Source organism: Poecilia mexicana, unplaced genomic scaffold (assembly GCF_051168715.1).
Source record: "Poecilia mexicana isolate PSO_F unplaced genomic scaffold, ASM5116871v1 scaffold_8, whole genome shotgun sequence".
Lineage (NCBI taxonomy): Eukaryota > Metazoa > Chordata > Actinopteri > Cyprinodontiformes > Poeciliidae > Poecilia > Poecilia mexicana.
Window position 1 is genome coordinate 21,209,912 of NW_028263377.1, and position 230,514 is coordinate 21,440,425.

Here is a 230,514-nt window from a genome sequence, read left to right on the forward strand (position 1 = left end):
AAACAAAAAGTTCATGCTACAAGAGCGTGTCGCTGATCAATAGCATTCCTTTCTGTTTGCATGACATGTTTTATGTTACTGTAAAAATATGGCCGCCCGATAAGGTAGGGTTCGTGTGTATGTGTGCTTTCACCGTGGCATCTATTTCTATGACAACAAAACAAGTTTGTATGTTAGCAAACATACCACTGGATGTGGAATGTGTGGTATGTGGTAATAGCACCTTTACTTCTCGTTTACTTTTTTCCTCACAAAAACATTTCAGATAATTTTTAAAATTTAAAGAAGGATAACCTGAGAAAATAGATAAAAAAAAGGTTGTTTTTTTTAACAATGAAAGGAATGCTTGGATTTATTTTGATGGAAAAAAACACTAATGGATGTTCACCTCTGACTGGCTGAAGAATTAGGAGTGGCCTAGTCAAATTAATCACTTAATTAATAAATTGATTCATTAACAAATTATGTTTGTGATGCTGTGGCATAGCCTTCTCGCAATGTCAAGAATTAATCTTTTTTCTGTTATTGAACAGTATTTGATTACCTGAGGTATCTAAGTGGGACAACAAAGCAAAAACAACAGAAATACCTAAGGGAGTGTTTGTTCACAACACTGTGGTAAGTAAAGGAAAACATTTTCTAATTTAAACACTAGGGAAAAGTTAAACGGTTCAAATTCAATACCCTACTAAGTGTGATTTATACAAGTTCACTTGGAAATAAAGCAGATATTCATCAGCACTTGACACGAAGAACCTTGCATTCTTGCTGTGGGACCACAATGTTTGCGGACACTTTCATTCCACTCTAAAGCCATAGTTCACTCTTCAAATTAAGATGTCTTTTTATATATATATATATATATATATATATATATATATATATATATATATATATATATATATATATATATACATATATACTTACTTCTGTAAAGATTTTGATATATGAGATCTATGTAGGTTTATGGCGCTATGATAGACGTGAGCTTTGACGTCAGCTGCAACCCTGAGGGCCGCTGGTTGACCTTTTGGTTTGGCTGTCACCCAGACATGTTTGTATATGCAGCCTCAGTGCTCCAGGAAATAGCAGGGGTTTTGTCATGGGAAATGTCCCTTGAATCAACTTCTATCACCGTGTTACTTTGGACGTCCAGTCCCTTCTCTCCTGGCCTTTAGGTATTCAAATCTGTCTGTCAGGGACCAGACTTACCCTGGGTTTGACCAAGAGCTTTGATATCATTACCTCAGCTCATGTAGGAGTTTGTAGGAGACAATCAGTGCTTTTGCATTCCACTCGCAGTTCGCCCCACACAGAGAGGGGTTTTGTTTTGACGATGAGCACAAATGTATCTGAGCTGTGTATCAAATACTAGTACCCTCTGCAGCCTTTTTGAGATAACATACCCCCCCCAAAAAAAATTTTTGATATTCAAACTTTGATATAATCAGTGAGGATTTACTGCGTCACACCTGAGAATGTTCACTTGCATAGAAGAAAGACAAGTCGCTCAAATTTTCAATAAAACACTATATAGATGCATCTTAACAATGTTGCCCCAAAATGGCCTCCAAACTTCTTTCCATGTTCATGTTTTTGTTTTTTGCTCCAGGTGCAGGAGGAGCACGCCAAGAACACCAGGCAACAGGGCCACACCTGGGATGTGGTCATGCAAAGTGGTGGATGGAATGCAACTGAGGTGACTGATTCACCCTGGAATTTACCTCAAAAGGCATAAAGACGAGTCAGCATTAAAGTCAACAAGGCATTAGCATCGGTCTCACCATCTATTGTATTTCTCACAGGGAACTCTTTTTTTTGTTTTCATTTCCACCAAATGACTATGTCTGTGCATTCCTGTGTTCCTGGAGAAAGTGATGAAATCAGTGGCACTCCTGTCCCTACACCTGGTTACCTCTGTTTATATGTTGCCCTGAGAACGCGGTTACTAAGCATCCAGACAAAACATGCTTTGTGTTCCCAAGCATGCCAGTAAGTGGACAAAAAAAAATGTCCCTCTCAGACAAAACAGCACACATTATACATATCCACTAATTTGCATGTTTCTCTCACAAATGCCTCTGCCTCTTGTTTTCCAAAGCTATTTCCTGTGATGTCATATGTTCGACAGATCTACTTCCTCCCATGCGTTAATTTATTCAGGGGGGTTCTGTGGCTCAGGTGTGCCATCTTTACGTGTGGATTTTGAGGCCTCGTTCCCTATCAGTATTGATAGTTTCCAGGATACGCTGCCTGTCTTGTTGGCTTGCGTAATCCTTCTTTCTAAGAGAAGCTGTAGTAAAATTTAATGACTCTTCCCTCAGATAACTGTGAGAACACACCACTAAAAGGTCAACGGCACAGTTGTGTAATCACTCCATCAACTTTCAGTGCCCGGGAGCCAAGTTTTACATCCCTGTGGCATGCAAACTTGCAAAATATCCATCACTATGAGCACCTTTTTCTCCCCTCTTCTCTAATTGATGTATTTGATGGATCATTTTTCCTTTGCATGCTCTCGGCACAAGACCAGTGCGTCCCACACCCTCAACGGTTTACAGCTAATCCCTGTTATTATCTCAGCAAATACTTTTTTTTTTTCTTTTTTCACATGACCGAATAGAGAGAAATGCTGTCGGTCTTCATTTCTGGAATACCCTTTCTTGCTTATCATTGTTTCAGTTTTGTCTCTTTGCTTTTCCGATAAGCCAGGTTCCCTGTTGTTACCTGTGAAACAATTATAGACATAGTTGTAAACAGAAACTGAGATAAATCGCTACCCCATATATCACACGTTGGTCTAACAGCTTATTGTAGTGTTTCTGAATAGCATCTTTGCTTCATGGTCTGTTTGTTTTTCTGCTGTGCTTCCTGCTGTGGTTTACGACTATTTTAGTTTAGAGCCGAGGGAAGACAACGCTTTTCATTTAAAGGTTAAGCTGTGAAATCAAAGGAAGAAGTTCTACAATGCAACATATTATTCTTTAAGCATTTTTATGATGTGTTACATGAGTTCAAGTTAGTTTGATTCCCATTGGACGGTTTTCCAGAAGATTGTCATTAGCAAGAGTCTTAAATTAACTTTTAATGATTTTATTTGAATTAACCAACCTTTTTAAATCGTGAAAAGATGACAACTGTCCAATTTTTATTTTAATTGGATGCGTAAGTTTTAATTTATAGAGAATTTTCTCTAACCCACATTATCACTTTTATGCATACAGACCCAAATGTGTACACACCCTTCACCAGGTGTGTGATTAAATATTATTTACAAAAATGTAGCAACTTTTTGTGGCTATTTATAATTTTCTGTTATATTTGACCACTCAGATTTGAAAAAGCGAATTTAAATTTGCTGTGGAGTGGCACAGTTGTAAGGTCTGTTGCCTTACAAAAAAATAACGACGGCCATCTCTCCGAAAATAATTAATAAGGACAAATATCGAATGTGCCTTGGTAACACGCTGTTGCCATCTTGTTACAGATCTCTGACAAACAATGCGTCTATATAGAGATTAAAGGGCTTCTAAACCAATCAGAGGCAAGCTGGGAAATCAGCCCCGAAAAGAGACATCTGTGAAAAACAACACAAATTCCTCAGTAAGTCTTTTAGGGTTTAGTCTCTGTAGTAAGAGTTTATCTCTGTTGCCCCTTCTTTTAAGAGCCAGCAAAACTTCTATGTCTTGAAATTTCAAGGTGTAAATATGACGGCCGGCTGTCATGAAGTGTCTGTTAACACATTTCTAGCATCTCTCAGGGTTTGGCCAGTTTGGTTTTCATCTGACGTGTGAAACATGGGTATACTTGGATATACTAACAGGACAATTATTCCAAACGTATATTTATGGTCAGGAACGAAAAAGGAGGCTTATGTTAAGCGTCTGGATTGGCCCTGACCTCAATACTAATAAAAATTTATATGGTTAAACGATTAGCCTGAGCCTGGAAACCTACAAATTTGTGGAGCGGTCATGAAATCCTGAAAGAATTATACCTGAACAGAAGCTCGGTGGCTGTAAGATTATGAGACAAATTAGAGAGTATCCACAAAAAAAATAAATAAATAAATAAATAAATCAAACTTACACACACAACTCATATTTTCAACAATTATCAAAATCGCATGTTGTACAGGAAAAACATGTGTATTTTCTCCTGTGTGAATTGGTAAAAGTTTTATGCATTTAACTGTCTCTTTATACCAGTGAAAAATGGGATAGGCTCTGCTTATGTTGTATTGTTCTGACTGAAGCTCTCCCAGTTAAAATTTACTGTCTAGATGTTTTTTTTTTTACATAACAAAGAGCAAATAAAGAATTGATTAGCCATAAAACATAGCATGTTTGACTAGAATATTTATGTATCTGTTACTATCTTTAAAAATGAAAAGGATGTTACATAAATTTTTCTATAGATAACAAGAGATAAAGATGATCTGCACATCATTCCCAAAGTCCATCTGGCACTTATCACCTTCCGACATCATTTCCTTGACTAAAACGGCCGAGTTGAGGAGTCTGGTCCCTGAAGTATGCCTGCGCTTACTGTAAATGGCATTACGTGCTTATCACACATCACTCTCCATTAAGTCGTGTCAGTAGTCGGGATGCTGCAGATTTAGGGGAGTTTTTCTCATGTCCACGACTTCCACTAATGGACTTCTGACACTCTTCAGAAGTGATAAGAGGCAGAGTCAAAGGTTAAGGTACATTTCAGCAGTGATCGAATGGGTCACGGTGACTTCCTGGTAAATATCTCATATTTCTCTGCAGTAGATGGCAGATGAGTCTGTCAGACAGTCAGGACAGAGGTCAGAGTGAAGCTGTGGGAAACGTGCTGTGCTGCATGATCCTCTGCGAACTGCTGAAGCTCAAATCACCCTGCTTTATCTAGGGCAAATATTTTGTAGCCAATTTATCATACTTTATAATTATTACATAAAAATGTCCTCCACTATAATTTGGGCTTGGTGGGAGTCGTTTTTTGCGGCGGCAGCAGATATATGGTGTTTAGCAGCTGGAAAATGTAATTATGCGATCATCAGCTACTTCTGGTTAAACGAGATGGGTATTTTTCCATGACTTCTGCCACAAGGTGAAGCCCAAAGCAAAGCGGTATGCGAGGCAATTCTCAAGAAGTGCAAGTCGAGTATTTCAAGGCATGGCTGCCTTATACGGGCATCATTCAAAGTTGATTGTCCAGTTTGACAACGTGCAAGATTCCTGCTCAGTTTCTGTTTACCGGGTTGTTTTATTTTAGGAAGGTGGCTGGATTAGACCGTCTCAAAGGATGGGTGGTGCTAACACCCTTCGTGCCATTACAATAAACTGACAACTGCTCTGTCAGTTGGGAATATTTGTCACTGACTTGAGAGATTCCTTTTAGTCCTTATGGAAAATGTTCCCACCTTGCCTTCCCAACCCTAAGTCTGTAATTATTTCTTCTGGCTAAGACATATTTTTACCCTCTGGAATATTTTTTTTCCAATCTTTTTAATTGACAAAAGTAAACAAAAAATGAATTTGGCTTTGTTGATTACTCACACAGACACAAATGGGCCTATATTAACACACACCACATATCTGACACCAACAATAACTTGCACTTATTTATCATATATGAGAGTAACTATAATCCACAGACATCATTTTAAGTTGAACAACAACACAGCGTCACACGCAAAGAGATCTTGTTATACCTGTATTAGATAATCATAGATGCCACGTATTGCTCTAAGCCCAACAAACCCATATACGGTCCCAGCTGACACAAGCGCTTAAACTCCGCCTGTTAACGAGAAGGATTTATTTTCCTAAGTGCAACCAGGTTTCGGCTTTGATGTTTCCACAGCAATCCTCCGAATGGATTTTACACAAATACTTGAGGTTTTACAGCTTCTAACCACACCTGATGAGATTTGCTGAAGTTTCAATCAAGATGTAGATTTAAAAGTGTGAGGCAATTTTTTTAATGTGTTTTGACAAGGATTTTATTGTTTATAGTGCACATTAATTGAGTCTAAGCTCGAAAAGTTAAAAATGTACATTTTAAGCTTAATTTATTACTAATAAATCAGGCATAATAACAGCTACAATAGTACTGACACTGAAAAAAAAAAAAAAACGTTATTCAATGTCTTCACTTTACGCAGGTACAAAAAGTTTGCAATTAGATCTAATAACTGTGGGGCTTTCCCAGATTTATTTTATTATTTGTTTTCAAGTGGAAATTACTTTTAACACCCTTTTAGCCTAACTGGTTTTAATTATAAACTTTATATAACTTCTAAATAAAAAAGTAGCTAAAATGTTTCAGAAACTATGCCATGTTATATTTATATGTAAAACACTTATTTAGATACACAAAAACAAAAGAAGACAAACACTTAAAGCTTGCTGTTGTTAAATTAATACATTTTGGCTCAAGTGTGCATAAAACGTACTTATTCAAATTAGGGACGTTTTTTTGCCAATTAAAGTTCTGCTCATGACTATGAGCACAATTCAATAAAAAATGGTTTCTTGCACTGTGATAATCTAAATTAAGTAGAAAAGTTTCAAATAACGAAACTGTCTTGAAGCAACCAGTTAAAAATAACCAAGAAAAACTGACAGTGTTGTCTTTTTGCTAGCTTCCTGACAGCTCATCTCTCTTTAGCGCTGCCTTTGGTTTAACAGGCATGTGGCAGCGGATTCCTCCCTCCTGGCCCTGCGTCAGTCGGGGGATTCCTTGAGATCTTGCGTCTGGGTGCAGCATTCTTGCTGTCCCCTGCGCACGGCCATCGCAACGCTCACAAAACCCAACAATTAGACGGCTGCAGCCACAGACAGAGTTGTTTCCTGTCCTCCAGCTGGAGTGAGGGGTGTGAGAAACACGCTCGCCGAGATCAGAGTTATGGGCACAGAGGCGAAGGGTAGCGCAGAACCAAATATCCCCCGTCCCACAGTGACAAGGGTCCCCTCTTCATCAGACTCTTTACTCAAAAGAGGAGGGGGGCAGGGACAATGGACCAATTCAGAATCTGTTAACAAGAGAGGCCCTTTCTGTAGCAAACAGTAAGCTATGAATGAAGATAAAGATGTGTGGGCTGTGTGATTAAACATGCGTCTTCTGTTTAAACAGGATGAGATGAAACAGGTGGAAAGAATATTAACCCTGAAACCACATGTAAACCTTTGAAACTGATTAGGAAGATTATGCTAAAACCCAACAGATGGCAGTAATCCTTGTCTCTTTTTTTGTTGTTTTTTTGGTGAGTTTGGGGGGGTTTGAATTAGAAAAGGGCCCGTCAGAGGCAGGCAGCCCATCAAAGTGCAGGCACACCCTCAGCATAGCCATGGATGTTGGGCTGGAGGGCGGTTAAAGCAGTCTGAATTACTGCCAGAATCTTTTCAGCCTTGGGAAAAAAGCAGCGGACCACTGGAAGTTGGACTCTTTCCAGGACATCATTTAAAAAGAGATCATTTAATGTTTACACTCTATACTTCTTGCTTGAATTTTGCTTAAAGCAAAAGAAAAAAACAAAAATCAAAAAAAGAGATCCCAATAATCAAACTACACATCAGCTATTTTTTTTTTTGAAGACTTTGCAGGGAGAGAATAAAAAAGTGATTCCAAATAATGTGCATTTAATTGATTGCTGTAAACTGCAAATGAAGCTTTCTTTTGTTTAGTTATCAGAGCAACAGAGAAATCTTCACCAGGCAAGTAGAAAATTAAATCCACGTAAAAAGACAGATTTATAATTATTAATAATAATATATATCAGAGCACACACCTTTTCACTAATAACTAGCAATCTCATTTTGTTGCTTCTTGAAGTTTTTACAACCTTTGCTGGAACATCATTAGTTCAGTTCTTTTATTTAGCTCCTGTTCACAACAAACTTTCAATCTTCACTTCTGTCTCCTGTTGTTTTCATTCGTCTCTCTTTAGTCACCACACTTGCTTTGAATTTACCGTTTAATCTCTCCTACATAAACATGAACTCTTCCAGGCTTCTGCTCTTACTTGTTTGCTCATCACTTCATCGTGTGCAAGCTACTGATTGAAAATCTCATTTTTAAAGTTCCTGAAAGTTTATTTGTAGGGTTGCTTAACACAAATCTAAATATTCCCCGCAAGCAACTGCAGCACCTACTGGACTTAGATGGAGGTTGCTATAATTTGAACTTTTAGTTTTTCACCAAAAATGAAGAAAAATGTGCTGTCAAAAATGTGGAACTTTGTCTTTGCACATAAAAACACAGGGTGAAGCTTGCCTTTCAATGGAAAGCGTAACATATGCATTAACAAAGGGGTCAACCACAATTGCCTGACCTTTGACTCGAACCTCCTCCTCTCATGTCGCTCTTCATTAAACATCTGAATGTGCAACACAGTTTTGCAGACAAAAGAAGAAAGAAATTTAGACAAATGAGAGCGGATACAAGCATCGCAAGCTTCTGATTACACTAAACCTACCATGGAATGATTTCACCTTATAAAACACTTCGTTTATTAGGTGTAATCATTCGTTTCCTGCCTGTTAGCTCATTTGCAGTTAATACACCCATCCAGCAAAACCACAAAACTCTAATGAGACGAATGAAAGGAGAGGAGGCAAAGCATGTTCCACTGTTTTCTTGGCTCAAAATTAAAGTATCATTTTCCTCCCACATGGTTTTCAAATTTTCTTGCAATCAAAAATCAGAAACGTTCAGCGTGCGCAGCTATTCAGCTTCATTTACTCCAATGCCTCAAAGCAAAGCCATACGGCCCAGTTAAAGTCCAAACCTAAATCTTTAGCCTGACTTGAAAAATGTTTGCACGTTTTCTTTTCTTGTCAGATTTAAGCAATATAAAACGAGTTTAGGTTAAAACAAAGCAGTTAGAAATCATCTGTTTTTTTTAAAATATTTATTACTTTAGATCTTTTATAAGAAAATAAATAGTTTTTACTTAAAGATATTCAGTGAGGATGTTAAAAGGTAAAGAAAAAAATCTAGTCATGCTTGTTGATCTGTCACCGTGACTACGCAAACAAACACAGAGGCAGCACGGTTCACCAGGTAATCATTAGCACAAAAGCGACCTTTGACCCCTGCCGTGGCTCAGATGGCATTTGATCACGTCTACCTGCTGTCAGCTGAGTCACTGATCCGTTTCGTCCATCCTCCAATTTCCCCTTTTTGTGGAGGCGAGAAACCAACTGGGGTTTTGGTAAAAAGAAAACAATGAATTCAAAGTCAAAAAAAAAAAAAGAAGGCCCATCTGGTTTGCTGACATAGTGTGTCTCCATCTGTCCTGTCCAGTAGCTGCTTTGGGGGGGGATGCTACATAACAGGAAACAAACAGAACACAAGAAATAATCAGGAAATTCCCTCATTAAGAGTCTGCCTCAACACACAACGCTGTAACATCATAAAATGACTCCCTGGTGTAGCTGCTGCAAGCATCTTGTGTTTTATCCTCTGGTCTTTGTGACAGCAGCTCCATCAGACGTGTGAAGAATCACAGGGGATTTGGTCAGTCATCATCCCCTTTGTTATTTACCCTTTGCACAACTGGTTTCTCTTTATTACAAGGCACGCATGACCATATTTCTTAATCCTCACCCTGCAAATCTTTCTACTTCTCAAGCGCACTGCTCCGATTGAAAGACTTTTTTTTTTTTTTTCCATTTCTCTCCTGACTCAGACATTCCAAACGGATTTCTCGGCTTCCAAGCGTCTCCTCTGTTTCCGTTTCTCATCTTACTCCTGGCAGCTGGCATGTCTTCTTTTATCGCCCCTGCACATTCGTGGTGATTACATTTTCCCTTTTCCGCACTGTATGGTTTACTCCAGCAATCTGCATTTCAAAAAAAAAGAAAAGCGCAGAGCAAGATTTAATCTGGTGTTGAAGCAACGAAAAAATATATCAAGCTTATGATTGCTCATTTTTAACAACTCAGACAACAGTAATTTGTCTGTGCAATCAGCTCTTTGAGATAAAGCACTGATGGATGACCACTAGTAGATAGTATGGTAAATTTTTTTGCTAAAATATTCCAAAATCTTGCCGTTACTACCTTCAGATGGTATCCAACTCAAAATTAGGCCGCGAAGAAGCGTGCACAGTGAACTGAAAAGGCTTAGTTGTCTTTTTTTGTAGGATTTAACGAGACAATACCACAGCAGTTCGAAGAAGGCTGTGAATAACAGCTGAGAAAACCCTTTTGGTTTCCAAGTCGGTCTGTCTGTGCGCTGTCTGGCCGTAGCTAAGCTTGACTGAATCTGTTAATATCACACACCCACAACGGCCGTTAGGGTAGCGCATCTTCCAAATGTGCATTGTAATGTTTTTGCACAAACTGGACGCATACTGTTCTTCTGAGCTGGCATTGCTAAAATTTTCAGTAGAGCTTTAATTCTGATTTATTATGCATGCAATCACTCTCTTTATGGAGTATAAATATTAAAAAAAAAATCGCAGAAGCAGGTGTGAGAAAAACTAGATTTACAAACACTTTCTGTGTGGGAGGTCACGCTACCAGGAAGACAGGCAGGATGTGGCAAACGTCTTCTCTGCTGCATCTACCTGACTACGGTTTTCATCTTCTCTGTTTCTCATTCCTCTTTTCCTGTGCTGCTGCTGCTGCTGCTCATTTGCACCAACCCACGCAGAGCACACCCTGCGCACCAGCAAAACAAAATCATGTTCTGCAACTCGTGGAAAAAAAAAAATTTCAAAAGAAAAAAAAAAAATAATAAAATCAGTTTTGCTTCCAAGATTTCCACTAGTCTTTAGATTGACATTGTAAACAACGATTATTCTGAACATTGAGTTTTCCTCATTGGGTTTTTAAAAGTGATAAGATGAACTAAAAGAAGAAGCATATGTTTCTTCTGTGCAGAGTTTTGCTCTCAGGTATTCGTCAATGTGCTACGTTCGAGATTTAATAGAGGATATCAAAAAGATTTGAAAAACAGTAATTATCTCTGCAGAAATCAGGATGATAAAACAAAAGCTTACATTTAAGGCAAACAGAGCACCTTGTAAGTTCCCCATGAGATCCCTGTGGAGGATTTTGTGTATATATGCGTGTGTGCGTGTGTGTGTGGGTGTGTGTGTGTGTGTGTGTGCGTGTGTATGGCTGCATACTGAGGAAAACGGGCCTTGGTGTTTACATACAGTAACCAAATGATGTGATGGGAGGCTTTACGTTGAGGATTCTCAAAGAGGCCACACACGGCCTCCCCTTCAGCTCTGTTTGCTTAGTTCTCCTCAGCTCACAAACAGGGCGATCAGCGCCGGAGCTGTTCTGAGGCCTTATTTTTATCGCTCCTTCTGAGTTTTTGACTGTGTTGCCAAAAGGATTAGGAGTTTGCCTGCTAATACCACTCGGGCGTCAGCCTCGCACGTCATCCCGCTGTCCTGCAGAGAATGACTTCTTGAGCGTGTGTCTGGGCGACGGCTACTCGCTCTTTTATTCGCCACTGACGTTGACCTGAAGAATCAGGTAGAAGGGGCAAAAATGACTGTTTTTGTAATAAGTACCTGAGTCAATCTTCGTGTAGTCTTGTACATTATAAAGCTGCATGCTCTTTCCATTCAGACTTTAGTCCCTTATATGGTGAGGTCACAGTGAACAGAATAGCGATTACACCAGCATGTAAAGAAAGCCTAAAAGCTGTTACCTTGCTGCACAAATTACTTACAGAGTCAACGAAAGCATGACATCACACTTTCTGAATTTCATTACAGGCCGCTCTTGCCTTCAGCTGAAAAATATACAAACTACTCATTTACCTAAATTAGTGTCTCCCATTGCAGGAGCGCAAACAGTTAGTTACAGGCATCAGCTGCATGTTAATTACAAATTGCACAACTTAAAACTGTGTTGCAACCCTGCATGGGGCTTCAGAGTACACTGGAAACACCTATACGTCGAGGTGAGATTACAAAGTAGCCATTCAGAGACAGAAGCCTGTCATTAGGTGGGATCCTCTTTGTGCAAAAACAATGCTTTGCTGCTAAGAAGCATAAACACAGAATTTAGACAGCCAACAATCATTCCCGCTGCAGTCTTGAAGATGTGGTCTGTAAGGCCTCACCAACTAGACACATTTCCCTAAGAAAGCTTGAAGCTTTTATCAGCAGCCATCAGGCTTTCTCATTCAAAAGTCAAACCAAACATGGAAAACAATCACAAAGCGGTAGAAGGTACACAGAGGTATTTTGAGAACGGGGAAGGATTTAGCTTTCATTTACGAAACTGTCTCCACAAAACAACATATTTCAGATAATGGACATAACATGGGACACAACCTTACATATTTACAGAAACCTCCTCTTGCTGTATCATTGTCCAATGTTTTTTTTTAATTTATTTATTCATTTGTGTTGAAAACAAGGTGATTTAATTAAAGTTAATCCAGAAAACTACATTTCTTTTACTAATTTAATAAAATATATCAACAAAAATGTGAGTTTTGACACCTTATCATGAGGTCAGTCCTATCCCCTTCAATTCAAATTGCTTTATCTCATCGTTTCTTTGTAGCTCTCTACCAGTTTCTGACTTAAGTCTGAGGAAAATCTGACCCACTGCTCACTTTTATTTGTGGGACGTTCAAGGTTTTTTTTTTTCATTTCAAGTCACCATGGACCATCCCAGTGATATCTGGTTCTGGTACCTGACTCAGCCTCTAGGACTTTCTTTTCTTCATACTCGACCTCTCCTTGGTGGACCGACAGGTATGTCTTTAATTGCTGTCAAGTTGCAATATTTATATGTTAGAGTGGCTGGTCAAACTCTGGACCTAAATTGGACTAAACTGCTGTGTCATGTTCTTAAACAAGCCATCCTGTGTGGCTGAATGAAAAAAAAAGAATGGGCCAAAATTCCTCCACCGCGATGGAAAAGTCTGATTACGAACGTTTGATGGCAGCTGATACCAGCAGTGGTGACTCAACCAGTTTATTTTTTTCTACTTTTTATTTTTGGTTTTAATCTACTTTGATAATCAATATTTGACATTGACAACACATAATGGGCTGGATTGGGAGAAGAAAAGTCTTGGGGGTTATCATATTAGGATATCTTGATAAAGCTGTGGAGGTCTTGTAGCGGCTTCATCAAAGAACAAGATTAAATATTTAACAGAACTGTGTCAAAACGGCAAAAGAGAAAAAGGCTTGTGTAACAAGAGCTGGTCTTTTTGCTGACTGTGAAAAGAACCAAGCAAGAGAAAAGACGCCTTTCAACAAGCAGACAAAAATCTGTCAGCGTCCCCGTGACAGGTTTACCAAAAGGAATGATGAAATGCCTAAAAGTTTATATTTAGCCCACAGGTCACTTTTTCCAACTTTAGCCAGAACCTTTTGTTTACTTGACAATCTGTTACCTTCGCAATTGTCTTTAGCAGCTCTATGCATGTTTATTCTGCACGACAAAATCAACTTCATGTATCTGATTGCAAAAAAAAAAAACTGTTATGTAAGGAATGATTTACAAATTACAAAAATGAGTCAGATATTGCAACAAACCCAGTTTTGAATATGCTACCCTTGTTTGCTTCACAGAAAACTGTTAAAAAATTTGAGGGACAGATTGTTGAAATCTGGACACATCTGGATGTTCTGAAAGAGCGATGATCACAAACACATCCAAACTGGCTTTGGAAAGGAAAAAACATCAAAGTTCTGGAATATCCCCCATGACTCCTCTTTTTACAAATTTGTAAGGTGTGCTTAAAGCTGAATCTGTGCCATTGGTGACAGACCAGATGATTCCCAGCCAAAATCAAGCTTCAAGGACCTACAAGAGGGTTTAAATAGGAAGAGTTATCCAGATATGTCTGGAGCTGTATGCAAGTATTCAAGCTTTTATTTATTTATAATTTTGACCCTCTGTGAATTCATGAAAAAGTACAATAAATTGTTTTTCTTAATTAAAGTTATGTGCTAAATAATCATTCCATTCAAAGAACAGATGCATGAATAAAAGTCAAATGTCAAAATTAAGTTGACATTCATGGGCGTGTAGATTTCTCACCACACCTGCACATACTTTATATTTATCAGGTTGACTGTACAACAAGCTGAAACTCTAAAAAAACAACTGATAGTAAGTTTATCATATCAACTGATAACATGATTAATACATTGTTCCTGTTGTGATCAGATTGTGGAAAGTAGCTGAGTGAAACTCCCTTACAATAATTCTACTCAAAGCTGGGACATAAGTCATTTATCACTCTATTAGAAACCTATTTAAACACCCTGCGAGCGCTTTAACGACCAAACTAAAATGCTAATTTATTGCTCAGGTCTTGTAAAAAGTCTGAACTACATTTTTGAACCTCCTTCACAACAACGCTTATTTGTTCCAAAGATTTTTTTTTTTGCCCTTCTCAAGTCATGACTGAAGGTTTTCATATTTATGCTAGCTAAACTTCAGGCTGGCAGGCTAATTCACTGGTATGTGTTTTTATTATTCCTCTGGGGTCAGGTAGAGCTCCTTCACCAACATGACTCCTCTGAACTCCAAGCTGGGTTTTAATGGAAGGCCCTGCATGAGAGAAAGGGTCAAGCCTACACAGTAGGCTCAATCAAACATAAGGTAGCAATTTGTGGAGGTGGAACAGACCTTGTGAGCTTTCTTTCTCTGGATGGTAAGGTTTTGGTCTGGCCTGAGGTATTGCCACTCTCTCAATAGTTTGCTTTTTAATCAGCTGCTATTTATGGCAACAAACTTAGCTTTCGTTTGATAAGATTGAACAAATCCTGCTCTGTCTGCGAGATAACAGCTATGAGGCGCATGTGACCAACCACTCGCTAACCGCGCAGCCGCAGGCTGTATAACCAGCACAGAGAAACCTGTTATGCAGGGATCTTGTCTTTTTAAATCTCTGTTCCCTTCTATGTTTGGTGAGAACAAGAAATAATTTGTTCAACGATAATAAATGTGATGGTTCAGGGGTTGTACCAGGATATCCAATCGAATAAAGCAAGAAGCTTATGATTGTTTCAAGCATGAAGAAAAAAAAACCATATAGAAATAAAAAATAAAAAAAAAACAGGGATTTGTTGCCCATAAGGTTTTGCAGCCCAGACATTGGTCAGTGGAGCATTTCGGTTTCATACTTGTCTCTTGAGGACTTGTGTCAATAAACACCAAGTCATCCTCACATCGTCACTCTTTGCGATCCATGAATACCAAGCACGCTTACTTGATTCGGTTGAATGTGAAACTGTTATATAAGCAACAACAGGAACATCCGAGCATTATGTCTTCACCTTTCCCAGTCATGCCAGAGTGCATTAAAAAACAGTTGTTTGGTGGGATGCCATGAATTCCTATTTGATGACATGCAGGTTCAATGAGCAGACAAACAACTCTCCCACAGATTAGAAAAATGCTGCACGGGGAACTCTTGTACCTTCGGGCCATCTTTCAATCCGAGATAGAGTAGGGTGTGGGAAAAAGAGTCTCACCTAAGATGATGTCAAACCGAAAGTAAGCAGTGAGAAAGGAAAACACATACCAACGACAACACTCAAGAAATTTATTTAATGTTTAGAGATTTTAAGAATGTTTTTATCTTTGTTATAGATAAAAACCAGGACTGATGAGGTGAACACATAATATGTGAAAGTAGGTTAAAGCAGCACAAACACATACTACCAACATTCAGGAAATTCAGGCAACAGTTCACGAAGGGCTACAAAATTGGACAACTACTTATTGAAAAAAATGTCCCCTGGTCCAACGAGCCCCAGTTTCAGATGTAATATTAAAAATAATAAGGTCATAATTTGCTGTATGCAACCCCATCTGATGCAGGAATTGGAACTATGTCACAAACATCAAATCAATTCAAACTGCACTCCAATGACCTACACAGTCACCAGATCAGCTCAATAAAGCAGCGTTAGGATATGGTGGCTGAACAGGAGAGTCAGACCAGGGATGTCTGCAGCAAATGTATCATGCTGTCATGTAAGAACCACTGCTCAGAAGAGTCAAACTTCTGAGCAGTGTTTCAGAGAAACTAATCTATGCCACAGTGAATGTAGGCAAAAGTGAGTCACTTTTGAAAAGCTGTAAAAGAGGGACACTTTAATCTAGCTAAACTATAGACAAATTTAAACTGATGTTATCTTCAGTTTAGTTTTAGTTTATGTAGCAATTACAATAAACCAAACAGTAAAAAAGAAGAGACTTATGTCAGTTTACCTGGATCAATAAACACCTTGCCTCCATTCGCCAGCTGACTCTACGGTCCGCCCAGCTTAACTAGTCATTGGCTTTGCACTGCGGCGCGTCAGAACAGGGGCTGGTTCCTAACGAGACGTTTGTTTCCCTATGTTATAGTAGCAGCAGACTTAGTTCACAGACACAGTGAAACACTCATGTCAGCAGCATCTACTCGGCTGGGACGCGTTCAGCCTGGATAGCCTCCCGGTGTTTTCACACTTATTTCTCTGCCTTAAGCCCACTCGTTTTTTTGTTCTTTTTATTATGCGAGTTATTAGTTGAGCTGAACCGAAAATCGTGTTTTTCCCTTCACGTTTGTTGTGGAGAGCGTTTATTTCCAAGGAGCGACTTCGGTGCCAAACTCAGCAGCAATGAACAAGAACGGGATTGTGACCGAAATCCACACGAAGATAAGAAAAGAGCCGTTCTCTACCAATTACGAGCTGGTGGGCAAAGAACTGGGCAGGTGAGTTGCTTTTGTTGCGTATTTTTGAACACCTCGGCGGCGAAAATCCGTCAGCTGACTCTCTGGCAGTGTTTCTTCAGGGGTCAGAGTTTGCAACAATGCATCGATAATCGAAAATCATGTAAACGTTTTAGATTTACTCTCTGCACGTGCTTGGAAAGCGCGTTAATTGGACAGTTATTGTGCGGCATTCAGTCTCGTGAGGTAGCAGCGCTTGGCACCGGGGGCTCGCGCACTGCTAAAGCGCTTTAGTGGATCTCTGCTTAAAATTTCCGAACAGATTATTGTTGTTATTGAATATTTTAGATTCCTTGTGAGGTAGAATGAACTTAAAGGGTTACACCAACCCTCCTCCAGATGTCAGCGCTGCTGTCGGCATTAGAAGGACATTACTTATGAATTCACTGCATCACTTTGAGTGTTTGACTCTTCAGCTGTTGCAGTATGCCCACGTTTGTGGTTGAATATTGTGGTTGTAAAAGTTTCAGTTTCTTGAGCTGGGCATCAGATGTATACTGCATAATTGTTGTCACGGTAAATAACAGTTTCATGCAATAAGATAATCCCAAAAACACAAATTATTGATTTTAGTGCAGACTTAAGATATGTTCTTGACAGTTTACACTTCCTGTTTCTATCAAGCTTTCATTAAATAACCTTTTTTTTGTCTCTCATCCTTATGCCTATCTTTCAAGCTTAATGCGAGATTCATGTTTGTTTGCTTCAGTTAAAATTTGTTTAATGTAGATCTGAAGAACGTATATATATTTTTTTTATTTCAATATCTTTGTGAGGAATATAATATTATCAAAGGACTGCTTACAGTATTTAGGGGGATATAAAATTTCAGATCCCTGTCATTCAATTTGAAAATACATACTTGATAGACTTATCCTGTTCTTTATCAAAATCCTAGTCCCCGGTGTATTGGCAGAGTTACTGTGCTAATAAAGAGATTTAAGAGGCAATTCGGTTAATCATAATTTATATCATAATCACAATTTTCAGCGTTATTATTGCAACTTCATGTTGTGTACCTTCCCTTCAGACTGTTGGTACTCTGATTGCTAGGATTGGGCCAGTTTTGCTTTCAGACTCTCTGATAACTGTGACACCAGCCGCGGCTGGCCTCAGGTTGCCCATGAGGTACAGATTAGAGAAGCCTCTAAAACTCCTTCCGCTTCTCATGGTTTCAACCCGACAGCATCCTGAGATCAGGCCCCATAATCGCATTAGGTGAAGGAATGTATGCGGACGCACAGCAGGAAATCAAGTGTAAAGTCTGTACATTAATTTGTTCACCACATTAGAGAGAGGTGGTGTCTGTTTCAATATTTCCACACTTGCCTTCCTTGAACCGTGTCCAGTTGAAGAAACCATACGGCTCGGTGGCTTTTCTTTCAAGCTTCATCATCTTGCTTTGCATTATGAGATTTAGTTAAAACCAGGAACTGGAACTGCTCTTCTGCATGGGAAACGGGCATCTACAAGCTGCAAGAGCTGTCATTTCACATCTGACATGAGTCAGTGACCTGCTGAGGGAGACAAAGCACAGACGCAACAGGAAGCTGATTTCTCAATCAAATTACCTAAATCTCTCAAGTGGAAGAAGGGGAATTAGTTTTGTGTCACTATAAAGCTGATGATAGATGACAAATGTTTTTTAACAGATTCTGTTGGAAGATAAACCTAAAAGTTTCTAACAGTTTCCTTTACATAATGGCAACTTTAAATGTCAGGGTTTAAAAATTCCTCATACATTTGCAAAAAAAAATTAAAATACAATGAGTGAAGCAAAGCTTCTGCTTGAAATATTACCAAAATGTTCTGTGCTTCTGAAACATGACTGTGAACATAGCCAGCTGGAAGATGGCCTTGTTTGGTGACCTCTGACCTGCTGTCAACCTTTGAAAAGGCCTCCTGTTGCTCTTTTATGTTTCCACTTGTCACTCCTTTTCACTCCATATGTAGTTCCCAGCCCACAGATCTGAACTTGGCTAATTAAGTGTAAAGAGGCTGTGACGGCTTTCGTCTTTTTCACGCCGAACAGTGACACATCACCATTCTGTGTGCCTGGTTAACTACACAAGAGTCTGGGCCTCCCAGCAGCCCGGAGAGGAGCCAAAACAGAGCTAAGCCAGAAGAGCTGCTGTTTTTGGTCAGGCGCATAGTGGTCTTGGGTTAAAAACTGTGTGGGAATTTGTCTGAAACCATGCTGACGGGTGTTTTCATTTATATTCAGTCCTGCTCTTCAGCTTTTCACATTCAACTCTGTTTTCCCAGAGACTCAGAGTTCTTCCTTGGACATAGATGTTTACAGTGTAGTGTCCACTTTTTTGCATGCTTATAACACTCCAACAGACCTAGAGCAAATTACCCACTGTCTGACCAGGGTCAGGTAGGTGGTCCTGGTCTGGAGGCTGCTGTTTTTAGCTGACTGGTCAGCTTTTGTATGTCTTGTCAAAGGAGAATCAGTGTCTCGCTAAGGGTCTGGGTGGAGGCATCAACACTAATCCATTTGTCTCCGCTGCTGTCAGCTGGGAAGAAAGGGAAGTGGACAAGGCCTTATTATCAGCGTGGGAGGGGACGGCGAGCAATTTTGTCAGTTTGACACTTGGTGGCAATTTTGCACACATCGGACATCCTGCCGCAGCCATGGGTGACCCTTAGTACCTTCTTTGACTTCGTGTGCTGAAAAAGTTATCTCAGAATTTCATTTTATCATCATTCAGTTGGGCGTTTTCTGTTTTTATTATTTGGATTTCCAGCAACTCGATTGTTGCATCTCCGTTGTGCTTATACACTTATCAGGTCCTTGCCCACTTTCAGCAGCACTTGCCAAAAGTTTCAGGCTTATCTGTCTCTTGTCAGACCCTTCTGAAGACTAAAGGCGAGGGAGGAGAATAAGAAAATTCAACTGAACATCTGATTCCACCCTCTAGCAGAGCATTTCGGCATTCAAATGATGCTTCTGAACAGCCTTATCTTTGTGTCAGTCCATAACAGTTCCTTTTGTCATGCATATATTCATAACCTGCTTCATCAGAAACAATCACTCGTTGTCATTTGTCTGTCTCTTCGCTAATCACTCCCTTCATATCTCCCCTTTTTTTTTTTTGGTTCCCAGGGGAAAATTTGCTGTGGTGAAGAAATGCACTGAGAAGGCAACGGGAAAGCAGTACGCTGCCAAGTTTCTGCGAAAGAGACGAAAGGGAGCAGACTGCCGCATGGACATCTTCAACGAGATAGCAGTGCTGGAGCTGGCCAAGGCCAACCCATATGTGGTGGGACTGCACGAGGTCTACGAAACCAACTCCGAAATTATCCTCGTTCTGGAATGGTAAGTCAGCACTTTTAAACTGTCTGAAAAAAAAATGCATGCTCTACTTAAGTGTTTCTGTTTGCAAACAAAGTCGGCCCTCCTTGTTCCACTGCTGATGAGATGGATGCTGTAGTAATTTTCTCAATAATTCATCATTTCGGAAAAGTTCCAATCTAATGATGTGGCTTTTCATCACTTAAGATCAGAAAATCTCTTAATCGTCGGCCAACAAAAGCATCCTTTGTCTGGTTGCTCACCCGGTTTCTAGTTGATGTGAAAGATTTTCTTTTTTAGTTGATCTTTACGTCAGAGCACATTTTGTCATGCAACATCCTGTGCTTTGCATGGGCATAGCTTCTGGGTTTTCTTATGAATAGAGATGTGTGTCTAATGCGCAGCCTTGAGTTATTGTTGCATACAGTCTGCCTTATATGGAAATTCTCTTTCTGTGGTTATTCGCTCTTCCTGCTTTACCGTCTCAGGTTCTTGCTGTGGCAGATGACAGGAACTGTCACTTTAAATGCTAATGTTGCATGTAGAGTTCTGTGAGTAAATGACTTATTGAACCACAGATTACTCATTGAAAATGTGCTGATCAGTGCTTAAGGCAGTGTTCTGCCATTGACTACACATGGAAACTAGCCAGACATTGTCACTAAAACAGAGGAATCCTCTTGGCCGTCTGGTTGTTGACTGCTATGATTGAGTGATGTAAGACGTAAATGTCCCTTGGCTGCTACAATAACATTGTGCAATTAGAATTCAGGAAGGCTGCTTAGTGGACGAATTACCTCATTAGAGATGGCTGACGTACCTTTTTACTGTACTGCTCAGTGACCAAACTGAAGACCTCACTGGTCATCCCCATCCCAGACTTGAAATGCTTCTGCAGAACAAAAGCTGCTCTGTGGCAGCATTTCACTACTTGAATCAAGTGTGAAAGGGGAAGTAGCACCACAGCTCAACTCCCCATGCCTGCAGAGAAAACATAACAGTAGGTCAGTCAGCATGGGTCCTCAGTTACCCTTACAGCACACGAACAATATCGTAATACTCAGCAGCAGGGCTTTTAAATGTCAGACACCACCGCCTTCCTTGCACACGAGGCGTCAAACTTGATGTAACACTAAAGGTGAAACCCATAAACCAGTTCGAAGCTGCATCTCTGAAGTGTCAAACCCCGTTTTCAAGAATTGCAAACCATTTTCCATTTCCTGTGGCTTTAAATGTAAGCGTCAAGCGAGGCTCCCAAAAGCAGCACACAGCCCCATGCTTGTTTTAGATGTTGTGCGTGCACTTATGCACACGTCACAGCCGCAACCACATCCGTGCCAATGACAAAGAGATGGCAAAGGCTGATTTCTGATAACCTGAAAATGCAAGCTTCGATGTATCTGTTCCAAAGAAACCTGCAGCAAGATGATGACACATTTTACAGATTGTCACTTTGATGACAAATGAGTTCTCAAGGGTACTTTTAGCCGGTAGATCTCCCAGTCATTGTGACGTAGCTTTTCATTTCCTTTACTTGTTGTGCACATGCCTAAAACTTTATCATGAGATTTTGTTTTGCTTTTTTCAAATCACACACTTAAAATAATTATAGTAACTTTAAGATGTAAAATATACATTGCTTCAGTCTCTTATTTCTTACCAAGTAAATACTTTTATGTTTCCTTTAAATGGTCTCCTGTTTTTTTGGGGGGGGGTTCTTAATGTCAGTATAACACCGACCTCACTGGACTTGAACTGAACCATTACCGACACAAACTATTGTCCAGGAAAGTCATCCAACTGTAAGGTTATCCTTGGTGACACTGGTTGGCAGGCTGCTGACGTAAACGAGTGCCCAAGCTCGGTGGTCTGGTCTGCCAACATTGGATTTGATCAAATGGCTTCTGCTGCAGATTATAACGGAGTTTTTTTTTTTTTTTTTTTTTTTCTTAACAAAGACAATGCCTTATTTTCCTCTGTCTCTCTACCTCACCTTTGAAACTGACTTCAGGCCGGGTCTGTGTGCTTTTACACGTTTTGCCACTGAGTCACTTTTGCTCCCAAAACATCGAGTACGTTTAATGCCTTTCTTGGAAAGAAGGAAAACAAAGCGTTCTTGGTTAAAACATGTTGTCTCTATTGAATTTAAGCAAAACAGACTTTATCAAGATAGCAGCTTCCTAGATGGTTCTCTGCTGACAGCTTTATGAAGGCAGTGAAGCACTTTGTCCTTTCAGGCGCTTAGCTGTTCGAACAGACTTTGGAAGTGCTTGCAGGAGAAATTAACGTTGACAGTTTTAAGTTTAGTTTTGGAAACTGTGACTCGGGAAGAAAAAAGGATTTCTTCTTGCCACTGAAGTCAAAAATATTCAGTGGATTTGAAGCACGAAGACTGGAATTGCATCCAGTTAGTGTAGAAATGAAAAAAAAAAAAGTCAAAGTAAACAGTTTAGCTGCTTTGAGAACCTTCATTATTTATGGAGGTAGGATGCTTGTTGATACAGTTAAAATCAACAAACAGTTTATGAATGGCCATGACATGTTATTTTACAAAATTTGTTAAAAGTAGAGGCCTAGACAGAGACAAGAAAATGATGGTTATGTAACATTGTGCCCAGGGCTTGCTCCCAAAGCTTTCCCTCTGAGGATGAAAAGTATGTGTGCCTTCTAAAGCCCAAGCACATGGTTGTAGTTTCTTTCTTTTTTTTTTTTTTTGGGAGGGGAGACCTTTCAGCTCGAGGCTCTGATTTGACTGATCTTGGGCATCTAACATAAATCCACTATGTCTCCACTCTACTTAACTGTGTTGCACAAGAGCCGTCAGGAATCGGACAATTTCTGCCTCGAAAACTTTGAGTCCAAAATTATTTATTTAACAAACAAGTCAGCAATTTTGCAGGCTGAGGTTACCCTACCCTCTTTGTGACTTCATACAGGTTTAACATAATTTCCTTTTGTATTCACAAATGTTCTAGGCTTTGATTAGTTTTGCATTGTTGGCCTCTGCTTCTTCCTCCTATTTTACTAAACTCAATAGGTATATATCGGGCTGTAATAGATCTTATCACAGCCTCTTACCTCATGTAACATTCTTATCTCAATCATTTTTTTCTAAGGGTAGGAAGGCACACTCGCAGGCAGGATGCCTAAAATGTTATTGATTTATGTTCGGCCCTCCTGTATGTGTAGATGTGGTCAAACTTTGATCTTTAAAACCAAAGCACAGCAATGAATGTATCTTTTGCAGAAATGTAGGTTTCTATATGTTGCTGGTAACTGATGTGATTAATTTATTCCAATGTCTCCATCTTGTGCTGTCGCTGCAGTGCTGCAGGTGGGGAGATCTTTGACCAGTGCGTGGCCGACAACGACGAAGCCTTCACAGAGAAAGATGTGATACGACTAGCCAAGCAGATCCTGAATGGAGTCGCCTTCCTGCATCGAAACAACGTTGTCCATCTGGATCTGAAAGTAAGGACGCAATTTCTAGGACAGGGGAGGACAAATTATGCCCTTGAGGCACACAGTGATAAAGAGGGTTTTTCTGTTATGCAACCAGAGCTCATTCGGTGCGTAGTGACTGTGTTCCTGTGAGGAATGAGTTCAGTGATCTTAACATAGCTATTATGTTCAGTTCAATGCATTCTGTTGTAACAATGTGTTCAACCGCTTTCTGGTTTCTTCTTACAAAACCACACATTCATTGAACTTTACCACTTACCCACCCCCAGAAGTAGACTCAGTTGCATTCACACTTTGATTTTTTCCAAACTCTAAACAAGCCTGGCGGTGAAGCCAAGAGGAACCTGATAGGCTCAGTGAATGATCTGAGATCAGAACAGCAACCTGTAAGCTAATGAACTACACCTTAATCTTGTCAGGAGTGTCTAGCCAGAATACCTTGAATTCATTCACACGGACAGCTGATGACGCCGGCTGTAAGAGCTCAGGCCACTTCAAGTGTGTATATATAGTCATTATGTAACAGAACTTTGCCTAATCTTTGTGTGTGTTTTCTCTCCAGCCCCAGAACATCTTGTTGACCAGCGCCAGACCCCTGGGGGATATTCGCATTGTGGACTTTGGCTTGTCCAGAAGGATGGACAAGATCGCAGAGGTCAGGGAGATTCTGGGTACCCCAGAATATGTTGGTGAGTTCTGGTTTCAGCCTTTAAATTCTCAGATTCACATGTATCTTTTCACATTTGAGTGCTCATAATTCATGACTAATTGGGTCTGTTCTTCTAATTTTCAGCACCAGAAATCCTGAACTATGAACCCATCAGCATTGCTACGGACATGTGGTAAGGGTGCTACTTTGCTATTTGTTTTAATACAGTAGAAAATATATATCACTGATTCAACATGAATAAAATAATTAGAACATTTTCAGGCTTGCAAGTCAAAGAGGTAATAGTCATTCGATTAGGGTTTGTAGGTTATTAGCCTTCGAAGGCTGAAGGTTTGAAACCCATGCCATACAACAACTGGATTTTGATACAAAATGAAATATCTATTAGATAATTGGTTGAAGAATAAAGGCTAAATGTCCAAGCTTAAAGTTGGAAAAATCATTAGAATAATTGTAAAATCCAATATTGCTGCCTTGTACATAAAACTTTGTAAAAATGGTCACAAAATAGTTTTATTTGCACTTTTAGCAGTTTGTTGTTTTGATGTTTTAAAATGTGGGAAAATAAGTTGGTATTACCCAATAGTGTTTAGTTTGGATGTCATTTGGCAAATTCTTCTGCGTTTGTTATCAACTTGGAGCAGGATCATGGTTAAGATCATGGCTCAAAGGAAGTCGGGCAGATTGTAGTCATTGTGAATTGTGTGAAACCATCCAAGAAGACACCTTTGCCCCATAACATCCTCCTTCCTCTCTCTGTTCCAGGAGTATTGGGGTCCTGATCTACGTCATGCTGACGGGCGAGTCTCCATTTCTGGGTGATGACAAGCAGGAGACATTCCTCAACATTTCCCAAGTCAATGTAGATTATTCCCAGGACACGTTTGAAGGGATTTCCTCCCTGGCAGTTGACTTTATCAAGTCCTTATTGGTGAAAAACCCCAGGTGAGGATTTTATTTGGAAACGATTTATTTATTTATTTTCATATGTATGAGTGTGTTTTATTCCTTCACTTTAGACATCCAGTACTGTTGGTCTGGCTTCCTTGAATTGAGAGTGTCAGATTTGCTCTGCAGCAAAATAAGAATCGAAAATATTCCTCGGTTGTGCAATTGACTTAAAGATGAAGTTAATCGGATACTTTGAGCTAAATCAATAATCTGCTTCTATCTGCATCACCTTAAATGGATTTTCACACCAAGGAAGTGAGTCACGTTCGCAGCCAGCGGAACTACATGCGTGTGGTTACATGATTCACGTTACTGTTACACGAAGCCATTTCCTCTTTCTGCTAATTCTAACTTCAAACTTGCTTCATTTACAGAAAAATGCTCATTTTATTGATTTGGACACAAAATTAACAGCCTTGCAAGTCTGTTTGAAAAAAAAAAAAGGAAAAAGTTCTGATTAACCTCACTTCTACCCTAATTAGACTGCTCCAGTGAAGAGGCCTTCATTTGCAGCTATAATTTGTCTGTCTCACGGCCAAAGCCGCAATCTCGAGTCAGTATCATTTAATTGCAACAGATTAGCGGTTGCAACGGGGGGGGATGCAAGTTTTTCTTATGATTTTGGGTCTTAATGAGACAAAGGGAACAACATTTTTTAGAACTGAAAGTACTGTTTATGTGGTTTTGCGAAACCAGTGATGAAAAGGAACATACCCGACGTCTGAGAGAATTGATTGAATTCGGAAGACCCGGGCCATCAAATGATTATACAAACTGTTTGGGAATTTCCACTCATCCACAGTGTTATTGTGTTTGTGTGCACAGGAAGAGAGCCACGGCAGAAGAATGTCTCAATCACCCCTGGCTGAACCCCCTCTCCCCCTCCCACCCGCACCTCCACGCGATGTCGGCCTCCTCGCTCGACGAGCCCGAGATGAGCCAGTCGGAATCGGAGCCCGAGAGCCCGGCTCCTTCCCCGGAGCTGGCCTTTGAGTCGTTCCTCATATGCCCGGTTCAGGGCGAGCTGAAGACGGGCCGCCACGCCTTCTCCTTCAGCGAGCCGCCTTTCCGCACGCGGTCCGAAATAAAGCAGGAGCTGATATGCTGACCCGAGTTTCACTTTCGGTGAGAGACGAGACGGATCCAAACTGAACGGAGCAGAGGCTGAGGAGCCGGGGGGGCCGCGCTCTGCGACTGCTTTACGCCTGGCTGCCTTTACTGCTGTGATGTCTTTAAGCTGAACTGTTTGTGGCTTCATACCTCTGCCTGTTTTTGTGTGACTGCGCTTTTGAACGGATTTGGAAAAACTGCGCAGCAGGAGAGGCGTTTGAGGTCGGACAAAGCAGGAAAAAGAAGAAGCGGGAGATGACGCACGAGGACCTTGTTGCATGACTGCACTGCTGCCTTAAGAGTGACAGAACTGAACTCGGCTGCACACTGTCCCCTGCACTGGTTTCGTTTTACCTGTCCAGCCTGTTGGACTGGGTTGCAGTACTTTCGTTCTTCGCGCATCAGAATAATTTATCCCTCTGTTGACTTGTAAATAATTTCTCTGTAATCCTTTGAAGACGGTGAAGAACTGAAATCTGGTTCTATTAAAAAAAAAAAAAAAAAAAAAGGAAATGCAACAGAGGGCAGCACCTATGCTGAAGCCAGACATTAAATACTGTTTTTTTATGTTTATTTATGTTTGACTCATATTGCCTCAGCCCCTTAATATTCAAGCCACATAAATGCCTGAGATTAAGGCTGATATAGTAGCATTCTTATTTTTTAAGACAATCTTGAGCACTTTTTTATTTTGTTTGTTTAATTAATGGCTCATGAAGCATAATCCACTGTTGCACAGTGTACTGTACAAATAAACTGTTTTTCATCCCTGTTTTTGCCACGTGACCTGAATATAATGTGCCATGTATTTTTTTTTTTTTTTTCCAGCCACTCTTGTTAAATTCAGTTCAAACTTATATTTTTGGCTTTTGCACAGGTTGCACAAAATATTTTGTACCCCCACGGAAGGTTGCTTCTAGATTCATGCTTTTTGTCCAAGAACGAGGAAACCATAAAAGTCTGAGAGCATCCGACTGATTATTTAATTTGTTATAAAAAAATAAAAAAATATATCTTAACACAATCTGTGATTCCTGCCTTCAGATTTTTTGGGAGCAGAGAAATCGGAAAGCATTTCTCAAAACTAAGAAAGTACACAAATGTATATTGTGAGCTGTGAGAATTAATCTGGAAAAGAAACAATTTTCTACGACTTGTCAACGTTTAGCATTGATACAATATTCCTTTTTGTACAGCAACGGATTCATTCCTGTTTTCTGCTCTTGAATTTCAGAAAGGTTTGCACTTGTCCTTGCGGACATCATGTTAATATAAATCCATGTTTGTTTATGGCATGCATTGCAAAATGTACTAAGAAAAAAAGAAAATACATGTGCTTTTTTTATCAAACACTGTTGTCGTATACTTATTAAAATAGAACTACATTTAATTTTCAATTAACTAAATATTTGAAGCACCTTGTTTGTACAGGACAGGGGTCATCGACCTTTACAATTCAGAGCCATTTTTTCCTCTTGCTTCTACATTGTATTTATCTTGAGTTGTAAAAACTACTTGACCCCCTTTGATTAAACGTAGCTTATCAAGTTTTATATGTGTAATATAACATTTAATTGTTTTGCGGTTAAAGGCCAATACCTTCTTTTTTTATGTCTTGGAACAGTGAACTTTTGCATATATATTTCCTTGAATTAGACATTCGACACAACTAGCATACGGTCTTGACGCCAAACATTACAAGATCATAAGAACTCTTTGTAGTGAGAATAGAGCAAAATTGCATAGAGAGGCAATGGCCAGGCTAGGATAACTCTAAGATGTCTAATGCATTTGAAAACTTGGTATTGGACTTTTTGTTACTTCTATATCAAAATAATACTCAGTTCACTTTGTATTAATTAGCCCAGCGTATTGGGAACCAATCTGGAGGGACTAAAGAGACACGTGCACATCCACAGCTTCAGGTCAGAGACCTGTTAGGCAGCGTAGGACATTTTCTATAGTGCCAAAATAAGTGAGCACAGCACTGATGTCATCAGAACAGATCTCTTATAAAAAGTCTCACTTTTCTTGATCCGGGTTCTCTAACTTAGATGAAACACAAAAATACAAGCAGAGATCTGTGTGTGTGCAGGAAAACATGACATCACACATTTCACTAGATCACACAACATAACTGAAGGGGGGGTTTATGCACACAAGCACCAGATATATGCTATAAAATACCTCAGTTTGCACTCCTTTGAAAATTAATAAAAAATTAAGATAAATAAGTAAGTAAACATCCTTTTATCAGGTGATTGAAATCAAAATCTGTGCTGCTTTTCAGTACATTTTCCAGCAAACATAACTGTGTGAGGTTTGGACTAACAGCTTAAATCCTTCCTTGCTACTTTGGCATCACTGCTTGTGCTATCGGAAACAAAATGATGATAAATTCTTTGAAAAGGGAAGGGAAAAACTCAAATTCTCAGACTTTTTAGCTAACACCTACCATCTAAATGTCCTGTTTCCATCTGTTGCTTCTATTTAATTGCAAAGGAAAAATGTCTGGAGGAGGCTCCCAACACATATATTTATGAAGTTTTTAACAATTCTGACACGATTTTACAAGGAAACAAGATAAAATCTTCCTACTGGAATGCACTTTTATCGAACACGTGATTGTGAGCGTAAAGCACCTTCACATTTATTGGCACCTCTGGCAAAGGTGTGTTCAAAACTATCCAAAACATTTTCATTTCAGTAGCACAATCTTACACTGAGCATTTTTAGAGAAGCAGCACCTTTAACTCGAGTGCTATTTTTACAGAGGAAGAAATGGTCACACTAAAAATGTGACACAACAACCGGTGAATAAATGTTACTGACGCAGCTTCAGATTCTGTTTCTTTTTAAAGAATGATCAAAACATTCAAGCTTCCTGCATTTTTCAGACTCTCGTCAAAACACTAAAGGCAAGAGAGCATGCCGTCTAGCATGCAGATGCACGTTGTAGTTTGTAATTCAGGATAAGGCTGAAAGAAAACATTTACTCACCAAAACTCAGTCTATGGTTAAAAAAAATTTAAAGAACAAGTCAAAACAACTGGAGCTGTGATCTTTGAGTCTAAGCGGAGAGTTAATCTTGCCATCTCAATGGTAAAAGAAGGAGAGAGATTAATCTAGGACTCCAGAAAACTGCATTAGATTTTTCTGGTGGAGAAAATGTCCTTAAGAAAGTGGAATTTCATTAAAGATTTTATACACATCTTCGCCAATGGGGAGGATGTTGTAGATTTCGGTCTAATGTTTGGCCTTTTGACTTCTTTAACTGAGTCAAAAAAGTCTCCTGGACAAAAGAAATGCTAAATGATCTTTTGGTGTTCTGAGATAAGTTTCTCCTCATTCTGTTCTTTTGGGCGCCTAAGCAGAAACTAAATCATCCCAAGAGATTTGACGCAAATCTCTTGCAGGAATTCAACCTTATTTTGATCTTAAACACGGGAAGCTCCAATAAACACAAAAAAACAGCAATAATATGCCGCATGCTACATGAACTAGTCATTGTTCTAGCATAGACTTTATTTAAACTGATGGGCTAATCTTTTTATGTGTGTGTCTCAGTTTGCCTTCCAGTGTGTGTTTGACTCTTACTGCTGAAAGACAAGGGAGATCTCAACCCCGAACACACAGCTCTGGCCGGCTTTGCTCGTAAAGCATCTGTTTTTCGAGTCAACATACCTATTTACAGAATCTGAGTATCACAGAGGGGGAAAAAAAAAGGGCTCTCTTGGGCCAGACTTCCATAAATATCCAACAGCTTCTCTGAACAGGAAATGCCAGCATCCTTTAAAGAGGAAGCCGCAGTAATACTGAGGTAGCAAAGTTTCTTTCTCTTTCATGCTTACTCGTGTCAGGTTAAACAATATCAGAGCCCGAATTCTTGCTTTAACGTGCTCTTCCTCCTGTTTTCGGCTCTGAGCCGCTTCAGCGGTGCTGCAGCCAATAAGGAGAAAGTCGAACTTCCTGCAGGGTCCTAATCTGGTGGCTCTTTGCTGGATGAGCTGCTTCCCCTGAAGAAAATCCTGCTGCTGCATGGAGCTGAGGAATGCCAGAAATGTTCATAACTGGCCTCCTTTCTTCTTCTTCTTCTTCTTTTTTTTTTAAACTGTGTCCTTTATGCCTTCCTTCCCCCCGCATCCATGTGAGGTTTGTTTTCTCAGCAGCAGATGGTATTGTTTCCATGCTGCATCCACACACAAACAGATGCGGTTACAGAAGAGGCTCATTTAGCCACTCTTTCTTAGAAAACTCAGATATTAGATGACCAATAGAAAATGATTTATAACAGATGTAGCCACAGTTTGTCTGGTACTTGCGTGTGCAGCAAAAGTCTGGGTTTGTGATATATATAAAAAAAATAAAAAAAACTTGGCTCATGGAGATTCAACAAATCCCACTATGCGTTTCAACCAGATATGCTGCTTTAGTCAGATTCTTTGGACTAAAATTAAGAGTCGCAGCTGAAGTCTGTGTTGTTTTAAAGTGACATTGATGTAAGATACTAAAAACTCCAGTAGTCTGTCTTGAGTCAAGACAACATTAATAAATAGAGATTATTCCCATATTATATGAAGTATTAAAAGTAAAGCTTTCTTGTTTTATTTCATACTAACTGCACCTACCAGGGTTGATCTGGGTGAAGCTCTTACATAACAGTTCCATGTCAGGTATCATCATATCTGTAATCAAACATTTGTTTATGTAAATCTCTTTCCTTCGTCATAGTCAAATAATAAAACACATCTGGGTGGATGATAAGAAGGAGGAATCATTTTAAAACGCTTTAGGGAAAAGAAAGAGCATTGCTAAAACTTTATTTTACATGCACTGTGACAAAGAATAAAATAAAATATGACTTCATTTCTTTTTACCAAGTGTTAGGAATGACTACGCACATCTGTCGTGATCTTTGGTGTAGCTCTGCCTCCTCCAGTATTCTCTGTAACTTCCTCTATGTACACATGAGGACAAAACGAGTTCTGGAGAGTCAATTTGGTTATATTAAAGATACACGACGTTGTCAACATTTCAAATGGATGTCAGTTTTCTCAGAAATCCGATCATGATCCTATTTTATTTTTCATTACCGTAAAAATTGTGAGCCCACATCCATGTAGGCGTCCCCCCCCATTAAGTCCTGGTTCAGGTTTTCACCGTACATCCGCCCTACTTGCTATATCTCAAGCTTAGTCACATTATCTCTAGATCGCTTTCTGTGCACCGGTTTTCTTGGTAACTTCCCTTGCATCTTGCATGATGGGAAATTCCTTTACACCCGTGTTCCTGCATGGTGATGTTGTCACTACAGGGAGGATTTTAATAAAGTATTAAGAAAACAAGTGTCTTTTTTCTAACAATGGCTCCTTATTTTCTTTTCTATTACCTGCCTAATAACTACTTCATTAAATCACAAATTTAAATTTAAAAGCTAGTGTGATTTCTACGAATTTATTTATTCACAACTACAATTCAGGATGTAAAATGGTATTTTTACAAAGAAATTGTCTGTTTTTTATTAATACTAGTCAGCCAAGAAACCATATTGAAACTGTCAAACCAAGTCTTGGGCGACATTTCACTGTTGTTAATCTAAAGGCTTCGACTCAGACTTTTTAAGCACTAAAAATAATTGGTATTACTGCAGTAACACCAGAACTGAAGTGATGATGACAAGTCTCCGGCTCAAATTAAGGGTTATGTAATCAAGAAGAAAAAAAAAGTCAAGACAAATGTTGAACAATAGGGCGTAGCTTAATGTTACGGATCAGCAATTCAAACATTTGAAGGGTGTGTCGGGAACAAACCCGGCTGAGGAGACGGATCAAGCCAAACACATCATCATTTATCATGTTCACATGAGGCATTGGCAGTCTAGTTCTCAGATGCATTCAAATCAGCGACGGCAATGAGTACTTTCAAAAATTCAAAATGTTCTCTTCTGATAAACTCTGTGCAGCTACAAAAGCCTGATATGAACGGCTGCTATAAATTGACATGTAGAATAAATGTTTATTGCTTATCGGAAGCAGAAAGATTTCATATTGCAGGTGTAAAGCTGTTTCCTTAAAGAGGCAAGGAATGTGAGGAACAGAACAGAAATGTTGGAGGATTAAACGTGTTGTGTTCCCTTCATTTTTACAACCTGTCTTTGCCGCGTAGTTCAATCCCCGGAGCAAGTAAGCCGTCTCCATTCTTCACCACTGAAAGAAGAGACGACACAACTTGGCAAACCATTTGGATTTCTGTCTTAATAGATGCCAATTCAAAACCGTCATGCTCCATTGCTTCATGCAATCAGTACAAGATATACGGTTTTGAGAAACATCTTCCAAAAGGTTAAGTTGTTCCAGGAAAGTGTATGTTACTTACTTTTCTAATCTGCTTCGAAAGGCAACAACAGGTTTTGAGTTATTTCTGTTCTGAATATCAGAATTTGCTAGATTTCTTGCGTAAATACTCTTGAAGTTTAGAGAAAGTTTAATGATTGTGTGCTGTTGGGGTTAAAGGGTACGAGCCGATATGGGTGCCAGCAGAATCTTGGGATCAAAACACGGAAAAACAGTCCAGACGTCACCTGACATTGTGCGCTGGACTCAAATTCTTCAAGTATTTCACAGAAACGAGGCCGACTGTGACGAATCAGACCCCGCTTGACATTCTTCATGTTTAATTTCAGGAAGTCGACCAGGACAAAAGGAGAGAGAACATTTCTTTCACGTGTCCCCAGAAGTGCTTGCAAAAAGAAAAACAGACGGGGAAGGAGAAACTTTCCAGCCGGGGCTGAAACACCCGTAACCGCTGGTAATGCCTTTCTTATGGTGGCGCATTCATAGCAGCGAGGGAGGCAGAATCCTTTGGTTAGGCAGAGCTATTTATTCCCTCCTTGGAAACGGATGAAGAACAATAAAAGCATTCTAAACAAAGAGTAGCCCAACCTGATGCTACTGCCTGCTTTCCCTCCCATCTGCGGTGGCAGCGCTCCCCTCAGCGTGGGGGCACTTCTCGCTCACAAGACGTTCAGAAAACCACACAACTGGCCCGCTCGGCTCCAGGAGAACTTTTCAACTCGAAAGCTGGAAAAGAAACCAAACCATAACAAGAGACGCCGCTAAGTTATTCCACTGAAGGCTCGTTTTCAGCTAAGAGAAGGCAATAATATCACTGCCAGTTCCGCCGTTTGGACCCGCTGCTTCCAGTCCACGTGCGTGCCCACTCGTGTTTGCTTAAACTCGAGCTGTAAACACACTTGACCGAGGACCCACGGTGAACCTGAAGTGGTAACAAACCTGGGAGGTGGTCCAGGTTTCAGGCTGACAGGAATCGAAGTCTGGCGGTTTGGATCTTTGGGGCTCTTTCCCAACCCGCAGCACTCTCTATGTTTACTACGATTGTGGATTAGGGAGTTTGGAGTGAAAACACACAAACTCAAGTACCTCCTTGTGAGAGATTGGACCTTATTGCCATAGTATTTACTGGCAAATTTGGATCATCTTCAGTATTTTATTGCTCATGAGTCAATTTACTGTCCTGAGAGAGCACCACGCCTGGTTGCTTGGATGACACAAAACTACTAAATAAGATAAGACATGTGAACTTTACTGTCATTTATGCTAAACACGTAGCTGAACAAAACTGTCTCCATGCTCAGGGTACAAGATGTAAAAGACAGCGCACGCCAAAACGACACAAAGGCATTGCCCACATTGCAAACTACTGTAGATGTAAAACCAGTGAATAAATTAAGCATGTAAAAGAGCAAAGAGTTTAGAGAAAATAGTTATCAAAGTAGTTAACAGTCCATGTGAGGTCGAGGCATTTAAACCCATGTGATTAGACAGTCTGCGTATGAAATGCGTGTACAGGACATACAGTTATGTAAGAGAGTTTGGTATCCTGATGGCCTGGAGGAAGAAGCTCCTGCTAAATCTGATTGTTCTGCCGTGTGCTTTTCCAGAGGGCAGAAGTTCAAACAACCCATCTGCAGGGTGTGTGAGATCCAGAGTCATAGCTGTCTCAAATCATTTTTCAGCAACTGAACAGCTGCCTCGCTACGAGCAACCTTTATCCGTGGCAAAGGTTGCTCACTCTCACTGCACTTTCTCTTGTCCAGTTCTTCTCATTGTGATTTTATCTGGTAGATGGACACAATGCAACACAGTTGTGCTCCAACTCAAATTGTTTCAAAATTAATATTTACATTTATATTTAAAATGTGCTGTATGCATTTCAGTTTTGTACATCCAGGTCAGGTTTTTATATTACCACAGATTTCCATCTAAATTTAGGATATTTTTGTTTCCCTGTTACAGCAAAGCATGGCACGTTTCTATCAGGCACAGGAAGTTAAATGTAGATAAAAAAAGTTGTCTGAAAACTGGATTGCATATGCGCATTTTTTCCTGCCCCTTTACATAAAGGACAGATGTGTGAAGTGCCTTCTCAACAGATTCTCGTACTTTCACATAAAATCTCAAATTCATTGACTTTTGTGGCTGTAGACTTGTAATATGAGGAAACGTTTAAAAGGTATAAATAATTTTGCAAGGAGTAGAAAAATATTTTAAACAAAGAAAAAAATGCAAACATGACTTCCGCTGTCAGACATTGTCACTTCAGTGGAACAAGCTGACAGGAATATCTCAGTATTTTTTTTTTTGTTGAAGTCAGGAGCAATCGAACAGATCAGTCTGCTGTCACATCATTTATACGCAAATACCATTTGCCTGTTTTTTTGGCTTCTTCTCTCTTTTCTTTTCGAGTTAAGCACATTTTTTACACAGAAAAGAAACTTATTTATTTGTAGAACAATCTTACCTACACGTGGTCGTAAAAATGCTTTCTGTATGTTATGTCTTCTGTATAGTTTTACTTTCTCTAGCTCTATTAAAGAAACACCATCTCCATTACATGTTAATGCAGATATTAATCAATGCACACAAAGGAAAACTGGTTAGAAATCACAGTTATCATCATGTTTGCATTTGTTTAGCTAATATTTTTTTTTTTTTTTGAGTTAATGCTGTCCTTTAAACAGAGCTGTCATGTGTTTATACTGTTTTAACTTCATGATGAACTTATTTAAGTCTTTTATTGGGATCGAAATCCATTAAATTCATTTCTCCAGATGGAGCTGAGGTTTTGGTCAAGGTAGATAAAGCTATGAATTCTTCTAAAAATCAATCAGTTTTTGCACAACTGTCAGAAAGATTGTATTTTTCAGCATCAATGTAAGAGTAAGCATACATTCAAGTCAACAAAAATAATTACCTTATAAGAGCCAGAAGGTGTTTTAGTTTGTATTTTTTTCATGGTAACTATCTGGTTTTCAGTTAAATTGTCTAAGACGCTTAGTTTGTGCCTTTACGTCATAATACTGTTGACTTAGTGCGACAAGCTCTAAACTTCTAAACTTCATTGGATAATCCAAATGAGCAGTTTAATTTGAGAAAGTTAACTACTATTTTTCTGGAAAATAGGAAATTGGAGAGTGAAAATAAATGTTTTTTTTTTTTATATATATATATATTCTAGTTTCTATTTTCCAACCAATACTCCTTCCAGACATTGAAAATCCTCTACAACTTTTTAAAACTAAGCAGAAAATCTGCCAAGGAATTAAGCCTTGAAAGAATAATGCAGTTCAAATTCAGGTGGTATATAAAAAAAAGGCCTTTTATAACGCAAAATGCCTTCAGATAATATGCAAAACTTAGATAAATGCATAATATTTAGAAGTACTGGTTCCTGTAAATTGCATGTTTTGCATCTGAGACACATTTACTTCCATAACAACAGAGGCAGAAACTATATGTGCTCTTAGTTATTTCGCTTAGAAATCTGACCATATAGAGGGAGAAATAATTGTGGGTAAAAAATATGAAGAATGAGGAACATTATTTCACAACTTCAGTGTACCATGGAAAGACAATCTGTCATCGCACAATGAAGTGCAAGATGTTCAAATCACGCCAGCAAAAACATAGCCGGTTCATGGGACATTCAGTATTTTTGGATTTTTCTGGCTGGAGAGACTCAGCATGTTGGTGTAGCTGCTTCTGGCTTATTGAAAAGCACAGAGTCCTCTATCTTCTGCGCCTCGATCACGAAAACACCAAAGCTCGAAGCCACAGAACAGCTGCGAAAGCATCCACTATCCCAAAGAAAAATCTACTATAAACTCAGAAAAACCTTTGGACATTCCTGTAGTTTGTCCTGCCAAGTTAAAGTGCACTCAGTCAGATAACGGGGCACAATAATAAAGCTCGCTGTCAATGGGATTTCTCCTTTGAAAGAGCAGATTTAAGGTGTCGGAAAGCATAAACATGGCAGGATATCTGGGGCTCTTATGCAAGCTTGCCCCCCATCCCTGGTTATACATGACACACTGGGAATTATCAAATTAAATGAGCTTTTCTAAGAAAAAACTAAAAGATAAATACAGAGGTCTATTATTACCTCGGGCTGTTGTAAAGTAGAAGCCCCCCTCTGGAGACATGTGACTGGAGAACATGATGTTCCTCATTCCAGAGTGGCTGAAGATTTTAATAGTCAGGCCTCCCAAGATGCCAGGAGGAAGAAGTACTTTTTTTAGATTTTCTGATTGCTCCACTTTCACTTTTTAGTGGGTTGAATTATTTCCCTTTTTTCAGGCTGATACTTCCACGTTTTACAAATGACAATAAAATTATCCGTTGCGGTTAAGGACTTATATAAACAAGATCCATATTAGCCTTTTTTTTTTTTTTTCTAACACTGAATCGGAGCGCAGGCGAATTTGTCAGCCGGTGCATTGAGTGAACCATTCTGCACAATGCATTTCTACAAGCAACACACTGGATTTCAGTTTCTCTTTTCACTTCAACTCAATTATAACAAATAGTTTTGATGCTAAATTGAATGGTTCCTGGAAAATTGAGTCAAATTCATAAAACAATATTTGTACATTTACTTCCTGCTCTGAAGGTACGACCTTTAAGTAATTAAAATATTTTAAATAAATAAGAGTACCTTTGATTTTAACACAAACTACATATATAAGGTAGATTTTTTTTTATTACAACCAAAACACTGGGACAAAGATGATACGTTTTTGGCAGAACATCCTGTTGAACAGCGCCCCCAAGAGGAACAACACAGCAAGTTTTTTACTGACATTAAAAACTACATCTTGTTTATTTATATAGACTTCTAACTTCGTAAAGTGACTTCACTTTGGTAGTTCAAATAAACAATGAATTTATAGATAACTATAAATTCATATTTCAGGCATTTATTTCTGCTCATATTTGATTATTATGACCTACTCCTAATGAAAACCCCAAATCTAGTTTTTCACAAAACTGAAATAAGAACAATAAATAAATGTTAGGAAAAGTATCCAACAGGCAGTCACTGACACCATACACAAGGAAGGTAAGCCACAAATGACAATTGCTATTCAGAGTGAAGCATCCAAGCACATCCAAGGAAAGCTGAGTGGAAGGAAAAACGCTTGGCACAAAAAAAAAAAAAAAAATTAAGACAGACTACAGCCTTGAGATGATAATGAAGTAGCGCCTATTCAGGAGTTGGAAGATTATTTACAAAGTGTGGAGTAAAGCTCCAACTGTATCATTTACTTGTATTGATCCACTTTTGGCCCAGACACAAAATCTCAAGTGTCTTAAGAATAAAACTATCTTGACTGTCCAACACAGGCTGAAATTCATCTTTTTTAAATAAAAGTAATTTAAAATTCAAGGTCAAAGAGTGTGAAGAATCGGCGGAGAGAAGCAGAATCCAAACTGCTTGAGGTGATGATCTGAGTTGCGGTGCCATCTGCTGGTCAACTGTGATGAAAGCACAGGTCTGTTTAGAACACGTGTCAAACTCAAGGCCCTCGGACCACATGTGGCCCGCCATGTCATTTTATGTGGACCGCCCCAGCATTTTATAGGCCGATAATTGACTTAAAATAGGTTTTGAGCACGAATTGACTACAAACTACATCTCCCACAATGCACACGATTGTTACCAGCCAAACATTACGGCTTCTCGCCACTAGAGAGCAGCAGAGTCACCTCCAGCTGCTTATTTATTTTTCCAGCGAATAAAACTGAGACATCGACAAGCTAACATCAATACCTCCAAGAAAAGAAAAAACGATTTACAAGTAATACTGTGAATGAAGATGTGTGTGAGTTGGTGTCAGGGCGGCAGGTCGTGCTAGACTTTTTTTGTTATCCGTTATCTTGACCGACAACATAAAAAAAAAAAAATCGGTCATGTACTATTTTTATCCGTGAAATTACAATCATATTAACATCGGCTATTTAGTCGCATTTTATGCGGTTTATTTAATATTCACCGTGAATCCAGATCCCATCACAGATTAAGCAGATAAATGTATCAACATTTTTCTCGTAGTGACAAAAACCACTGACTGAGGCCCCAATAACTTTTAATAAATTAAATTAAGCGACTTCACTTAAATTAGCATCACTACACCCGCTGGGGTCTGATAGCACTTCCTCCTGGTTCCCATCTGCAGAAAAATCTGCGCTAATTCATCTGCCAGTTAGATCTGTCTGATCCAAACAGATAAACTGAACTCTGTGAGTGTTTTACCCTGAGCGATCCGGTGTGCGCTTTTACCAGGATTTTTTATTTTTTATTTTTTATTTTTTGCGTGGTTTCGCTTCTCCAAAACGGACAGATGTTATGTCTGCAGCTCCTCCAGAGCGCCGCTCTCCTGGGTAACTTGCACCCAGAAGGCTCCATTTGTTAAATCCGCTGGATGAGTTTCTCCCAGCGGTTTCTAAGTCTTCGCAGTCCGCTGACTGCGCATGTTACAGTCTAATTAACTTTTGCATTGTCATTTATTTCCTCAATATAAACTGACGGCTCCTCAAATGGATTAACACAACGTTGCATTCTCTTTAGTTTTCTCTGGTCTGTAATGGAGACTTGAATTTAACACGTCATTTCAACCAAAGGTTTGTAATGCGCTTAAAAAATAAAGACTCTGTAGAACCATTTTGAACTGTTGATTTTATTTTTGAGCCATTTTTAATTTTGAGATGTTGATTTTATTTAACCATTTTTTATTTTTGAACCATTTTTTATTTTGAAGTGTTGATTTTATTTTTGAACCCTTATTTATTGTAAAGTGTTGATTGTATTTTTGAACCCTTATTTATTTTGAAGTGTTGATTTTATTTTTGAACCCTTATTTATTGTAAAGTGTTGATTGTATTTTTGAACCCTTATTCATTTTTGAAGTGTTGATTGTCTGAAAGACCTTAGACATGAATTGCCCCATACGGGGATTGACCCGACGACCTCAGCATTACCAGCACCGTGCTCTAACCTGCTGAGCTAACTCACCTACCTTACAAACTGTTGAGTTTCCATGGATTTAAGAAGAACTTACATGATCTTACCACAATGAAAATTTGATAAAGGTGCTTATATTCTAATGTTTTTCAAAACAACATACATAATATTTTATTTTCCAGAGATTTTGTATTTTGAAGTGTTGATTGTATTTTTGAACCATTATTTATTTTTGAAGTGTTGATTGTATTTCACATATATTTTTTTATTTTAATGTGTTAATTTTATTTTTGAACCATTTTTTATTTTTGAAGTGTTGATTGTATTTCACATATATTTTTTTATTTTAATGTGTTAATTTTATTTTTGAACCATTTTTTATTTGTAAGTATTGGTTTTATTTTATAGCCATTTAGTCAAGTCTCGGTAGAACCATTTGTCTCTGCTAATGACATCTTTAATACAATTTTTTGATCCCAGGCTTAGTTTATTGACTGTAATGTGAAATTAGGCACAAGTATAAGTCTGACAGTTTGTTCACCAAGTTACTGTGCTCTCTGAGAGGATCTGTGGTATAAGTATTTGATATTGTTCCATGCCCATCATTGACATTAGTCTCTAACAAAATGTGGATCATCTACCAGGAACACTGCAAAGAGTATGAGTCTCTGTAGTGTAGTGGTTATCACATTTGCTTCACATGCAAAAGGTCTCTGGTTCAAAACCAGACAGAAACAGATTTTGCATGTTCTATTCATCACAGGTGTTTACTAAAGGTCAACAAGGGTTCTGTGGTGTCATGGTCTGTACTCTGAATCCAGGCATCTGAGTGCAAGCCTCAGTTGAAATTTTCATGCGCTGCATCTAACATCATCAACTTTGGAACCTCAAACTGAAACAAAGCAGAGAAGTTCAGTTCCTGTAGTGTAGTGGTTATCACGTTTGCTTTACATGCAAAAGGTTTCTGGTTCAAAACCAGACAGAAATGGATTTTTCTTGGGGTGCAGTGAGACAAGAGCCTTCCCCTTTCATGATGGTTCATTTGCCAATCGACTTCAATGTAGGCTTCTTTGAAATCGAAGCTACTTTACCTGTTTAGAATTAAAACGCTGATTGAACTTTCTGTCCGAGTCCTATTTAGAAGAAATCAGAAGTTCCAAGCTGCCCGCTCCATCAAAGCGCCTGCTTTAATGAACAGCACATGATTAACCATTATAACCGCAAAGCCACATAGAAAACTTATGGAGCAACTCAAAATTTTAAACAGTAACATTTGTGATTTTAAGGAACAAATCAGTCAAATAACTCGAGTTTAAAAAATATAAATCTTATACTTGTGGTATTATTATTTCACAGCCTTTCACAATGTCAAAAGGTTTTGAAAGCGGGAAGTGGTCTGGCTAGCAGACACTCAGTTGCAACAGGATACCGACGTCTTGAGGAGTGACGACAAAAACAACTTAAACCAGTTCTTCCAAGTTTATTGACATAGATATGGACGAGGTCAACCATTTCTAACACACGAACATGAACATGTCTGCTTCCTGCTTTAAATCCCTTCTATGGCTACAGAAATGTGCAATGAAATACTTCAGATTACTACAAATGAACTGTGTGCAGATGATTCATCTCTTTCATGTACACCAACAGGAAAACACTAATTACTATGTTATATGCTTTTGCCCTCATAGTCAGACTTTTGCAATTCTGTTGGAGTTTTCTCTGCAATAACAAAAACTTCAAATACAAACACAGGAAACGACACAAGGACGAACATTTCCATTGCTGTCTAAACTTCAGCAGAGAGGAGATCTAGTGTATCATGTCGAAGATTCCTCCAACAAAGAACAGCAGTGCAGGTTTTATAAAGAAAAAGACCATATAAATAATATTAAAGGAAACAAGACAGATTAAATAAAGCTACTATAGGATCACCAAGTCATGAGTTATTACCAGAGTTGTTCTGGTAATGTAGAGATTTAATCACACACACAAAAAAAGTACAATAACAACGAAAAACACTTTTGGACAACACACACACTGAAGTTATGGGAGAACCAAGAGTAAAAAAAGCCGTTTCATTCTTCAAATCTTCCCTCTAAGATGCTGTCAAAGGTGAACGGGAGAAATTTGAAGCCCTGACCTGCGTAGAATTTGGTCTGGAACTCCACCCTGAGGGAGGAAACAGGAGATACAGTGAAGAACCATTAAGCGAGAAGTGTTTCAGATAATAACCTTGTTAGGAATACAGTGGTGATGGATAGCAGGCTGGGGTAAAGCTGAATGGAGCAGTCAAAGCCCATGACCTCTGCTCCTGATTCCAGCCTGGAGTTACTCTTGTTTATATCATGAATCTGGCTCTGAAGCCAGAGACACCCAACACTCTTCGCTTCAGGAAAATGATCAGGAGCTAATTTTAAACGTCCAGTCTGAACCGACAGCTGGATGACCTTTTAGCTAAGGAGTCAGGAATACCCATCATTCCTAAGCCTGACTGTTGTATAAAAAAACAAAAAAAGTAGGTAGATGAACATTTAAAACATTTTAAAAACAAGGATCAGATTTCCTGTGGAGCACAACATACACTCTTTAGCTAGATATCTAACATCTAAACAGATTCAGGCTTTTTCTAAGGAACAAAATGTTATTTTTCTGCTTTGACCTCACTGTCTGGTAAGATAACCCAAACAAATTCCCTACAGCTACAAGGGAAATTAATTCTGAAACTGTGACGGGATTCCAAAAAATGATGCACCTGTACAAAACAATACCTTCTACTGAGGTAGATTCATAAATAACTTTTTATATTTCCTGCCTAAAGCTATGCACTAACATTTTTTTTTCTATCTGCGTTTCATTTGTAGTCAGAACTTGGAAATTCTGACCTCTGAGTTTGAAAAAAAATCATCTGGAATGCCGATCTGAGTTTGGACTTCGCACTCAGAAAGTCAGAGATCCAATATGGCAGCTTCTCGCATCAACAACAGTAAGATGTGATGAAAACAGGTTTATTTTACAACACACACTTGTAAAAGTGAACCTAAAAATCAGTGCTACATGGAACACCTGCATTTCTAAACAAAACCAATAAAAAGTGGAAAAAGTGGATTTGAAAAGTAAGAGTTACAACAATAGCTACTTGGGCGCCGCCATAATGGAATCCTGTTAATTTGAAAGTTAACTCGGTTTTATCTTCGAGTTCAAACTTCCGACAGAAACGGAACGCAGCCTTACTAATGAAATAATTTAGCGAGACTCATTATGAATTTGTCTCTGCAGAAGGAACACAGTAGCCACCAGGTGGAGCCATCGCTCTGAATTTAATTTACACTTGACATGAAAATGAAGGATTCAAAAAATAAAAAGAGTAAAAAGGCACTGGAGTCTGATTAATGTCACAATGAAACAGAGAATATAAATACTGTGGAATTCATGAATGTGAAAGCATTAGCAAATCATTATACAAAATATCGATGATAGAAAACTTACCAGTGCAGTCGAAGTGCGTGCAGAAAGGCAGACAGTCCTTCCATAATGAGGAGAATGGCAACTGAGAGAACAGCAAAGAAGCAAAAGATGATGGCCAGAAGGACGAAACCGCCAAAGTTTCGAGATGAAAGGCCGAGGCGCATCACCATGGACCAAAGCACCTCTGACAGCTCTGTTCATGAAAACATAAAAAAAAAAAAAGACTGTTTTATGGGTGTAACAATGTATTTCTGAAAACGCGTGTGTGTGATGCTTGTGTTGTTCCTTACGTGCATGAGCGAGACTGAGGGCCCAGAGCCGCAGATAGGAAGCAGTGTTAGAGATGCAGCCGAGGCAGTACTCAATGGTGTGAATGGCCTGATGCACAGCCATATCTGCAAAGTTAAACTGTGGAAACACAGACAAACACATCAGCACGACAGTTGAAGCAGAATGTCTACAAGTCCTGAGGCCCACAAAAGAAGGAATCTGGCTCACTGAACGTGCATGATAGTTAGAGTAGTTAACAGGGGAGCTGTTATAAATGAAGCAACCTCCAAATTAGTAGAGGAATTGTCCTCTTTGGACCCTGTGAACCCAAAGTATCAGCTGCTCTACTGATGCGTCATGCACATCACCGAGACCTCGGGGGAAGCATTGATCTACCGACGCCCAGTGTTTGATGAAACACCTACAACGCACCGGCATACGCAAACATACCCACAACCAACAAACCTAAGGGCAAAAGCCGACGAGGCGAGTTGCAGTGAGAAAAAGAGAACAGAGACATGCATGTTTTTTACAGGAAGTGATAAAGGTGCAGCATTAACTCCGGTCCTACCTCTTCCTCCTCAGGGGCCTTGAAAGCAGGTGACAAAAGGGAACTCTTGGTTATTGAAAACACATCAAGAGACAAACATCAATGACAGAAAAGAAGTAGGAGAAAACAGTTACACATGTGGGCATTTCAGCATCCTGCCCACACACAAACACGCAAAACTAGGTTCTGTTTAAATTTAAATAGATAACTAGGCTACAAGAGCAGCAGGATGACTGAACAGCATGTCACAGAAAGTCACACGCATAGATAAAATCACATAAGCGTTGAGAAAAGTATGGAAAGAAGGAACAACAATCCACCCTTATCCATAATTGATGTTTAGTTTTACCACAGTGGAAGTGGAAACATGAGATTAGGTTTCAGCTACGGCTGAGTGGCTGAATTATTCAAACATGTGAGAGGATCATTTTACTGCCATCTGCTCTCTCAACAAACTGCTGAACTGCTGTTCCTTCTGCACTGTACGCAATCTGTATGAAATCATTTCAAATACAAATATGAATTGCCGTCGGACCGAGACTTAACTTACCTCAGGTTCCTCCTCAGTCTGCTGCGCGAGCTGGTCGTGCTGGATGATTTCCGCCTCGTCCTCGGTGGGACCGTTGCCCACTCGGACCCCTCCAAAGTTCTGTGTGCCCTGAAGAACAAGGAGTTTAAAAAAAAAGGGATAAATTAGGGCTGCAACTAATTATTATTAACGATTAATCAAATTTAAAATATGGGCACATACTGCAGATTTTTCATTCAAGTCGTTTTTATAAAATATTAGAAACACATCAAAAGATGCAAATACACAATTTGTGTTTTTAAACAAGAACACAAACATATTAATGGCTTGATAAAAAATAATGGGATTCCTATGCCACTTTAAACATCCTCTGCTTGATCATTATAAGCAAAAGATGCCTCTTCTGTAGTGAAAAAATACTTCTACTGTCAACATGTAAGAAATATTACAGTGTAAGAGTGATTTGTTATTTAGAACCGAACAATATCTGGACAGTCAAGGTTGATTAATATGATTTTTTTTTTTTTTTTTTTAAGAATTTGAACCGGGAAAAAACTAAAACAAAGTACATACATTTGTACAGTTTTTCTGTGAGTGTATTGTTCTTTCAACAATTGTTCTATTAATTCATTAGTACTTAATTAGTTGACAATAATATGACTAATCAATTTATCACGACTAATTGTTTTGGCCCTAGTATAGATGATCCTCAACTCCAAGATAGTTTTGATCTTACCAGATGTTTTTGCCACAAATACTGTCTCCGTAAAACCAGAGTTTTCACGACCAACATGCAGGGAACACATGCTAAGGCAATTATCACCAAGAATATTTGCAGCCCCATCTACAGAGAGAACAGAGAAAACCAGGGAAAAAAAAGATCAGCTTCCTGTGCTTTTCCCTAAACTAAAAGTCTTGATTTTTACATATCAGGTCCAACCTGGCCCCTGTAGAGAGGTTTGATAGTGGGGTCGTTGTAGCTGAAGAGAAACATGTTGATGAAGGCAATGAGGAGACTGGGAGCCTCTCTGGAGGTGTGGGCATCATAAGACACCCACTTAAAGAAGATCAGAATGACCAAGTAGCCAAACAGACTGGACATGAAGAGGATCTCTGGGATGAATCCCAAGTAGATGTTCAGTGGTTTTTTGAAATATCTGCAGAAATGCACATCATTCCATCAGTTTGTTATTTTAATCCGACAAAACGGAAACCAAAAATGAAGACATCGACTCACAGATGGTTGAAGAGACTTAGAGTGACTCCAAAAAGCATGTGGATGACTCCCAGGATGACAGACATCTTCATCTTGAAGGAGTTCAAAAATGACAACTTGTTGATCGAAATACTCCATATCTGAGAAAAATGCAAAAAAATAAAATAAAATAAATAAATAAAAAATTGTTATAGAACCAAGTGTTGCACATTAAATTTAGTAATGATTAGAGATCCACCAATCAGGTGGCAAAATGAGTTGCAGATTATTTGATAGAGCTATAAAACGATAAAAAAACAATCACATTATATTTTATATTCTTGAGGACCAGAAAATGACATCAAAAATGATAAAAGATATAAAATTTAATAAGTTTAACATTACATGTGGCTTATCAGGCAGTATGTAGAGAAACAGATATTTGAGTATTTTTACAAGACGGAGAAAAGACTGGGAGTGGTATTGTTAACCTGATTTGCATTACTTTATGCCTGTGCCGAAACCTATTTGCACTGTAAAACAGTAATGCAAATTATTTTGGAGCAGCAATGTGTTGTGATTTGAGAAAATGTCCCACATTGCTTCAGAGAATTGTGCACTTAGGTTATAGGAATCATGAAAATAATTCTCATTATTTAATATTAATAGTAATTTGTTCTTTTAGTTTATGCTGAAACAGACAATTTGTGATCATTTCCAAATCCATTCAATACAGAAAAATAGATATTTTTCCACTACATGTAAGTTGCATCTTTCTATCATATTTCCATTCAACTTCAAAAATGTGCATCAAGTATGTAATAATGATGCATTTATAGCCTAAAAATTGTGGCAATTCTTAAGTTTTTCTGCATTTACTAAACTTGAACTTTCACATTTTCTCAGTTTCTGGTCTGCAAATTGAAGACCAATTAACAGCTTGAGATGCTGTTAATTGGTGCATCTCAAGCATGTAAACCTTGCTAAAGTAGGAGATGTTCATTTTAAAGGAGCGGCATTAAGAAAGATAAAACAAAAACAGATAAAAGGAATATGTTGCATAAATCCTAAGGATTTACTGGATCAATTCCAATGGGGTATGGCCCTTTAAAAACTCCATCCAATGCAGGATCCAACTGGAGGGCTGTGTTGCCTTTAAGTGTCTCATCTCTAAAGCAGAGAAAATAAACACAGATCTGTTTAGTTTACTTCAACTGGAGCAAAAAAAAAAAAAAAAACAGTGACACAACAGCAGTCTAATAAATAATAATAATTAAGAATTACAGTTTTGGCTCCTAGAATCAGCTGGTAAACAGTAAACACAGCAGTGACGTTACTTTTAATGCAGTACTGAGTACATTTCTATCTGTGATACTTACGTCCAGTTGCCTCCTTTAAACATGGGTCTCACGCTCCATCCAGAGCCGAACATATTGAGGGACTTTGAGAAGCAGTCGTTGTAAATAAGCCCAGTGTACATTGAGAATATTCCCATCAGCAGTATGATATAGCGTCCTGCAAACACCATGTTGAATATCTGCAACAAAAAAGTGTCAATAATCAGTTCAAGGATAAAAAACATGTATAGGAGGATTTAAAACAAGCATGTTGACTCAAGTGATCAGGTTTTGTAAAATACTGCAGATTCTCTGTGGCTCAGCAGACGGATTGATGAGCTGAAACCATTCATACCTCGTTATCATTCTTCTGGGCCATCAGCCTGCTTTCTCTTATCACAAGGTAGAGAGCAGCGCAGGTCATGAGTGTCCCATGGCCCAAGTCACCAAACATGACAGCAAACAGGAAGGGGAAGGTAATAATGGTGTATGGCGCTGAAGACACGAACGCAGGCATCAAACGAAGAGGACGGGGGTGATGGTGGTGGTGGTTGTACATGAAACGAGTGAAACATGTCAATGAGTATGTGCCAACAGGGTGAGCATGGATAACCAAAAATGACTGAGAGGACAGGAAGTGTGAGAAACCGTCAGAACCTGGGTTCATTTCACGGTAGCTGCCAATCCCATAAGCGTCTACAATGTTCTGGAATCCAGAGGTGAACTTGTTTGTCTTGTTATACGTGGGTGGGGTCTGTTTGGTCTGCATTCGATTGAGAATGGAAGGCACGGTGGAGCCACTCTTCTCCTGCGGAAAACAAAACCCAAGACGAACGCTTTCACTCAAGTTTAAAAATGTACACCAGAACGCAGAAATCCCCCCCCCGACCCTCAAGTTTACTCACGGTCCCCCTCCGCAGTGCAAACTGGATGGAGTCCATGTCAGACACAGGACACCACACCTCGGCGATCAGACACTTCTGCGTGACGTCAATGTTGCAGAGGTTGAGGGTGTGGTAGATGGCCTTCATCTTCCTCACCTTGATGAACCACACCCTGACGGTCTTGGCCGCAGCCTGCAGGACCCTCTGTCTGTGATCTTCAGTCTGGTTCAGAACCTTTATGAGCAGAAGCAGACGTCTCCCACATGAGTGAATCGATTCTAATCGATTCACTTCCTGTAGCTTATCACTTAAGCTACAGGAAGCTTAAAAGATAAGTAAAGCTACACCACAGCTTGCTTTGTCGGAACCCACAAATGAATATTGATTGCTTTATTATAAAAAAGTCTTTATTACAACTTTCTGCAAGACTCAAAATACTGAATTTAAAGCAAACTTGTAATGTTAGGAAACATCAATTTGCATGAAGTGACTTTCTGTAAATTCACCTAGCTCATTTCTGCAAAGCATATGTCCATTATAAAACAAAATGAACAAAAAAACAAGTTATTTAAATTTTTTCACATCAGTGGTGAAGTGAGATGGCTCAGACATCAGATCAAGATGCATTCTCATTGCATCTTGATGCACTGAGAATGCCCTGAAAAACTTGTATTTTGCTCCAAACAGGATAAAACATTAACATCGAGTTGTGTTTACAATTAACCAGCTGTCTCATCCACTGGATGTTTCCATACAAGATAGCAAAAATACCCTCAGGCGTGCTGCTGTATGAATCACATTCAACACTAATCCCTGATCAGCAAATAGCAGGACATTTAAGCTCTGTGCCCACACCTGTTGTCGAGGCAATGTCTCATTCTGCAGACAGCACTCTAAATAACTTCTGCTCGCATGTACTCAGAAGAATATCAGTCCATCCACAAGGTTTCCCAGCAGGTGTTGGGCTTTGCCCGATATTAAACACGTCATGCTAGAATTCTGTGTAATTCCATATTGTGATAATATTATTCTCAAATTAAATTCTCAGGGTATCTGCTAAGACTTATATCAAAATATATTGTAATGAGTATATATATATATATATATATATATATATATATATATATATATATATATATGAAAAGAGTGATTAATCTTTATTCATTAAAGAAAAATGATATATTGTCCTGGGCTACTTTATTTCTGACGAGCAACCTATACAACAAAATATGCTTCCAGTGGACAAATTTAGAAGTTATTATTTAGTGCAAAGAAAGAGGGTTTAGCCATATCAGAGAGCTAGCTAGAATATAAACAAGTTTGAAATCTGAACAGCAACAGAAACAAAAACAGACCGCTATAGCAAAAAAGTCTGGTTTTTCTGAAGGTTTATTCACCATTTGCAGGTCATCAATGCGAGCATTCACTCCTGCAAGCATCTCTTTCCTCTCCTGGGGGGTTTCTGGACACGGGTATAATGTTGCTCTGAAGCTAAGGATGAATTAAAAAGCAAAAGAAAGCTGTTAGTTATGAAAAGGTCATCCCTCACATTGCGACGATGCTGAGTCACTTACCCCTCACAGATTTTCTTAACTCTATTCTTCAGCTGGTCTCCCTGGAAAAATATGATGAAGACGGACTTGTGGACCTGGTCACCCTGAGAAAACATTGCTCGGTTAGAAATCAGAGTAAAAACTCTAAACATCTGATAAAACTGGTTATGAACAGCACTGACTGAGGTGGGGTCCTCTAGGGGGTCTTCTATATCTGCCTGCCGCAGGAACACGTTTCCTCTGCAAACTCGCCACAGCATCCTCTCAAATGTGGGAATACGTTCCCTGCCTATGACTCCAGCCACAAATCTGCAGCACACACATTGAAAAACAATTTTTTGTTTTATTTTTCTCCATTTGGTTTTTATTTACTTCTTTGATTATGCTTAAAACAGCTATAAATGAATGGAATTGGCTATTTAGAGTGATTTTTTTTTTTTTTTTGCTTTAGAGGATCATCCCTCATGTCTGGAAAAGAGCTTAAAAACTTAATGTGTGTGTGGGGGGGAGGGGTGTTTGCGACCCCAAAAGCACAAGCTGGAAATCCTCCAAATGAGACGGAGAAAACATGTTAATCCTGTTAAATCACACAAGTGTAGAAAACAGACTCACCCAAGTCTGAGAGGAGCTACTCGGGTTGGCTCATTGGGATCCAGGAGAATGGAAGATTCTTCAAGCAAACTGGGATCTTCCATCTGTCAAACAGAAAAACAAACCACATTTGTGACATTAAGTCATCATACTAAGTCCCAGATCTGAATTTATGAAATCCCACTTTTATAAAAAAAAAAAAAAATCTCCTGACCTTATTAAAAGAAACTTAGTCAGAGGAGTTTCTATTCAATTAGCAGGTGACCATCTACTTGTTATGAGCTCTGATTTAGGTGAATGATTCATCTAAAGAAGCTGTAAAAGATCTCTCTGCGCTGTCAGTTGACACAGTTTTGCTTGTGAAGGCAGTGAAGTGGAATTAATGTTGGCCAAAGGTTGCTTAAGCACAGACAGGATCTGGCATTTAATACCACTGGGCTGAAGCACCAAACAGTGCATTTACTATAATGACTGACTAAGCTAGATGCTGCAGTCATGTGAACAACTATGAAAGATTACGAGTGAAAACACCTTTTGTTAAAATCGAGTAGAAATAAGTGCAGCTTTGTGTTTTGATGAGAGCAGTGCTGTGAAATGTGGTTCAGACAAAAAAAACAGGAAATAAGTCAATTAGGGAACACAACTTATTAATATACTTAAAATACTGATGTCATCATATCTTAGTTTTTGAGTATTTGAGGTACTATATAAATAAAACATGAGCAACTGAAGCTACGTGTAGATTTAATTCTGGGTGTTGCAATCTTCAGCAGAAACATCTACCAAATTCACAGTCATCTGTTTCTTAGTAAAAACGTAATGCTGAAAACCAAGAAGCAGAAAACGACACTTCAGAGGTCTGTAAAAGGAATAAAACCGACCTCATTGAAAAACTGCTGAGTACGGTGCAAAATGTGCTTGAGTTCAGTCAATTCCAGGAAGTTTTTCTTCAGAGCCTCTTGGTTGGTGTTGATTTCCTTCAGCTCATTCTCGAGCTTCTCAAACGTAGCCTGTGAGGGACAATACAAAAAGAGTGAGTAAGGATCCAGACCTCCATTTGTAAGAACTCTGAAGTCCATATCTATATTTTGAGGGTAATTTTTCAACACTAAAAAAAAAAAAAAAACTAGTACTAGTAATAAAAAGATCAATTATTCTGTTAACTGACTGAACTTTTGTTCTAAGCATGATTTTAGTTTTTTTTTTATAACTCTTGTAATAAACTTATGAAACTCTTCTTGCACTTATTGTGTTCTTATAGACATCTTTATTGTTTTATGATTTCAACTAATGAAACGCTCTGGACTCCAACCTTTATCACATGATTAATTGAAAAGCAAACATAAAAACTACAGACTTGTTGCATGAAGGCTTATAAAAACAGAAGAAAACAATCACCTCCAGATCAATCATGTCCCTTGGAAAAGGAACTTCAGGGTTTTCTCCTGTGTCCATTATGGGGATGTTGGCCTTCTTAATTTCTTTTTCAACAAATCCTGTCAAACAATTGTTAAAGCCAAACAAGTAAACTTAAAAACAACGGCATCTCACACAAAGCAGAAGCTTTAAAGCATGTCAAACAGTGTTTTTAGTGTTAAAAACTGACAGAATCAATTGCTTTTGAATTTCTAAAAAGTTTATTGTACAAGAAAAGAAAAGCTCACTCAGTTTGCGATCCATCTCCTCACATCGCCGCACTTCATTAACAAACTTTCTCTGGAAGACGTTTACATCAGGATTTAGCTTCAAAAAAAAAGAAGAAGAACAGAGTTCAGTGACAAAACATACTTGCTCAACTGATAATTTCTTACAACTGCTGGAGGAAGTTAAAGCCTGATAAGGTCTCAAGCTGTTGCACAGGACTTTTCTGTTACACACATCCTATATTCACAGACAACAGACTGCCCTTGAGACTAGTTAGGGAAGGGTTTTCTCATGCCTGGAACGAGGAGTCAGCTGTGAGCACATGACCCAAAGGGCATCCACCATCTAAACAGCACTTGACAGCACTACTAATGTAGCCAAATTTTATTCACCTAAACAAAGATGACTAATATATTCTGCAACATTGAAAACTGCACTTTTAGACAGGAAAATCCAAAGACAAAAAGTGTTGTGGACTTACATCACGGAACTGCACCATCCCAATCTCTCCCAGTTCACTGACACAGCAGTAAGCAGCTTCCGACTGGAGGAAGAGCTGGGCCAGGGTCATCTCTTCACTTCTAAAGAGTTCCCCCATGGTGTTGAAGGCTGGGAGTGCCCAGCACTCTAAACTCAATCAAGATCTATGGAAAGAGAGCATTCATTATTTACTGTGAATATTAACTGAACTAATTTAACAGATCAGCCATTCATAGCATTTCTGCACTCCATCTCTAATGGCAGAGGTCCATAAACAGCTGAGTGTCACCTTTACACAGTTGTGCTGCACCCAAATCATATATATACCCATAACAACACCGCTGTTATTATGGGTATGAATGGACATGTAACAAAAACATAAAAAAGGTTCAAAGAATCCGGTTGAAGTGAAATGGGTTAGCACTTACTGATTGGCTTTTGCTAAATTTACCTTTAAAATTTAATTTAGTAGATATTAACATTTTAGCATCCAGCAGCTTCTTACACAAAACAAACTTTAAATGCCAGGATTATTTGAATACCTTGAAACTAAGAAGCATAACGACCACACAGCGCTAATCCGGGGATTACAATGAGTCAGCTGACTTGTTCAAGATTCAACAGCAGCTCCATCAACGCTATGTAAGCCCGTCAACTCTGTTTCTTTTTTATATATTTACCTGGATAATGCCTCGTGTTTTATTCACTCAAAAAGTACTGAAAAATATTAGGACGTTGTCCCATTACTGTGGGTTCACTTGTCAAACCTCCGATTAGCCGTGACCCAACAGGTACTACCCAAAAAACTAAGTTGACATGACACTTTTTTACAGCAACTTCCACATAAAATGCTATAAGTAACCTCAACAGTGTAAAGCTAAAGCCAGGGTAATTTTATTAGCTATTAGCCATAGTTAAAATTGACAGCTCGACTTCACTAGCCTTATCCGTCTTTGCTAAACCGAACAGAAAACATCATTTTCATTCAGGCTAATGTTAACTTTGTCGTCTACTTCACTTAAGTAGCTACAACACTTTAAATAGCAGTTAGAACTAAATAAAGCTTTGAGAAACGCTATCGACTATTTAGCACACCTGTTGAGCAATATTTAGCAACTTTTGCCACCGTAGCACGTCAACATTACATTAAAGTAGGTCCAAACCGCTTATAGCCACATTGGTCGGTATTCTTACTATTAAAGTATGGACTGTATCCTTTCTCCTCTTTGCTACCCGTTCACTTTCTCTCGGTTGTTTGTAGAGGAGTGGTCCGAGGAAAGAAGGAGTAAACGCAGCTCACCAAGGCGGAAGGATCCTCCTGGTAACGAGTATCGATTGATGCGTTCACACGTCACGTGACCACTAACTGTGGACTCTATTGGCTCAAAAGCGGTACCTCGATACGTCTCTTAGTTTAGCTCTAAACTTTTATTTTGAAAACCATTACGGAAAATTACGGCGTAGCTCACTTTGTTTTGAGTAGTTTATCGCAGACATCCGTTGAGTCAAAAAAAAAAAAAAAAAAAAATGGAGCAGTTTATGACTACTTTAGGAGAACTAGCGTTATAATCACAGTATTGTGTTTAGCTACTAACAATACAAATATCTACAGTTGAGGCGCTACAAAAATACAAAAACAAAAAAACAAAAAAACTCAATGGCTGTAAAATCTCGATATACTGCTCTCTAGTGAACAGATCATGTAACTACATTCATGCTTTAATGTTTTATACCTTATATTTAAATATTTACGTATATTGAATGTTTCAACTAAAATTGAGAGGTCTTGACTACCGATTTTCCTATTATATGACTATGACCTCCAAAAATTTCGTAAAACTTCAAACACAGCAACTTCTTTCTCATACCCACAGGTTGAAAAGCTTAAATACTGTAGTGGATTCATTGCTAACATTTAATACCATATAATGTCACTGACGTGACGGCGAATTTAATTTACAAATAATTGTCAGTTGTTTTAGTTAGTTTACCTTATTTTGAAAGTATTTTCCGGACTTCACAATGTTCTTCTTGGTTACTAACTTACGTTTGATAAACTATTATCGAAGTATATTTTGACCCCTAGGTGGCATAAAAGAGCCTATACTTTTAGATAAAAAAAAGTTGCAATGATTTTTTTATTAAATACACTAAGCAACTGGCATTCCTGTTTGTAAAAAATAAAGTATGACTATTGTTGTTTAAAGCAACACTTGCAACATTGATGTTACTCTATCAAGCTCGTCGATTAATTTGTCTGAGACATGTTTACAGATGGCGTTTTACTTGTATGATTCATGGTCACAAAACAATATGTTAATGCAGTTGCTCTCAGTTGCTTTTGTGCATTTCTCAGAGCAGAATTGAAATTCTCAAAACTTCATGTTCAATCTTCAAATCATTGTGTCACTTGTGCTCATCAAAAAAGCAATTTCTTATTCTTTGAAACAAGTTGCACATCTTTTTGTACATCAAGTGATTATGTAAGACTCCCTGCTTTTTCCTAAATTTTTAAATGCTTATTTCATGTTGAACAAAATGTATTATATGGGTGTCTGTTGAATTGTCGCACCCTCCGCAACATTCAAAACATTTAACAATCAAACCTGACTGTCTTATTTGTACACAATGAAACAAGGATTTGTCATCCTCAGGCACTGACAAGTTTATTGATACAGATATTTAATTTCGAGAGAAGAACTAAGGATTTTGAGAAATAAACTGAGTTTTGAAGGTAATCAACAGTGTTTTGCTGTTTGTACGAATTGTTTTGAGAAATGCACTTATTGTTTGGCAAATGTCAAACATGATTTGAGAAATGCACCAAGCCAACTGAGAAAAACTGTGAATACACTAAACGTTACTGTAAGCTCACAACAAGCCATTTTATGTGAGGTATTTATTTGCAGATGTGTTTAATCCTGCTCTTGATCTCAAAATAATATGCCAAAGCTATGCTGTTAATAACACCAAACACACTATTTAAATTAAAGTGTACACAAACACTGAAGTAAACTGAATCCAGTTTAAAATGATATACAGACAGATAGACAGACAGATGAACAGCTGTTGCTTTTGGAGCTTCATCAAGCTTGTTTTCTGTGATGTTTCCATTAGAGAGCCTCACCTTGCCGTTTTATTTGGGACTGTTATGCCACTAAGAGGAGGGGGTCTACAGACATTCTGCTTAGGCACAGAATGGGGTGGAGCTGCAGCGGTAGGCTGGTACTGGGTGGAGGCTGGGTGCATGAAGGGAAAAGTTTGGCTGGGTGGTTTTGCAGTGAGCAGAGGCATTTGACTCAGGGCACACATGCTTGATCTGTGAGAGGCCCCACTCCCCTTGGCTGGCTGGCATCCCAGAGCAAAGGCAGAGAGAGGTAGAGAGGATTGACTGAGAGGAATCTAAAGAGGCAAAAAAGTAGGTTAGGAAATTGTCTAAAAGAAAGAAAAGCAGACTAAGGCTCATCTAAACAGCTTGTTTATTTTGGTAAAGAGGTGGTATATTTAGTTGCTAGGTATGGCAGACACAGGAGTCAAAAAGGAACATGCACCCCATGCCGATATACCCTACGACGATGAAGAGGTTGCTCTTGTTGGCGCCGCTACAGAGCCAGCAGTAGATGACGATGACCCAGCTGAAGAAGTGGACCTGGTGCTGGATGCTGGAGGCAAGAGTGAAGCTCAGATGAACGGGGTCATGATTCTCTCTCTGCTGGACAAGATCATAGGTGTGGTAGACAAGATCCAGCAGACCCAGAATGGACTCGAGGCTCGACAGGAGGCCATGGAGAAGTCTGTGTCAACCATCCAAGGGGAGCTGGCGAAGCTGTCCAAGAACCACGTCGACACTGCCAACACAGTCAATAAAATGCTGGACAAGGTGCGCAAGGTCAGCGTCAACGTCAAGACGGTGCGCAGCAACCTGGAAAAGCAGGCGGGACAGATCAAGAAGCTGGAGAGCAACGAGCACGAGCTGCTCAAGAGACGGAACTTCAAAGTCCTCATCTACCAGGTGAAATGTGGAAGAGATGTCTTTTTATAAGTTTATTGCATACCTTTTGTCATAACAGATTCAAATTAATATCTCGAAATTGCTACTGACACAAGTAAAGCTTCACAGTATCATGTTAATCTACTACTTGGTACGTTGCATTCCCCACATCCTGAAGGGAGGTTTGGAAAAGACGTGTGAAATTCACCTGAAAGGCCGTAGCAGCAACATACTGACCTCATCTCTGCAGAAAGAAAAGCCAAATTTGTGTCTTGCATTGAGTTTTGTTAGTGGAAATGAAAAGAGGACTGCGGCCCTTTCAGGATGAAGGATGAGATGCCAAGGCTTAGTAGATTCCATGACACATATCTCAGAATCACTCATTCCTAAAACTTCAGCAAGGCTGTAATGTTCACAAAGTGTTCAACAAAAGCTCTCCTGTCCTCAGAAGCTTCTGTGCAGCTTCTGTTCAGACTAGACCCTGTGACTTTCATGAAAAACTTGGGACAGGTAGCAATTTCTTCCATTCCACAGGCATACGTGATCGCCCAATAAAATCTATATAAAGACTCCTGGTTGTAAATGAAAATATAAGCCCTATAAACACAGGCATGTGGAGCTATTTGAGACAGAACCAACGCCCCACTACTGAGGACAGGGTGGTGTCTGGAGTAATGAAAGGTGAAAACATGTTGCATTTTTTTTTTATCTTGACGATGTCTTAAGACAAAGTTAAAATTTATGGCGCATAATACTGTACTTGAGTTAATGATTGGACCAATGTAAACACAGGCAGGTTCAGTTTTAAAGGTGCAAAACAGAAAAAGAAGTAGCTTCAAACTAGAAATAACTTGAACTCATGGGCCAGAAAAACAAAAAATCAAAGAAGCAAGAAAATAAGAAGTGCCAGCTGCACTAGTCAAAGGACTATAGCTACCTCAGTGAGCAGTTCTTTTTTTAGCTCGACATGCCGTCATGTCTTACACAAGTTGAAGCTACTCTGTAAAGAAAAAAAAATCTCACTTGGATATACAGCAGTAATTTCCTCTATAAACTAATGATGCTTCACTTACTGGAAAAACGATGAGCTAATCTCAAATACATCTGTAGCGAGGGATCTTATGGTGACGAGCCTCACATGTGCGGAGCTTACTTGGGGATCTATTTTGGCAGGCACAAACTCTTTGCACCGCAAGAGCAGGTTACACTGTTGGCATCCAGCAGAAATCCAATCATAGGCACTTCACCCCAATAAATTACTCAGTAAAGCAGGTGCCTCCTGCTGTTTTGGAGACTGTAAGCCTTTCAGTTATGTTGCAGTGGTTGCCCCTGGCTTCCAGCCTACTTTCTTTTAATCAAAAGGATGGCTGTACTGTGTCCAGTTTATCTGACCAAGTGATAGATGGGTACACATATTGGCAGCAATGCAAATCAGCACTGGCTCTCAGCCAGTTTTCACCACTTTCCACTCACTCTGTTTGCGTGTTGATGTGTTGGAGCGGGACGGGTTTAGAATTAGAAATACGGTAAGACCGATGTAAGGGTTGAAGTACAGCGTGTAGAGGTTAAGGCAAGACTCCATGGTATTGCTTTGCCACTATCCGCGTGTGTGTGTTGGGTTTCACCCACAATATCAAAGTCGTTCTCGCTCCGATTTCAGCTAAATACGTGAAATGCGTCGCCGTGCGCTACGAGACGTACTGCTTTTCTTTGTTCATCTGAGTGCAGGTGCTGTATTTTTGTGTTGTGTCACACTGCTGGATGTGCTCTCCGAGAATAGCCGCACAGTTGAGAGTTTCCGGGTTGGGAAACCTGGGATGGAAGCTTTATATTTAAACCTGACGGGAAGCGGCATTGCCAGGCAACAGCAGGGCATAGCAATAAAGACATAATTACCACATGCAAATTGCTTATCACTGTACATAAGAGGCTTTCAAATATTCCTTGCATTGTGGGTGTCCTCACTGCACTGCCAAGTTTTCCCCTCAGCATGGATCACATTTACACTGTCATCAGGGCACTGCTGGTAGCAGCCAACAGTGAGTCAATGGAGGCTTTTCTTCATATTTTTCCATATTTTTTTCCCTATGACCATTTTATTAATGACATGGCTGTGAATCATGTTAAAGTGTATGTCACTTACAATGATTTCTTTTCTCCCCTCATTTCCATGTATCTCACGAGAGGCAAAAAAGAAACTCAAATTAAACAGGATACTGTAATTGTGAGGCCAAAGTTTAGAATGTGAATTCATGCGCAAGTCTTTTGGTTGTCCTTGTGCAACGACTGCGAATGCGGAATTTAAACATGAACCCATTGCAGCTGATCAAAATTGGAGAGTCAGTCAGAAGGAAGAGCTGGAAGGGATCCTTCGCTGTCGCGGTGAGCTTGTCCTTCAAATCAGCTAAAGAGACTCAAATGTCTAAAACCTTTGATCTGTCTCCCAGCTTAGGTTGTCTGTGGATGAAATCTGCCCAGGCAACAGCAGAAGCTGCTCCTGCTTTTTGACTGAGGTTATTAATGTAGTCCCAGCATTCTTGCCACAAATATTACAACTGACATTCAACCACCCAGGCTTAGTCACTGTCAACATTTAAACCCAGAACAGAAAACAGGCTTTTAATAATTTAAACTGGACATAACATAGATATTCTTCACAGTGTTATTTATGGAGTCATGTTTTCTCCTCATTTATAATTGCACTTATCATGGTAATTATCTGCATGTAGATTCTTGTTCAGTGTGAAATTGTTGGTGAATGCTGGATTTATGGAGCAAAGATAACATTGCTTTGACAGCTGTTGCACAGGATTTGATCTGGCTGTTTAAAAATTTTCAGTTTTTTTTAAATTTTTTAAATTTTTTTTATTTCAGTGTCCTGAATGTTGCAGCTCAGAAATATCACATATACCGTCCATATTCATCTGCTGTGATAATTTTGTAAGCCAAACTCAAATGTTGAAGCATGGACTTCAAAAAATAAATGTAATTAATGTTCTTCTAAGCTATCCTTGTCTTTACTGATAAAGGTGTAGACATTTTGGCGTGCCAGAAGCTCGGAGCGGCTGATATGTCAAGAGAGACCCACTCATTCATTTGTCTTGTACTTATTTGACCACCGTATATACCTTCTATAGAGCGCTGAACCTTTGCATTGCCCAAATGGCAAAGTGATCATTAAATATGAAAAAGAATTAGTCTAATATGAAAGTCCACTGTTGGAAGAGGATAGAATAACAGGAGAAAACCCTTATTAACAAAAGGAGAACTTCAAGCAGAAAAAGCCCAGGCTAAGATTTGAGTCTGAGACCTTCTTGCTGCAAGGCAACAGTGCTAATCACATTTTTTTTTTTTTTTTAGATTAGAACTGTAACACACCGACCATAATTTGTGACCCTGAAGGGTGTGTCCGTCTGACTAGGAGGTCAGCAGCACAGGAGACTTTACTCTCAGTTTGAAGACTGTGATGAAGAACCAAAGGATCACTTTGTAGAAAGGTGTGGGAACAATCATTTAATTCTGAATGTGAACAAAACAAAGATTTCTATTTTGGGTGAAGAAGTTAAGGTGGTGGCAGGGTATAAAGAAGTTGGTATTTGTCTGGAGAAAGAGCATAGCGACTTTTGTTTCATGTGGGAGATTAGATCCTTTGGTGGTGACAGCAAGATGCTTTATCGTCTATAAAGTTTGTTGTTGAGAGTTTAGTCTCTTCTGATGTTGCACATTTTAGACACTCCAGAGCACACACTTTACAAGACTGTTTTTCAGACTCACTGCAAAACAGATTGTTACAGAAGATTTTTGTTGTAAACTCTTGTTTTACTTCTTCTTTTTTTTACATTTAGTTTTTCTTTTGTATTATTAAGGTGTTTGCAAATGAGTTGAACTGAATTGGGCTGAATTGAGTTTCATTAGTTCTAAAGTGAGAAAGACGTCTATTGGCAGTATTTAGTCTCTGACCTGGCCTGAATGTCAGACACAAACACATGGTCTCATGCGCAGAAAACAAGTGATGATTTTCAAAATTCATGCAATTTAAAGTTTGATCAAAAACTTGTATGAATCAATTTCATGCAACTTCACAGGTGTCTTCATCTAGTTTATGCAATATAATCCGCCAGTCGGTGGCATGGTGAGACGGTATTCCTGCGTCTGGAATCAGGGTGTGTTTGGATGCTCCTCAAAAACAGCGTTAGCTATGTGGTCATTCTATCAGGGGGTTAGAGGACTTCTCAGTTACAGACTACTCTAACAACTCTATGCAGAGCTCCAGTCACAGCCAGACAGTGCTCCCTCTAGACCACCGCTCACTTTTCTGTAATAGATTTTCAACTTGCCCGTCTATGTAACAGCATAGTCTCTCTTACTCCAGACGTAGAATTCCAACCATGGGAAGCCCTTTGGCCTCTTTACTTAATTGTTGTTTCCCTGCGCAGACTGCATGTCAGCGCCTCTACAATGAAGTGTTTTCAATTACCTATCATGTCGTAGCAAGTAAAACCAAGTAACTTGAGTGAAAGGAAGTCAACAAGCAGCACAAAGATAGAGCTCTGATTCATTCTGCTGGCATCTCTGCATCCCCCACTTCAGACACCACTCCCCCTTATCGCTCCCACAATCGAGATGGCCTATTTCAATCCAAATCAGACGTCTAATCCAGAACTGATAGCATAGCTCTTCCAGTATTACCCACAGCACTTCGCACACACTCCCTGTCTCCATTTTCTGCCTATAAAGAGATTGCACTAAGACTACATAGCAATTGGTTCCCATGTTCATTCATTTTTAAGTTGAGCCCAACGTTGTACGATACATCACCAAAATGTAAACACATCAAGTTCCCACGTTTTAGTGATGTAGAGCAGATGATTATTTCAGAACTTCACCTATTTTTTACATTTTCTTTGTACAGTTTAACTGAAAGACAATCAAATCTATTTAAAGGTAAAATATAAAAAGAAAGAAAGAAAGAAAGAAAGAAAGAAAGAAAGAAAGAAAGAAAGAAAGAAAGAAAGAAAAATGTGTGTGCAATGTCAGACAAATACTTAGTTTCATACAATTTTTGATCAATATTTGATGTTGTTGGGTACACATATCAGCTATGGCCAATAGAAAAGAAATTGCCTCACAAATGAACAGATTTGGAGAACTTTAGATAAAGAAGGTTTCATAAAACATTTCTTTTTTTCAGTTGAATTATGCAACATATGATACATTCAAAAAATTAATTTTAGGAAAACTGTCTCCAATGTTGCATTACTGAACATGGAAACAATAGTTTCTGTCATCAGTACTTTATCTGAGCTGGACTACTTCCTTGAGTCCTCTGGTTGTTTATGGTAATTCTAAATAATGCCGTCTGTGTACATGTTAATTTAAAAATAAATTTATGTTTACACTTAAATTATGTCTTAATCCTTTCTATTTAATTTTACGCAAGAAATAAATGTGTTTCTCAAAATGTAGCACTATCCTATTACTATGAAGATAATATCTCTTATGTTTGTGTTCCAGTGTTATCTCTTATTTTAGCAGCGGAGAGCGACATCATGGAGCCAGAGTGTTGTTTCTTTTGGCTCATTTAAATGCAGGTTACTGTTTGGGGGTTCCCTTTTTTCTTTCACCACATGTATATTTTGCTGATAACAAGAAGGAAACGAGTTCACGCTGAAGCAAAAACAATCCTTTCCCCTCCTTTTGTTTGGAATTCTTTCATATTTTAAAAAATGCAGACCATTGTTTTTTTTTTTGTTTTTTTTCTCTAAAAGTTGTTCCATTAATGTCCCGGTGAAGCAAGCCTTATTTGCCACTGCATTGTTTTTCTTTTCTCTTTGCTTATCCAAAGCAAAACAATAACAAATCTGAGTAAGCAGTGATGTGGAATATTTCAAACACTTACCTGTCAGTCAGGCCTATGGACCATGCAGCACAGAAAAACAAGTGTAATTTGATAAACTAGCTCAAAGTGCTGCCTGTAAGGTCTTTTGTGCCGCTGTTTGCCTGGGTTAAAGTGGGTGTTGGTGCAAATGGATTTTCCGGTAAATCCATTTCAATCCTATTCAATTCATCTAGTTATAGAACATACAGGGAGAAATATACCTAACTTTTAAGCATATTCCACAAATGTGGCTGAAGTCTTGATTTTGAGAAAGCAGTTTCTGAAGTTTTATGCTAGCTTACTTTATCCACCCTAAAATGTATTTAATGGGTTTCTGGGTCTTTCTCCTGATTGGAAGTTGCAACCAATTGACCAAAACTATCACCATATAAACCATACCTGCAACATAGCATTTGTGTATTGTACTGTGATAAATTGTGCAATAAAAATAGTAAAAAAATTAAATTAAATTAAAAATGCTGCTTCATGACATGGATCCTTCCCAAATTTGGTCTTCCAAAATGGACTGATGTAGCATATTCATTTCATCAGCAAAATCTACAGAGACAAAATAATTAACATTCTCTTAAACAATGCCAGAAGGAGGTCTTGAGTTACTCTTGGTGAATTTAAATTCCTCCTCATTTCTCCACGCATGCCCATCCCACCTCCCATGGCAGCAAACAGGATGTACCAACTGGAAGACGGATCAGGTCAACGTCTAGTTTGAACAGTTGTAGCTGTCATCCAGCTACTTGGCCAGCAGACAAATATGTGTCCTCATACCACTTTTCAGCTCTGGGCAATGCTGCTGATACACTCCAAGCTTATTCGGCACATTGTCCCCATATGAATGAGAACGTAATCAGAGTAAAACACTGGCTAAATGTTTTGAGTTTGTACCAAATCTGAATATTTTTTTCTCAATAAAAATTATTCCCAAATTCTGTTTATTATTTAAGCCATCTTTTGAGTTGAATATATATATGTGTGTGTATATATATATATATATATATATATATATATATATATATATATATATATATATATATATATATATATATATATATATATATATATATATATATATATATATATATATATATATATATATTATGTGTGTGCAATTTTGGAGGGGTTTTGAGCATTAATGGCTAAAAAGTCTCTGGCAGGTTTTAAGTCTGGACTTAAACTAGACCTTAAAGAGTTGTTGAAATGTTCTTGGAGTGATTTTGAAATTGCTTTGTAACATACTTCTAGATAATTTTGTTTGTAATTTTCTTAGATCCGTAGATTATTATTATTTTTTTATCTTCATAAGTGTAATAAATAAAACTGAACCAGAAATATATAATAAATAACTGTTTCATTGCTTTAAATTAACATTTTGGTAATGAAAGCAATGTTTTGGAGCCAGATTCACCTTTGTGGTTTATTCCAATGCTTATGTGGCATGTGAATCTTTTGCTCTTTGCATGTGAGAACACCAGGGGATTTATAGTAGCCTGGGCATTAGGTTTTGCATGCTCTCAAATATTCTGGAAGATTAATCTATTACTAATATAAATAGTAACCAGATTAGGTTGAGTGGGAGCAACATTTTGTAAACTGGGTTAGGATTAACCTTTAAACTATTTAGCAACAGTGGCATGTTTGTCTTTTATAGTCAAGTAAAGCAAATCAAATAAGTTACTATGCAACAAACCTACAATATGATGATATAGAAATGTTTTCCCTGCACACAAACGCTTATATGTATGCCAGTAAACACATGTACTCATGGATTTACACAGGTTAAGACTGAACTGTTGCTTTCAAAAATTACAAAACAGGACTCCAGTGTAAACGAAATGCCCTCAGCTTCATTTAATTTCAACACAGATTTTTTTTTTTTTCTGACAGTGGGAATCTATGAGTCATAGTAGATATTTCAGTTTTTCCGCTGAAAGTGCATCAGTTCCCTCACACACATTAACAATGGCTTGATTCAGAGCCTTGAGAGCAAGATTTTCATTGGGCAAAAATAACTTTCTGAAGTAGGGCTTTGGCTTAACAGCCCTCTTCACTAAGTTATGCATGAAAAGAGAAAATGACACAACCACATGAATAATATTCTACATCCTTTTTTATGTAAATGAAATGATTTAAATATAGATATTTACAGAATATGCATATTTATCACAACGCTTTGTTTAATCTTAGGTGAGCTAGTCTATAGGGAATACAAACATATAAACTAATTTGAAGTAAGACTGAAAAAATACATAATTAAAAAGTCTACTTAATGTACCACTTTGTCAGTACAGACTGCACTGCTGGAGAGACTGAAGTCATTATGTAATACCTTCACATACTGTTTCCAGTTTTCTTGGCAGCTCACATTAACACAGGAATGGAAAACTCAATTTTGCACCATTAAGTGTGAATAACCATGCTGAGATTTCAGTGGTTTCAGAGTCAGGAGCTGTGGAAAGCCTGAGCTATGGAAATCAGAGAGTTCCATTTGATGGTGGCTTTCTGGTAAATAAAACCTCTCACTTTGAATGAATCTGTATATAAGCTGTGGTTTAGTCCAGCGCCACTGGCGCTGGGGATTCTAATTATATCTCAAAAACTTCATGCCCCAGAATTTGCATTTTGCCGTAAGTCATCTGACTCACCTTCAAAATACCTAAAGCAGTAGTAGGCGGGTAGCCAGTCCCCTGTGAATTGTCTAAGGTTTATTTTGGACCGTGTAGGAAGCTTTAGAATAAATGACCAGAGTACATTAGCGGTCATATTATAGCCTGCAAGCAGTCTCTGGACATCAAAGGATCCTGATGCAGGTTCATGCAGAGATGTAACACGCGAACCTCCAGCCCATGTCAATCTCTCCCTTGGCCTTCTCCCACTCTAAAGCGACATATCGGTCAGAGACATCACTCACTGTGAATGCTAGCAGCACAGCTGCAAGGAGTGGACGGGATAAGACAGCTGCTCCTGTGACTCATTCAAGAGGCCTTTCATCACACTGCCTCTAAAGGAATAGTGTGTGTGTCTGTTTGTCTTCTAGCCTGTTAAATGGTTGCATGGATGTAGGTGGATTAAGAGCATCTGTTAACAGTGCGTGAACTTATCTAAACAGTGAGTCTGACATTTTCCGACGCTTGTACCTTCAGTTTTAATTTAGCTTGATATTATTCTGACTTTTTTTGTGATGCAAACTGGAAAGTATTAAAAAGTTGACAGGAAGTGAAAGCTGAATCTAGCTATAACTACCACTAATATAACAGTTTTAAGATATTTCACTATGATTTTTTTTTTAGTGGTTTGAATGAGGTTTATGTCCATTAAGGATATTTTTTAGTTAACCTGTTTAAATATTTCTTAGATTAGTGTAGGTATTCACAACATAAATAGTCTTGGTAATGGAGACAGAAAGAAGCCAGCAGTTTATGGTTCCATTTCCGTTGTTGTGCATAGAGACGATGTATCATATTACGCCTTTAACTGACTCCAAATGTTACCCATCTGGTACAGAAAATAAAACAGCCTTTGGTTGTCAGGAGAAGGTACGATAATGTTTTGCTTGTAAGAGCTTCCTTTAAACATTTACAAAATTAACATTTCCCCCAAAAGGTGAGCCCTCATCTCAGAGTGGTGGCCACTCTGCTTCGAATAGCATTTTTCATGCCTCCAAACCTATTTTCTATTCCTGAATTGTTTAATTTTGTCTCAAAGCCGACCTGTTTTACTCTTCACAGATAGAAAAGTATATGCAGCCATTCAAAAACAGGATGCTTAGGATCAACTTTTCCATGAGGGCCACTTAGTTACTCTTGTTGGAAAGAGCCGTCAACAAGGGAGGTTTATGTTATTTAACAGAAGATTCTTAGTCCCAGCTCCCTTGGCACCTGTCAGTGAATACATTCACACAGCGGGCAAACTTTTCCGCTGCTGCAAAGTAGTAAATCCGTGGAGAGTGGAAGGTAACACAGGGACGCTAATGGATTTAACATATTAAAACAGAGGCTCTCAGTCTTGTGTTTTGTTATCAGGGCTGGAAACCCAAACAGGGTTCACTGATGTCATCACGATTTCCTTAGAGCTCAACGGACCATAAACAGGAAAGTTTTTTAGCCACATTCCTACGAGCTTAAACGTCTTGCATATTTATTTAATATCTGAATATGTTTTAGTCTCTTTTGAGAGATGCCTGTCTCATTTCAGCAACATCATTACTCAGTGTTTGCAAATACACAATTATCCACATTATTTATGATTTATGTTGTTAGCGGTTGTTGTTTTGGATAATTAAAAATATCTTTCCAGCGTTAAGTTCTTTGCATCCCAGATTTACTGGTCTATGAGGGGGAAAACTTGCACTAATATGTCATTATCAATAAAATGCTCTCAAAGCAACAAAGTGATTGTTTATTGAAATGATTAGTGGGACAATTTATCATCCAGCAAATTTATATATATATATATATATATATATATATATATATATATATATATATATATATATATATATATATATATATATATATATATATATATATATATATATATATATATATATATATGCAGCTCAGCTCAATCTTCAGTAGCCAGCATGGCCCGCATGATGAAGTGGTTACTATGGTTGCAGCATGCTGTGTTTATCTGTTGCTGTGCTGCAGGGGATGGTGTTGTTCAGCTGGGGCGAGGGGTGGGCTGTCTGTAGGGCCGAGCTATGCAGTGGCCGGTGGCCAGAGGAGGGTAGATGGAATCCAGAAAGCAGAAAAGGCCAGCTCAAAATAAACGCACACACAGCGGGTCGGCCAGTGCCACCGTATATACACCACCAGATATGGAGGCAATGTACGTTTTGTGGTTGTGTGGCAGTATTTAAACAGTGTAGAAAATTCTGACTGGTGCTTCTCTTTTACAAGTCCGACATAAGGCATAATATCTCTCACTATCACCAGAAACTTCACAATTTATGAGTTGCTGATCATCCCAATCTTAAATTTGTCAGTTGTTCTCTTCTGTGTGCTGGTGTTTAACTACCACAATTTATTCCTGCTATCAAAATATTGGATTGAATGATATTTCGATTGTGTAGGGGACCTTCACAAATAAACATCTCCTTTGTCAGAAGACATTTAGTCTCTTTACATTTATGATAATGATTAATAAAAGACATCAGCGCTGCCTTGAACTGTATATTTTAAGAGAACTCCTAAGGAAGTAGTGTTGAGTGTTACAGCAGAGAACATAAACAAGACATTTGCTACCAATTAGTACTTTACTTCTGTTTCAACTGTGTGGGTGATAAGTAAAAATAGTTGTCTGTCTTTGGCAACATGTTACAGGAGACATTATGCCAAAACATCACCATACTCCCTTGAGGGCAAACTCACTGTAGATGAGCTTTCACTATTCACCGCAAATTAATATTGAGGTTTTTTTAAATAAAGATCAAGTAACACTGTAAGATTCTTGTTTCTAAACTTATTTACAGCAACATAAAAATCAATAATCAACAATACAGATTATGTGAATTGAAAAATCAATGTCATTTGGGCCAGCAGGGTTGGGGAGCAAAAAAATCAAGAAACAGAATAAAAGTCTACTTTAAGGAGCAATTTGAAAAAAAAAATCCCTGAGATGCTCTTTTAAGGTTTAAAAGAAGTAATTTCAAATTTTAAAAAAGTAAGACAAGTTAAACACTTTTGGATAATATCAGTATGTTTTTTTTTTATTATTGGATATTTGTGAGGTGGCAATTTAAGCTCTCAGCACTCTTTCAAAATTTACAATTCAGATTTTTATACCACATAACTAATAGACAAAATAATTCACCCTGACCTTTACTTGGAGATCTGGCAACAACGTAAGACCTGTCATCCCTCTAGGAGTTTATTAGCATGATATGAGTGAAATCAAATTCCTTAGTCCTGAAAGTCATGGCCAGTGGCTGACAAAGCTCATAGTTCACCTGTCACCTATTCAGCACTTGTTTTTTTCCTTGTGTCCTCAAGGATACCAGCACAACAGTTTATGAATAAAAAGATAAGCTTTCTGTTCCTCTCTCGCTGTCTTGGTTAAAAGAAAAACAAGGTGGGAGTTTCTGAATCTGTTCATCTCTCTTTACTAAATGCTTACTTTCTACACTCAACACAAAGCAGTCCCTGTGGGAATCTGCTGTGCTTTGTGAAACTGCATAAATTATGAGATGAAGTGATGAAATCAAAGTAGCCTTTGAATTACGAAACATTGACAGTTTGCATGTAAATGCAAATGGTTCCAGATTTTGTTTTGTCTTTTTGGGTTTTTTTGGCTACAAAATATATTTAGGATTTCTGTTATTCACCTCTCCTAAAATGTGTCTTTCAAAAGACTTTAGGGTTCGAAGCAAAAATGATACCAAATGACAGGAAGTAATGTGGTTTGATGCAAGATGTTCTTGGCTTTCATTTCAGGTTGATTGCAGTAGCAGAAAACATGCTCTGGAGTTAAATATGAGTTAAGTCATATTTAATATATATGTCACACAGTACAAATTATGCTTACTGAGTTGAAATCTTTGCAAATTTTATTAGAGATGTTCATCTTACACCACTAGGTGGCATTCTGCACCAGCTGCAGCTTTGCGTTGCATATTAAGCTAATGCGTCACTCTGCAAACTATCATGCTCACATTTTCCATGTGAGTTTTGGTTCATAAGGGTGGGGGGCCGGGATTTGTTTGTTTTTCTGAAGCAGGTAGCTGTCATTCCACAATAAATCAATTGACATTGTTGTATTGTTTCCAATAAAACAGCTATCATGTTGCTCAGTTTTACTCAATTTCAGCAATTTAATAGTTTCTTTTTCTCTTCTCCCTTCCTTTTTTTTTTTTTTTTGTACTGTCAGGACCAAGTGAAGACACCAAAGGAATCCAAGCCCAGAACAGCAGAGACAGCTGAAAGCAAAGCAGTGGAAGGCCTAGAGCAAATACCTGAGGATGGACAAGAAGGAGTTAAAGAAAATCTCAATTCTGATGAAGAAATTGAGGTTGAAGAAATTATCGAAGAGTCTCGTACAAAGCGTCTCCAACGCACCACCAAGCAGCAAGTAGACAACATAAAGAAGGCCTTCTCCAAAGAAAAAATGGAGAAAACCAAACTAAAGACCAAGGAGAACTTGGAAAAGACCAAGCAAAGGACCCGCGAGAACCTGGAGAAGACGAGGCAGAAAACCCGTGACAATCTTGAGAAGACGAAGCACAACCTCGAGAAAAAGATCAACAAACTTGGAACCCGCATGACCCCCAACCAGGAGCGGAGAGCAAAGATGAAAAGCTCCAAAGATAAGTTCAAGAAATCCCTCACTCCTGATCACACAGAGTATGCTCGCTCCAAGACAACCGTGTACCGCGTCCCCCCCTTTACTTTCCACGTGAAGAAGATCCGGGAAGGGGAGGAGGAGGTGGTGCAAAACACAGAGATGGTCGAGGTGACGGAGGGAGAGACGCAGCCAGAGGGAGAGAACGGGCTGGGTATGCATGTGGAGGTGGAGGAAGGGGAGCTGGTGAATGTAGATGGTCCAGAGATGCAGGGTCTGGTAGAGATAACTGAGGACTCTCAGCTGGTCAGGGTGGAACCAGAGCATCTAAAGAAGGTTGGAAGTGAATAAAGGCGTCCAGAAGACAAGTAAAGAATGAGAAGGAAACAATGTCGATGAATGAGTCTAATCGAAAGGACACTGTAATAATCTTAGAGACTTTATCGAGGTGATTACAGTCTGACACCTCATTTGCTCTTTTGTCATTTTATTGTACCCAGCGGCAACAATGACTTCCATGTTTGCTCATATCTGTTATGCAAATAATAGATATGTATATATATATATAAAATAATGCTAGCTTTTGAAATAGATTGTTATGCTAGACATATGTGTATCAAGTGTTTCAAGTGTTTGATTTTCTTTTTTTTTCTGTTTTTGGTTTGACTAACTGCTCGTCTGAAGCAAAGGCACAGTAAAAAAAAAAAAGTTTTAATACCTCATAATAAAAAAAATTAAGTTAAGCCTTTCACCTGTTTGGCATGCAAGATGTTATGAATGACCAGTGGTAGATTTTGATATGGGTGATGTGACTTTGTACCCAAGTGCCGAACAGCCTGGGGGCAACCCGAGGCCAAAAAAATTAATAAATAATTTGACATTTGCACCCTGAACATGTTTTCTATTGTATATTTCTATGCTTTCTCAGTAGGATTGGTAGTTTCTCTGAGGTGTATAAACAAGAAAAAAAAATTTTTGGGGGTCGGGGGTTGCTAATGCTGCTGAAATTGGAAAGTGATCATTCTAATTGGAACTAAATAAAAGTGCTATTGATGTGTTTTTAATGGACTCTGGATTTAACTGGAGATTTTACCATCTCCAGTTAAAAATTACACATATTTATCAATCTATTTGTGAAAAGACAAAAGTCTTTCTTGGCAGTAGAACCATTTTATGTAAAGATCAGCACAACACTGTGCAGACTGGTTAATTCTGAAACTGAATCATTCGACACTATTACAGATCTTTAAAGTTTTTGATTTGTAAAACATTTAGTTTAAAAAAATAGGGATTATATTTTTTTTTTAAACGTTCATATATGGCTGGTGTCAAACCTTGATTCACTTTGCAGGAAGTAAATTGGAGAGAACCCACCAAAGTCGCTAACTGTCTTCAGTTCTGTTTGTAACATCTATGGACAGAGTTTCTGGGCACAGCCAACGTGTTGAGGTGTTAGGAACAAAATTAATCCTAAGGTCAACATCACCATACTGTTGGCTTCATCAAACCCTGATCTACAGCTTCCACTGAATCAGTTTGTAGCCAAGGGCAAAGTGGCTGGGAGAATCAATAAGTCCAAGACTACAGTCTTGAACCAGAAAAGGATGTCTAAGTGTCCTCTTTGGGTTAGACAAAAGGTCCTGCTCCAAGAGGTATTTAAGTATCTAGGGGTCTTGTTCACAAATAAGCGAAGAAAAGTGCAAAAAAAGGGTCAGTAGACAGATTGGTGCAGAATCTGGACTAATGCTGAGCTGAGCCAAAAGGTGAAGCACTCGATTTACCACTTCTCCTACGTTCCTACCCTCATCTATGGTTTTAAACTCTGGATAGTGATTGAAAGAACAAGATGACAGATACAAGAGACCAAAATGAATTTCTTTCACAAGGTGTCTGCGCTCTCCTTCTGGGAATGTCCCATCAGCAGGAGACCCAAAATAAGACCCAGAGAAACTCCCCGAGGAAGACCCAGGATCCACTGGAGGGGACTTCAGTTTCTTAGTTGTCCTGAGAATGCTTTGGGATTCCCCTGGACGAGCTGTCCCATTTTTCTGGTAAGTTACAGTTGTGTTTAAAAAAGTATTTATATTTTCCCTTTTACGCATTTCGTCTGTCTTTTGCTTTATTGATACATTTAGATGTTTCTGTCATGAAGTTTTTGTGTTTATTGGACCCAAATGCAGATGAAAAATTGTGAGATTTAATGAAATACAAGAGAACACCAGGAGAGAGAGCAGGAACAAGCAGGGACCAGAATCTATGAAGAAACGGAGTATAACAGGAGAAGAGGTTTTTAAATACCGAGAGAGAAAGTACTGGAGTAACAAGCTGAGACTGATTAACTAATAGGCGGCAGGTATGAGGGGAGAGACAGAGAAAAAGAGAGAGAGAGAGAGAGAGAGAGAGAGAGAGAGAGAGAGAGAGAGAGAGAGAGAGAATGGCACAAGGGAGCAAGGAGGAATAATACACAAACAGGGCAACTGGGAAATCAAAGCTAACCTAGACAAAAACATAAGCATATGAAATTAATAATAATAATAAACATAATCTAAAATAACTGTGAACATTTTCAAACCATTTCATTTATTAAAGCAACAAAGATATCTAAATCAAACTGGCCCTGTATCAAAATGAAATTGCCACCCTAGTGAAATCGCAAATTAAATATTGACTCACTAAACACATTTTTGGAAAACTGAGTTCAATTTCACTAACCACACTCAAGACTGTTTACTGCATGACCTGTATAATCAATATACTTAAACTTGACCTGTGTGGCTCCTTAAAGTGGGCTAAAATAGCTCAGTTGATCCTAGTGCCTTAGTTAAGGTTCAAGATTCTACAATAAGAGAAACTTGGCAAAAATGCTGGCCATGAGAGAGGCTCAAGGTCAAAATCACTGCTTACAAGGACACAAAGAATCATCACAAATTTGCCGAAAATAAAATCTTGTCCCACAATTTTTGGAAAAATACTCTGAATCTCTGTGAGATAAAAGAATAACTTTTAAATGGTAATCATACCAACGGTCAAACATGGTGGTCATAGCATATTGGTCTGGGTCTACTTTGCCACTTCAAGACACGGAGGACGTGTAATTGATGGAAACATTAATTCTGCCAGCAGAAACTCCTGAGGGAGAATGTTCAGCTGTCAGTTCATGACCTTTAGTTCAACAATGATTGTATCATGCAGCAAAACAAAGATCCAAAGCACACCAGCAAGTCCATCGAGTCCACAGGCTTTTATATTTGAATAGTTCTCAGGTAAAGTTCAAAATTGTTGCACACCGATCTAATGTAATGCATCATTGCCAGTCAATGAAAGTCACTGCAGCCAAGGCAACAACTTTATTTTTATTCTTTATCATTAATTTTTGATGATTTGAAATGTCTAAGTGTGACTAAAAAGAAAGAAACGGAAGAAATTACAGCATTGTACATCCTAAAAAGGTTTTCTTGCAGAATGAACTTCCTCATGTTGGACAGATGAAGGAAAAGCTTGTCTAGCATGCCATTCATGCTGTGTAGGCACAGAAAAAATGTTGACAGGCAACGATTATATTACTATTACTAATATTGACCAGGAAAGATCCATTGGGATTTAAAACATTACTTACAAAGGTGACCTGGACAAAAACAGCACTAAAAGACATCACATATACAATTTTACAAATGTTAAAACATCACTGATCATCAAAATATATGACTACACTGTTGAATATGTCATTTGACTTTTTTCTATCATCAAAATATAAACAGAAAAAAAAGTCAAATGACATATTCAACTGTGTAGTCAAATAACTTTCAATCAAAACATTTGATTTTAGATTTGTGATTTTTTGTTTTATGTAAAGTATTAGATCAAAATAAAATGAAGTACTTGAATGATTTTTGCCTCCACTCAGTGCGAGCCCACAACAAAGAAGTGAGAAGCAATATCTTTAGCTTTCACACTGAGTAAATTTGAAAAGATAATTTTTGAACCACCCTCCCACCTGTTCTGTCAGACCTAACACCATTATTATTTTTTGCTTTAACAGTACATGATCTACAGTGTCAAAAGCGTTAAAAGGTAAATGAAAAGGGCTGCACAGTTTTTCTTATTGCTTAATATGTCGAATGCAATAACTTATTGATACTGAGACTTGCTGTAGTTGTACTGCGTGTTTTTTTAAAGCTAGACTGGAAACGTGATATAATATTATGACTGATGATGAGATACTTATTCACATTAAATAATGTAATGAGAATGTGAGAAACAAAGAATGTGTTCTTTTAGAAGAAGTAAGTTAACCAGGGCAGAGTGCAGAAGCAGACTATTAACTAACACTTTTATAATAAATACAATGTATTGTTCATCAAAGCAGAGAAATCTCTAGTTTCTCAAACAGTGTTATTAAAACTGAACTGTGAAAAATGTTTAAAATGACCGTCAATAGATTTGTAATAAATGATAAGTATTTTGGAACAATGGGACTTTTTAAAAAATATATATCAATTTAATGTAGGACCATACTGTAAGCAAAATGGTTATTGTATTCAGCCATTGAGCAATGTGCTATATTTGATTTTATGCTGTGCTTTGTTGATAGACTGTTCAGAACTCGGTAGCATGCGCAATCATGATTATTTTCTGAGATTGTCTGAAACAATAAAAACGAATTGTAACTTTACAAGCTCTACTGTGCATCCTTGCTTGCTCTATGTAAGTAAATCACTTAAAGTGAAGTTTCCAATGTTTTGTAAAACCTATGTGGTCAAATCTTTATGGTTTCATCCATTCGTGTGGTGTTTATTGTGTAGATATGAAGATATGAACTCACAAAGGTTCACTGAGCCCACATCTGCACAAAGAAAGGAAAACAGCTGTCTCCATGGTCATAACTCATCTTAGTACATTTGAAGGTCCTCTTTCTGAAATTGCAGACAGAAAGAAAATGGTCTGAAGAAACAATGAGAGTTAGATTAATGACTAACTATGGATGTTAACATTTATCTACCATTCTAAATGAAGCTGAATAAAGTCAGCACATCATTGAGCCTTATATAAGACATGCGACTGCAGTTAATGTCAGAACATTGCAACAATATCCTGCTAAAATCTTTTTCAGACACCAACTGTAATAATGTGCAGATCCACTGAATAATGAAAAGAATGTCTGCTCAGATGGGAAAAGCTATCTGCTCATAAATCTTAAAATATCTATCATTTTTTGACAGGAAGAAAGGGCAAAGTAGGATGAAAGGGTGCAGCTGTAATTGCAATATGTTCATGACTTGATGCCAATGGACAATGACAGTGTTCAACAACTGCCATATTAGATCATGAATGGAAATCACACAAGGAACCAGACAGGAACACGAGGAGTGCTTCTATTTTCCCTCCCTGCAGACTTGTCTGACCTTGGTCTGCTGTAGATGCACATGCCCATGTGGCAAGAAGCATCATTGAAATAATCAATGGATGGGGAAATGCAATTAAGGAGAGTGCTCTCTAGCCACTGAACAGGGAAGAAAACAGAGAGAATGCACACAATGGGTGCATGTTTCTGATATGAGCAAAATAAGCACTAAAAAGTGATATTGTTGTGAAATTTGATTTTTTTAAATATAGTTTTCTAGTTGATGTTTGACTAAACAAGTCTTAAGTGACTTGACATTGGGATTGTGAAGATATAATGCTTTTGCCACAACTGGTAAGGTGGTCTGGCATTATTAAAGTCCCTAATGCAGCAAAGTGTGGCTATTTATAGATAAAACATAGGGTGTGTTTTTGATTCATGCTTGCTAGCTTCTTTTCTGTTTAAATGCATTAAAAACACCAATATAAAAAAGACCTTAATAATTACCAGTCTGCGCCTTTATTTTCTTAACACCATTTAAGCTGTCAAATTGTCCAATTGTATATCAGTTTAATTGTTTATTCAATCAGCGAACTGTTAAGACGTATTATCAATTCTGTTAATTAATTTTTACTCTCTGAGGTCAACAGAGAAAAGCACTTTTGTTATTAACCTCGATGACGACAGCATTGCCAGTAACTCAGATGACTTCCAGACTGGCTGTTCCGTTTAGTTACTCTGCCTCCCTCCGGAACAGCCGAATGTTTCGCGCTAAATATGGTCTACAAGCCGGGAGGGTGACTTTGATGGAAGAGCTCAGTTGCGACAGCAGTAAACATAGCAACCTCAACCTAACAGCTATTAAGTCCCGCCTCTTTTCCCGCAAAAACGGAATTCTTATTGGTTGCAACACAAGTTACTCCCCACTATTGGTGCTTCTAACTGTCAGTAATGACGAAACTGTAATATGTTTGGCTGGAGTGATTGCAACCTGCTCGATGGGTTGGGCGCTTAGGAGTTGCGTCGGTGAAGAGTTTCTCGTGTTGGGGAGAGAAAAGCGATGGTTGTAATCTTGTTGTAAGCGCCAACTCTCGCTTATGCCAGTTCGGTTTATTTTTTACATATATATTCAACTGACTGCTATTGTCAGTTTACTTTGTTGAAAGTTAACGGTTTTCGTCGGGGAAACTTTCCATAGGAGTGACAAAGACTGAGGTAAGAGACCGTAATTCGACTTCTGCATTTTGTTGTTTTTTTTTCTTAAAAAAGTAATTCGTTTTGGAAAGCAAAATCTTCTTTTTAGTGGTTATATCCCAGGTAATTAATAATCGATTGCTTAGTTAGTTCTGTTACAACCCTGCTAAACTACTGCAGAGCAACTAGGTCATCAGATAATCGGTGTGGAGAAACCTCTGTATCCGCAGTGTTACATAAGTTATTAATGTGTTGCCCCAATCATTCCTGAGTGACAACTTGGTCTTTTAAACCTACCAATCTTAAAATAAAAACACCCAGCTTTACACGTGTTGTTTTATTTTCGATCTTTTCACACGTCTTTTGGATTGCCTACTTATCAACATCCATATTTCAATGGTTAGGCCTGAAAATTAAGTCCTCACCAAGAATGAGATTTGGACCCCCTTTAAGCTCAGTTCACTATGCCTCTTACCTTGATTTGCCACGCCCATTTACATCCCATCTATAGGCCACAGTATCAAATATCATTTAGTCATTTTTAATCTCTATACCTTCACACAGACTAAAGTCGAAAGGGGATGTTTTTTTTCTCAAAATAATTCAAATATATAAGGAATGGATGTCTAAAAAAAAATAACACCCCTTTCATCTCTCAGGTGTTTATGTGAAAAAGAAAAACTTGGCATGGTTACTGTTGTCTTTCGTTCAAGGAAGTACTTCCTGGAATATCACTGATATGGCTTAAGGAATCACATTGTGCTTTTACCGGTAAGAGGCAGGGTGTTAACTGGTATTGGGCAGCCAGACAAAAAACAGCTGACTTTATTTTTGCTGATTCATGTTGATTAATGAAAATCTAATTTTAGAATTGTCTGTCATTGGTAATATGTTTGACCCTGTTCAGACCCATGGGGTTTTCATTCATACATCAGTTTACCATAGAATTTTGTGTGCTTTCACCTTTTGACCCAGACTGTTCATATCTTAAAAACGCCTGGTAATAATGAAACGGTGACAGCTTTTTTCCCTCTGTCTTTCTCTCTGTTGACTGTACGCCGAGTTATGTATCTATTAGTCGACCCTTCACATATGTCTCTGGATTCCTAAAAGACATTCTGTTTTCATTATTGTTTTCAATAACAATAATGAAAACAGAAAAAAAAAAAAACAGTGTGTGGATCATCTAATGCGAAGAGGTTAATCTGGGGTAAGAAATAAAAATCATACTTGGTGGGGATTCTGTTTGCAATTTCTGAAGGTTTAAGAACTTTTGTTGTTTTTGTAATAAGATAAAGGTTCTTTGAAGTGATGCTCTCAGGGGTTTCACTTGCCTAGAATATCACATCAAGTGTGAAGCATCTTTTCGTATTTGTCGGTGAAAGAGGAACATAGGTCATGATTGGGAGCCAAACAGCTTGCTTGGAGGAGAGAACAAGAGAGGAGAAAAAAACCCCCATGCATATCTGAGAATATCTGTTCTTGGAGGTTCTTTGGTTCCAGGCATACTAATGAGAAATCCGCAAGTTATGCTTTCGTTGGTTATCCAGACACAAGATGGCAAACTAGATTAAAGCCTAAAGACCTGTAGAATCTAATTAACTTTTATTTCTCTAAAGGTGCAGATAATGATGGCTCTAACCCTAATCCTTATAGAGATAATGTCATGGTACAATCACACCTAAATGATATCGATATCACTGTGAACTACTCATTATTTAGAATTGTTGCACTAACATTACGACAGTGTCACCAGTGACTAAGGATCACATCTTCAGTAATCTTGATCTCCCCAAGGCGCATCCTGCTAAATTGATTCATGACAAATTTGTCTAGTGCAACTGAAAAACATTTTTATTTGTGAATCTTAATGTAACATTAAGCACCGATCAAACGTTTTTGCTTTTATATTTCTTTTGTGTGCTATAGGAGACCCTGTTTTGTTGTCTCTTTTGAATCTCTGGTGTTCCCCCAGGGAAAAGTGTGGCTTGTTTCTGGTGAAACTAGAAGCCCCGTTGAACCTGCTAAATAGATCACATGTATACCACTCGCCTTTGTCTGTAGGTGCTCGACAATTGATGACACAACTTGGCTTAAGTTGCACTTTCTCTAGTAGAAAGAAATGAAACCAGCTATTTAATATGACCCTTTATCAGGGAAAAGAAAACTGATTTTTATAGTTTCAAGTCCATACGATGTGACATTTTCAAACGGCTGAGAAAAGGAAGTGCGGTTTTACGTCGTTTCCAGAAAGCAGAGTTGGGGTAAATCCTTGGTGTGAGATCTTTAACTCTTCTGTGCTTGAAGAGGGAACAGCTGATTAAGACAGCTTATATTTCTTCTTGGAAGCTCTGCTTTTCAGAGCACAGGAAGTGACTGTGCTGAAAAGGAGGCCCCAAGTCGGCCTGTCTACGTTTTCAGAGCAAACGCGGTATTTAGCCATTTCCTGTCGATAAATCGGAGAGGTGTTCTGTCGAAGCTGTGTGGCAGGTTTTGTTTCAAATGATGTTCTTGTTTCTCGTCAGGGAAGTGGATTGCTTTGGCTGTCCGGTTTTATCATTGTTGCTCCGCTTTGTGTGTGTGTGTGTGTGTGTGTGTGTGTGTGTGTGTGTGTGAATTAGAAGCAGCGTGTGTCAGGATGGCCCAATGGAACCAGTTACAGCAGCTGGAGACCAGGTATCTGGAGCAACTCTACCACCTTTACAGCGACAGCTTCCCAATGGAGCTGCGGCAATTCCTGGCCCCATGGATTGAGAGTCAGGACTGGTGAGAAATTTCTCAAATGTTTCGGTTTACTCTACTTTTATTTTTGGTTTTACTGATAAAACGCATTACAGTAAAGTGCTTTTATAATGCTGTCACCCTTTACTAGAATTGAATCATTATTTTATAAGATAAGATATTCCTTTATTAATCCCGCAGTGGGGAAATTTGCATTGTTACAGGAGTACAGACACAGAATAGAACCAATATAACAAATATAAAATGTAAAAAAACCCTATATATACAAAAAAAATACAAGTGAATATAGAACTACTGAAACAGTATAGTAAAAAAAAAAGTAAATTCTAAGTCTATATGTTGTCATAGCCTTTTTTGTCATTTTTTTGAAAAGTAATTCAAACAAAATATATGAAATTTGTGTTTTAATGCTGCTTATGTCTATAAAAAGACTGTTCATGTTTGATTGGAAGTGGTTGAGATGTGATCTTTTTTTTTTTTTTTTTTTTTTTTTTTTTAGGAAGCATCTCTATGTTCTTATTTTTTACTATTACTTTTTTTTCCCCCCCTCCAACAAGGGCTTACGCTGCCAACAAAGAATCCCATGCCACGCTGGTGTTTCACAACCTGCTAGGGGAAATAGACCAGCAGTACAGCCGCTTCCTGCAGGAGAATAACGTACTCTACCAGCATAACCTGCGCAGGATTAAGCAGCATCTGCAAAGTAAATATCTGGAGAAGCCGATGGAAATTGCCCGCATTGTTGCCCGCTGCTTGTGGGAGGAACAAAGGCTGTTGCAGACCGCCACCTCGACTACGCAGGTACGCAATTCTTTACCCAACTTTTGATTTGATGGTTTTTTTATTAAAAGGAAGCTATAACAAATTCAAATGTCTGGCAGGATGGCCAAGCAGCCCATCCCACTGGAACAGTAGTAACAGAGAAGCAGCAAATCCTGGAGCACAATCTTCAAGACATCAGAAAGCGTGTGCAGGTGAAGGAGCTTTCACACTAGACGTTGCGTTGATGGGTTTTCTTTAGCTCAAACTAAGCGAACTTGTCTGCTGGAACATGCGAGTCTCTGTTCGTTTGGAATTGAATTGTTGAGGAACATGCTTTCAAAGGGAAGAAGTGATGACACTTGTGCGTATGATTTATGACCATATGTGAGCACTTTGAAATCGTTTCTCGATAGTACACTTCCTTGGTTATGGCAAGCAAATGTAGCACTTTATTTTCCAAGGAAGATTGTTGAACAAAATATCTACAAATCATTTCTTTCGTTAAAGGTTTACATTTCAGATGTGCTAAATGACATTTTTTCTAACCACAGAAACATTTCTGCTATCTCTAATATCTTGCTGCCATTCTTGCTTGCTGCTCATGCAAGGCAGGTTCTTGTTGTAGAACCAAACGAGCAGCTGTATGTCACGGTCTAACCAGTTTGGTTCACTTTCAAAAATGCAACGTAAAAGTGAAACGAACTAATGAAGTGTGAAGTTTTTCAACATTCTTAACCCATTGGAACAGAGTAGCCCAGACTACCGTGGCGTGACAACACCCTTATTTATTTAGTTTTTTTTTTAAATAGTCATTGATAAAGTTGTCTTTACCTTTTTATGATCTGTGTATTAGAAAACTAACTTCTATATTTCTACAGGACATGGAACAGAAGATGAAGATGCTTGAAAACCTGCAAGATGATTTTGACTTTAACTACAAAACCTTGAAAAGCCAAGGAGGTATGTTTTTGAATGCCACTCAGCTTTAATAGAGCTGTTGGTTGGTCTGCATACATCTAGCCGTTTATCTGATGGACCGTGTGTTCGCCGTGTCTTCAGAGTTGTCCCAGGACCTCAATGGAAACAGCCAGGCGGCTGCCACGAGGCAAAAGATGGCTCAGCTTGAGCAAATGCTTAGCGCCCTGGACCAGCTCAGGAGGGTAAGCAGAATTTAAATCGGGAATGTTTTCAGCCTGCGGGGGGGGGGGTCTAATTCAGCAATTACTAATCTGGATTACAGATTGTTGTTAGTATCTGTTTAAATCCTTGTTTGATTTGCGCTCTGTGAATTTTATAGCAAATTGTGACAGAGATGGGAGGCCTTTTGACAGCCATGGATTATGTCCAGAAGAATCTGACTGATGAGGAACTGGCAGACTGGAAGAGAAGACAGCAAATTGCCTGCATTGGAGGCCCACCCAACATTTGCCTCGACCGCCTTGAGACATGGTACCCAATTTTAATAAGACATGCAGTGTTATTCCTAGAAAAGTCCTCAGACACGAGTAAAAATAAATCAGTCAAGCTAATTATGTTTAGATGGCAGCCTCAACCTCTTTATCTTAAAAATGTTAAGTGATGTACAATGCAACCATCCGTATTTGCCCCATAAAACGCTTGACGTCAACAAATTTCCTTCTCAGGATCACATCCTTGGCTGAGTCCCAGCTCCAGATCCGTCAGCAGATTAAGAAACTCGAGGAACTTCAACAGAAAGTGTCCTACAAAGGAGACCCCATCATTCAGCACCGGCCAGCATTGGAGGAGAAGATTGTGGATCTGTTCAGAAACCTCATGAAGAGGTAGTTATTTTGTCTCTTCTTAGTTACTGTGTGTTTGGATAAATGATGTTGCATGGTTTTTATGAAACGTTCTTCGCTTTTTAGTGCCTTTGTGGTTGAAAGACAGCCTTGTATGCCCATGCATCCAGACAGACCGCTGGTCATCAAAACAGGAGTGCAGTTCACAACAAAAGTCAGGTAAGATTCTGTTCTCTGTCAAAAACAAAACCTCATTTCTGTTGCATGTTGTGTGTGACACCATTTTATAGATTGCTTATAAAGAAAATCATTCACCGCTCAACATAATGATTCTCTTCTCATCTCTTTTTTTGCTTTGATTTTTCAAGGTTGCTTGTCAAGTTTCCTGAACTCAATTACCAGCTCAAGATTAAAGTTTGCATTGACAAGTGAGTTCTTTCGGTTACTCATTGAAAATGTATTCTCCCTTTATTGCATGCCACTATTTTTATTGAAGGACCGTTGCAAAAATAAAGGTTGCACTATTTTATTTTTCAGAGAATCTGGGGACGTTGCTGCAATTAGAGGGTAAGCTTTTAAGAACACCACTTTAAACCTGAGCAGTTGAGCTCTGTGTGTTCACTCTGCTACAGAGGACGCTTGGTTACCCGTTTTGGTTTGTTCCTATCAGATCTCGAAAGTTTAACATTCTCGGTACCAACACAAAAGTCATGAACATGGAGGAATCCAACAATGGCAGCCTTTCAGCAGAGTTTAAACACTTGGTAAGTTGAGAAAGCCAACTTCTCTTAAATGTAATGAATAGATTGGAAAATTATCTGCCGTGGAGACCTGACATGCTGCGCTTTGCAGACTCTACGAGAACAGAGGTGTGGCAACGGTGGCCGGACCAACAGCGATGTAAGACTCATTTAACAAAATTACTCTCTGTGTTTTATGTATGTAGTTGAAACAATTCAAATTTTGTTTTATTATTTTTTCGCATTTTTACGGATCTAAATATATATTTTTTTCTAGGCATCCCTCATTGTAACAGAGGAACTCCATCTTATCACTTTTGAGACAGAGGTCTATCACCAGGGTCTAAAGATAGATCTGGAGGTGAGTAAATCAACTTTGTTTAAAAATCTTGAGCTAACAATAAGATTAAATGCCTGATCTGAAGTTCATTGGAAGAAAACTGAGTAATCTGCAAAATCGTACCAGAACTTTTGTTCATACTTTTGTGATAGCCATTCGTGCAACTTGTTATAGTGATTATTTTGTGAATTGAGTTTAGGTGAAACATTCAGTTTTTGGTTCCAGAAAATCACATAGAAAATCTAGAATGGTGGAAATTAAAGACGAGTATAGTAGTGCCCTTAAGACTCGGATGATACCATTTCATGTTGTTTTGTTTAATGCATGTATTCTTTCCTACTATTGAGAAAGGAAATCAGATTCTGTAGGTCTGTGGTGTTCCAAGTGAAAAGGCTGTAATGTCTTGGGAGTTGTGGGAATGTCAACATTTCCTCTGCGATTCAGAAGATCTTGAGCACGGCTAAGGCAGTGATGGGCAATTTTTATTTATTTTTATTTTTATTTTTTGACACAGTTTACTATTTGACTCACAAATGTCTTTAGGGCTTGTTTGAAGTATTATAGAAGTAGGATAAAGAAAGACCTTTACAGACTTTAAAAAAAAAAAAAACTTAAAAAATGGCTACATGTAATAGGTAATCCTCCTAATGCAGTCTACATTAAAACATCTTCACTTTTAAAAGTACTTACCCCTTTTTAGATCATGCATTACTCCTGTTATTATGCTCTTTGTGCCTCAAGATAAAATGGCATGGACTGGTGAAATCAACCTACCAGTATTATAATCTGTAACTACTACAAACTACAAGGGATAAAACTGGATTCAGTGCGCAGACAACATCAGCTGCGTGGTCCACAGACGCATTGCAGAGCAGAGACACTACATCTTCTACTGTCTGTCTCATCTTACAATATGTTGATCAGCAGAAACTAATACAGAAAATAACATTGAGGACGCTGCATAGCGAATGCATTAGGACTGCAGGAAGATTGCGACAGAGATCTCACATATCTTATTACTCAGGTGAATCTTGCAGGTTTTAATCCAGCCCACTTTTGTTTGACAATCCCAGTAGAATTCTATAAAAGCACACACCCTGCGATCTCAGGGTATCGACTTGCTTGATGTGAAAGGTCAGAGTGATCTGTAACAGAGGGTTTTGTCGTTTGCGTGTTTATTGTGTAGTGATAATCGGAGAAGAGCCATCGTTATAAAATCTGTTTTTCAGTTTGCCTCTGGATGAGCGGTGCACACGCAGGGAGTCTCTGTGGGGGGGAAATGTTAGTGTGAAGAAAGGGACTTATTTCTGTCTGTTTCTCTGTAAATATTATAAGAGTATAAGCTTTAACAAGAGGGTAATTTAAATGACTTTTTTTTTTTGTTTACAAAATAAAACTGATCATAAAGCTGCCTGTATTTGCAGACTCATTCTCTGCCGGTGGTCGTCATTTCCAACATCTGCCAGATGCCCAACGCCTGGGCTTCCATCCTGTGGTACAACATGCTCACTAATCACCCAAAGGTGAGACAGCACCCTCTTGTGGAAAGGGTCTGATCTATGCAGGTAGCAGACATTTGTTAAGCTGTTGCCTCCTTTGTTCTTCCACAGAACGTGAACTTTTTCACCAAGCCTCCGGTGGGAACCTGGGACCAGGTGGCTGAGGTGTTGAGCTGGCAGTTCTCCTCGACCACTAAGAGAGGCCTGACCATCGAGCAGCTGACCACGCTGGCTGAGAAATTACTTGGTAAAACAATAAGCCCATAAGGTCTCTGATAATCTTAAGTGTGCCTTAATACTTACACTCTTTGTTTCTTTTTTTTTTTTTTTAATACAGGGCCTTGTGTAAACTATTCTGGATGCCAAATAACATGGGCCAAGTTCTGCAAGGTACAACACTTGACCACTATAAAAAGATCAGTCTGCCTTCTTCACATTGTTTCGCTGTGTATGAATAATTTTTTTCCTTCCTCTTGTACAGGAAAACATGGCTGGCAAGGGCTTCTCCTTCTGGGTGTGGCTGGACAATATCATTGACCTGGTGAAGAAGTACATCCTCGCTCTGTGGAACGAAGGGTGAGAAGTCGCCCTTTGTTTAGACTCGAGTCTCCTGGCCGTGTCTGGAACTGCTTGTTCACTTCCTGTTATGGTGTAAAACCCGTTCAGACATGCAATACCATCTTAAAGTAGATTGAACTAGTTATTAGTTTGACATGTTGCTTCTCTGCTTACAGATACATCATGGGTTTTATCAGCAAGGAGCGGGAGAGAGCCATTCTGAGTCCGAAGCCTCCTGGCACATTTCTGCTGCGCTTCAGCGAGAGCAGCAAAGAGGGCGGCATCACATTTACATGGGTAGAGAAAGACATCGGTGGTGAGTCCTTTTAAAGCCTCAGTGCTGTTTGTGTAATGTCTTTAGGAAGATCAGACCATGTTGTCTTACTGTTTTATTGTTGTTTGTTCTTTGTAGGAAAGACCCAGATCCAGTCCGTAGAGCCGTACACCAAGCAGCAGCTGAGCAGCATGTCGTTTGCAGACATCATCATGAGCTACAAAATCATGGATGCCACCAATATCCTGGTGTCGCCGCTTGTTTATCTCTATCCTGATATCCCCAAAGAGGAGGCTTTTGGGAAATACTGCAGGCCAGAGGCAGCTCATGAGCCCGAGCCGGCGGGAGACTCGACGAGCAGTAAGTCACCGCCGCGTTTGCTACGTGCTTTTAACGCTGTCCGTTTGGTTTGGAGCTCACGTGCTCAGTATTGTGCGTAATGTATCCTTTCTCTTTCAGCTATCCAGCCTTATTTGAAGACAAAGTTCATCTGTGTGACCCCGTAAGTATTCATACTTAACTTTAGGCTGTGATATTCAGGGCCTCCCACCCAGAAGTGTCAATACTCAATGTGGATGTTTTCTGTCAAAAGTATTGATACCTGTTGAATCTTTTCACATTTTGTCACAGCCACAAACCTCAGACCCACACAAGTAGCACATAATTGTCAGATGAGGAAAACAAACAGCATTTCAGTCCACCTGAGGCAATACTTTGTTCATTGACTTCCCACTGCAGGCGTTTTGTTGTTTGACTCTACCAGCTTTGCTAAACTAGGAATTTTTTTTTTTCCTAATTTATCTCTACAAAATAGCTCATCATTAGTCAGATTCTGTTGTAGCTCTGGTTGTGTTTTTACAGTGACATTGTATCCAGCTGGAAGCTGAACCTCTGCCCTGGTCTTTTAGAGGCTCTAACAGGTTTTGTTCTGTAATTGGCCTATATTTAGCTCTCTCCATTTTCCCATCAACTCTGACCAGGTTCCCTGTTGATGTTAGAGATGGTGGTTTTATTGTTATGTGCACACAGTCGTCAGAGAACCTTCTTCCACATGTTTACCGCTCTCCTTTCCCCAGCCAGCCGGTTCAGGCAGGCGGCCGTGTCTTGTTAGGGTTGCTGTTATGCAACAGTCTTTCCCAGTTTGAATGATGTTGCAATGAATTTTCCGTGAAGTGTTCAAGGTTTGGGATTTTTCTTTTTCAACATCTCGACTTTCTTCCTGGCCGGTCTGCTGTTTTTTATTTATTTTTTTTGTCGTCATGATGTTCGTTCACTAATGCTCTTTAACAAACTTCCCTGTTACACACAGGTGGATTTTCTATATTAAATATATTGGTTCGTTTTAGGCGATTGGTTGCGATGGGTTTTTGTCGAGGACTCCTTTATTTAAAGAGTCTGAATACAAATTCATACCCTGCTTTTTGTATTTTTAGATTAAAAACAATGTTTAAAACCACGTACTGTTTCAGTTATGTGCTACCTTTGTGTTTGTCACACAAAATCTCAATAACGTATATTGAAGTTTGAAATGGAAACGTGACACATTGTGTAAAAGTTCCAGGAGCATAAATGCATTAGCAAGGTGTTGTAAACATTTAAAGATTCAAGTTAGAAACTGTCAAAGAATGCATGCCTGTAATGCAGCATCTGTGACTTTTTTTTTTGGTTTCTTATAAAGTCACTTAACTGTTTGAGCAGGAAGGTGCAACACTTAAGAACTTCCAGCTGTAATGACAAAGTATTGTTCTAATATTATAAATAAAAGCAAAGATCACACATTCTTGAATCAAACAAATTTAATGGAACTGCACATTTTGAACAGTAGTTGGTGTTTAGAACTGATCACTACTGAAAATGACACACTGTAGAGTAAAAATAAGTGAGAATGGCAAATAACGAGGACGACAGCTGATGGCGATGCAGGCCCTAAGCCATGTTGTAGGTTTGATAGCTTGCCCGTGGGTTTTGAGGTTTTCTCAGTCAGATCCTGACCTGTCTCCGTAGGTGCCCCTCCGTGTTCATGGACTTGCAAGACAGTGAGCTGCTTGGGAACGGATTCCCAGGGTAGGCCTCATGGGGGGGAGGTCGCATGTAGAGATGTGTGTACATGACCTTTTTATTTGTTTGACAGATGTGCTTCAGAGATCAGTCCATTGATCACATCTGCACAACGTCCGTTTTTATGTCCATCTCACAGACGTCACAGTCCTCGTTTTGCACTAACGCAATTGATTATAGAACAGCATGTCCTTTACCATTCATCAGTGCTTTTGTTCATGCTCAGCTGTTTTATCATTGCCCTCCATTTAAAGCCAGTCACTGGTGAGTGTCATTGTTGGGGAGAAGGACGTACCAATTCCAGATAGTGGTATTACGTTTAAAGATTTTTCCACCATCATTTCTTTTTAATCAAATGAGAAGGGGAAGCAAAAGAAGGAACTATGGAAATAAACTGCCCTTTGGCTTATTTAAAAAAAAGATTGATTGAAATTACTGAATACACACTGCTGCCATTTGCTAAAGAAATGTTTAAATGAATTCATCCATTCAGTGTTTTCCTTTTTTGCATTTTGTTTTGCAATTCTTGATACAACAAGCAAGTGGAGTCCAAATCAAGTTGAATATACTGACAGACTACAAAATGTTTTTTTTTCTTTAATTGAAATGCAAAAAATATATATTTTTTAATGTATATAATAACACAGTTGGCCTGCTCAACAATAAACTAAAGACACAATACTTTATTGAATGAAATGTGTCCGATTTATGTAGGAAAGGAATCTGTAATTCATGGCTCTGAAACGTCTCGCATCAAAAGAAAAACATGCAAGGTCCTACATTTTTTGTGGGGAATTATTTTCTACTCTTTTTTTTTTTTTTTTTTTTTTTTTTGCTTTAGAAAAAAAAATTCTCTTCTCAACAATTGCTAGTGTTCAATTCCCTTTTTTGTCAAAAGGAAGCGGCTAAATACAGCTGTGTTTTTGAATGGGTGTGCCTAGTTTTTACTGTAACTTTTTAAAAAACATGTTTAATAAACAACAAGTACTTTATATTGACCCTAATATTTTCCATTTTAAGCAGATTTTAAACTGTAGGTGAAAATCTTGCCCTAAAAAAATACAATAGGTCCATCTGCAGCCTGTTCTTCCAGCTGAAATTTGTATCATTCCAAATTATTCTCTGGATACTTCGGGTCCAGCTGCAACCAGCGATGACATGTCTGCCTATCTGTCTGCAGCTGAACACAGGAATTTTGTGCACTTGAACTGCTTACTGACCCAAAAATCAGATTATTTACTATATTAATAACGGACCGGTGATGTATGATGACTCATTTACTCGTTAGAACTGTTCAGTTGTTGTAGGCTACTTGTGGTAAAGTGGGATGATGACAATGTAAGCATAACGAATCTAAAAAAAAGGCATAGGCATGCTTGATAAGAATAAGTTTTGCTTTGCACCGTTATGCAGTCTCTCTTTTTTTTTTTTTCTGTTTGTGTGTGTATGTTTTTACAGCACAAACTCTGGAAACACCAGTGACCTGTTCCTCATGTCGCCTCACACCCTGGACTCCCTGGACTCCCTGATCCCCAGCGAAGCTGAAGCGAACCAAGGGCATTTGGGTGAGTTGCAATCTCCTCTCACACATCTGTTTTGTTCTGACTGGGTTCTCCTCTCCAGCTTTATTTAATAAATACCATTATAGCAGCATTAATTGCTTGTTTTTTTTCCCCCTTCTTTTTCTAGATTCAATTACTCTGAACATGGATGTATCATCTCCTATGTAAAAGAAAATATCACCGTCTTTGTTTTTGTGTTTTTTTGTTTTTTCCTCTTGTTGGGATTTGACCTTGTGTGAGGCTCAACGAATGATTTATTTCTCTCTCTCTGTAAACACTTTCTGCTTGTATAGATTTTCTTGTTTCCTGTGTAAAATTACTTGCCATCAACTTAAAAGATTTGTTTTTATTATTTTAAACTACGGTTTAAAAAAAGAACAAAAAAAAAACTGCCTATACATTTGGGTCATTCTTTGTGAACATATTGTTTTTAGGCAACAATTTTCCTTCCTTGTTTTTGTTAAACTATCTAAAAACATGCAAACATAGGGAAATGTAGTTTTTTTGAGAATACTGTCTGTTTATTGACATTTTAACGGTTTTATGGTTTTGTGGATTGGTAGATGTATGACATAAGTTTTTATATAAGCTATATGATGCTTTTAAGTTGTGCTGAAAAATGCTTCTTTTTGTTTTACGTTTTTAAAATGACCTTTCAGTGAGTTGTGGCAAATTGGCTTCTCCTTGGCTACACCAGTTTGTTTGGGTTTTTTTTTTCCAACAAAATGAAATATTTCTGACATTTCTTAAGGGGATCTCAGATTTTTATAATGGTGAAGAGAAAAAAAGGACAAAAAAAATTTCTGCCAATTGGAGGTTATTTCTGTGAGCTCTTTTTTTCCCTCTTATATTGTTGTGTAAAATGTGTATTTTAAATAGGGCACAGCTTTTCCACTAAAATGCTGTAAGATGTGATCATGTTAATTGGGCTGGCATTTAAAAATCAACATTTTATTTTTGTTGTACTGATCAATCATGAAATGTATCATTTATTACCAATTAAATATGTTTCACACAATGCATATTGTGACCTGTGTGATCATTTTCTTTCCCCATACATGTCAACTTGGTTATTATTAAAAGAGAAAAACTGACTCAGTTCTTTTTTTTATTTCTTTGTTTGCTTTTGTGTTGCTAAAATAGGGCCCTTTATTTTCCTGCTGTTTTGATGATCATGCTTAGTGCGGGGATCTTACACATGGATCTTGCAGTAAAAGTAGAACATACTTTTACTATTTTCCAGGCTTTATTTAAATAATAAAGCTCACAAACATGTATGTTTTTGAGGAGTTTTACTACAAAGTCAGATTTTGTTAATTTGCCACATCAAGCCTAATCAGTAGTCATTTTAGTAATCGGTATCAGTTTTTGTCTTCCAAACTTTTTGTGTAGTTTTTGATATTTACAAATATGAAATCCAGTAACTACAGAGGCTTTTAGCGTTAAAAATAGGGAGAGAAATTTGCCAGCTTGAATCAAGAAAACCAGATGTTTAAGATGTGCAGAATGTCCGGCTGTTTCTCCTTGCAGTGCAGGCGTTCTTTTGCTGACGCACAGTACCGTGGATTGTACTGTGCGTCAGCAAAAGAACGCCATACCCAGAGTAAAACATGGTGTTGGCAGCATCACCCTCTGGTCTTGCTGTTCTTTCGATTAAATTAATGGTCTTGTCAATGTTAAATAAATTCTGAACTTTTTCCAAGTACCAGTTAACCCTGAACCTTCGGCTGAAGGAGAGGAGCACTTTTGTCCGAGTCCGAGTGTGAATTCAGATCACAGCCAAGATGACACACCTGTGCCCCTCCCCCACATGTTACTGTCCTGCTGTGTTAGTGTGGTTGTTCTTGAAAGACATTGTATATAGAGAAGGTTCCTGCAACAAAACATTTTAAAGTATATTATAGTATATTTATTGGCAGTATATTTGTACTGCCAAACTGTAAAAGTGTTTATTTGATCTTATTTGGTTCTGCATGGCCAAAAGTTCTCTAAGCATATTGATATCTGCAGCTGCATAAATAGTTATACTTGACATATATAAATATTTTAGACTGACCTTCAATTTGGAATAAGCTGCATATTCATTGTACTGAAACTGCTTTACTCCTTGAAACTCTTGCTTCAGGCTATGGCCTCTGAAGATCAAACACACAGTAACCCATATTAATGGCAGCTCATTTCAATCACCTTTGAAATGAGCTGTCACTGACTTCCTGCTTTCCCCTTGAGAGTTTGTCTCGAGCTTTGATGATAAATCTCACCCTTTCGGTGGACTTCCCTCACTGGAAACTCCCAGTTGTGTGTGTGTGTGTGTGTGTGTAAATGCAGCACCTCTTTATCTGCATCTTTAGCACAGAAATGATGCGATCAGCAGCTTCGGGCCTGGTATACCCATGAGTCCCATTATGAAAACACGAGCACTGAGGTGAAACTGGTAAACAAACAGGAAGAAGTCGGCTTCTCTGTCACGGATCCTCTGCTTTTCTCTGCAGCACCACCTCGCTTCGGCTAATGCGCGTCTTGTTTTGGATATAGGAAGTAAAAATGGACTGCTGCGAGGAGGCGAAGGGGGTGTTGAGATGCACAGCTATTACCGTCAGCAGCTGCTGACTCAGCTGCCTTAGGAAGCAGCAACTGTCACCTTTCAGTTTTGGTCCGCAGCCAATCAAATTGGAGAACGAGGCTGCAGCTGTGCTGGGGGTTTGTGTGTCTGACCGAGAGAGGATGACTGCCACTGAACAAGATCACTTTTAACTCAGAAGATGATGTAATTTTGATGACTTTTGTTACAGTAGATACAGTCAGCAGAAACAAACTTTGTATTTTTTTTTTCAAGGCCAGGTCTGGAAAATCTTAAAGAAACTATGTCTGTACCATATGTTGTTGTCACATGCAAGCTAAATCCAAAGTAGTTAAGGTCAATAATATGACCAAATCGACCACCTAAATGTTCTCTCTAATGTTGACAGAAATGCATATCAAGATTCCATTTAGAAACTTTTTTATTATCTCAATTTAAAAGGTCTTTTAATTTTTATGTTTCTTCAACTTTTGGTATTTTTGTGGATTTCTGTCAATGGTACTTTTTAAATGAGACTTTCTTTTGATTCCTTTTGTTGAGGGTTTTGCTCAGTAAATAAATTTTTAGCTGCATGAAAGGTGGCAGCTTCAAACAAAGCTGAAAATTTAGCTCTGTTGTTTGGGTTACATGTAGTCATGAAAACAATTTTTTGCTATTTCTTTTGATAGATCTCTAAAAATGACTAATAATCACGCAGTTCATTACAAATGAAAAATAAAAAATATAAAGGAGCTTCCAAAAAGCTGTGAGTTGAAAATGGCCAACTAATGAAGATCTGCCTGATTCAGTCTACTTGTTTTCAGGTTTCATGCACACAATGAAAGCAAAATAAAGGATAAAAGAAAGAAATCACGCTACTAAATTGAACAGACTTGTTTATCCCTTAACAAATATTAGTTGTGGCCTTCTGTCTGTATTGTAGTCCAATTAATTTTGTTCAAAAACTTTAATTTGTGTCTTCTGTTTTTAGATTTTCTCTTCTGCTATGCCTGTCTCTAATTTGCCAAAATAAATAAATAAATAAAATAAAATATTGATTAAAAAAACAAACACAGCTCCAGCTGATTACTCTTCCACCAAGACATTAATTGGTCCCTCTGGGTATTTACTAAAACAAATGAAAACTAATTAAAAACAAAATAATTACATATTAATACATAGAAAGGCAGGAAACACAATTATAAAAGTGGCATTTGCGTTCATTTAACGATTTAGTGATAAGCTAAAGGTTAACACCAGGGGGCGCCTCCGTACACTATCTCTCAGGTATGAGAGTTTTGAAAGTAGGCTACTGGATATATTTGTCATTTGTGTCTTTTAGTTTAGTACATTAGAAAAATATATAATTATAATTCTTATTTTATTATCATTATTAATATAATTAATTATTTATTTATTTGGTGGTGGTGCACCGTTTAATAACAGCACAAGTTTTACAATTTCACATTTATTGAGCTTAATATTTTGTAATGTGTTGTACAAGACTTAGCTTAAAAAACTACGCTCAAATGAAGCGCCTCAGCACGTCTCAGTTTTATTTCACCGCATATTAAAAATTTATCCATCTTATAATAAGTGACCGTTTTATTATGTGCTGACCCTAGGTTAATAACTAACATCAGGCCGCCACTTCTCGAGAGTCAGTCATCAGCGATCCGTAGAAACCGTCAGACGTAGAGGAACCGCCGGAAGTGGGCGGTGTGTCTGACAGAGAGAGAGAAACAGAGAGCCGTGAACTGTACGGCGAACTGTTGGGAACTGACTAACGGAGAAATTCCTGCCGGAGGCTGATCACTTCGCTGTAGACTCTCCCCCTCATTTTATGAAAAAGGAAAACAACTTTCGTCGCTCCACAGAGGTGAGTGCTGCTGTTTTTTTCGAGTCCCATTTAAACGCGTCTTCTATGTTTTATCTGAGGAGCAGACAGACGTCCTCGCTTCGTGCCCCTTTCTCTTTTTTTTTTTTTTTTTTTTGACGCTCTTCGTTGCGAAATGATATTCTGACAGCGCTTTGTAAACAAACTGCGGGTGCGACAGCGCTTCTCCATCTGGAGACGCTGCGAAACAGCCTCCGTGCGTGTGGTACGGACTGTGTTTGGGTTTGTTTACGGGGTACTTTTGCTTCTCTGTGCTCGCTGAATCAACAGGCAGGTTCTCCTGAGAGCCGAATCCCACTAATATTCTCACAGGCTGGCGGTGTGGCTGCGCAGCCAGTGAGTTTACTATCACTCTGTCATAGTTGGCACATTTTCTATCACATTGATAACACTGTAGTCTTTTAAAGAAACGATTCGAAGCTTTTGGGACTATCTTGACATGCTGATGTAACTGTACTATGTGTTTATACTTTATTTTTCTAATATTTATCCAAAAGTTTTCATTAACGGACAAGCCTCCCCCCCCTCCCCCCCCAGCCTCACAGCTCCAACAGATCAGCCTCCATTATAGGGGACGTCAGGTCTGAAGATGAAATATGAACATAAAGCTCCTCCATGTGTAGCGGGCAAAAAAAAAAAAAAAAAAAAAAAGTGGCGTCAAGGGCACACTTCAAAAGTAACTTTATTTGTCCAACCCTGTTGTATTAATAGGTTGCTTTTTACAGTAATAGTTCAGCTTAATTTATTCAAACTGAAGATAAAGTTTCAATCTTGTGTCATGAACGCTAATATTTACTATTAAGCTGTTGCATGCCAAATATTTGGAAAGTTAGTGTTTCAAAACAGCTTAATTTTCCTAAAGTTAATTTTTTTTTTCCAATGACATGCCTGTGAAACAGTTCAGTTCTCTCCATAATAACTCAGTTCTTCCCCTCCTCCACATGTTGCCGTGTCACTGCCAAGCTAATTGAAAGAGGGTTACTCCACATTATTCTGTTTGAAGAAGATTATTTGAGCTATTTAGAAATATCTAATGTTGCAAAAACATAGCTGGTCACGTCACGCAATCAAATGGACCTCTGAACACTGAAGTGTGTTTTAAAGGTAGGCTTCAGTTACATGTGAGCTGTGAGCAAATTGCCTGTTGAGCAGCGGACTGCAGACTAGCACCTGAAAATGATAGCCTGACTCGTGTGTGAATCTTTGAAGAGCAGAGCTGGGAAAATATACATTGTGTCATGAACACGTTTACTTATGCTTTTAGTCATATTGACAACTCAAAGCGCAACTGAGTCCTGTTTACCTGTCAGCACTGTCAAATATTCATACACAGACACAAATATAAATATGTGTGTCTCGCTGAAGGACTCTTTGGTGGGCAGTATCAAAGAGTCATTTAAAAAAAAAAAAAAAAGTAATGTTTTGACCCAAGTTTATCATACAATATTCAAACCAAGTCTTGATATATTAATATAACGCCAATGATTGACATTTCGAACTGTGTAAGGCGGATGCAACAAAAGCTCTTGGTGCCGTTGTCGCTGCGTAAATCATTTCAGATCTAACTGCCAGTAACATGATGTTGCGACACAAACTCTGTTTGCACTTTTTAATTGAAAATGTGGCGTGTGTAAAAGTATGAAAGGATTTCTTGTAAAAGTCAAAAGAGAACAGGTTGTCAAAGCTGTTTAGTGCAACTAGTGAATGCAGACCTTGGCACTGGTGCCAGCTCACAGACATAATTTTAAATGTCACACTGGCTTTGAAGTTCACTGTCATTTACAAAAAAGAAAAAAAAAACAAATCTTGTGCTCTTTGAGAGAGCATGTGCACTTGTTTTACTTTAGAGAACCTCTCCCAGATTCGTAAATATTTTTTGTGGCTCTATGAATATATTTTCCGGCATTGCTACAGTCAGGATGGCATTGCTCCGCGCATTCATGTAAAAAGTCATTAAAAATATTTCGTTCCTTCTTTCAACCCACTTTTCAATTATTGCCTTTTTAACAATGGGTTTTCCTCTGATTACTCTAGCCAGCACAGGGAGAATATGTTTTGGTTCATTTGTTTTTGCAAAAAAAAAAAAAAAAAAAAAATAGCATCAAGCACATACAACTGGGCTGCTGAGTTCTTCTACCTGTTTGATTTCATTGTGATCTGGATGGGTTGCAAATCACAGCAATCATAGATATATATATATTTTTTTAAATGTGCTTTTGTCTTTATAGTTGTCTACCAGTAGTTCATTTTTGTCCTCTGTAGAGGACATTTCTAAACTTGAATATCTCCCACTCCCTGCATTCTACTGAATTAATTCATTTTGGTATCTACAGAGGACATTTAGGGCTTTTCAATGATACCACATGTGAAGGGGTGGGACTTTTGTACGTACCTTTTTCTAATTCATAAAAATGGCGTTCATCAGTAATAACACATTTTAAGGGAAGAGACAAAGTAAGTGCATAAAACCTTTTATTACCTTACAAAGACTGTGGGATTTAAAAAAAAAATGGTGATTGGACAATATTTTTTTTCCTGGTAGGCAGGAGGTTAATTTACTCTTGCACTTAATGGACAATTTCACTAACTGCATTCTCTAGGAAAGGATGTTCTCTGCCTTGAGTAGCATTTAACCCTGTTGGCAAGCGCCGTTTTCCCCTTTTGCTGCAGTACATAGTGCAATGGGATGTAGGGTTTTCATTGGTCTCCGCTCAAAAAAAAAAAACAAAAAAAAAGGTTGATATGGGAACATAGCTTGCCTGACTGACCTGAGTTGACTGGCACATTTTGTCCCTGACAGCAAGATCCAAATGAAGAAGGAATGGCAGCAAAAAAGGACAAGCTTGTTGTTATATGTGTTCACAGCATGGCATGTCTTTTGGTTTCTAAGTGTTTCTCACTTTTTCAACTTCTCTCTGCCAGACAAATGTTGGAACAAGTTCAACTGGAAAAGGTTGAAAATTATTGCCACATTATGTGGCGATGTTCACCGTAACACTCTTGTTCATTTATTGAATATTTTTACCTCTGCTCGGGTCATACAATTGAATATTTTCCTACTAAACATGACTAAATATGTTCATTTTAGCGCTGCATGAATCACGTCACAGATACACTTCTTTTTCCCTTGAGATTATGAGTAACCTGAAGTTAGCAGATTAGAGCAGAGGTCTTGATCTGACTAAACTATGAGTCATGTGTCAGAATCATTAATGACTGGATCTGCTGCTTCCTTGGCCCTCCAACCTGCTTTTTAAAGAGGATAGACAGACTCACTCCCTGAAGGTCTCCTGTGAGAAGTTCAAGGGATATAAAAAAAACCTCACTGGTTCCAGAGAATATAAGAATATCAACAAGAATAAGACCTTTGCGGACTGAAACAGAAAGGGAAACATACTTAAAGGGAAGTGATCAGGAAGCATGTGGTGCAATGCACACTAACCTCCTCCCCCTTTCAGTTGGGTTAATACTAATCCACTGGTCATGTGACCAAGAGCTTTCAGTCTGGTCTAAGGCAGGAGTGCTCTGATCCATCTGTCAAATAAGGTTGCTGATTGTTGGCATTCACAGTGTAAACTCCTGTCCAGTGACCCCTGCCCGGCTCCGCATGAAACTCCGCTTTGATTTCCATCAGTCAAATAATTCTCCATAGTATCGTCACCTTGTGTATAAGTTTCCTCCCTCCCCTCCCCACCTGTCTCAGCGTCTCCTCTGTAATTCGATGTTCGCCTTCTGTGACTACCTTTGCCTAATTTTCACCAAGTTCCCTGCGGTGAACTGAGCACCGGTGCGGGTTGATGAGTAGGGAAGTTATGGTCCCTACGATAATGCTGTTGTTAAAATGACTATTGCTACAATTTTTTTCTACCTTGCTTTGATTTGATTTACTCCTGTGTAAGGGGATGCTAAACAAAAGTCTGCTCTCATTTGACTCAGAGTAGACAGCATCTGAACTTGTAATGTTTCATGTTTACACACATCTCATCTGTAATTTTATAGAATCTTCATGTAGTCATTTTTTCCCCAACTACACTTAAGAATGGCACTTCTTTATTTTTTTTTATTTCTAATGGTCTGCCGTGTGGTTCCATAAAGAAATATCTTCACATGCACAGCTGAGGAAACGAACTTATTAGAAATTGTCAGAAAATTCATAAGGAGCTGTGGTAGAGGAGATGTTTTACTCTGGAAGGCCTCAGATATTTTTATTTAAATCTTTAACCTCATAAAAATAATGTTAGGTCAATTTAAAGTTGATTCCCAACATAATAATTGTTCTAAACGTATTACGAGGGCAACACTGAACAACTTATTGAATATTTTATTAACGCCTAAGGCTGTGAGTCATCTCTCTGCATTAATTGTATGAACGAGTGGCTTCATCTGTGCCCTGAAAGAAATAATGTGGACGCTTTAACAAACGCAAGAAAAAGGAGTGAGACTTGAGAAAGCACAAAAAAGTACTCAGCTGTCAATGTTGTTGAAAAGTGGTGCAATTATGGCTCCTGTGCTTGTAAAGACTCCCTTACAGTGAAATGGACAGAAGTACATCGTGATACTTGAAATATTCACGTCTCGGTGTCAAAAGGTGGTGAGTGTGTCCAGTTGCATTGTCTTTTGCTCTCCAGATACAATGACACTGCAGGTCATGACTTGGTGTAGGTGACCAACTAGCCTAGTTTTGAGTCGGTGCATTTGTCATGTAATGATGCACCAGAAAGTAAATTTATATTTTTATTCATTGGTTTGATATAGCACCAACCTCTTTAGTTCTACTATAAAACTTTAAATACTTTTAATAAATTTTGCATTAATCAAAGATTTGTTGGCGAGTCAAGCCTCTAGTGCTGACATCAATTCTAGCTGATTCTCATTTATCTTAAAACAACATTTAACTGTGTTAAAAACAGAATTTTTTTAGATTAATGCTGGCAGATTCCAAGTGTCATCACTTATTCTATATTAACTGATGACAGAGGCAGTGTGTGTCAGAGAGCAGTCGAGGTAAAGCCGTATTTTATTACTTAAAAACAAACAAAAACAAAACATCCACTCGATATCTGAAACTGTCTTTGGCATCTTTGAATAGTGACTAGCTCACTTTGCACCAATTCTGAAAGCAGCAAACTTTGACAGAGGCTTCTTCTTGCAGTCACATCTTCTGCACTTAACAGTGTGGTCAAAGCAACCTGTCAACATTTACACCAGCTCTGCTCTACCGTTGCATCTCTAACTTTATTTGGCACATTTATTTTTTTGTAAATAAAGAACAAGGGGTGTGCTGAGATTTTAGAGGAAGTTTCTCCAAGCAGAACGTTGCAGTTTCATTTCTTTCTGAGAGTTCATGCTACTTTGTGTGATGTGAAGTATATTAAAGGTTTATAACACCTTAGTATTTAGCTCCGTATGTTTACTCAACCTTTTCCAACTGTCTCATTGTTACAATTATCTCCCAATCAATTTCTGGTAAGTTATTATCATACATCAGGCATGGGAAGCTGAGAAAAACCTGGGGCACTCTCCCTTTCTAATGTGAATATGAAATGAATGAAAACTAAAATTGCCCTTGATGAAGTATACAGTAAACACCAGTGTCTGTGTTTTGCCAGCATGTACAGGGCTTATGGAGGGTATTATATTTCCAGTTTAAAGAAAAATATAGGCATTAGTTATCCATCCATCCATCCATCCATCCATCCATCCATCCATCCATCCATCCATCCATCCATCCATCCATCCATCCATCCATCCATCCATCCATCCATCCATCCATCCATCCATCCATCCATCCATCCATCCATCCATCCATCCATCCATCCATCCATCCATCAACCATCCATCCATCCATACATCCATCCATTTTCTTCCGCTTATCCGGGGTCGGGTCGCGGGGGCAGCAGCATTAGTTAATTGCATCGATTTGCCTTCTGTAGCTTTATTCTTTGTTGAAAACAAAATTACTCCTGAATCTACAGGAGGTGATTGTGCTGTGTTGCTACGCCTTAGTTAGTTAATAACTTCTACACATTTTTATCAGTTCAACCACAAACTTCAGTGCATTTTATTTGTATTTTATGTGATGGGCAAGCACAACGTGGCAGTGTAAGGAAAATAAGACATTTGCATTTGTTGTACTTCATACAGGGAGACAAGAAGGTGGGAGCATGATGCTATACGGATGTTTTTTTTTTTTTTTTTTTTATCTTTTTGTAAGCAGGGACAGGAATGCTTTGGGAGTTGATGGGAAGTTGGAACTGTCAGACCTAAACATACAGCCAGAACTACATTGGGCTGGTTTAGATTTAAGCATATTCATGTTATAAAACGGCCCAGTCAAAGTGCAAACCTCAGTCCATTTGAGTCTACGCCTTGCCTAGAAACATATTAAAGTTTGTGATTGCAATATTACAGAATATGAAAAGGTTTAAGGGGTATGACTACTTTTACAGCAGATCTACTTTTACTTTTACAAGACTCTCTACGTCTGATCTCGCAGGTTAACTGTAGTGTGATGAAAATCAACTGGCCTTGTCTATTTTTAAAGAGGTCTATATGGTGCAACTTTAAAGCCAATTTGTAATCCAGTCTGGCCATCCCCACCTTCATCCATTTTCACACCCAGCACTTGTCGCTTCAATGAGGTTTCTACCCTGATAGCGTAATGTAACCTGAGGCGATGTCACTTCATCTGCCAGCTCAGGTAGAGAGGAAAGCAGGCAGCAAAGAAAACGCCAAAAGATGCTAATGCTTGGTTATCTCTCCTACTGCTGCTTGACTGTTTCTCATCCCATGGGGTCATCGTGCTGAATGTTATCATGCAGGTTCTGAATGCACACTTATTGTCTGCATTGTCTAAAGAGCATCAAGAGAATTGATGGTGGCAATAGTACAGCTCAAGGGAAAACACAAATGAAGCAGCCATCAGCACGGGAGTTTTAAGCAAACAGCCAGGTCCCAGATATATTTTTTTTACCTTGTTGTTGTAATTATTATTTTATATGTTAGTTGCAAATAGCAAAAAGCAGGAAAACACTTTTTTTTTTTTTTTTTTAAGAAGCACAATGCCTTTGTTGTTTGTGCAAGGCAGATTAATCTAAAATAGTTTTCAGTGAGTTCAGCATAGAGTTTCTGGTGTTTTAATTGATCAGGATGAGCGTCATCTCTTCCTGCTGCCTCTGCTGCATGGAAGCCTATTACAGGCTTACACCAAATGAGATAGAACCAATGAACAGATCTCCTGCAAAACAAATACGCATGCGTTTTGTGTCAAATTGGAGGACGAACAAAGCTGAAAATAAAACCAATGCTCCTCAAAGAATGTAAAAAATGAACTTATACCCTTTTCTTAGTGTCCTTTTGTTGATTTTTGCTTGTACTGCATGATGGTTTGGAAGGTCAAAAAAAAGTTAAAATCTGAGTAGATTTTTTTTAAAAATCCTTTGATTAAATGCAATTAAGATTGCATTTAAAAAAGAAACAAAAAGTATATTTCCACTTATGGTGCTTTGATTCATTTGTCTTTGTTGTACGACAGATTAAACCTGACGGATTAAGGTTGAATGATATAAATACTGGCTTTGTCAAACTAATCCTCTCTAGCTCTCTCTCTCTCTCCCCCTCTGTTATTATTTTACGAATGCATGTGAATGCAGCAGCATTCTCAGCAAATTTGTTTTATACACTGGAGAAATGGGGAAGTACATGTTCTTTCTAGCTTTTTTTTGTTTGTAGAGCCACTTGCACAACATAATTCAAAGTCAGTGTTTGGATTTGTGGTGCTATTACCCAGTATTGATCTTGTGAGCTCATCTGTGCCTATTGCAGCTGGTGCCTAACGATGTTCTCAGATGAACTGTGCACAATGGCAGCCGCAGACACACTCTCTTTGTAACTAAACAAATATAACAATACTCGTCTTTTCAGAAAGAGCAACTTATTGGTATGGTTGCAGTTTTAGAAGTCAATTTAATAAAGGTCTGTTCATTGTTTCTTTGGAATCCTGTCTCCAAGTTCAGGTATTTTACCAGCAAAAAAAAAAAAAGATATAGATTCACTTCCCCTTTTTCTTTGTGGTATTTATCCAGTTGTGCATACAGTTTGTGTGTGTGTGTTCATGGAAAAGTCTGTAAATGTTTACACAGCTTCTAGTTTGTATGTACAATTAAAAAAATCCCTTCATCCATAATGGTGAAGTTTAAAAAAAAAAGTAGATTCACGTTAATTAGATTAGCACAAGCTCTTTCTTCAAGCCTCTAACAACACAAAAAACAGCAAAATATTAAGGATTTTAATCTGTTTTACATCTTTGATTCAGACCTCATCTACTGTTGACTGTGTTTTAGCCTACAATCCAATAAATTCAGTTTCCTCCAAAACACTTCGAGTAAAAGTACGTTTTGGGGGCTCCAGCCCCTCTAACTCTTTGACCCTGAATTGGCAAACAGGTATGGATGGATAAAATTATACATCTGATTTAAACATTTTTATGATTATGTGTTTGCATAGTCTATCCAAATAATTCACTTAAAAAATGCACAATGATTAGGTGAATTCTTACGAGATGAAATAAAGTACAACATGGGAATATGAGTGGGCGAAGAGGCATGTTGACCTACAGATAGGGTCAGCCCCGTGATATGACTGATAAACGGATCATATCAGTCAATATCAATATTTATTGATTAGGTTTTTCTGTTGTTGTTGTTTAAATATCTGAAATACTGCCAAACTGGTGACGTGATCTTTCCTGTTTTATCCGAAGTCTCCTCTCGAGCTCTTGTATTCATTTTCTCCTTTCACTTCACTGCATTTATTTTTAAGCAGTTATGAGGCCTGGTGGCGAAATGTGAAACTGCCGCTAAGCAAGTTACTCAACGGGCTGTTTCTAGGTTACCAATGTGTGAGTGAGTTAATCGATGCTCCCAACCTTTATTAGCTGACCCTGAGAGGTGGAGAGGCTAACGTCTTTCCACTGCCTACATCCTCCAGAATGCCACGCAGTTCTTGATCAGAGTTCTGTGAAATTATTGAACATTCTATTTGACATGTTTTCTGTTGATGTAGATCACATGTCCATCACAATACGTCCATCAAAATATAATTATTGATTTTATTGCCCATCTCTACTCACAGCTATCGCTACTCACAAAATAATGAAATGTTTTAAGGCAAATTTAAGTGACTGTGGAGAAAAATAGAAATTAGGTTGAGAAGGTAACACTGCCTGTCATACCTTCACACTTGGCTGCACCAGATTATCCCCATTCTGCTACTGTAATTGCTCAGTATGGCAGAGATGTGTTAGGTTTCTGTTGGTAAAGTTGAGCATTGTTCTGGTAAAAAAAAAAAAAAAAAAAAATCCTTGCTTTGTTTTTCAAAGGTAGTCTGGTGGAAATGGACAAAATTGTTGTAATATAATTGTATTTCTCCTCTTGACAAGTGCCTCATTTGGAGATTAGCCAACAAACACTTTATATTACCATTTACTAATAAAGCAGCACTATTTAGGTTTCAATATGCAGATACTGTGGGTATATCAAGCTATTTTCATTTCTAAATATACAGTTTCTACTTATGGGGAGCTCAAGCCTTTCACTGTCTCATTGTGTCTGTGAGCCTGTCACTGTTAAAATGGCCACCAACATAGCATTTGACATCTTTCACTCAGCACTTTAGTCTGACAGGTTTCATGAAAGCTGTCTGCAAGAATAGCCTGTCTACATTTGTGCTACTGTATTATACGCTGCTTCCATAAGCTATGGTTGAAGTGCTCAGGTTCGTTCCTGGCAGCAGGCATGTAGAGTTAGCAATTATCAGTAGCTTATGATCAGGAAATTGCGCAAAATGTCTAAGAGCAGGTATTTATTTAGATCCAAGCTGGTATATGATTCTGTCTCATTCCTGTAAGAGGTTCTTCACAGGTGTTGATGCAGGAACACCTGTGAAGGAAGTTGTTTTACACGGGGAGTCAGTAAGAAGATTATATATGCACTATATTGTTCTTAGAAATTGTATCAAAAGGAGTCTGCTGAGATGACTCAGGATTCTGATTCAGACGTCTCTTTCAAAGACCACCTTGGGATCCTTCAGATAAGCCACCAAAAAACATTGACCTTCCTCCAGCAAACTCCTTTCACGTAATCAGATGCCGCATGTGTTTTGTTGACTTTGGTGGACTTTATAGAAAAACACTTTAAGTTGAAGTACGCCGTTTGACTTCAAGCAAAGCTGTCACACCTAAACTCGACATATTTCTTGCCTCCAGCGTCTCCAGAATTTCTGAAACATGACCCTTGCCAGAACTCCCAGTGAATGTGGTGCTCTTGGAAAGCAACTGACTTAGCTTCAAGCTTAATCCACATACACAATTTTGTGAAAACCGCAAGCACTGTGTGTGGGTTTGCAAGCATTATCCTCTTACATTTGTCAGTGGAGCTAATTAGAAAAAGCTTCCTGTGATTGAGTAAATTCTTAACATAAGATTTAGATCTTTCTGCAATATAATAATGGTATTATCCAAGTTCTAAAGAACATTCATTTTCGAAGGACTCATAACGATGGCCTTGCATTAGAGTGTGGCAGAATTAGAGATGAAATAGCATTTCAAGTGCACATTGTTCAGGAAGTTTATAAATTTATAAATTAATGGAATAGCAGCTGAGCTGAGATGTATTGTTGTCAAAAAGGCGGCCATGGGACTATTTGCAGTCAGTTGATACCAATAAACTTTTTATTGTTTTTTAGGGTGAAATTTCCACTTAAGCAAGGCCTTCAGAACTGATTAATTTATTTTTTTCCGAAATTAGAATATTTTCACAAGATCACATATTTTTCTCTTATTAACCTATTTATTTGTTTTCCAGAGACGCACAGTTATTTATCCAAAAGCAGGTAGGGAACTTGGTTTGTTGCTGAAACAACACACAAAAAAATACTTGACCCAGAAAATCACTCAACTCAATAAAATTTAAGCTATTTTTGTTTTTTAATACAGCAAACATCCAAAATATATATTTTTTTATGTTTAAGATGTAGAATGAAAAGAGCCCGCTCTTTTCAGAGAAATCCGACTTTGTTTTGCTAAATGTGGGTTTAGTTTATTGTTGAGAAGGTAAACACAAAATAATTACTGTGTTTTTAATAAAATAATAACAGGTCTTTTAACTTGATGTTGGCTCATGTCGTAAATGGTAAATGTCAAAACAAAATATTAAAAAAAACAAAACTTTGAAGATTAGATTTTCAATAACAGGAATTTAGGCTTTAAAAGTTAAATTGGGAGCAAACCTCTAGAAGAGTCAAACAACCAATAAGTTTTTTTGTTTTTTTTTTGTAATTGGAAGTGATGGGGCTAGTAAAACAATATTAAAGGAGTATTAATTTATGACTATTTTTTTTAAATGGTACGTCAAAAAGTATTTAAAGCAGTCTCAGCAATTGTAACATGTTTATTGCAGTACTTCAATTAAACCCTTGTAACTGCATGTTTCCACTTGTATTTTGACCATTTCTCTTGGGTGATGAACTCTATCCTCTGAGGCTGAAAGGCCTCCTTCCATCACCCTAATCTTTTTTGTCCTTCCACAGATTATTTCTAACGTCCAAGTTTGGACTTCGACTATTCACCGACTAAAATGTTAATGTTGCTTCCAGACAGAAGAGACATGTTTGGTTACATTAAAAGAGAAGTTTAACCTAAATATGCCTGGGGTCTGAATAATTCTGAGCTTAACTGTAGACTAAATAGTAACTTCACGAGTAGTCCCAAGTGTTGCTTTAAAACCAATGAAATTATCTTAAATTAGTCACATATATTAGACTTTTTTTTTTTTTTAATCAATACTTCTTTTGAAAAAACTTTTATATTGATTATATTTACCATGGGGCAGCTTTATGTAGAGGGAACAAATAGATAAATACAGGGTATGTCACAGTACAGTGGTGCTCTGGGCCCTGTTTGTTCTCAAAAACATCCATATTTGTCACGAAATGGTGCCAGTGCTGTGGGGGCAAAGACCTCGGCGGGGTAAAGGTGCAGTTGACCTTTACTGACAGCACTGAGCTTGCCATGAAAGCGTTTGGGGGGGTGGAGTATGCTGAGGGGAGCAGCCACGCAGTGGGGGATGGGTCCATGAGCTCTGGTGACGGGCTTAGATAGTGTGCTTGAGAAACTGCAAGTCTCTGACCCCCGACACATCACAGGAGGCAGAGATCAAAGGTCAGAGCTCACGCAAGCTGCGTACATTGGTACAGATGGTGGACACGGCTCTTAAACAAGCAAACAGCGGGGTTATATCAAAACGGGCATCAAAACCAGTGGAGCGTTAAATGTGCTCATGTTAATACAGCCAGATCAGACCGCCATTCAGGTGCTACGTTACACCGATGTCGTTAGACTAGTTTGAAGATGTTGAAACAATACATACCCCTTATTTGTCTTACCAGTAACCCTGGTAAGACAAGGGTTTCATACACAAACAGTCCGCTCATGAGTGCACACAAACCTCACGGCTCGCACAGAGAATGACAGTCTGCAAGACCAAATCCAGAGAGCCTAAAGAAAGGGGGGGGGGGGGGGGGGGCTATGTAATGATGAATTATTGTGCAAATAAAAAAAAGAATGTAATTAACCAATTAAAACTTTTTTTGTTTGTTTGTTTTGTACAAGTGTTTTACAATGGTTCCTATAAAAATTCATAGTGTTGGGCGCTGGTTTAGTTGCACATCTTTTTATTTGATGGAAAACGTTGATTTGACTGCCGGAATGTGATCATTCCTCTCATTGTGGGACTCATGCGGTGCGTAGTCGTCTCCTCCCATCGCCCTGCAGAACACGAAGGCAAAGTCCAAAGCAGGCAGGGGTATGCAACAAGATCCTCTTACACATGAAGGGCAGAGACTTTTTGGATACTCAAAGCCAGTCAGACCGAGCTGACTGGTAGTTCTAGAGAAGTTGTGTTCAGTAAAGAAGAAATAGAAATGAAATAGTTTCTTTTTTCTTTTTGTCAGAATTTTGTGGCCAATTTATGAATGGTTTCTTTTTGTAAACCTTTTATCTGGCAATGCCAGTTTTGGACAAATTCTGATTTCATTTTAATATCTGCTATAACGTCAGGAGACATGAAAAAGCATTTACTTTGCTAGTCCTTTTCTGTGAGCTGTCAAATGTAGATTGGAAATGAGATAACATCACGATGTGTGTGTGTGTGTGAATGAGCAGTTGCTGTGAAATGAGGTTTTACTATTTTCAAACAATGACACAAAGGTTACAACGATTCGCGTAGTTCACACGGCAACCCTTACTCAAACTGAAATCTTTGCCTTTCTGGGTTTTTCAGGGTTTCTAAAACTCTGTTGGAAAGCTCACAGATGAAACAGAGGATCTTTGATTGCATTATGTTCGCCCTTCCTGTTACCTAATGAATTCCTGCTCTCTTCTGCCTAAATTAGCCGCAGATTCATCACACAAACGCAGTTTGTTTTGTAATAACCTTTTACATTTCTGTGGGTACTTTGACAGTACTTTTAAAACCTCATCGATTCTGAAAATAGCTGAGTACTTTTCCCTCAACAACCCTCACCAAGAAAAGAATGCTGTTCTTAACATAACCCTATAGATGGTGCGTTCACTGACTTGAAAAAAAATTTCTGTTTTTGAGAGTTGTCAAGCTGAAAATGAACTGATTCCACACTCCAGCTGGTTTCCTGTTGTATCTCTGTAAAGCAAAATCCAATCTTTGCTGTTTCTCTTACCATTTGCCCTGGATCAAAGACGTAGCTTGAAGAAAATTTGTGCCAGTGTTTGCTTGTGCAACATTGCAGTTTTAACACTCAGTTGTGGACTGCTTTTCTATTGCAAACTGACAACGCAGACTGTGTAAACAAATTAGTGTTTGATGACTTATCTGTTAAAATATTGAAACACTAAGACAAAATACAGTACACAAATACCTCTATTTGTCTTTCTTCACAAACTGAAATTCGTTTAGCTGTTGAAAGCAAGTGGTTTAACTTTTCTTTTGTACCTAATTTACATAGCTAGAGATCACAAAGTTTAGTGTAAACAAAGTTTGATGGATATCTAGCAGGCTCTGTTTCATGCTTTTGTTAGCTCAAAGTGACCAAAATAAGACTCCACTCCTAAAGATAGACGATAGGCACAATCAATCTTGAACTGTTTAAACAAATTCCTTTAAGTTATATGTGTTTATTTTAAAGTGACAGCAAACTATAGTGACCATACGACCTATAGAAACAGGTTTGCCATTGAGGTAGAACGTAACATCCAGGCCAAGGGTTTTTGGTGTTCCCACTAAAACTTTAAGTGTAACAATAAAACAGTAAAATCCATAAAAGCAGGGAGTTAACCCTTCTTCATGCTACTTTGAAAGAAAAATATACAAGTAATAAAACAATACTATATAAAAAGTGAATTAACAGAAAGGGGCGACCAGAATGAATTGATGTCAGCAGAACTGGAGAAAATCATTGCCCACTGACAGAAAACAGCAGAAGAATTCCTACTTGGATTGAAAAAAAAAAGATATATATATATATATATATATATATATATATATATATATATATATATATATATATATATATATATATAAAATCTGACAAAATTGTCAGATTTTGTGCATCTTGTCAGACATGTTTTTGTGTCCCTAATCTTGCTTCTTGTGATTAGAGCATTGCTACTTGAACTCCCAAAGCTGTAACTTCATGGCTTATATAGTGGAGCGTCTTTGTTTGGCTTTCTTCAGGAATATGTAAACAGAACCGTTATGGGATTACAATCTCCTTGTATCTCATCAAAACCAAACATCCCCTCCTACAAGTCATGTAGGAGTTTATGGGAACATTTTTAACAAAGAAAAATAAGCCTTTCCATGCATCTTGTTTTTTTTTTTTTTTGTTTTTTTTCTTCTGTTGAAACTGCTGAAGGTATGGTGAATGCTGTACATGTGCCAGCCACAAATTTGTTTCTGTATTCCATCTGGGTGGGGGGAGGCTGGAAAAGTGACAGGTGGTAGAGAGGCCCTATAGGGATCTTTTTATTTGTTCTTCTTTTCTGGATACGTAGGTTAACATTTATTTTTCTCTTCCTTGCCCAGAAAAGATAGCTAAATACTATATAAAGGTATTTGAAAGTGGGTTGTATATAACTTACAACAACACTACATTACTTTTTTAATGAAAAAAAAAATCAACGAGGGTTTTAAAGGCAGGTTTTAAAAGTTTGTATTAGGAGATTAGTATTCCCATCAGAGGAGCAGGGCACTGTAGGATAATTGTAGGAAGTTGACTGCATGTCGTTTATGACACAGTACCAGATTTTCCTGTTGGTACCGACTTGAACATCACACCAAGGTGGAGACACCAGAGGTTGCTGTGCTTGGCACTCGACGCTGTTCTTCTGTGCACCACATGTTTGCTGCATTCATGATTTAGAAATGTTGGGTTTGAAACTGGCGGCGTTGGGATGAACTGCTGGCAGTTCTCTATCAGTATCACTGTTTTCAATGCAGTAGTAGCTACTGAACATTACTAATGTTCAAAATAGATATTTTACAGCACTCTGTGAAGCACAGCGCTACTGACAGAAACCCCTTTTTAGCCTTCTTAGCATGTACACCAATAAAACAGAGTGGTTTCAACTAGCAACATTTGATGTGAAACTGTATCTTAATCCTAAGCAGTGTGACATTAGGACAAAAACTTAAAGTACCCTCAGCTGACACATGAACAAGTGAACTTGTCTGCTCAGTCTTTGTCTTCAATGCCTGGTGTATGTGGGTTAAGCCTCTTGCCTCTAGTTGATTATTTTGGAAAGCCCTTTTTCATTTTCAGCATTAATGCTCTCTAGATTTTACCATCCCAGAGTTTGCTTCTAAAATGAAGGGGTTATGGGCCGGTTAATTCCAACATATGTTGTCAAGAGCTTGTTTTTTCATTGATAGAAGTGAGTGAAGGACAGATATTCAGATATTCAAGATGTTTTTGAAGTCAACTAATGAACATATTTCAGATATGTTTGTGATACCTTGGTTGTGTCTGAATTTTTTATTTTATTTTTTTTTTGGGTTCCCATTTCCATTTAAAATGTATTCAAATTGGGAAAATCTAAGTGAGTTGCTTTTATTGGCACTAAAAAAACCGAGAAATTGCAATTAATCATTTCAAATTATTAACACCCTTAAGCTATAGGACTGTGGTAAAGTGTTATATATGTGTCACTCTTGTGCAGTGATTGTGCCTTCAACTCTGTCAGAAATCTTATGAGGAGCAACTTGCCATGGCTAGCTTGTGATGAAATTATTGTAGTTCTTTCCACTTCTGGATTATAGTTCTGATGACGCTTACTGGAGCAAGCAGGATTTGAGAATTGCCTGCTACTATTGTGATTAGCATATTTTGCACTGTTAAGACTTTTCTGTGACGGTTTCTTTGCTTTATACCATTTATATTATACTATGAAAAATCATTTTTTCAGGCCGTCGGCTAAAGTTGCACCAGCTCATTTTGGTTTCCGCATAGCAGCTCTTTTTAAATATCAACATATTTCGGCTGATTTCTTTGCTTTCTGTCATTTTTGCACATCCCTTTCTTCACGTGTTTCATACTTATTGTCTGTGTCATTCCACTTCAATACACATAACTTAATTTATCACATAGTGTTATGGAGAGCTGTTTTATTTATAAATAAACACATAAATACTGCTGTTAAGAAATAATTAGTAAACACTCCATCAAATAAAAAAAATACCCAGAAATAAAAACAAAATAAATAGAGGAAGAATGATTTTTAAAGAGGAGCTTCATCTGGTACTCTTATCTTTCTTTCTTACTGTTGTATTTAGTTTCTTTTTTCTAAAGCAGCTTTACATATTTCAGGGACTTTTATTTTTTAACATAATTTTTATTTTTTTAATTTTATTTCTTATTCAACAGTATAATATTTTGCTTGCTTGAATGACTGAACTTAGTGTGAAGCGCTCTGAGGTCCTCTGGTCTTGATAAAGCGCTATACAAGCACATGCCAGATACCGTCAAATACTGCCGAGATCTACATGTTTAATATATATATATTCATTAATATTTATCAGATTGCTATATATATTCTCATCGGTTGCATAAGTAAGTGCATTCTGGATCTAAAGACTTGGCTTTTCAACCCTTATAATAGTTGTAGAAAAAGAAAGAAAGAAAAATAGTTGAATTCATCAGAGGAATTGGAACGCCTGCTGTAATGTTTCTGCAAAAGTTGGCATAACTAACAATGCTGACCTTCCTCGTCTTCATTTTGCTGGAGGGGATGATTTAAGGGTAAACATGCAGAAATGGACGTTTGACTGAAGTTCTTCAATAAACATCTCGCGCTATTTGCCTATGTGGAAGGTCACAGCCTGGGCTTTTAACTGCTTGTTTTTACCAGACTGTTTGCTGATGGCTCATTAGATCACACTGCAGGACAGTGACAACTGGTTGGCTGGTCCCCTCTGCTGTCTGTCTGTCTCGGCTCAGTAGTTTTCTGGCTGCAGGGTTCTGCTTCGGAAGTGGCTCTCCTTCAACAAGCTGGTTTTCCTGCTGCCCCCTTACGTGAGTTGTGGGGCTTGGTCCACATTTATCGCTCCCTCTAGGTCAGAGATTATGTAATGTCATCCGCTGGCTCTGTGTTTGAGATCAGCATGCATGCATAATATGCATGCAAGAAACATGAATGTGACGGGCGGCATAATCCTCATCATCAGGGGAAGACAAATGAAGCTTTATCCGTTGTCATTGTGGTGAATAAATTCAGAATTATTTTTTTTAGCTGGTCAGGTCATTTGAGGTAGATTATTATGTTGATGCATAATTCACATAGCATGAATCCATGATGTGTTGCGTGTACAGTGAATCTTAAAAAGTGTACCGAACAGCTTTTGGCTGACATTTTTCCAATATTTCCATAAACTGACGTCTTCATCGTGCCATTTCATATGTAGTATATTATGCTGTGAAATCTTTAGATCAGATCGCTTCAACTTATTGTAACATTTTAACAGATCTGCAAAAAAAAAAAAGAAAGTACTTTAAAGTTCAAAGGAACCAGAATTTGCAACTTCTTTATTAATATTTGTTCAATATTTCTGTATTTAGCTCAATGTTTCTTTAGTTGAACTGTGCAATAAATATGTCACATTGAAGGTGGAAAAGATTTATAAATGATTTATCCTAACTTCATTTACATCTTTTAGAAACCTGTGGAGTAAATTATCATGAAATGCACAAAGTACATAAGCGGATTAGCTGATGCCGTAATCTGGTACAATTAATGAAACACTAACATTTATGTTTGAGCTGTACAATGCCCCTTTTTATATCTGTCAGCTACTGTACTGTTACATTTATTGGAACTATTAGATAGTTAAAAATAAGTGACTATAAAAGTCATGCGGAATTTTAATTTCTAGAAAACATAACCTGAAACTATTAGCGTAACCGTAAGGGCTTTATTTACTTATTGTTATTTTCATTTGTTTTAAGAATGTTGATTTGCAGCTGAGAAGCCGGATCTTGCAGCTGAGCCCTGATAGTTGGCTTCACCTGCTCTCCATCTGTTGTTTTATAGTAAACAAATGCACACAAACAAGCTCAGTAATTGGCTGTTATTTCAGGAATTCTACCCACTACAACACGTTTAGCTGAAAATAACATGCTATTTTCAGACGGTAAACTTCTTATTGACTATTTTTTATTTTGAGATTTCATAATCTTACTGAGATTAAGTCTTTAGAAAGTGTTTTTTCCTCACTTTTTTACGTCTGTGCTGATCTTTCCAAAAAACTTGTTAGGTGATGGGTTCAGGGCCGTAAATATAAATAAAAAATCCCATCAGCTCATGACTTAAATGGTATTCATTTTGTATGAAATACAGAATGACAGCTTGTTGCTTTCATAAGTTTTTATTCATTTTCTCAGAAGATAGGCCTTATTTAGAAATATTTAGAGGGACATTTAGAGTTTTACATAACTCAGTGAGTCTAAACTAATTATAACAATTAAGTGAGTAAACGATTCAGTGTTTATTTCAGAGAGATGTCTCCCTAACATAGTATTTTTGCTCTCATATCCCTCCATTCATTACTAGGCCTTATGAAATCAAAAACACTTTTCCAGCAGTACTTTTCAGAAGACACTTCAAAGCTAAACATATAGTTAACTCCCAGGCATGATTCATATTTATTTTCATTTTTTAACTTTTAATCACATTGGGGTTAACATTCCTCATCATAAGTGAAATGGTTTTATCATCAAAATGCAGATGCTTCAAGGACACAAACTGTTCATGCTAAGGAAAGAAGACTGCATGTCTTTGGTTTCTATAGAGGTTCATACAAACATTTGGAAAAATAGAAAACTGACTCTTTCTTTCTTTCTTTCTTTCTTTCTTTCTTTCTTTCTTTCTTGCATACTAGGTAAACTAAGCATAGATAAAATAAGAAATATGCTCTAAAAACCTTGGAGATGTGCATTGAAAGACCCATTGTGTGGTTACCAACCCACATGGGGCGTGGTGGAAGATTTGTTTTAATTAGATTGGTTGTGGCTTTAAATGTATCTGTATCTTGGTAGGTTGGGCTTTCTCTATTTGGGTTACTTCCAGGCTTTTCATGAATTATATAATTTTGATTTAATTGGTTAAGACAGATGCATCCAAATGCCTCAATATAATAAAGTTTTTAAATTTGGTTTGCTGCTCCTCCAGCGCTACAGGGCAAATCACTATGGGGACTCTTTAGATTAGACACACATGTGGATCGAAAACGCATGATTGCAAGATTTGCTGTACATGGCGGTGTCTGACCCACTTGGCAGCACAACAAATTCCTTCAAACGTCCAGAAATGTAAACACAAAGTATGACTGGAATTTTAAAATATAATTTGATTACATGTGTTCGATCTCGCAGCAGATTAGTGCACTAAAATGTACCCACCTTTGATTCTTCAAAACCCTTCACGTTTAGTTATTATGTTTTATGCATACTTTATTATTCATTAGTTGTTTTTTTATTTTATTTTAGGCTTTACTCTTTTAGACTTCAGGGTTATTTGAGGGGTCCGATATCCCAGTATGGTTGTCAGCAGACAAAAAACAAAGACTGAGTCGTATTTATTAGGTAGCTCTTTAAAATTCAGATTCAGGAAGTTTGAATAAATCAGTTTTATCTAGTCTGCAAACTTCATTAAGTTTGAAACAATGTTGCTTGGGAATTACAAATAATAACCAGCTAATATCTACTGCATTGTTTTTTAATGTATTTTTTCTGATTCCAAAGTGAAATAATCTCTTAAGTTGATAAATAATAGTTAGCGCTCATTAACGCATTTAATTTATTTCGTCAATACAAGTTAAATCACTGCTTTGGAAACTTAGCGACCTTAGCTAACGAGGAAACACATCTTAAGGCTCGCATGACCTACTTTGATTAAGAAGCTACCAGATTTTCTTTTAAGATGACATTTTCTGTATTTTTGTCAAGAAGTGGCTGTCAGTATGCTGTCCTTTTTCTTTTGGCTCTTTTTCAAATGTTCCATTTAGAAAAGTTTTCAACTGCGTGACGAGCAAGTCAGATGAAATTTATGCACGTTTTATTTATAAATAGGTTAATCTTAGCCGGGTCTCTTTTTTCTTCTGAATGTAGAGCTGGAAGTTCAGCAGTGTAGTGCAACGTGTACAGTCAATTTTTTTTTTTTTTTTTTCCGGAGCTTTGATATTTTTTTCCATCTTCAGACAATATGTACACAATAACCTGCACAAGGCTTTGATCATTTGAGTGATAGGGGGCATATTACATCTGTCAGACATGATTCTTTGCTTTTATTTGCTGTTGCTCATAATCATAGCCAGTAGGAAATGTCCTCAGGCGTCCAGTTAGCACTGCGGGAAACAAGCTACCTAGGGCCATACTTTCCTCCTTAAAGAATTACGTCTTGTCTGACACAGTGTGGTGCATCTTTGTGCAATGGAGAAGGAGGTGCACAAAGCAAACATAGTCTCTCTTCAGAATGGAACTTTTTCTGTTTGATATTGTTGAAGAAGATTCTAGGTTATAATATTTCTTAAGAAAGAAACTATTTTGACTCGAACTTCTTCATCCCATTGTTGTTTCTGTGTAGGCACACAAAAGAAAGAAAAGCAAAGACGTCTTTGGAGAATTGCAAGAGCAAATCTAATTTGTTACTTCTGTGTAGAAAGTTTTATAGTGAAAGCGTATTCTTTAATTTATTCAAATAAGGCGTATCTTTGCTCATCAAACCAGGAGCTGTCTCTGACCCTTTCTCTAAAGCCAGGAACTCCTGCTGTGTTTACGGCTTTTCACAGATGAGTGTGAAAAGCTACAACTTCTACTTATTATTTTCCCACACACACAAGAGGCAGTTCAAAAGATCCTAGCAAACCATCTGTTTTAACTACAGGTAACATAAAGGTCAATAGGCCAGAATAAGTTACTGGTTTTAAAACTATAATTAGGCTATTTCAATGAAGACATGTTAAGTTTTAAAACTAGCATAATTTAAATTTATTTTCTTAGCAATAGTAATATGTCGTATTTTGTTGTCTGACTTGCTGAATCCATTAGTCAACCAATGGTTTTGTGTTTGTGCAGCCTATTCATTTCAGAATAGAAGTGCAACTCTACAACTCTCTCATGTTGAATTCAACTTCAGAAGTCCTTTCTGTTTCTTTGTCCAACTTCGAACTAGGAATTTTTAACATCATTATAAAAAAAGAAATGCAGAGTAGAAATTAATATTATGTTATATTATGTGACTAACAAGAATGCTATTTTTGTCTAATTTTGTCCTGTTGTATTCTTATTTCTGCTATAATAGTGTTTACTGAAGTGATTAAAAAAAAAAACAGTTGAGAACCGCTGATCAAGTGAGGTAATTGGTCATAAAATAAACAAGGACACTCCAAAAATAACTGGAAACATTTTGTTTCTCACCAAAACATGGCTGCAGGAACATATTGGAGACAGAAAACCAAGAATAAAGAATGGAGTTTGTTTTTTTTTATCCATCTGACTTTCCATTTTCTCAATAACTACAAATATATTTCACTGTTGATGTTCTGACATTAAATTATGGGAGTTTATCGTCTTGGCAGTTTTTCTTCCTGTATTGCTCGGTGATCAATTCCCTAGCAGTTCTTTATTTAGGCTAATCACAAGGCGCTATTATTGTTTATTTTTGGCACGTAAGTGTCCCTATATATTGGCATATTACCTTATTTACAGCATTTTATTCTTTAGGCACGATTTAACTCTATAGACTTATGCTTATACTCTGTTTAATGAGATTATTTTTAATTACATGAATGAACAGACAATATCTAAAGACAAGGTGGGCAGTTTATCTTTACTTGGCTTGTGTAGGTTGAAGAATTCGAGTAACCGTGGTTTTGGCTCGGTGCGAACTTATTGTGTTTTGTTCACTGTACAAAAATAACCTTATTTTGCTAATGTGACGGTGTGATGGTGACAGTATTTGGCTCTGTTTCTTGTTTAGCCTGATGCACGGAGAAATCCCGGCAAAAGCTGACACAGAGGCTGAAAGAAAGAGCCTGCAGGATAGAGATGCTTTGCTTTTAATGTGATTTAGCCATCAGATCTGTTCCCTTTTTTTAGTGTTCACTTAGTCTTGCGAGACATATTTAATTAAAGTTTTTCCGCATTTAAATGCGATACAGAAGCAACATGGGCCATGTGTCATCACGACAGACATGAATTTGCATGAGCAACATTTGCAAGATGCGTTGACACGCGCACATTATTGAGCTAATGAGTGATCCTCCTCATGTTGACAGCGTGATGGGATGTGGGGTTAGAGCACAGCAACATAACCTCCAGGCAGGTTGGACGGCACAAAGATCCTCTTGTAGTCATCTGTCCCTTCCTTAGACCTTCTGGCACAAATGGTTGTCATGTGTTTATGTGTGACACCAAGTCTGCCATGTCCTTTTGTCCCATTACATCGATTTCACTGTGTTTCCAGTGAAATCTGTCATAGTTATCTGATCACCAGTAGAACATTCTTAACGGTTTTATAATAGCCTGAGTTTTACACGTCATTATGTTGTTTTTATCACATATATTTTCTACTCTTTAGATCATCTGCAGAATCTTTTGGGGTACTATGAGGCATACACGGCCTCTTTAAATCCCCATCAGAAGATTGTGTATCTGCACTTTGTTTCCATGGAATAGGAAGATATGCCACAAATAAATAACACTCCTGCATCGACTTTTGCCGCATTTGACACCACATCATTCATGGCATTTGAGGCATGACAAAACAGGCCATCATTGATTTCATTGAACCCACCAACAACTAACTAGCACCATAGTTTTCACAGTATATATTTCACTGTAAATAAATACAACCTCAAGCTGGAACATTCACTTTGTAATTACTGTGAATCCCACGTCATCGATTCCAGCGCACATGCTCTGTTCAAGACTGGAGCACATCGAAAGCAACACACTTACTTCCAATTCTTAATGGTTCACAAAATTCACAATCCCCATTTTTCTGAACATAGCGTGCATGGCAACGTAGGAAGCTATGACGGCAGCTTTTACTTAAAAAAAATAGTTGGAAACTCATTAAACTTATCAAGATAGAAATTTCTACTCAAAAAGTTGATGGGGAGAGAAAGGGATGCTTTAAGGCTGCATCTTTTGATTTTCTTTGCAACATGACATTTCAAACACGACATTGTCACCATAAACTTGGCAAGAGAAACATTTGTACTATTCTTTTGTTTGTTTGTTTGTTTATTTACTTTTGCCTTATAAAGTGTCAAACGTTAGAAAACGCTACTGGCATAATGAAAACATGTTGTCATCAGCAGGAACTGCTTGGATGTAATTTTTGGTGGACTATATTTCAAGTAGCATCTATTCACACATTCACACTCTGCATGTCCATATAATATTTGGCAAGCTGGAAGGAGTTACGACTCCTACTTATTATTTACGACGAAAGCAGTTGTAGATTTTTATGACCAGGACGCTAAGGTCTTTTAAAAAATGACCTAAATGGCTTTGCATAAATCGATGTGTACAATTAATTGATGGATTAACCACCACATGACAGTTCCTGTGGCCTGTCTTTGCAGTTAGAGCTCGTCTGACGTTCATTGTAGACATTATTTACTTCACTAAGCAAATTACTTTTCATGAATTGTGCAGGCAGTGATAAGAAATCCCAAACTGGCTTAGCAATGCCAAGCAAACCCTGACAAAGAATTTTTTAAAGGTCCATATCTGGGTAGCAAATAACACCCTAACTTGCACAAGAGGAAGGTAGTCGTCATCATTCTCAAGATGAAGTTTCCTAGATACAGCCCTCCAGCCAAAATGAATAATTGAGGATGAAGAGACGTTGCCAGACAGGTATCCTATAACCGACCGGTAATTGCACCATAAAAATGTGAGACCAGAACAGAGTGAAAACATACAAAAGGTTCTTACGAACTAACCTTGTCTTATAGCGTCACAGAAATTGCGACATTGAGCTCAACATTGCCTAATTATTACCCCTATTGTCAGTCATGGTGTTTAATGCTCTGCAACAGGAAGCCTTTTCAGGAAATCATGGATGGTGAAAACTACAGAACACAGGGTAAGGGAGAGGTGACACTGAAAGCACTTGAGCTAGATTTTACAGTGCGGTCTTGCATAAATGACAAATTTTGTACAGGCAGCCCAATATATCAGAAACATGTAAGCAAGAAGACAAAGAACATTGCCTGCGTCTTAATACTTTAATGCCATTATTTTATGAATGTCATGTCTAATAAGACCTAATTTAATGTCTACAAGTGGACACTTAAACTGTACATGTGAGTACGTTAAAAGCACATCTCTTTGAAAGTCCTTGGTGAGCTTTTTCCTATAGTTGTGTCTTTAATCAATCAAAGTCTTATACTGTAAGCTTACTTGTAGATTCATGTGACATCCTTTTTTGTACACATGGCAAGATTGCTTTCAATGCTTTCAATGGGTGGGTGGCACTTCAGTTTCCTAACAGGAAGTGCTTGTGCTGATGAATGGCAGTTTTCCTCAGAGGAAAGAGTGGGTGACACGAGTTTGTGTTTATTTAAAAATCAAAGTCAGGTAAACGAAGACACAGAGATATGCTGTGACTACAAAAGCTGTCGGCTGGGCTTTAAAATGCACGTGTTACGCACTGCTAATCCTGTGCTCTCATTGTGGGAAGCTTAAAAAGGGACAGCATAGACATAGATGACAATTCAAGGACAGTTGGTCATGTTTCCTGAATGGGTAGTTGTGATTGCTTGCACTTCAGCACATCAGAATATAACCGGAGAAAGGGAGGGACCTGCTGTGTTATGAGTATTTGTTGCAGAGCAAGCCGCCGAGTTGCTATAAACTATGTGCAATGGTTCTCAAAAGTGCACACACGGCTCGTTAAAAGTTCAAGTCTCTGAGGTGTACAAAAATGAGACCATGGTAAAACATTTAAAACATTTTCAGCCTTTAAATACGACACATGCCCTCAAAAATCCAAATGGAAAAACAAATTGATTTATTGGGGTAATATAAAAAAAAAAAAAAAACTATGGTAACCTGGTTGTATAAGGGTCTACCCCCTTTTAACTATGACTTTGTTCGAGCTCTTTTTGGATCAAAATATTTGCCTGCTCTCCCTTGCAAAGATTCAGTACATTATGACATATATCGTCTGCATCAGGTGATACCACAGTTTCCTCTAACATTAGTTCTGGAGTTTGGGGAGATTATTATAAAATGTTAATTTCGTCCACTGATGCTTGGATTCACTGCGGTTCATAAAAATGAAAACCCTCTTATCTTCAGCCTGATATCTGAAAGTTTCTGGTCAAAATTGTTCATATTTTCATCTGTCCTTACAAACCCCCTAAGAGGGCTGCACAATATATAACACAGATATATCACCATGTGTGCTCAATATGCTAAAAGACTCTTTGGATTGCAATAATTGTTGGCTAATGTATTTTGAAGAGTTCTGAAGTTGTATTTTTCACGGTGATGCAATATTTTGTCAGCAGGACGGAGTCCCATAGCAGCAAAAACTCACACCAGACACAAATGACTTTGCCAATAATGCTAAAGGTCACACAGAGTAGGATACACACATTTAAAAGAAAGAAAAGGAAAAAACTGGAATATGTCCTCACTGCACTATTTACCAACATTATTGCAATTGCAAGACTTTCTAATAGCATGGAGGCCTTTTTTCATCTGAGAAAAACCAGTGGTAGTATCAAAATGCTACCGCTATTTCACTGTGAACCAAAGTGATGTTTTTTGTTGTTTTTTTTTTTTTAATCAACATATCTTTTGAAATTGTGTCTCGGCTTCTTTAAGTGTCTGACTGGTTTGAGTCTCATTTTTTCATCAGTTCCTGCAGCATCACTGTTCTACTGTCTTTGCCTCCATTGCTTATTTTTTTTGTTCCTCTCCACCTCAGACCTTTGAACTTTATGTCAAGTTAATCACATTTAGTATAATTCATGCTAAGAGTAAAGACTGAATCATGAAATTGGATCAAAGAGTGCATTAAGCAATAAAGAACGAGTGCACACTTATACAGCCAGCCTATTGCAGCTCTTTAAAAAATATATTTTCTTCATCAAACAGAACGTTTCGTTTTCACTTTATTTTTGTAGGACGTAAACCCTATTAAAGTTGGAGAACATATTTAATGATTTACTATCCTTTTTTTTTTTACATCACATAAACCTGGATATTACAGAGATTTTGAGATATACAGTCGTTTTTATCAGCTGACTGCTTCTAGTGTAACCAGTTCTTTAACTCAGAGCAGACAGCTGACACATTAAAAGGCTGATTCTTTTTGGTATTTGACCTCTTTTCTTCGGTTATATCTCTGTCCCAGCCTTCAATGACTCACACTTGAAGGCTATCTTATCTACAAAGGTCACCTGTCTTTAGGAAAACCCTCTGCAATCAGAAGTCGTCTGAATTTAGTAAGCAGTTATTGGTTTTATATCTTTGAGTCGGTACAACAAGCCTCTGCAGCTGCTTGAGAATGGATTTTAGATTAGTTTGTTTTTCACTCTTGCATAATCCAAGTTGGGATACAACTCTCTTACTTTGTCATCCAGTGAGTCCCTTGCTCATAAATATGTCATGGTTTTGCGCATTGGCTCCAAGAAAATTCAAATAAGTTGTTCCTTGCATCGTTGCCAGTATTGTGAGGATGGAATGAGGAATATTGGCTTTAACCCGAAGTCCATAAATATAACACTTTGCACAAGAGAAAGAGGGGGGGAGAACCATGAAGTCGAGTTGAATTTCTTTTGATTTTCCTTTGATTGTCATTTCATGAAGTGAGTGAAATGAGCTCCGTGTGTTATGAGGATAATGGATAGGTACAGCAGCAGCGTATGTTGTTGGTGTGTGAGAGACGAGGAGAAAAATGATAGCAGAATAAAGGGAAAAAGTTACTGGCAGAACCGTGTGCAGGTAATTCATACTGGACAACGAGAAATATGTTTTGGTGTGAGAATGTGTTTGAAGTAGCTGCCAAGGTTATTTTCATTCTTTTGCAAAAGGAAGGCTGTAAAAGATAAAAGAGATTGTTGGAGTTCTTTTATGGGCCAGCCAAAGTAAAAGGTGAGGTAATCTTATTTGCATGTCTGCTTTTAACTTTTCTAGATTTGCCTCAGACTTGGTGGGCGCCTGGAGGGGGCCTGAAAGAGGTGCAGTGATGATTTAAGTGTTTTAGATAAGAACTGCTCATGTTTTGACTGAAGATCTTTTTTTCACGTTCAGAAATACTGATTTCCTGCAAGTAGTGTCTTATTGGAGCATTGGTAAATTCCACCAGCATAGTACTTTTACAACATGTACACAACACCATAACATGTAATTGCTTCAAAGTTATGTAAGATTAAAAAAAAAAAACTGCGCAGTCAAAAGCAATAAGCAGCTCCTTGACATAAATACTGAAGCTTGAACTTGTCACTAGCCACATTATTTAATGCATTATTTGCTGCAGTTAAAGCAGGACTTTTGTCTTCATTTCTGACATATCCATTTCCGATCTCCTACTCCTCTAAGACAGTGGAATGATGAAGTGAATCATTTGCTCCGATAATAACTCTGTCAGTAGATCAGGAGGCTTTTTCACTCATTAAGCACCATTGCTCTTGAAAATTGAGCTAATTGTCCTTTTGGTTTGGTTACGGGAAGAAAAACACATTAGCAATCATCAATTTCAGGCTCACTAATTGCTTTAACTGCCTCAGTAAACCTTTTTCTGCTGCTTTTTGATGCAGCTGTAGAAATAATTGTCAGTGCTGTGGCCTAAGAAGAATATGCTTCTGTCTTTATTGATCAGTTTACTCAAATGAATCTATTATTATTATTCCAGGTAAAATATTGAAAGGAATGTTTATCGTAATGCAATTGATAATTGTCTCCCTTTCTCCTCTAATGTATCTATGGTTATCATATAGGCCACCACTAATGTTCTCCATTGGTATATAACAAGCTAACTTTTTGGAAATTCACACTAAACTCATTCCGAACTTCTGCAATTAATAAATAACATGAACAGAACCTGCCTGACAACCTGAAGGTGAACGATCAACAACACTGTAGAATATAACTCCATCTGAAGACATTCAGCGACAGATGAACGAAGCTTTTGACATCTGCCGAATCTGCCTCAGAGAGGTTTCACTCCAACGAACCACAACGAGAGCCATTGTCCACAAACGTACGAAAACATGCAACAGCGGTGGACGTTTCCCAGGAGGGCTCAGTCTGTCGACCGCATTAACGACTCGTCCAGGATGTTATAAAAGTAACAAGAACAACATCTAAAAAGAAGATCTCTGAGGACCTAACTTGGCTTAGTTAAAGTCGGTGTTCGTGGTTGAATATTAACTCAGACACTGGGCATAGATTCCATCTTTAGGGTGAAGCTTCAAGTCCACCATCAACGACCGAAAAGAACACAAAGGCCCATGCAGCACACGCCAAAAGAAGCAAAAGTACCGTATTTTCCGTACTATAAGGCGCACCTAAAAACCTTCAATTTCCTCAAAAGCCGACAGTGCGCCTTATAATCCGGTGCGCCTTATATATGGACCAATATTGAGCCACAACAGGTCTAGCAACGGACCTTACCACAGGGGCCGCATTTCATTGGCTAATGCCCATTTTACGTCACAGCGCAGCTACCACGTGCGTGACCGTCTCACAAACACAAGCTACAGTACTAAACACATGCTAATGTACATTGTGGACCATCAAAACCATGAATGCCGACTTACCCAGCCTTGCAAGAACAATAGGCATCAGTGATCTTGTCCACAGCTATATGCTGAGGGTGTGAGGATCTGCTGTTTTCCTCATCTGTCGGTAGCTTTTAGCTGTGACGCGCACAATGTTAGAGGCATCCCGTGGCTCAAACACCTTGATGTCGTCCAAAAAAGATGACATGAACTTGTTGGCTCCCCTGTCCATTGTCGTGGCTGATATTTTGTGAAAATCCGGCAGAAATGCTACGCTAATTAACTCAGATCGAAATGAAAGACCTCATGTTTACACAGACATGCAGTAAGCTGCTTACGTAGTTGGTCCACTACGGTTCTTTTTCCCCGTAGAAGAAGAAATGCGCGGTGCATGCTGGGATAGTTGTCAGAACGTTGGTTTGTTAATAAAGTTTGATAATACATTTAAAGCCAGGGGGGGAGGGGCAGGGGAAGAGAGACAGAGACTCTCTGCAGCATGTCGGTTGGTCTGTGTTACCCAGAAAGCAGTTGGGCATAATATCGCAACACCAACACCGTGAGTGAAACAACAACTGGGCCAGCCTACTATATAAAGTACTCGGGGACCAGTTCTTTATAAATGTGGATGTGTAATAATAGAGTATGACGCGTCTATTCTATGCGCCTTATAATGCGGTGCGCCTAATATATGAAAAAAGTCCTGAAATAGGCCATTCCGTGAAGGTGCGCCTTATAATCCCGTGCGCCTTATAGTGCGGAAAATACGGTACCTAATAGTGTATTTTTCTGGGACTGCTTTATTATAAGACCTGCGTGGCCTGCCATTACTAATACATCAATTCAATTTGACTGTTAAGTCACTTTGCTAGATTATGAAGCAAGGTGGCGATATAAAATAGAGCAGTGACTCTGGATTTTCTGAGTTAACTAAATGAAGGTTGTACTGTGGCTTAGCATTAAGATTTTGCATGACCTTAAACTGTTCATGCTGAGAAAAAGAAGAAAGAAAAGAAAATCCAGCAATGTGGCTGAAAGAAAATATTTCTGCAAAAACTTCTTGTTAGTTGTGATCACAAATGTTTGATGGTTGTTGTTGCTGCCAAGGATGGCCAATCTGTTACTGAGAAAACAGTAATAAAAATTAATTAAAAAAAAATTGTTTCCCTTGCTAAATTGAGTTATTATATGTCTAAACATTTCCCTATAATAGGAAGATTTTAAATTTGACACAAAAGCAAAAACAGAGGGGGTTGAATACTTTTTGATGACCCCGCGCTACCAAACTGGAAATAGTTCAACTCACATGAAATACTGCTTACTTTTTTATTATAAGACGCATTTTGACCCTTACAAATTTTTGAGACAAGTGTGATTTAAAAGAAACAATATTGTTTTATCAGAAGTGCCGTTTTCACAGTAACAGAGTTAACTGAAATGGGGTCACAGATGTGGTTAAAAGAACAAATCCAAAGGCCCAGACAGAAAAATAAAGATGCTCGTCTGGGGTTTTCTATCAGCATATGGTTTCCCGATGTTCTGTCTCTTTGGAGTCCAGGCAGGAATGAGGGCTGGCTCAGTCACGATGACCCTAAATTTCAAAGTCCGAATCTCTTTTTTTTTGTCTTTCGACTTTCTGTCTGGTTGTAGTTTAGATAGCGCAGCTCCCTCAAATCGTTATGGCTTCTTGTGTGTGACACAAGTTCAGTTGTTGCAGCAACAAAAAAACAGGTTGGTGTAGCTAGAAACCTAAACCTGGTAATAATGCTTTACGGTCTGTCAAAACACATTTCTAAAGAGAAAATGAAGATTCCAGTTGACATTTCAGTTGAAATTCTGTGTTTTAAAACATCCATGTGCATGGATAAACGTTTTGCTTTGTGGTGAAAAATGAAATATGTCCAGCAGGATGCCTGGCCATGCCTCTGGCTGTGTGTCTGCCTTACGCAGATGAACTGTTGCTATTAATTCGGTGTACTCCTCGTTTTTCTTCACGCCTTCCATAATTATCAGTCACAGCCATTAGCAGTGAGTTCTCCGTTAAAGAAAATAACTTTTTCGCGACCTGTCCTCTCAGCCACTGGCCAGTCATGACCTGTGGCAACATATTAAGCTTCTGTAAATTTCTTCCTGTCCAAAGAAGTGATTTATTTCCACTGTCACCAAATGCCTGCTCCGGAGAGGAATTACTCAATCAGCAACTTTCTATAGTCGGCTAGGCAATCTAGAAATACTTTCCACTAATTACAACTGAATGTCTGAATGTGAGTCAACTGATGTACATTGAATTAAATTGAATTTGAATGCATGTCATTGGTTCTGAACCTGGGTTTCTGATTTCATTGTATCTTAATTACATTAATGAATGGGAATTTAATATGGACTACACATTTTTCCATATAATAAGAATTAGTACTATTAAAAAAAAAAAAAAGGTTTGCCAGTATTTTTTCAAATAAGTATGGGTTAAGGGTTACAGCTTTTTATACTAAGATAAGCAAGGTTATCTCTCCAGAAAGTTCTCAGTAGCCGTTAGTAGTTCATCTTAGAGTTCAACTCTAAGATGAACTCTAGTTCATCTTAGAGTTGAAAATGAAAATCAACACAGGAGTTTTATGATGCTGATGTCACATGTAGGAGGGAGAAGACCGTAGGTAAGTGTGAGTGATTTAACACAGGCCTTTTAAAGGACACAACATTTGAGTGAATCAGTAAATAAATAAGTCTGGCAGCTCATTAAAACTCACCTAAAGATGTGGACATCCTTCGTTGAGGTGCACCACCCCACAGCCCCATCAAATCCTCCATCGGTGGAGACAAGACGCAACACAAGACACTATTAACTTGCAATACAACGTTTGTAAGGTCATGGGAAATCATATTCTTTGTGTAATGCAGTTCACACGTTTATCTACCTTGTATTAAACTACTCCAAATATATATATATATATATATATATATATATATATATATATATATATATATATATATATACATTTACTAGTATCTTGTGAATCCAGAAATATTTGAAGTAATTGTAATCATTCTTGAGTTCCACATATAAGCACATAAAATGTCTCTAGTAATTGCTCAGAACTGCTTTGTTTCATTCTTTTAAAATAAGACAGTCTTCAGTCCCCATCTCTAGCATCGCTGTGGCTTCTGCTGTTTTCCCACAAACGTCTTTTTAATTGCTGCATCTTTTGAATTCCTGTCTAATAACACTTCGATGAATTTGCCTGATGAAGCGTTAGCTTTTGAAAAGAATTTCTGCTTTTCATAAATTATTTTAGCTTATCGTCAAGACATGGAGAACTGAAATAAAGAGAAATCCATTCACTGGACTTTCCCTTTCACCCTTTTTTTAACCTCCCCAGGCCTTTTGTTGAAGCTCTCTTCCCTGTGAGAAATAGACAGCTTCCTCAGAAGCACCCAGGGTTGACTCACTTCCTCCATTTGGTCTCTCTATCTCTTCTGTCTCTCTTTCTCTACTTGTCTGTCTCTTTCATTCTCTCACTTTCTGTCTGTCTCAGGTTAGTGGCGCTCCTCTTTAGCGTTTCCTGCTGTTACATAGTAGCGCAAACCTGAAGGTAAGATTTTTTTTTTTTTTTCCTCTAAATCCATGCCACATTGCAGAAGTTATCTTGTACTTGTGAGAAGGGGAAAAAAAATGCCTCGTGTTCATTTCAAGGTATTTGAAAATAGTGAAGCTTTTGCTGGGAAAGATGTTACTTTCCAGTTAGAGGTGAGAATGGAAGTGTTTGTGGTGAGCAGTCCCAGTAGCCTGCACCTCTAACAGCTGTTAAGGTGACAGGCAGACTTGTGAAGCAGCACAACAAAACTTTTTAGCTTCAGCTCCCCGCAGTGCTTTGTGGGCATATGTGTGTGTGATGCAAGGATGGTGCAGAAACAAAGCTACACACAGTGGGTGTCACAGAAAGAGCTGGTAGAAAGGTTTTCTGCTCTTCCTGTTGGGTTCTTCCTCCAATCAGCTGATAGCTCATGTGCTGATGCTCGCCGCTGATTCCATTGCAGATAAAATGTCTATGTCGCACATTTGAATTTCACTTATTTTCTCTTTTTGGGATTGAGTTAAAAACCAAGTTTTACCACTTGGTTTTCATTCATTTGAACAATTGAGAGAGAGAGAGAGAGAGAGAGAACAGACGTTACGGTTAACAGGAGCAACTCTGTAGTGAAATGAAAGAGTATTTGCTCCCTTACAGATTTGTTTTCACAGTTACGGGTAACAGATTTGCAAGCAGATTTTGTGATCAGACAAAGATAACACGAGTAAACGCAAAATACAGTTGACAGTTGTTTCACTTATTGAAGAAATAAAAAAAGTGAAATATGTTGCTCCTTACGTCACTAGAGAGGAACTATGTAAGGTCTCCAAGCATCTCAACTGGTTTTCAAACATCTCAGTCAAGTTCTGTATGTGTCCTTGGAGTCATTTTGGTGCGTCAGACATTTCTGGTAAGGATCACCACTGTCCTAAAGTCTTAGAAATAGCCAGGTAAAGCTTTTTGGACTCATGTGTGAATGACTTTGTATCTCAATTGTTCTTGAATTTCTTTAGATCAAGGGCATAGTGTGTTGCTTTTTTTTAAAGATTATAGCCCTACCTCATGTTGTTCGACTTTTCTGCTTCATTAGTGTCATTAAGAAAAAAGAAGGATAAACCAACCAACTATTATGCAATTCATAAAAAAACATATTAAGAGGTGAGCTTCATATATGAATCCTGAATACTTCAACAGCTCAGAGAAATTAACCTTTAGTTAAAGTCTTTCATCAATACATTCAAGGTGATACAAATGCAAAGATTTGATCAATGCTAGAACTGTCGCCTAAGGATGTGCAGTGACTTATAGGTCACTGTACATCCTTGAAACTTGAAATACATTTTCTGTAATTCTTTTATCTTAGATTGAATAATGTAGATAAAAACACCAAACTAGAGACAGCGATATACTTATCTAAAAAAAAGTTAAAATCTTGTATTCATCTTTAAGAAATGTTGATGTTTAACAATCATCCAGCCCCTTTTGTTAGCTTCTATAAAATAATTGTAACTAAAGTTGCACATCTCTAAAGCAATTATGAAAAAAAAATAATAATATTGGAGACCAGGATGAGGAGGAGCCAAATTTAAACTGAGGAGGTTGAAACTCCAAAGCTCACTGTTACAGATCTGCAGCAAAGCATGCCACCTTAGGGTCACCAGATCTCCATAACAACCGTCTATTTTAAGGCTTTTGTGCACATCTTTACCAGGGTTATCAATAATTGTGGAGGGTGCTTTGAATTGCCCTTAGTAGAAATTGATTAGCACATATAATAGGCCCAACTCCCATTGGAGGGGTAAATTGCGAAACACCTCACATCTTTCGAAAGGTCACGAAATGAAGAACAGATTTTTGAGTTTTATATTAAATTAATTTATTTTCCAGCTGCCTAATAACTCATTCGACATATGACAGAAAGTCATGTGTTGAAGTCATGAGATGTTCTTTGCAGAACAAAGTTGTTTTGTTATCAGCAGTAAAGCAGTATTTTTTTTTTCCAGGCATTATTAGCAACCATGTGCAACGTTTTTCGTAACCAATCTCTTGATTATTGACTTATTTGAGTCCTTAAAAATAATTGTGTTTAAGGAAGAAGAAAGTTACAAAAGCTACCAAGGAGTGTATAAATGGAAGTTAAGATTTCGGAAATAAGCTGCTGAGAAACAAAAGTGAAAGAGACGTGCGAAAGGCACAGTCTCATATCGCCGGGGAGGGCGAACTTCCCTTTTTGTCTGGTTGTTGTGTTATAGTAAAGAAGCTCTGTGTAGGTCTCTTTGTGTGAATCAGGCATGCACAGATACACAAAAGATGCACACATTGTCAAGCAGAACCACTGACACCACAAACACCTACAAATACACTCATGCACACACAAACATGACAAATGTACACCACAAACTTCCCGCATACTCATTTCTCTTTGCCTTTTACTGACAGTGACTGAGCCACTTTTGAGAAAGCTGAGTGGGTGTGTTGACTGGAAACAAGTGGCATTGACCCAACACAACAGATTTAAACCTAAGGATAACCGAAGAACACGTTTAAGCCTCGTTCAGAGTGAAAGTAGGCGTCCCGCAGAGATTATCAGGAGCTTGCTGCCATGGTTTAAGATGGAAAAACAAGCAACACATTTGAGGAAGTTGTTGCTCCTCAGGAAGTTTTGTCATCCTCTTTGGAACTTTAGTCAAATCTCCATGAATACAGTTTTGGAGATTCTTCATTTTTAAGTCTGTGCTCTTTTAACATTTTTATGTGCAAATCAGAGAATCGCTAACTCTAGTTTGGACACGGTTGCCAATCTGGCATGGTCTCAGTCCCACTTCATGCAACCAGTCAAGTGCTTCACTAGTTGCATCAAGTGTACTTCAGATTTAACACCTTAAATGTGTGGTAATTTGTTGCTTGTTAAAAATACAGCTTTGCTGCATGTCACCAGATTTCTGGGAGGCAAGTGGCCAAGAATCCTCAGTTGACTGGAAAAGACTTGATAGCAGCTTTCATGTTGCATAGCAAGGCTCATATTTAGTACTGAAGACCAATAACATGACAGTGATCTCAAGAATGCCTCCAGGCACTTACTTTTGACTTCTGAAGAAGTCTTTGACTAAAGGGAAGAAGTTGCGCTAGACTTTGTCATGTCCATCATTGTTACTGACGTGAAACCCCCCCCCCCAGTCATAATCTATTTTTACCCGTCAATTTTTAAAATGATAATGACATGTCATCACACATGAAGCAGATGAATATATATGTTTTTCTCCACAGTAACAAAAACTGTGACCCTAGTAACTGCATATAAACAGTAAAATCAAACGATTGCACTTAAATTTTAAACGATTCACCTGTTGCAGCCTGAAATTTAAGTCTCAAACTTTCCTCCTGGTCTGCATGGACCTGAATTGCACACCCGCCAGTGTGCAATCAAATGTTTCTGTATCTTGATGTTGATCTAGAGCAAAGTCGGTCCTGGAGGGCCGGCATCCTGCATGTTTTAGTTCTCTCCCTGGTGGTAGTAACAACCTTTTCAGCATGCCAATGTTCTCCTTAGGTCTCTAACGAGCCATCATTTGATCCAGGTGCGTTAAACCAGGGAGAGAACTAAAACATGCAGGATGCCGGCCCTCCAGGACCGACTTTGGACACCCCTGATCTAGAGGATGAATCCGCAGTCTGCTGTCTCACCAGAGACTGGAATTACAAGCACCACTTCAGCTGAAATTTTGAAATCAGAGAACATTTCTCCAATTGAAGCTATCAGACTCTCTGAATAGGGGCTTCCTGGTCCTGCAAGCTTTCGCTTCAGCTGGAGGAAATTCTGCAGCAGGGGTTCAGCTGCAACAGACACACTTCAAATAGCTCCCAAATAATTCAGGCCAGAGATATTTTTTTTTTCTTTGACTGATTTAGTTACCTCTACGATGTACTATTGAAAATGTCTGCTGATATGCACCAAGTGGTCAGGTGTGTGAGTTGTAATCTCCTCTTCATCAACTCCTTTGTGGTTCGGGTATTATTTGAGATTTTTAGATGCTAATGCTCTAAAAAAAATAATACCTTGTTGCCAAGGTTATTCATCATGATAACTATCCAAAAGTAAAAATTAAAAGCGATAGGGAAGCAGAGGGAATAGTTGCCTAAACATGCAACACCTCAGCCCAAAAAAATAAAAAATAAACAAAAGTTTACAAATGAAACAAATCAGAACTAAAGTAACAGGGATACTCCGACATGTTGCCACCATGAGTGGCACAATTTGTGTGAAGCGTCTTTACCATACTTCGTACTGCGTGATGGATATACTGAATCAGTGTCTGCTGATTTGTGACTCTTTGTCAATATTTTCAAATTTCTTAGCCAAACTAAGGTTTCAAAGATATTTTAAAATTTTGAGATTGAATATTAGAATTTTTACTCCACGGTCTATAAGCATCTCTTTCTTTGTAAATAATTAGTAACACACTCCTGAGTTGTGAATCTTTTGGCGGCATTTATCAATATGGATAAGAACAAACTCACATATTTTCTTGGTTTTTTTTTGTATTTTTTGCTGTATTTTGACATTTTCCCCAGGTTAAAGAGTGAGGAAATGCTTAATTTGTTTAAAACAACAAAGTTTAATGTTCTGTGACAGTAACTCTAAAGATAAAGTTTAACTGAGCGTGGGAGCAGCCAGGCTTGAAATAAGAGAAATAAGCTCATGCACTACAACCCTGTACTTTTCTGAATATATCCTGTGGATTTGAATGGTGAAACTCAAAAAGTCCAATTATTATTATTATTTTCCTCTCAGCACCGGGGAACAGGAACAGCATTCATCAACACCAAGCTATGTGTTGATGATGTTTACTGCTGCTTGCCCTTTTCGTGCTGCATCTTGAAGTCATAGGTACATGTAATTAGAAGCTATTCAAAAACCGGGTTACAGTGAAATCCGTGACTTCGTCCATAGATTGCACTCCAACAGGTGGTGCCTCTTGTGCATCCCTCCAGAATTATATTGGTTGGTAGACAATGTTTCATCCGGACAACAACAGATCACAGTATGGAAATTGTAGCTGCAGTTTCAGAATGTGGAGCGCAGTGGACTGGATCAGTAGGTCCCTAATAGCCTCAGCACATCTAAATGCATTTAGGCCAAAAGGCCATTCAGTCCCATTCGCGTCATCAGAAAGATTTTTTATAAGTTTTATAATCTTGACATATTGTAAAGCTAACTGTGTAGCCTTACAGTGTATCATTTTAAAGCCTTACTCAGTGCTGTCTAAGTTATGTGTTGTGGTCTAAAACATGACTGCAAAGCATTGGAAATTTCTGTTTGTTTCAGAAAACAAATTGGTTGTATTAATGTACAGACATGCCACTCTTTATTGCAAAAGTGTCAGAGAAAGTAGAAATCCAACATCGGTTGCTTATTGTGCCGACTTCTTCAGGAGTCATTCACAGTTATCTCTGCAAATTGTCAAACACAATTAGACGGTGTTTAGACAATCTGCTTTGTTTGACCCCAGCTTTGAGCTTTGTCATTGACTGTGCTAATTAGCTGATTCCTTTGCAGCTTCAGGGTGTTGATGATGGCAGTGTGGATCCAGGCCCAGCAGCTTCAGGGAGATGCTCTTCACCAGATGCAGTCACTGTACGGCCAGCACTTCCCCATTGAAGTGCGCCATTATCTATCCCAGTGGATAGAAAGCCAGCTCTGGTGAGTTTTGTTTCCATTCAAGGCTGCAGGAGTCTCGGTGCATGCACATGAATTTCACTTTTTTTTTTTTTTTACGTGCACGTATGTGTGTTTCTAGGGATGCTATAGACCTGGAGAACCCACAGGAGGAGTTCAAGGCTAAACGCCTCTTGGACAGTCTGATACAAGAGCTGCAAAACAAGGCTGAGCACCAGGTTGGAGAAGATGGCTTCCTTCTTAAAATCAAACTGGGTCACTACGCTAACCAACTCAAGGTAATTTCAGTTTTTATTTTTGTTTGTCTATTGAGTCACGCCTATTGTTTTTATACTTTAAAAGAACCCGGAGTTTTTATATATTTTGGTGTCAAATATCATCTGGGTTTTCTGGAGGTCTTGTCAAAGGTTGTCATTTGTTTTTTTTTATATTGCACTACTTGACACTTTTGCTTGTGTTTGTTTAGTCAGTTACCCCTGACATGTAAACCATTTAGGCATAAAAAAAGACTCTTAAACTCAATTAATGATGATTTGTGTCTACACATTAACATGCAACTTACCAAAGGAGAGGTTTTAAGTTGGGTTTTATTGTGACTCATAAAATAGTGTTGTGGCATCAACACGATTCTGCAAGAAGTGTGAGCTGAAAACATGACATCAAATAATGATCAGCTGGAGGATACAGATTTTCTGTGAGGTCTTTGCTAAAATGTCTCCCTATTTTTATTTTTTAAAATGTGTCTTTCAGTTCTGAGCATCTTCTTTTAACATTTTTAGACTTGTACATTCTTCTTCTTCTTCCTCTGCTGGTTCTCTTTCTCAAAGAAAAGATATGGCTAAACATTACTTTCAAAAGTTCAAGGAAAGTTCCTTGATGCAAGTTTAAAAAGCACAAAAACACAGACTGGATAGAACTTTTGTGCAGACGTGTACATGATAATAGATGTCGATATTAGCCATGGAAGCTCAGTGAGGTTTCTTAACGACAAATAAACTGCACAAATATAGTTATACTTTCTACAGAGACAGTTAACAAAAGCCTTAGACGCTGAAGACCGCTGATTCTGCCTTGTTGTACCGTAATGGATCAGACAACAAATTTGTCACACTTCCAGCATAACTTTCATCCTCATCATCATCATCATCTTGACTTTCATCAGTACAAGTCAGCCTATGCAGGTATTATAATTCAAAAATAGGAAAGATGGGCAAAGTTTTAGGTTCCTAGTTGTTTATTTTATTTAGCTGAATGGATAGATGTCTTCTTCTAAACGCTTTTTAACTGTAATTATAACTTAGATGTGTAATTATAACTTACATACATACATATATATATATATATATATATATATATATATATATGTATATATATATATAATATTTACTATTATTATTTCCATTTTAAAATTGTTTAGGTAATGGAAATATATGTGACCTCCTTTGAGTAAAAAAAAAAAAAAATAGCATCAAGGTGCCAGGTTATGTTTTCGGCAAAATATTAGAGTTGCTTACAATGAAACAGGATAGATGTTTAGAAGGCACAAGTGTTCAGCTCAGTTTCCTTCCTTGTAGTGGTTCTTAGAAAGAGCACACAACACGGCGAGTGTTTTGAGAACAGGTTGTATCCGCATGGAGGAAAACAAGAGAGCAGCCCAAGTCAGCTACGGTAACCAACCAACACTGCTATTTACGATCAAACTCCCTGCTCACAGAAATATTCCTGTGACTAGCTTCCTCCTTAAGCCTGAAGCCTGGCATGGAAATACAGATGGAATAACTTATTAACCCTGACGCTGGGCTCATGTTTAATACAGTAGATTTGAATCTGTTTACTTTTAGATGTTTATTTTAAGTAAAAAAAAAAAAAAAAAGCAATTTCACAAATTATTCATCAGCATGAAAGTATCACAGCATCCTTCTTATCTTTATGGAAAGTTGTGATTTCCGTCGCTGAGGTGTGCTAATTGATTTTAGCATGTCTCCAGCATTCACTTCAGATCTTAACAGGCTTCTCTGATGCTACTAAATTGGTCTTAACATGGTTCATGCTCTCCTTTTCTTTCAGAGCACGTATGACCGCTGTCCTCTGGAGCTGGTTCGGTGTATCAAACATATCCTCTACACAGAGCAGAGGCTCATCAGAGAGGCTACAAATGTAAGTTTGATGCAGATGGCATTTGCCGTGTGTCGCCTGCACACTCACGCACACGCACGCAAACACACCTCCATCCGACGATAACGACAAATCCTAGACCGAGTCTGACATTACTGAGTGAAGCCTAAATTACATGATGGTCCAGAAATTGGGTAGCTGGATATCTGCTCTCATTTTTCCGCTGTTTGTCCACCAAATGTCAGCCCGTTTATTACATTGTTGTAAAAGTGATTCATTAGCACATTAGCGTCTGTTCAGTTTTACGGCTGACTCTTCCCTTTTAAATTTCTCCACTTTAATGCCATACGAAGTGCTGCCTTTTTTTCAGTATACACAATGGCCCTGAGTTCTAAAACCCTGAAACCAGCAGTGCGTGAAACATCTGACTCCCACTAAGTCCTGCTCTGAATTGATTTTCAGTCACAACATGTTTTTTTCTATTTGCGAAATTGACTTTGACCGAATTAATTTCATGCTGTTTAGCCTGAACCTTCATGGCACCATGATGCACTCACAGTCTGCCAGCAAGCACACATGCATTTTTTTTTTTTTCCATCTCGGTTTTCTGTGTTTCCACAGTATTTTTGCTTTTAGTCGCCATGTGGGGAGTTTGTCGTCAAATACACTAACAGCAACATAGAGCAGTCAGCATCCCACCCTGAGGCCTCTAAAATAACAGCTCACCAGTGGCTACCCATTTGTATTAACAATCCTAATAAACCACCCAGTCTTCCACGTGGACAGCTATTTGTCTTTCTCATTCCTCCGTCTCTACGTTTTCCACGTTTTATTTAGTCAAGCTCTCCGGTGGGTGGGATGATGGACAGCATGTCTCAGAAGTACCAGCAGATCAACCAAGCCTTTGAGGAGCTTCGCCTGCTCACACAAGACACTGAGAATGACCTGCGCAAGCTCCAGCACAACCAGGAGTACTTTATCATCCAGTACCAAGAAAGCCTTCGCATCCAGGGTGAGACCGGAGGGCACGCACGTCAATCTTGTTGTTGCTCTAAATTGATTATTTGACTTACAGACATTTGCAATGAGCAGCTACAGGTTGGGTAATTAGTAAAGGAATCTATAAAGGTGAAACATGTTTAGGCGCCACGGTGTGTGGCTTTTGTAAACATTTGGTTAAGTGAATTGCGTCCTGTTTTGGTGCCTTTGGTTTACCAAAATTGGTTCCGTTTGCTAAATGCCAGGATGCATTTGCTCAAAATCAGCAGCAGTGTGCATGCACAGAGATTCCTATGCATTTAAACAAGATGGAAAACCCCAGATGACGATGTCACGTTTTGGTAAGCAACTGTCACACTAGTGGCCTTCATTTCAAAATAACCAGACAGGAAATGGGAAAAGAGAGAGAAAGGAGGTAGATATGTAGCAAAGGTCCTGAGCTCTTAAATGGAAACTGCCAACTGCTTCAGCAAAGACTAATGGCCTCCGTATGTGGGGCACCTGGTCTGCTGCTGCACCAAGTCCAGCTAAAGCAAGTCCTGGACCAACATGGCTTGAAAGGCCGCTCAGAAGCCATTCCTCTAGAAGCCACTTACTCATTCAGTTTGCAAATTCAGTCACGTTTCCTGTTGTCTGATAAAAGTGAAGTTTGTTATCAGTAATAACCATTTTTATTGTACATCTGAAGGAAAAAGCGATGATGTTTGCTGCCTGAGAATAGTGCCACAACTGTGAAGGACTGTTGGGCACTTCGATAATCAGATAAAATAATCAGCAAATAATTGAATTAAATAGAATGTATGTATGTAAGCAAAACATATATATCATTAACTTAACCTTTTTGGAAATAGATCTACTTTCCATAATCCTAAATTTGATAAAGATTGGAAACATTAAGGTTTTATAATCCCAGACAGTGAGGGGGGTAAAAAAAAAAAAGAAAAATTTTTCATAACATATTTCATAACGGCTTTTTGTTTTTCTAGAAGAGTCAGCACACAATGGAAGTTTTTAAAGTCTGTACTACCCTAAAGGGATTTCTTTTGAGTTAACTATTATGGCCCAGAGGGTAAAACATATTCAGTATTTGCACAAGTTAAAGACTTTCTACCTCCTCTGTTTTGGTCAGTCTTTAACTTGTCCACACCCTCTGTAGCTCAGCTGTCCAGCCTTGCCACTCTGCCCCCTTCTGACCGGCAGCTACGTGAGCCTGCCCTTCTCAGCAAGAGAGCTACTGTGGAGGCATGGCTGACAAGAGAAGCCAACACACTACAGAAATACCGCCTGGTGAGAAACCTCAGCAGAAACACTTCATATTGTTTGTTTTGGTTACACATTTGCAAAGCATATGATTTTGATTTTTTATTTTCATTTTTTTTTTTTTTTTTTTTGCATCAAATGCTACTAAATTTCAGTGCTCGCACTCCATCACTGTGAGCACTAAAATCGTATTGTGATAGTTTGCGCTTGTTTTGACCGTTTTCTGTGCAGGACCTGGCAGAGAAGCACCAGAAAACACTGCAGCTGTTGCGAAAGCAGCAGACAATCATTCTGGATGACGAGTTGATCCAGTGGAAGAGACGGCAACAGCTGGCAGGCAATGGGGGCCCGCCGGAGGGGGGCTTGGACATCCTTCAGTCCTGGTGGGTTTTTTTTTTTCCATCTCCTGTTGAGAACACAGCCACTAGAACTCCTCACACAGCATGAAATTATGGGTTTATTAGGCTCCAGCGGGCTTCTTGTGGGTTTATCTGAAGCTTTTAATAAGAGAAATACACAAGGATATAAAGTGCACATACACACACTGCTATTTCCTACTCACTGCCTTTGGGATCTTTGTTGTTCTTATTGTTTACTTACTCTTTATTTTATGCTGAAAAAGGCTTTTTATATACTCTAAGCTCATTTTATTAAGCAGCATTTAAGCACATCTTTCTGTTGTGATTTAAAAAAATATTAATAGACGTATTTCTAATGTGTGGACTTTTTTTTTTGTGGACGTTTTTTATGTCAGGTGTGAGAAGCTCGCTGAGACTATTTGGCAAAACAGGCAGCAGATTCGGAGGGCAGAGCACCTTAGGCAACAGCTGCCCATTCCTGGACCTATCGAAGAGCTGCTCAATGAACTCAACAGCACTATCACGGATATCATCTCAGCTTTGGTCACCAGGTGTGTGCGCTTTTGAACTTCCTCTAAGTATTTGCCCCCATACACGTTTCTTCTGTGATTGCTTTTCTGTCATTTTTTAGCATGCTGACAACAAACAAAGATAATATGAGTAAATACAATAGGGAGATTTTAATTATTTCAATTATTAAGTGGCCCCATCTCATGTAATTGTTCTTCTTTGAAACTAATAGCCAGTTGTTTCACCCTTGGCGGCCATCGAGTGTTTGCCTTTATAGTGTCGTGTTGGAATTTTGGCCCATACTTCTTTACAGATTTTTGTTTTTTTCTTACCCACATTTGAAGTATTATTTTTTACCTATTCTGAGATGGAATTGCATAAACTCTATTTTTAAGGTCACACACTGAAATAGTGTGACTTTTTTTTTTCTCAGCAGAATTAAATTATGCTAAGTTGTTCAGGCTGCAGATCTCTACCATCAGTATGTTTCTCTCTGGTCTTGTCAGTTCACAATTAGTTTGTGGAATCATAGAAAAGTCTTGGGGATCATTTAGGGATTTTTTTATTTTTTTTGCAAATGTGAGAAAAGTCCTTGTGGTTTCCTTTTGGTCAGCAGAGGATTTGGCCTTAGAGTTTTTATGTGGAAGCCAATGTTTCCCCAGTTTAGTTTTTCTTAATGTCTTATCCTAAACACCTTAGCTGACCTTAGCTGATTATACTGCTTTAGATGTTGTTCTGGGGTCTTTTATGACCTCCTGGATAAGTCGTCAGTGAGCTCTGGAAACCAGTCCTTGGACGGCCACTCCAAGGAATATTCACCACCGTCCTATGCTTTTTTCCATTTTGTGGAAAATTACAGTCACCGTTGTCTGCTAGAGCCAAGGAAATAATCTTTTCCCTCTTTCCACACGTTGTTTTTCGTCTGTTGTTGAATTAATTTAGCTTGGATATTTGCCTTTTTTATGTCTCTTTTTATTTAGCCTACTTCACGTAATCAATTCTGTTTAATTGATTTCGTGACTCTGCCAGGTTGTGGTTTCCAAAAGTTAAATCCAGCTTTGAAATGTTTCAGCGAAGGAGGTTATTATATTTTCACTTACGGCCAGGTCGGTTTGGACTGGAAGTCATCATTTAAAAACTTCTTTTTCTACTAACACAGGTCTGCTTCTTTGTCTGACATAAAAAAAAAAAACTGGTTTAATGACCTGACATATTTAAGTGTGACAAAAATAGCAAAAAACAGAAGTAATCTGTCATAAGGAAAACAACTTTCCACAGCAATGTAACTGTTTTTTCTTATCATTATACATCGTACGCGAACAGTGTTGCTACAGTCTGAAAGAGTCATCACTGGTCCATTAGAGTAGCTTGAGATAGAGAATGGAAGATGAACCCACCTAAAGAGGTCTACTGAGACATAAGGCAGACATTGTGAAAGAAAGGGCACATGCAACTTGTTTCAGTCCATTATTGTAGTCCCCAAAGGCCCATCTGCCAGGATGCTTTTCGCCTTTCAGCATATCTGAGCAGGAGAACGCTAAAGTTTTTGACAGCACCCTCTCACGCTGCCTCATAAGATAGTCCCCATAGGTACTGATAACACACAGAGAAGTCGTGTCATTGTCACAGCAATTTATAACAGGCTACAGACAAGCCTGTGACCAGACAGTAATGCATTGTTTCTTGGGCAACGTCCTCTTTAGAGTCTCCTAAAGTCTTCTGAGGTTTCACACTGTCAGAAGGAGAGAACTGTGTTCCCAACGCCACTCACCTCAGCTGCACATCGGAAGCCTTTGAGTCTCATAACAGCATCATAATTTTACTCACGCTCCCTCTGGGCCTGCAGGATTATGCTGTTGGTTGTATCGTATTCTGTCTGCCTTTTTGCTTTACGTGTTTGTGTGTTACTACATAAATGAATAATGTTGACGGAAATATTTCAAGAGAATATTTCAACCGAAGCGGTATTTTTAGCGTGACCTACCTTTAATTCTCATTGTTGTGCGCAAGGTCATTTAAAAGCTCGAACCTGCTTAAAGGAAGCTACAATTGTGTTTTATTATTAAATCAGAGATGTTAAGATTCGCCTGCATGACTGAATCAAAGGAGGAGGATTTTTAAAAAACTTATTTAAATAAAATTTGTAAGGAATGAAGATATGCTGGTGGCCATGGATAAACTTTATTATTAGAATTACATTGATAATTGAACTGGGTTTAAAATGAATAATTACAGCTGCCGTGGAAGACATTTTTTTTAAAGAAGCAGTGTTACGTAAAATTGACTTATTTGAGCTTTACGTCATGTTATTCCGTTATTCCGTCATCAAAACATACCTGGAATGTTGCTTTGATTCATTCATGCATGTTTGAAGAATCCTTTAATCTGCTGCGACATCCATTCGAGGAGCTTAAATACTTGGGGGAACCGAGCGCAGCCTTTTCCTCGGCAGTTTCCGATTAGAGTTTTTGCCTCACAGACAACTCTCCACTCAGCTCCTTCAAACTAGTCAGCAGCAATTAGCAAACACTTGGTGGAGCTGCGCATCAGCTGAGTTCATTATATGAGCTACTTCTCAGTGCAAAGCTGGTAAAAACATTGCTAAAAGCTTATTGGAGAAGCATTGTGGGGATGAAGGTAACATAGTTGCTTGATTATGCTATAAAGTGGCACTATATGCCTGAAAAATACATAATACTATAAGAAATAAGAAAAATAAGATTAAACATTCATAGTTTTTAAACATCCAACTAAGTAGAAATATGTTCTAAACTGTATAAAATTTCACTTTAACATGGTGTTAACTGTATTACATACAGGTGACCACATAAATACACACCGGTTAGTTCTGCTTTTACCTCCTTGTGTGACCTTCCGTTCTGTGTTTACAGCACCTTCATCATTGAGAAACAGCCACCCCAGGTTCTGAAGACCCAAACCAAGTTTGCTGCCACAGTACGCCTCCTAGTGGGAGGGAAATTGAACGTGCACATGAACCCTCCACAGGTCAAAGCAACCATAATTAGCGAGCAGCAAGCCAAGGCATTGCTGAAAAATGAAAACACAAGGAAGTAAGTTTACAGCGCTCCTTTTCTCTGTCAATGCAAATTTAAAAAACATTAAAAAAAAAAAAAAAAAAAAAACATTGCTGTGTGTTATTTGGTAATTATAAATCAGAGATAACACAGATCACATGTGGGGTTTCTCGAGGCTACGCAAGGCGCTTCCCACAGAGATCAATAAACGAGAGCTTGTTGAGAATGATATTTCTGTTGAAGCCTCTTTCCACAGCTTAGCACTGAGACATGCCTGGAACCTGAACAGTCGCTCAGAGGAATCTGTGGTGTAGATACAGAATCCATTTTTAGCCTCTTTCACAGTCTCACTCCACATTCATCCTATAACTTAAAGAAATCCTCCACGTCTCCCGGTCAGCTTGGCAGCTAGTGGCCAAAATGAGGAATCAATTAAACAGTTGAATCATCATCTGGTCTGTATCATCTGCTGTAAACAATATGCTCAAAAGACGTTTGTTCACTGGTCCAAAGTAGATACGATGGTCTTGGTGATAGCTACATATTCCAATTATACAGGAAAAACACCATTCTAGGAAGCCGGAGGGGTGGAAGATTAGAAGCAGTGCAATTCTTAGCACGCGAGTCCATCACATTAGCCAGAAGAGTCAATTTACTCACTCCTTAATTGTCTTTTTGTTCCAGTGAGAGCAGTGGAGAAATTCTTAACAATAACTGTGTGATGGAGTACCACCAGACTACAGGCACCCTGAGCGCTCACTTCAGAAACATGGTGAGTTTGGGGGCGCGGGGTCTTTGCTGCCTACAGTGCATCTGGGTAGCATTCACAACGCTGTGGCTGTGGTTGTTACCACAAATCATTTGTTGTTACCACAGCTTACTACTTGTGATAAATTCTGTTGATTGGATTTGATTTGGAGAAACACACACCTGTCTGCATAAAGTCCCACAGCTGTCAGAGCGCAAACACAAAGCATGAGGTCGAAGGAGTCGTTTGGAGACCTCTGAGATCGGATTGTCTTGAGCCACAAATCTGGGTTTGTGCTGCTTTGAAGGTCACCAGAAAGTGAAAACATGTTATTCCAGTTATGCATCTCAAAGAGTTCAATTCTACCCTGCAATCAAATTCTAAAAATGAAGGTTATTTCTTTTAGATATGTTGAATCATAGAATTAAAGTGGAGAAACTAATATATTGATGAAAGGCATGCAAAACAGATCCACTTACATACACAGCTCGTAACCTTCTCAGGTCGGTGTCAGGACACACAGCTGCCCCGCCCTTAACCCACACACCCTACGGTGCCGTGCCCTAACAAGTGAAAACAGTTTTCGTGGAACCAGGTGGATGTACAAAATACTAGGTAGTTCGGTCTATATTAAGACATGCTAAAAATAATCTTGTGTTTACATTTTTTTTTATTTACCTTAAATAAAAAAACTCAACCATATTTAGTAGCTAGAATTTGGAGTAGTCATTTTCCATATGATGTTATCAGTCTCTCACTTGACCTCTATGTAAGGTTGAAAGACGTCTTAAATGTTTTCCACTTGTGAGCAACTTTTTAGCTCTTGGATGATTGATTTCAAAATGTCTTAAATGTCCAATTATGGGACTGTCCACGCGTCTCACGCTGCTCTACAGGTGTAACTTTAAATTTGACTAAAAACACCCTCAGCCAACAAAATCCCGTTCCAAATTCTCAAATTTGACATGGTCATGTTCAAAAAGTGAAGTGGATGAAGAAGCAACTTGCATTCCAGGAGCTATGAAAAGGCAGGGAGTAGAAAACGTCAATGATAAAGGAGTTCTCATTTGAATGCTATGTAATTATAACGGCGATAGAGACTATTCATGTGCAGGGGATGAAACTGGAAGCACTGGAATTAAATGCAAAACTCAAGTTAAAAGTTATAAAATAAACACCCAAACGGAGAACCGCTTGAGACTGAATAAGCTGAGGAAGGTGGGACTCTAGTGTGGACAGCGGGACGAGACTCTGTGTTTTTCTTTTTCTTTTCTTTTTTCTTTTTTTTTTTAAGTGAAGTTGCTTCCAAAAAGGGCTGGAAAGTTCAAGGAAGCAGTCTGTGTTTGTGTTGGGGAGAAATAGCTCTCAAAATATGGAATCCAAAGAGATTTCAAAGAATACAGGGCTTGCTTTCATGCTATTCAAATACTAGGATGTCATTTGATGAGCTGGAAGCCGAATTTGAACTTGTTCAGAAATATTGTACACTCGGCCTCAAAACTTTGCTGGATTAAATTAGAATAATGTTCTCATCCAACCTCGCTCTTCACCTTTGGAAAAATTCTGATAAATAAGAATGATCACACAAAGGGTATTATCCCAAAGTGTTCCAGTTTTCTATTAGCACAATCGTCTGGAAAATTCACAGAAGAGGCCGAATGCCTGGAAAAGAAAACCTTCAAACTGAAATTTCTGACAAACTCTGGGAAAAAGCTTCTGCCACAATGCAACAGCAAATCAATGAAAGAACACACTGAATGTAATACAATATGTAAACGTCAATGCGTGCTTGTTAAACATGGAGAACTTCATAGATGCTACAACAATATCACTCTGGACTTATGCATGAAAAGTGAAGTGTTCCTTTACTTTCCTTTACATGGAAAGTAAAAACATATTACATTGAATCCTCAACCTTTTCTGTGTACTGAAAAGTATATTATCATGAGAATTCGTGGACCTCCTCAGATTCATGGACGAATTGTGAATCTGTGGATTCATATCGTCCCCTTGAAAGAATAACACTATTCGGAATGGTACAACTCATGTTTGCGAATAAAAGAGGAAATATTATTAAGAGCAGAAGGAAGTGGATAATGATGGTGGACATTTTAGTTTTCATCCTTGGGAAAATCTTACCAGATTTGCTTTGTCAAAACGATTTTCTTTCAATACAGTTGGATTTTTTTTTATTTATTATTATATATGATTCTGATATACTTTTCCGTATGTAGGGTACCTAATTTATTCAGACTAGCACTGTTTTGTAATTGGTATTTATTTATTTATTCTGCTGCTAAAAAAGTACAAATCAGAATCACCTTATTGTGATTGCCAGTAGACAAGCTCACAGGCTGGAAAATTGATTTGATATGATGGTGAAAAAAATTAAATAAGAATATGAATATGAAAAATATGCAATATATAAACAGGTGCAACGTAGCAGGTGGATGGTGTGGTTGTGTTATGCCAGAGCCTTGTTCATCAGTCTAATGGCTGAGGGAAAGAAACTGATCTCATGAGGGGAAGTTCTGGTCCAAATGGGCTGCAGTCTCCTGCCTGGTGGGGAAAAAAACAAAATGTTCCCAGATTGATAGGCTGCACCGAATGCTTCTTGAAGATCTTGGTAATTTTGCATGTCCCTACTGTGTATAATGTGCATTAACATATTTAAAACCTCATCTTTTTTGTAGTCTTTGAAAAGGATCAAGCGATCGGACAGACGTGGAGCAGAGTCAGTCACAGAAGAGAAGTTCACCATCCTGTTTGAGTCTCAGTTTAGTGTTGGAAGCAATGAGCTTGTCTTTCAAGTTAAGGTAAGGCTATGCATAGACAAAAGTCAACAATAGAGTTACATTAACATTTACAGGAAAAGACTGGAATCAGTTGTTTTTTTTTTTTGTTTTGTTTTTTTTTTGTAATTGTGGAAATCTGTTTATCCTCAACAAAATCTAAGCTTCTGATAAAACGCGCCGTGCGGTTTGCGTACGTTTCTATGTATTGTTGCTGTACGTGCACAATTTTGGTTGTGCCGACTGAATGTTTTTGTTGTTTTTTTTTTCTCTGAACAGACATTATCACTTCCTGTTGTGGTGATAGTTCATGGTAGTCAAGACAATAATGCCACAGCAACTGTATTGTGGGACAATGCGTTTGCAGAGGCAGTAAGTAAAATGCTTGTGTGGGATTGATTGTGTGTCTGCTTTCCAAATTTTCTGTAGATGTGGTCGCATTTTCGAAATTCTTGTGCATTTTTAACTCTTCCAAAACGTCTATAGATAAAAAAAAAGACTAAACTTTTTTTTTTTTAGCTTTCATTTGTGTCTTGTTACAATCTTTTCTCCTTGAAGGAAGCAATAGTTCAAAGTTATAAAATAAACACCCAAATGAATAATTAAATCTATTAAATAAAATATAAACTGGAGACAAATCTCACAGATCTGAATGTGGTAGTAATACATTTTTTAAACACTAAATAGTTAAGTCTTAAAATAAAAGGTTGAGGCATCTTTTTTGTATTTAGGACCAGTAGAGTTTAAACATACATGTAGTCTGCAATAATAGATAAATTTATTTTAGTCAGGCCTGGGATAATCAATGTGAAAGCTTGTTTTCAAGAATATTTTGTGGAGATATACAAATGTAAGAATACAATTTTTCTGTTTACGAGGCACATGTACATTCCTTTACACTTTAATAGAAAGTAAGTTGTAAAAGCAGTTTTTCTTTTTAAACATTTACCACCTAAGTAAATACTAAGGTTATAAAGTAGCACATTAATGTAACAGAGCTTGGTGTTTAACTTTTTAATAAAGGCAGTAAAAGTCGGGTAAGAATTCCTTTCTTTCCTTTCGGTCATAAAAACTTTCGCACATATAGTTGTGTACACATCCTGTTAATAAACATCCAGCTTTAGTCTCATTTGCTTGCATTGCTACTGGTAGTTAGCTTGTATATCATAACAGCATTTAGCAATCCCTTTCAATTTCAGATTTAGCTTATTTGCTAAGTTTGTGCACAAATTCAAGGAATTTGACTTTGTTTCCACGTCTGAAAGATGGTGAGGTTACTTTTGGGTTTGACGTCTTTTCAAAATCTCTGTTTTGGCTTTAGATATAAACTAGTTCTTGACCTCAACTGTTTTATGCTTAGTTTATTCTTGGTTTTATTGAAATTTTCCTCATTAAGTTTTTTTTTTAAGTTGTTGCTGTTTAAGAAAACTTCAATGTACTTGAGCATTTTTTTTCACAATTTGTGCTGATTACGTCTATATCTACAATATAATAAGCAACCATTATGCAAACATTTGAACCTGGAACCCAAATGCATAGTATGTGTAGTCGTCACTGGAACAAAGTCATTGATTAATGCACAATTCATGATGTCGTAAGCGAAAAGCTGCTTATAAGAATGCATGTTCATTTATGTGAGTGATGTCACTGAAAGTTTTTTTACATTTTGTTCCCATCAGGGTCGAGTGCCTTTTCTGGTGCCAGATAAGGTGCTTTGGCCTCAGCTGTGTGAAGCCATCAACATGAAGTACAAGGCAGAGGTGCAGAGCAACAGAGGGCTATCTGAGGAGAACCTGGTCTTCCTGGCTCAGAAAGCTTTCAGCAGCTCCAGCAACAATCCTGATGACTACCGGAGCATGACGATGACCTGGTCACAGTTTAACAGGGTTAGCACCAGTCTGCTTACCTCGTGATGCTCTGAGCAAACATGCAGCTTTCAAAAATAGTGTTCAGTTTATCTGTTATCGTCAGAGTTTTATCACTTTATTTAGATGGGGTTTTTTTTTTAATCCTTGAACTCATAGTACATAATGTGTTTCAACCGCAAGCTTTGCTCTTTTGGCAGCTTTCGTTGTCAGTAAGAGATTCATACACGGAAATATTTCCTGTTTCATTTGTGGCATCCTCGCTGCTCTTCTCTGTGGTCAGCTTGAGTGAGAATTCTTCATTGGCAGTCAAGTCTTCATCTTAATTGTCCTGTTTGTCCACGTAGAATAATGCCGGAGGCTCCATTTACTGGCTTAAAACAGCCATTATGGGCAGAAAATGCATCTCCATTCACCATATACTATCTTTCTCTTTGGCTGATCAAACCATTATGCGTCAGCCCTTTAGAATAAAAAGTGCATGAAGGTCATACACAAACACACGGCTATGTCCATTCACGCAATGAACATACACAGTGGAAATTATGTATCAGTGGTGGGACTCGATTAAAATTTTAACTCAAGTTAATTAATTGCAGTTAATATTTTAATTGAAAACTATATATCTACAAAAAGCAACATTTTCAATTTAAAAACACATTTAGCTGATAAATCATTGAATAAATAGGAAGGTAAGCTCAACAGCATATTTTTTGTTTTTTGTTTTTGAACCGTTATTTACATAATTCAACCATAAAATTGGTGCAAAGTGCTGTTGTGCCTATTCAGCTTTCAAGTATTTCAGGAACTTCTTTGAAAAAATATTTTTTAGAAATGTGAACGGTGACAGGCTAACTCCTTTTTCCACAATACGCATGCAACTGCAGTTTTTTCCAGGGTCTCATAATATTGGTTTATGAAGCCCCCAATGGGCCAACAGATGCAAGTTTGTTGTCCATTGCTGCTGTTTGCGGATGTGCCTTGTGCGTCAGATTAATGGGTGTACCAGAAACATGCAAATACAAAGATTCTGGCTGGAGCCATTTTCAACAACAACAACAACAACAAAAATAAATAATAATCGTGTTAACATTTTTAATGCTTTAAAATATATGTAATATATATATTTATCCTAAAGTACTTGTTAAAGTCCTGTCTCTATATAATTTTCCTATAAGTGAACCAAGCTGATTTAGAGAAATGTGAAAAATAATAAATAAATCAGTCAAACTAAATCCTGCATGGTTTTTAAGAGATTTTCCCCCAATATATTTTCTGTCCACAGGAAAGCCTTCCAGGAAGGAACTTCACATTTTGGCAGTGGTTCGATGGTGTGATGGAGCTTACAAAGAAGCATCTCAAGCCTCACTGGAATGACGGGTAAGGAAACTGTAGATTCAGTTTTAGTGTTTTGCTGTAAATCGTGGCTGATCAGACACATGAACTAAAACACTACATGAACTTCATTCCTTTCATTTTGACTTGTTTGATTTCACTTTCTAAGGCGCTAAATGTTTTCGTACATTCTCATTTTATGTTTCCCATGGCAACTAGCAAAACAAAAATGAGCTAAATCAGAAATAATTTCTTTGTATTTACAAATGTATGTACAACATTCTCTTTGTAGAGCTATTCTGGGCTTTGTGAATAAGCAGCAGGCTCAAGATATGCTGATGTCAAAACCCAATGGTACCTTTCTTCTGCGCTTCAGTGACTCTGAGATCGGAGGTATAACAATTGCGTGGGTGGCAGAAAATCCCAACAAAGCAGGTAGGATGTGCTGGATGTCACATTTGAAATTTTCTTTGGCTTTAGAAGATGCAAATGGGTCAAACAATGTGTGCATCTCTTTCAGAAATGTTATTCTTTGCACAGCTTTGAAGCTAGTGAAGTGTCAACCACAAGAAAAAACAGGAAAACAACTTAGTATCTCAAGTTATTTGTACTGACCTCTTCAGTAAGAGTTACTTGCGTAACATTTGTCATTTCTCATAACTTTGGTGTTGTTTATTTTGGTTTTCTTTGAATCATTTCTACAGGACCCTTTGTAGCCACATTGCTTTATTCCTGTTAAACTTAATTTCTTATTTAAGAGATGCTCTCTTGTTTTACAGTTTCGAATGTCTGGAGCATTTATGTTCAGTCAGTGTCTTTCACTGCTCGGCATGCTGTGTGTGTTCACAGCTCTGAATTGTGTCAGAGCAATCACAGCTCTGTAATGTCACCCCGGATCCAAGAGGGTCATCTAATAGTTTTAAAGTTCTCTAAAGCAATCCTCCTGCAAGACTGAATAATTTGCAAATAAACAACTCTGGTTCTAAAAATGAAATAGAGATGTGATCTTGCCATTCAGGAAATGGCTTCTTCATTTGGGGGAGGGGGGGAGTGCCTTTAATCCAGCTGTGTGGGGGATTTGTGTCTTGACTGACCCCACTTTCCAAAAATCTAGACATCTGGTGTCTGGTCCAGGGCTGTGGCCAAATCGTGGGTTTGGCTGCAGCAGCAAAGACATCTCTGAGGCCCTGGCTTTCCAGAATAGTCAATATCAATTATAAAGTTCAGGGGCTGTTTGAAGAAATGAGCACCACCCTTCAAAAGACTTGTGACCTTAAGATGAAGGTGAAGTCTTTTGATATCCCCCCACCCCCAAACCTTAAATTAAATGTTAGTAACTTTCCAGGAAGGATCCAAAGGTTTACTGGCTTCTCTTGTGGTTTTGTCTGAAAGCGTATTTTGCGCAGCAGGCAGCACAAAGATCCTTCGTTGGAGTCATCAAGACACCGCTTGGAAAGTCTCACTTGACTTCAAAAAGATGAGATAGCGACTTTGTCCCCCCGAATCTTTTTTTTTTTTTTTAATTAAATGAACCAATAAATTAATTTATTGGTTCAGCAGATTACAGTACTACCTACTGTAATCTACTGAAACAGATTACAGTAGGTAATCTGTTTCTGATTACCTACAAACTGGTCCCAGTTGGCAAAGTCCTAATTGGTCTGATAGATTGTTGCGCCACAGATGGTTTCATGGTGATAGAGCTTCCTGACTTCACTGTGTTTAGATATATACAGGTACTGTCACATATTTTACCTAAAATGCAGTAACAGAATTTGAACCAGGTGAAGCAAAAACTATGTCACTAGAGGAATTCTGGGTAGAGCACATTTACAAAGAAGTCAATCAGTAATCAGACCTGGATGTGACTGGTGAAATTAAGCCAAAAAAAAAAAAAGTTCTCTCACAATTTAACAACAGCATCATATAGGATGCAGTTGGTTGGGATTTTTTTTTTTTGTTGTTGTTTGTTTGTTTCTTTTTATCTTGATAGTTTGCTTTTTTATTTTTGTATTCTTAGGTTAGCTTCCTATAATAAAATGTGCTTAATGATGTGTCTGTAAATAAACACCTGCTACTTTACCCAGTGGTAACATTTAGTTTCTGTTCCGATACCTCCTCATCATCTGAAATTTTCCCCTTGAAAGAAATGGGAGAGTGTGATTGCTGTTATTGATAGTTGACTCTGTGTGTTTAGGTGAGCGGATGGTTTGGAATCTGATGCCCTACACAACTAAAGACTTCTCCATTCGCTCTCTGGCCGACCGAATTAGCGATCTCAATCACCTCCTGTTCCTCTATCCTGACAGACCCAAGGATGAGGTGTTTGCCAAATATTACACGCCACCCCTCTGTAAGAAACTCTGTTCAAACAAGCTCCAAAATTACTGAAGCAAGAAGAAGATTTTGCTCAAAACTGAATTTGTTTTTACAATTTTCCCAAATTTCTTTATAGCTAAAGCGGTGGATGGTTACGTGAAACCACAAATCAGACAAGTAGTGCCTGAGTAAGTATTTCCTGCCCGTGCTTTTCCTCTTATTCCTCCATTTCTGTTTTGCCTCCCTACTCTTCCTTCTCTGCCATCCACTTGCCTGTTATTATTCTGAAGCAGCATTTAGAGTTAATCACCCAGGGCCGGACCTTGAATTCAGGTTAGCCATTAGTTAGCTGTTACAGTTGGAGGAGGCTAATTAAAGATGGCGGGGGTTCCTGCATGAGCTTGTCTTCCACTCATCATATGAGTTAGGCTTGTTAGTTATGAAGCTGCACCGCCTGCCTATCTCCATGGTAGGTTTCGCAGCACTTCAGAAAATGGACCCAAGGATATAGAAAAGCACAGGAAGCACGCTGAGAATTGTTGCTTAGGAAACCGCCGAATCAATTCTCATCAATCTTTTGTTCCAGATTTACAGTTTAATTTTGTTTTCTTTTTTGTTTTTTTTTTATTGGGTGGCGGGGGTTTCTTTTGCAGCTTTGCTACAGCTAATCCAGACCCAGCCAGTGTAAATCCATCATATATGGATCAGGGTGCCTCTCCAGCACCTCCTAATCACTCTCACACTTATGCGATGTACCCTCCTATGTAAGTTGACAAGACCCTCAAAAATATAATCTCCTCTGTGTGGATTTTTGTTGCCTTGTCCAGGCGTGAACGGTCTCTGCTTCCCTTGACAGGGCTGACCCCGTGTTGGACGGCGACGGCGACTTTGACCTCGATGACACCATGGACGTGGCGAGGCATGTGGAGGAGCTTCTTCGAAGGCCTGTGGAGAGTCAGTGGGGTGGCCAGCAGTCCTGACCCCTGACCTTGTGACATGCAATGCAACCAAGCAAGCCCTGCCCTAACTCCTGCCCCACCTGTTGTTAACATGGTTTAATTCCATTCATCTCTCTTTTTTTTTTTCCAATACCGCTATAATGTAAAATTGTTAATAATGGCTGTCTTTTTCCTTTTCCTTTCAGTGTAAGAACATGCATGTCAGTGATTTCCTATAGTTTATTTGTGTCTCATACGTGTTTGTAAAACAGACTAGATTAAACCAACCTACAATGTTACAGTGTTGTGAAAAACAAAGGAAGAAATATTGTCCATGGAAATTGTGCATGTATTTTCAATTGATCTTAAAATCCATTTTGAAAAATATGCTACTGTATGATGTTATTTCAGAAGTTGAATGTTTTGTTGTTTTTGTTTTTTTTGTTTTATATTATCTGCTTTGTAAAATTGTTATTGTTCTGCTAGTGACACTGATCTTGCCCTTTGACAAAAGAGAAACTTTAAAGAGGAGTTTTACCTTCGCTCCTGGAAAAATTATTCATTGCTTGTCAGTTATTCAGATGTCTATACACTAATGTATGGCAGAGTTGCTCTCTCTCTCTGCGCTCTGCCCCAGACTGCACACACATCAGAACACGGTACTCGCACGCAAGCTTAAGATTTATTTGTGTCCGATTTGTTCACCAGCTGCAAAGGAAAGGAGCTCACGCACCTCCCTTGCTCTCACAGGGCTATATGTCTTCTCTTTATACACAGAAATGCAAATCTAAGCATTTACCTAGCGCTGCAAGCTTGTCCTCTCAGGTCCCACTGCTCCCCTCATCGATGCTACCTCGCATTGGTCTCCTGACAGTTGTTCGTATTGGTTCCTTCACTGTTTCTGCACACCCTGTCTCCAGTAGGTACAGTCAGTGAATTTTGTGTTCTAGTAGTTTCCTTTGACGTTTGTGAAGAAGATCCCTCGCTGCAAAAGGGGCAAACATCCGGCTGTTTTATGCTTGAAGCCACTCTCGTGAAGGTGTCCGGAGTCTTGAAGTGTCTTGCGTCTGTTTGGTTATGCCTAAATATTCTGCGTTTTCTGCGTCCTCGTTCATTTATTTTGTGTAACTGCATCATGACACTGTGGCATGTGCATGTCTCTTTGTGACAACTTGAACAAGCAAGCAGCAAGTGTTGCAAAGCAAAAAATAAATAAATAAATAAATAAAAGAGAAGGCTTTAAAGGTTTGCCAGACTGAAGGTCTGCTGCCATATTCAGAACCTGCAGGATGTCACTTTGCTTCTACGTTTGACTTTGGTCCTCAGAATCAGACTAATTATTGTTGTGCATCCCCCTGTTCATTTCACATAAATCGGAATTAAGACAGTGTTGCAACCTCAGGAATAAATTGTTGCAGGACCAGTGTTTAAGCCAAAAAAGAAAACATTGTATACAAAAGATAATACATTTATTTTATATATGATATTGTTTCTGTGGCACTCCACAGTTGAATGTAACCACTTTAGATCAGACTAAAGATTCACAGTTTGTGGAAATTTACGTAGAACCAGAAGTAGCTCACTTACAAACAATACAGAGCAATCAAAAATAAATATGTATTTTTTATTAGCTTCTTGATCATTATATTTAATGTTTTCCCTGATTTAATTTCTTTTTATTTTACTTGTCCTTTTTTGAAGAAGAAGAAATCTCAAGCCGCAGGTGACTTTTTGACAGAACCCCAATGCCATCCTTCTCATCCTTTTTCAGATTTGTTTCACTGTAGACCGTTCATGTTTCAGTGAGATAGATGGCGCTGTGTGTTGTTTGATGTATATGTACTTTGTTTGTTGTTTGAGTTTATCACTTGGAGACTGTTCAAAGAGCCACAGCTGTTGAGTTGAGAAGAATAAAATAAAGTTTTATAAATAAATTAGTTTTGATTTTTTTTTTCAAAACCCTTTTATTCTTAAAAAAATATAGATAATTGAATAGGGTATGTCTCAGGTGCAAAATTGGGACAGTTTGTTACCCCAACAATCTACTTCTCAGTTTGGAGTTACAAATGGTTCAGTTTTTCTTTTTTTTATTGTTTCATAATTTTTTTATTATTATATTTAGCTGCATGAAGAAAAACCAAACTGATACACTGAGTGGAAGGCCACACAGAAAGGTCCAGATATCCAATTAGGTATACTCCTTACTGTAATGTAACTTTGTTATCTATAAAATCCAATTAGATTTTTTTTTTTTTTTTTTTTTTTTTTTTACCGGTAATTTGACAAATCATTCGCAAACCAGAAAAACATCATGGGTATAACATCAGGGGTATGACTATGTCCTTAAAAACTAATCAAATTATTTAAAGGGACATATTGAGTCTGCTTGAGTTTGTTGTGCACTGCAACTTTTATTAAGATTTATAAATCACAATAAAAATAAGGAGGTTGGTTTTATCCCATGAATTAACGAGTATAATCCATGTTAACATTTTTTCCTTCCTTAAAGTAATTGTCTTCTTTTTCCTTTAAACTCACCAGGACACCAAATTGGAGTCATGAGATGGACATGAATAAATTCAGTGTTGAGGTTTCTACTCTGCCTTAAAACCTATGCTAACCTTTTGTGCTTTGATTGGTCAAGCTTAATATGACGCTCCGCCCTATGCGGAAGTGGCGCAAACCTCCAACAAATAAACATTTAGAATGGCAGAGGTAGAGAAACTCAATGCTTTACCTGAAACATTTTTGCCTTAACCAACGCTGAGGCAAAGACGACAGGGAGAAAAATTCTCCAACGAGTCGCGCATCGGGTCTGTAAGGTTATTTACGAGAAAAAAACGGAGAAATCAACGTTAAAGCCCAAGTCTTTCTCAGCCGAGGGGCACAAAGTCTCATTGGATGTGATGAGAAAATTTTGTCGGGAGCATTTTGCAGGTGCAAAAGTGGGTAAGCAATAACTTAAGAGCTTTTGCAAAAGGCTCAAAAGTAAACCTTAGCATAAAAAGGCACTTAAATGTAAACACAGCAGTTACTACAATATGTTTTCATGCTGTCATAGAGCATTGATTTTACAGACATAAAATCAAGCATACATCACTTATTGATCTTTGATCAGACTACCAATGATTGCGATGGCAAAAAATTGGATGCTTACTACGAGTTACCTTCGTGTAGATGGACATGTGGTCGTTGGCGTCGATCACAGTTTCATTCAATTGGATGGAAAGTCGGCTGCAGGCCCTGATCAATTTCTTACATTACTCCAGATTCCATTAGAGTTTTGGAAATTGCTTTCCACCCTTTATACACTCTGGTAATGGCTGCCAGGATTAAATGTAACAACTAATACTAACAACTTTAGGCCATGATTTCCTATGATTTTCCTCGAAAACCTTTATGACCGCAGTGCTTCAGCAAGACAGCATTGTCGGAGGTTTAGCTCGTCTGTGATAGGCGCCATAAAAAAATAAAAATAAAAAAAAAAAACACACACACACACAAAACACCATGAGATCCATACCTTGACGCTTCTGCCTCTATGTGACAGTTTTTATGTGGTTCTTCTCCAAATAGCTCAAATTTTGACGACGATTGTTTAGATCCTAAACAAACATGTCTCTAGATGCCACTCAATAATTAGAGTTTGTCTTAGAGATCAACGGTTAAACAGTAGCAAGAGGCTGCTATAGGTCCTGTGATGACACTGTAGAGTTTTTGGAGACTTTTTAGCATTTTTTTTAGCTTGATTTGAGACATTATGTAAATTGATTAGTATTTTTAAAATGATTAAATATCCATATGTTCAAATATTTTATCGGAAGCATCAATAAGTTTGTTTCTGCCATCTGGTGGGAAAAAAGAAGCACTACATTTGTTTTTATGCGTCTGAGCCGAAGTCTAAATACCAATTAAGTTCCTCATGTCATGCCTGTGAACGGTAAGAGAATCTAATTTAAAATCAGATTCAATAAAATGTAACCGGTTCGTCATTAAACGATTTTCTTTATCAGTTTTGAAAGGTCGGGGATTTCACTGCTTGCATCAACACCATGAAACCTAATTATTTCTATTGGATATATTGCATTGCATTCCAGTCTTATCTTCAGACTTTACAATGGATGTACAGCCCACCATGTCAGAGGCTGAAATCGTGTGTTTGTTAGTGATAGTAATGAAAGAGGAGATGGCTCCTACACAAGTCAAGTTTCAGCAGAAGTTTCTTGTTTGTGTTATAAACTGATGCACATAGAAGGTTTTCCTGCGGCAGAGAGTGCCACAGCATAAAATCTACCAATTTGCGCAGAAAACTTACAAGGTTTAAACTTCAAACTGCAACCAAGAAATAGTTCTAGTATTTAAAGTTTTTAAAATGTGTGCATTTTCCCCATTTTACAGAGATTTAAAAAAATAAAAAAATACTCCTAAGAAGATTACATAAAATAAAACTAAAACTGCTCAAGAATTTAAATAATTACATGATAATTACAAAATAATTTATAAACAAATATATTTATGAATTGATTTAACATTAAGGTTAAGTTGCTGATGAAACTATCACTGACTTGTGTTCATATTATCAGATGATCATCATATAATCATCTGATGTTAAATCCTGTAATTCCCCCCGTTTTGTGTTTGGCTCTCCATACACCCTGGTTGGCTTTAGAGAAAACCTGAATTGTTTTTCTAATTCCTTTTAACAACCACTAGATGTCAGTAAAGTCCATTATATAAGCTGTGACTATGCATTAACAGTTCAGTTTGACTCAGTCTATACTGAATACATTTCAATTTCTGTATTTAATAGCATCTGGGTGGCTTCGATCATATTCCTATCTTTTTTTGTTTCTGTTTTTTTTCCTCACTGTCACTCACTTGTGTTGCTAGATAAGCATTCTTGCTGTTTCCTGCCACTGGCTTCTGGAAAAACAGATACATGTAGCTGTCATGTTCTCCAAAGTCTGATCTCAGTGAATAACAACACTTTATGTAAATTCTTGTGAGTTTAAATGAGCCACTCATGACATACAGCTTGAGGACAGCCAAGCATTGCCAAGATATCAACACATACAACTTAACTTTTTGAGATGATCAGGCCCAGATGTTTCAGATCTTTGCTACCAAGGGGACACTGTAATATGACCTCTAACTGCATTTAAAGTTTATTGTAATGATTTATCTGTGATTATCTTAGGTCATCAATTTTAAACACCGGTGCATCTTCTACCTTCTGTTACTGGCACTTCAGTGTGCAAATGTATTTGGGTGATGGAGAAAGCCTTAGATTTGATTCCAACAACTTCATTTACATACGAAACAGTCATTTACATATCCGTTATGAATGATTTTAGTCATGGTTTCAGTTCCTATTAATCTGAAGAATAACAGGGACAGGAAGCATGCTGACAAAGCTTAAAAAGACACACCCTGTTCTCCGCAGTGATGAGAAGCAGCAACTTCCGTTTTAGATATCATCTTTCAAATGTAAAATAGGTGCCTGCCTATGTGTCTTGGTCTTGTGGTTTTATTGATGCAATCAGTATCAACGTAAACACGAAAGCTCCTGCTACATTCAGTGCTTGGGGAACAACTGGAAAACACATGACTTTTTGTAAGCGGCAATAAAAATACAGCTCTGAATCATAAGCAGTTGAGGACCATCTATTTTTTCCCTCTGATCCTTCTGCATCCACTTGCTGAGGGTTCCGCAAACTTTAAATCCGTATTTTGATTGGTGAGATATGAGGAAGGACATGTCTGACCTCAGACATGTCCTCCTAACGGATACGTTTGCAGACTCCATTGATCAGAACCCAACAGAATTTGCAGCAGGATGGAGGTTGCCTTACTGTATGCAGCCATGTTTGACATCCTGCCACAGGAAACGGTAGCAAACCTCAATGGAAAAAAGCAGGTGTTATTTGAAAAAAAAAACAAAAAAAAAACATTTCAGACTTGTTTATGCAGCATATAATTTTACTACCTTGTTTAAAATCACACTAAAAAAATAACATGTTTGCTTCCTTCTATGCTTTCCAGTCCAGCTGACACTAAAGGATTATCTGGTGTAACATATCCACTATCTGTGGTTGGATCAATCAAACACACATTTTAAAAGGATTACTGATCACACTCTATGGACTCATGTGAACTATAAGTTTGAGGCCTGTTTCATCAGTGGCCTTTCTGCATTAAAGTGAGGCAGCTGGGTCGAGTGAGGAGGCTTTTAAAAGCAGAAGTTTTGCTAAATTATTTCTGAGTATGCATAATACATGACCCTGGGAGAGCACGAAGGAAAGGAGAGGCAAGCAGAGAGCAAAAGAGGGGAAAGAAAGGCGCATAAAATTGCTCCAATCTCCACGTCCACGAAAACAAAGCCTCGGTAATACATCCTGATGAGTCCTTTTCTTCTTAAACTCTTTACAATAACATTCATTTTCTAATTTTGTTCACTTTCCCCAACCCTCTCTCATTATCCTTTCTGTACTTGAAAAGGAGCTGGACCGCACAGGTCCTCTCATGTCTTTAGGATATTATTAAGGGCTGAATGTACAGAGACATCTCAATGAATTTCACCAGGTGTGAAATGAATCAAAAATATCCTTCGATATATTTTTGTCCTCTTAATTTTGGCTATGATTGCTCATAGCTAAGAAAAAGCCAAAACTGTCTACATTAATTGAAAGTGGTACGAAGACTGTCAGTATGTGACTCTGTTGAGATATTAAGGAAGGTGTTTTATGTCATTGGCTTTCGTATAAGTGCTGAGTTTGCTGTCCAATCAGCACTCTGATGCCACAGTCAGTAAACTATTGGTACTGGTAGCACGTTGGGCAGGTGTCAGATTTATCTGGAAAAGGAAATCAATGTCTCCTTCAAGCTTATTTGAAAATGAAAGTATTAAGAATCTCCTAACAAATGGTAAGGCTGATTTGGAGTTGCCACCAAAAGACATGGGGGTCTTTGCTCCAAAAAGAAGACTTTGGACCACCGAGAAAAGTGCTGTTAGTTTTCTCAGTCCAGCTTGGATAATTCTGATGTTGTCTTTGGCTCATCTTTCCAATAACCGGTCAGGTTAGCACTCTGTGAACAGTCAGCTTCTTTAGCAATGACCCTCTGTGACTAGCTCTCTTTAGCTCACCCATGTGAGATCATCCATGTAGATCATATAGAGAAATGGCATTCATGGAGCTCATGCTGCACTGGACTCTGCCCAAGCATGGTGATCGTGATTTGATTTGCACTCTCAGGTTATAAATGGAGTCTCCTTATCTCAGTTTACTGCTCAAGTCACATCTAATGATGCAACATTAAGTGCCTTCCTGCCATTGTTGGGATCTTTGCTAGACTGACCACAGAAACGGAGGCAGATGCTTCGAGAATGTGTCCAGAAATGGGCCGTACGATGCGGTCTTTCTAATCTCTAAACAGTCTTTCTAATCTCTAAACGTAAATGAAAAGGACTGATAAGGCAAAGTTTACTTCTGCTATAGGTTTTGCAAATTGCCTCGCAATCAATGCATAAGAAGAACGGAAGTGGGGAGATGGAACAGCATCTTTGCATCTTTGATGAAGACTGAGGAATAATAGATGAGTAGATGTTAGTTTCCTTAGTCTATTAAGTGAACAAAAAAATGAACCATGTTGATACTTTATATAGAAAGTCATATATATTTCAATTATGACTACATAACTTTTAATCATATGTAACAGATATGTTACATAGGTTGTTTTTGCCTGTACGTACATGGAAAACCCTTTTGTTTCTATTTAGTAATGATTCATAAAAAGCCACAAAATAAAGGGTTTATTGCAGGATCACTTTCTCAAAGAGAGGAATTCAGAAAAAAATTAAATTGAATTAAATTTGGGTAACTTCATTCAGTAGAGAAAAGTATAGAGAAGGAAGGCCTAGTGAGAGTCTAGACTTACATCTGATTGAGAGGCTGTGGCTTGAAATTCAACAGGCTGGTTATGCTTGAAAAGTGTCCAGTGTAGCTGAATTGAAGCAATTCTGCAAAGAGGAGTGATTCAAAACTCCCCCACAGTTATGTAAAAAAGGAATGGCCAATCATCAAAAATTATTGACTGCGCTTGTTCCCACCAAAGGGTAGTGGCACAACTAGTGGTCAGGTTTAGGGGGCAGTTACTTTTTTTACATGGGACCAGATAGATTTAACTTTTTTTTATTGTCTTAATAAAAGATCATTTGAAAGGTGCTTTTTGATCCACATTTTTAAGCAAAAAAAAAAAACTATTAGATTTAATATTTTTTAGAACTGTAAATCACTGAGACTTTTGCAAAAGAACAAAACATAGTGAAGAAGTAATGTGAGATTCGTTTTGTTTCTAGTAAGTCAGGAAATGTTTCCAAAAGCATTAAAAAAATAATGTGATAATAAAACCAAAATGTAAAAAGTAAAAGTAAAGACATTAAACTGACACATTTATGAGGCATTGCTATACTCCCTCTTGTGGACAAAAGGCAATAATCAAAAAAATCTGAGTTTTGTTATTGACTGGGGAAAATTGTCACTTTAAAAAATAAAAATACTGAAGTTTGTAAAAAAAAAAAAAAAAAAAAAAAGACAATTGTTTGTTCTGATTCCCCCGAAACAATCCCTTTTATATCAAATACAGAAGAGATTACGCGCGCGCGCCGGTATCAAACTGTGATTGCGCGCGCCTCGCCTCGCCTGCTGCATTTAATTGTGGGCATTCTTGCACGCGCCTGCATGGGCACGAGTCAGTGCGCCTACTGCGATTGCGCTTTTTGCACAGTGTTGAATTTGTCCCGTGGATGCATATGAGAGGGGAAGCTCTCCCTATTTTTTTTTTTTTTGCAAGCGCTGCAAAAGTGTTTCAGGACTCTAGACGGTACACACAGAGGAGCCGATACAAGAGGACGTGGGTGAGGGAAACCGGTTTTTGAGGAAAGGAGGACGAAAGTGCTAGGTGACAAACAAAAGAACGGCATCTTCATACAAACAGTCTGTCAAGATTTGATCTGTTTTTTATTCTTTCTGGAGCGCACGTCCCCCTGGGATCCAGAAGCGGAGGAGGTCTTTCTTTCTCTCTCTCTCTCTCTCTCTCTCTCTCTCTCTCTCTCTCTCTCTCTCCCTCTCTCTCGCTCCCTGTCTGTTATTATTCCAGCAGAACAGTTGATCCTGAGCAGCCCGGCTCCAGACGCTGCTGCGCGCTGCTCCGGACGACAGCTAATCGACCGCGCTCGAAGAGAAATGGGTTGTTTTTACACTGAGGGGGACGGGGCTCTGCTCTAAGTCCGGCAGATCATGTCAGGGGTACACGCTTCAGATACAGGACATTTTTTTGATCCTGCCATCAGCGCACCGCCAGCTCAGGGCGCGACCAACGCAGCGGGGATCGGCGGCGACGGGGCCGCGCTGCCGCCGACCGCTTCTCGGACGTACTTGGAGGTGTCGAGCGCTGCCCAAGGCTATGGGGCCGAAGGAGTGTACACCAATGGACGGTACAGGGACCACAGCGGCTCGCGGATCGGGAGTGGCAGCCGTGATAATTCCGCGGAGAGAAGTCAGGGAGGTGGAAACACACCTTGTGGTATAATGAAGGTTAGTGACAAAAGCTCATCTTCTTCACTGTCAGTGATTCCCAAGGTTACACGAAGGAAATCTGTTCGAAAGCAGCAAAGCAAGTCTGACATAACAGTCACCATTCCCAGATATCTATGCCTGGTTTGTCGGCGTTTCGGTGAGCTTGTTTTGATGCACCAAGAAAAAAAAAAGGGTCAATTACGGTGCTTTAAGTTCAGCAACTTTCTCCAGAAGTTTATCATAGAGGAGAATGCATGAATAATTCCCAGAGCCCCAAACGGATTACGTGTAAATACTTCCACTGAACTTTTCTTTTCATATTTTTTGAATTGTGCTGCATAGTGTCAAAAACATGTACATTTAGTAGATCGTCACTCATGTTCTTTTTTTGCAGAAACAAGACGAAAACAGGAAGTTTAAATAAAGTTTGAATGTTTTTTTTCGTCTATACATGATCTAGAATAAAGAATAAATCTGTTGAGTGATTTAGTCTACGGGCAATCTAAGTTTTTAACCTGACTCTTAACTGCTGCGATGTACAGAATCTGAATCTGGCGTCTTTTCAAACTTTTTACTAAATAGAACAGCGACTCCCAGCTCTGGAGCAGATGATCTTTCTCCTTTTATCCCTGTCAGTAATAGATGATTATATTATTTTTAATGGCAGCCCTGCCCTAATTAGTACTTTCATTACTGGAGGTTAATTAACTGGTCTCCCGCAAACCACTGGCAAGACACTATCTTTTTTTTTTTCATAGTTTAAGCTCATATTATATGCTCTGCCCTGACTGTGTGCAGATCTTTGCCATATCAGCTGTTTGCATGGCAATTGACAGAACACGTTTTTTTTTCCTGTAATCAGGATCTGCACTCCTTATAAACCATTATATGTTCATGCTAGATTAGTTAAACCAGCTGTAGATTAACCTAATGTGGTGCAGGACATTTTCATATTATGTAATGTTTCAGCCACATATTGTTGGGATTTGATGTGATAGACCAACATAGATTTTTTTTTTTTACAATATGTAAACTGTGGAGTGCTTATATTTCTAAGTTCCTCTTACTTTTATACCTATTAATAAAATCCAGTGCAACATATTGCCTTTCAAAGTCACCAAATTCATAAACATCAGTATAAATCCAACTGTTTGGTGAAGTCCCCAAAAGTTTTTTGGAGAACATTAGTGAAGAAACAGCATCATAAAGACCAATGTACGTAGCTGACAGGTCAGGGATAAAGTTATGAAGAGTTTTGAAGAAGGTTTAGGTCATAAAACAATATTCAGTAGGCCATGTCTGCAAAATCCAGGTTGTCAATCTAAACTGAGGTGCTGTGGAGCTGCAGCATATCTCTATACATGCCATTAGTTTTGCACTCCACAAATCTAGAGTCACAGAAAAAAATTCTGTTTAAAGATTTCCACAAGCCATATAAAGGTCACAGAAAAAAAAAAAACATGAGAGAAAGTACATAGAAAAGGCAATATGTTATGAAAAAATAACACTGCACATCATCCTGAACCCACCACCCCCTTGAATGATACATGGTGTTGGCATTATGATACTGTGGGGATGCTTATATACTGTAGGTGCAGAGAGATGACCCTACATCTCGATCAACAATGAACTTGTTTGGAATAAAACATAGCCAAACAAAGTCAAAGTCCTGTTCAAAATTTTGTTGAGAATCCACCTGAAAACTGGTGTTCGCAAAAGCTCTTTGTCCTATGTGACGGAGCGTGTGCTATTTCGCAAAGAAAAGAAGGAAAAAAACAAACAAAAAAAAAACCCCTCTAAATGTAGAAAGCCATTACTTTAAGAGTTGTCATAATTGTGGCAAAAATTTACTCAGTAAACACATAGCACATCAGAGTTTTAACATCTTATTGTTCAAAATTCTCAAGGTAGCCTTGTTCTTCTAATTCACAATTTTCCATTACTTTTACTGGATTCTATCAATACCTGGGGTTCACTTTGTGACTCTGTCACTATTTTCTCATTTTAACTATTTTGTGCTGCTTTTACTACATTGCTAAGTGCTCAAATAATAATGTAAGGGTAGCTTTAACCACATTAATTACTACAACATTAAACTATTGGATTAGGTAGATATAGAGCTTGTAAAAGGTGCTTTTTTACTGCTTAATGTTGATCATTATCATCATCATCAGGTTGACCTGGATTTGTCTGCTGACTTGGAACGATGCGGTAAACATTAGCTTTAACAGGAACCCGCTGATCGAGCATCGGACTCTCAGTCGTTCAGTGGAAAAGCTTCATGCATTGTTTCAGCACACCTACTCGCATTTCAGTCACACATTGCGTGTGCGTTTGAGTTGCAGTTCAAAAGGTGAAGGGGCTTCGCTTCCATGGGAATAGCAATCACAGTAGCGCATTACCTCATTAACTTGGCCCTCGACATGCAAATGTTGGAAAGAGAAGAGTTTGCCTGTCTGTCTCTCCAGCAGGCACCCAGCTTTGTCTTCTTGTCATTTCTTCAGCAGGGTGACGGTGTCATGCCAGAGAGACTTTATAGTGGCTAAAGGCGAGGATTTGTGATGCACACTTGTTATGTAACGCCGAAGTGAGGATAGCTGTGAGGTCAGTTCCTTTATGGCTTCAGGTACCAGCCGAGGAGGAGAAGGAGGAGCCTGATGGTTGACTTACCAATAATCTTTCCTGCCTTCTTTGTCTTTGCTCTAGAGTTAGCAACTGAAATAGGTCAGCATCTAAATCTGTAAAAAAAAAAAAAAGTTTCACTTAAATGAGTCAGAGAGGAGAGACAAATGTGTAACAGCACTGTTTTGTTAAATGTAAATGAAGATGAGCTATGTTTGAAAAAAAAAAACAAAACAAAAAAAAAACAGGTTGATTCTGAATCTGCTTAATTTATACACCAACCAATGGTGGGCGATAGGTATGTAACAAGGTCTATCGCACAAGATTTAGCAAATATTAAAACATCACAAAGTGCTATCACATTCAGCATGTGAAGTAAAAGGAAGCTATTATTATGAAGGTCTATTTGGGGAGCTTCTTTTCTCAAACAGGGTATATCAGTCCGCACATCCACCTCGCTGTCCTCTTTTGAGTTTTACGAGATTATGGGTTTTTGGGGCGATAGCAGACCCAGCTCATTCTGGGAATCCCTAAACTTTTCCTGGCCAGATGGACTCTTCATCGTGTTCTTCCTCTGACCGCAGCAGAGTTATGAGAGGAAAAAGTACAAAAACAGTGAAAACCGGAGAGTTTGTACTGAGGCAAGGATGGGAAATTACATAGGATCCAGGTGAGCTTAATCAGGGGAATGTGGAACAGCTGTGAGAGGAGAATGCTGAGCAGGGGAAGTGAGGGATGGAGATCAATCAACACGGAAAACACAAAGGGAACAAATGAAATCAAGAAAAGACACTAAAGATAAACAAAAAAACAATCAAAACACAAGAATAAGTAAGAGGCTAAACTCAACAAATAAGACATGACCTAAGAAGAATGGGCTGATAAAGAAAATAATAGAGGAAGAAAACAAACTCAAATACAAAGCAAAACACAAACACCATTGGTTCATGACAGTAGGCTATTTCATAATGGGAGCGTTTTAGTTTTAATTCAGCATTTGTGTTTGTGGGCACTTTCCAAATTAGTTTGATGATCGGAACCCTTGAAGTTTGTCAAAAACAGAGAATACATTTGTAAGGGGGAAATACTTATTTCATGCAGCACTTTATGATCACTTGTGGCATCTGTTGAATATTTCATAACCTAGTGTGAATCTTTAAAGCTTCTCTGACGCTTGGACAAGAATGTTGCAGCAGGAAATTTGTGCAAATGTGGCGTCGCTGAAATCTCTCACTTTGATTTGACTAGTTTTGCTTCTAGCCATTGATTCCCTAATGTCACCATGATACCTCCCAAACCTGAAAGTAAACAATCACTCACTGACAGCATCATCTGAGATGCTTTGTAGACATTACAGCTCAGACCCCCCAACCCCCCAATGAGTGATATAATTAGGATAGATATAACAAAACTGTGGTTGAAATGCCTGTCTTTGCTATAGGATTTTAAAGGGCATAAGTAATTCCCACATCTCCTGCAGCAGCAGGCTGCACTCAACGCTTGGATATTTTTGGAGAAACAGAGAACTGCACTGCGCAGAATAAGAGACAGCAGAAGATGTGAAATGGTGATTACAGACATCTAGGGCTGCTGAATCATCGCTCCCTGCCTTGGATGCTTTCCACAGAGCAGCAAAAGACAAACATCTGAAATAGACCTCTTTATGCGAATTCACAGCTTAGCACCAAACAGTTTTTGTTTCAGCAAAGGTCACTCATCCACGAGAAACACAAAGCTCACAAAGCCCCGATTGTATTTGACGAGCAGGAGTAATTAACGCCTCGGTGTTGTGAAGTTAAGCTGTGAGAACGAGGGATTTAACGTGAATTATTTTCATTCCGTTGTGAGTTTTTGCGCAGGTTAGTTATGCTATGTGGTGGACATGTTTCATCTTCAATCTGCTGGTGTTTTAGAGAAGTGTAGCTTTCACCAGGCTTGATTGTTCCGGTTTTATTGACCACATTGGCAGGTTTACTAAACAAAAAAACAACATAGCTTAATACAAAAAAAAATCACTTTCCAATGTGGGAAAGTGTCCTCCAGACAAATGTCTTTCAAACAGGAATTATTTACCCCTGCATGTTCGTGGTGATCCTTTTTTGCTTCAGTTATCCGCAGGGAACCCGTGCAACAGCAGAGGAAGAATGGCTGAGTTTATGCTATTTGTCTGTATGTCAGAGGAATAACTCTGGGTGAAATATTGTGAACAGGACATTGATCTGGTCAGAAGATGCATTAGAGTCTGGTGGAATGGTCCTAGCCCTTCAAGGCGGCTAGTGTAAGGATGAGGAATGCTCGTATTTCAGTGATTCTTGAGAATAGGGACAAAATGGGTTTTAATTTTCCCATTTTTTTTTTATTATTTCTCAACCTTATGATCAGTGATTCTTGAGAATAGGGACAAAACAGGTCCTATGGATAAAGCATGAAATTTGAATAAAATATACACAAAATATATTTTTTTCAAATATCTAACTAAACTAACCTGGGTCATGTGAGCACAACAATGTATATTTTTCTTTTTTTTGCTGAATATTTTTTTATTTTAAACATTGTAGTCGGTGGATGATGCCTGTAAAAGCCCTTGTCCAGGAGCAGAACTCAACACATTCTTATAGTTTAAAACAATTAAATAAATACTAAAATTATATATTATGACAATTAAGTATAAGTAGACATATAAATAATTATAAAAGTATCGATAAATTGAATTAAAAATAATTTTTAGATATTTTCCAACTCCGTTGAAATTTGTCCTTAGTTTTTGTCAACACCGTCAGAAATGAAAAGAATGTAAAAAAATCAGGCATTATTGGGGGGCACCAGAACTTCTGAGGACCCCATGACGTTGTCTTTTCTCTTCCTTTGCTAGGAGGGCTAGTTAGCTCCGGTTAGCTTAAGTTATTCTTTAGTTTTTTCTTCTGTTTTATTCCTAAGTTGTTTGTCACAACCATGATGTGTTAACTCCATAACTGACAATTTACAAAACTTTGATGAAATATTGTGAAATAAAAGCTTAATTTTGGTATAATGTAAAGATTTCATGGACCTGACGAGCTACAATATGGCCTCCTTCAGAATAACATCATATAAATTGAGGTAGTTTGGCATTTCGTCAACTCCGTCAGATGTCAACTCCGTCAGAGTTTTTCTGACTCTTTCAGTGAAATTGTTGTCAAATCTCACTTAATTGTGCAACTAATTAATTTTAATGTATTTTACATGAATTGCATTACTTCACATGTACCAAGTTTTTCATTTTACTCACTAGTTTGTCACCACCTTCAGTTCTGTGTCAACTCCGTCATGCACTGTCAACTCCATCAGATGGACTTTTTCTTGTTTTTAGTTTTAAATAATATTTATTTTATTTCTTGAGAAGCATTTGTCTGTAAATTGAGTAAAAATATCACTAATGGGGTATTTTAAAAATCATTTTAGATTTATTTTTGTCAGATGGTGATGACAAAGTTCTGGGTCAGGTCGATTAAAAATGTAATTTTTTAAAAAAAATTCGCAACTGGGAGCCTGTACCTTAGCATCTTCATATTTTCTAAACATTATTTGTCATATTTGCATACATAAGGTTGAGAAATAATAAAAAAAAAAATATGGGAAAATTAAAACCCATTTTGTCCCTATTCTCAAGAATCACTGGTATGCAAATATGACGTCATGGGGTCCTCAGAAGTTCTGGTGCCCCCCAATAATGCCTGATTTTTTTACATTCTTTTCATTTCTGACGGTGTTGACAAAAACTAAGGACAAATTTCAACAGAGTTGGAAAATATCTAAAAATTATTTTTAATTCAATTTATCGATACTTTTATAATTATTTATATGACTACTTATACTTAATTGTCATAATATATAATTTTAGTATTTCTTTAATTGTTTTAAACTATAAGAATGTGTTGAGTTCTGCTCCTGGACAAGGGCTTTTACAGGCATCATCCACCGACTACAATGTTTAAAATAAAAAAATATTCAGCAAAAAAAAAGAAAAATATACATTGTTGTGCTCACATGACCCAGGTTAGTTTAGTTAGATATTTGAAAAAAATATATTTTGTGTATATTTTATTCAAATTTCATGCTTTATCCATAGGACCTGTTTTGTCCCTATTCTCAAGAATCACTGATTTGTCAGGCTGTTGTCAGCCAGGAATAGGAATCTATTGGATGGGTGGGATAATACATCTGCTCCACCTGGTTTTGCTCCTGCATGTTCCTTACTGCCTAAATATGGCACTTTTTCCTTGATCACATTTGTTGTCATGTCAGTCTTCAGCATGGCAGAGCAAGAATGAAACGGTACACAAATAACGGGGGATGGTGATGAAACCACGTGCAATCGTCAAAGAAAATATATGAACAAAGTTTCGCTTGCTGATAATCTTGACAATTTTATGCTTTGCAATAAAAGTTGGCGTCTTTCGTGCAGGGTAAGGATTTAAATTGAGTTATTTGTGCTGTTCATGAGCAGATGATTAACAGGCATTCTGTTATGTTGCCGTGTTAATTCCGGTGTTTACGGGATGTCAGGGGATGGAGCTCTGCTTCCCCACGTTTCTTTCATTACACGTCGTAATTAAAAAGGGAAGACAATGATGGTCGCAGGTAAATCCCGCACCAGTATTTGTAACAGCCTTGCTTTATTTACTCAGCCAGTCAATGTACTCGGTTTGCCAAAGGGAGTATCCGTTCTGTCTTCATGTTCACACAGTTTCATTCATCTGCTCCTCCTCGCGCTGCCCGGGGCTGACTGGTGGACTTATCTTTGTGCCGGAGATCAGAACAGGGAGAAAATGATTAATTCACCACAGGGTGGGCGCACGTGTGCACCAGCACTCACAAAATGAGGAATTTTGCAGGTCTCCTTGCAAAGTGCTACATCAGCTTTTATCACCTAAAGAGGTAGAAATTGGAAAAACAAATGACACTATTCGCCTTTGCAACCTTGCCCTGAGGCAAGAAACTACGGCTTTAAAGCAAACTTGTGACAGGAAGTACGAGCAGAGTTTTGCAGGAGGAAGGAAGAGCGGTATTATGTGACCTCCCTGAGAACATTTGCATAGAGGCAAAGTAGATTCATAGCTGTCTTATCAGTCAGATTTTATGGTAAACCTGTGTTTATATATTCCTATGATAATAACATGTGCAAACAAGTCAAACTTTCATGAATTCTTAATTTAAAAATCTAAATTTTTATAAATAAATTGACAGCCTGGTGCGTCACCAAGTATAGCCAATCATAGAGAAGAATAAGTATGTTGAAGTAGGCTGATGTCGAGAAAATAAACTGATGCATTTGAGGAAAAATTTTCATTAGTATGACTTTCTTTGGTTCCTTTCCTTTTGTGTTGGACTGTATTTTTTTATTTTTTATTATTTTAAACTTGCAATGCCTACTAATTTAAAAAGGGACAGCAGGTACCGGAGGTCATTTCAAGCAAAGTCAGTAACTCTGCTGTTTGTTTAGCAGGAGTTTTTAGGTGCTTATTTCACAGAACATCACACCATTTTGCCTTTCTGCTCTTTGTAGCATAACATTGAGTACATAGCAAGCTAATGTATTTTCTTTTAGTCAGCTTATCTTCTCCAGTGGTGTGCATATGAGGCAGCTACAGACATGCCGCGTGTCATTTCTACAATGCAGTCTTAAATAAAGTTACTTTATCAGAGTAAAAGATGATGAACCTTTAGTTTTCAACTGTATTAAACCACATGGTATGATGGAAAACATAACGTTTCAATTTCTTTTAACGGATAAGACAATATTATCTTTAATCAGATTTAAATTCACAGGTATAACCTAAGCAAGGCCTCATAGTATCAAGACAACACCAAAACCTTCTCCTAAATGAACTTCATATCTGGCATCCTTTTCACAAGTGCTATGTCACGTTTACATGATCCAAGCACTTTAAAAGTTGACATCTTACAACCTTTCAGAGAGAAGATGGTTAAATTGTTGCCATTTGTTACACAAAAATTCAAATTGGGATGATAACCAGAACAAGGGAGAGAAAGAAGATCTTGCCTACCCAGAACTGAACTCATAAAATCTGTCAGAGAGACATGAAACAAAGACATAAGAGCCCATTTAAAAGAGCTGATTGTCTAGGCAGTGTGACTGGGGACTCTTGTGCTTTTATCACAGAACAAGAGGCCTGTTTCTCATGAGATGTAGTCAAGACAGTTATGAATAGGAGCATGTATTTTGGATGAGGCGCCTGCATGCCCCGTCTTTGCTGTTGATCCTGCTCCTGGTTTTATTCCGTGTGAAGCTGGAACAATAAAGCAGTATCCAATGACAGATACTGTCACGGTACCATCAAATCATTAGATTTAAAGCCTGGATTAGAAAGTAGAAAGTGAAACTTAACTTTCTTGATCTAAGAAGCACAAGGAGATGTTTTTTTTTTCTAAAATAAAAAAAAGAACATTGTTTCATGTTGGCTGATCGGTGGCACAGTTATTAGCACTGGAAGGTTGTGCAGTGAATGTGTGGGTACTGGCTTCGTTATCGGTAAGCCGTACTCTCCAAAAGTACTCGAAAGAAAGGCTTGAATTATTTCACTCTATGTGTAACAAATTTATAATAAATGACTTTCACTTTTTGAAATGAGGGACACAAGTATTGAATGTTTTTGAGCCGTACAGCTAGGTGGAAAGGAAATTGATGGTTCATGCATGTTTTAAGTTTGCACTCCTTGCAGAAACTTTGCAAATCTCAGAGCGCACTATGCGTTACTAAAAAAAGTTGCAGCACCATGTTTGCCTTTTCCCGTACGTGACTGAATTTCTTTCTAAAGTTAACTTCTTGTTCTTGCACTGTATTTGTTGGATTTGCTTTGACCCAATGTATTAAAAATGGTCCTTAGAACGTTTTCAGACTGATTGAGGTTCTCAAATTTCTTTAGATGTAAACATACTGTTTCTTGTTTTCAACCTTAATTTAGTCAGGTAAGCTATTGAGAGCAGGTTCCTATCTTGACAGAGAGGAGAAACATTTAGTAGACATACAAACATACAGTTTAAGTTATTTTCACCCACTTCCTGTTATTATACAGATTCTATTTAAGAGATTTCTTGACACTCTATGTATAGCTATAATCAGATCTCGGTATGGCTTGTCAATCTGAACTATATAATCCAAAGAAAATCTTTGTTAGTCAGTGTTGACTCATGAATTAACAAGTCAGGGTGGTTACTTAATTTTATTTAGGGCCAGATTACTTTGCATAACTAGTTAGTTCTAAGGTCATCTTCCATGTTCCTGTCTGATTTTAAATTTGTTTGACAATCTAAAAGACCTTAACAAACAAACAAACAAACAAAAACTGAAATAATTTATAATGTGAGGTAAATTGTGTTCACAGTACTATACAATTTGTTAAGGCAGGGTAACTTCAACCTAAAACTCTGTTCTTCATAAACACATCAGGTTGTGTTGTGTTATTGGATTGACCTGCTATATTCTGAGCTCTGCTTTATTGGTTCTCAGCACTTACCTAGGATTTACCAGGGACTCACAGTTGGTCTCATTTCTCTTTTTGGGCCGTCACAGAAGGTTAAAATAGAGAACATTTTAATCCTTCTATTAATAAGGGAAGAAATTTGGAATGAGAACTGATTTGTCTTGTGTGATTCAGTTGCTGATCACATAAAAGGTTTTTATTTGGACCCAAAAAGAAGATATCGAGAATGGATGTGATGCGCTTCCCTGCAATTGTTACATAATTTATTGGTTGTTGCCATGGCTGCAGAAACAATTTAAAAAGTACAAGCATCTGACTTTATCAATAAATCACTCTTGAACTGAGACACTCGCAGAATTGAAACACCGAATGTTACTAAATGTTACCACATTTGAGACCTTTCTTTTCCCACCAAGATTTAAGTCATATTTTTACTGTATAAATACTTATTACACCTCACCCCAAAGCTTTTACAGCTGGATCAGTGGCCTTCAGCCTGGTTTGCTCTAAAGATGTTGGGCAGCCTGTGTCTTCTGCCGCTGTGTCCTCTCTGAAGCTGGCTGTGACCTGGTGTGTCCTGCCCCGGGGTGTCTATTTGCAGGTTACAGTGCAAGGACGGACATGTGACTCAAGCACTCCATGACACACTCACACATGTACACATATGCAAACACACAGTACCCCACTGTATCTCACTCTGCGTATTTACTTATGCGTATGCCTTATTTGAGCTTATTTGCTTAATTAGATTATCGTTTATGTGTCTGCACACTCTGCATTTGCATCTCTGTTTTGCATGTGTGCACTGACGATAGGAAAAAAGAGAACTGGACATTTGTTGTAATCCAAGTTTTCTGTCTATGCTGATCTTCTGGTCTGACGATGCTCAGATGTTGAGAGCGGATCCATTTTGTCGAATCAGGTTATACTGCAGAGTTCAAAGGAAAGATGAGAATGAAGAAATATTGAATTTTAAAATCTATTTCTAGTAAATTGTATCTGCGGTGTGGTTTTTCACAATCCGGGGCAACGTGAGCAGTTTAATCACTGGCCAATGCTCAAAATAATAATAGACACTAATTTAATTCAATCTATAGTATCTAGTAATCTTATTTTACCTCTACAACAAGATCTTGAAAGTATAAAAAACAAAAAAAAAACTCAAAATATATTCCAACAAAGATATAGTTAGCAGCAAAGCATTAAAATAAATAATATATGTTCCTGGGAATCCTTAAGAGCCTACTTTTATCAGATGATCTACATCTGGTCACTATCAAACAATTTCTTTTTTGATCATTGTTTTCTGTAGGTAAGATTGAAGATGGAAAAGGAATTTTTAAAAAAGCACGTTCACAATTAGATCAATAGATAAGTTTGTTGTGTCCATTGGTGATTTGGTAGTGAGACTGCAATCCAAGAGTGCCATAATGGAAGATGAGAAAGCCACTACCTTAGTTTTAGCTGATGATAAGATCAAGGACAGGTCTCTCCATTCAAGGCAATGATTTAGTTTCTCATACATGTTTAGATCACAAACTGGATCTAAAAAGGCATTAATTGGGTGCAACAAGTAATTTTTCTAACATACTGATCTTAAAATATTTATTGACGTTACCTTCAATTCTAGCTTTTTACAGTTATAAAATCTTCTTGGCAATTCCTGTGTGCAGGTACAAGAACATTACCAAATAGACAGTAAGTATTAATGATCCTTTCAGCCATTTGAAAGCTAATGATTTGACTCAAAACTGCAGTGTTAAAAATATATATGTTTTTAGTTAATAGATCAAATGTTTAGTTAAGAAGATCTCCATTTTACAGAAGTACATTATTAATGCTGTTGCATAATGTCGGATCTCAAGCCAATGCAGGCCATTCGGAGCAATTATAAAGTCACAGCACATTGCAGCGCAGTAAAAGAAAGGTACATGTCCTCATGAGTCTTCTTGATTCAGGAGGAAGGTAAATGACTTTTAATCCGTCCTCAACCCCAATCTATTTTCTCCAGTGTCTTAGTTTGTGCTATGATGACCTGAGATGAGTGCATGCGGAGACATGAATGGAGGTAACTGTGAGGTTATGATTGATTGCATTAAAAAGTCAGCAACGCATGCAACAGGGAAGTTGTTTGGGTAATCCAAGAGAATTAAAGTCAGCCAGTAGCTTTATTTGGTCAAGTGATTCTATGTGAGCAAAGGTCGTTGATAAATTACAAACATTCAGATCTATTGCTATTCCCATAGGCCAAGTAAAGAAAATGGGATTGTTAACTCAATTTTGCAATACCTAACATTTACATAGTGAGCTGAAGACGTGGTTTCTGTTGACACTTACTAGTAATGGACGATGTTGGTTTCGGGCGCCGAAGGTCTGAGCCAGTCAGATTGTAATTTGAAACAATAATTTTTGACGAGCAAACCTTCAGTCCAGTAATCAGTTAATGAAAAACTTTAAAACAGTGGTCTTTTTTCCACAGGATAACTCAGTTGTTTGCCTTTGACCTCAGTCTTTCATTTTATACTTAGATTTTATACTTGCCTGTTTGTGTTGTTCAGGTTTTTATCTGTGCCGCTTTAATTCCTCTATTAAATTTGCTTTGTAGAATGGCTACCACAGGAAGTGTTGTAGGTTTTAGATATTTGATTCAGACACAAGTAAAAGCTGCAATAGTGCATCAGTGTTCAGTCTGAAGGTAAAAACAGAGAAGGAACCTGCCAGAACTACAATTTTAATATTCTGGAGTCTCTTGCAATAATACAAACAAACAAAAAAAAAAAACATTGTTTCTGAGGCAATCTGTGTGACTTCAGTTTCATCATTTAGGCTTTCAGATGTCCATGTGCATGCCAGATGTTTGTGATGGTGCGGAGGGAATAGGAACAATAATACTCATTCAAAGGGTAGTGGTAAACCACACCAGACAAAGAACATGACAGGTCAAATAATGAGCAAAGGAAGAAAAGCAACGACGCTACATTTTAAGAAAAGGAGGCCTGCTGTTTCTCCAGTTCGGATAATTTATCTTTCAGTTTTTTTTCTCTTCCTCCTCTTTTCTTCTGAGTAGAACATGTACAAACCTTTGCTTCGTTGCCTTCTGTGAGAGGGTAGTAAAAACTGTAAAGCTCTGAGTGGGACATTGTGCTTTAGCTGAGCTCTGCTCTTTGAGAAAGACTTTATGAGGAGGTTGCCTCATCTCCCAGACTTACATTTGACCAATTAGTACTTATTTGGATTTTACTCACAGTCAAAATCCCTTGTTGGCTGTGCATTAATGGAATAACTTACTCTGTTAAATACTGCATGCTAATGGAGGGTATGGCATGGAAGAGTGATGGAGTGTAGGCAGAGTTGAATTTAGGGGAAGAGTTGAAGGGAGGTGAAACACTGTTGTGTTCGACAGCAGTATGCCATTAGCACCTTAGGCTGGTATTAATCCCAACCAACAGGGAGTGAAATCTGTTGCTTGCAGTCAAGAGACAAAGGGATGCAAAGCGAGAGCCAAAGAATGAAGATGTAAAGCCAACAATTTTACATTTTTAGTTTCTCTCTGATCCGATCACAGCTGGACATTTGTCACACCTGCCGCCAAGTTTGAGTTTCCCCTTTTGCGACTAAAACTGAGAAGGATTCTCTTCTCCGAGCGCTGATGATTTGAACGTTGCTATATCATCATCTTTTAACTTTTAAGCAGTAATTTTACTTCCTCACTAATGACCAGGAGAAAAGACAGCTTGTTACCATCTGAGCAGCTCTGCTGCAGTATTTCATATCTTTGCTCTGACCCTCAAAAAAGTTAGAATATATTCTCTACAGACAAAAAGGACCAGCTGACACTACAGCAATACAGATAATGACGGGTATATGGATCCCCTCAAGATATACGCGCTGCCAATTTGTCAAGGAGCTGCAATGGTCTCGACTGAAATCTCAGTTGAAAAGGATGTGGATATGAGTAAGACAGGGAGCATGAAAACATCCTGTTGCTTACGTAATGATACACATGTGAACTGTAAACAGAAACATGCATTGGGGAAAACAGAGAGTGTTTGATGTCACTGTTTTTATGTTTTCTCTCAATATGAGGTAAATTGTGTTTTTGCGAAAGACAAAACGGTACTGTTAAAATAATGTTTTCCTCTTAAAAGATTTCTTGTTTTGCTTTTGTGCTTTTTATTGCCGAATTTGTTTAATTCCCTCTCATTATAGAGTTTTATTGTATGAGTGGCTTGCTTAAGGTTATGCAACAGTTTTGTTTGGTCAGATTTGAGTCTGAAATTTGACTAGGCCAATCTAAAACCTTTAGTTTAGTCCTATAAATGGATTTGCTTTTGTGGTTTGGATCATTGTCCTTATTGAACCTTAAGCTTACTCACAAATTTGCAGGTGGAGATCCTCCTTGACGATTTCCTGGTAGATAGCGGAAATAAAGGTTTCATGAGCTGCAGTAAGTCATTCATGTCTTCAAGCAGAAAATCAGGCCCACACTGTCATGTTACCACCGCCATATTTAACCCTCAAAAAGTCCACAAAATATTTTTTCACCTGGGATCTCTGCCATGGGAATAATTATTGCCCACTCTCTTTTTTTATTGTGTGATTGTCAAATTATTAGTACTGAGCTCAGTTGAGGGGAATGAGGTCAGCAGACTTTGTTCTGGGATCTTTTTGTGACCTCCTGGATCAGCTGTGGATACACTCCAGATTGTCATTTATAAATACGTTTTTTTTTTTTAGATTGGGACTTGATCCATGTCCAACTTCATGTTAAACCAGTTCTACATAAGTGATTTATTAACTCTCTTGATCAAGAAGTATTCAGACTTGGGTGTGCCTTTTAGGTACACCTCACCCTTTTGGTCAGGGTGAGGTTAATTGTATTTAATTACTCATTTAGCAATCGCAGCAATTCTATTTTTACAGGCCAGGATGCTTTGGATAGCTTTTGTTACCTAAATGAATGGAACCACCAGTTAAAAACTGGATATTGTGTTTACTCAGGTCACCTTTCCCTGTTGCTGAATTAGCTTGATGACCTGAAACATCTGAGACAAAAAAGTCACCACACATACGTTTTCACAAAAATGTGTGTGGACCCAACATAAGGACTGATAATGTTTGATGGTAAAAATAGCTGTAGGAGAACATTAATAATTAAATGTGCTAAAAGTGTAATCTGATTGCTTTTTTTTTCTAACCTGTTGTTTTTGCTTTTTCACCTTTTACATGTCTCTGACATGAAATAGAAAATAAGAATATTTTGAATGTAGTTTTTTTTTCTTTTTTTTTTTTTCTTTTTCAAAATCTGTCTTGCACTCTGGAGGATCCCTTCCTTTTTCAACGTGCTGCTTTATGTGCTTTCAGCTACAGAAGTCTTTGAATGCTTTCTGATGGATCATGAAGTGCCAGACTTCTGGTTCCTAAAAGACATATCGGAGTAAGAGGCTCCTCTATCGGCTGTTTCTGTCAGATGTCCCGATTTGAAGTAAGCAGCTCTACCACTCTGCATTTGAAGACCTGCTCAGTGACATTTAGAAGAAATCCTGTAGAGCAGCTCTTCAAAGTCGATTTTTAACCAGCTTCTTTGAACTTTTATACTTACTACACTAAACCATGCAAATATTATGTTTTACTATCTATCAATTCAGAGTCAGTCGGTGTTTTCTGCGTTCTACAGTGACAATCCCAAACAATATCTTTTTTTTTTTTTAAATGAGTGGTTGGGCTCGTCGCCCAGAGTGACACATATCAGGGGCGGCTCAAAGAGAGAAAATATCTGTGATTTGCACTCTGGTTGTTTTTTCTGTGTTTTGTTTGAATCTTCAGTCAGTGAAGACAGAGTTCACAGCGCAACCACTGTAAGGCAATATAATATCTAGCTGAATATGATAAGCTAGCTTAACCATGCAGACTCTAACTCCAGCTGTCATTGGGTGGTAGAATACCAGAGTAGCCAGAGTGAACCTTCTCATGCATGGATTTTTAAGCAATTTCGGCTGGATTTTGTTATCTTTAGTTCAAATCCATAAATCTTGAAATGGACATTCCTGTACTGAGCAAATTTTGTTAGAGCACAGTGTTTGAGTAGAAACTTTTGTACTATTTGTGCAAACGCAAAAAGTGTAATTTACTGCCTTGGCTAACAGGACTAAATTATTCTGCACTGATATCGGTTTACTTTTTAAAACATGTTTATCCATAAAAATACTGTGAAAATAATAGGATACCAATTGATTCTAATATTGTGAGATGTAAAGGTATTACATCTGTGGCAGAAGGAGGGACCGGTCCATGGCACTGTTCATGTTAGGAACACTCTGCTAAGGAATCCAAGCAATTTACAAGGTCATCAAAAGCAGAGAACATTTTCAAAGACAACTAAAGTACCTACCTTTAAAAGAAAAAAATTAAAATAAAAATTCAGTTCGGCTCCCGCTTTAAGTTTATTGCAGTGTTTTTTTTTGTTTTTGTTTTTTCTTTTTCTTTCTTTCTTCTGTAGCTGCTATTACCAAGTCAGGCTTCACTTCTGAGAGGTGTAGAAATATTCAAGGAAGGTGCTGCAGTTGTAAACAAGACAAACAGAGCAGACAGGGGATGTCAGTCTTCCCCATCACTCCAGATAATTAGTATTCACACTGTATTCACAAACAGCCCATGCTGGGATTGATAAAAGTCCCTTCAGCCCTCCATATGTGCGAGTGTGAAAGCGTTGCAAACAGGTGTGTGATTCTCCTGCTGCCTGTCTTTTTGTTTATGTTGCTTGTGGTTGTGTGTGGCGAGAACACAGTGTGTATGTTTGTGTGTTATTAACACTGTGAAAGATGGTGGTGTTTCTTCACGCATACCCTCCACTTACAAACCACAGTCTAGGATCCCACAGTCCCATAATAAGTGTGTGTGTGCGTGTGTGTCTGAACACGGGGCATCGTCAAAACACTTCTAGGAACCTTCACAGTGACACTTATCAGCCCCTACGATCACATACACCACTGAGGAAGAGAATGGCAGATAAAAAGCACATCTGACTGTAGATTAGGGCTGCATTGAATTATATGTTACCAATTATTCTGAGAATTAATTGAATAAACTGACACATTGTGCAGATGTTTCTTTTTAGAAATACACCAAACTAAGCAAATAAACTAATAATTCAATTAACTCAACGCTTAACTCTTTCTGCTTAACTTGCCATCAACTCAACACAGTCTAGGGCTAAACTGTTGACTATTTATTTTGGATTAAGAGAAATAATTGGACAGTAAAAGGTACTTATTAGGATACAGTATACAGAATTTAAACCAGGTGAAGCTATTATTATGCCATTTGAGGAGTTATTGGCCTAAAATATTTGCAGACAAATAATTTTTTTTTTAATCTTAAATGGAAAATGTATGTTTTTTATACAGTTTTGGCATAATTGCTGCTGAGTATGCTGTCCTGTCAGCAAATTGCCTTTTTTGAGTCTGTATCCACCAGTTGACGATTAATTGATTGATTGCTAAATTGGTTGATGATTATCTCAATCATCAATTAATCACAATCAGTTGTTTCAGTTCCTATTGTAGATCAGTGTATCATATTGATAATTCAAAAATGAGAAAAAGGAAAAAAAAATACAGCTTAGAGAGACATAGTGGAAAATGCTGGTTGTAGTGATGCTCATGCAGAGGGAACTACCTCAAGAGGTAAAGAAAAAAGCTGCCGCAAGTGTGTGGCGTTTACAAGACAGAAGGATTCACTGAATGGTAAGAAAGACAAACGGGGAGAAGGAGGGGAAGAACTTAGAATAGGACGGCTGACATGATGATCCGCTAAATCTCAAGGCTGGCCAGGTACCAGGAGATCAGCAGATTACAACAGAGCAATCTGGTCTTTCAACAATGATGCAGGAGGCACCGGGGTGGAACACAGGTGAACTGGCACATCCCTGCAGGGACTTCAGACCGCAAGCACAATCGTGCCGTCAGCCACACATGGACGTGCGCGGTTTGCTAATGTTGCTAAATGTCTTCCTTTCTGCACCGAAGTTCGTCCTTGTAGGAGAATGTGAGCGAGTACTGCTTCGGCTGCTCGGCCCCTCCCATCCTTATCCCAACAGACTGGAGATGGATTGAGGAGGAAAGGCAAGAGGATTGCATTTCCCGGAGTCAATGCTGCATAGGTGATATAGAAGCCTGGTAGTGAGCAGTAACTCATCGCAATGACTGGGCATCTCCGCCAGACCCTCCCCTGCACTTCAGCCATTGATTTCGGAGTGACAGGAGTTGTGATTGGACACCTAGATGTGCCAGTGCCACTTGTGTGACAATGATATATGTTGGCGCTGCTGTGTTTGTTGGCTGTTTGCAAGCTTGTGTCAAGTCAATCGCTACATCCTTTATTGATGGAGCTGCTCACTGAAATTACATAGAATTTGAGGGATCCGCAGTAGAAATGTGTTATTTACCCACTTGGGACCATCAAGTTAAATATACTGTAGACTCCTTAACCTAGACACCAAGTTGGTTCCAGTGACTTTCATTATAACCAAATATTTTTCATAAACTGTGGTAAAATATTTTGCCCATTTTTTCCCAATCAATCAAATCTTTTACCTTCAAATCAAAGGGGAAACATTTTGAAGCGCTTGGAGCACCAGGGTCAACAGAGCCGATAGAGTTTTACGGTTCTGGTTGTAGTCTGTGAAAAAGATATAAAAGAGTGAGGTGAATATAGCTGAGTAATCAGTTTCCCATCAATCACTGTTATAAGCTCATATTTTTTGATAAACTGCAATCCTCAAATGATATCACCATGGGATTCACTTGATAAAAGGGCATTAACAACATAAGAAGTGTCAATAAAAAAGGATGCAAATGGATGTCTATTTGAAGTCTTACATAGTTGAGCAAAATCTAATGAGTTCAAAATACAGGGAAAAAAAACAAACTTATCGTTCTCTTAAAAGTGATGCAAGTGATTTATATGCATTTAATAATGCATATAAATCAATATTATTAGTTTCTGAACTAGAATAAGAAAACCATTTTAAAATAACTTCTAAACAGGTGCTAAGCAAATCTTTCAGTAAACTCACATTTCTGTATAAATGTTTTTGTTCTGATGTAACACATTAATCTTAAATGTAGTTTTCATCAGCTCTAAGCAGAAAATCATATTTTTCATAAATAAAGGCAATAAAATGTCAATGTTTGTATATTTTATTGATTTACTTAGTGAACTGAGTTAACAATAATCATTTTTTTTGAGTATAACTGTAAATCTATTGGTTGGTCCGAAGTAGCTGAAAAATATTTTCTGCATTGAAAGTAAACAATATAATTATAATATAATTAAAATGTGATTTAATACTTTAAAGGTGCCTCAATGGTTTCATGGCACAATTTTGTCAGCAGCATTTCCTTGTATTTTATCCCACAGTTTAAAGATTGTTGGTGCAGGAGACACGATGTCTATAGCCAAGCCTCCATTGTTCTCCTTGAGTCTTATCAATTCCCATCCAAAATTAGATTTATTCCTTCAAGGGAAGCTGGTAGTGCTCATGACTAGCGATTTTCCACTTCAGTCATCCATCAAAACGCATTCCATTCTAATAATTTGCATCTCTTCCAGCGTCTCCATCAGAATTTTATTCCCCCCCCCACTATTAACAATGTTACATTTTCACACCTAGCTTTAAGTCTTGCATTTGAAGAGACAACTCTCTCAGTCTTTCTTTTTTTTTTTGTGTCACTCTCACTTGTTTTAAATCATTAACCAAATCTTAATGTCAGACAAAACCAGAGTTAAATTTGTGGTTTGAAAATGAAAATTGTATGAATTAGTGGAAAAAAGCTAATCCAAACTCCAAGGTATCTGCAGGCTTGGAAAATCGTAGTCTAAAAGATCTTAGTGACTTACATATTCTGCCCTAATCTAAAAACAAGAAATTCAAGATGAAACGGGACCGGAAAGGATTTAAAAACCATTTCTAAGGTTTTAGGACTCCAATCCCACATTGAGAGCCATTGTCTATACAACAAGTAAACATACACAGTGCCAATTTTTACTAGTAGTAATAACAAAATTCAAGAATTCAGTAACGACTCAGGAGAAAAAGACAATCTAAGCAATACAGGCCTCACTCTTCTCGCTGTGATTGTCTGGGGCTTCTGTGAGAAAAACCTAACGGCCTGAATTATTTAGGTGTGATAAAAAAAAAAAAAATGAATTGCATTTTATTATTGAATAGTGTACTGAAATGTAAGTTAATTCTTTTCACACCACTACAATGCATAATTTGTTCTAGTGGGTTAAAAACCTAGAGTTACAGACTAAAATAGTCATAGTTTTTCATAAAACCACAAAATCAAGGCTTATAAACATTTTGAAAATCACTTTAATAAAGTGCGGAGGATGAATTGGTAAAACATTCTGAATCCCACAAATGACGCTGAGACGGGTGGAATCATTATTCAGACCGTCTTGTTTTGTTTCATCCTTTTCCTGTTACAAATCAACAACTTTGTCTTGGTTTGGAGCATGACGGAAAGTGAAAGAGGATGTCTTGCTGGGGAACCTTTTAGTCTTCTCCTTAAAAAGCAGAAGCCGAAAGCTGAAGCATCAGCTTGAAAAAAGTGGTGAGTTGACTGTACTTGTGCGTGTTTGCTTCTCAGAAAGACAACGGAAGACGTCGTGGTGGTGGTTGTGAATCGAGTTTTTTTGTTTCTTTTCTTCTTCTTTGCTTCTTTGGTGTCGGAGGAATGACGGTTGTTTCTTCGGGATGATGGTGGGACTCAGGCAAACAGACCCAAATGTAAAAGAAATTTAAAAAAAAAAGAGAGAGAGCTTTTGAGCCGGGGATGCTGGTGTTGCCTGTGTTTTGCGCTTCATGCTGACTCAGCACTTTAGAAGAATGGGGAGAAAAAGGAGAAAAACTGCACCCATGGCTTCTCATTGCTCCTGCAAAACTTGTATCTGCAAACCAAAAATAAATCCCAAGAAAGAAAGACAACAGAAGGAAGGGTAAACACACAAACTGCTTCTTAACATGTACAACCCAAGTGAGTTTTCTGCCGTTGGAAGCCAACAGAAATTAGTCATAGTTTCGATCTTTCTGCTTTTTCACACTCACACCAACCTTCGTATTGATTCATACAACTTTAGCTGTTTTGGTGAAGCTGTATCTGCTGGCGGTACACAGATTGGTGTCCTTCGGACCACCTCTGCATAGCGCAGAGACAAGATGTGATACCCAATATTAGTGAACTTGGTTTCTCTTTCAGCCACAGCAACATTTAAATAACCATTTAATGGTGTCATCGTGAACTGTTTTTTTTTTTTTTTCTGGAAGCACAATCAATGGTTTACACCTTACTTAGTCCTCTGAACATTTGACATATGTTTTGAAATAAAAATAAACGGGATGTACGGCATGTACGGCAGCCACATTAAGACGATCCAGGGATCGTCTTAATGTGGCTGTATGTTTCCATATGTCCAGGCTCCCCATGTCCTTTCATGTTGGATCAAAGTGATTCCCTCTTCTGCTAGCTCCTGAATCTGTTGACCTTCTTTGAGAGAAAATTAGCAAATGAAAGACACTGCAGAGCTGCCAGGCAACCAGGCCGCTCTATTAACCTCTATTTTTTTTTTTTTTGCATTTCTGTCCACATTTTATATTAATGAATGAAATGGAAATTTGAATGAACATGTGAATTCACCCCCAGCATTTTGCTTGAATAATAAGTGGGCTAATTTAGATTTAGTTGTCAAGATGTTATGTTGCAGTTTGGGGCATTTCTATCTCAAGACACCATTAAAATGCCAACAGATGTAATAGTTCTCAAGCTGTGAATCATAAGAACATAATGGAACTACAATAGGAAAACATCACATTAAATAATTAACTTAATTCTTGCCCCAGATTGGAGTCTGTTCATGTTAATTAGGAAATGATGTTCTCTTAGTACTGTCATTCAGATAAAGTTTTCGTTTTTAGGTTACTCAGAAATTTGCTCTTATTGTAATCCTAAAGCAGCTCAAAAAGATGACAAAATTCTTGTCCTTTAACTGCAAAACTTACTTTCATAATTATTGTAGTCAATATTGAAATCACAGTTGTATAAAACACTCCCTCGTTGAGTTGATAAGGTACTTGGACAATAGTAAATGGTCTTGATATTAATCTGCTTGCCTTCCTGTTGAATCTGGGCTCAAAATCCCTGACTAAGTATTACATAAATGTAAAATCAGCAATGCTGTGCAGCCCAACAATATCTGGAAACAAAATCTTTTCATTCATTCATTATCTAAAGAGAGTATAAATAACCAAATAAAAATATTTTTAAAAACTAAAGTGCGAAGTAAATATAATCTAAGAAAGCTAATAATTGGTACATCTAAGATTAAATAAGACAAAGTTTATTTAACCAAGTAAAATTGCTCAGATTTTATTACATTTATCTACATTAACATTAACAAAAATTAAAGCAGCAAATAAAAAGCTTAAATTCCTGTAATTTGCATCTCATTTATTGTGTTGCTTAGTGATCTTCACGTACCAAATCTTGCATATTATGAGATTTTGATCCAATCATCTGTTTCATCCTTTTTTTTTTTTTTTTTTTTTTTTTTTGTTTGCTACATGCTCTCAGCTGCTGCTGGTCATTTTTTCTTTTACCCTTTGGAGTTTCACACCGCTTCAGTTTTGGTGGTACTTAGGAGCTTTCCTAAGTATGAAACAGTGACGTTCTCTTCGGAACGTTTTATACCGACAGTCCTTTAACTCATGGATGACGCCACTCGCCCTCCTCCTCCTCCCACTCCTCCACCTCCTCCACCTTTCCTTTCTCTCATTTCATCATTTAATAGGCAGCCACAGCGACTTTGCTAATGTCATTGACATTTTGTTAACTCACACCTGCATGCTCCAGACCAGCAAGCTTCCAAAACTACAGCTTTTATAGAGGTGGCCAAACATGCTGATGATGAATTACTCAAGTGCATTTGATTAGAAGCACTTGGCTGCAAATTCCACTTATAAATCTTATAGAAGCTGCAAGTCTGTACTTAATTATTTTCATGTCTGTATGCATTAGAGTGGCTGGTGTTCTGCTAATAGAGCAATCATTGATGTTTCAATCTCCTTCCGAACTGACAGCTCCTTTCTCGTAAAGAGTTTTTGGACACCTTTTTTGCTTTAGGTGTGCTATGATGAAGAAAAACACTGCATCACATGTAAGAAGCACATTATGAATGCTGGCGTGAAAGAATGAACGCGGCTTGGAGTTTAAACGCTTTCAGAGACGTCAACATTTTTTTTTAAAACTCTAAATAAATGCTTACCATGTACTCATGGCGTATTATGTGCGGATGTTCTTCTATTTCCTTGACTAATTGTGTAAAAAAAAAAAAAAAAACTGCAGAGCTTTCTTCATTTGTTATTCGTCACGGGCGGGTTTGTGTATCCGATCAACAGTCCAATTAAGCAAAGAAGAAAGGTCACAGTCAATGAATGTTGAGTTACTCGTTCGGAGAAACATTTTTGTTAAATGTAATTAGGGCTTAAATAGGGCCAACTCTGTTTTGACCACACTGGAAAGTTGTCTATAATAAATCAAATGAATGTGTGATGAGGATGGGCCAGAGAAAACTGGTGAGGATGCAGGTTTTCATGCTGCATTCTGGAAATCAATCGACTCCAAATCTATGATGAAATGTTTGCCGAGTAATTACCACACACTAATGTGGTAGAGGGGGAAAAAAAAAAAAAGACACGTGCTAAATTTTGCTGCAGGTTTTACTTTAAAATGAGCAAATCTCTTGCCCCTTTTCCCTATTCCCTCACTGATGGCAATCAAATATCGGATTAATCCGCTAGCTGCAATTTTCTACCTCGCGTATGTTTGATGAGATTAGTTGCAGAGCACTTGCATTATAACACCTTCTGTCCTTCAGCTACCCTCACCATGCAGAGCGAGAGCAGAACACAGGGAAACACAGGTAGAGAGCATCCACTGTGACCGAGCAGTAAAAGTTTCACTGGTTCATTATTACCTTGCTGCAGTGTTACGGCATTGTTAAATCTGTCTTGCGCTCTGGAGTCTGCCCATTGAGGAAGTGCAGACCTGGCGTTGCTGTTTGTGCTTAATGAACGTAGTAAATCAGGCAGGAAGCTCACAGATGCAGCACATTAAATCACAATAAGCTCTTTGTACAGGAAGTGGGGGGAAAAAAGAGCCTTCTTTGTGTATGGCTCAGTGTTTGAACAGGATATTGTAAACAGTGGATTGGATGAAGGGAATAGAAAAACAAGCGAAACTAAGTAATAACTACATCTGTTAGCTAAGGACCAACATTCAGACAACTTGTTGAAATCTTAAAAAAAGTTAATACGAAGGCAACACGATGGATATGAAAGGAAAGGAATAGTCTTTTTCCGTGTGGCTGCTGTTTGTGCTAAGCTGGAAAAGGTTAATCTTTTCAGTGAAACTGAAGCAAAATCACCCAAAACTATTTGCACTGTGAATCTATTCACTTTTCCTGAACAGGAATAAAAGCTAGGTGTTCTGTTATAACATGGAAAGGCTACTGAAAGCTGTTTTGAAGTGGACTTCGTCACTACAAATAATTTTTTTAAATTAATTAAGGTTTGTTTTGCGTTTCTCTCTGCGACTGTTTTTCACCCTGAAGCCCTTGACGGTTATTTCGACCTTGCTTCCATTTCTGTGCCACACTCAAACACCCACACTCTCCTGCCTGGGTTTTCACTGCTGCCACTCTGCGACTGGATTTTTACTTTTTTTTCTTTCTCTTTAAAGGACATACAATCCCATTTTAGGTATTTTTTCCCCCTCTACCTTTAAGTGGCTGCCTCAAAAGTATCCTGTCCTTGTACGGATTAGTAACACCGTTTTTTGTATGGAATTTTGAGTTTCGCATCCCATATGTAGGTTTTTAACTCCATGAATACTTATAAACTATTCATGGAGTTTTAAACTATTCATTGACCAAATTCAAATTTGGTCAAAAAATGAATCTTTGATGTGATAAAGAAACTCCTTTCGCTTGAGGAATGCTGTTAAGTGTTGCCTTCCAGGCAGCTTTCAGACAGCAGGGCTTGTTGTTCACCACACAAAGCAGTGATGATGAGGACTGGGGGAAAAAGCTGGAAAGATCCTCCTTTAAACACCGATGTGTTTTTGACGCCGGAAACGACTGCCTTTTTAGCTGCTGTCTCGAGGCTTGCAGGACTCTTAATGCTTCACAAGCAGATAAAAGGATCAACTACATGGACTATGTGTTTGTAATTTCTGCATATTAAGTTGTGGACAGAAGTTTTTTTTTTTTTTTTGACTGATTAGCACATTTAGGTCTTCATCACAGAGAAACATCTGGAGAGAATATGGAAGAGAAATTCACCAGATCTTCATAAAAACTCTCTAGAGGACTTCTTTGCATAAGGCAATGTGTTGATTGTCCTGAGCCAACTGAATCCCACATGCAATGGGAATATTACTTTTATTATTTGGGTAGAGCATGCTAGGCAGCAAAGGATTATTTTGTCCTGGAAGGAGGAAAATGGGCAAACGCTGAGATTTTACCTAGTTTGATGAGGGCAAAGTTGTGATAGGTTGAGGACTGGGTCACAGCATCTCCAAAACTGCCGGTCTTGTGTCGTATTCTTGGTCTGCTGTGGTCACTGTTTGTCAAAAGTAGCCAAATAAAAGAACAGTGGGGAACATGCATCATTTAAGTTCACAAAATTGCTCTGCTGGATTTTCTAACAGAAATGAGTAGATATTATGTTGTTTCCATCTTACATTGATGCGTTTTGCAAGCCACTCTGTCAAACTAGAGCCATAAAATCTATAAACTGTCTACTAGTGGCATTAATTCTTTTAGAAAATGTTTCAAATTGATGTGAATTTCAAATGTCGTGTGGTTGCTTTTGACTGTATCATTCTGCCTTTCTATTCATTTTATAATGTCATAAGGAGGTGACCTGATAAGACTCTGGGGTCTTCTTCACCTCTCCTATACAGCTGCTTTTTCATCCGTCTTATGTTTTTTGCATTGTTTGTAGGGGCACATGAAATATTCTATTCTCTTCTAAGTCTTACATGGAGAGGCTGATAGTGGGATGCTGCATTTCTAATGCATTGCCTTGGGGTGTTTGTGTTTGTCACACCATTTTTAAGAAGAGAACAAAGGCAGGTTTATGCAACCAGAAAATTTTGATTGCATCATGATTGTCTTACCAGATTTGGGTACTGGTAAATATCATGTGTTATTTTTTTATTTATTTTTTTCCTATTATTAGAAAGTTGCTTTTGTGATTGAATAACAATTAATGGGGATTTCCTTGCCGAAGAAAGTTCCTCATGAGGATTGTGCAAGTAGGGCCTCAGAAAATAACCAAAGCCAGGGGCTAAATGACAAGCTTGTTATTTAGCCGCCAGCTGAATTCTGATGTCTGAGTCGTCCTACTAACAAATAGATTTTGGTCTCCTTTTTGACAAAGTCCTCATATTGCTGTTGTTTAATCAAGGTTTGGCTCTCTCCCTGGAAATTTCTTTCTTCACAGAATAAACTGGCTTCTAAAAATAGGAAGCCCGATTCTCCCTGCTCATCGGCCCGTACACAATAATTTACTTGTGTCTTTCCAGCGAAAGACCCCCCCAGTTTTTACTCTCATGTCTTGCTTCGGCTGTTCCAATGCTTCTATTGGACCGCCAATTTGGTGCTAAATGGATTCTCCTCGCTTCAATCCTGCCAGCCCAGCTTTCCCGGGCAAACACAAAGGTCACCTTCATCCACAGCTCTTCTGTGAAGTGGCCGCATTGAACCTTTCTGCTCCCATTCCCCTCTTTTCTCCTTCCATTGTGTAATTACACAATCACTTACATACACGTGATTCATTTGTGTCCATCTCTGAAAGAAGTTGTGTCTGAAAAACGTAACGTTTTTAGGCCTTTTCTCGGTTTGTCATAGAGACAAAATCTGAATTTTGAGTTTGTAAAGCTGTTACTGACTTGAGACTATTTAATTTCTCTTACAAAAGCTATTCATTAAAAAATGTTAAACTTCAGAATATATTTTATGAGAAGACATTTACTATGTATATCAGGAGAAGTGACATCTGTGTTAGAGCATTTGCTGCAAAACACAATTTAACGATTTCAAAACAGAGGCGAAATGATTTCTTAAGATAACATTTTAAACTTTGTTCAGCATCTTGTGTCAGTGATCACCCTGGTTAGTCTAGCCAGTTGTACAAAAACAGCAGGTCTTTGCTTTAGTTCTGAGATTTTCCACTTGTCCAACACGGAACAAGCCTAGCGTGTTCTGTGACCGACCGCAGCTGAAATCACAAAAAGGATAACACAGAGCAACTTTGTTATGTGGTTCTGCCTTGCTCTTCTCTATGCTGTCTCACTTTTTTTTTTCAGCCAGAACCAATCTATGTCAGGGAAAATACAATTCGCTGCAAATGGCATTTTACATCGGTTCACTCTGACTTTATTTAAAAGGGGTGATATTATGCATTTCCCAGACACATAGTGCTATTTAACAGCACAATCAAGCAACTGTTACCTTCAGTTGTTATCGAAATGCTGCATATATTAAAAGCAACTTTAAAAAAATGATTGAACCTCCTGTCCTTCCCCTTCATAATGTAATCACAGCAATGTTTTTCAATGCTATCCATTGATGCCGTTTACAGCCGTTCTTGAGAACGTTGTAGTTTGTATGATAAGCTTCCACCAGGTGTTTGCCCGTTGCTGCCGCCACTAGTCTGGTGGAGCTGTGTGGGAGAAGGGTGCTTTTTGAGGCAGGAGCTCAACTGAGGAGATAGATGGTGCACTGCATGAGAAAGCGTTAACAGACCCCAGAATGGCTGTCACTGGAGATTCAAGCATGTCTCAAACATGCTCTGGATATGTACTTGATCTGAGAATAACATTAATATGTAATGCTATAAAGCTCAAATTTTTGCCTTCAAGCAGATTTCTGGAACTGAAGATACCTACTCTCTGCAGCAAGACCCTCATAGAAGAGTATGGATGACTGGCATGTTCTCCCTGATGTCTTTAATGATCAGATCAACTTGCCAGTCACTGGCCAGTCAAGCCAGAACTTCTCCCTCTATGCTGGGAGGTGTCCAGAGTCAGTCTCCAAGCTAGTAATCTGCCTGTTTTAGTTCACCTCCTGGTTCTGCACCCTGTAGTAACTACATCCTAAGCATGTCAATGTTTTGCAGTGGCCTGTTAACAATTTATCATCTGATGCAGGTGTGTTGAACCAGGGAGAGAACTAAAACATGCTGGGGATTGGGCCTTGAGGACGGAGTTTGGACACCCCTGCTCAATACGCATCCCAATTTATAGGCTTATTCAGGACATATGTAGGTTTCCTACATTGTCTGGAAAGATTTGTAAAATTTGTAAAATTGATATAAGTAATTTCCAGATCTTGATAATTATGGAAGAAATGTCAATGAAATACTAAAAAAAAAAAAAAAAAATTGGGTTTTCAGACTTTAATCATCATCCACTTTCCTCCGCCCATCTGTCCAATCGTCCATCCAGTCCTGCAAGAAAAGTCAGCTAGAAAAGTCTTCCTCTGAAATCGGTAATTGTATGCAAAGTTAGAGGCAGCTGCCAGAGCAACATGCAGCAACAATACTTACTATCCCTAGGTTTTTTTTTTTTTTTTTGCTGCACTGTTCTTCAAGTCTGAGTGAATTTATTGTCAGCCGAGCAACACAACATTCCTGCCCCCATCTCTCAGAAACTATGGTGTTTGGAGCGAGCATTTTGACTGGATTTACAATGGCTATTTCAACCGAAAATGAAATCTCGCGTCTGAGTCTGTTTTTTCAAAGAGAATTGCTTAGTGATGACTGTAAGTGCCTACTGTGAAGTGTGTTCTGGTAATATCTTCAAAACTTTCCTCTCTACTGGCTGCTGCTACTGCTCTACCTCTCTTCATACTCTGTCGTTTCTAGCAACCCCTATTCTGTAGCTCAAAAATGGCCATCAAACTCAGCTATCCAAATATTCAAAAATTCACAAAAATTCTCAACCTTGACGTATGAAAATAAAGTGGTTGGTGTTCATCTGTGTCCGACAATAAAAGGACACGACTGACTCGATTCAGCATGAATTCCCTTTTATGTAAACACCAGCAAGAGTCAGGCAGCCAAAAGAGAGAACGACAAATTCCTTTTTAAGAAGTCTTTTATTTTTAGGGTTTGTTAGATAGAGTAGTAAAAGTGGTCAGTAAAATTGTAGATCTTCTCCTGAATGGAGAGTCTGCTGTCCCATGGGCAGCAGACGGTGGTCTTGGTGTGAAACCAAGACCAACGTCTGCACCGTGAGGTAAACTGCTTTCCTCAGGTTGTGGATTTGGAGAAACACGGATTGGGAGTAATAGGATGAAACATTTATTTCTTCCTGATGCAATAGCTTCTTTAGGGAAGTACATGTGATCTGATTGTGGTTTAGTGATATTTTTGGATTGACCTTTAATGCCTTGTAAAAGCTATTTCTGGAGGACCTGTTGCAAACAACGTTTCCCATCTGGCACAATAAAAGGATGACGATGGTCTTGTTCTCCTCCTAAGCAGTCTCAAGGTACCCTTACTTATTTTATTTTGTAGCATCTGAGCAAAGGAAAGTGAATACAGTTTAGTTTTCAGATTTTTAGTTATAAGAAGTACGGTAAACTGCGAAAAGGATCAAGCATTAGCTGAACATGTTGGCCTAAATGTGTTGCAATTTTCCAATTACCTAATAAAATGCTGTTTGCTATACGACAAAACTCATAATTATTTCAAAAATGTTATTTTTCTTGTTATTTTTTTCACCCATGAAGGTCGCCATTTTTCCACTGATGGGTTGACGATGCATAATGATCCATTCTGTACTGGAATCTACAGAGATCCCAGTAGAGAAGGCTAGCTTTACTCGAATAGTTGATGTTGACTGGTGTAATTTTAAATAATGCCACTGTGTCACTATTGGCTGTAATAGAAAAAGCAAATAAAAAATTAGGCAAATATGGATAATTTTATTTCAAGTATTTATGCTTACTATTGATACATTATGATCAATATTAAGTATTGTAGGGTGAACTATTGAGCTTCATTGTTGCTACAGAAACATATTTTGCTCTGTTTAATTTTAGACATGGTTGAACTTGAATGAATTGACAGTTTATGCATCGTCATTCAGATAGTTGCACTGAGAGATGAAATCAAAAACAAGAGAACATAAAAGATGCATAAAAAGGTTTGCTATGCTGCAGATTGGGGATAACTGGGTTCAGATTACCAAGCAGGAGTTTTTTGTTGTTTTGTTTTTTTCCCCCCTGGCTCTGGAACAGTCCATGAAACGCTTTGCCAGCAGACAGAAGGAGCCAAGCCGAGCATCAAGCTCATGGAGATTATTTATAGAGTTGAGTGGGCTTCACGGACGCAGGCATGAGATGTGTCAGAAAGAAAACGCATCATTGATCAAAGCGTCCTCAGAGAAATGGTCCTATTTCCACCAAACGCACCGACGCTGGTTTGGGAGCAAACAATAGCTTATACCAAAGCCTCCGCGTCCGCTGACTCGCTGCGTTATAGTAAGCTCGCCTGCTTTCCTGCCCACGCAGAGTCTCCTGCGCCTCCACAGGTGACTGGACTTCACTGAACTCTCGCCAATTTTAGCCTCCATCTCCTCTTTCACTACTCCGCCATCTAAATAGCCTCTCGGCTCTAGATGTTTAAAATACACACATGGTGGGTGTTTGAACAGTGATCGTGCTGCACAATCTAGTCAGGTGTGTTCTTCTACAGTATTACTCAGGTCTAGCAATAATGCAGTGTTTTGTATGTGCGCGTCTGCGTGTGTGTGTGTGTGTGTGTGTGTGTGTGTGTGTGTGTGTGTAGGTGTGCATGAGGGGGTGCGGACGAGAAAACAGAACCTTGTAGGCTTTGAATTAGAAATGCACCACAGAGGAGATACAGAAAAGAACACAGAATTGCTATCAAGGACAAGCTGTGTGTGCATGTGTGTCTTTCACTTGCAGCTTGTGAACCTCACAAGGCGCATCTTTCAGAGGACATTGCAGGGTGTTTCTCTGCCTTCATTTCCACCTCTCCATGTCCCACTCCGGGAGTAGATAAGTGGGAAAAAGGTGAGGTGTAGGAGAGGAATGTAGCAGAGGTGTGCTGCGGCACTAGTAGTTGTAGCAGAAGTGGAGGGGGGGGCTACCCCTCTCTCTCTGTCTCTCTCTACCAGTCGCTGCAATGCAGATGGCCGTCAAGGTTATCCCGTTGTGGCCACAGTCACAAGCTGAAGCATTGAGGATGCCAGGCCAAGTGATACACAGGACAACCATAAGGTTTTACAAAAACAAAAAATAACTTATTTATAATTTAGGACTCTCAAGGAAAACAACAGCCAGAAATGTTTGAATTGTGCAAAATTTGTCTTGATGCTTTGCTGCTTGGTTATTCTCATGTAATTTATAGAGTAGCCTGAAATATTTTGGCGTCTTTCCATTTGAAGCAACCTTGGAATGTGAGGTGAAGGGTAAACACCATGAGCTTGCGTGACTCTGGTGTGTCAGGACGGCATTTCTTGTTAATCAGCCTCTTGCTCATCCTCAGTTTCCTCTGTCTGGGTGAGATAAGCATGTCAGTCTGAGCCAGACTGCAGCACTGAGTTCCCCAGGCTCTGCATAGTATATTCCAATCAGTGTTTAAGTTAAAGTTAATGACACAGTGGTCACATTTGATAGCTCAGCACTTGAAGGCCATAGCATTATAGTCAGATCCAGTTAAGAGGAAAATAGTGCTTCTTTGATGACCATACTTCCTCATTCTATGTCTGTCTGTGTTCATGTATCCCAAATGATTCCTCTGGCTTCTCTTTTTTATTGCACCTGAGGCTCTTGCAGGCAATTCATTGTGAGCAGGTTGGAAACAGCTGCCTCTGTCAGATAATATTAAGGAAGTGATGGATCATTTCTCTCAGGGTGGACGCATTCAGGAATGTCACTTGTATCCCTACTAATTGCTCCCTGGTATTAATTCAGTTTTGTTTTAATTGGTGCTGATTAAAAAGATTGTGAGGAAACCCAAACATGTATTTTATTTTGGAAGCAATTTAAAGTACAAAAAGTACAGTTGGAAGCAAATATTTATATAGTCTATATAAAACAGTGTATCATATTTTTTGCCTCACTGTCTGACTAAATGTTCTTTTTTCTTTTCTAAATCAGTTAGGATTCACAAAGTCACAACATAAAGCACCAGTTGACAACATAATTATTTTAGGTTACCTTTAAGGCCTGTCACAATAACAAATTTTGGTAGACGATAAATTGTCCCAGAACTTTTTGTGATAAACAATAATATTGTTGTTTTGAGTCCATTTTCAAGTAATAGTAATAATGGGATAATAACGCACGGACACATTCTCTACGATCAATAAACTTTAAATTCTAATTAGCATTAAACACTGGAACTCTAATATATTTGAAACATCCAAAATAAGTAAAGAAAACAACAGAAGCAATAAATAAAATGGATTATGAAGTCCATGTAAAGAAAACACTTAAAAAAAAAAAAAAAATAGTTGAGACCAAAGTACCTGATTGAAGACTTTCATCATTCAGTTTTTGGTAAAAAGAGAAAAACGATAAACCAATCAAATGAAAATTATTGAGTTTCTTTTAATTTATCATGCAATTAATTGATTTATTGTTTATTGTGACATTTCTACTTTTACTTGACCTGAAAGAGGAAACGTTTAATCTGATTTAACAGTTCCTAGTGTGAAAAACAAAACAAAACTATGTTTATACAAACATCCAGTCTCAACTGTGTAAAAACAGAGCAAGCAAAAATAAAGCATAGCTTGACAAGAAATATGCAAAGCTAACAAGAGTCAGTGGTTAATAGGCTGGTTTTAACCATTATCCTTTCATTGAGCGTCAGAAAACACACTTTAAAATCCCCCCCGCTCCCATATTATCCACTTCTTCAGCACCACTAACATTTGTGCCAGTGGCAGAAAACAGTTTTCAGGAAATGAAAAGAACTGAATGAGGAAAAAAAATCCTTTAAGGAGAGACACTCAATTTAATTAAAGCAACATTGACCCCAGAGAGTGTTTGGGGGGTATGAAACAAATGTATGGGCGTCCTGTAGCAATATCTTTTGAGGACTTGACCTGCTTCTCTCAGTTTATATGCACTAAACTGCTGTCAGATTATAACACCAACAACTTCATTGACTTTTAGGATTTTATTGTTAACAGGAAGGCTGCGTCGTATGTGACGTTCAAGTGCATACAAACATAACATGAAATCCCTTTTGTAGAATAATTGGTTAGAGAGATAAAATCGTCTGTTTAAGCAGATTATTCCGTTTACTCAAATTAAATTAAATTCAATATTTTTCAGAGTTTTATTTATATTTGCTGACAGTGTTTTCTCTCTGGTTTTCCATTTGTTTTCTCCTGAAGCACAAAGTGGGGGTTAATTCTATCGTCTTGTCATACATATTAGATTTGAGTTGGGGTCTTAAACCTTTAAGCCCTCCATGGATTTTTCCCCAGCGAACAAAATAATATGATAACGCACCCAGAAATGTTTCTAGTATTATTTCACGTAAAGTCTCTTGCAGAGTATTTATACTTCTTGCACTTTTCCACATCAATTTTTGTGTCCTACCACATATTCTCAATTGTCTTTATGTCTGCACTTTGACTAGGCCATTCTAAAACATGTATCCTGGATTTTTAACGATACGCAGCAATTTTTTTCTGCCACTCCAAACATTTTGGACATGGATCGAAAAAGTTCACTTTTGGTTCCAGTTGATCAGAGCACGTCCACAAGCTGCAAACTAACTAATTCTGCTAATTTACTTCTACTCTACCTTACTTGTCGTAGCTTCCCTTTTAAAAATGGCTATTTGTGGCCACTTTTCCATAAAGGTTTGCACGTAGAGTACACAACTAACAGTTTTCCTGAGGACAGATTCTTCCGTCTGAGCCGTGGATGCCCAAGAACACCATCCAAGTTGTGAAGTTTGGGAGAGGCACCATCATGCTATGAAGAGCTTTTGCGTCAGGAGGGACTTAGCGAGGACTATTCTGGCAGCATTTTTGTGCACCCTTTGTGGAATTAGAAATATAATTCCTCATGATCACTCAAAGAGAGCAGGAACTGAGAATAACAATAGGCTTGTTGCATAGTTGCATGAGGAAGAGGACAGCAGCTGATTAATAAACCATGGAGCACATCCTAAATAAATGTTACTGCAAGTAACTCATTTTGCAAAAAAAAAAAAAAAAGTGTTTTTGCTGTTATGACTCTTATGATTCTTTTCAAAGCACACCCACAGTAAACCTGAGTGCATTACTAATGAAAGATTTTGCAGGAAATAATAGGCTTCTGACTGTTGCAAAGATATTGAAAGTGTGAGGAAAGCACCTGCAGAGAATCAGGGTAGTGTGACAGAACAGCAAGGCAACCCGGCACCGGTGAGCATGACTATGTGCATTCAGATTGGCCTTGGTATGATCTATAAACAGAATTTACATATGTTAAACCTAGTGTACTAAGTGCTTTCTAAATGTGAATTGAAATAGACTCTGCATTTAGGCAGGATAAAAGCACTTTGTCTTTTTTTTTCCGTGGTTCAACAGCTCGATAGCATTGACCTCTTCTCTCTCTGTGGGCCAGTAATTAGTCAGATTGTTAGATGCTCTTTGGCTTGTTCAGTGTTCTCTGGAGAATTTCCATGTTTTATTTGAGCGTGTAAGAGGGCTTTACATTTGAGGCAAAACAAAAGTCGCCCACAATGGATGAAAATATAAATCCAATTTGAGCCATGTGACAAACACAATTGTCTCTGTTCGCTCTTATTTCAGCCGCCAAGTTCCCTTTCGAACCCCCCCCCCCCCTTTTTTTTTTTTTTGCTAATTCACACATTATGTTCACGTTCGACCAAAATCACACAAAGATGGTGCAATGAGTTGCAGGATGTGTGGCTGAGACTACCGCTGTGAGAATTCAGGCAATCGCCCACATGAGGGATTACTGAGACAAATCTTGACAGGCCTGACTTCTCTCAGCTTCTTACGCTCGTCATCTGCTTCCTTTATTCTTCACATTCTTTCCTATTTCCTATATTCAAAGCTGGGATATTTTTATTGGTTCAACCAAAAACGATGCATTGCATCTTAGGTTAAATTTATTTGTTCCGTATTTCCGTCCAGGATCTCATTTTTTGGCCTTCATCATGCAGTGGCGTGGTTTCCAGTTGAGTGTGAAGCAGCCAGAATGACAGTCAGCCCCTCTAAGTCTGAAGCCACGGCTCTCTGCTGCAAAAAGATGGATTTTGTTGGGTTGGGGTTTATATCTGCCACTAGAGGAGAAGTTGTATTATTTTGGTGTCTTGTTCAAAAGTGATAGTAGGTTGGAATGGGCAGACAAAACGGATGTAGTGATGTCAGAATTGCTTCAAAGAGCAAAGCACTTAATTTACTGGTCCATCTATGGTCCAAATCTCTCCTATGGTCATTAGATATGCATCATGACTGAAAGACCGAGCAGCCAGAATGAGCTGCCTCCGTATGGTGGCCAGGAAAGAGAGGGATTACTGGATTTTCCTCCTGGACATTTTCTTTCTATTTGTCCATCCATCCATGGCCTGCTGTTTCAATGATCATAAAAACAAATCTGAAATTTTATATTCCGACCTGCCGACCACCCATCAAGTGTCCACCTCTGATTTATCGCTTTGTTTTACAGCCATTTATCATTTCCAGGATTGCCAAAACATCAAATTAAATTCCAGTTACTCTCAGGTCATTTTTTGCTCATCAATTTCTTTTAGCTTCTCTTCCCTCACATGCTCATCGCACCTGTCTCTGCATTGTTTTTTCTACTTTTCTCAGTTTTTTTTTTTTTTTTTTTTCCATGTAGGTCTCTGTTCTGTTCATGTGTTGTTTTAGTGAGCCGAGTCTGTTAGAGGCTGAATGATGTCTGCCTCAAGCTCTGTGTGTCAGGATCCAAATGTCACTCTCGATAAATGTATTAGACGTGGGAAGGAGTGGGCAGTGTGGCGTTTCGGTAGGATGAGAAGCTGCGGAGGGGGATGCTCTGCAGATAACCTCTAACATACCTTATTCAAGTTAAATAGGGTGATGTGAGCTAGGAAATGGTTTGAGGTGCAAGCAAGTTTATAAATGTTTGCAAAATGAATTATCTAGAAATGAATATAAAATTAAAAGAAACAGATTGCAACACACTCTTCTGAAGAAGACGCTTTCAGTCATTTTTATTTGTACGCAACAGAAATGTTAGCAGCAGATGCCACAGACTGGTGAGGCTGTTTGGACAATTAGCATGTTAAGAAATACTTGTGTTGAGAAATGTCCAGTAATTTTGGGATACTTTTAGGGTAAGTTATGTTTCCTGACAATGATAACAGATTGTGCATGTCTTTAGGAGATAGGGGAGGACTAAACGAGTGTCAGACTTTGAACGACCTGACAGAGCACCTGGGAGCTCCATCTGTTGATGATGTTCATGTAGGGTTCTCAGCTAACAGCTGCTTGGAGATCATATTGTTTGTGCTAAAATATAAATCCATGTGTGTCAAAAAGGTGCTGTTTGGTATTTTTCATGTTAATTCAAGTAAAAGGAAAATTATGTTTTCCCTTGTGTTGTGAAAGGTGGTAACATAACGATCCAATTTCAAATTTGTTTTCTGTTCTGTGCAGACTCGTTACGTAGTGATACTTGGAGATGAGGGGAAAAAAATTATAGCTAAATAAATACTGAGTCAATAAGAATACTGCTAATATAGAGAGTTTTCATTGAGTTTACCTTAACTAAAAAGAAAGAAAAACTTTTAAACCAGGGTTAAGGGATTTATTTCAGTAATTAATTTTAAAAAAGCTGCATAGATAGTGATATATTGGAAGTCTTTATTTCTTTTATTTTTTTAATTAAAGCTTAGAGATAATAAAAACTCACAATTTAATTTCTCTGAATAAGCCTCCTGGTTGTAGTCATCCTTGTTGCTGGTGTGCCTTTTATTCCTCCACAATGTGGCATTTTTCCTTCCTCTTCAACTTTCCCTTTGCACATTTGGATACAGAATATGTAAACGATGGGCTTCTGTAGCAATTACCTTTTGTAGCTCACCCTCCTTGTGGAGGACGCTAATAACAGTATAATAGTCGATTTTAAGGTGAGAATTATTCTCTGCGATTGTGTGAGCAGAGTTTTTATATCAAAATAATTTTCATTGATTTGATTCCTTGATTTTGATGTAATTTTCCAAGAAACTGTATCTTGCAGTTTTGATGATTTGCTGACTATTATTACATCATAATCATCAAAACTAATAAAAAAAATGTTTGAAATGTACAAAATACATAATGTTTTAAATAAATTCTTGTTATTAAGAAGCAAATTGTGAACATTACGTTTTATTTATAATAGATTGATAGCTCTTAATCTGGGTCTATTTTTGCAAAGAACCCAAAAGCATGAAGCTATTCCTACTTACTACGGTATTTATTCATTTATCTCCTGTTATATTCTTAATCTCATCAACATTATCACATTTTCCTTCTCTCCTGCAGCCCAGTTAGCATGTACATGTTTGCATTTGATTAGCTTGTGTCTGTCAGAGTGCACAGATCTGTGGAGACAGCGACCCTGTGATTCTCAAACACACATATGGCCAAACAGACCTCACATGCTGTTACTCCTGTCTTGGAGAGCATGTCATTAAGAAGGCAGTGCGCCGCGCCGTCTTCGCTCCCCATTACACGAGCCCCCCTGTTGTCTTGTTCAGCATTTCTCATTGCACACACACACAAATGACACAGCAGCTCTGTGGGTGAGAGAATGCAAGCCGTGGCTGACTGCTTTCGGCAGAGCTGTTTTAGAGCTGAGATATGATAGGAGGCGAGCAGCGTGCAGCCGGCACAGCCGTGATGAGGAGGTGGGATTGTTTGAGATTTTCTGGACTGGTGGCAAAAGTGGGCCTCGGTTGTGAAGGAAGCAGTATGTTCAGAGTCCCACAGGAACGTGTTGAGTGGAGAGTTTCAATGTCGCCTGTGCATTGAAAGCCCTCTTTATTAGCAGAGAACTTTGATTATTCAAACATGGTTGCTAATTTATGTTCCCTTTATGGCCTTCAGCTGTTACTCTGCAGTGCTGTATTTTTTTTAGTGTGTTGTAAAAGTGATGGTCTTTATGTGCTTGCAAGAGCCATAGGCAGCAAAGGGAAGCAAAGCAGACAGGTGATATCACTATGAGAGCAAGGACGGTACTTTACCCACTTTACCGCTAAGAAAGGCGAGAGTTTTTGTTTTGGTATACTTTATTCACCTGGGGAAGGACGCAATCAGCGAGCTGTTGCTGTTGCTATACATGAGAGCTTAGAGCTTGTCGCATTAATTGCCTCCCAGGTGTCAAGCTTCACATGTCACCTTATGGTGCCAAGTGTCAGGTTGTGACAAAAGTCACAGGGAAAAATAAAAGGGGATATAAAAAAAGGGATGGTTTTTGGGAAGCTGTGCCTTTGCCTTGCGCCCACCCCCCAGCATGCTGACCTCTGCATCAGGAAGTGATTGACCCCGCCAAGAGATGCCACTGACCCCATATGGAGGAAAATGGGGGAGGGTTGAGTGATTGCGAAAATACCCCCACATCACTGCAGGAACAGAAGCAACACAGAGTCCAAAGCATACGAGCGTAAATTAAAATGCGACGTGTTTATGGGATGAAGTAGCTGAAAAATGTTACAAGTAGACATGAGTGATGGGCATATATGCTCACACATACATGCAGACCACGGAGCACAGCAGAGAGGCCAAAGACAAATTTGAAGACGGACAGAAAGGAAGACTAAAGCAGGGTCAGGTTATAAAACAATATTACAAGCTTTGAACACCTCCTGGAGCTCTGAAAATGGAAACAGTACGGCAGAACCGCAAACCCATTAAGGCATGGCTTTCACCTACAGTGAACCAGCAAAGGGAGCAGCTAAGAGGCCGAGACCCACAGCGTGGTGGAAGAGTCTGGTGAAACATCAGCTATTAGTTGCTCACACCACACATCTCCCCTCCGTGGAAGGATTGTTCATTTGTTGAATTCATCTGCAGTCTTCCACATTCCATACTGCAGGCACAGCAGACATGTTAGATGAGATAAAAACTACATGCATGGTATGAAACAAACACCCTTAACACACGGTCCCTCATGCTGAAACATGGTGGTGGCAGCATCTTGCTGTGGTTGTTCTGTCCTTTATCAGGACAGGGAAGCTGGTCAGCATTGATGGGAAGATGGAAGATAGTCCTGCAAGAGAGCCTGTTAGTGGCAACAAAGAACTTAAATCTTTAGCGGAGAATACAAATACACACCACAGTACATACTGAACATCCAGAAAACCATCCCTGTCACTATTGTGCACCACTTAGTGTTGTTAGTCTAAAAACGCCCAATGAAAACACAACTAGCTTAATGTGACAAAACGCAGATACATGTATAAAGATGTTTCCAAGGCGGTGTACAAATGGTTAAAATGAGCATTTTTTTACTTTTGAAGTTTAGAAAAAGTCTACAACAAAGCACAATTGTAATTTTCAAGAAGTATTCATTTCCATTGAAAGCCAAATGTGTTTTTTTTCACTGTTGAAAATGTAATGTTTGTGGAAATTGATCTCAGTTTTGAATCTTTGTATATAAAGTCATAGTAATATGTGCCTGAAGCATCTTATTTTTTCATCAGATTTAGTAGGAATATGAAACGGTTTTAAAATTTCAAAAAGGTAATCATTGCTGACTGCAGAAGCAAATATCCAGATGGACAGTTCAGCTGAAAAAAGATAAGACTGCATGGATTTAAATATGTGCAAAAATATTCCTGTCACAACCACTGCAAACTGGCTATGCTTTGATTGAAGGGAGAATAGCAACAGCATGTTGTCCTGTCTATCTGCCCGGCTAATTGTAGCTGAATGTTAATGAAAATCTAAATTACCTTCACAGCCTTTGGCCTCGTGTTGCCGCAATACCTTTTTAGAGAACGCCTCGAAATAATGAGGCTTGATTGGTTATATATTTTGTTTTTTTACAGAGTAACTTACTCAGTATGAGCTCAGTTTCGCTTATCCCCAATAATATCCCAGTCAGTGTGAATTCTTATCTTGTTGATTCATCAAATGAGTGCTTAACTTGTCCTGGGATTATCTTTTAGGAAACAAGAACACATCAGTTTACCCATGAGAAGAGGGCTCTTAATTTTTCTTTAGTCTTTCTCCTAAATTATCTTTATAATAGACTTGGAATTATAACTTTCCCTAGCTGTGCTAGCAGCGTGATTCTTTCAACTCTTAAACTTGGCAAAGGTATCTGCATTACCATATGTCTGCAGGTCTTGGCACAATCTCACAAACAAGTGCATGCCAACATTTCTCAACTGTACAAGTAGAAAATCTAAGACAAGTTTCTCTCTCTCTCTCTCTCTCTCTCTCTCTCTCTCTCTTCTGATGACTTAAACAGAATGAAATTATAGTGACATGTGACACAAAGGGAAGAGAGATGAGGGTTGTAAAACAGGGATAAAGCCAAAGAGTGATGATCATGCCTTTTTCTCATCCCTGGAGCTCAGAAATTGTGACGGATTTGCCCCTGACCGTCAGGTGGGAAACAGATTGTCCTGAAGTTTTTCACTGAGTGTGGAGCTTGACTTTGTTCAATGAAAATCCATCAGACGTGGACAGGCAGCTGCTGACCTGGATGGGGGTCAGGGGAAGCCGTCAGGCAGTCTTTCCTAATTGTCCTCGTAAAAAACAAAACATAACCAGCGCAAATAAATAGCTTGTGTCTTAGGCTTTTTTTTTATTATTATTATCTTGGAGAAACTTTCAGGACTACAAATATTTTGTCCTTCAGCCGTGGTAAAACTCAAAGCCATTTGTCTAAAGTTTTTCAGAGTTAGATTTGTATTGTACTGTCCTCTCTGGTATGTCTTACTCAGAAAACCCAGTTTGGACATCTCAAATTAGGCCATCAGAATTCAGGCTATCTAGGAAACTACAGCCTTGTGTGGAAGTGGGGCAGCACAGTCTGCCTTCTGCCAGCTAGGCGAGTAAACCCTGAATGCTGCAAAACCTCAGCCGTGCCAGTGCAGGTGGTTTAGATGGGTTTTTTTTTTGTTTTGTTTTGTTTTTACTCATTTTAATACTTTTGCTTTTGTTATTAATGGAAATGGAGCAAAACGTGGCTCGTCTTTGAAGCTGGCTGGCAAAAACATATTTTTGTAAGGTTGCCTGCAGGATGAATATTTTATTAACACATCCTATTTGCAGTAAAAAGTAACATTAAATCTCTAAACTACACTTATGTGACTTAAACTGTGCTAGTCTGCAGTACTTTGAAATGTGTCTTTAAGGGACAATTTACCCTGGGTTTAAAGAAAATGATGCATTCGCAAGAGCCGCAGTAATTTATCCGACTGTGAAGTTATTTTAAAAAAAGGATGAGTTTATTACACATTAAATGTGATCTAAAATGAAAAGTAATGTAAGGTTTCCCTGTAATCAATACAACATTTTCTGCTGTTTCATTTGCAGGATGGCTCCAAACAGAAGCAGGTCAGGAAGAAAACCGTGTCCTTCAGCTCTATGCCGAGTGACCGTAAAATCAACAGCACTGCTGCTTGCATGGCCTTTATGTTGGAGGGTTGTGAAATGAAGAAGGTGCGATCCAACTCACGCATGTACAACCGCTACTTCCTGCTCGATCCAGATATGCACTGGCTCAGATGGGAGCCATCGAAGAAGGATTCAGAAAAGGCAAAACTGGAAATCAAGAGCATCAAGGAAGTCCGTTTGGGGAAGAAAACTCCGGTTCTGCGCAGCAACGGTCTCTCGGATCAGTTCCCTGATGAGTGCGCCTTCTCAATCATCTATGGAGATAACTATGAAAGTTTAGATTTGGTAGCCAGTACCGCAGATATCGTCAGCACGTGGGTCATGGGTCTAAGATATTTGGTGTCTTACGGTCGCCACCCGGTGGACATGGCAGAACCCAGTCAACCGAGCTTACGAACATCCTGGATTGGTTCAGTGTTTGAGCTCGCAGATATGGAAAAAGGAGGACACATAGACCTATTCAGAGCAACCCAGATAATCAAGGGGCTCAATCCTGGAATGAAAGAGTCCAGGATAGAGCTGAAATTCAAAGAATTACAGAAAGCTAAAGATCAATATGGGGAGGCAATTAATTTGGACACTTTTGTGGAGGCTTATTGTGAGCTCTGTACACGACCTGAGATTTTCTTTCTGTTGGTTCAGTTCTCCAGTAACAAAGAGTATCTGGACAGTAAAGATCTGATGCTATTTGTAGAGGTGGAGCAGGGAGTGGAGGGAGTAACGGAGGAAATGTGCAGGGATATTGTCCAGAAATTTGAGCCGTCTGCCAAGGGCAGAGAGAGGGGCTACCTCTCCATCGATGGTTTCACACACTACCTCCTGTCCTCGGAATGCCACATTTTCGACCCTCAGCACAAAAAAGTGTGCCAGGATATGACTCAGCCTCTCTCTCATTACTACATCAACTCTTCCCATAACGCCTCCCTACTTGATGATCATTTCTGGGGTTCATCAGACATCAGCAGCTACATCCGAGCTCTGAGGATGGGCTGTCGAAGTATCGAGGTCATAGTCTGGGACGGCCCTGATAATGAGCCGGTCGTATATGTTGGGAGTTCTGTGGCCTCTCAACTCGCTTTCTCTAAAGTTCTGGACATCATAAACCAGTATGCTTTTGAAAGTTCTGAGTATCCTCTCATTCTGTGCTTGGTGACCCATTGCTGTATCCCCCAGCAGAGGGTCATGGTTCAACACCTGAAGAAAATTCTTGGGGATAAGCTGTATGCTGAACCACCCAACAAAGAAGAAAACTACCTACCCTCACCTGAAAAACTTAAAGGCAAAATACTCCTCAAGAGTAAAAAGTTGCCACCAAGCTGCACTGATTCCGAGGGGGATGTGACAGATGAAGAGGAAGGCCTGGAAATGTCACGCCGTGTTGGAGCCGATGAAAAGGACCAACTGAATGGTTTGGGCTGCAAAAGACTCAGGCTGTGCAGGGAGCTTTCTGACCTTGTATGTCTTTGCAAGTCAGTACAGTTCAGGGACTTTGAACTCTCTAAGAGGGAGCAAAAATACTGGGAGATATGCTCCTTCAACGAGGTAGATGCAAACAGATTTGCCAATGAATTTCCGGAGGAGTTTGTCTGTTATAACAAGCGCTTCATCTCCAGGGTTTATCCCACATCGATGAGGATTGATGCCAGCAATATGAATCCCCAAGATTTCTGGAAATGCGGCTGCCAGATCGTGGCCATGAACTACCAGACACCAGGCTTGATGATGGACCTCAACCTTGGTTGGTTCAGGCAAAATGGAAACTGCGGTTATGTATTGCGGCCTGCCATTATGAGGGAGGAGGTGTCCTACTTTAGTGCCAATGCTCGGGACTCTCTACCAGGTGTGTCTGCACAGCTCCTCCACATCAAAGTCATCAGTGGGCAGAATTTACCAAAACCTCGGGGCTCTGCTGCTAAGGGTGATGTGGTTGAGCCTTACATATATGTAGAGATCCATGGCATACCAGCTGACTGTGCTGAACAAAGAACCAAGACAGTTTCCCAAAATGGAGATAACCCCATTTTTGACGAGAGTTTTGAGTTCCAGATTAACTTACCAGAACTCGCAGTTCTACGCTTTGTGGTTCTGGATGACGACTACATTGGAGACGAGTTCATCGGTCAGTACACCATCCCGTTTGAGTGCCTACAGCCAGGCTATAGACACGTCCCTCTGCAGTCTCTCACAGGAGAGTTCCTGCCCAACACCACTCTGTTCGTTCATGTGGCCATCACCAACAGGCGCGGTGGAGGAAAGGCACATAAAAGGGGTCTGTCAGTAAAGAAAGGTAGAAAGGCTCGGGAGTATACCACCACCAAGACCACGGGGATCAAAGTAGTGGATGAACTCTTCAGAGCTTCTACCCAGCCCCTCAGGGAGGCAACAGACCTCAGAGAAAACGTGCAGGTAAGAAACTGCATCACATAAATATGTACAAATTTCTTCAGTAATGTATTTGGTTGGGATGGAAATAAAATTAATGAAAATTAGAATAGCATGAATAAATTGGTACCTTCATAAAGAGTAGAGAATAACATAAGTATAAAAGTGTGTGAACCTTGAATTTGTATGGGGAGTTTTGTTTTTTTTTTTTTTTGTAAAGCTTCTATTTTGTGTAAAACTGAATTCATAATTTGCAACTTACATAAACTTCTTATGATCACATAGGCATTCCAAAAGTTTAATGTCTGCACAGCTATATTGAAAAGATCATTATTTAACCTTTCTGATTCCTTGAGCAAACAGTGAATCCTGAGCAAGTATTCACACAAGAAAGAGGAAGCGTATATGAAGTGTGGCTTGTTGCTATAGGGACAGTTGAAAGCAGATATTTACATAAAGTAACTTAAGAGACAAACATTTTGCTTCTCATTGTCTGATCTGTCTATTTGCTACATGGGGGGATAACAGTTTAGAGATGCTTTGTTATTATTTTTATTAACTCAAATTTATTGAGATGGATCTTGAACAAATGTATTATGTCAATCAATGCCCCCATGAAACTGTATGTTTCTGGCTTAAGTGGTTTGAGTATTTTGTTGTGAAACTGAACACATTTTTTAAAAAGCCTTTAAATTGTTAGACAGCTTAAAACAATCATGTGTAGGATTGGCAATGTTTTTTTTGCAAATCTCACACAAACTAATTAAAGATCATTACTTCTGTGCAACAGCAATCAACTAAGCAATGCTAAATTTGGATTTAATCATAGCCCTGCCCTGTGTGACAGATAAGAATCTAATCTTTACCATCAATCATCGTTGATAACAAATGTCCTCAGAATCCAATATATGGGCCTGTATGAAAAATGTCGCTGCGTGATTGAGCAGGAGTCTGTGTTAACCTGATCAAATAAAGCTGCCGGCTGCACTAAACGCTCACCGGCTCCTTTTTTGTTTTTTTTTTCTTCTAGGTTTTAAAATGTAAATTTGTCTTTTTGAAATGAAGATAAAAGTTCAGGAAATAAATTAACGTGCCAAAGTTGAGAGAGAGAAGAAGAGAGAGGGTGGGAATGAGGATAAATGCCTGTCTTTCTACAATAAGGACTTATCCCTTTTAAATGCAAAAATGAAGGGCAGATGTGAAGGCTTCATAGAGCCTACTTGGGAAACCAAAGGACCAACAACACACAAACCTGACTGAGTTTAAACCTCCTGACCTTTCTGACTACACAGGGGAAGTAGGTGTTAAAACAAAGTTTTTTTTGAGTTCATGTCATGAAAGCTGCAGATATATTTGTACCTCAGTAACCTGCAGAAAGACGTACCTTTTTCCTCAGCTATGTCTCCATTGTGTATGCCTTGAAAAACAAAAGAAAACATGATTCATTTGCTTATTAAAACGCATGGAGGAGTCTGTAAACACTGACAAATGAAGACATGTGTTTGATTTATATGCCTCCTATGTGGATCAAGGCAGGAGATGAGTTGTTTCAGTAGGAGTTAAGGGTTTCCTGTGAAGCTCATGAAAAACTGAATGAAGCCTTTAAGAGCGACGCCAAGCTGGAGTTTCAGATTTTGTTTGCTGAAACATCTTTGTGCCAGCCATCATTGTCACATTAGTGCTGTAAGCCAGAAGGGAGTGAGAGATGAAGAGACAAAAGCAGAAAAAAAAAAAGAGCGACAAGAGAGCTGGGCAACCAGAAACAAAAGCAGTGCTGTAACCGGACACGGAGCTCTCATTTGGGGAATGTTGGAGGAGGAATAAAGAGGGGGGGGAGGAGGGAGTAATTAAAAACACAAGCCTCTCATTGGGTTTTGTAGGATTGTGAATTGGAAACAGGATGGCTTTTATTACACAATGATTATCCAAAAACATTTATGCATGTCGTCAAAGACATGCATGCAGGGAATTGTGCCTAAGCCCTGTAATAACTTGAGCTCACAGCACACTGAAACAAAAACATCGAACAGTAGACGGGCTCACAGATCACACGCACCAAACCAAGTACTGAATTATTCCAGAGCCAGGGCCGGTGGTCCAAGAGGTGTTAACTGAGTTTGAGGCTCTGCACATAGATCCTCTGTCCCTCTGGACATTCTCTTTGTTGTCTTCAGGAAGCTCGTGCCTCACATCCTCAGAGGTTTTTCAGCAATCTTGGGGATCCAGCACAGAGACAAACATGGATGGGAGTATTGACATCAGTCAGCCCTACAAACGTAATTTCTTCTCCCATCTGAATCTTCCACTACTCACTGCTGTAAAAATGTATATGCCCCTCACATGTTTTTTTTTTCACGTTTTTAATTTTCCATAATATCTGGAAAGCGTATTTTAATTTGTCGAACCCATGCCTGATTTCTGTGAGAGCAGCAATCAGTAAATCACTTAAATACAGCCTATATGACATCAAGTCATGATAAAAGTGCTTAAAAGGCAGTACGTCATGCCCTGAACTAAAAAAAAGTCAGCAAAAAATGAGAAACAAAGTCACTGCAGGAAGAGAGACCAGACTGGGCGCCATTATCAGCAGATGGAGAAAACGTGTGAACAGCAGAGCAGAGGGACAAAGAAACAGGTCTCAGCTCTCAGTTTGAGGAGTACAGCACTTATTACTCTAACTTACAGTCTGTGCAGTCAGCAATCTGATTTTTTTTTTTTTGTTTCTTGTTGGGGTTTTTTTTGCTAAACTTCAGTCTCGCTCAGCATCCACCTGTGCCAGTGTGCAGACAGAGAGTTCTCACTGTGTCGCTTCTTGTTCTCCTGCAGACATGTCCACATTCCCCGCTTTTTTGCTCTTTGGTACGTTTCTGGACTTGTCGGGGTTGGATACATTTTCCTCTGCATAAGCTGGCATAGGCTCCTGATATATGATCTGGAATTTTTTCTGGTTTAGAAGCCACGGCATGACTTTAAACACAGAATTCATGTTGGAAACCCCTCCAGTGTTGCTGAATTCTAAAAAAAAAAAAAAATCTACAAAGACAAGTTGATCCAAATTCTTCCACATGCAAAAATGCAAAAATGTTCCTGGCCAGTTTTTGCAAAAGTTGCTGTCAAGGGTGGCTCAACCAGTTATTAGGTTTACTTTTATCCACGTAATGAGAAGTTATTTTGGATAGCTGTTGTCACACTGCATGACGCCGATGCTTGGATCCAGAATTTCAAAAAGAAAAACAACAACAACCTGAAAGTGAGGAGGCGCTCGTCTGAGAACAAAAACAATCACACTTCCTTGCACTCCTTTCCATTCTATGAGGAAAAACTTCAATTATAAATAAATGATTAATGGTTAACTGTTACTACAGTTGTTTTTGCCAATGTACGAGAGTAAATTAAATATACAAGCAGAGATTTTGGGGATAAAATATATTTATTTTTCGTGGCATTGAAGACGTAAAGTTTCTAAACTCCAATATTCACATTTCTGCCTGCTTTTTTTTTTATTTAATTTGCTGACACATAATTCAAGCAAGCAACATTTAAGTATAACAGTAATATTTCTTGTCTTACATAGCTATACTTTTTTGATTTCCATTCCAGACAATGACTTGAGAGTGTGCGAGGTTCAGGTAAATTTGGCTCGTGGGTTTGCTTTAGAATCATCAGAACTTCTAACAGGTTTGGTTTGTGACCGTACAGTTCGCTGATTAGGAGCTGGAAGTGAAGTGTCTCATTACACCCTGTACATTGCACGATGCAACACGTGATTTGATTAGGCCAAGATCGAAAATTGTTGCATGACTGGAAAATAATTTGGAAGTTTTTTTTATATATATTTACTGGCTATGTTTGATATAAAAATTGATGATCTAGTAAGGGACTAAATACTTTTTCAGAGAGCAATAGTTCTCCCTTCACGCCCCTCTCCCCATCTCAATACTTTTAAATGTCGGATAGCTTTCCCCCCCTCTCTTTTCTGTGCTACAAAGGCAATAGCTGGTTGCCAGATTCCCACGCTGGCAGTGGCAGTAGAGACTTTGAATCAAGATGTGGGTTGAAAAGTACGTTGGCAGAGGGATTTTGATGAGTAAAACAGAGAAAGAGAGCGAGGCCTGGGGCAGTTCAGATTAATTTAGTTTAGCTGCTACATTTGCTGACTACATATAATAAAAGGCTGAAGCCTCAAGATGTAACAGTTTACATTGATGCCTTGTGCGAAGTTGGTAACGGCTGTAAGTGACGAGCACAAATTGTATTATGTAACTTCTGTATGCGCCCAATTTACATTAAGTAAATTCACACTGCATATATCAAAAGTTGTTGAGATTTTGGCTTTTTGACAAGCTCAGGTTCGGAGTGCGTCTCAGGGACTCTCGAGCATGTGGAAAGGAGGTGCTTGCTGTGAAAATGACAGCAGACCTGCGCCACTTAACTGAGCCACATCTGCCCCTGAGGAAAAATAAGATTCATGGTTGGAGCTAGATTTAGTCGCAAGACATGTTGAGGCAAAGTCTGCGTTCCTCTTATAGCAGTGATGTATAATTTTCCAGCTGGGTATGTGTCACCTTTTGCTTTTTTAAATGTATCATATTTACAGCCAATTTACTCAATAAAGAACCAGAGACAGCAAGACGGAAATAAGTGACTTGCTCGTTTTATTTAGCATCTTTATGTGTGTGACCAGGTGTTTTTCTGAGTTTCTTTTATGATTATGACCTTGCATGTATGTAATGCCAGTCTCCTTTAGCGCTGGCTCTAAGGATGTTTTTCTTGATGAAGCTTTCAACCATTTTTTGGGATAATTTTTAGCTATTGTTTTTGCTTCAAGAAATATATATATATTTTTTTTCTGACAAGCCTTTAAGTAAAATATCAATATAATAAAACAGATTTGGAAATAACTGGGTCTCAGTTTATCTAGTGTGCAACTCTAAAGCAAACTTTTTTCCTATTAAAGCTTTTATCTAAAATATTATGGAGACGTTAGCTTATGGATAAATATGACAAATACCATTCTGCTTCTGACATAAGAAAAGAGTGTAGTTTGTCTCATTATGCCTCCTTGCTCAAAATAAAACAATGTATTCACTATCTTGCATTTTATTAGACTTGCAAGAACAGCTTTCAAATTGCCTAAGTTATGCCATATCCTTATGGTAATAATAACAATTCAAACCACACCATACATTTTTCTGGTTCAAAATGTAATTTCAGTCGCAAACATCATTAAAAACAATCAGAAAAAAAGAAAACTATTCTGGTTAATCTACTTTTTGTTAATAAAACCAATTAAAAATATGACTAATAAATTACATCCAAGCGTATTTTTTAAATTCTAATTTTAATATTTGTTACATCTAACACTGCATAGAAGGTAAGTAGTTCTTTACAGAAATCAACTTAAACAAAGATGAAATTGCTGATGCTGTACAAAATAAACACATGTTTCATTAAACTGCAATTACTGAATACAGAGGCTCTTTTTCTCTGTTTGCCAATAGCTAAATATTTGCTTTACTTTCAAATTCATGCTTATTTTATTTATTTATTTATTTATTTTTATTTTTGCTAGAATGCCATGGTGTCCTTTAAGGAGCTTTGTGGCCTGACGCCCGCCGCCAACATGAAGCAGTGCATCCTGACTGTCTCTACGTGGCTGATGAACAGTGAGCGGTCGCTGAAGGTGATAGTGGACCTGAGCGAGACCTACCCCACCATGGAAGCGCAGGGTCTCGTGCCTGAGCTTCTGCGCAAAGTGCTAAACGCCTACGACATGGTAAGCTGTTACGTCAAACACGGTTTGCTAAAACATTTGCATCCAGTTACTACTGCAGAGGAAAATATTCAAAGCAAACAGAAGTAAAGGTGTTATTTAAAGCATAACAATAGTTTTCTGTTTACTAATTGTTCTGTTTTTTACTTTATTAGAAATGCGGCGTTCTAGGCTAAGTTGGAGTCTAGCTAGGAAAGATGCTGTGCACAAAAAAGGTCACAATTGTGAAGATCACAATTTCTTTTACTTAGTTATGTTTCCCTTAAATGTTAAGAGCTTGGTGACTGCTGTGTTTTTGTGTGTATGTGAGTATCCATACAGATTCCTGTCTACCCAAATGTGGACTTGTTATTGATCATGTATGTCTCATTCATCACTTTAAATCTAACAAAGACCTCCCCTTTCACTTTAGTGCCAATAGCAAAAATGGTAGGTTTGGCCCTAACCGTCTAAATCACAGCTAGGATTTGTTATTTTATGTACCAACTATACCGATTTCTTGTGTGAGCTAATGGAAAAACTGAAGGAAATCAGGCAAGACTTTTAAGGAGGGAATTGTGGACCTCTGCAAGTCTGGTTGATCCTCGGTTACAGTTTCCAGATGCTTTTTTATTATGCTTTTTTTCAGCATCAGAGAAAAGACTGTTGTTTTTTTATTGCTGGCTTACCGTAATTGGGTGAGACTTTGTCCTTATCAAAAGACGAACATAGACTAAGCAAGGAAGAAGTCATTGCTGCAAAAACAACAGATAGATTATGGTCTGAAAATAGGAACATGTTTCCACCATTTTTGAGACCTGTTCTGTGGATACTTTTTTTTTTTTTTTTTACAATCTTTTCAAAAATGTCTCTATCATTATTCTGGCATTTAGCAAAATGTCCCATTAATATACCAACGTAATGCTGATTGACCTGCCATAGCACACCACTAGCTATGAAAACATTTTGTAAGAGCGAGAATCTCCCATGTTCATTTTATTGGACAAAGACAAAGAAAGCAAAGTTTTACTAAAATCAAAGTGTGAAAAAACATCAATAACTATCAACCTCAATCGACTCTGAATCTAACAAAGCTTAATTCAGCACCAAATTTAATGCATTTTGTCATGCTGCAATAAAAACTGATCTTTCACATCTCTGCTGAACCTCTGAGTCTGTGTACTGTGCACACGTAGGAGTCCACAGACTGCTCCACACACCAGACAGATTCACTTCTGCTTCTATTCTGATGTAAACACACGCAGCGGGTTTCACAGTGAGTGGTGCGCCATATGCCGCTCTGTGCGCATCACTCTCTTACACCGGTGACGTACACACTGTCATACACCTTAAGATGACTGCAAACAGTCTGTCAGCTTGCGTCTTGAGCTCGCCTTATCGTCTCCTATTTTTAAACATACACTAGTTTGATATCGTAGAATGAGAAACAAACTCCCCTGTAAATATTAAGTTTACATTTTTAATACTTGTGTGGGACCTTATCAAGGCGCATGAAGTCCAAACAATCAGAACACAAAAATAAATGCAAACTTCTAAATGAATCTTACTTTGCGATGCAATGTGTAATCTGTGTAGCTACAGAGTTCAGCTGAATAAACTTGCTTCTTTATATTATAATTTTCAAGCATATGATTGAAATATTCACACAGCTGGATGAGTTTTCCAAAGCTTCCAGACATGACATATGCACCACATACAGTAATTGACCTGTCAAGTTGTCAAGATGCAGCTGCTTATTGTGTAAAAGTGCTTTTCCTCCTGCCTCGTCTCTCTGAAGACCTTGATATTTTTCACAAGTTGACATATGAGCAGTGCAGAAAGGTTTTAAAAGACTCTAATATTAGTAATTACGTGCTGTTTTACACCGTTGCTTTTTTTTATTTCTACATATTTTCTTTTTTAGGTGGGAGCTGGGGAAATGAGTCGTTTGTTAGGTTTCAGGCTTTATGCTTCACTTGTGATCTACACACGTTTCCACGAGGGGATCGCTACTTCTTAACAGTATTTTTTTTGTTTTGTTTTGTTTTTTTATCATTAGCTTTTAAATGCAAGCAGTACCTAAATCATAAGTCAACGGACACACAGCAAATGAGCTACATAAGCTTTTGGTCACATTCATACATGTATAAGGAATATTTTAACAATCCGTCTATTTCAACTTGTATTTTTTTTTCAAGACATTCAAGGAATGAATGCTTTTTCTACACACTGTACATTGTGTTGCCATGTGAAACAAGACAACGCCTTCCAAAAGCAGAAATAACAGCATAAGGATCTAATAGAAGGTTGTATATATATCTTTATTAACATACAGTTTAGTCTTTTGATGCTAGGGTCATGGCAGCTAAGTGCTCGTTTCCTGCTGTCACACTCCCTTGCTCAAGAACAGAGGGCCCAGTCTATGGGCATGTGTGTGTATCCATGCAGTACATGTGTGTGAAGCCTATGACTTCACTGCTGATTGGCTTGCCAACTCCAGGGCGTTAACTGTTGAAAATCAGTGTGAAGTCTGTGTCTTTAGTAACCCACATGTAGGTTGTTGGCAGCGAACGTCACGATGTCTTCTAAAACAAGACATCAGTGCCGTTACGTTTTCACTGCTTGCTGTAGGCCGTGACATGTTTTCATTGCTATGCAGAAGCTTCATTTTTGATTTTCTAGTTTCCCAGATAATATGTTGAATGTGGAAACATCAGTGAGCTCACGTAGCACAAACAATGGTTGCCGCAATTTAAATTTGAAATTCAAAACTACTTTATTGATCCCAAAGGGAAGTTAAGTGACGCATTTTCCAGCATTTTAAGGCACAATCAAGTATGTTTCCTTCAGTTGTATGTCACAAAGATGACTTTAAAGAAATTTGACTTTGTAATTTGATGCCTTGAATTTGGGTCCCTGTTCCTTTAAGAAGCTCCTGCGTCTTTCTAGTGCTCCACCTTCAGAATGTCATCGCAACAAAGCTTCTCATCATGCTATTAACAACCATGCTTAGGAGTGCCGACTGAGAAGCAGTTTGATTTTTGATGAAGTAAACACATCACAATAGAAAAAAGTAGATTTTACTAAATACCACCACTTTCATTTTCTGTAGAAAATAATTTTGTTTTTTTTTGATTCTGTCAAACTCGGAACAAATGTTGGGTTCCCAATATACTCCTTCATAGATTTTATTGTGCTCACATGGATGGGTTAATCACAGATGAGGCAAATATTCTTCATGTTTTGAATTTAAACAGTTTCGTCTCCAGTCGTTGCTTCAGCGAGAGCGTGCTGCCTATTACAGGAACACTTTGCATTCAAACTAGCTCCCATGAGAAGATTACTTGGAAAAAAAGGCATGTACATGCATATACTCATCCAAACAGTACAGCAGTCCACTTTCTGCCTCCCACAGGAGAGTGAAACTTAATTATCCTTCCCCTTTGTGCTGGAGCTCTCCTCCAGCTGCTCCCGATCAGCCCTGTTGCATGATGTCTGAGCATCACATCAAATATAGTTTTGGTCTCAATTTAAAATTTGAAGCAAAAATTATTATTTTTTTTTCTTTGTAGATGTAACAGTAAGTGTGGTCGAAATCTGACCAAACAAGTTGCGTGACTTCTTTACCTAAAATGTTAATAAATAAACGACTCGACAAGAGCAACAACTCAATAATACGATAAACTGATTTCATAATACTTAGTTTGAAAAGAAGAATTCTTACAGTCGGATAACTATCAGTAAAAATATAATTCATTACTTTTAGTAGAAACACAAAATAACATGAATGCAGTTAATTATTACATGTGCAAAAGTATTACAGTGTGTTTATTTTGATATGGACTTAAGCAGGAATTTAGAATAAACTTTGAACCAGCTAAATTTCTTATTGCAGTCAACATTGCACTGTTTTACCATTTTGCTGTTTAAATATTGCTAATCACAGGTTGCTAACCTACGTTCAGAGTTTGCCAGTAGGTACTTTAAAACAGGGTCAATAAGAGTGATGGGTGGTGCCAGATTGTTTGCAACAAGAAATGTTACCATAGAGACAAATTTGTCATTCTTGTAATCAGAGGGAAAATATACGTACCATTTTTTTTCAGTCAGCTGACCAGCAGTGCAAAGCAGCAGGAAGTAGAGCCTCTTCTCTCCATGCAATACTGCACTCACTCTGGCATGTTCCCTGATATGTTATGTAAATAAAAGTACTTTAAATTATAGAAACTGTATAAAGGGCTGGACAGTGGTTTATTTGTTACCGGCTTGTCATGTGCATCTAATTGGTTCCTTTGCAAAAAAAAAAAAAAACCTCCACACTTTGTTGTTTGTGCTGCAAATTCACTCAGATCACCTGCTTTTCTCAGCTACAATCTTAATGAAATCTAAAAAAAAAAAATATATATATGTCTGGCATGAGCTCTGGCTAATGAGGCGATCAAATTAGAAATAATTTGTAACAATAAAACTCACTCTTCTAGCATCTTTATATAAACTCTTCCTCTCGTGTTTCCTTTCTCTGGTTATTATCATTATATAAATTTGGTTGAGGCTCAGCTGATGGGTTTTCTTTCAGTGACTTTTAGTGATTAAGATGGACTAGAAATTAACTTTGTCCTTTTCATTTGTCTTCTAGATGATCCAAACCAGCAAAACCCTGATTGAGTCAGCTGATGTTGTCTACTCCAAGCTCACACAAGCACAAAGGGCAGGTATGCAGCATGAATGTATTCAATTCTATTCCAGAATACTTCCCAAAGGGAAATTAAATGAATTTGTGCATCCGCTTGACTTGAGCAAACTGCTAGAGTCGTTGTAATTTCTCCTCAAAGTAAAAGGAGGTGCTGCGTTTCTCTGCCGCTGGGATGAGACTGACTTACCATTCGGGGGCATGAATCAGATTTTCTCACTCACAGATATGCTTTGTTTTGCTTTAAAACTCAATATCATGAGAAAGCAACTTTTCATTCTCCTGTTATTGCTCCCCCCCGCGCTACAACATCCCTGTCAACATCAACATCGGTGGCTGCTGTCAATAAGTGGCCATCATCAGTGAGTCAACGTGGCGTAGTTATGGGCCGTGAGCAGGTGAAAACAATCAGTGAGCCGCACAGACAAAAGGGCTGCAGGGGGGGGAGAGAGAGAAAGGACAGAAGGCGTAAGCATCTTTTGAAAGGAGGAGAGAAATTAAAAGGCTTGACATTGCGGGCCGTTGGGGAGAGAGAGGACAGAATTAAACATGCATTAATCAGTACATCTTTATTTAAAAAAGATGGCATCCCGCAGAGGACAAATTTAGCCGGGACATTATCATTATTAGAGAAATGGCTTCAAATCAGGAAATTCTTCGTGGCTTGTCCTCTCCAGCCTCTTTTGAATTTGGCTCAACTCCTCCTCATTTGCCTCACTTCTGTCTTTAAATGGGAAGCACAAAGCTGGAATAGTGACATCTCAATTTTGCATGTTTTTCCTAACATTGTGCTGCTACAGTCAGCCACAGAACTGCAGATCATGGCCAGTTAAATACTTTGTTATAGCTGGTGTAAACCTGGTTAATTATATTTTATACCCTTCCACTCCTTGTTGTTTTGTGTCTTAACAACTGGGACTCAGTCACACACTTCAACCCCACATCCTGAATCAGATAAGAAATTTTAAGCCTCCTTTATGCCAACCTTTACTCCCTGGTGTTACACAATAGGAGGCATATGCTTTCTCCCTTTAACAGAATAAGCTAACCTGATATTCACGCTGTGTAATTATCCTGGGATGTAGGCTGAACGCTGGCGCTTCAATCACAGAGCTGTCCCTTAGCTCCATGGTTCCCCAGCCAGGAGCTGGAAGAATGTTCAAAGGCGATGATTTCAGAGTTAAGCAGAGCTTAAACCGCACGCAGCCGCACTCACAGCTGTTTCTGTTGCTCCGCAGCAACGCTCAGCTTATTGCCTCCGTCAGGTAAAAGGAACCTGCATGCGTCTTGTAGGATAATGCAGCTGGTACTTCTGGTTCAACTTGAGAAGGGAGGGAATTTGGACATTCTTTTATTAAGAGCTGCTAGCTTTTCCTGTAAGTGAGAAGAATGATACACGGAGGCAAAGGGGGAGCAGCGACAGCCCTCAGGCGCCTCAGCTGCATGCCAAACATAACACTCACCCCGCCGCCCACTCTCTCTGCTGTGCCCCTGGTTCTGACACTCATGCCTCAAATCAAACTATGGCCTTTTACAAATATTATGTCTATTTTACATCCCTTCTGTGTACTTTTATTAGTGTATCCAGAGGTTTGTTGCTATTTTGATAACAATAGGTCAGCCAGGAAGACTGCCTTTTTTTTTTTCTTGTAAAATGTTCATTAAGGAATGCCTCAAAAGAACGGGGTTTCCTGCTTATTTTTGAAAAACTTTGGAATTCGATTTACAGATTTAGAAAGAAATTATTTATTCATGTCTTTTCAAGGTTCTGTACTTGTATGCCTCTGTAGAAATAGTCAACATAAATTCAAAGCAAACTTTTTACTATTGAATAAAGAAGAAATTTTAATTGAAGAATATGTGGGAGTCCCAGAAAGAAGCTAGTGCTTAAATTTAGCTTTTCATGTCACTTGGAACCTGTACAATACAAACATCTTTTCCGAATTAAGTAATTAAATCAAGATAACGTTTTTTTAAGCATTAAATTAAGTTTAGCGTAACAGAACTTTGTGCCTGACGGCCGTATTTCATCACCTATTAAGCTAAATGTCATTTGTTCTAATAAAATATTATTGTTTTCCACATTTATCTCTTTGATGTCACTTGCACCAATGTGCTAATGATGCTACAACAATAGAAAATATGCTACAGGATCTTTTTTCTGCTTTATGACTCAACATTTGAGCTTCTAATTATAATCTGAAACTCATGTTTACTATTTTTTTTAACACTGTAGTTCTCAGCTTGTTGCTTCTGCTCTCCATTCACATCTCATTTCAAAGGACCTATAAAATAAATCTACAGTCTATGACAAGTTTAGTTTATTAAACTTAAGCTAATTGGGTAAAAGCAACAAACAAAAAAAGAAACATTCAGGCTCTAGAAGAGCTAAAATAATGCTGCTTATGTAACTGTACCTGCTTTAGCTGTTGTAAACAAACAGTTGAAGCTAAATGTAAGCCCCTTTAATTTAAGTTTTTTTTAATAACAGTCATTAGATCCAATGAAATACACTCGTTCTACAATTTGACCCAATCTCTTTAATTGAGATTTTTCCTCATCTGATATGTCTGTTTTATTTTGCTTGTGTTTCAGTCGATTACAGCCATTCCTTAACCTCTTATAACCAGAGAATCCACAGACAATATTGTGTTTAACCCCTCCCACATATATTTGTAGTGAATACGTCTCTTGAGATGCTGTATGTACCTCTTTTGAACCCATCTCTTAAAGTACGTGTACAGACTGTGACAGCATTAGGAAGGCGAGCAGAGAGAGGGATATGAAGAGATGGTGGATTTGCATGGAATTGAGGGTTTTGTCCCTATGATCATTCAAGATGGCAAAGGTATAATTTTGGCTTAATGGCTGTGTGAGAAACGGAAAGCAGTGCTATTAGAGGACGGCTTGTCAGTCTTGGGGAAGAGAATGTGGCGACGGGGTGGAATTTGTTAGTTTAATTTAAACTCCGGTGCCTTTGCCCTTGTTCTTTGCTCATCGGCTAAATACTGTTGTGGCAAAGACATGAATCACAAACGATGGCCTTGATATGAAATAAGGGAATTTCACTCAACTGCCACCTGTTATTTTTTAAATAAGGGCATTGGGCAAGATCAGAAACAACAGCGTGGAACAGGTTTGGATTTGTTCTGCCGTGTCCTGCAGCATCTTCCATTTTCTTCCTCCCCTCAGTTTATGCACAGTCATTGTTGCAGCTAATCAGTTTAATTTGGGCAGTGAAGCTTATGTGTTGATGAGAATGGAGAGGTGCTAGATGATTCCCCTGTGGGCCCTATTGGTGGCTCGCCATCACGCACGAGGATAATGGGCGACCAGGAAAACAGCTGGGATGCACACTCTGAGCACCTCCAGATGCTACCATCATATTTTTTGAGCACACAGACTCTGAGTTGGCTCAGATATCGGAAATCTAAATGCGGAAACCCCGATTCTCTCTTCTTTTCACTTTTGCTCTGTGTAGTGTTTATGTTTTTCAACCATTTAATCAGTTTCGATTGAAGAAATAAATTAGCACAAAGTAAATTTCACTCATTGTTTGTGTGTAATTAGAAATCTATATTCAGTGCACATGTGAGGGGATTAGACTGTTGTTTTAAAATCTTTATATTAACACTTGCAAAGTTGTGATACAAACTCAAAGTCTGAAAAGGAAGATGAATTGTTTTTTATTATTTTCTGGGTGAGTTTGGAAAAATTCTGGATTTTCCTGATATTTTTTCTTCTTTCTATAGTAGATTTGCCTTGAGTTACATTTAAATAACATCTTATACCCTTTATTCCACATCATACCTTGATTTTAACATTTTACTACCAATATTTTGGTTTTGAATTTAATTATTAGATGCACCACTATTTACCTTTAGAATTAGATTCTAGACAACCATAAATTCAGGTCAAACTGTTCTTAAAGTTAGCTTTGATATTATGATAAAATATGCATGCAAACAGAGATTTTATGGATAATTTGAAAATGCAATAAATCAACTAAGGATCACAAACTGTTTTTAAAAGAGTCAGCATTTCCAAAACTCACAGTTGTTTTGATGGCAGAATCTTAAACCTGGGTTGTGGCTCTCTGCCACTCCTCCAGAGATACTGCGAGCATTTTGGCAGCTACTCTGATTAATGCTGTCCTTTCTGGGCCTGTCCCAGAGGAAAACACTGAAGTCTGTTATTGCTGCATAAAAAAATTAAAAAAAACAGGCAGAAAACATACAAGGAAAATGATTCTGTTGTTTTTGTAAGACACATTATGCAGTAGTGCTGTTATCTAATCTTTCTGAACTATAAGAAAAAAATATTAATATTTAAATGTTGCCCAAAATAGACTTTGCTTTCTTTCTTTAAACTTGAATAGTGTGATAATTTGGGAAACACGGCTGGACCAATCATCATAAAAGAAAAAAAAAAAGGCATACCTGAAAATGAACAGACGAAAACGCTTGTAAAGGACGCACAGACCTCAAACTGGAATCAAATGTATCTAGGGCTGTTGTAAACGAATATTTTAGTAATCGAGTAATCTATCGATTATTCTTACGATTAATCGAGTAATCGGATAAAAAAAAATTCTGGAAATATTGGTAAATCTGGCATAATACCGGTGTTACTATCAGATATCAATGTCAGTCCAATTTTTCATATTTGAGCATCCCTAACAGTTGCTTTTTTGTAGTTTAGAAAACTAACCTGTAACAATAATAGCTCACTTTCTAAGTTAACCAGAAGAAAAGTTATAGAAAAATCTGAAATTCTATTGAATTTAATAACAAAGAGGCAGGCTCACAAATATGCTTATAAAAAATGTCTACAATCCAGCTTTTAGTTTATGTATTCATCTTCAGTGAGTTTAATAGATTAATTAAACTCACCTTGCCACCTAACCTGTCATGCTTTGGGTTTGAAAATACGGGAAATGCCGCCTGGAGTGGGAGGAGAGGGCGAATGAACGAACGTAAGATGGGGTGGAGGGGAGGAAATAGACCAGCGGACTGACGAACCGTTAGACCGGGGGACGAACACGGGGGGAAGCAATACGGGATATTTACGACACCTTCACTGGTCACACTCAGAAACTCATCTACCAGCCATGTACGATGCGCTCCGCCACCCGTTTCTTCAGACCGGGATATGAAATTTATTGTGCGGTTCGTCGGTAAAGCTACATTTACACGGTAAGCATCAGCTACTCAGCCGCCCGCCCTGTTCAGTCTATCCGCTCACCTCAGCGCTCTTCCCGCCGTTCGCTTTCAACCAGCAGCCCCGGAGGAGAAATGCTGCCATACTCCAGGCATTCCCCCAGTCATTTTAAGATCGGGCATTATCATCAATCAATAAAATCCCCACGGGCCAATCTTGAAGATTGGACTTTATGCCGCTGAGACTTAGCTTTTGTCAACAACTCAGAGGCGGAAGTGAGAACTCCGCGCAACGCAAATGAAGTCCCGACCGGAACACGGTGCGCTAACTAATAAAACATAAATTAACGAAGCTTCGAGGCAGGTAAATTTTCCTCGAGGAATTTTAGTAATCGAGGTACTCGAATCATTCGAGGAATCGTTTCAGCCCTACATGTATCATCAATGCAGTCCATGTTTTATCAGCTCTCTGTTGTGTTTATCTAGGTCCCCCTTCCATTCAAGCATGCTTTCTCTGCCTAACGACTGTGTATTTGTTCATTTTGTTTTTGACAGCTTTCTCGCTGTGAATATCCAAGATAGACATCTCATTCCCTTTGTCGTCTTTGGCTTTGCAGAGTCATTGTTTTCCTAGCTCATCCACAGCCAGAAAAAAAAAATCCCTCTCTGTGTTTGCAGTGATGACACTCCACATGGACTCTAGAGTGTATGAATTGGGATAAATTAAGCAAACATTGATCTGACTGGTGCAAATCTCCCTTTCACCAGCTACCATTTCTTTTCAGTGAAACAGGATCCGCTTTAAATATCCTGTTTTATTTGGTTATTTACCACCTTTTACTCTCTCTGACTTAAAACTGTGCTTCTTTTTTTCTTTTTTAGATCTGCTTGTGCATTAGGAACGCTTCTCGTTATAAATTTAGAAGATGTTTATCGTTTTCAAGGACTGTAAGCCCTATTCTGTAATTGTGTAGCTGCTCTACAGAGATGTTGTCTCCCGTGTCCTTCCATCTGAGCACCGCTTCTCCAGCTCGTGCCCATTAGGGAAGCAAACTAAAAAGTTCTTGTCTTTCTGCTGCACACGATGGGGGTCACACTTTGCACAACAGCATGAATTTCCCAGTGTTAAAGTGACAGTAAGGAACAGGAATTGTGTTAATGTTACACGGAGATGGCTCTTAATCATTGCCAGATTAAATACTCTGCGAAGCTATATTGGAACAAACCGCCAGCAGCTAATTTCGTATCATTTACAGCTCCCTGCTTGCTGGTTTCTGCCCCATCCTGCATTCGCCTTCTCCGTTTTCTCAGCTCTGCACAAGCAGCGGCCCATTAGCTGTAGCAGATTATAAAATTAGATCAGTCCTTATCCCTGTTAATGTAAATTTCAGGCTCCTAAGCTAGAATACTGTAGTAACACCACCTCTGGTGTAGTTAGAAAATTAAGAAAGAGCAGTCCGACATTGTGGATTGAAAATGAAAAAGCAGCCTCTGAAAACATAGTAGTTTTACATTTTTATGTACTCTGCCTCTGGAAGATGATCCACTTATGTTGCTACGTAGGAAAAGAATTTCAATTTGTTTGAGGTATTCTCCAAAATGCGTAAACTATTTGTTTACAGAAGAGGTGCAATACCTTCTCACTTATAAATATGAGGTGCTGAAAAGAAATGGTTCAAGACGCACAGCTATTCTCTAGTTTATAGTGGAAGCCTGGATTGTTTCTTCAGAAAATCAAAGCTTCTGTTGCTTAAGGCCATCTTTTCAGGGACAGACTGACAAGCAAGCTGAGTCTTACAGATTTAGTGGGAGTTTGTTGCTAAACCCTTTGGAGATTAGGAATAGTTTGCCTCAGTTGCAATAAAACCTGACCTACTCTGAAGCCTAATTAGAGGTTCGCCTTCATTGTACCGCTTTAGTTTTAGCCCTGTAAGCAATACCAGGCATCCATCCATCCATCTGGTCATCCATTTTCTGTACTCACGTAACTCTTGTAGGGTCGTGGGATGATCTGGTCCTAAATCTCCTGAATCAATAACCAAGAGATGATGAAGAACATCTTTGAACTATGAGAGAAAACCCACAAATTCCTCACAGAACACCACAGAAAAAATACACAACAGCCCGTCTGTTTAAGTATGCACACCATTACTTTGTTGCAATACCTTTTGATACAATTCCAGCATTCGGTCTTCCTAGGTACACAGTTAATTATAGAGAAATTAAGCTGCATTGATTAACTGTAATTAAAGTTCATACCTACTGATTGAAGTTCAGCCATCCTATTAGGACTTTATCCAAATTGCTAATTGGCATTCATAGTTTGCAGATGTTACAGTTTCAAGACGCTACAATGTGTCAAAATAATCAGATTTATGAAAAAAAAAATATTCCACAGCAGATAGTGTGGCACGCTGAAACATTAAGCAATAGTAACATTTCTAAAATCAAATATTTCCCAAAAATGAATACAAAAAGGCCAAATGGGAACTTGTCAGGGAGGCTCCTGAGGGGTTGGCAGTAGCTCTAAAGAAAATGCAAGAATTTCTCCATTATGTCTGGACTAAGAGTAGGGTTCAAAGGTCAAAGCATTTTCTTCCAAAGAAAACATTCAGGCCCAGCTAAAACTTCCCAAAAACTTGTGGGAGAATAGTTTATGGTCTGGCGAAACTAAGCCGGAACTTTTGACCAACATTTTAAAACATGTTTGGTACCAAAACAGTGCAACGCTAAAATAACACTGCACTTTTAGTGAAATACAGCGTCGGAGGGATCACGCTCTGGGGTTAGTTTTCTTCATGTGAACTAGACTTTTATCGAGGAGAATGAAATCAATCAGGTTTTGACCCAGACCTTAATGTACCTTTCACAAAATGCTGGCACTTTAAAGAAGGTGTCCACATGTTTTATGACTTTTGTAATATTGAATATAAATTTTTCTCCCCATTTTATTTGATCTGTTATTACTGTATAACAAATGGTAATTGTGTTTCCCCATGTCTCCTGTGGTGAATAGCAAATCTCTTGGCAAAGGTGCCTCACCTTTGAAACCTGCTTTACCTAAGACCTTTAAGATCTTAACAGGACAATACTAATTTGGTTATTCCAGTAGTAAAACAAAATGATGTCTGTACTACATGTACTATATTCCATTCTTAAAAAAAAATATTAATTGAATAAACGAATAAAAACTCTAAGCACCACGGTAGAGTATAGGTCCTTTGGAGATATTTGTGACTTTTCTGATATTGTTTTTAGGTGAAACTTGTCTGTCCCATTTCAGGTCTGGACTTCCATGAAGACCTGCATCGCATCGGAGCAAAGGAAGGTCTGAAAGGCCGAAAACTTCAGAAAGCCATGGAGAGTTACGCTTGGAACATCACTGTGCTTAAGGTGAGCAGACCTCCCCAATCACGTGGCTTCAAAGTCAATGCGCTGTATGACAGTGCAATACATTTAGAGCACACGCGACTTATATGAAAGATGGGAAGTTAAAGGATTATCTTATAAACTGCAACCAGCTGGACAAGCAATCCCAGACACTGTTGCAGAGATTTACCCGCACAATGTCTTAAGAAAGCTTCTTGGGCTAATTGCGTCTCTCTCTTCCCTAATCCCTAAATCTCTTAAGTAATTAGTGTTCATTCCAAGCGTTGTTTTATTTATTTCCTCTTGTATCTATTTTGACAAGACTTGATTGGATCGTTCACACTTGCTTGGAAGACACACAGCTCCATGCAGCTTGGCCATATGTGCATGTGCAAAAGACGGCGCATTCTTGTCACTGCCTGCCCTGTGACTCGAGAGATAAGGCCGGCCAATTCGCTCATCTTATTCCCTCTTTGGATGCCGATGTTAGAGAGCTAAACTCGAACAGTATAGTTGGGATCTTATCTCATTGTGTCACCTTGACACCAGTTAATTGTAAATGATAGTGATGATTGTGTGGTTTATACTGTTTTTCATTTTATTGACTTTTATATGTTATCGTAATTTTCTTTAGTCAAAATGAAATACCTTGAATCACATTTTTGTGCAGTAGCATAATTTTCATTCCAAATATGTGAAAATATAACTTCAAATTAGTCATTTTGAGTTTACTGACATAAAAAACGGCACCTAATCTAAAAAATAAATAAAGGAATTTCTTGCACAGAATCTTTAGAATGATTTTATCATTTTAGCTATTCACAGAGCTGTGACACTAAAACCCCTGACAGTGGGTTTCAGTGTGCACTAAGCGCTGGATGATCCGAGAAATTACCACACACACCCACCGCAAATGTTTTAGTGGTTGGCACCCAGACAAAAAAAAAAATAAAAAATCAGTGACCAAATCTAAACTGCTACTTAGTAAACCCTATGTGGCAGTTAGCTCTGCTACAGTTCTAATATTAGTAGCAAATAGGTGGAACGCCTTTAGCCGCGTTGCTTGTATTTCCTCTTCTCTTCTGTAGCTGGAGCTAACGATGTTGTTGTTCTTATCTCCAAGCGTGTGAAGGAAGTACTGCACACATCACTCATTTTCTAAGCAAATATATTTTTAAAGGTGCAGTTTACGTGAAAGTTCCTCAATATGTCAGTAAAAACCTATCCAGGCTAAACATATATACATATATATATATATATATCAAACCCTGATGTCCAACTGGCTCAGTCTCAACTGAGCCATTTGGACAACAACAGTCTCAAAATAGTGAAGTTTGGAAGTGGTAACATCATAATGTGGGGCTTTTTTCGAATATGGCGCTGTCAACTTTTGTTTAGTTGAAGCAGAGTTGCTATGCTGCAGTTTTCCCACACATAGGAAATGCTTTATTTAAAGTTATCACACACGGGTAACTAAACAATGTCCTCAGCAATGCCAGTATTAAAACTATAAAACATACTCACCACAGTAATCATCAATATTTGATACCTGACAATATTCAAGAATAAAATCTTGAACTGTTATTTTTCTAATTTCTTGTGCCAGATAGCTGTGCTACAGTCTTAAGTACCATAGGAACCAAGTGGAAATTTGCTTTGATTTGTGTTATTTATATTTCTACCCACCTCTATAATGCCAACATATTTGGCATTACTTACATTTTTTAAGTAATGTGTTTTCCGGGGTTAGTTGCTATAGCAGCCAACCACTTCCCGCTCTAATGGTTTCTCTCTAAATGTTTTTTTTTGTTTGTGTGTGTGTGCATGTGTGTGTGTTTCACCTCCTTATGTTATTACTGCTACTATGGCAGAATAGTGTGTCAGTTTGACCTGCTTTTTGACTTTTCTTGCAGTTTACAGTCATAAAAAAAACATTCATTGAAGTAGGGAAGGCTTCAGGAGGCGATGCTCATGGTTTCAGGTTTTCATGATTTTGCACATTGTGGTTTGTGAAGATAAATCTGATGCATCACGGAACGCACAAAGAAAAACAGGATGCTGAGAGGCAACAAGTTCTACTCATCTCATACAAAATGTAGAGTCTTACAGGTTTAGTCATTCTCCAAATTTGTAAAGATTTAAAATAACAGTATCAGAAGGTCTTGTTGTTGAATCCCTCCAACATCTCTCACCCTGTTCCATCTACATCTATCTAACTATCCCATCCATCTCCACTCATTTGTACTTGCCCTTTAAGTTGCCCACTTCCCTGTTTCTCAGCTTCCTCATCCTCGTTTCATCGATGAGCCATGCTCTCAACTGAAAGGCATCTTGGCATCCGCATAGCTCCGCCTCCTCTTCCTCCCTTCCTTCATCTATAATCTCTCTCTCATACTGAACATTTGGTGAGAGCCTAGCGCCTGTTTGCCAAGGCTGGCAGTCATGCCTAGTTATTTCACCCCTCAACCTTTTTCAGATTCTCAGCAGGCTGGAAAGTGCTAGCTGGTAGAAGCATGGGACGGAGAAATAGGCAGTTGAGTGGAAAAAAAAAGAGGTGTCCTGTCTTTCTTTCTCAGCTTCCCAAACTCCCACTTCGACTGTACTTTGACAGTGACAGAAAGATCAGAGCTGTCATGGTGGATGATGTTTTTTGCACATTTCTGTCACTCATTGTACCTCTGTCAAAAGAAAAGCAGAAGCAGAGAGACAGAAAGGGCGGCTTTGAAATGAATGTTAAGTTCTTCTTAAATAGAATAAAAGGCTCCTTTAAAAAAAGAACTCACGGAAATGTGTGCTGTAATTAAAATGTGTCCAATGAATACACATCTAATGAACTCCACAAAACTAGTTCAGATTGCAGCCATTGTTGTTTCGACCCCTTTTTGTTAAATCAGATATTTTCATCACGTTCAGCGAACCAATGTCTGCCTTACAATTTATAAATAATATACAGCAAGTTCAGGTTATTTCAAATGAATTGTGCATCAGACAAGAATATTGGACTGGTATTCAATAAGGGCACTGTGTGGGAATCGGTGACTACCCCTGTTTTATTTTAGCCCTCCCTGTGGACAGCTTTGGGTCAACTGTTGGGGTGAACGCATCACCTAGAAGTGCAATTCTGATTTGGTTGTTGCAGCGCACGACCAGCTTTTCGCTGTCTTGTTTCATAGCTGGTGAGTCATGAGTTACATAATTTTTTTTTTCTTTTTTAAACATATGAGTTATTCATTCTCCTGGTTTTTGTGCTGGAATGTCTTGGGTAAAAGGCCACTTGGAGAGCATCAGCATCACCTGGGAGCTGAATGTTGACCATTAGGCGGAGGGCAGGACCTTTACTCCCTCTGCAATATGTCAGACTTCCATGTGCGCTGTATTCTTTTAACATTTGCCCTTCACTGTGGCGTACGATAGGTTAACACGTGTCACTTCAGTGAGATGTCAGTCCAAAAGCATGTCAGAGTGGGCAATGTAATATTTTCAGAATGCCAAATTTGACGCTCATTTTCGAGTGAGTAAACTGAAGAAAACAACCTACCTAGAAAAATAGTGATGATTCAATAATGACCCTTTTCTTATTTTTCTTTTTCTCACATGTGAATATTTCTGTTATATATGTACCTCTTCTGTATAGAAATAACGCCACCGTATTTTCATGCAGCAAAGACAGCTAGCTTAGGGAAGCGGGCTGGAAATGGCCTTGGCCCCGATTTTCTTGACAGTGCTGTGAACACAGAAAGGCTGTTCTGGCCATTTCCTCCATATATGGCATGCATTCATCTCTGGGGTGCTCGAATAAAGAGCAGAAACATAGTGGTAACATTATCACCATATGACAGCACAGTTCACCAGCAGAGAGGAGCTGTACAAACTGCTGGCAAACATCCAACCGCGTTTCAGTAAGTTTGTACTGCCCCCTTCCGGCTGTTTTGGGTTAACGCAGGCAAATAAGAGAAATCTTCAGAGAATATAAAAAGTGTTGAAAAAGGAAAAAACAATAAAATGAATGCAAACTGACTGCAATTAATATGCATGAAGTATTTCAAAGGAGTTGTTTTATTGAATGCCAAATGTTCAACAACATATATTTTCTTGATATATTTTCTTATTAAATAGGAAATAAAATTAATAAATAAATGATTAAATGCATTTAATAATTATTTAAGTGTTCCAAGTAATTAAATGCAGACATAAATTTAGAATGTGAAACTAAATAATTAAAATTCCAGTAGTTAATTATTCCTTGCATGGTGTGCATCAAAGGATTATTTAAAATGTCACAGCATTTGATTGGCTGAACTGTGTAGCAAGTCAATTTCAGACAAATTATATTAACAAGAACTCATCATTCATTGATGTCCATGTTAGACTGATACACAAAATAGATGCAGGAAGTTTGAGAAGATACACATACAATAAATATGGGAGTAATATAGTTGCCTTTTTCAGAATACATGTTTATTGACAACATTTTTATTCATTATATACTTGATAACTACAATTAATGTTTTACTGATTGATTTAGAAACAGAATTTTATAATCAAATACTTAATAATTGAATTGTGGTGTTTTGGGGACTTCCAGTGCTTTATGCCTCATCAAAACTGGACATTATCGCAAAATTTACGTCTCTTTTTTGATCTCTTTTTTTCTTAACCTCAGGGCCAGGCAGACCTGCTGAAGCATGCAAAAAGTGAGGCACTGGACACTTTGCGCCAGATCCACTGTGCAGCTCAGTCCTGCGGCCTCAGTAAAAACGGAGCGGCTTCCCCGCAGCTTCCTCACCATCCTCTTCAGCAGCCACCACAAGTACAGCAACAGCCTCCGACCAAGCTCCACCCACAGTCTCTGCTGCTCCACCCACCCCGCGTTCCTCTGCAGCCCCAGACGTCACCCCAGTCGTACCTCCACACCCATCAACAGCAATACTCCCAGCTGCATTCCCAGTCGTTTCCTTTCCCTCCCATCCAAACTGTTTTAAAACCGCCGGCCTACCCACATCCTCCACCCTTACCCACAAATCAGCTCCAGTCACAAAGCCAGCAGCAGAGGGCGGCAGGACCTCTCGATGTCATCCCAGAGAGAGAGAAAGAGATGGTCAGCGACGGTCCTGCAGGACCCTGCTGACTAGCAGCCTGCGCCCACAGCGAGTCCCAGCCAAAGAGAGACAAAGAGATAGAGAAGCAGAAGGATGTTGAAGGAAAACAGGAGGCTAATAAGGAAGGCGAGGTAAAGGATGTCGCAGAGAGACCTAAAGAGGTGATGACGGTGAAAAGGAGTCACCGTGTTCGAAGCGAAACACAAGTCTGAAAATACGGATGAAGACAGATGTAACAGTCCAGTCATACATTTCTGAAGAGGATGCTTGTTCTCTCAATTTTGAGCATTATCCATTCCAGCAAGAAATTAAAAATGTCTTTGTCTTCTATCTTGCAAGAAGTAAATAAAATAAAATATAAAAAAATAAAAAGGAGGGAGAAGCAAGGGATGATGAGAGGAATATTTCAGGCTCATGTTTCTAGTTAGGAAAGTACATTCAAGGCAAATTGATGACAAAGATATCCCTTTCTCTCTCTGGGCATTGCTAGTTACATGCAAATCCACAATGTACACTGGCTCTGTGGGTGCAGGCTTTACCTCACATCAGTGTTTTACGCCACAAATATGCCTTTTCTTTCTTTTTTTTTCCATTTCAGAGGCACTTTACCACGTCTTTGAGCTTTTATTTGGTCACATTCACACTTCTCTCCCAATGTTTTAGTTGTAATGCTCAGCTCAAACCCTCGCTCCTTTCCCGTAATGAGGGTGCAGATTTCATTTTCAATGCACAAATTAGAGCAGCTCTGCTAGGCTGGGCACTGTAGGAGTCACAAATGACCTTTTTAGCACAAACCAGGGAGCATTAGAGTTAGTATCGAGAAAAAACAATCTGCATTTGTTCAGTGTTCATTTATTTATGCTTTTTTTTTTTTTTTTTTTTTTTTTAAGCTGCTGTCAACCTCCATCTGGTCCTTCTCTTGGGTTTGTGTGTGTTCAGGTTTGAGTTCATTCTTGGGATACTCACCATAGCATTTTCTTGTCTCCTACCCAGGGGCTCTGTGTATGATGTTATGTAAGTTGATGTTTTGGTCCCCAGGGTGGAGCTAACCCACATCCTTCAGTGGTGGAGCTCAGCATTCAGTCACAACTGGAATATTTGACCCTCCCTTTTAGAAGTGAAAGGTCAAAATCACCATGGTACTGCTGTCTGTGGAATAACACAGTGACTATATAGATGTAAACTCTGTGTAAAATGTATGAAGGGAGCATATATTGCTATAATTCTCAGACATTATTGATTGATATTCTTCTTGTTGTAAGTTTTATTGATATTCAGAGTCTTTTTTTAACATTACTTCCACATGTACAGTGCTTTGACACCTGTTGTTCTGTGGATCAGATCAAGAGAACCAGTGCGTTTGGGACTGAAATGACGGGTCACGGGTTAGTGCCACAACACAAGGGGTAAATGACGACATGACAGTGAGAGTGTGCAAAACTGTAAGAGCTCCTTTGAGTTGCCCATTAAAGCTGGCTTCATTGGTTATCCTGTCTCCTCGTGTTCATTTCTACCTAGTGAGATGTAGATACACTATAAAAAAAGTTAATATAGTTAATATAACAAAATATGTTAAACATTTTCGACATGCTTTCATACTGAAGTATTTATATTATGGTAAATATTTCTATTTTGCCCACATAAACTGGGTTTAAGATATTGTTCTGATTGGTTGGTGGTTTTCTTAAGTTACACATATTTTTTTTCTAAATATGTATAGACACTGTTGTTTCTACAACACTTCTCTAAAGATGGCTGAAGAAGTACTTTGGTTTGTTTGTTGGTTTGGGGTCTTTTTAAATTGTAATTTGTCTATTCAGATTTTTTTCTTTAAAAAAGTACGAAGTGTAACACTTTATTTGAAGGGGGTTGAATAAGACTGTCAAGACACTGTCATAAACATGACATAACACCTGTCATGAACATGAATAAGACTTCATGAATATTTATGACTGTTGCCATAAAGCGTCATTCGGTAAATTATGACACTTTTAATACAAAGTTGACATTATTCAAAATGTCTTTGTTATGACAACTTTACATTAACCAAGAAATCATTACTGTTTAAAATTTACCTTTAATAACATAAAGTTACCTAATTTTTAAAGTGCAGTCAGTAATACTTTTATAACAAATTTATATCAGTAATGATTTCTTGGTTAATGTCATGTTGTCATAAAGACATTTTGAATAATGTCTACTTTGTATTAAAAGTGTCATAATTTACCGAATGACGCTTTATGACAACAGTCATAAATATTCATGAAGGCTTTTTCATGTTCATGACAGGTGTTATGTCATGTTAATGAAAGTGTCCAACAGTCTTATTCAACCCACTTCAAATAAAGTGTTACCGTACGGAGAACCACACTAATATAGCTAAACCTCAAACAAACAAATATAGCAACAAAAAGCACAAAGCTGGGCATATTCAGCTTTGTGATAAATATATGAGCACAGATGCATCACTCTTACCAATATCTCAATATAAATTGAGGAGAACAAGGCAGAAGACTATTTGTGAGGTTAAATATCAAGAGGGATTTCCATCTTGTTGTGCTCATAGGTCCAGAAATGACGTCTGGATATTCCGAAAAGATTTTGTCCGTCTCTCCATGTCTAATACCCGAGGCAATTCTGAGAGCCATTCCTTGAATTGTAGGAACAGCTTCCGATTTCCACTACCTTAAGGTCAATCTCTAAGCAATTATTAATATGAGAGTCATTTGAATCAACAAAGAGACAATGATTATCAAAATCTGGGATCAGGTTTAAACTCACAGCTGCAAATAAAGAGACAGTTGTTCAATTTATTTTTGCGGATCAGAACAGTAATATCCTGGTCTGTACCATAAGACCATAAAAGCAACAGTTGCCAAATTAACAAAGTTACACACACCTAGAAATATATTTATTTTCTTCAACACAGTGATATACATTTTGGATAATTACTTAAACATATAATTCCAACAATCATATGTTGGAATTATAAGAAGATGACTATGCTGAACACAATCTAATGTAATCAATGACCTGCCCAAATGCTTCATTGATTATTTCTGATGCACTATGATGCAACGTTAATAGTCCTGACCTAAAATTATGTTCTCATTGATTCAAACCTATTCTTCTTCTTCCATGAAAGGGTTTGTGTGTTTAAAGCAGTGCTTCCTGTTGTCCATAAGATGGCAATAAACATTAGCTAAATGGATGTACAAATGAGTGGCTGCTTTCAAGTTGTTGTCCTGAAGTTTTGACATGAAAATTGTATGTTGATTAAGCTAAGAATTAGTTTCTCCTTTATATAGATCCTTAGATGGCCCCACCTAAACT

At 38.3% G+C, this 230,514-nt stretch overlaps 6 protein-coding genes and 1 long non-coding RNA gene across 12 annotated transcripts; 5 read left to right on the forward strand and 2 right to left on the reverse strand.

Moving 5' to 3' along the window:
- Positions 1 to 9,546: 9,546 nt before the first annotated feature.
- Positions 9,547 to 11,436, reverse strand: LOC148158063 (uncharacterized). The gene is made up of 2 exons (XR_015763901.1): positions 10,056 to 11,436; positions 9,547 to 9,835 (listed from the first exon to the last, which is right to left on the reverse strand). It is a non-coding gene; the product is annotated as an uncharacterized LOC148158063 (long non-coding RNA).
- A 4,865-nt stretch (positions 11,437 to 16,301) lies between these two features.
- On the forward strand, positions 16,302 to 27,554 carry stk17al (serine/threonine kinase 17a like). The gene is made up of 7 exons (XM_014969470.2): positions 16,302 to 16,695; positions 19,823 to 20,035; positions 23,338 to 23,482; positions 24,036 to 24,162; positions 24,267 to 24,315; positions 24,909 to 25,088; positions 25,920 to 27,554. The coding sequence occupies exons 1-7, from the start codon at positions 16,601 to 16,603 to the stop codon at positions 26,200 to 26,202; spliced, it is 1,092 nt and encodes a 363-aa protein (XP_014824956.2). The 5' UTR covers positions 16,302 to 16,600; the 3' UTR covers positions 26,203 to 27,554.
- A 13,434-nt stretch (positions 27,555 to 40,988) lies between these two features.
- Positions 40,989 to 53,672, reverse strand: atp6v0a1a (ATPase H+ transporting V0 subunit a1a). Of its 4 annotated transcripts, none has more exons than XM_088007678.1 (22): positions 53,326 to 53,672; positions 52,027 to 52,189; positions 51,566 to 51,644; positions 51,300 to 51,397; positions 50,783 to 50,911; positions 49,923 to 50,005; positions 49,493 to 49,619; positions 49,332 to 49,414; positions 49,155 to 49,248; positions 47,779 to 47,991; positions 47,531 to 47,681; positions 47,229 to 47,368; positions 46,916 to 47,073; positions 46,616 to 46,706; positions 45,579 to 45,697; positions 45,282 to 45,498; positions 45,078 to 45,185; positions 44,363 to 44,470; positions 43,834 to 43,851; positions 43,283 to 43,400; positions 43,014 to 43,185; positions 40,989 to 41,696 (listed from the first exon to the last, which is right to left on the reverse strand). In XM_088007678.1, exons 2-22 carry the CDS (start codon positions 52,141 to 52,143, stop codon positions 41,603 to 41,605), a joined length of 2,517 nt encoding a protein of 838 aa, XP_087863804.1. In that variant the 5' UTR covers positions 52,144 to 52,189; positions 53,326 to 53,672; the 3' UTR covers positions 40,989 to 41,602. The 4 variants fall into 4 exon arrangements, with proteins under 4 accessions (XP_087863804.1, XP_014824951.1, XP_087863805.1 ...); XM_014969465.2 differs by having other exon boundaries at positions 53,220 to 53,671; XM_088007679.1 differs by lacking the exon at positions 53,326 to 53,672 and adding an exon at positions 53,121 to 53,139.
- A 1,540-nt stretch (positions 53,673 to 55,212) lies between these two features.
- cavin1a (caveolae associated protein 1a) lies at positions 55,213 to 70,080 on the forward strand. Its single transcript, XM_014969471.2, has 2 exons — positions 55,213 to 56,037; positions 68,777 to 70,080. The coding sequence occupies exons 1-2, from the start codon at positions 55,543 to 55,545 to the stop codon at positions 69,536 to 69,538; spliced, it is 1,257 nt and encodes a 418-aa protein (XP_014824957.2). The 5' UTR covers positions 55,213 to 55,542; the 3' UTR covers positions 69,539 to 70,080.
- Positions 70,081 to 75,524: 5,444 nt separating this feature from the next.
- stat3 (signal transducer and activator of transcription 3 (acute-phase response factor)) lies at positions 75,525 to 89,035 on the forward strand. 3 transcript variants are annotated; one of them, XM_015009342.2, is made up of 24 exons: positions 75,525 to 75,743; positions 78,344 to 78,488; positions 79,022 to 79,265; positions 79,346 to 79,438; positions 80,105 to 80,186; positions 80,286 to 80,386; positions 80,524 to 80,675; positions 80,870 to 81,028; positions 81,113 to 81,205; positions 81,355 to 81,414; positions 81,524 to 81,553; positions 81,657 to 81,750; positions 81,839 to 81,886; positions 82,004 to 82,087; positions 83,491 to 83,589; positions 83,677 to 83,812; positions 83,903 to 83,955; positions 84,047 to 84,141; positions 84,300 to 84,439; positions 84,536 to 84,757; positions 84,857 to 84,899; positions 86,402 to 86,461; positions 87,914 to 88,020; positions 88,145 to 89,035. In XM_015009342.2, exons 2-24 carry the CDS (start codon positions 78,361 to 78,363, stop codon positions 88,183 to 88,185), a joined length of 2,364 nt encoding a protein of 787 aa, XP_014864828.1. In that variant the 5' UTR covers positions 75,525 to 75,743; positions 78,344 to 78,360; the 3' UTR covers positions 88,186 to 89,035. The 3 variants fall into 3 exon arrangements, with proteins under 3 accessions (XP_014864828.1, XP_014864829.1, XP_014864830.1); XM_015009343.2 differs by having other exon boundaries at positions 78,347 to 78,488; XM_015009344.2 differs by lacking the exon at positions 86,402 to 86,461.
- A 3,208-nt stretch (positions 89,036 to 92,243) lies between these two features.
- stat5a (signal transducer and activator of transcription 5a) lies at positions 92,244 to 151,253 on the forward strand. Its single transcript, XM_015009340.2, has 19 exons — positions 92,244 to 92,456; positions 130,925 to 131,068; positions 131,166 to 131,322; positions 133,112 to 133,201; positions 133,997 to 134,171; positions 135,315 to 135,445; positions 135,650 to 135,801; positions 136,173 to 136,328; positions 139,179 to 139,358; positions 140,007 to 140,094; positions 142,764 to 142,886; positions 143,142 to 143,234; positions 144,542 to 144,748; positions 146,013 to 146,107; positions 146,355 to 146,497; positions 148,260 to 148,415; positions 148,518 to 148,569; positions 149,035 to 149,145; positions 149,238 to 151,253. Exons 2-19 carry the CDS (start codon positions 130,938 to 130,940, stop codon positions 149,359 to 149,361), a joined length of 2,364 nt encoding a protein of 787 aa, XP_014864826.1. The 5' UTR covers positions 92,244 to 92,456; positions 130,925 to 130,937; the 3' UTR covers positions 149,362 to 151,253.
- A 6,308-nt stretch (positions 151,254 to 157,561) lies between these two features.
- LOC106931285 (inactive phospholipase C-like protein 2) lies at positions 157,562 to 228,669 on the forward strand. The gene is made up of 6 exons (XM_015009338.2): positions 157,562 to 158,912; positions 200,650 to 203,136; positions 208,685 to 208,888; positions 213,501 to 213,576; positions 221,997 to 222,106; positions 226,746 to 228,669. The coding sequence occupies exons 1-6, from the start codon at positions 158,616 to 158,618 to the stop codon at positions 227,208 to 227,210; spliced, it is 3,639 nt and encodes a 1,212-aa protein (XP_014864824.2). The 5' UTR covers positions 157,562 to 158,615; the 3' UTR covers positions 227,211 to 228,669.
- Positions 228,670 to 230,514: the final 1,845 nt, after the last annotated feature.

Excerpts from the sequence above, each read along its gene's own strand:
- LOC106931285 (XM_015009338.2), top strand. The coding sequence starts at position 158,616 with ATGTCAGGGGTACACGCTTCAGATACAGGACATTTTTTTGATCCTGCC. Across the intron at positions 203,137-208,684 it reads ACCTCAGAGAAAACGTGCAG|AATGCCATGGTGTCCTTTAA; the intron begins GTAAGAAACTGC and ends TATTTTTGCTAG. Across the intron at positions 213,577-221,996 it reads CACACAAGCACAAAGGGCAG|GTCTGGACTTCCATGAAGAC; the intron begins GTATGCAGCATG and ends GTCCCATTTCAG.
- atp6v0a1a (XM_088007678.1), bottom strand. The coding sequence starts at position 52,143 with ATGGGGGAACTCTTTAGAAGTGAAGAGATGACCCTGGCCCAGCTCTTC. Across the intron at positions 51,398-51,565 it reads GGAGATGGATCGCAAACTGA|GATTTGTTGAAAAAGAAATT; the intron begins GTGAGCTTTTCT and ends ATTGTTTGACAG. Across the intron at positions 45,698-46,615 it reads ACCCCATTGGAATTGATCCA|ATATGGAGTATTTCGATCAA; the intron begins GTAAATCCTTAG and ends CATTTTTCTCAG.
- stk17al (XM_014969470.2), top strand. The coding sequence starts at position 16,601 with ATGAACAAGAACGGGATTGTGACCGAAATCCACACGAAGATAAGAAAA. Across the intron at positions 20,036-23,337 it reads ATTATCCTCGTTCTGGAATG|TGCTGCAGGTGGGGAGATCT; the intron begins GTAAGTCAGCAC and ends CTGTCGCTGCAG. Across the intron at positions 24,316-24,908 it reads AGCATTGCTACGGACATGTG|GAGTATTGGGGTCCTGATCT; the intron begins GTAAGGGTGCTA and ends TCTCTGTTCCAG.
- cavin1a (XM_014969471.2), top strand. The coding sequence starts at position 55,543 with ATGGCAGACACAGGAGTCAAAAAGGAACATGCACCCCATGCCGATATA. Across the intron at positions 56,038-68,776 it reads TCAAAGTCCTCATCTACCAG|GACCAAGTGAAGACACCAAA; the intron begins GTGAAATGTGGA and ends TTGTACTGTCAG.
- stat3 (XM_015009342.2), top strand. The coding sequence starts at position 78,361 with ATGGCCCAATGGAACCAGTTACAGCAGCTGGAGACCAGGTATCTGGAG. Across the intron at positions 81,554-81,656 it reads GACGTTGCTGCAATTAGAGG|ATCTCGAAAGTTTAACATTC; the intron begins GTAAGCTTTTAA and ends TGTTCCTATCAG. Across the intron at positions 81,751-81,838 it reads CAGCAGAGTTTAAACACTTG|ACTCTACGAGAACAGAGGTG; the intron begins GTAAGTTGAGAA and ends TGCGCTTTGCAG.
- stat5a (XM_015009340.2), top strand. The coding sequence starts at position 130,938 with ATGATGGCAGTGTGGATCCAGGCCCAGCAGCTTCAGGGAGATGCTCTT. Across the intron at positions 139,359-140,006 it reads AAAAATGAAAACACAAGGAA|TGAGAGCAGTGGAGAAATTC; the intron begins GTAAGTTTACAG and ends TTTTTGTTCCAG. Across the intron at positions 142,887-143,141 it reads AGCTTGTCTTTCAAGTTAAG|ACATTATCACTTCCTGTTGT; the intron begins GTAAGGCTATGC and ends TTCTCTGAACAG.